Genomic DNA, 239,212 nt, shown 5'->3' with positions numbered 1-239,212 from the left:
CATGTCTGCGTATTTGCAGCCCTCTGCTGCTAGACGGCTCCGAATTATAGTGTATAACATGGCGGCCCGTAACGTAACAACGTGTGTCGACTAGCAAGTAAACTTCCGCAAGTTACTTGACAGAAACTACTTCGTCGAAACGGAGAATGTCACAAAGACAAATGGACAGAAACAAATGTACCATTGGAACCCCTTAACATAAATGACTGGGCACCGTCGGTCACGAAGGGGAGACATTAATTTACTAATTAATTTAGTTCATCAGAAGGGGAAGTAAAATTATAGTAAAGATGTCTTTAAACTTCAGCGTAAACATAAACGTTTGGAATAGTACTGTTTGCCAAAAATATAAGAATAATAAAAAGGTAGTCGCTTGGTGATATAGCTCGCAGCGTTTTTCTATCTTGATTTCGAATGAAATTACATTTGCAAAAAAAAAAATTATAAATATTGTTTGCAAAAGTCGGAGAGTAATTAAAAGTAGATCTCTTGGTCGCATAGCTGGCAACGTTTTTGTGTCTTATTTTCGAATGCATTACATTTGTAGTAAATATTGTCTGCAATAATCGAAGAATAATTAAAAAGTGGTCGCTTGGTGATGCACCTTGCAGCATTTTTGTGTCCTGTTTTCTAATATTTTTTTTGTGCAATAGAAAAGAGATTTTTGAAACTTTCGTACGAAATTCTCAGAAAAATTTTAATCTAGTGGAGTCCTCTGATTTATGGTTATTCAGTAGTCTTCCTTGGGAATTTAAATATGTACACCTCTGTTTCCATTTCTTCACACCCACACACACACACACACACACACACACACATCTGTTTTTTTCTTTTTTCAGCTTTGCTTTTTGTTTTTCTTGCCCATTTTTCTTCAGTAATAATAATGTGTCTACAACTATGGCGGCTGCTCTGGTTTTTAAAGACTGTGTCAACATCCGCTTGCCTAACTCATCAAGAGATTCTAGTGAACACAAGTCTGCAAGCACTTGCAGGAAGTTCCTGAAATTAACTTTTCCTAGCGACGTGCAAAAATTAATTTGTGCTAGTTCTTGTTCTAACGTAAACATTTCATCGAGGGGAATTACTTGCTAGAGGACACACGCCGCAAGTACAGGGTGATTATACTTAAAAGTTAAATTTTCAAAATGTTGTAGAAATAACATCACTGGGTCAGAACGACGTCAAATTGCATCGGAATATTGTCGGAGAAATATGGCAGGAGAAAAAAATAGTGTGAAAATTGATCAATATATGGCGCCGTATGTGTCAGAATACGTAAATGAAAACACTTGTCATGCGCACGACCCATTGAAGTTGGTATAAACACGCGTCTGCGACGTCCGCCATGACTGTCTCAATGCAGGATCGCGCTCTGCTTGTAAAACTGTATTACAAGAATGATGACTATGCACACGTCGCCCTGCAGAAGTTGCGGACACTGAAGGGTTTGAAAAAACGCGTTGATCGGATAACTGCCGTGGGTCTGGAGAAAATGATTCGGAAATTCGAAAAGACGGGTTCTTTTGGTGTACAATGTGGTAGAAGGAGGAAACGAATTGACTCGACGTCAGTTGAAGCAGTGGCCACAGCAATGTAGGGGGAGACGAGTGGTGGTGTGCAAACGTGTAGTGAATGGAGATTGTCCGATCACTGGACATACCCGTGAGTAAGGTGACTAAAATCCTACGAAACGTCCTTCTTTGCTATCCATTCAAAATTACCCATGCGCACGAGTTGCTTCCTGTTGACCTGCCCGCAAGAGAGACCTTTGCTTTAGAATTTCTTTTTCGCGTGGAAGTGGACAACGATTGGCCGCGGAAGATTTTGTGGATAGACGAAGCCCACTTCCATCTGACAGGATACGTCAATACAAAAAATTGTCGAATATGGGCAACGGAAAGTCCACACGTAAATCAAACAGCGGCATTTCATCCTGAAAACGTTACTGTGTGGTGCGAGTTTACGGCATCATTTATCATAGGGCCATATTTTTGTGATGACTGGCCCTTCCGGTCCTGTTACCTGTACCGTCACTGGTAAGCACTGTGAGTGTCTTTTGCGCAACCACGTCATTCCAGCTCTTCAACAGCGTGGACGTGTGGCTGCACCATTTTCATACAATATGGCGCACCTCCGTACATTGCAAATCCAGTTAAGAAACTGCTGAAGCGCGATTTTGGAAATGCTAGAATCATCAGCCACCATTTCCCTACAGCCTGGGCGTCCCGATTACTTGATCTTAATCAGTGTGACTTCTGGCTGTGGGGCTATCTGAAAGATGTGTTCAGTTTCCCGATTGCAAACTTGCTGCATGAAGGCACGCATTGTCCAACACACTCTGAACGTGACCCCGGAAACACTTCGATCAGTTGTGGAACATGCTGTTTCTCGATTTCAACCTGTTGCAGAAAACGGTGGACAGCATACTGAACATGTTTTGCACAGTCACACGGAAATAAATAATCCGATTTGATTTTGATTGGTACTTTTTACGCGGTTTTTGTCCTCAGGACAATTAAAAACCGTTGTGAGTGATGCTTTTTGTGCGGTTTTGGCTTCAGGAAAAGCTTCAGCAAAGCGAACTGCAAGAAGCAAAAATAATAATAAGTTCAATAACTAATGAACTACAAAGACAGGCCTCATATAGAAAACACGCAGAGATCGATGAATTTCAACAGAAAATGCATACCAGCGAAGCGAAAATCTGTGCCCAAGTGAAATATTTGTCTCCAAGAATAAATAATAAATCTTCACGAAATCTCACTGAGTTAAATATCTACTCAGATAGTCACGGACGCGGACTGGCGGAAGTACTACGAAACCATTACGATCTGAAAGTATGCAGTCTTGTGAAACCAGGAGCACCAATGCGGGAAATTATTAGGGACGTTTTACTAGACAAACAAGACAACAAAAATCGTCATGTTGTATTAATTGGAAGAGCAAATGACGTGTATTGTAACGAGTTAGCTAACGCTATTATCAGTCTCAAAAGTGCCCTCAGTTCGATAGAAAACCAAAAAGTAACTGTTATTGGTATACCACATAGGCATGATCTCATATCTGCTTCATGTGTGAACGCCGAAATTAAGGAAGCAAATAAACAGATACAAACAGCGTGTAAAGTGTACCCAAACATAAGATTTCTATCAGTCGATTTCCTGGATAGATGCAGCTTTACAAAACATGACATGCACCTGAATAGAAGAGGCACGTCATCTCTGTGCAAAGCAATTTACGAAACGTTAGAAACATATAAAAAACAAAGTATCTATGAGTCAGTACCAGCCATTGTAATGAACTAACAATACATTACTGAAAGCAACCATGGAGGAAGTGAATCTTTCTTGGAGACAACAACTAAAGCAGCTGCAGAACCACAAACTGCTACAGCATCACGATCAAATTCAGTAACAACTGCAGCACCAGCAAAACCAGCAACATCTGAACCAGCTCAAGCAACAAAACCAATAACAGCAGCAGCACAAGCAACAGAAGCAGAAATGGTGTCAACAACTGTAGCAGTTCCACTACAGTCACTGGCAGAAAAGAGGAAGGAAACCACAGTGAGTATTGTATCACCACCTCCATCCTACGCCAAAGTGTTATCAAGTGCCTCAACTGAGCCTACCCACATAAACTATGTAACATGTGAGACAAATAAGAACCTTGAGAAACAGACAACAAAAATGTCACCTCGATTAGCAGATAAGAAAACAGAAACCTCAGTAAGTATTGTATCATCTCCATCCCATAGTGAAGCGTTATCTAGTGAATCAAATCAGCCATCCCACACTAATGTGTTATCAAGTAGGCGTATATCAAATCCCCCATGCCAGATAAATTATGCAGGAAGTGAAATAAAAAAGTCTGCCACCCGAGCCTCAAACAGAACCAGAAAAATACCACAGAGAAGTAATGATTTTTTATGGCCTGCCACAAAGAAGTCCAGCCGCTACCGAAACATAACACCATCACCACACCAAACATAAGGACCAGTGAAAGGCAAACCACCATGTGTGCATCCAGTTGGGTCCAAGACACCACGCATCTTCCCTCTTGCTGTGAAAAATCAATATTATTCGTGCACATAAATATTAGATCTCTGAAATATAAAGCTGATGAACTTGGTGTTGTATTGAATGGAAACAATAGAATGGTATTATGTATTAATGAACACTGGTTAAGAGAAGAAGAGATAAAACTGTATGTACCACCATGTTTTAATTTAATTACAAGTTACTGCAGACCCAATGAAGGTTATGGGGGATCCTCAATATATATAAGTGACAACCTAGGGTGAAGATATACTGTGCTTGATGTTATGGACATATGTGTTAAAGGCATTCTTGAAGCGTCTGTCATGCTACTACCAACATTAAAACTCACAGTTATTTCAATATACCATTCTCCTGATAGTGATGCCGATCAATTTGCAGAATGTTTAGATAAACTTATTCACTATACAGAAAAATATACCAAACACAAGACAGTAATTTTAGGAGATTTAAATTTTGATGTAAGGAAGAAAACACACAAAAATACTAATTTGCTTAACATGCTAAGATCCCATAATCTCTTCTGTGCAAATTATAGTCCCACAAGACAACTTTCTTGTCTCGACAATTTTATCACAAATATACATAAAGATGATTTTGAATTGGGGCTCCTTAATGTCGACCATCTGACAGATCACAAAGGTATATGGGTAAAACTAACAATTAATGAAACAATGGGGGATTGTAAATCAACCCGGTATGTCAGGTTATTAAATGATAAAAGCATAAATAGCTTCAGCGATAAGCTAAAGGTACTAAACTGGAATAATATAATATATGCTTTCAACAATGTTGAGGAGGCTTGTAGCAGGTTTGTTAGTACTCTATCTGAAATTTTCAATACCTCCTGTCCATTGGTTACCAAACGAAACAAAACTATGGCAAGAAAGCATGGTAGAACTACTCCACATAGGTGGTTCACACCATATTTACAGAAGCTAAGATTAATGGTTTTGATATGCTATGAAAAGGTAAAAAATGGTAGTGTTGACAATGCAATGGATGTTAGCCTCAAGAGACACTACAGATCACAAATCCGATTAGCAAAATGTAGAGCAAATGATATCTTCATTAAAAACTCCAATAATAAGTGTAAGGCTGCGTGGAGGGTCATTAAAGCAGAATTAGGTACATGTAGTCATAGTGTACAAGTTACAACTGATGTTAATGTCACCCCAGATGAATTTAACCTCTTTTTTATCAATGCAGCAAACCCTAATCCCTCACCTCCTCATAAGAAGAGTTCAAAATCAAATTCACAAACTACTTATATAAACCAGTTTTTACAAAATTTTGCTGATACTGTGCCAACCTGTAATTGGGGACATGTGGAAATAAGTGATGTAATTAAACCAGTGGCAAAGTTAAGTGACTCCAGATCAGAAGATATTTATGGCCTCTCAAATTTTGTGATTAAAAAAATAATCGACTTGATATCATCCCCTCTCTGCACACTCATAAACTGGGTATTTGACAGTGGTATTTTTCCAGAATGTCTAAAGAAGACAGTAGTAATTCCATTACACAAAAAGGGTGATAAAACTGCACTAATAAATATCATCCAATTTCTCTGATACATATTTTTTCAAAAATAATCGAATATTGTACACAAAAGAAAATTAACATGCATTTGTCAAAAAACAATGTACTGACTAATTCTCAATATGGTTTTAGGGCCCAGTTATCAACAATTAATGCTGTTGAAAATGTTGTTTCTATTGTGCAATCTTCTTTTGAATTCAAATTATCTGCTGAAGCCACACTAGTGGACTTAAGCAAAGCATTTGATTCTGTAAACCAAACAATACTGCTGCAAAAACTATGGTGTTATGGCATTAGGGATCTGGAACTCTCCCTCATTAAATCATATCTCAGTAATAGAAAGCAAACTGTAAGCTACAACGGTCAAAAGCCACAGCTACTGAATGTCACTAGAGGTGTACCCCAAGGATCAGTGCTTGGGCCATTACTGTTTATAATATTTATAAATGACCTGCCCAGCAATATGTCATGCAAATCTGTGCTTTACGCAGATGATACAACTTTCATCAATTCAGGGAAGGACATAAATAAACTGAAGGAGCAAAGTAAAGATTTTCTCAGATTATCCAATATGTGGTTCGAAGCAAATGAGTTAGCTATTAACTATGAAAAGACTGTAAATATATCCTTCAGCTTATCCAATGCTCATGTTGAGTACATTTCTACCAAACTTCTTGTCATATACTTAGATACGAAATTAACCTGGCAGAGTCACATAGACAACATATCTCGAAAGCTTTCACGAGTTATCTATCTACTGAAAAAATTACGCACCTGTCTTTCTGAAAGCCTACTGATTAATTCCTATTATGCATTCTTTCATTGCCATATTAGCTATGGTATTCTTCTATGGGGTAATTCTCCATGGTCAAGGAAAATTTTTATTTGGCAGAAGAAAGCCATCAGGAGCATCTCTGGGATTGCCAAAAATAACATATCAAGTAGGTCATACTTCAAAGAATTACAGATAATGACAGTCCCTTCTCTTTTTATATACAGCTGCCTTTTGTACATAAAAGAAAACTTTAACAGTTACAACCTTAGGCAGTCCGTTCATAATCACAACACCCGTCAAACATTTAAGATAGACATACCAACAAGTCGACTCAAGAAAACACAAGACAGTTATGAATACATGGGAATAAGGCTTTTCAATAGGTTACCTGTGCAGGCACATTGTGCTTCTCTTAATATATTTAAAAGTAAGACTAAAAAATGGCTGAAAGACAAAGCTTCTTACAGTGTTAAAGAATTTGAAAACTCTTCAAAAATAGACCTGACTTACGAAACAACTTGCAACTCTGTTTAAATCTCTTCCTAAGCTTTTTTTGTCTCTGGAGTTCCGCATTTAATTGTTAAACATGTGGAGAACTCCTTATGTATGAAATGTATTTTTTTATTATGCACATTCTTTAAAATGCACACTTTAGTTATGTGGGATATCTTTATGTATCAAATGTATTCCTTTATTATGTATGTTCTTTTAAAATGTATACTTTAGCTTTGTGTGATACCTCACAATAGTTATATTTCTTAATATGTAAATTGTACATTGCTCATGACGACATCGGTTGCATGTAAATGCTTAAAGATGGATAAATAAATAAATAAAAAAATGAAAAGGACAATTAAAAACCAATTTTTCTCATCCGATGTGATGTGACCTTGCGGTGGCGGATGGGGTTATGTAACTAACAGTATCACACTTGTACATCCATGCACACTGAGTAGTACAGTTTATTTAACGTCAAAGTACGCCTTAGGCATTGTTGTATGGTTCATATTTCATTTGTAGTCGACCACTATTTAATTATGTTGCCTACAGCGCCATCTGTTGCTACATTTTGTAACTATTTATGTTTCTTCTGCCATACGTTTTCCCCCCTCTCTGATAATATTCCGTTGCAATTTGACACCATTCTGACCAGTGGTGTTATTTCTACAGCGGTTTGAAACTTTAACTAACCGGGTTTCGAATTCGAAGGCGCACCCTCTCCTTCAACATGACAATGCCAGACCACACATGAGCGCTGCTCATTTGTAAAGATCCGAGGCCTGGGGATAATCGTCTATAAAGTCCCGACTTGCTCCCATCCGATTTTCATGTTCCCAAAACTTGAAGAACATGCTCGAGGGCTTCCCTTTGATAGTGATGAAGTAGTGCAAATAGAAGTGAGATTGTCATCCGTCAACAATGTCAACTATTGTAGTAAAGGTATCAACAAAGTGACCTCTCGTTGGGAGAAATCTGTTCGTCGCAAGGGTCACTATGTCGAGAAATAAATATCCAAGCATGAAGAATAAGGATGAAGAACGTTAATAACGTTTGTTTTATTTAAAAAGCTTTAAGAATTTTCACATAAAAAATTCTGAGTCATTATTTTTGATCACGCCCTCGTACATTCATCCCTCACGATCTCTCAGTAGGTCTTTCTGCCCTTCGATTAAGTACCATAGCTGTCCACTGAGAGGAATGGAATAGTTTTAATACGATGTCATCCATAACGTATAGTGCAAAAATCTACCGTTATTGCTCCAATATTGACATTAACTTATCGAACATACACTTCATTAGTTCTGAGAATGCTTATTTGTATGTTCATATCTTTTATTTTTCGCGAAATCACTTAACATATATGAGTTAAACAGTTTATCTTAGTGTACAGCGTGTAAATAAATTAGTCATAGTGTTTTTCCAAACCACGCGGAAAGACAGTGTGTGTGTAAATTTGAAACGACCACATTTTTGTCTTTCGTCGCGATCGATCGTGTACAACAGTAGTGCCAACGTCCTTTAATTATCGGCATATGCTGGATTTTAAGTCGGTTTCCGACATGTAGCGAAAATGTCGCCACATCAAGTGGCGTTTACTGTTTAAATTTCACATCACTTTATTAGTTAATAGTTTCTGGACTGCTCCCATTTTATAAACTTTCATTATAATTTCGAAATCTTTTGTTATGCTTTTGAAGTGTCTTCATTATTAGTGACGTTTTCTGATGCCGTTGTGCTGTGCTACAGTAAGCAGAGTCAAATCATAACATTAAATTTATTGAATTAATGATGTATTGTAGTTAACAGTTCGTAGGACGACACGAAAGTTTCAGTTTCGGTAGCGTGCTGCAACATAGATTTTGATGTTACCGAAATTATTCTGAATGTATCTTGTAGGAATAATCCAATAGCCAGAGACTTGCAAACTTTTTTGCGCTGTACGATGCGTATTTAGTTTTTTTACATAATATACAAATTGTATTTTTAATGCTCAAAAAAAGCGATGACATTTATCGCAGTTGACAGTTCGAGAATGTACAGAGATTATTCTAGAGAAAAAAATACGTCTTTGTATTTGTAATTTTTCTCTCCAATGTTCGATGAAAGGCTTGTTGATAATGATTGTGGCGAAAAAGAAGTTCGTCTGTTGGATTGAAAATGTTATCACTATTCTTTAGCATACGTGAAGCGTGAGGGATATGTGAATCAAAATACGATGATTAGGTGAAGACGGGATGCTATGGGTTACTGATCAGTTGCGTAGCCGGCTTAGGCCTACGGAGGTGGTGTTTCAACAAAATAAAAATACCAAATCACGCATTGTCCGATAAGTCTACGTTACGACTTGGATTTACGTTTGTTAACTGACCTGTGCGTACGTATTTCTCATATATTAGTTGTTCTCTGTTTTTTGGAGAGTTGATGAGATCGACCAGTCGCATTCCCTTATATTATTTTTTTATTTGTGTATTGTTGAAGCTCTAAATTTAACTGTTGTAAAAAAAACCTTGTGCAATGTTGGTAATTTCGAATTCTCTGTGAAGTTAGCAATAAGACATAAGATTACACTTAAGCTGAACACATTAATAAATAGGCTATGGTATGCAGACAGCTGTCAATACTTAATGAATCTTCGTGAAAAAGCTACTAATGTTCGTTTCCTTGCCTTAACAGTATTGCAGTATCTTATGGTAGCCTTTGATGCTCATATAGAGTCATATGCAGTTAAGAAAAATAAATTATATTTCCACTGCATCCAAATTTGACAACTCGGTTACTCCTGTAACAAGACAACTTCGACACATTGGGCGAAATGTATTGGATCTTTTGGTACATTTCAGAAGAACCATTTTTTTCTCACAGAATATAAGATGATGATGAGTAGAGAGAATGAAAGTATTTGTGACTGATCAAAATGTCAATTCTCCATGTAGTTACCAACCAGAAAATGCAATGCCTTCTCTATTTAACTTCTGCAGAAAAGAGCACACGAATTCGTGGCTACTGAAATGCAAAAATACCCACATTGGAAATTGAATATTTTAAATTATGTTGTTGATATTTCGGTGTAGATTTTTTCATTGACAGTTTTTGTTGTGCTGCTTTATTCAGGGCCGCAGTGTATTCACAGTGCGGAGTTTTTGTAATGTGTTCTGTGTATGGTGAACTACATTGAGTAATTCAATTTTGTTTTTACACAAACTAAAGTAGTTCCAAAACTGTGGAATAATACACACTTCCAGTGACTGTGTAGATGACCAACACCACATTAAACGAGAATGTTTGCGTTATCAGTCAGTTTAACTGGATAGCACCATAACTTGTATTTAACGTGTTGTGAAAAAGCTCTAACTCTGACGAATTTTACATGATATGGCGTTGAAGAAAATAGTTGGTTAAATGTCAATAAATACAAGAAAGCAATACAAGGTGGATGCACTGCATAAATAGATAACTTGTAATAAGATTTTCAGGATAAACACACCACGTAATTAATTCAGTGACAATAAATAACTACAAAGTTAGGTAAATGACAATAAGTACAAGACAATAACAAAATCACAGCATCACTTCTGATTATGTGATACAGATGCTTATTCATTCACATAAAAATATAGGTGTTTTTTCAAACACTCCTGAAACTCTTGAGTAGAGCACAATTGTTTACTTTTAATCCATTTTGCAATGCTAGTTTTAGTGTTAGTTACCAGTACTGTGTGGCCACATCAGATAATTTGTTGAATTAGACAAGACTAAGGTATTTGTAGCTATTATGGGTCTTTGCCAACCTGGTGTATGGCATGGTTTTTTGTGCTTATTAAACACTAATTTGTAGCCTACAGAATACCCTATAGTAGAATTCCCTACCCCAGGGGAAACTGGAAGAATGTGAAATGTAGTAGTACTTTATTGACACTATTCTCCAACTTATACAGGTGACACATGAAGCATGCCAATGCGCCACACAGTTTCCATATGTGGGAATCCCAGCTGAGTTGTAGTCTGTGTGAAAACCTAACATAAGGAAAAGGTTGCTACTCACCACAAAGAGGACATGTTAAACTGTAGACACACACAATGATAAGATTCTTAGACATTACTTTTTGGCCAAAGCCTTTGTCAGAAAACGAAACACACACACACACACACACATATTTTCGTTCACACAAGCAAGCACACCCCTGCACATGTGACCACCATATTCTGCAGCTCGTACTGGAATGCAACTGTTGCAGTCACGTAGAACGGAAGCAGCAATATGGAGTGGGTGGGGAAGGGGTATCAGGTTACATGTGGGGGAGGGTCCGTTGGCAGAGGGTGGAAGGTGAGAATAGTGAGGAGGTGATAAGACAGACGGGAGTGGGAACAGTTGGGTGCACAGTGTGGGGACAATAGGTTACCATAGGTTGAGGCCAGGATAATTTCTGGTGTGAAGAATGTGTTGTAATGATAACTCTCATATGTGCAGTTCAGAAAAGCTGGTGATGGAGGGGAGGATCCAGATGGCCCGTGTAGTGAAGCAGCCATTGAAATCAAGCATGCTGTGTTCAGCTGCATGTTGTACCACAGGGTAGTCTACTTTGCTCGTGGCCATTGTTTGGCAGGGACCGTTCATCCTAGCTGACAGCTGGTTAGTATTTATACCAGTATAAAAAGGCATGTAATGATTACAGCAGAGCTGGTCTATGATGTTGCTGCTTTCGCAGTGGCCCATCAGAGGCCAGGCCACCTGTGAAAACAGCCACATCTTGTACTAGCTGTGCTGTAATCATTACATAGGTTTTTATATTGGTGTGACTACCAACCAGTTGACTGCTAGGATAAACAGCCACTGCCAAACTGTGGCCATGGACAAAGTAGACCACCCAAGGGCATAACATACAGCTGATTATAAAATGCTTGATTTCAGTGGCTGCTTCGCTAACCAAACTATCTAGATCCTAACCTCCACCACCAGCTTTTCTGAATTGCACTGATAAGAGTTACAACACATACAACAGGACTTGCCTGTCTTTTCCTTTTGCCACTCCTCTCCTTTTTCGCTTCCCATTTCCCTCTCCTTCCCACCTCCCTGTCCCACAGTGCCTGTTGGTAGTCTGGGCCCTGTATGCTCCACGAGACAGTGCTCTTCTCTTCCCCCCCCCCCCCCCCCCCCCCACCGTAACCTGCTATCCCTTTCCCGGCCCCACCAGATCGCTGCTCCCATTCTACATGACATTTGCATTCCAGTCTGACCTGCTGGAGATGATACTCATGTGAGTGAGTGTAAGGTGTGTTTTCTTGTGTGAGTTTTTGTGTGCATCTGTTTTCTTTTCTGGTGGAGGCTTTGGCCGGAAGCTAATGGACAAGCTCTTTTCGTTATGCCTGTTTGCAACTCAATGTGTTGTGTTTACAGTAAATAACAATCTATCTTTTCCGTATATTTTTAGTATTCCGATCTGGACAGTCCATTGTTTGAAAACCTAATAGCCTAGTTCGAGAGTTTATTATTATGTTTTCCGGGAGGACTCACATTGAATACAATGTTGCCAGTATTTCTACCATTTTTCTGTTGTACATTTGCATGAAACCAAGTGACATGACTCCCGATTGGTGCCATCATCCTACACTCTAATTTTCAATGTTGTGTCATATGTAATGAGTGGTGCGTCATTTACATATAGCACTGCATCATATGGCACAAATGTGCATAAATCATTTACATAATTAACCAACAGAAAAGGTCAAGAAAAGATAATTTTGGTACACCTATTGTAACTAGAAGATAACATAAATATTGATTATTTTTCTTCATTAACTGTTTCCTCTTACTAAACTAAGACTGCATTAAGCATGAAGCATTCTCACTTACTCCGTAGTGACGGTGTATTGTGAGACCATATCAAACGCTTTTCTGAGGTCCAACAGTGTTGTTGTATAGCTCATCTCTTTACTTCAAACAACTGTATAGCTTGTGCTGCAGTAGTGTTGATTGCTTTCTCCATTGAGAGGCTGGACCTGAACTGACATTGTGAGAAGCTAAGTATGTCATACGATTAGAAATCTTATGATCTTTTAAATTTTCCAGCCAGTAATGAAGTTCATTACTTACAAGGGAACCTCCCCATCGCACCCACCTCAGATTTAGTTATAAGTTGGCACAGTGGATAGGCCTTGATAAATTGAACACAGATCAATTGAGAAAACAGGAAGAAGTTGTGTGGAACTGTGAAAAAATAAGCAAAATATACAAACTGAGTAGTCCATGGAACACGTAGGCAACATCATGGAGAACGTGAGCTCAGGAGCGCCGTGGTCCCATGGTAGCGTGAGCAGCTGTAGAACAAGAGGTCCTTGGTTCAAGTCTTCCCTCGAGTGAAAATTTTACTTTATTTTTGCATAGTTATTATCTGTCCGTTCGTTCATTGACGTCTCTGTTCACTGTAATAAGTTTAGTGTCTGTGTTTTGCGACCGCACCGCAAAACCGTGCGATTAGTAGACGAAAGGACGTGCCTCTCCAATGGGAACCGAAAACATTTGATCGCAAGGTCATAGGTCAGCCGATTCCTCCACAGGAAAACGCGTCTGATATATTATATACGACACTGGTGACGGCATGTGCGTCACATGACAGGAATATGTTGTCGACCCACCTAACTTGTACACTTGGCGAATGGGTAAAAAGATTCTTCTACCTTGCCCGATTTAGGTTTTCTTGTGGATGTGATAATCACTCCCAAAAAAGTGTTAAAAATATAAGAGTTTGTCACATAAACTGAAAATAAAAAATTAAACTTTTCACTCGATGGAAGATTTGAACCAAGGACCTTTCGTTCCGCAGCTGCTCACGTTACCACGAGACCACGGCGCTCCTGCGTTCCCAGTGTCCTTGATATTGCATATCTTCCCATGAACTACTCAGTTTGTATATTTTGCTTATTTTTTCACAGTTCCACACAACTTCTTCCTGTTTTCTCAATTGATCTGTGTTCAGTTTCTCAAGGCCTATTCACTGTGCCAACTTATAACTAAATCTGAGGGGGGGTGCGATGGGAAGGTTCCCTTGTTAGTACGTAATATGAATGGGGATGATGAAAAGGTACGTTTAGAATGTCAGGTGGAATTTTTATCTTGTACGCTTTACCACCAAAATTTATTTCTGTTTCAACAATTTTCCAAGCAACTTTGCATTTATCTACTGAGCTCAGTTTATGAGTCTCACTCGTTTTGGACTTAGTTGGTTGCCTTCATTTCAGACCTGCAGAGCTTGACCTTCACATAAATTTCCTTGTCAGCTTTGCGATTCTTTGACTTACCATAATGTAGTAGCATCACAATTCTTAATTTACTTAAATGTGGGTTCACCCATATTTTTAAGATTTTGTGGTGCAATTCCTTGTGGCATTTAGATCAGCATGCTTCAGAATGTTCAGTTAACAGGTCTAAAAGGATTTTGATCATTTCATTAGTATCTGGATTGATTATTATTTTATCCAATTTTATTGAATTCAATTTATTTATTAGCTGGTTTAGCTTTGAGTTATTAATTGGTCTTTTGGCTCTTCTGTGTTCATTACAGATTTTAATCATAGTCCCTCATGACCAGAAATTCAGAAATGCATAATCTGTTTTGTTTTGATGGAAATTACATATGTTATTTAGACATGCTGCCTACCTTATGGAGTTGTCGTTTAAGCAGAATTGGTTAGGAGGTGTCACTGTAATTAGCAAATAGTTAACATTTCTCTTGTGATATCTAATAACTAAATTTTACCACCAAATTTTGTTGAATTCAGTCCGTATGTGGAAGTAACTGTTGTTCATTGTGATTCAGTGGCTGGTATACCAAAGCAACTATAATTTCCTTTTCCGGTAACATTATGGCAGCAAATTAAAATTTTGCTTCTAAGCTCAGTTCACATACAGCTGATACACTACCGTTTTTTACAGTCATTTAACAGCTGTGAGATGGCAGTTCATAACCATATGGCACACTTAATTTTAATTATTCATAATTAAGCCAGCATTTATTAACTAAAAGCACTCCACAGTAAGTTTTCTGGACAGCAATGAAGTTTATTAACGTTATACATAATGTGTAAGAACCTACTCTGTGCTTAAGGGTTACCCGTTTCAAGGTAACTTACTTTATTTTCCCTGATATTTCATATAGTGTGCTTTGTTGTCCCCAATGTTTCTTAGGATACAGCAGTTTATTATGTAGAGAACTATTAAAATCTCCTCTGTCTTTTTCTTCACTTGGAGATTATGAGGGTGATAAAATGTGGTTAGCACGTAACAGTGGGCTGTTTACTATGTTGTATTGCATGGTTTTGGGCTTCGTTGCTGTATAGCATGCTGCTCCCATTCCTCAGTTTCCTTCACAAGGCAGTTTCTTACAATGAGGTTGAGCTGAGGTTCTTGGTACCTGCTCTTTTTTTTAATTTAATTGCATTCATCTAGAATTATTCATATGTCTCTCCTTGTGAGATGGAGGCTATGTCATGTATGGCATTCTCTGTTCTTTTATATAGGCAAATCTCCCATTGTTTTGAGTCAGAGCCAATAATGCTAGATTTATTTGCATATTTTCAGTCACTGGGTCTTAAGGAAAAATTGTCTTGGTGATGTATTTACAAGCTTGCCTTAAAAACGGAGGTGTTTACCGAGTACATATTTGAATTTAAGGGCAATAACACCCTATTCCATGTCTAGCAAAAGGGCAAGCTTTAATAAAGAGTGAAGGTTCCATTCATATTTTCATTAGACTTAGCCCTTCTCCAAATTATCTGAATGTAGTTAAAAGTGAGTTCTGGAATTCTAACATCTTTGAAGAGCCTTCTGATCGATGCTTTTGTGGCTCAGTCATCAGTATGTCCTAGCTGATGTATATCAGAAAAAAAATGCACCTATCATTGCTATAGTTTTTGTGTTGGTTATGGACAACTATAAGGGTATTGCTGATCATGTACATTGATAGTCAATAATTTTCTTCTTTGATTAACAAAAATTCATGGTGGTTCAGTTATTGAAGATTATTTTAGCTCATTCTTTTTTTTAAAACATCTTGTTGACTATATTTACATTGGAGTGACAGACTACATCTGCCTCACAAGGATACAGTGAAGATAGTGATTCTATTGAATACTCTGTATCATTTGTATGGAATATTTTAAGGAAATCAAGAAAAATGTGAATCTGGCTCGTGTAGAAGTTTTAAAGAATCTAATTCAAATGAACTGCACTAAAGGTGTTTTTTTTAATTGTATTATTTTTAATACATTTTTTAAAAGCTTCTGTATGTTTTTTGCTAGTACTGTCACTTTCTCAGCTTTTTAAAAGCTGCAAATTCCGTTCCAACCTGGTGTGGTAGTTCTCATAAACAGCTGTTACATCCACAAGCAGTTGGATTACAGTGGATCGTGTATGCAATAGGTAACCATGATGCACTCTACAGGATTCATATTTTACTACAAAACTCTTTGGTGCTGTCAGTTAATGAGTTTTGTTAATTTAATTTATTTGATGCCCATAATATTTTACAAAGTAATTGATTGATTGATTTTTATTTGGTCCCATTTGATTACATAATGTACAGAGTATGTACTTGTAATATAGGACAGGCAGGTAAGCTTAACATAGTACCTTAAAATAGTTAGCCCACATATTACAGTATGAAACAACATGATGTTCAAGTTCGTTTTTTGTCACCCAATGACTGAAATCTAAGAGTTGCTGTGTTTTAGCAGTTGCAGCATCCTGTAAACTTAAGGAAGATCAGATTTAAGATATTAAGTGGAATAAAATATTAAAACGTATTTCTCTGTATCTCTGGTAGGTAAACTGGGGGGCGGGGGTGCATGATTCTGCCATATATTCATGTCAATCGTCTTTTTTACGTTTTTGGGAATGAGCCTAACTACCATCACATCTATGTAAATACTCACCAAATCATTCTGAAGTATATGACAGCAGATACTTTCCATTGTACCATGCATTATAAAGGCTTTTCATTCCATCCGCTTGTGAGGCATGGAAATACATATTAACTGCCTCCATGTATACTATAATAAATCTTTCCATGTTTTCAGATACTGTTGGGGAGTGATACATAGGATGCTGTAGTGCATTCCTAGATTCCTAACTTAATTGTAGTTCTTGAACCTATGGATGTCCTTAATTCATGTTTGTATTGCTCCCTTAGAGGCTGAAAATAAGGTAAAGATAAGGTAGAAAATATAGTAGCAGCTCATTTAGGGATGTATAAGGAATCTTTCTTTCCAAAACTTTGTGTAAAAAAAAAAAAAAAAAAAAAAAAAAAGAAACAGAACACAGCATGTTGTTATCAATGGAGAGACGTCTACAGACGTTAAGGTAACCTCTGGCGTGCCACAGGGGAGTGTTATGGGACCATTACTTTTCACAATATATATAAATGACCTAGTAGATAGTGTCGGAAGTTCCATGCGGCTTTTCGCGGATGATGCTGTAGTATACAGAGAAGTTGCAGCATTAGAAAATTGTAGCGAAATGCAGGAAGATCTGCAGCGGATAGGCACTTGGTGCAGGGAGTGGCAACTGTCCCTTAACATAGACAAATGTAATGTATTGCGAATACATAGAAAGAAGGATCCTTTATTGTATGATTATATGATAGCGGAACAAACACTGGTAGCAGTTACTTCTGTAAAATATCTGGGAGTATGCGTGCGGAACAATTTGAAGTGGAATGATCATATAAAATTAATTGTTGGTAAGGCGGGTACCAGGTTGAGATTCATTGGGAGAGTGCTTAGAAAATGTAGTCCAGCAACAAAGGAGGTGGCTTACAAAACACTCGTTCGACCTATACTTGAGTATTGCTCATCAGTGTGGGATCCGTACCAGATCGGGTTGACGGAGGAGATAGAGAAGATCCAAAGAAGAGCGGCGCGTTTTGTCACAGGGTTATTTGGTAACCGTGATAGCGTTATGGAGATGTTTAATAAACTCAAGTGGCAGACTCTGCAAGAGAGGCGCTCTGCATCGCGGTGTAGCTTGCTCGCCAGGTTTCGAGAGGATGCGTTTCTGGATGAGGTATCGAGTATATTGCTTCCCCCTACTTACACCTCCCGAGGAGATCACGAATGTAAAATTAGAGAGATTAGAGCGCGCACGGAGGCTTTCAGACAGTCGTTCTTCCCGCGAACCATACGCGACTGGAACAGGAAAGGGAGGTAATGACAGTGGCACGTAAAGTGCCCTCCGCCACACACCGTTGGGTGGCTTGCGGAGTATGAATGTAGATGTAGTATGTGGTACATAAAAAGTACTCCCTGCCGCACATAATTTTGATGATTGAGTGAGTGCTGATGCAGATGTATATTTTCTTAGAATTATTTGAGTGGTGAATTTCTATTGGATATTTTTGTAAGTGTAATGAAAAAATGTAATTAGTTTGTGGTTCTTGCAGTCTGCACATAAACAATCTGAGGAAGAAATGTACTGACAAAGCTGCTATATTTTTTATATATTACATCAGAAACTGGAATTGAGACTCATATAAAGGGACAAAAACCTGTTTCAGTTTTCCAAAGAAAGGCGTGAAGCACTTTAAAGTACATAATTTCTTACTCTTGCAAACTTATACACGATTTAAATAAGTTAAAAAAGAACATTTTGTTTGACAAAGAAATATAGTGCTCTGTAAATATGTTTTCAGGATAGCATTAAAGCCTAACAATGAGTGCAGCTCAGACAGAAGCCCCACCTGTAGTGGGCTCACATTTTTCATTGCACCAGCCACAGAATCACCCATCAGCTACTATTGGTGTAGCCTCAGCATCACAACCTTTCTGGAATGGCCCAAATCAAATGCTAAAACTCCCCACACCTGTAAGTATTGTGTCGTAATGTATTGTAGTCTATCGTACATTTATTTGAGAGTTTGCTTTTACTTCTTGGAAATTGGCAGGAAACTTTAAAAAAAAAAAAAAAAAAAAAAAAAAATCGTCAAACTGTGAAGAGTAAAATCAAGAAATGGGAACTATTCATCTTCTGTTATAACTTTTTTTTTTTTCTCACTTAAGATTTCAAGCTATTTACTTAACAACTTACTTCACAGAGTTGTTGTCCACAAACCACAGCCAGACAAATGATGCTTTATGATAGGGGCATTGTTAAGCAAATACAATCTTTGTCTCTGAACTGTTCTTCTACTGTACAAAGAATACAATGCTGCAAATTTGTTTTCATATTTTTCCACATTTAGCATTTTCTTGTGTGTAATAAAGCAGCCACACTCTTTATTATGAAATACAGCTCCATATCATAACACCACTTTTCTGCACTTATCTGTTGGCAGTGCACATGATGGCAGGTAATGTTCTCCAGGCTTTCCTCAACCCAAACCCTTGTGTCATGTTGCCACAGGGTGTAGCATGATTCGTTACTCCAAATCACATATTTCCAGTCATCCATTGCTGAGTGCCATCGTTCTTTACACCACCTAAGCATTGTTTAGCATGGACTACAGCAATATTTGTCTTACAAGGAGCTGTTGAACCATTGTACCCCATTCATTTTAATTTCCTGTGCACAATCATTCCACTCACTGGTCTATTGGTACCACTTGAAACTCATGAGCCATTATTTCCACTTATTTCATGTGATTTTGTACAAGCACCCTCCACAACGCTCAACAGTCTCAGTAGTTGAGGTCAGCCTGGTGTTGATTTGGCTGTGGTTGTTCCTTTGTGTTTCCACTTCAGAATCACATCACCAACAGTCAGCTTTGGCACCTCTCCCTGATGGGTGTGTTACTCCAGTAACATCTAATGATTAGTCCATGTTTGAAGTTACTGTGCTCTTCTTATTGGCCCAGTGTGCTGTTACTGCTTCTCTATTGACAACACAGGGCTCTCCACCTCCTTTGATATTGGCAGGTCCACCTCTCATGATATATAGTGGTCAATTCTGTATTACATAGGGGTGTCCAATCACTTTTGATCAGATAGTGTTTTTTTACTTTTGCAGAAAACTCATCATTACTTTGTGAAAGTTTGGAAGTGAATTAGTATATCAGTGCTTGCTGTATTTAAAGTTCATCAGTCACGCTTAGATCATGTGTGCCAAGTAGCATTAGGAGCTTTAAAACATTAAGTTGGAAATAGTTTTCCAACTTCAAGACTAGTTAGGCAATGAAGACACTGGGTTGATATAAAAATTAGTCTTTATGTTGACAGAATGATGCGTGTTTGATTAATTGATTGACAGTGAAGCATATAAGAATTATTAGAAAGTTGATAGGAAGAATAATAGGTTGGATTAACTTATTGTTGAGATTAGAAGCAGAACAGACTTTGCTAAACCATTTGTAACAGGTGCAAAGTGGTACCCCGCAAAAAGTTATCTCAAAATGGTGGTAACTTGAGTTTTTCATGTGTTCATGTTACTGAGAAACCAGTACATGATCATTGTAGTCAAGGTATTCATTATCTTCAGAGCCTTCAAAGTGTGGAAAATAGGAAGTGGCTTTTTATCACAATGTGAATACAGTATAAAAAGATAACCAGTTAGTAGGGATTGTCATAAAGTATGCTCTGTTGCTCCAAATGGTTCATGGTTTTTTGCTTATTTGTAATTCCTTAGTTCATCTGGTTTCTCATTATGATCCCTAATTATTTCCAAGGACAAAAAGACCCGTTAAGGAAATTCTCTTACATGAGACATTGCTGTGAAGAACATAGTAAGAATGAGTCAACTCATTAAGAAACTATCATAGCTTTCTTTCTCTCTCATGGATGAATGCAGGTCGTGATTCCAAAGTGTTTCACTCAATGGTTCCAAGCATAAATCACTTGTAGGGATAATTGTGGTGATGTGATAGTATGTTAATTAAATTAATATTGTGGGGAAACACATTCATATATAGCTGAATCTCCATTTTCAAAGATTGATTGTGATTTCAGAAAGTTTTCAGATTATATCCAGCAATTAATAGTTTATCTAGTGCATGGTCAGAATGCATTATGTGTTTCTAAGTTTGAAAAAAAAAAAAAACTGCTTTTAAGCTTCTTGTCATCCAGTGAAACAGTATTGTAACATTTCCATTGTCTTTGCATAAGTTATTTCAAGAATTTTACATTTTTATCATTCTTCAGTTTCTTACAGATTCATTTGAAAATTGGTTTGCATAGGAGAGCTCTTCAGTGAGGTGTTAACTTATGTGAAAAAGAAGGCTTAGTTTGTTCGGCTGTAATTAATTGTTATGATGAAGCCTGTGTCAGAGTTTCATAATGCAATATGAATCTGTATGTCCTTTCAGGTATCTGCAGATCAGCAGACTATACAAGAGGCACTAAATGGACTGGATAAAGCTGTAAAATCAATGGAAGAAATGGGTCTTGAGAATGATCCTCGTTATAGTCAGCTGCTGGAGCTGAGAAGTCAGTGCACCAGTGCTATTTCAATGCCCATGTCACATGTAAGTAATTGTGGTTATAAAGTAGACGTACCATGAGTCCTGTGACCTTTAGTGACACCAGTGTAGACTTAAATGCATCAAGAGCATATGTTCCATCTGTTTTGTTTTGAATTTGTTTCTTGACTAATTTTACATCACTGAAGGCTACCATGCATGATGGAATCTGCAGGTTATGATGAATGGGTGAATGAAGAAATTTAAAAATTAATTCTTTCGGTGTTCAGGTGATGAGAAATGCTGATCTCCCAAAAATTCAGTTTTTTTTAACAAGAATATAGAAATGGTTTTCTGTAGTAATGAATTAGGTATTAATTTTCTGGAGGGTTGAGATACAGTACAGAACCTTGAAGTGAAACAAAGAAATACAAAATTGTTGTAAATGTAATTGTAAGAATTCTGTAGAATTATGCACTCTCAAATAGATATAATTTTTGACATTGTGAATCTGATTAATGAAGTGTTAGACATAAGTAATAACTTGTCTGTGAGGTGATAACGAGGAAGACAATGTCATTATTCCGTAAAACTTGGAAAATTTTGGCGAAAAGCTCACACTGCAGCAACCAGATTGATGTGTATAATACATTATACCAACTTCAGATTGAACAGGTTGCTGCATGAGTTCTGTCTACTTTGATTGCTGTTAATGTATACAAATTTTAAAAGAAAAGTCTCATGAATATAAATTGAAAGGAAGCATAGAGCACCTGGAATTTCACTATGAGACCGATGGGTTGGCTTGTATTTCAGGAAGCAGTGAACCCATTGTTCTTCTTAGGCACAAAAATAAATAGAGGCAGTACTTACAGCTTTTGGAATCACACCATCCGTATTCAGATTGGGAAACAGGAAGTAATAGGTTTTGTTGGAGTTCCGAGGGGTGGCAGTACATTCAGAACCCAGATTAAGAAAAACCAACCTTCTACTTGGTGAAACATTTTTGTTTAGATTTGCCCCTTTTTGTCCTCAGACACTGTGGCCATCTGTTAACATGGTTTCCTGCTGACCAACCCTTGCACTCCCCTCTTCTCTTTTCTACCATCAAGAAGGAGCCTGTGGTTCTAAAAGCTAGGAGTGCAGTTGTTCTTTTTATGGATGTCTGTCAGAAGTGCTGGGAGTTATCTTTCAATGATATTGATATCTTTGGAGTACACAGGGCAGTTTTCAAATGATGTACTCACCTTCTAGTTGGTCGCTCACCAGTTGAGAACTCAACTTTCGTGGGACAAGTTATCCATAAAAAATGAAGGAGTAAGCAGAGGCACCAATATATTACAGAAAAAGTATTGGAAACTTTCACCCATGTATTTCTGAGTTGTGAAGTACCCATTTTGTGTAATGCAAGAGTTCAGATATCGGACAGTGCTGATTTTTGCGTACTTTGTAATTCCACCACTACAATATTGGTACAAGTGAAACAAAGGTGGTGGTGCTTCTTCTTTTAATCTTTCCCTAGTTGATGATCAGGCTTGGAATTAAATTCTAACTGACCATAGGACTTTGCACAGCTCATTTTGTATCCTACGGTCCATTATGTTCTTCAAAACAATGTTTTCAGTCTTTTGAGCGTCATGTTATTAATATGACATCTGTGAGATAGTACATAAAGCCACAATATATATGATCACAAGTATTTGTTTTATTCAGTGACCAGTGTCAATCACAATGATTGTCTTCAGATTGATGTAAAAAAATTACATATTTATGAATAATAGTATTGTGCTAAGTTACCAATACTACAAGTAATAGTGTGATTCACATTTTCCGAGGTGGAACTATCAACATACCTGTGTCCTTGAAGTTAATGAAAGAGGCAAGTAAAATATACAGCCATAATTGACATTTCACATAGTGTAAAACATGATAAAATTATGGTAAACACCGAAGGCCTGTTTGGGCCATCATCAGCACATTGTGCTTACAGCTGCAGTACAAATAGGTGAGGAGGCTTGGCTACTGGGTGCCACTGACCGTAACCACTGTTTACAATGGCGTGTTGCAAAGTCAGGGATATGATCTTTAACATTCTAGAGAAAATAAAATAGAATAAGTTGAAATACAATTACGAAAAACTATTGTATAAACATAGGTCCACAGTAAAATGTTATTTAAAATTGTAAATAATAGCTTGTAAATAGGTGCCTGTGACATACCCAGTACACAGTAAAGTTAATTGAAAGCAGCATCTCAAAACGCAAAAAATGCCACATTGGGTTTGCAAAAATAGTGCCAAGAAATCATGAGCGGTGCAGAGCCAGGGCAGTAAACAGATGGCAGAGTCATAACATCATGACATGCAAGAGCAACAACAGCCTGTCATACAGCGATGAAAAATAGGTGTTCAGTGTAAATTTTCTTTATTGATTCATATGTTTTGTCACATGGCATTTCTTATCCCTGTAGATCTCTATTTCTCTCATTTTGCATTTTAACTCAGATTTTACTGTGGACTCATGTTTAACACCTACCTCGTCTTTACTGCATTTCAGCTTATCCTACTTTTTTTCATGCAGAATGTTGAAGATAATATTCCTGACTTTGTAACGTGTCATTTTAAACACAGTTTACTTTCAGTGACACCTAGCATCCAAGCTCCCACAGCTGTTTGTACTGCATCTGTAAGCACAGTGTGCTAGCAATGACCCTGCATGATGAGCCATGAGTGTTTACCATAATTTTGTCATGTTTTATACCATGAGCCAATGCTAGTCATACTTATATATATATATATATATATATATATATATATATATATATATATATATATATATATATATATATATATAAAGAAAGATGATGAGACTTACCAAACAAAAGCGCTGGCAGGTCGATAGACACACAAACAAACACAAATATACACACAAAATTCAAGCTTTCGCAACAAACTGTTGCCTCATCAGGAAAGAGGGGAAGGAGAGGGAAAGACGAAAGGATGTGGGTTTTAAGGGAGAGGATAAGGAGTCATTCCAATCCCGGGAGCGGAAAGACTTACCTTAGGGGGAAAAAGGACAGGTATACACTCGCGCACACACACATATCCATCCACACATACAGACACAAGCAGACATATTTTATGTCTGCTTGTCTGCTTGTGCTTGTATGTCTGTATGTGTGGATGGATATGTGTGTGTGTGCGAGTGTATACCTGTCCTTTTTTCCCCCTAAGGTAAGTCTTTCCGCTCCCGGGATTGGAATGACTCCTTACCCTCTCCCTTAAAACCCACATCCTTTCGTCTTTCCCTCTCCTTCCCTCTTTCCTGATGAGGCAACAGTTTGTTGCGAAAGCTTGAATTTTGTGTGTATATTTGTGTTTGTTTGTGTGTCTATCGACCTGCCAGCGCTTTTGTTTGGTAAGTCTCATCATCTTTCTTTTGTTAACTTCAAGTACACAAGTATGTTTTTTTAGTTCCTCCTTAGACTGTATGAATAGCACTACTATTTGTGTTGACAATACAGAAAGGATGTTGAGTTGCAGGCAGGCACAACAAAAAGACTGCTGAACAAGTAAGCTTTTGGCCAAAAGGCCTTCTTCTGAAGTAGACACCCCCCCCCCCTGCCCCCCTCCTGCTCACACACACACACACACACACACACACACACACACACACACACTGCTGCAGTCTAGATCAGGGACAGCGGCAGTCAGAGCTGTACTTATCTATTATTCATAAGTTGGCAATGCGTCAGTTTCGCATAAGCCAGTGGGATGTTTCTGTGACATAACCAATGAGAGATAAGAATAGAGGCATTGTATTTCTAGTGATATAATTGATTTTATTTATCTAGCATATGGCATTTAAGTACATTTCAGCATTGGATAAATTATTCTACATTACATATATTCACAGACAAACATCTAGTCCTTGTACATATTCAATGGATTTTTGGGATGCCATGAGGAATTCTTCAAATTCCCCACTGAATGCTGTGGCACTGCATTCATCTCTGATGTGTTGGATGGTCTGCTCAGGCACATTGCAGTTGCATGCTGGTGAAGACAGCAGTCCCCATTTGAAGAGTGAGTCAGCACATCTTCCACGCTTGGTTCTTAGTCGGTTCAGAGTTGACCAGATCTTGTGGGGCTGATCAAACCCAGGAAATGCCTCAGTAATACAAGGCATTAGATGGCAAGTTGTTTTTGGAGCCATTCTCTTATCCAAGAGTTGATGTCAGCCCCAGTGAGGCTGTCGAGAGCAAGAGGAGGATGTCTTGAATGAAGCCTCTTGATACTCAGATCAGGTATATTGATGTGTACCGGTAGTTCAGGGTTTGCTTCGATCATGTTGTATTCCATGACCAAGGCTGCTTATTGTCGTATTTTATTGATGTAATGGAAACTACTGTCTTCTTTACTGTTTTTCAATGTGTTAGTTAATTTCAAGAGAAATGTTTTGCTATTGCGAAAGTGACATCATCTGTTGAAGCATGTCTTATAGATCAGTTGCAGAGACACAGAAATATATCAGATGTGGTGGTAAAATCTTTATTCACCTGCCTTCTCCTGTGATTTAATTCAAAAACATTGATCCACCTACCTTCTCCTACAATTTATTTAAAAAAACATTGGTCCACCTACCTCCTCCCATGATTTAATTAAGAGAACATTTATCTACTTACTTAATGTGCTTTGCAGATAGTTTGCGTAGCAACATGGAGCAGATAAATATTTTGCTGCTTTTTGGAGTGTATCATGGGTTGCCACACTGTCCTTGGTTTGCAGATACTAGACAATTTCAGTAGGTGTGACTCAAACAAGGAGCAGTTAAATTTATAATCCTCGTTGACAGCGATGTTTCCCCCTGTCTCCCAAGTGTGTTACTCAATACATGTCATCTGGCTGCTGCTGTTTCATTGGCCTCATAATGTAAAGAGCTGACACTTCTTTTGTTCCCATCATACCTCCCAGCAATCATGCAAGCACAACTCACACTCATGCAAATACAACTCACACACACACACACACAAATGACCACTGTTGCTGGCTGCCTAATATTGTAATGTTGATAACTTATAATAATTCTGTTATTCATAAATGTACACATTCTTCAATCAGAAGATGATCATTACGATTAAAACCGGACATTAAATAAAACAAATACTTGCGGCCATAGACTGTTTTGGTTTTTACTTATTGTGAAATGTTGGATTGCTGTTATCTTCAAAGAGACCATGTCACCCATCATCAGTATGCAGCACTGTCGACCTGCTTGTGGAGAGATTACTTTCCATGAAAACTCTTATGGAGTGTTTGCGTTAACTTTTTTTGTCTTATTGCTGTTCACTAGGTTTGCAGCAGCTAAGTTGTGTTCTTGGCTTATTCTGATGCATAGTGAGCAAGAAGTAACTATTGCTTATTTCTGTAGTCACTCCTGGATAGACGTGAATTTATCTTCTTTGAATACCACCCATCCCACACCCCAATGTTTGGAAGTGAATTTAATTGTGAAATTAGTGTAATGGGGCATTCCAATGGCATTTGTTATGTTACACTATGACCGGTCAGCTTCTGCCTTAACCAGTGGCTCACCTTACCAAAATGCCTGGTAATTGGCATCACTGAGCCACTGTACCACCTTTAGTTGTATTAAAATAAATACTAGCTCTGAACACCCGTGACTTTTGAAGCTCCAGTACTTCAGACATGCACCACTTATAACTGTGGTGTCTAGCTGATCTACTCTGTGTGTGTGTGTGTGTGTGTGTGTGTGTGTGTGTAAAAGATTAACGTATGTCATCAACTTAAGAATCATCTAAGGACATTGCTACTTTTGTTAACTAATTTACACAATACATGTAATAATATGTTACCTTGCATATTGTCAGTTTAATGCAGATTAATTGATCATATGACAGTACAGTTTTGTCTAGAATTACACTAAACAATTGTCTGGTTAGATAGTTGTTTACAGGTGCCAACATTCTTAGATTTCATTATTTCAGAATGTACACAACAACTTGGATAAGCCACCATTCAGTGGAGACCAGGTTTACCAACTTCGAGCACAGATAGCAGCCTATAGGCTGTTAGCACGTAACATGCCACTTACTGGACACTTGTCAGCTGCTATACAGGGTGTTCGGCAAGGAGGATTTCCTGTACCTGATACAGGTTTGATCAGAAAACATATAAGTTGGCAATATTAAAAAAGATGCCATCTACTTATAAGTTACATATATTGTCTTACATTATGATATTTATTGTGGATTAAAATTTTTGTTGTTATTGATCTTATTAGTTGATGTATCAGTTAATCTTGCCGAATTAGAAAAGTACTTGGATAGTATTTTCCACAATTCTCAAGTTTTATACAATACTAGCACAAAATTTCAAATCACTTTATCTTGTTCAAATTAGTTATTAGAAAAGTTGTTGCTGTAGTAGGAAATTAATTGCTATTGACTGTGTTAATACATTGGCTGAAGTTTGCTGTTTACGATAAGAGTGCTTTCTTGCCTTTACTGCAGCCATTTCTGTTGTTTCCTACATCAATGTAAAATTTATAATGGCTGAATTTTGTGCGTTTTGGGTCTTTTCCCTAAAAGATGAAGTGCTAAATATTCAAGACACAGGCCAAGCCTTCCGCAATTGAGTTACTAGTAAAATTCATTCCAAAAAATAAATGCTTCATATAGTTGCATTCTAAAATATCTCACTTTTGGGAGTGCTTTGTTTACATGATGTGCTAAAAATTAGTGGCTTCGTAAGTGTATCGTTCTCCTCTCGTAGTGCCATAGTCACACTATCTTTTAACTAATTATCGGTATCCTAGATGAACTTGAAATATCTAGTAACATTTTAATTTCCATCACCATTATTATGTAATGACCACTCTGTAGTACTTCAAACAGTAGGAACTTTATTTTATACAATAAATAAACATAAAACAAGAAATATATTTCAATTTGTTTGAAAAATAGTATGAAAAGATGGCATTTACTGATAACTTATTGTGTGTTTACTGTTTGGTATTTCCTAAATGTGTTCTTTAGCAGACACAACTTATTACAAATTTGGGACATCTCTTAAAAGTGTCAGTGCTTTTCTTTTCATTGTTCTTGCTACTGTTATGGGATTTAATAAGTTGCTGCCTAAAGTAGAACAAACAAGTAAGATCATTAACAATCATATGCAGATTCATGTCCCCCCCCCCCCCCCCCCAGATCCGGGATCTCTACATCTACGTCTACATTGATACTCCGCGGTCCACCTTATGGTGCTTGGCAGAGGGTACCCAGTACCGCTACTCGTCATTTCCTTTCCTGTTCTCCTCACAAATAGAACAAGGGAAAAATGACTATCTGTATACCTCCATATGAGCCATAATTTCTCGTATCCTATTTTTGTGGTCCTTATGTGGAATGTATGTTGATGACAACAGAATCATTCTGCCTTCAGCTTCAAATGGCGGCATCTAAATTTTCTCAATAATGTTCCTCGAAAAAGATGTCGCCTTCCTTCCAGGGATTCCCATTCGAGTTCCGAAAGCTTCTGTAACACTTATGTGTTGTTCAAACCTACCAGTAACAAATCTAGCAGCCTGCCTCTGAATTGATTTGATGTCTTCCTTTCATTCGACCTCATACAGACCTCAAACACTCGAGCAGTACTCAAGAAGAGGTCGCTCTAGCAACCTATGAGTGGTTTTCTGTACAGATGAACCACACTTTCTATAAATTCTCCCAATAAACTGAAGTCTACCATCTGCCTTTCCTACCACAATCCTCATGTTTTTGTTCTATGTCATCTCGCTTTGCAACATTACACCCAGATTTTTAAACAATGTGACTGTGTCAAGCAGGACACTACTTATGCTGTACCTGAACATTACAAGTTAAAAATTATAAAGAATGTAGCAACCAGTCGTGGAAACATAATTTATTTATCTTCTTGCAAATCGATTTCAACTGATATCAGTCATCATCGGTGCTAAAACAAATACAAGACATAAGGCATAAACAACAACTGCTTTAACAAACAAAAAAATTGACAATAAAACATATAGTTACATCAATTACAATATATACAGATGTCTGAAATTGAAATTCAAAGTCATAACATACCATTTTTCTAACTGACACATGCCATAAGTAGACGTACTGTCCTTGGCAGATTTCTATCATGAAGTGACACATCATAGGTCAACACTACAACAAGACAACATGAGGTGGCGCCACGTTGCAATAAGCGCCCTCTACATAAAACAAAAAAGTAATATAAAATACAAGCAATAAGAAATATCACATTACAAAAAAATTATACAGTGATGGCAATTGATGATACCAATTTAAACAATTACAAGTGAAAATGTCTGTTTGTCAGATGATAATAACAAGTTAAATATATACATCAAAATACAATCGTCAAAATTGTAAGAAGAGATAAACTTGCTAAAAGTGATTCCATTCACACAAATTTAGGAAATGAAACTCATTTGTCATAATGATGAAACCGAATAGTGGTATCAATGGCCATCTGCTTTCTACATACGAACTACAGGTGCATCAAAAAGCACATTTATGTTACTTTCAATAGATGACACTATATTACTTAATGCGGAAATCCAAAGTTGACAGAGTTCAGATAAAAATTACAGTACAAGATAAACAAATGAATTACTTAAATAGTACGATTAACAAAGTGTTGCGCGTATAAAGAATCATATATGTGGATAACAGTTTTAGATCTACTATGCAAACTATAGCCTCATAAACAAATGTACCATGCACCCTTATGTCTCTCATGAGTATGGTGGTAACCGATACAAGGATTGCCATATCACTGCCAAACTCCGGCGATAAAATAGGTGCTCAAAAGTCAATCACAAACAACAAAAGCAGCATACTCAAAATATGTAAAACCAACTCGAAACACCAAAAACCATTTACCATCGAACAATGCAATTGCCAATTTTCGCACCTAAACTGAGGTTGGCAGTGATATGGCAATCCTTGTATCGGTTACCACCATACTCATGAGACACATAAGGGTGCATGGTACATTTGTTCATGAGGCTATACTTTGCATAGTAGATCTAAAGTTGTTATCCACGTATATGATTCTTCATATGCGCAACACATTGTTAATCACATTATTTAAGTAATACGATTGTTTATCTCGTACTGTAATTTTTACCTGAACTCTGTCAACTTTGGATTTGTGCATTCAGTAACATAGCATCGCCTATTGGAAGTAACATAAATGTGCCTTTTGATGCACTTGTAGTTCATATGTAGAACAGAAGATGGCCATTGATTCCACTATTCGGTTTCGTCATTATGACAAATAAGTTTCATTTCCTAAATTTGTAAGATTGGAATCATATTTTTAGTGAGTTTGTCTCTTCTTACAATTTTGACGATTGTAGTTTTGATGTATATATTTAATTTGTTATTATCATCTGACCAACAATGTTCAGAAATTTTCACTTGTTGTAATTGTTTAAATTGGTATCATCAATTCATCAATTACCATCACTGTATAATTTTTTTGTCTACTAATAAATGAAAAGCACCAGTTTGCTTTTGTTCTACAATATTATTTTTATTGCTAACCGGTTTTCGGCTTACAAGGCCATCTTCAGACGTTTACTGAGTATTATCACCAAAGAAGTTAAATGTTAGCAGACAACATTGGAAGAGAAGTAACACATCTAGAGTGAAGTAGAAACATACAGTGAGTAACATCTTTGCAATGAAATAGTAAAAACTGAACAGTACATAAAGAACAACGGAGTTGACAGGAAAACCTTTAGCACAAAATAGGAATAGCATGCCTACATAACAGTTTCTATTAATAAACAAAACTAATGAAATAAGATAAAATTAGTACTAGACAAGGCTGCATCAAGAGGTATGAAACATGGAGAGTGATACACAAACAATTAAAAAAGAAGAGACAGTTGTCAATGTAAATACAGAGTACACGAGGAACTTAAACAATATCAATAAGATAAACAGAAATTAGTAAATGCAGGAAAATTGAGGTGTTTGAGGGAACCTACCGTTTGAGAGTGTGGTGGTACTGCATTTTAACATTAACACTATAATCAAAGCAGTGGCTGTATACCAGTTTACATTAAATAAATGAGCACAGTAAAATATGAACAATATTTGATGAGACAACTACAAGGGGAGTTAAACATGGACAGTAATACAAGTACAAGTTAAAAGCAAACCCTTAACTAATGAAACAACAGCATATGTGGAATACAAAGACAACTGCAACAAATAAAACAACTTAATGACTACAGGAAAATGAAGATATGTAGGAAGAGAGAGTGTGGGAAGTAATGAACAACAAAGATGATTATATGAAGTTTAGGAGAGGGGAAGTGTTGAGTTGTGTCTGGTCATTTAGGATGAGATCTGGACTGTGAGCAAGATGTTTGTTAATTTCCAAGGCTTCCAGCAGGTTGAGTTTATGGCCTTTGTTTGCTAAGTGAAGTACATGGGACACTGGCTGGTAGTTGTGAACCTCACTCAGTACATGCTCAGCAAATGCAGAGTCTGAATTCTGCAACCTCCAGCTGCGTTCATGTTCAGCCAGCCTAGTTGATATGTCTCTGCCTGACTGACCAATGTAAAATTTGTCACAATCAGAACAGGTGATTTTGTATACCCCACTGTTGGCTAATAACTGGATCTTGTCTTTGCTATTAAAAACACACTGGGCTGTAGTGTTCCTGACATAGTAGGAAACCCTATACTTGCAGGATTTCAGTGCTTTGGCTACAGTCTGTGATACCTGACCTAGAAATGGTAGAGTACACCATTTTTTGCTGACAGTGGATGGGGAAGCAGGTGGGGCATAGAGGAGGGGTATAATTTTCTGTTTTTGTTTCATGTGCAAGATGTGGTCAATAAGAACTGGATTGTAGCCATTGGCTGAGGCAATAAATTTTATTGTATCTAACTCTGTTTTAAAATCATCTATGGACATGGGGATAGATATGAGACGGTGTACCATTGAGTGGAAAGCTGCATGTTTGTGAGTTATGGGGTGTTGTGAGCAAGAAGGTATTACTGTGTCTGTAGTTGTTGTTTTTCTGTAAATTTTGAAACAATGTGTGTGTGTACTGATGTCAATGGTGAGATCTAAGAAGTTTATGGATTTGTTGCCAATTTCCATAGTGAACTGGATATTTTTATGTTGACTGTTTAGGTTTTTCAAGAATGTGTTGAGTTGTCTTGTAGTACCAGTCCACATACACAGGACATCATCTACATATCTAAACCAGTATTTGATGTTTGCACTCAAAGGTTCTGTTTTTAAAAAATTTTGTTCAAAATGGTCCATAAATATTTCAGCCAACAGTGGACTAAGAGGGGAACCCATAGCTAAGCCATCTAGTTGTTTATAAAGAGTTCCTTGGAACTGGAAATAGTTCTGTACAAGGCAGGTCTGTGTGGCCAGTCTCAAGTCATTCAATTCCACAGGATTGACATTAGACTTGTGCATCAGCTCTGTCAAAATGTCAATACATTCTACTACTGGTATGTTAGAAAACAAACTGCTGACATCAAAGGATACTAATTTATCACTGTGTGAGACAGATATACCTTTTAACTTGTTTACCAGGTCCACAGAGTTTGAAATACCATGCTTTGGTTTGAATTTAGTCTTACTCTTAATTAGGACATCAAGTTTACTGGCTAGTTTGTAAGATGGAGCAGTGAATGATGATACAACTGGACGAATAGGCACATCTTGTTTATGCAGTTTAGGAAGCCCGTACATTCTAGGAGGCAATGGGTTCATATTAGTTAACAGTTTTACTTCAAATTCAGAGAATATGCTTTTGCATGAAATGATTGCATATTTAACATCCTCTTTGAACAATTTAGTAGGGTCTTTAGGAAGGACTTGGAAGCCTGTGGTATTCAGAAAATCATTAACTTTATCCACATAATCACATTTGTTCAAAAGCACAATACTGTTGCCTTTATCAGATTTTGTGGCAACGATACCTTGGTGTTGTAATTTCTGTTTTAAGGACTTGAGGGTGTGAAAGTCAATAGAGCGTGGGATGTTACACACGAATTTGGTTTCGTTCTTTAGTGCATTGGAAACTATATATTTTGCAGTGGTGTCTTTCGTTAAGGCATATTCAATATCAACTTTCATAACATCCAGTTGTTTTTCTAATGGAGGGTGGGGAGGAGCATATTTAAAACCTTTTTCAAGCACTTTTTGTTCCTTTGGGGACAGAACCAACTTCGATAAGTTAATTACACGTTGCGAAAAATTTTGTTTACAGTTTGAGGTTAGGGGTTCACTCACCTTCCTAAACATAGATAATTTCTTGTTCTGCCGCAAAAATACGGTGTGAATAAGATCACTTACACTTTCACGAACTTCTCGATCGAAAACATCGAACTCACACGGGTGTAACTTGGATGTGATAGCCATATGTACCACTTTTAGATGTGTACACACGTTGTCACGAACACGATACCATTTCTTCATTTCTTCCTTTATCCACGTGTATCTTGCGACCTCAACGGCTTTGTTAGCTGCGGCGGATGTTCCTCTTGACTTTATGGAGACGTATTTTGGCGTAATTTTGCGTTGCAAACACTGTTTGTTAAACCAAATGTGTTGTGTTGATTTAGCTTTTTGTCTCAGTAATCTACTATAAAAGACGGATAATTGTGCGGTTGTGGCACATTTTATCATATTAACAGAATCTTCCGTCGGTTCTTGGTAGAACAACATTATAATAATAAATGAAAAGCACCAGTTTGCTTTTGTTCTACAATATTATTTTTATTGCTAACCGGTTTTCGGCTTACAAGGCCATCTTCAGACGTTTACTGAGTATTATCACCAAAGAAGTTAAATGTTAGCAGACAACATTGGAAGAGAAGTAACACATCTGGAGTGAAGTAGAAACATACAGTGAGTAACATCTTTGCAATGAAATAGTAAAAACTGAACAGTACATAAAGAACAACGGAGTTGACAGGAAAACCTTTAGCACAAAATAGGAATAGCATGCCTACATAACAGTTTCTATTAATAAACAAAACTAATGAAATAAGATAAAATTAGTACTAGACAAGGCTGCATCAAGAGGTATGAAACATGGAGAGTGATACACAAACTACTACTACTACTACGTGATCAGGCCCAGTGGACCGCACGCATCTACGAGTTTCCTCCTCCACTGTATTCTGTCCATTGCTGCTATCCACCATTCGTCCACATCTATTGACATTTGTTTTAAATCTTCATGGAGTCCATCCCTCCAGCGCTTCTTGGGTCTCCCTGGTGGTCTCTTTCCTGTAGGTGTGAAATCCAGGAGCTTCCGAGGCCATCTGTGATCCTCCATCCGGGCCACATGGCCAGCCCACTGCATTCATTTGGCTTTGACAGCTCCTGCTATGTTGGGCTGCTGGTATAGTTCCTCAAGCTCTTGGTTGTATCTGATCCTCCATTCCCCTGTATCTGCATCCAGAACCGGACCGAAGATCTTCCGAAGCACTTTTCTCTCAAAGACAAGGAGCTTATGGAAGTCCTGTTTCCGGATACTCCATGTCTCACAGCCATATAGAACAACAGGCTGGATCAGGGTTTTGTACAGTCGAATCTTGAACTGTCTGGAGAGAGATTTGGACCGAAGCAGTTGTGCTAGGCTGTGGTAAGATCGGTTTCCTGCTTGTATTCTGGCATTGATCTCTGCTTCACATGACGAGTTCTCTGTGAAAAGTGCACCTAGGTATTTGAATTCTTGCACTCTCTTGTAGGAATGGTCCCCAACCTGCAGTGATTGTAGATGATCAGCAGTCTGACAATGACCACGCGTCATAACGAGGTACTCTGTCTTAGCTTCGTTTATGTTTAGCCCAAATTTGCTGGCAGCGTCCTTTAGTGCTTCGGTCATTTGCTCCAACTCCTCTTCCGATCTAGAGAGTAAACAGATGTCGTCTGCATAGGCTAAGTATGCCAGTCTCTTTCCTTCGATTTCAATCCCTTCGTTCTCTTGGAAGGTCTCGCGTATGATCTTCTCGAGGGCAAAGTTGAACAGGATAGGGGACAACCCATCTCCTTGCACAGAGTCCTGTCACAATTTCAAATTCCTCAGTTACGCGATTTCCCATCTTCACCTTTGCATGTGTCTCGTTCAGACAGATCTTTATCAGATTGATGAGTTTCTCTGCTATGCCAAACTCCCTTAAACAGTTGAGCAGGCTCTTACGATGTATGCAATCATAGGCCTTCTTAAAATCAACGAATAAAATATGCAAATCTTTACCATATTCACCCAGTTTCTCAGTGAGCTGCCGGAGACTGAAGATGTGATCTACTGTTGACCGTCCTGGCCGGAAACCTCCCTGGTACTCCCCAATCACCGATTCTGCCACTGGCTGAATTCTATGTATGAGGCAATTGGACAGGATCTTATAGCAGACGTTAAGCAGGGCGATTCCTCGATAGTTGTCACATTTCAGTTTGTCGCCCTTCTTATGTATTGGACAAATCAGAGCTGTTTTCCATTCTCCTGGTAGTTCTTCTTTGGTCCATATTGCCTGTATCAGTCGGTGTATTTTTTCTGCAAGTTTCTCTCCTCCTGCCAGGATCATTTAAGCCTGTATTCCATCTTCACCTGGACTCTTATTCTGTTTAAGGTGTCTGATTCTGGTTTTTATCTCATCCAGGGTAGGTGGGGGATAGTCTGCATTGGCTGTAATTGGGTACTGGAAATCAAACTGCAGTTCGGGTTCATCACAATTTAGCAGCTGTCGAAAGTACTCTTTCCATCTCTCAGCTATGTCCCTATCGTTCGTCAGGATCTTATCACGGGAATCTTTGACAAATTTCTGCTTGGCCTGGTGACCTTTGCAGAGGTACTTCACCCTCAGAAACATTTCCCTCATCTTTTGTCCTCTGAAGTCTGTTTCTGCTTCAGTGATGATATTCCTTATGTATTTCCTCTTTGCTCTTCTCAGAATTGCTTGTGTAGTCTTTCGGACCTCCTCAAATTGTGCTTTGGCCTGTGCCAGATGAGTCCCCTTCAGCCTTTTGTTCCTGGCTTCCTTTCTCCTTTCCAGGGCATCTGCACATTCCTTTCCAAACCAGAGCATCTTGCCCACTGGGTTTCCCATGAGTGTTTCCTTTACTGTATCCCTAACTGAGCTCTGGATGTTTCCCCACATAAGTTCGAGGTCCTGATTCGCGTCCACTTCACTGAGTGCTTCAAAGCGGTTACTAAGTTGCAACTGGTATCTGGTCTTCGTTGCCTCATCTTTTAGTTTCTTCACATGGTACCTTTCCTCTCTTTTTAACTTAGGCCCCGTTCTTCCTTTACACTGTATGTTTAAATGGCCTCCGACCAGGAAATGATCACTCCCACCTTCGGCACCCCGCGCTGTCTTAACGTCTAACACCCATCTCTTGGCTCTGAGATCCTGTCTTGTACAGACTCCTTACATTCCACGTTCCAAATCGTATACCGTTTCTTTGCCATTGACGTCATCTATTTTTGTCAGTAATGTTCCGAGGCTTACTTGTAGTCTTGAAAGCACGTTTAATTTTTTACGGAGAGAGGGTGCTGGCCTCCCGTCCAACCTGTGGTGTTACCCTCACAGCTCACAGGACTGCTGGCTTTTCTTAAGGGGTGGGCTCCCCTCAGGAGTTGGGTTATAGGAAGGAATAAGAAAATTGGAAAGACGCCCTCGGGCCTCGAAACCTAATACCGTTGGAGTCGAAAAAGCAAGAGTTGGCCAAGAGAGGCCGACAGGGAAGGAGAAAGAAGGAGTCTGACACAAGTAAGTGGAAGCAATGTCAGACTCAGCTCGGGTCCCCGCGGTCGCCACCCGCGTACTTCTAGCTGAAGTTTTTTGTAATGTGATATTTCTTATTGCTTGTATTTTACATTAATTTTTTATTTTACGTAGAGGGCGCTTATTGCAAAGTGGCGCCACCTCATGTTGTCTTGTTGTAGTGTTGACCTATGATGTGTCACTTCAGGATAAAAATCTGCCAAGGGCAGTACTTCTACTTATGGCATGTGTCGGTTAGAAAAATGGTATGTTATGACTTTGAATTTTAATTTCAGACATCTGTATACAGGGTGGTCCATTGATAGTGACCGGGCCAAATATCTCAGTAAATAAGCATCAAACAAAAAAACTACAAAGAACGAAACTAGTCCAGCTGGAAGGGGAAAACCATATGGCGCAATGGTTGGCCCCTAGATGGCGCTGCCATAGATCAAACTGATATCAACTGTGTTTTTTAAAATAGGAACCCCCATTTTTTATTACATATTTGTGTAGTACGTAAAGAAATATGAATGTTTCAGTTGGACCACTTTTTTCGCTTTGTGACAGATGGCGCTGTAATAGTCACAAACATATAAGTATGTGGTATCACGTAAAATTCCGCCAGTGCGGACGGTATTTGCTTTGTGATACATTACCCGTGTTAACATGGACCGTTTACCAACTGCGGAAAAGGTCGATATCGTGTTGATGTATGGCTGTTGTGATCAAAATGCCCAATGGGCCTGTGCTATGTACGCTGCTCGGTAACCTGGATGACATCATCCAAGTGTCCGGACCATTCGCCAGATAGTTACTTTATTTAAGGAAACAGGAAGTGTTCAGCCACATGTGAAACGTCAACCACAACCTGCAACAAATGATGATGCCCAAGTAGGTGTTTCAGCTGCTGTCGCGGCTAATCTGCACATCAGTAGCAGACAAATTGCGCGAGAACCGGGAATCTCAAAAACGTCGGTGTTGAGAATGCTACATCAACATCGATTGCACCCGTACCATATTTCTATGCACCAGGTATTGCATGGTGACAACTTTGAACATCGTGTACAGTTCTGCCAGTAGGCGCAAGAGAAATTACGGGATGAAGACAGATTTTTTGCACGCGTTCTATTTAGCGACGAAGCATCATTCACCAACAGCGGTAACATAAACCGGCATAATATGCACTATTGGGCAACAGAAAATCCAAGACGGCTGCGACAAGTGGAACATCAGTGATCTTGGTGGGTTAATGTATGGTGCGGGATTATGAGAGGAAGGATAATTGGCCCCCGTTTTATCGATGGCAATATAATTGGTGCAATGTATGCTGATTTCCTACGTAATGTTCTACCGATGTTACTACAAGATGTTTCACTGCATGACAGAATGACGATGTACTTCCAACATGATGGATGTCCGGCACATAGCTCGCGCACTGTTGAAGCGGTATTGAATAGCATATTTCATGACAAGTGGATTGGTCATCGAAGCACCATACCATGGCCCGCACGTTCACTGGATCTGACATCCCAGGATTTCTTTTTGGGGGGGAAGTTGAAGGATATTTGCTATCGTGATCCACCAACAACGCCTGACAACATGCGTCAGCGCATTGTCAATGCATGTGCGAACATTACGGAAGGCAAACTACTCACTGTTGAGAGGAATGTCGTTACACATTTTGCCAAATGCATTGAGGTTGGCAGATATCATTTTGAGCATTTATTGCATTAATGTGGTATTTGCAGGTAATCAAGCTGTAACAGCATGCGTTCTCAGAAATGATAAGTTCACAAAGGTACATGTATCACATTGGAACAACCGAAATAATATGTTCAAACGTACCTACGTTCTGTATTTTAATTTAAAAAACCTACCTGTTACCAACTGTTCGTCTAAAACTATGAGCCGTATGATTGTGACTATTACAGCGCCATCTATCACAAAGCGAAAAAAGTGGTCCAACTAAAACATTCATATTTCTTTACGTACTACACGAATGTGTAATAAAAAATGGGGGGGTTCCTATTTAAAAAAACGCAGTTGATATCTGTTTGACCCATGGCAGTGCCATCTAGCGGGTCATCCCATAGTGCCATCTGGTTTCCCCCTTCAAGCTAGAAAAGTTTTGTTCTTTGTAGTTTTTTCGTTTGACGCTTATTTCGTGAGATATTTGGCCTGGTCACGATGGATCACTCTGTATATTGTAATTGATTTAACTATGTTTTATTGTCAATTCTTTTGTTTGTTAAATCAGTTGTTGTTTATGCCCTGTCTCTTGTATTTGTTTTAGCACTGATGATGACTGATATCAGTTGAAATCAATTTGCAAGAAGATAAATAAATTATGTTTCTGCGATTGGTTGCTACATTCTTTATAATTTTATATTCCACGGTCGCTGCACAGAAAGGGAACCTTATGAAGCCCAACATTCGCTACAAGTTTGTTTTTCCTACTAATCCACATTAAGTTACAGACATTTTGTCTAAGTCTTCTTGTATCTTCTTACAGTCACTCAACTTTGACATCTTATTGCACACCACACAACATCAGCAAACAACCACAGATTGCTGCCCACCCTGTCTGCCATATCATTTATGTATATAGAGAACAATAGTGGTCCTATCACACTTTCCTGGAGCACTCATGGCGATACTCTTGTCTGGAATACACATGACGATACTCTTGTCTCTGATGACCACTCACCATCGAGGATGACGTGATTGATTCTGTAACCCAAGAAGTCTTTGATCCACTAACATATGTATGAACCTATTCCGTATGCTTGTATCTCCTTTAACAGCCTGCAGTGAGGCACTGTGTCACACCTTTTCCGGAACTCCAGAAACATGGGATCTGCCTGTTGCCCTTCATCCATAGTTTGCAGTATACCAGACAAAAGTTGAAGCTGAGTTTCACATGAGCGATACTTAACCAACCTGACTAGTGGTAATTAGCTTGCCGGTATGAAAAAAATGTATTGTATTCTAACTGAGAATTTGTTCAAGGATTCTGCAACAAAACGATGTTAGGGATATTGGTCCGTTATGTTGTGGGTCCTTTCTTTTGCCCTTCTTATAAAAAGGATTTACCTGTGCCCTTTTCCAGTCACTTGGGACTTTGCACTGTGAGATTCACAATAAAGGCAAGCTAACCAAGGAGCCAATGCCATAGAGTACCCTTTAAAGCACTTAGGAGTACAGAGAGTAACTCCAGTGTGCGTTTCATTATTCTTTGGCTGTTCATACTGTATTGAATTATTCATACAAAATAAATGTTTTTTCACATTAGTGTTTCTGTTCCATTTGCTAATCTGTAGTCACATATCTTACACTCTCAGGCATGGCTGCGTGCACCCCTAGGACACAGTCGATCTCCTCAGCCACAGCATCAATACCTGCAACAGGAACAGCTGCTACGGGAACGACACCTTCATCAGCACACACTTCAGCATCAGCTCCGACAGGAGCCTCTTCTGCTTCAACACCAAATGCTCCTCGTGCTGCTGCCACTGGCCAGTCACTTCCTCATCAGAACCGTGTGACTCCTGTCAGCAAACCAGTTGGCATAGATCCTCTTGTGCTGCTTAATGAGCGGGAAAACAGGCTAGTAGTGTATTTATTTATATGTGTGCTGTTATTTATTTATTAACTAATATCAAAATAATTGATAAGATAATAGCCTAGTTAATCAGTTATTCACAAGTGTATTAAGTCATTTTTTATTTATTAATTATTTTGCGATCAGATTGCAGTTAGCAAAATATGTATATTATCCGTTTGTGTCAGATCCTTAACTAGCATTTTATTACTATTTCAGCTTAGGTCAATCTCCAACATTTGTTGTGGTCAGCTAAGACATATATTTCCGAGTTGAATTTATTCACAGAAATGAAAAATGGTATCAGTAGGGATAAGTTACAATGGCATGGAATTCAGTCAGTGAAATTTGTTGAGAATTGCTAATCCTGCTGTGTAATGAATACTTTGTGACAGTGGATATTTGTACAGGACTGGGATTTGTTCCAAATCTGCTTATTAAAGTTTGAGTTGGGCCTGAAAGTGACCTAAGTTGCTTAATGGTTCAGGTGATTGCTTGCAGTAAGCAAGTCATTTAAGTTCAAATCCTAAATTGGCACAAATTTTTGTTTGGCGCAACATATTCACTCAGGTTCGTGTTAGCATTTACACAACAATTAAATATCTGTGATTACCTCTGCTGAAAATTTCCATAGGTTTTACGTTTTTTTTTTTTTTTTTTTTTTTTTTTTTTCAAAAACTACGAGGGGGAATTGGAAAATAAGTTTCCCCTGTCGACTGTGGGCAGAGTTGTGTGATATGGGCGAAAGACCGATACACCATTGGGTAGAGGTCGACCGTGATCAAGCATATTGGTGCTGTCGCAGTGCCTGCGCAAAGCGGAGGCCAGCTGCTAAGTCTTTTCATGGAGCTATGGAGAGAAGGTGCATTTTGGAGTCGTGGTCAAAGGCAGAAGTGAGAGCTGTTATCCGCTATGAATGTGCACGTAGAGTATCAGGAACAGAAATTCATAACCACCTTGTTGAGGCGTGTGGGTCAAGTGTGATGTCGAGACAAATGGTGCGGAGATGGTGCCAGCAATTCAGTGATGGACATCAGCACATGCAGGACATACCGAGACCTGGACGGATGCGCACGGCCACTACAGATGCAAATGTTCAAAAGCACTCCATCTGCAGGTAAAGTGCTACTCACCATTTTCTGGGACGCCAAAGGAGTTTTGCTGCTGGACTTTCTGGAGTATGCAACCATCAATGCTGCACGGTACTGTGCTAATCTGTTGAAATTGAAAGAGGTGATTCGGAAAAAGCGGCCTGGCCTTCTCACATCTGGCGTTCTGCTGTTGGATGACAATGCGAGACCACACACGGCGACAGCAATGCAAAACCATATTGCAACTCTTGGTTGGGAGTGCCTACACCATCCGCCTTGCAGTCCGGATCTCACACCAAGTGGCTTCCATCTGTTTCCTGCTTTGAAGAAGAAAGAAGACTCTCGGTGGAAGGCGCTATGGCAGCAATGCTGACGTCAAACAAGCCATTCAACGCTTTTTCCATATTCAGTGCCCTGATTTTTTTCCTGGAAGGCTTTTTGAAGCTTATAAAGCGCTATGATAAATGTCTCAGTGTACATTTCCCTTCACACACAACTCTGACCACAGTCGACAGGGGAAACTTATTTTCCAACTCCCCTACGTACTTAATGATCATTGACTGCTTTGTAAGTCAGATTTCACCTTACAGTGGAGAGACAGGTATTCAGCTGTTTATTGTTGTAAATTATACTGCATCATTAATTGTTGATTAACAATGGGTGGTGTATTATATGACTACATTATAAGTTGGCAAATGTTCATAATCAACCAGTTCATCATCTTTTTTGTCTTTCCATGAAGTACCATTCCTTATCATTTTTATGATTTCAGCAACAGCTAATGTGACAATCCATGAAGTAGAGTGAATTGTTCACCACTCTCCTATGCAAATGTGCACACATATGGAACTGTGGCTTAAATAGCCACAAATAAAATGGCAAAATTTCGTTTTACAGATCATACTCAAATCTTTTGAAATAATAAATTAATACTGACATTTAAGCTTTAAACAAATTAAAGCAATAATAAGGTTTTAGGAAACAGGTACAATTGAAATTAGAAGAAAGATAGCTAGCTGCATGCTTGGACAAGTTGAGTATAATCAGATTTGAATGATGTGAGGGTACTGTGAAATAAGAGGAAAAAATAAGACACCAGCAAATTAAAGGGAGAAAAACTGGAAGATGCCTTTGTAGGAAATGGAAGGAAACTATGGAGAGGAATGATAACTAAGTTAAACAATTGGTGAAATATTGGAAGTGAGAGGAGAGAAAGATGGCAGAAAAAAATCAAATCAAGTATTTATTCGAAATCTCAAAATATAAAAGAATAAGCCAGATTCACTGTTCAGAGCGAAATGTGAGTTGGACAACATCTTTTCTTCTTGGAAGTTAAGAGGCATTTTGCACTCACAGAGCAGTGTCTGCCACCTTATACATAATCACTACGAAATGTACACTTCTAGTGTATGTACAACGCATTGCCAGAATGTGTCGGGGACAATAAAAAGTAGAACTATTAAATTACACATTTTATGTGCATTTATTTGTATTATCTTCGGAATAGTGTCCATTGGACTAATTCTCATGGTTTATCATTTCATGTATTGATGGAAATAGTTTTTACAGTTGCCAAAAGTAATGCTGCATAATTCGTGTGGAAAGTTTTGTTTTACCTCTCCTATGCCGTGAAAATACTTCCTTCCTTGAGTTCTTTTTATTGTAGGGGCAGGAAAAAGTTAAAAGGGGTGAAACCAGGTGGATATGTTGGGTGTGAAGCAATTGTTACTTTTGTTTTCCTCCTCAATCCAAAAAACTGTCTGTCACTCAGGGCTGTGTGACATAGAGGAGGGAGAGGAGTATTATTATGGTGGAGTAGATTGTCTCAGTGCAGGTAATTATTTTGTACAGTGCCTCATATTTTCCTTTTAGCATTTGAGGGCAATAATATTGGTTAATTGTTGTACCTTGGGCAACGAATTTGTAGTAGACTTATCTCCTTCATGCCTAAAATAAATATCGTGTTAGTTTTTACCTGTTTTGTTTTCTTCGATTGTGGCAGTGAAGCAGCTGCCATCAGCTTGGTTGTTGCTAGATTTATGGGTCTTATGTACATGGTTTCCGTTGTTAATATCTGGAATGAGGCACAGAACTTGATGTTAGCATTATTGGATATAAGGCCTATCTGTTATGCAAAACACTGTTTTTTCGTGTCACCCAAAGGTATTTCTGCACCATCATGAGTGGGTTTCATTTATTGAAATTTATGGACTGTGAACATATTTTGAGTGATAGCTTAACTACAAAAATTAACCCTAAAGAACAATTTTTCGCAAGTTAACACATCACTTTATGTTTGAATAAAATTTTGTTGTACCAAGATTTTTCATGTATATATTTGCTATTACTTATGTTTTGTTTTGGCAGATTCATTTTCTTTTGCATTCCTGTAAGTTACTGAGAAGCACACACAAATAGTACACTTATTTTCAGAATTTTTTTTGTAATAAACTCTTTTCATTTCTCCGAAACACATTGTAAACATTGTTGTCGTGTGTCATATCGTAGTCAGCGTTCCTCGAACCACTCCGCCATAATCCAGCTTTGTGACATGGTGCATTATCTTTTTGAAAAATTTGTCTGCCGTCAAGAAACATGGTTGTTATGAAGTGTTGTACATGGTCTGCAACCAGTGTACGATACTTTTAGCCGTCATGGTGCTGTGCACGAGCTCTACTGGGCCCATGGATGCCTACGTGAATGTTCCCCAGAGAATAAAGGAGCCACTGCCAGCTTGTCTCTGTCCCACAGTACAGGTATCGAGGAGCTGTTTCCCTTGAAGATGACAGATTTGCCCCCTCCCATCAGCATGATGAAGAAGTTATTGGGATTCATCAGACTACGCAACGCTCTGGACTGCGCCACCATCCAGGGCCAATGGTCATGTGCCCTCTCCAGTCGTAGTTGCCGATTTTGTGGTGTTAACATTGGCACACGCATGGGTCGTCAGCTGCAGGGGTCCATTTTTAGGTGTGTTCGGTGCTCTGTGGCTTCGGACACTCTTGTACTTTATACAGCATTAACATCTGATGCTAGTTCCATCGCAGTTCGCTGTCTGTCCTGTTTTACCAGTCTGCCCAGCTTACGACATCCGACATCTGTAATGAGGGGTGGGTCATTCTACGACATCCGACATCTGTAATGAGGAGCAGCTGCCCAGTCCCACGATGTCTGGATGTGGTTTCACCACATGTTGAAGACACTCAGCACAGTGTTCCTCAAGCACCCAACAAATCGTGCAGTTTCTAAAATGCTCGTGCCGAGCCTCTGGACCGTCACAATTTCCCTTTGGTCAAACTTAGGTAGATTGCACACTTTCCCCATTCTACACATGTACTGATACTACATGCACCATATGTTGTTGTCTGACTAGCAGTTACTCCTTGCCAGATGATGCCTATATCACTGGGATGGGTTTCTATCAATAGTATGTTGGTGGTCAAAATGTTCTAATTGATCTCTCAAGACAGAGACCAACCAAGGTGACAGACTGATTAAGACACTGGAGATGTATTTGACAGGAATGTACTTCAAATACCTGTCCAGCCATCTTTTGGTATTGGTTTCAGAAAAGCATTGGCTGCTGATTACTTTGTACTGTTACATTTCTGGCTATTAAAACTGCAAAACCATAGAGGATAGCTAATAATGAAATTTTACTTATGTACATATACAGTATAGTATGATTCAGTTTGTAGGTACGGGTTTGTCATTCTGAGCTGCTTCATCTCGATACCAGAATTCATTGATCAAAGCTGCTGGTGAATTGCAGTGTGCCAGTCTCTCAGCAACCCATGATCAGATATTTTCTGTGGGTGAGAGATCTGGATAATGTGCTGGACATGGCAATAGCAGAACACCCTTTGCTTCGAGGTAGGTCCAGTACAGCCAACATGCAGTATCCTGTTGAAAGATAACATCAAAGAGACATTGAAGTTATGGCATAGCTGCTGGCCTTAAGGGCGGTAGGATGTCAAATGGGCAGACTTGAAGCTGGAGCGCCACACAGGACATTTTAATTTCCACTGTCTATACTTCTACAAATAAATTCATAAAACTTTGTCACCATGACCAGGAAGGATTCAGGATATTCAGAACAGTGGAAGTTCAAAAACATAACAAAGTAATTTTTTTTACATGTGAAATTTCATCATTTTTTCACTTACTATTGGCTGCATTTGTTGCCATAGGTACACTTTTCTTCATAAGTAAGAGAAATCTTCAATGAATTTTGCACTATTTGTTAAACACCAACTCCTTAATGCAAAACTCTAGAATTTTCCAAATCTATTAAAAACTGTGGTAAAAATTGAGATAGTTAACTATAAAATTTGAGTTTTTTCTACACATGAAGTTTAAAATGTAATAGCTCATTCTTTTTTCATAAATTAAATAAATTCTAGAGTTTCATACACTTGTAATTATGGTTTGTATGTCGTTCAAAATTCATCGAAGACACTCTCTTACTGATAAAGAAAAGTGTACCTACAGCAAGAAATGTAGCCAATAGTAAGTGAAAAAAATGATGAAATTTCATATATATATAAAAAATATTTTGTTATAATAGAGGGAAACATTCCACGTAGGAAAAATATATCTAAAAACAAAGATGATGTGACTTACCAAATGAAAGTGCTGGCAGGTCGACAGACACACAAACAAACACAAACATACACACAAAATTCAAGCTTTCGCAACAAACTGTTGCCTCATCAGGAAAGAGGGAAGGAGAGGGAAAGACGAAAGGATGTGGGTTTTAAGGGAGAGGGTAAGGAGTCATTCCAATCCCGGGAGCGGAAAGACTTACCTTAGGGGGAAAAAAGGACGGGTATACACTCGCGCGCACACACACACATATCCATCCACACATATACAGACACAAGCCATTTTGTTATGTTTTTGAACTTCCATTGCTATGAGTGTGACTCCTGAATTCTTCCTGGTCATGCTGACAAAGTTTTATGAATTTATCAGTAAAAGTATAGACAGTGGAAATTAAAATGTCCTGTGGTGCCTCTCCTGCTCAAAGTTGGCCCATTTGACATCCTACCCCCCCCCCCCCCCCCCCCCCCAAACACTTTAGCGAGTACGTTTTTTGTAACAACTCAGTGAAGGCCATTTGTTTGCTATCCTATTAGAAATGTGATCAACTGATTTTTTGATAATTTCATTTTTGTAACGTAGGACAAAAAACTATGGTGGTACATATATCACCAGGGCATCTTGTGAGGTATTAAAACTGGTGGTAAATGGATTTCCCACATCCCTTTTGTGTGCTGTTACATGTTAATATTTGCTACCGGTGTTAGAGTTTACTTACCAAATGTGAAAACAGTCCTTGAAACTTTATCACACAATGAAGCTTTGAACTGATACAGTTCATAATAATGTATATTGCAGAAGTGAAGCAATGTGTTCCAACAATAGTAGATTCAACGACAAACAGAAAAACTTCACTTGCAGGGAAGGTTATGAATAGCATTTTATGGTTGTGGAAGAGATTATTCATATTTATTAACTTTCATAGGGTAAAACAGTAACTACATAACAGTCTAGATCGCGATAGTTATTTTATTAAAAGACCAGTTTCAGCCTAGTCTTAGACCATCTTAAGAACAACACTGTGAAAGATAGAAAACATGCTAGTTTCATAAAGAAGTCAGTGACTTAAAAAAATTCAATTATAAAATTGAAGAGTCGTTACCCATCAGATGAAGTTGATGATGGCTAGAACAGTCAGTTGACCACAGTCATTGAAACTGCTGCTGCTGGCTGCTCAGCATTGTCTTATATAGACCTGATAAGGGCGTGTTTCTGCTATATGACGTCAATGTCAGCCAATGAGGAACAATTTTCATAAATTACGTATTATTTAAAAATGCACTTTATCTAAAAGTGATTAATTATAAAAAGTAGTGCCTATAGGACAGAACAAAATCTTAAAAATAGTGAGTCATGTAATAAGATTACTTAAAAAGTCTTTCTCTTATTTCTTGTAGTCCCATCTGGTGGAAATAATTTATTCAACTGCATAATTACCATGGATAATAATTATTTTGCATTAATCCATTGTTTATTCTATATACACATTTTGTTGATTAAATAGCAGATGCTATGGATATTTAATACTAGTTAAATAAATTATTCCCACCAGATGGTACTACAAGAAATAAGAGAAAGACTTCTTAATTTATCTTATTACATTACTCACTACTTTTTACATTCTGTTTTGTCCTATAGGTACTACTTTTTATAATTATTCACTTTTAGATAAACTGCATCTTCAGATGATGTGTTATTTATGTAAATTGTTCCTCATTGGCTGACATTGATGTCATATAGCACAAACATGCCCTCATCAGATCTATATAGATCAATGCTGAGCAGCCAGCAGCAGAAGTTTCAATGACTGAGGTCAAATGACTGTTCTAGCCATCATCAACTTCATCTGATGGGTAATGACTCTTCAATTTTAATGAGTATAAATGACTTTATTTTAAGTCACTGACTTCGTTATGTAACCAGCATGTTTTCTCCCTTTCACAGTGTTGTTTTGAAGATGGCCTAAGACTAGGTCAAAACACGTCATTTTAATAAAATAACCATCACAATCTATCCTGTTTTTTCACTGATTTTATATAGCTTACAAGATCATTGTTTGCCAAAAATATTACCAGAAATTATTATTATTAGGCCTATTTAAAAATCATGTTTTATTAAGACTGTATCTTTTTACAACACTGTATTGGAAATGAGATAATTGAGGGATCCAATGTACAGATCGTTGTCCTCGATCCAAAATCAGTTAGTGCTTGGAAAATGAGAGTCTGTTGAAGAGAATATGACCGTTCTAGATGGGTGTTTGGTGCCCTTTCATAATCACAATTCAGGCATAGGATCCACTCATTGAGAAAAACTGGGCAAGTGCTGTGATCTAAAAGAGGACTATTTAATTGCAAATGTATTTCTTGCACAGAAAACAGTATTTAACTGCCAGTCAAAGACTTTTCATCTTCCCTCCCTATTGTAAACTTTTGTGGACTGCATAATTACGGTTTGAGCTATAAGATTTAAAATTTTAAAATTCTGGGGAATGTATTAAGCTACTGTGATGATAAGAGCTTATTTGTACAAGTAAAATAAGTGAAGTAAAAAAATAATCTTTATTATCTTTTAACATCTTATGTTATTTATTTAACTTTCATATTACAGATTAGCAGCACGGATAGCTCATAGAATTGAGGAATTAAATAATCTGCCAGCTGTAATGCCTGACGACTTAAGAGTCAAAGCTGAAATTGAGCTCCGTGCACTGCGGCTTCTCAATTTTCAAAGGTCCTTGCGATCTGAGGTAATTGTAATTGAATTGAAATACATATTGCATGCTTATGTGATCTCATCTGAATAAACATTAAGATGTTCCTGACACTTACGTGGTAGAAGCCGCTCAGCGATTGTTGCAGTGAGTAAAATTTCATCTCTTTCTTGCGACGTACATTGTCTCATGGGGCAATTCACACTGATGCAGATGTTTGCAGAGCTGTGCTACAGCAGCACAGTGTTATTTTACATCTTATTACCTTACATTAGTGCTTGACAATGAACTAATTATTTGATTATTGGCCATAAATACTATGGTTTTGAGATTTAAGAGCCCCATTCATAGCTTTTGCATCAAAACACATAATTACTAGGCTTTTATATCTAGCATCCATTAGGTCACACTTTGGTGCCTAAGAAATGTGGCTAACTGGTTGAAGTTATTTTTAAAGTTCAAAGCAGAGTTATATCTATTTCAAGTAGAGATTAAATATGATAATGGAAAGCCTTAGTGGAATGTAAATAATTTAAGAATAAAGGTAACAACCCACCTAACTGTCAACAGGACTGAAAACTTTCTAGGTTTTGGACAAATCCTTTTTCGAGATAGTATAACAATAATGGAAATTCCTGGATGGAACAATATGTAAAGTAAGGTAAAAGTAACCACTCACCTACAGTGGATCAATACGTGGAACACAGAAACACATAACAGAAAATGGCATTCACACTAGCTTTCGAGTACTATACTCTGTTTATCATAAAAATGAACCTGATGTAAACATTACACTATGTATTCTTCTGCATTTGCGCGAATCTCACTGGATTTCATTTCACATGGAGTGGAAGCCAGGCTGTGTCCAGTATAGTCAAGTATGATCATAAGGATACGTTTTGTGCTGTGTTACGTGCACATAGATAGGGTGATAAAGCAGGACAGTAGCTTTAGCAGTGCATTTAACTTGGACAGCACTGGCCAGCCAGCTGGACCAATTAACCTGCAATGATGTGAGCATTTGCACCTCAGACGTAAAAAGAGGTGAGCAGGGAAACAATATAGCTTCAAATGTCATTTGATTTTTAAACAGAATGAAATAATAATCGACAAAAATTGAGCAATACCGTATGCTTCATAGGTGACCAGACGGAAAGCATAACATGCTCTTGTTCTCACCTAACATAGTTTCCTAATTACAAACAAGAGTGATTAAAATTCCCAGCTTAAACACAGTGTAATTTTTCAAAGTAAGCAATGTGTGATGCAAAAGCGTACTGCAGGGATTTCACCGTATTGTTCGAAACTGAAGCAACTGAAGCCACTGAAGGTATTGATTACAGTCGGGTAATCTCTCAGCTCATTCCTTATCAGAAACTGAGAAATACATTTCAATTCTGGAAGTGTCATGTGCTATGTAGATAATGAGTCGATCAGCAACAGAATACACAAAGCCACCATGGCACCGCATTTTCTCCTTTCATAATGTGCCGTTCTACACTTTGCCAGCATTTAGCAGTGACATGTGAAAAAGCTGCATGTGTTAGTTTCAGTGCATCTGGCAGCTTAGGCAGTCTTTGTTATTTCTTGCAACAACTCTGTTATCTTGACTCCAGATCAGTTCTGTTGGGTTCATATTGTCATTAATGTTACAATGGCAAATGTAAAAATAAAGCATTTGTATGCTGCACTTGATGCTGTGAAAATGATTGTTTTCATTTCTCTGTGATAGTTATCACTCTGGTTCGTGTAAGACTACATCCGTGGTATAAAGCAGTGGACACAATACAAATAAAAAGTATTTGGTCTTTTATTTTTGTCCTAAAATATTAAATTTTTATGTTTTCTTAATTTATGCAACCTTTATTAACAATCTTTCATAAAATATCAATAATGAAGAATTTGCATTTGGAATGAAGTCAGCAAGTTCATTGTGGTATGTAATTAGAAAAAAGAAAACATGCATTATTCATAAAATATTATGATGAATTTTACAATTACAGATGTAGGTATTTCAAATGGAATGAAAGAAAAAAGTATGACGAACCAGTGAACTATTAACTGCACCAGAGTAAGAATCAACTACACTACTGATTCCGCTGTATATAACCAGTGTATGGTTGTATGTCAGCTTTATGAAATACAGTCCTTCAGATAACTTCAAAGCCAATTTTTTCTTTAAATTATGAAAAACTGTAAGAACAACCTATTTCTTGGTAATTTTTAACCGTGTTCCACATGGGTGTTTCACTACAGCGCAGAAAACAGCTTCAGTCATTTTTACACGGCGTATTATCAGCTTGACAGTCAGAGCACAACAGTACAGTGACTGTGATTGTATAAATTTTTTTAATAAAACTACATAGCTAAAGCGTGATTAAGAAATACGTTTATGGCTGTTAATACATTAAAATGTCATAAAGTTTCATTTAACGTAACTAAGTAATAAGATATCTAATACGTAAGTGGGTCCTACTTCCAAGAGCGGAACAACACCAGTGTATATATACTATGGCTTCTGACTAATCATCACGTTTGTGTTTTCTTACATCAGATTCATTCTTATGATGAACAGAGTATAGCTCTTTTTCTAGTAGTAGTACAGATATTACACACACAGACACTGAAACGCACACTACCGTGGCCATGGCAAAACGAATTATTTATACTTGATTAGTGGAAGCAATTGCCTGATATGATGAAGTGGGGAGGGGGTAACGGGAAAGAAGCATGTCTTTGGACGGATGACTTCTCGGCTGCACCACAAGATGAAAAGAGTACAGAAGGTACAACAAAAAGAGATATAGGGAGAAGTGGGGGGGGATTGAGGTTCTAAATCATGTAAAATAATCACATAGTGTCTGAAGTAAGTATAAAACTATTTCTCATGTAGCTGAAACTGGGGCTTGAACTTATGTTTTTAGTACTATATCTCTCTAAATTTATGTTGTAAACACGACTTGTTTCTTTGAATAAGTTTTCAATATTAATTGTCAACTTTTTAAGTTTGCCATTATTATTTCTGATCTAAGGCCGATGCATCTCTCATACATTACATTTAATAACCTTATTTCTTAGCGTTCCATAACCCCCTCCGCTCCCTCAACAATCATTGTCTTCTCTGTCTCCACAGACATCAGGAGCCTTGAATTGTGGGGACAGCATGCATGTATTTTTCTGTCTTCTGCATGTTAATCACTGCATTCACTTTCATTTACTGTCCCATTCTCATTGAGTCATTGGTAATTCTTGATTGTGATGAACAGATTTTATAGCCCCCCCCCCTTTTTTTTAAATTGTGTATAATTTTCTGAGACAAAAACAGGTAATGTGTGATCAATTAGTTGTCTCGAAATCATGGAAACAGCAGAGATCATGTGACGTGATCATTTTAACCAGCCTATCAGTAGTGAAGTCCGTGTTGGACGTAATATGCGAAGCACATGTCGGACATAATATATTGGTGAGAGGGGAGAGGCATTTTTCTTATTCTGCTTGCCACCCTTATACCCAGAATCAACAGAATCAAGTATGTATAACTTCCTTACATGAAGGTTAAGATTACATTTATTGCCACACGAAGAATTTTTGCTATTTACTGGGAAATCCGTGAGAAACCTGGGAATTTTTTCATCCGGGAAAAAACCGGGGAGAACCCAGGAATGTTGTAGAATTCCAGAAATTTTTGATTGTTTTAGTTTTCTGTTAAATTTTTGTAATTTTGACTGATAAGAACTGATACTCTAACAAAGAATTTTGCTTTATCCCGCTACTGCAGAATAATACTGCAGCAGTAAAACATAAATGAAAGAAAAAAATTAAAATAAAACTTAAATTTAAAAGAAAATTTGCAGTCTATATCAATAAAACACGGTGCACACAGAAGCTTTTGCTGACAGCAAAATATGTCAAAGGCTTTAGGACGAAAAGTATGCAGTACTTCATAACAACAGATTGCTTTTGATGAGTGAGTGTGATGTAACACCTACTTACATTAGTTTCGTCTGATCTGTTTCCAGTGGGCTCACTAACGTGCACCAAACTGAAGTTTGGCTGTTAGCTTTATAAATAGTAGCATCAAGCAACCAGATTCTAGCCGCAAAAAGTGTTCCAGGGCACTCTAGCTGCCAGATTCATGCATGCGTCAAGCAGTCTGAGCTGTAGTGGATGGGCAGGAGGTGTCTCCAAGTGACCCATGTTTACATTGTGTACATTTCATGATTTTGCTGTTTTTTCTTCATTTACAGGCCTCATGTCAAATGAAAACAAAACGGATTTCTGTGGCTGGGAGCTACCGAGTGAATTCATGATTCACGTAATTACAAAAGACTAAAATATGTTATTGGTTACAGTTTTCTGGTTTTATTTTATTTCATTCCTCAATTGTCTTGCAGGACAATGAAGTTATTTTTGTTCGTTTACTAAAGAAATTTGCTTTTATTAATCTTTTCCACAGAACTAGATAATGTACTTGGAATGAAGTGTTTCTTTCCACACTATTGACTAGTTTCAACTTTTTACAGAATTTCAAGTGCAGGTTTCTGTATTCTGGCATATACGGCATACTGCCATAATAAAATACCAAATATAGTACTGGTACTCCAAGAAAATTAAGCACCATTCTTCCGGAAATTATAGATTGGTAGGACACTGTGTTTTATCATTGTTAACTTCCCCCCAAGGCTTTATATTTACTCCTGGAGTAGAACATAAACTGCCAGTTACACAGTTTCTTGGCTTCACAGGTAACCTGTTAATTTTTATACTGTTTGAAAAATTCATGAAAAACTTATGGTCCTTAGTTCTGGTGTATACAAACAACTGTTCTATTTATTTTTGCAAGAAATTTGCATTCCTTCTTACTATCTTTTTGCTGTGCTGTGTTAATGTAAACCTGATTGGTAAAGCTTCATAACAGTACTGCAGAGTACAGGGGGGGGAGGGGGGGGGGGGACGACCAAGTCACCACATAGTGAAATATATATTAGGGTACTTTGTGTAGTAGAGTCTAGTTCTAAATGAATATTATGCCAAGTATTACTTTTTTATTTTGCATTCCTTATCTGGATAGGATGTGATAAAACAATTGCCCTAAGTACAATAACTCTATATGTCCCCACTGAACAACATGCTGCAGTGCTGCACATGGTCAAGTGATTCACCACTACTGACAAAATTCCAAACAGAAATGCCACGAAAGGCGAGCAAACCCCAAGCATGGGCTTTCTATGTCATGGTAGCTGTGCATGCACAATAATGCCTGTTTTCTGGAGCTCTCTGGCAACTGTTCAAATGAACCTATTTCTAACAGGCCGCAGGTAAATATTGCCTATGGTAACTTGAGAAGTATTACTTTTAAAGTAAATTTCCTTTTACACAAGGTGAGTTATGTGTGAGAATGTGCGATGAATTTCTTAAATCACGTAGCATCTGACTCATTCATAACTTAACACTTCGAATATCAGCCACTTAGAAAAATTCCAGGCCCAGAAGACAGCCATTTGTGTCATTACTTAAATTTTTTCTAACACTTTTGTGTTTGATATATCTGAAACGGTAACACGTGTAAGAAAGGACCAATATTATATGTGAAAGGTGAGCTTTGCTTGTAGCTATACTACATATATTAATTTAAACCATTAACTTTTCCTTTTTGTGTGTTCACCTTACTTCACAGTAATGTTGTTACTGGCTGACTACATCACAGATCCAATGTCTAAATATCTGCTCTCATTGGCTAGCGAGATCACATGACGTGTGCTACGATTGGCTGTCAAAAGTGCATCGAAATCTCGATTTCAGTGCTTCAGAAGCTAATGTGCTGTTTTTGTTGGAATTCATATGTATACTTTCGTAGTAAGAAGTACACAGTGTACATGTTGCTGTGAATCAAAGATCTTTCCAAACCATGTTTTTTGTTCTAATTTGCCAGGTTCTATGCCGGTGTATAAAACCTGTACCGTTCAAGGGATTGATAAGTTTTACAGCTCCAACAGAAAGTATACTGCCACTTAACAAGGAAAAAGTGCTCCCCCCCCCCCCCCACACACACACAAAAAAGTGTATTTTTAACTGGGAAATCCAGGAATTTTGTTTTCCTTGTCTGCTTATACACCCTGTATTTACATGTGTGTAAGGCATTTCTTGCGAATTAACAGAAATGAAGACCATTCATGAACCTAAAGCAACAAGTAGTCACTTCCAACAATAGATTTCCAAACAGAGCGTTATGTAAGAAAAATCTTTGTACATAATAAGATTGTTTTTGAATAGTTACATCAGCAAAAAAATTAAGCCACATCAGAACAACCAGAGTGTATTATTTTCTGGGTTTTCCATACATAAAGGGAACTGCCATAACTAATTGTTACAGACAAACACTGCTTTCATTATCGAATACAGGTCCTGCATCTGCAGTAAGAAAATCATTCACATTCTTTGTGACAAAAATGCTGTGGGTGAGTGTTCTGTCTTTGTCAGGCAATGTTACGATTACAAGTGATTGCAGGATATACAAGGTGACAATTATTGAACGATATGAAATAAAATCATGACTTCTGAATCGTTTGTATTAGAACTTTCATACCGTACGGTTGGCGTTGGGGCGTGTTGGGAATTTTTATGTGGATATGGTTTGTTTTAGTGACAAAGCCCACTTTCATTTGTATGGCAAAATTGGTGCATTTTGGGGACTGAGAATTAACATCTCTCAATCGAGAAGTTTCTTCACCCTCAACGGGTGACTGTGTGGTGTGTAGTGTCCAGTCATGGGGTAATCGATGCAATATTCTGTGATTTCAATGTGACTACCAAACATTACATGAAGAATTTGGAAGACGATTTCATCCCCATTATCCAAAGTGACCCTGATTTTGACAACATGTGGTTCATGCAGGACAGAGCTTGACTCCATTGAAGCAGGAGAGCGTTTGATGTACTGGAGGAGCATTTTGGCTCTGGGGTACCCAGAGGCCTTTGGCATGGGCTTCAATAGGTCACCATGTTCTTCAGATCTGAAAACCTGCGGCTCCTTTTAGTGGGGGCTACATTAAAAGCAAGGTGTACAGAAATTAACCATGAAACCACTGCTGAGCTGAAAACAGCCATTCAGGAGTTCATTGACAGCATCTATGTTCCGACACTTCAGTGGGTCATGCAGAATTTCGCTGGTCGTCTGTGCCACATCATCGCCAGTGATGGCAGGCGTATCGAGCATGTCATAAATCTGAATATCTGTAGTGATGTTTACAAGTTGAATAAAGTGTGTGCACACCATAGTTTCTAACTAATTTATTTTTTTCTGTATGATTCAATTATTGTCACCCTTTATTTTACTGTGGTGTTTACATAAATTAAAACTAAATGTGTCACTGTGGGGAATGCTTTAAATGTCAGTAACTGTTAGGCATTAATGCAGTATATTCCTCTTCTCTGCAGTCACCCCCCCCCCCACCCCCCACCCCCGCCCGCAAAAAAAAGTCTTCCCCTTCTCCCTCATGGAATAAAAGTGTCTACAAAGTAAGCTTCTGTGATCTTGAGAGACAGCCCATATAGAAAAAACACATTACTCATTCTACCATTGTGACTCGTTATGTCACTCAGTTATGAATTTTGATTCTTTTATAGCATTTTGCAAGTAGTATGTCATAAAAGAAAATATAGCTCATGTATATTAAAGATATATCATTGATTTATACATTGTTGATAGTTTCAAAGTTAGCTTTCTCTGGTACTTGCATGATTTAATTAACACATAACAAGTAACTTAACAGAATTCAGGGCAGCTAGTTTCTTTTGGTGACATTTTAAAAACTGTTTTCCCTTCACATAAAAAGGTAAATTATTTGAGATTTTCTTTTCATAGGTTGCAGTTAATTATATGCAAAATATTTGTACTCTTGAATATACAGGGTGATTCAAAAAGAATACCACAACTTTAAAAATGTGTATTTAATGAAAGAAACATAATATAACCTTCTGTTATACATCATTACAAAGAGTATTTAAAAAGGTTTTTTTTCACTCAAAAACAAGTTCAGAGATGTTCAATATGGCCCCCTCCAGACACTCGAGCAATATCAACCCGATACTCCAACTCGTTCCACACTCTCTGTAGCATATCAGGCATAACAATTTGGATAGCTGCTGTTATTTCTCGTTTCAAATCATCAATGGTGGCTGGGAGAGATGGCCGAAACACCATATCCTTAACATAACACCATAAGAAAAAATCGCAGGGGGTAAGATCAGGGCTTCTTGGAGGCCAGTGATGAAGTGCTCTGTCACGGGCTGCCTGGCGGCCGATCCATCGCCTCGGGTAGTTGACGTTCAGGTAGTTACGGACAGATAAGTGCCAATGTGGTGGCACTCCATCCTGCTGAAATATGAATTGTTGTGCTTCTTGTTCGAGCTGAGGGAACAGCCAATTCTCTAACATCTCCAGATACTGTAGTCCAGTTACAGTAGCACCTTCGAAGAAAAAGGGACCAAAAACTTTATTGGCTGAAATGGCACAGAAAACGTTCACCTTAGGCGAGTCACGTTCATACTGAGTTGTTTCCCGCGGATTCTCAGTGCCCCATATACAGACATTGTGACGGTTGACTTTCCCGTTAGTGTGGAAAGTTGCTTCATCACTAAACACAATCTTTGAAACGAAAGATTCATCTGTTTCCATTTGAGCAAGGATAAAATCACAGAAATCGATTCTTTTAATCTTATCAGCTGCAGACAGTGCTTGAACCAATTTCAGACGATAAGGTTTCATAACTAACCTTTTTCGTAGGACTCTCCATACAGTTGATTGTGGAATTTGCAGCTCTCTGCTAGCTCTGCGAGTCGGTTTTCCTGGGCTGCGAACAAATGCTTGCTGGATGCGTGCTACATTTTCATCACTCGGTCTCGGCCGTCCAGAACTTTTCCCTTTGCACAAACACCCATTCTCTGTAAACTGTTTATACCAACGTTTAATACACCACCTATCAGGAGGTTTAACACCATACTTTGTTCGAAATGCACACTGAACAACTGTCGTCGATTCACTTCTGCCGAACTCAATAACACAAAAAGCTTTCTGTTGAGCAGTCGCCATCTTAGCATCAACTGACGCTGACGCCTAGTCAACAGCGCCTCAAGCGAACAAATGTACAACTAAATGAAACTTTATAGCTCCCTTAATTCGCCGACAGATAGTGCTTAGCTCTGCCTTTTGTCGTTGCAGAGTTTTAAATTCCTAAAGTTGTGGTATTCTTTTTGAATCACCCTGTACTTTGTTGTACCAATGATTATACAATATATCAATGAACAGTTGAATTAAAGATAGGTACTGTGTGGTGGTGATAAGATTCCTGTTGCCGTTGTTGTCTTCAGTCCAGAGACTGGTTTGATGCAGCTCTCCATGCTACTCTATCCTGTGCAAGCTTCTTCCTCTCCCAGTACTTACTACAGCCTACATCCTTCTGGATCTGCTTAGTGTATTCATCTCTTGGTCTCCCTCTACGATTTTTACCCTCCACACTGCCTTCCAGTACTAAATTGGTGATCCGTGGATGCCTCAGACCATGTCCTACCAACCGATACCTTCTTCTAGTCAAGTTGTGCCACAAACTCCTCTTCTCCCCAGTTCTATTCAATACCTCGTCATTAGTTATGTGATCTACCCACCTAATCTTCAGCATTCTTCTGTAGCACCACATTTCAAAAGCTTCTATTCTCTTCTTGTCTAAACTATTTATCGTCCATGTTTCACTTCCATACATGGCTACACTCCATACAAATACTTTCAGAAACAACTTCCTGACACTTAAATCTATACTCGATGTTAAGAAATTTCTCTTCTTCAGAAACGCTTTCCTTGCCATTGCCAGTCTACATTTTATATCCTCTCTACTTCGACCATCGTCAGTTATTTTGCTCCCCAAATAGCAATACTCCTTTACTACTTTAAGTGTCTCATTTCCTAATCTAATTCCCGCAGCATCACCTGATTTAATTTGACTACATTCCACTGTCAACACCTGCTTTCTTTGGGATTGGAATTATTATATTTTTCTTGAAGTCTGAGGGTATTTCACCAGTCTCATACATCTTGCTCACTAGATGGTAGAGTTTTGTTAGGCCTGGCTCTCCCAAGGCTATCATTAGTTCTAATGGGATGTTGTCTATGCCCGGGGCCTTGTTTCGACTTAGGTCTTTCAGTGCTCTGTCAAAATCTTCACGCACTCCTCTTTCATGATTCTTGAACCAAGTGTTAGCTATGATTAAGTTATGCTCTGTGCAAAATTCTACCAGGCGGCTTCCTCTTTCATTCCTTACTCCCATTCCATATTCACCTACTATATTTCCTTCTCTTCCTTTTCCTACTGTCCTTTCAAGACACTGTCCATTCCATTCAACTGCTCTTCCAGGTCCTTTGCTGTCTGTGACAGAATTACAATGTCGTTGACAAACCTCAAAGTTTTTATTTCTTCTCCATGGATTTTAATTCCTACTCCAATTTTTCTTTTGTTTACTTTACTGCTTGCTCAATATACAGATTGAATAACATCAGGGATAGGCTACAACCTTGACTCACTCCCTGCCCAACCACTGCTTCCTTTCCATGCCCCTCGACTCTTATAACTGCCATCTGGTTTCTGTACAAATTGTAAATAGCCTTTCGCTCCCTGTATTTTACTCATGCCACCTTCAGAATTTGAAAGAGAGTATTCCATTCAACATTGTCAAAAGCTTTCTCTAAGTCTACAAATGCTAGAAACGTAGGTTTGCCTTTCCTTAATCTTTCTTCTAAGATAAGTCGTAACGTCAGTATTGCCTCACGTTTTCCAACATTTCTACGGAATCCAAACTGATCTTCCCCGAGGTCGGCTTCTACCAGTTTTTCCATTCATCTGTATAGAATTTGTGTTAGTATTTTGCAGCCATGGCTTATTAAACTGATAGTCCGGTAATTTTTACATCTGTCAACACCTGCTTTCTTTGGGATTGGAATTATTATATTTTTCTTGAAGTCTGAGGGTATTTCATCAGTTTCATACATCTTGCTCACTAGATGGTAGAGTTTTGTTAGGCCTGGCTCTCCCAAGGCTATGATTAGTTCTAATGGGATGTTGTCTACGCCCGGGGCCTTGTTTCGACTTAGGTCTTTCAGTGCTCTGTCAAACTCTTCACGCACTATCATATCTCCTATTTCATCTTCGTCTACATTCTCTTCCATTTCTATAATATTGTCCTCAAGAACATCGCCCTTGTATAGACCCTCTATATACTCCTTCCATCTTTCTGCTTTCCCTTCTTTGCTTAGTAATGGGTTTCCATCTGAGCTCCTGATATTCATATAAGTGGTTCTCTTTTCTCCAAAGGTGTCTTTAATTTTCCTATAGGCAGTATCTATCTTACCCCTAGTGACATGCGCCTCTACGTTCTTACATTTGTCCTCTAGCCATCCCTGCTTAGCCATTTTGCACTTCCTGTTGATCTCATTTTTGAGACTTTTGTATTCCTTTTTGCCTGCTTCATTTATTGCATTTTTGTATTTTCTCCTTTCATCAATTAATTTCAGTATCTTTACTGTTACCCATGGATTTCTACTAGCCCTCGTCTTTTTACCTACTTGATCCTCTGCTACCTTCACTATTACGTCTCTCAAAGCTACCCATTCTTCTTCTATTTTATTTCTTTCCCCCATTCTTGTCAATCGTTCCCTAATGCTCTCCATGATGCTCTCCACAACCTCTGGTTCTATCAGTTTATCTAGGTCCCATCTCTTCAATTTCCCACCTTTTTGCAGTTTCTTCAGTTTTAATCTACAGTTCATAACCAATAGATTGTGGTCAGAGTCCACATCTGCCCCTGGAAATGTCTTACAATTTAAAACCAGGTTCCTGAATCTCTGTCTTACCATTATATAATCTATCTGATACCTATTAGTATCTCCAGGCTTCTTCCATGTGTACAACCTTCTTTCATGATTCTTGAACCATGTGTTAGCTATGATTAAGTTATGCTCTGTGCAAAATTCTACCAGGCGGCTTCTTCTTTCATTCCTTACTCCCATTCCATATTCACCTACTACATTTCCTTCTCTTCCTTTTCCTACTGTCGAGTTCGTCACCCATAACTATTAATTTTTGTCTCCCTTCACTATCTGAATAATTTCTTTTAGCTTATCATACATTTCCTTAATCTCTTCATCATCTGTGAAGCTAGTTGGCATATAAACTTTTACTATTGTGGTAGGCGTGGGCTTGTTATCTATCTTGGCCACAATAATGCGTTCACTACGCTGTTTGTAGTAGCTTACCCGCATTCCTATTTTCCTATTCATTATTAAAGCTACTCCTGCATTACCCCTATTTGATTTTGTATTTATAACTCTGTATTCACCTGACCAGAAGTCTTGTTCCACCTGCCACCGAACTTCACTAATTCCCACTATATCTAACTTTAACCTATCCATTTCCCTGTTTAAATTTTCTAACCTACCTGCCCGATTAAGGGATCTGACATTCCACGCCTCGATCCAATGAACGCCAGTTTTCTTTCTCCTGATAACACCGTCCTCCTGAGTAGTCCCCGCCTGGTGATCTTAATGGGGGACTAATTTACCTCCGGAATATTTTACCCAAGAGGACGCCATCATCATTTATCCATACAGTAAAGCTGCATGCCCTCGGGAAAAATTATGGCCGTAGTTTCCCCTTGCTTTCAGCCGTTTGCAGTACCAGCACAGCAAGGCCGTTTTGGTTAGCGTTACTAGGCCAGATCAGACAATCATCTAGATTGTTGCCCCTGCAACTACTGAAAAGGCTTCTGCCCCTCTTCAGGAACCACACGTTTGTCTGGCCTCTCAACAGATACCCCTCTGTTGTGGTTGCACCTACAGTACAGCTATCTGTATCGCTGAGGCATGCAAGCCTCCCCACCAATGGCAAGGTCCATGGTTCATGGGGGGGCCTGTTGCCATAGTGAGCAGAATAATTTGGTACATCACATAAGTAGAGTGTGACTAGTCCATGTATTGGCTATCATTCCAACAGACGAATGCAAAACTGACAAAATTGGGAATAATATTCCCTTTGTTAACAGCCCTATTGTGAATTCCAGGCCTTTGAGATTGTGCAGTCACCGGACATACTTTCAAAGGGTACTGTGAGTACCTGACATGGAAGAAACTTTACCACCATAGACAACAGCAGTGAGCAACAACATGCTGACACATCTTGCTGGTGCCTATTGTGGATTGCAACAATAGTTACATGTGCAAAAGTGCAGCAAATCACTTTCCAAACAGTTGTTGGACAACTGCCTGACTGCAGCTTGCAGAATCCACTGCACCAACATTTAGCTATGCTCACTACATGTCACAAGGTGCCTAAATCATTATGACACAGTACCACTGTCTTTGTATGCTCAAAATATGGAAAAAGATGTTTGAACTAACCCGTTGCTGTACACGTAAGTTCATAGTGATGGAAGGTAGAAGTATTTAAAAGCCACATGAGGCATTGTATCCCTCTTGCCCACAAAGCTTCATTCAGACAGTGGAAGTATTCTTGTGTGCCATCTCACTATGTGGGATTAAGTGGCCTGTGGTATTTCTACCCACCAGCAGTCCAGTAGCACCCTAATATGAGATCATATGGATTCATTTGTTTACTTTAACAGCCCCCATGTGACCTGCAATTTTAGCTAGATAATTCACTACCATTCTCAAGTTGTGTCAGGATGGTCTGAAGATCATTCCTCATATACTTACATGCCATCTTCCATCTGGTTAACTGACTCATATCCTGTTGAAAGATCCAGAAGTTACCGAGAAATATGTACATGCCTTGGACCTAGCTCTACCTGATCTCCAGCAGTTGTGGCCATCAGTTGGGCACTAATATATGAATTTGTATGACAGTGATGGCTGGACTATACATTTGGGCTTCAGTCACCTAAGTCAGAAATACTTCGCTTGTTTCCATACATTGGAATCTTTCTTTGCAAATGTGAATGTAACGTATTATGTGTGACTTTTTAGTATAAATTGTTATGACGATGATGATGATGATGGTGATATGTGGTGTGTAATATCACGTTTATTTTGTTGATAATGGTGAAAGGAAAGAGGAGAATGATATCTAGTTGCTACACATATTACCTCGATGTTCCTGAATAGTAGCAAGTGAGTTGCTGCGTTTAACATTCCCATTTGACAGGTAGATCACCATCAGCATGACACAATCTTAACTCCATGGGACTCTGTGAATAGTTTTGGAATTAAATGCAGGAGACTGGTATAAAGTCTGTGATTAGTCACTGTCTGGCACTATGTCTACACTCCTGGCAACTAAATACTAGTGGTTACAATTTCGCCCACCTCCAGAATTTGAATCAGCTGACCTGAAATCAGTGTAAGACAACATTTCATCCCCTATGTTATTGAAAATGAACTATTTTTTTGATCTGTCATTATTAACATCTATTATTTGACATCCACTGCTGAATGAACGCAGTTTCCAGATTTCTCTGTGCTTTATGGTCTTTTGCCGTAGACACCCACAGTTCCCCTACCTTTTTATGTAATGTCATCTACATATCTTCTTAGTTGGTTGCCACTTGGTATTTTCTAATTTCATGGAATCCAACAAATAACTACCTTGGTCCATTCTTTTCTGTTTGCATTCAGCCTTGTCGTACTGTGTTTTTCTATTCACCGTTGAAGTTTATCTGCGTGGCAGGCATCCAGTGACAGAGTCATCAGGAAAGTGGAGGTACATGTGCATTCCATCAACATATAGTCTTTCTGTTTCCCATGTTCAAGATTTGAAGACTCCCTCTTGGACTATTGGCGATAGTTTTAATGATATGGAATTTCCTTGCCTTACTCTTCTGTCCGTTGTGAATTTCCCACTATTGCGAAGAAGTCTATTGGAAGATGAAGTATCGGCATTTATATCGATGAGTATATTAATGTAGTTTAAATTAATGCCTTATTTCTCAAAGGATGTTAATACAATCTTTGCTTAAATTAATTCCAAAACTCTCTGAGAATCCTTTAAACTTGATGCACAAAGCATACACCTACCACCTTGATAATTTTAGGCCTTGTGGAGAACCCTAGAAAATTTTCTGTATGCCCATCTTTATACAGATGATTGAAGGGCCTCAGTTGTTCAGTACAGAATGTCAAATCGAAACAACTTGCAGCCATCTAAATTTCCAAATTATTAATTTATTGAGCAACAAGTTTCGGTGATATATTACACCATCTTCAGGCAACCTAAGTGACGTGCAGGAAGGTTCCCATCTCTGGTCCAGTCAAAATAGTGGTCAGCATTCAGTGACTTCAAATTGGAGTGATCGCACTCTGAAAAATCTGCAGATGCCAGTCATTGAATGTTGGCCCCTATTTTGACTGTACCAGAGGTGGGAATCTTCCTACACTTTGGTCTGGGGACCTGAAGATGGCATAATATGTTGCCAAAACTGGTTGTTCAATAAAATAACAATTTAGAAATTTAGATGGCTGTAAGGTGTTTTGATTTGTCATTCTGCAAGAAAATTCTGGTCCTGCACAAAATCGCTAAGCGAGTCGAAGGCTTCTGTCCAATCATTCATTGACTGTTAGTGGCACCAAAGCTGGTGTCCAGTCTCTAACGATTGAGACAGGAACTGAAATTGAGGGTAGCAAAGCAAAAGCTGAAACATGTGACTCTGTTTTCAAGTGTTTCTTTACAAATGAAAGCCCTGGAGAACTGCTCCAGTTTAATCCTCACACCACTGAAAAGATGAATGAAGTAAGTATGAGTATCATTGATGTCGAGACACACCTGAAATCATTAAAATTGAACAAAGCTCCAGGGCCCATTGGAATCCCTATCAGATTCTATACTGAATTTGTGGCTAAGTTAGTCCCTCTTCTAACTCTAAATTATCGTAGATCCCTCGAACAAAACACTGTGCCCAGTAGTTAGAAGAAAGCACAGGTCTCACCTTTATACAAGAATGTTAGTAGAAGTGATCCACGAAACTACCGTCCAATATCCTTGACACTGATTTGTTGTAGAATCATAGAATATATTCCGAGCTCAAAAAGAATAAGGTATTTTAAACAGAATGACCTCCTCCATGCCAGCCAGCACAGATTCCGAAAACATCGATCATGTAGAACCCAACTGATACTTTTCTATCATGACATACTGAAGGTTTTGGATCAAGGCAGGCAGTCAGGTAGAAGCAGTATTTCTTGATGTCTGTAAAGCGTTCAACCTACACTTATTGTCAAAAGTACGATCATATGGAGTATCAGCTGAAATTTGTAACTGGATTGAGAACTTTTTGGTAGGGAGGACTCAGCATGTTATCTTGGATGGAGAGATCTTGTCAGATGTAAAAGTAACTTCAGGTGTGCCCCAGGGAAGTGTGTTGGGACCCTTGCTGTTCATATTATTTATGAATGACCTTGCGGACAATATTGATAGTAACCTAAGACTTTTTGCAGATGATGCAGTTATCTAGAATGAAATACTGTCTGAAAGAAGCTGCATTAATATTTAGTCAGATTTGGATAAGATTTCATAGTGGTGCAAAGATTGGCAACTTGCTGAAAATGTTCAGAGATGTAAAATTGTGAACTTCACGAAACAAAAAATGACTATAATATCAGTGAGTCACAGTTGGAATCAGCCAACTCATACCTGGGTGTAACAGTTTGTAGGAGTATGACTGTAATGACCACATAGGCTCAGTTGTGGGCAAAGCAGGTGGTAGACTTTGATTTATTGGTAGAATACTGAAGAAGTGCAATCAGTCTGCAAAGGATATTGCTTACAAGTCACACGTGTGACCCATCCTAGAATATTAATCAAATATGTGGGACCCGCACCAAATAGGAGCAACAGGTTATATTGAATGTATACAGAGAAGGCCCCCCCCCCCCCCCCCCCCATGAACCATGGACCTTGCCGTTGGTGGGGAGGCTTGCGTGCCACAGTGATAACAGATGCCATACCGTAGGTGCAACCACAACAGAGGGGTATCTGTTGAGAGGCCAGACAAATGTGTGGTTCCTGAAGAGGATCAGCAGCCTTTTCAGTAGTTGCAGGGGCAACAATCTAGATGATTGACTGATCTGGCCTAGTAACACTAACCAAAACGGCCTTGCTGTGCTGGTACTGCGAACGGCTGAAAGCAAGGGGAAACTACGGCCATAATTTTTTCCGAGGGCATACAGCTTTACTGTATGATTAAATGATGATGGCATCATCTCAGGGAAAATATTCCAGAGGTAAAATAGTCCCCCCATTCGGATCTCCGGGCGGAGACTACTTAAGAGGACGATCAGGAGAAAGAAAACTGGCGTTCTACGGGTCGGAGCGTGGAATGTCAGATCCCTTAATCGGGCAGGTAGGTTAGAAAATTTAAAAAGGGAAATGGATAGGTTAAAGTTAGATATAATGGGAATTAGTGAAGTTGCAGGAGTAGCTTTAATAATGAATAGGAAAATAGGAATGCGGGTAAGCTACTACAAACAGCATAGTGAATGTATATTATTGTGGCCAAAATAGACACGAAGCCCACGCCTACTGCAGTAGTACAAGTTTATATGCCAACTAGCTCTGCAGATGATGAAGAAATAGATGAAATGTGTGATGAGATAAAAGAAATTATTCAGGTAGTGAAGGAGACAAAAATTTAATAGTCATGGGTGACTGGAATTCGACAGTAGGAAAAGGAAGAGAAGGAAACGTAGTAGGTGAGTATGGATTGGGGCTATGAAATGAAAGAGGAAGCCGCCTGGTAGAATTTTGCACAGAGCATAACTTAGTCATAGCTAACACTTCGTTCAAGAATCATGAAATAAGGTTGTATACATGGAAGAACCCTGGAGATACTAGAAGGTTTCAGATAGATTATATAATGGTAAGACAGAGATTTAGGAATCAGATTTTAAATTGTAAGACATTTCCAGGGCAGATGTGGAGGGCAGATGTGGACTCTGACCACAATCTATTGGTTATGAACTGTATATTAACACTGAAGAAACTGCAAAAAGGTGGGAATTTAAGGAGATGGGACCTGTATAAACTGACTAAACCAGAGGTTGTACAGAGTTTCAGGGAGAGCGTAAGGGAACAATTGACAGGAATGGGGGAAAGAAATACAGTAGAAGAAGACTTAGAGAAATCTTTTGACAATGTTGACTGGAATACTCTCTTTCAAATTCTGAAGGTGGCAGGAGTAAAATACAAGGAGCGAAAGACTATTTACAATTTGTACAGAAACCAGATGGCAGTTATGAGAGTCGAGGGGCATGAAAGGGAAGCAGTGGTTGGGAAGTGAGTGAGACAGGGTTGTAACCTCTCCCCGATGCTATTCAATCTATATATTGAGCAAGCAGTAAAGGAAACAAAAGAAAAGTTCGGAGTAGGTATTAAAATCCATGGAGAAGAAATAAAAACTTTGAGGTTCACCGATGACATTGTAATTCTGTCAGAGAGCAAAGGACTTGGAAGAGCAGTTGAACGGAATGGACAGTGTCTTGAAAGGAGGGTATAAGATGAACATCAACAAAAGCAAAATGGGGATAATGGAATGTAGTCGAATTAAATCGGGTGATGCTGAGGGAATTAGATTAGGAAATGAGACACTTAAAGTAGTAAAGGAGTATTGCTATTTGGGGAGCAAAATAACTGATGATGGTCGAAGTAGAGAGGATATAAAATGTAGACTCGCAATAGCAAGGAAAGCATTTCTGAAGAAGAAAAATTTGTTAACATCGAGTATAGAGTTAAATGTCAGGAAGTTATTTCTGAAAGTATTTGTATGGAGTGTAGCCATGTATGGAAGTGAAACATGGACAATAAATAGTTTAGACAAGAAGAGAATAGAAGCTTTCGAAATGTGGTGCTACAGAAGAATGCTGAAGATTAGGTGGGTAGATCACATAACTAATGACGAGGTATTGAATAGAATTGGGGAGAAGAGAAGTTTGTGGCACAACTTGACTAGAAGAAGGTATCGGTTGGTAGGACATGGTCTGAGGCATCCAGGGATCACCAATTTAATATTGGAGGGCAGCGTTGATGGTAAAAATCGTAGAGGGAGACCAAGAGATGAATACACTAAGCAGATTCAGAAGGGTGTGTAGGCTGTAGTAAGTACTGGGAGATGAAGCAACTTGCACAGGATAGAGTAGCATGGAGAGCTGCATCAAACCAGTCTCAGGACTAAAAACCACAACAACAACAATACAGAGAAGGGCAGCATGAATGGTCACAGGTTTCCTTGACCAACAGGAGAGTGTCACAGAGATGGTGAACGAACTGTACAAGGAGACTGTTGAAGATGGATGTAAACTATCCCTAGAAAGTGTACTAACAAAGTTCCAAGAACTTGCTTTAAACAAAGGCTCTAGGAGTAGACTACAACCCCCTGCTTACAGCTCACATAGGGATCATGAGGACAATTTAGTATAAATACTACACACACATAGGCTTTCAAACTATCATTCTTCTTGCGCACTATATATATTTGAGTTGGACTGGAAGAAATCCTAATAATTGGTGCAATGAGGCATACCCTCTGCCATGCACTTTGCACTGGTTTCCAGAGTAAAGACGTAGATGCAAATATAGACTGGTCTGGAGTACCAACAGAAGACAGCAAAAGGAAAACTGATGTTTTAAATTTTACATGTCAGAAATCATTCATGATGGAGGATCATAACAACATGCCATCATTTGACCAACACAGAGATTCCCATATGTAGGACATAGTAATAGGCATCCCTGCATTACAGAAGCAAATGAAAGACTTGACAACAGATAAGTCTCCAGGCCTGGATGGAATCCCAATTTGGTTTTACAGAGAGCCCTCTGTGGCATTGGTCTCTTACTTACCTTGTATTTTCGCGAATCTCTCACCTGATGCAAAGTTCCAAGCTACAGGAATAAAGTGCAGTCGACTCCTGTATATAAGAAGAGTAAAAGAATGGACCTGCAAAATTAAAGACCAATATCCTTCACATTGGTTTGATGCAGTATTCTTGAATGTATTCGGCTCAAACATAACAAATTTCTTTGAGATGGAAAAACTTCTATTCACAAATCAGTACAGATTTAAAAGGCATCACTCATGCAAAACTCAGCTTGTCCTTTTCTCATGATATTGTGCAAACATGGATGAAGGAAAATAGGCAGATTCCACATTTCTTGAGTTCTGTAAAGCATTTGACATGGTGGCCTAGTGCAGACTTTTAACAAAATTATGACCATATGGAATAGGTTCTCAGATATGTGATTGGCTTGAAGACATTTCAAGTAATGTAATCCAGTAGATTGTCATTGACAGTGAGTGTTCATCAGAGAGAAGGGTATTGTCAGGAGTGCTCCAGGAAAGTATAATAGGGCTGCTCTTATTCTTTGTATACATAAATCGTCTGATGGACAAAGTGAGCAGCAGTCTGTGGCTGTTTGGATGATGCTGTGGTGTACTACAGGAAAGTGTCATTATCGAGTGTCTCTGGGAGGATACAAGATGACTTAGACAAAATTCCTAGTTGGTATGATGAATGGCAGCTTGCTCTAAATGTAGGAGAATGTGAGTTAATGCAGATAAGTAGGAAAAACAATCCCGTAACGTTTGAATAGAGCACCAGTAGTGTGCTGCTTGACACAGTCGTGTCGATTAAGTATCTAGGCGTAACATTGCATAACAGTATGAAATGGAACAAGGATGTAATGATGGCTTAGGAATGGTGAATGGTTGAAGATTTTAGGAAAGTGTGACTAATCTGTAAAGGAGACCGCATATAGAACAGTAATGTGACCCATTGTTGATTACTGTTCAATTTTTTGGGATTGCTACCAGGTCAGATTAGAGGAACATCTCGAAGCAATTCAGAGGTGGTCTGTTAGAGATGTTAGCGTTAGGTTCAATCAACTTGTAAGTATTATCTGCAGCAGAGTGTGCGCTGAAATTAAACTTCCTGGAAGATTAAATCTGTGTGCCAGACCGAGACTCGAACTCGAGACCTTTGCCTTTCGTGGTCAAGTGCTCTACCAACTGAGTTACCCAAGCACGACTTACGACCCATCCTCACAGCTTTACTTCCCCCGGTACCTCGTCTCCTACCTTGCAGACTTGACAGATGCTCTCCTGTGAAACTTGCAGACTTGACAGATGCTCTCCTGTGAAACTTGCAGAACTAGCACTCCTGGAAGAAAGGAGATCGTGGAGACAAGGCTTTGCCACAGCCTGGGGGATGTTTTCAGAATGAGATTTCCACTCTGCAACAGAGTGTGCACTGATATGAAACTTCCTGGCAGATTAAAACAATTTGCCACCACACAACCCCCTATGTATTGCTCACATGGGGATCAAGAAGATAAGATTAGAATATTTACTGCATGCACAGAGGCATTCAGACAGTCATTCTTCCCATGCTCCGTACATGAATGGAACAGGAAGAAACCCTAATAACTGGAACATAAGACGTAGTCTCTGCCACGCACCTCATGATGGTTTGCAGAGTATAGATGTAGATGTAGATGTCGCACTGTGTATCTACTACTAATGTCAGCTTGATCAAATTTTCTCATTTTTTATGATAATTATAATAAATAGCTTTAGTTTAATTATTATGGGAAGAAGGCTGATCATGTATAGTTTGTTGTTCTTGAATGTCTCTTTTTCTTGTTTGGCTATAAAGCATTTCTTTTTAAAGATACATGCTTTTCTTATAAATTTTTATGTATTTTGTATACAGATACTCAACAGCTAGTACATAATATATTTCTTACTAATTTTATTATCCTTGTTTTCTGCACAGGTTATAGGATGCTTCCGCAAAGATACAATGTTGGAAACTTCATCTTTCTTAAGGAACCTGAGACGTACAAAGAGACAGACACTTAGGGAGGCCAGAGCAACAGAAAAGCTGGAGAAACAACAGAAACTGGAAGCAGAGAGGAAGAGACAACAAAAGCACCAGGTGTGTAAATTTGTAAACCCATTATGTGTACACCAATTTTGCAGAATTTTTTGGTCTGTGTTACATTTTGTGACATTAGTCTATAAATGAGAATAAAAAAGTGGAAGCAGAGAGGAAGAGACAGCAAAAGCACCAAGTGAGTAAATTTCTATACCTGTTTGTATACACTGATTTAGCTGCATTTTTTGTCTGAATTACGTTTTGGGACATTAGCCTATAAATGAGAATAAAAAATGATTTTATTGTTTAGTTAAATGTTGTTGCAGACAGGACAGGGTTGGTTATCATAAAGCGGTAATCAGTGTCATTGATGAATTGTATATTATGGGTGAAAGTGTGAAATCATTATCTGTTTTTGTACAGTGTTGTATAAAGCTAATGACATTTAATGTTAGTGAAATATCTGTGCTGTCAAATGAAAATGTGTAGAACCTACCTTTTGGAAATAGCTACATGAATAAAAATGTTTCATAGATGTACTTGATAACTTCTGTTCCTACTGGTGAGAAATTCTGTCTTACTAAAAATATTAAAAAGCCAAGATTGCTCAAATATTCATTTATTTAAAACAACTGTCTTAGACAGACTATGCTGTCATCTTCAGGTCTTAAAAAAATCTTTTTGCTATGAAACATGTTCATTTTAAGTTGGACCTCACACTGAGCTGCCATATGGACAAAAAACAGCACATAATAAAAGGTTTGTCATAATTAAATATTTATAAATGTGACAACTTGGCATGAGGTCCAACTTTAAATGGATATGCTTCATAACAGAAAGTTTTTTTGAGACCTACAGATGACAGCAAAGTCTGTTGAAACTGGTTGTTTTAAATAAAGTAATAATTGTGCAATATTGGCTTTTGAGAGTTTTTAGCAAGTAAGACAGACACTCCTTTAGTCTCGTCAAAATGAGAAAATTCAGTCACACCTGTCTTACAATGTTTTAGGAGCCTGTTGAAGTGTTAGAAAACCAAAGAGAACAGCATTTATGGTAATTCCTTTTGCAATAGAAAAGTTATGCTTTAGTAGTTCAGTTCCACGGTGTTGTTTTCATTCCCCCCTCCCTGCCTCCCCAACCTTCTGTCAAGAGAGATCCACACACGGACAGGCAGGAAAATTATTTCTTATTTGCATTAACACTTGTTTTAAAATAGTGGTGTTTGTAGATGTATCATTTGTGTATTTATTCTTTTCATTTTCTAGGAGTACCTAAATGCTGTTCTGCAACATGCAAAGGATCATAAAGAATACCATCGTAACAACACTGCAAAGATACAACGTCTCAACCGTGCTATTATGAATTATCATGCCAATGCAGAACGAGAACAAAAGAAAGAACAGGAGCGAATAGAAAAGGAACGAATGCGGCGGCTAATGGCCGAAGATGAAGAGGGATACAGGTATGCTTTACACACACACACACACACACACACACACACACACACACACACACACACATTAAAGAAGTGTAAGTGATAGGTCATGTGCTCATGTGTGAGAGTTGTTCACAATTATGCTAAAAAAGAAGGAAAAATAAAAGCATTTCACTTGTTGACTCTAGTACATCGGAGATAATTGAAGACCATTGGTGGGATGTTATTTTACAGAATCATACTTACTTGAAGATTTGAAACTCATGCATACTACATTTAGAATGAAGAGAATCAATGTGCATGGGGTAGGAGCTATTAAAGGTGAATAATTTCTGATTTACCACTATGACAGTAAACAGAATGAGATGCAGTTTGTATTCAGCTCCCTGGAGAAGTGGAGTTGTGTTACATGGAAAGTTATAGGAGTTGGTGAAAAACACATTTAATTACATTATTTGTATAATTAGTAGTAATACAAAAGTATTTGAAAATATTCATGTTTTTTATTGTCAAGTAAATGAGTTGAAAAAAAAAAACTTTTATTGTTTCTCAGGCAGGTAGGCACATTTTGTGTGAAAATGTTTTCTTTATGTTACATCTTGTGCAGGTCAGGTGCAGCTCTTTTTAGTAGCTGTTGAGAATGTTGCAAGCTAGTTCCTTGTGTAGTAGAAGTGCAATTACAATGTCTGTGGCTCTTGTGCTGCATGTTACTGTTGGTAATGATCCGTGTGTTCATGATGGAAAATGAACACAACAAATCAAGAGGCGTATGTAGGTAGCCACTCACATTAGTTGGGTGTTCACAGTCATGACCTTCGCCAGCTCACAGTCAATTTATCCCATTCCTGCCAAACCTGGACCTCGGGCTGCACTGCAGATCAATCATGTTGCCATAATCACGTGTTCCGGTGTTCTCACTTGTTGGTTTCAACAACTGGCATCCAGATTGCCACATTCCAGTCTAACATAGTATCTGAGGCATGCTACAGATCAAAGTGTTGCCACAACCAAGGGTTTTGGGATGGAAGGGGGGGGGGGGCAGAAGCAGTATTACGTTCTATCCAATAATCATGATTTTAAATGTTATTACTGCTCTTCTCATTTATAGCAATTTAAACTGTGCTTTTGCATTCAAATTTAATCATAACCTTGGAAGTCACATCATATTTTGGAAACAAAGGTGATTGTGAATATCAACAATTTGACATAGAAAAGTATTACTGTCATTGAAGTTTAATTAGAACAGAGAAAATGCAGCAAAAAAGATGACTTCATTCAGAAAACTTAACGAGCAGCTTTCATAAGATGTCATTAAGTTCAGTGATGTTGTTGGCTATCATATACTATCACCTGATGGGACACAACTAATGAAGACTAACTGTCATCAGCAGCATGCAACAGGAGAGCCATGAACATAGTAAGCGCACTTTAGTCCTCTTGGGTGCATTTGTGTTTTTGTCTCTACAGCTAACCATTGTGCAGGTTGGTCACATTGTTAAATGTGACAAAAATCTTTGCTCTGCTGACTGGTTCAACTGACATCACACCACAGACTTCTGTATAAATCACATTGGTTTGTAGAATGGGTTGCATGTCTGGTCATTTTTTTTTTTTTTTTCCTCTCTTTCTCTTGCCTAAGTGACATGGATCTCAAAAAAAAAAAAAAAAAAAATCTTCTTTTGTTATATTAAGTCCTTCAACATTTGCTGAAGCATTTGTGTATTGACATGTCCCCGTTGTTCATGCTGCTGTTTCAGATCATTCACTGCAACATTTACTTCTTTACTCGATTGAGTGGATCTTGTCACCAAAAACAACCAATAAATATTGTTTTCTTCCTTCACATCTTCCGCTACACTTTCTTTCTCCTAAACTGATACAACTTGATCTTCTTTGAAAAGTATATTGATTTTTAATCGATGTACAGAGTCTGATACTAAACAAAGTCTTTTTGATAGCTACTACATACAAAATGTTTTTTTTTTTTTTTTTTTGCCATTGGCTTCTTTGTTGACAGTGACAGTTACCATACCTGTGACATGGCATTCTTTAGTACCAGCATTCCCAGCAAAAAAAAAAAAAAAAAAAAAAATTGTGATGTGATGCACCACTGACCGTCAGCCATATGTGTATATGATTTTACTCGTACCATTTTGCACAAATATCTCATTACATTTTGACAACAGGACATGTTTTATCTGATGAGACAATAAATGCACAGTTTAATTTATCTTCATCATGTCTCCATGTCTCCTTTTTTCTCTGGCACTCCTGAACAAAATGTCGGTGCTTTTTTGCTATTTAGAACTGTTGGTTTTATCAGATTGAATTGACTTTTTCTTTTGCACAATAATCACCAACTTCTTCATCATCCATAGATAAGTGGGACTATACTTTGTTGAGGTGTTCCATCATTGTTTCCACACTGATCCATGCTGTTTTAAACATGTTGTACTTTGATAGCAGTGAAGCAATGATTTTCACCATGATGGTTTGTCTGGCACACTTTATCCAACATATCAGAGTTTCTGTGCCATGTTTTCAACTTTAGCTGTCTGCAGAATGACTGAACCATTCACATTCATTCAATAGTCATGAAAATGCTGAGTTAAGATTAAACATACTTGTTTCGATGTGCTCTCTCACATACTATCAGATTTTGCATTTAATTTGAAACTACTGATTTGGAAATCAGGAACGTAGCCTTGACATAGTCTCTTATTCATACTTTTATGGTCTTATTGTCAGATTTAGGTAATTGATAATTCATCTTCCAATCACAACATTAAATGATGATGGCGTCCTCTTGGGTAAAATATTCCGGAGGTAAAATAGTCCCCCATTCGGATCTCCGGGCGGGGACTACTCAAGAGGATGTCGTTATCAGGAGAAAGAAAACTGGCATTCTACGGATCGGAGCATGGAATGTCAGATCCCTTAATCGGGCAGGTAGGTTAGAAAATTTAAAAAGGGAAATGGATAGGTTAAAGTTAGATATAGTGGGAATTAGTGAAGTTCGGTGGCAGGAGGAACAAGACTTCTGGTCAGGTGACTACACGGTTATCAACACAAAGTCAAATTGGGGTAATGCAGGAGTAGGTTTAATAATGAATAGGAAAATAGGAATGCGGGTAAGCTACTACAAACAGCATAGTGAACGCATTATTGTGGCCAAGATAGATACGAAGCCCACACGTACTACAGTATTACAAGTTTATATGCCAACTAGCTCTGCAGATGACGAAGAAATTGAAGAAATGTATGATGAAATAAAAGAAATTATTCAGATAGTGAAGGGAGATGAAAATTTAATAGTCATGGGTGACTGGAATTCGAGTGTAGGAAAAGGGAGAGAAGGAAACGTAGTAGGTGAATATGGATTGGGGTTAAGAAATGAAAGAGGAAGCCGTCTGGTAGAATTTTGCACAGAGCACAACTTAATCATAGCTAACACTTGGTTTAAGAATCATGATAGAAGGTTGTAGACATGGAAGAACCCTGGAGATACTAAAAGGTATCAGATAGATTATATAATGGTAAGACAGAGATTTAGGAACCAGGTTTTAAATTGTAAGACATTTCCAGGGGCAGATGTGGACTCTGACCACAATCTATTGGTTATGACCTGTAGATTAAAACTGAAGAAACTGCAAAAAGGTGGGAATTTAAGGAGATGGGACCTGGATAAACTGAAAGAACCAGAGGTTGTACAGAGTTTCAGGGAGAGCATAAGGGAACAATTGACAGGAATGGGGGGAAAAAATACAGTAGAAGAGGAATGGGTAGCTTTGAGGGATGAAGTAGTGAAGGCAGCAGAGGATCAAATAGGTAAAAAGACAAGGGCTAGTAGAAATCCTTGGGTAACAGAAGAAATATTGAATTTAATTGATGAAAGGAGAAGATATAAAAATGCAGTAAATGAAGCAGGCAAAAAGGAATACAAACGTCTCAAAAATGAGATCGACAGGAAGTGCAAAATGGCTAAGCAGGGATGGCTAGAGGACAAATGTAAGGATGTAGAGGCTTTTCTCACTAGGGGTAAGATAGATACTGCCTACAGGAAAATTAAAGAGACCTTTGGAGATAAGAGAACCACTTGTATGAACATCAAGAGCTCAGATGGAAACCCAGTTCTAAGCAAAGGAGGGAAAGCAGAAAGGTGGAAGGAGTATATAGAGGGTCTATACAAGGGCGATGTACTTGAGGACAATATTATGGAAATGGAAGAGGATGTAGATGAAGATGAAATGGGAGATACGATACTGCGTGAAGAGTTTGACAGAGCACTGAAAGACCTGAGTCGAAACAAGGCCCCCGGAGTAGACAACATTCCATTGGAACTACTGACGGCCTTGGGAGAGCCAGTCCTGCAAAACTCTACCATCTGGTGAGCAACATGTATGAAATAGGTGAAATACCCTCAGACTTCAAGAAGAATATAATAATTCCAATCCCAAAGAAAGCAGGTGTTGACAGATGTGAAAATTACCGGACAATCAGTTTAATAAGCCACAGCTGCAAAATACTAACACGAATTCTTTACAGACGAATGGAAAAACTGGTAGAAGCCGGCCTCGGGGAAGATTAGTTTGGATTCCGTAGAAATACTGGAACACGTGAGGCCATACTGACCTTACGACTTACCTTAGAAGAAAGATTAAGGAAAGGCAAACCTACGTTTCTAGCATTTGTAGACTTAGAGAAAGCTTTTGACAATGTTGACTGGAATACTCTCTTTCAAATTCTAAAGGTGGCAGGGGTAAAATACAGGGAGCGAAAGGCTATTTACAATTTGTACAGAAACCAGATGGCAGTTATAAGAGTCGAGGGACATGAAAGGGAAGCAGCGGTTGGGAAGGGAGTGAGACAGGGTTGTAGCCTCTCCCCGATGTTATTCAACCTGTATATTGAGCAAGCAGTAAAGGAAACAAAAGAAAAATTCGGAGTAGGTATTAAAATCCATGGAGAAGAAATAAAAACTTTGAGGTTCGCCGATGACATTGTAATTCTGTCAGAGACAGCAAAGGACTTGGAAGAGCAGTTGAACGGAATGGATGGTGTCTTGAAGGGAGGATATAAGATGAACATCAACAAAAGCAAAACGAGGATAATGGAATGTAGTCGAATTAAGTCGGGTGATGTTGAGGGTATTAGATTAGGAAATGAGACACTTAAAGTAGTAAAGGAGTTTTGCTATTTGGGGAGCAAAATAACCGATGATGGTCGAAGTAGAGAGGATATAAAATGTAGACTGGCAATGGCAAGGAAAGCGTTTCTCAAGAAGAAAAATTTGTTAACATCGAGTATAGATTTAAGTGTCAGGAAGTCATTTCTGAAAGTATTTGTATGGAGTTTAGCCATGTATGGAAGTGAAACATGGACGGTGAATAGTTTGGACAAGAAGAGAATAGAAGCTTTCGAAATGTGGTGCTACAGAAGAATGCTGAAGATTAGATGGGTAGATCACATAACTAATGAGGAGGTACTGAATAGGATTGGGGAGAAGAGAAGTTTGTGGCACAACTTGACCAGAAGAAGGGATCGTTTGGTAGGACATGTTCTGAGGCATCAAGGTATCACCAATTTAGTATTGGAGGGCATCGTGGAGGGTAAAAATCGTAGGGGGAGACCAAGAGATGAATACACTAAGCAGATTCAGAAGGATGTAGGTTGCAGTAGGTACTGGGAGATGAAGAAGCTTGCACAGGATAGAGTAGCATGGAGAGCTGCATCAAACCAGTCTCAGGACTGAAGACCACAACAACAACAACATCACAACATCAAATATTTCTTAGACTTTGAGACTGGCAGTAATCTGAAATTTTCAGGCTTGATAATTTTTTCCATGTGATTTTGTGTTATGCTTCAACAATTACTTTTCATCTGAACGTGTCACTATCAAGATAATGAAACTTTGCCTAGGATTGGCAGCTGACAATGTTTTTCTTTGTAACTTCTCATGATGCAACTTGTCCAGTTCTCTCAGGCGAACCGCATGACGTCTGGCCCCGTAACATTATCAGGTATTTGAAGATTTGCAGAGAGAAGAAACGTTTTTGTATCAAGTAAATTACTAATTTGACTGAACTAGCATAATTTAGAATGGCTGAGACTCAGAACACACATAATGACGCACAAGAGTAAATGTTTATGCATCTCTGAAAACTAGATCTTTATCTGAATGCACACTGAAACTAAATGTAAGCATGCAAAATTTTTACAACAGTTTATAGTATACCAATGTAATTTAATATTATGCCAAATCTCTCTCACCAGAAAACTGATAGACCAAAAGAAGGATAAACGTCTTTCATTCCTATTGTCACAAACAGATGAGTACATTGCAAACTTGACAGAAATGGTTAAGCAGCACAAGGCAGAACAAAGCAGAAAGCAACAGCAACAGAAAGAAAAAAGGGTAAGGCCAGGTGCAATCTTAAAGTTTAAATATGTGTGGAATATTGTTTCAGGGAGTAATTAGTTTTAGAAGACACAAAACTTAAACTGATTCACATTGAGTGCTGAAGTACAGTTTTTTTGGGTGCATATTACACTTGAGACCTGCAGTAAAATATTTGATTTCTCAGTCTTGTTATACATACCTAGTGTGTGTTTAGTTACTGCCTCCTGTCAGCCATCCTATATTTTAGTTTATGTTGTAGCTTTATTTATGTATATAATTGTTGTAGTGGAGATAGAGCCTGCAAATTACAGAGAAAACAATTTACAAATTCACAATAACATTTGCTCCTGTTACCAACCCAACTAACCAATCCCATAAACCACCACTTCTATGAGTTTAGGAGGCAGGGCTGCCCCAGATGGAATCCATTTTGCGGATTAACCAGCAAGGCTGGTGAGCCATCCAGCCTGGATGTGGTTTCTAGGCAGTTTCCCACATCTAGGTAGATACATCATGGGCTGCCATTCAACATATTCAAAATGGTACTGGACTGGCATTCAGGTCCCGCTTTGGATACATGCTACGTAAACATTTTCGAAACGGTTTCACATTGGAAAATAAGATTTATTCTCAACATAGACAGATCTACATCTATACTATGCAAACTGCTGTGAGGCACATGACAGAGGGTACGTCCCATTGTACCAGTTATTAGGGTTTCTTCCTGTTCCTTCACATAAGAAACGCAGGAAGAATGATTGTATGAAAGCCTCTGTGCATGCAGTAATTATTCTAACCATATCCTCATGATCCCTATGTGAGTGATATGTAAGGGCCTGTAATATATTCCCAGAGTTGTCATGTAAGCTGGTTCTTGGAACTTTGTTAATAGACTTTCTCAGGATAGTTTACGACTGTCTTCAAGAGTCTTCCAGTTCAGTTGCCCAATATCTCTATGATGATTAAACAAACCTGTGAACATTTGTGCTGCACTTCTCTGTATAGGTTCAGAATTCCCTGTTAGTCCCATCTGGTAAGGGTCCCACACACTTCAGCAGTATTCTGGAACTGGTCATACAAACGATTTGTGAGCAAACTCCTTTTTAGACTGATTGCGCTTCCCATTATTCTACAAATAAACCAAAGTCTCTACAACGTGCCTTACCTACGGCTGAACCTATGTGATCATTCCATTTTGTATCCCTACAAAGTGTTACACACTCAGGTATTTGCATGAGCTGGCCGATTCCAACAGTGACTCAATTATATTGTAGTCATAGGATACTATGTTTTTTCGTTTTGTGAAGTGTATCATTTTACATTTCTGAACATTTAGAGCAAGCTGCCAGTCTCTTCACGTCGAATTCTTATCAAGATATGACAATATTTATGCTGCTTTCTTCAGATAGTATTTCATTATAGATAACCGCATCATCTGCAAAAAGCCTGATTTTACTATTAACATTGTCTTCAAAGTTGTTAATATCCAGTATGAACAGCAAGGGTCCCAACACACTTCCCTGAGGCACAGCTGAAGTTACTTCTACATCTGACAGTGACTCTCCATCCAAGATAACATGCTGTCCCCTCCCTACCAAAATTCCTCAATCCAGCCACTTGATACTCCATGTGATTGTACTTTTGACAAGAAGCATAGGTGCGGTACTGGTACAGATCATCACCAACTGTCACTAACGTTGCGAAACCCATATAACAGTGCTTACCCTGTAGAGAAATGTGAACAGGCCAAGTAGAAGTAGTGGTAAAATAATGGTATTTGCATATGTTATCTTGTTCTGTCATCTCTTTCAGGTATCTTGCTTTCTTATGTGATGCGTTATTGCTAGTATGAGAATCCCTGTTGATTTTAGATACGAATGGCTACATTGTGACATACGTTTGAACTGAAATAAATGCCACCACCATCTTCTTCATCATTCTCAGAGGCAATATTTTAGTTTGAGAGACTGTGAAGCAAACATTTTCTCTGTAATTATTTTATTTTCAGAGAATATGCAAGCACTAACTTTAGTAATCAGAGATACATTTGTCTGTAAAAAGGAAAAATTTGACTATTCAACAATTAAATGAAAAGTCACTGTAGGTCCATGGTCAATGGTGGAACAGCAGGTTTGATTTTACTCTTTTACTACGCTGCTAAATCTCCCTTGAGCAGGTTTCTCAGCTGACTACTCATTTAATCACCAAAGAGCCATATTTCTTCCACCAGACCCCTCTCTTTTGTTTGCTGCAGATTTATTTACTTTCTAAAGCAAATTTTAAGTATTGCTAATGTCTCTTTTATTTTTATTTTGGGAAGGCTGTTCCTTTGTAAGTATTTATAATAAACTTGTTCCAACTGAAATATGATATTGATGTTGTTGATTGCTGGAGAGTCACAAAAAAATGTTGGAAATCTCTACAATGTTTAGTGTGTGCAGTTCATATATCCTTTCCAGATATGCTGAAATTAATACAGTTAAAATTGGTTGTGTTTCTAACATTTATGTACACAATCCATTCTTACTGTTGCATGCAGAATCATGTTATGACATTTTAACAATTTTGGAGTCTTATTTACTTCAAAACATTGTCACTGTTCACCTATGGCAAGCACACGAATCATAATTTCTGTAAATGACACATCTGTTCCTTAATACTGATTAAGTTTAATGTTAGATTCTAATAGAATTAAGTAAGTTTCCAGTTATGTTTGCTTTTAGACAATGACATTTCCATTCCCATTCAGTTCAATTGCTCAATAGAACTTTCTGTGGAACCACTTGCAGTGGGTGTGCCTTGTAGTGTTTATCTTGTTTAACACATTTGTGAACTATATGCCTAAGATGGACATGAGACTCAATTTCTCATTAATTTGTAAAATGGATAATGTTAATTAAATTCCGTAAATCAGTCAGTATTTTAGGATGAGACATAAGACATATTCTATTCAGTGGCCGGCCGATTGTGTTCAGCATCTGTGTCCGAAATCAAGGAAGCTCCCCTTCTATTATTTGGAAAAAGATGGAAAAAAGAAAACCCATATTATATAATAATTATTTTTGTGTGTCTGGTAATATATTTATTATAATTCTTATTACAGGATTAGTCAATACAAATATTAATTAATAACAACATCTTATTGTATTCCTGTTATCCTCCGCCAAACCTCTTTATCCAGCGCATCTTCCTTGTCGATGCTGCAGTGTTCCATTTCTCCATTTTTGTGGACTGTCCAAGAACGTCATGGTCTTCCGTGCGTGTGTCTGCCGGGTGGTTTCCATTCATAAACCTTCTTTGGCCACCGATGATCTTGCAGTCTCATTATGTGACGGTACCATTTTAATGATTTTCTTTCAATTCTATCTATCTCTGTATAATTTGCCTTCATTCTACCTCTTACTTCATCATTAGTTTTTCTTTCAGTTCTTGATGTTCTGGTACTCCTACGCAAAAAATTCTTTTCCACAGCTATTAGTCTTCTTTTGAGATCAGCATTTAAGATCCTTAGTTCTGATCTATAGCATAGCACTGATCAACCATTATCTTATTTTCTCTTTTCTTATTGCTGTTGGTAATATTCTTATCCCACCAAAAAGAATTCATACACACTAACACTTTCCTACTTTGCTGTATTCTGTATTCTATTTCTGTATGTCCCAATCTATTTTTATTAATATGTGCCCCGAGATATTTAAATTTCTCTGCCAGTCTCAGAACTGCTTTGTCATTGATGTGTACTTCAAATTTAGCATCACTATTCACCACCAAATACTCTGTTTTTGTTAGACTCATTTGTAGTCCCCATCTGTTGTATTCTTGATATAACCATCCTATCATGAAGTCAAGGTCATAATCATCTTGTGCTATAATAGCTTGATCATCAGCAAAACTTAATGAAAATATCTGTACATCGTTGACAGTGATTCCATTCCTCTGCAGCTGTTCTTCCAAATTTGGAGAGCCACTTCCACATATAAATTGAACAAGATGGGTGACATACTGCAACTTTGTCGCAAACCTTTAGTGACATTAATAGGTTTCGATAACTTTGAACCTCGTTTAATCTGTATCACATTATTTCTGTACATTTCAATAATAATTTGTAAAAGGTGATCATCCATACCTATACCTTTCATAGCTTCTCACATCTTAGATCTAGGGCCTTTATCGTAAGCTTTTGCTAATATATCTTAATACAAATTATTGTATTTACTCAATTATAAGACAGGGTTTTTTCCCAAATTTGTCAGTCTAAAAATATGGGGTCATCTTATATTTGCAGATTAAAATTGCTGCTCAGATCAACATTTTTACATAGTTAAATAGATAAATATAAGGATTGTCTTACATTTACAGATGAAGTTGTAGCTATTGAGGTTTTGTGCAGATTTATTTTGAAGGGTGCAGAAGGGTAGGACTTAGCAAACAATGCGTTCATTTGAACAGGCTCGAGATTTCCTGGTATGCTGAAGTGCTCGATACAGCATTGACCTCGCTTGAAAAATCACGTGACATTTGAAACAATCACGTGACGTTTGACTTCCAGTGCCAGTGCAATGTGCAAGGGATATGTGAGAAACTATGTACTAGCCACCACAACAATCTAATGCTCTGCTTAAAAAATGATGATTTTGTGAACCACTGGAGGAAATAGCATTAAATTCTATCGACTTACAAAGCTGTCATACATGTATGGATAACGTATACGTACCGTACATTTATGCTGCATTTTAAAGTAAAGGTAACATGTAAAGGCAGAAACCGTTTCTGTCAAAAAACATTACTTGATTCTCAACCCAAGTCAGTACTCTATTTGGTTTTGACAAACTGTAATGATTTACCAAGTGAGTTGAAAATGAGGAAGTCGGTCGCTGTTTGCATATTAGAATACTGAGGAAAACATCAGCAGATTTTAATCAGCTTTAGAGCAAGATGGTGAAATTAAGATGAAGTGAGAGAGGAAATTAATCTAGTATTAAGTGTCGTAACAGATGAAATAAATCACATTATACGACCCAAGAAATAGCATCCTATTCAGAAGAAATAGCCAAATATTTGTAACAACGATGATTAAGGTCCACAGTTGTCTTGTTAGGATGATGAAAATGATGATTAAAAATAGTGGTACCACAAACAATGGGCTAAATAAATAGAAAAGTCAGTGAAGATAAAAAAGAATGTAAACAGTTTCTTTTTATCTATTTTATTACTCCTTGTATTATCAAAATGTAGACAATGAATAAATGGCCTAAGTTTAGAATATAAGTAATGTTACTTTTTAAGCAGATACCTTATATCAGTGTATGTTTGTAATTTTGATTAGACAGAATAGGTTTAAAATTTTTTTTTTTTTTTTCCTTGAGGAGCATCCTAAAAACATGGGGCCGTCTTATATTCAGGGTTGTCTTATACTCTAGTAAATACAGTATAAAAGATTAAGGATTTTATTTGTTGTATATCATATTTACCTGATTATATGAAGAGATTTATTTCCCAATCCATCATTTGAAAAAAATAAAAGATTGCCATATATTCACAGACTAAACTGTTGCTGCTATAGTTAACATCTTTATGTTGTTTAACATAGAGTGTAGGATACTGCAACAATCCATTGGTCTGCTTAAAATTTGACAATTTTGTGAAACATGGGAGGAAACAACACCAAATTCTATCATCTTACAAATTCTTGTTGTATTTGAACAGCTTTGCAGCGAAAGTTCTCGTAGATGTATGGATTCTGTGAACAAACTTATGCTGCTTTTTAAGTAAAGGTAACATCCAAAAGTAGAAATGTTGTCCTCCAAAAAACATTACTTGTTTCTGAACCAAGATCAGTTTTTTATTTGATTATGAGCAACTATAATGATTTACTAAGCAAGTTGCAGATGAGAAATTTGGTATTAGAATACTGGGTAAAAATGTTACCAACTTTTGTTCGGCTTTATAACATTATGTGATGTTCAGATGAAACAAGAAGGAAAATTTACTGAGAATGAAATGTGTAACAGATGAAATAAATCATATTAAACTGACTAAAATTGTACATGAGGATAAATTACAGTGGTAAGACCCATAGTGACCAACAGACGTCAGTAGATCGCGGGAAGAGCACAAGTTCGAGAATTAGATTGAATCGTGAATATGATCTTTTATTTAGGTATTGTCACAGTTGCTCAAGCACAGCACTACAGAAGGATTAGAGGGGGTCAGTGACACCAGTTTGGCTGAGAACTACAATGACTGTGGGGTGAGGAGTGATGAGTGGGCAGCAAATTTCATCATGTTGCTAACTGTGGGAATCTATTCTGCATACTTTGGCTTTATGAACACCTATGATGTTTAAACTGTAGTTTGCCTTAACCAATTTGTAGTCAGAATCGAATTATTATAACAATATTATGAAAACCAGCTTCATCTACCAGAGACTGTTGGTCATGCCTGTGTCAGTTGTGTGTGTGTGTGTGTCTTGTTGTTATTTTTTTGACAGAGGCATTGTTGGTCAAGAGCTGATTTTGTGACAGGCTTACTGTTGTACCTATCTGCGACTCAAAGCGTCATTTTCTTGTGTAATACTATCAGGAAGTTGTGTGTATTATTCTTAGTTAACCAAAAAGGCTACTGAAATGATATTCTAAAGGTAAATCTTGATACAGGTCTGAAGCAATTTTGTCACATAGTAATAAATATTTCTGAAGTTGTTTGTAAATGGGCATTTCTTTATTGGATTGCGGTGTAAAACATTGTGATGATTTTGATACCTTTTGTGGCGTGGCCATATAAACTTTATGTTTTACCTATCCACATGTCTATTGTACATTTCTCTTTCAATACAGAAAAAGAAAATGGAAAAAAAGATGCGTCGTGCTATGGAACCAGAAGTTATTGCTAGTCTTGCAGCAGAAAATCCACAGACTACTGAAATAAAATATGCTGTGATGGAGTCATCTACTGGTAAGATTACAATAATGACAAGATATTATAAGTATGCTTACATTTAAGTTTGTTCTCAGCAGATCATCATGCTGTATGAAATGGAACTGTCAGGTGCAAGTGCTATGCAGCGCTCCTCTTTTCCAGTGATGCACACACTACACAGGAGGCACATTTGTTTAATTTTTGCAGGCAAGTAACTAACTAGAAGCATTAGACTTGTGAGCTCATCTCAAACTCTTGTCCATAAAAAGATATAATGCTGTTGTTACTGTGCCTTCTGACTGAGATGGTATAAAATCCTTGTCACACCCTTTTGCTAATCAGATTTATTGTAGCTTATCTTTCGACTGTGTGACTTGCTTGTTCCTTTCATATGTCCTGTTTTCTTGAATCTATTTATCTTTTGGCATCACTTCTAAGAGCTTAATATTGAACGTAACTCCTTTAATCAGCCTCTGCACTAGAGTTACCTACCAAGTATCATGTGGTGCCCATATTTGCCGTGAATATGTATAATGGTACAGACTAAATGAGTCATAAAAAACAGAGTTGAGGGACTGCTGTTATCCGTGACTGCTCAGAGATTAGTAAAAGTTATACCCAAGACAAGCATAACTCACTCAGTGATGTACCCAGTGTCATCAGTAAGATTAAGATCAGATTACCTAGTGTGCTACACAAGCTTCCCCAAGTCTCTGTATTGTTCTTCATCATTTTGACAAAATTTTTGCTTATAACAGTTAACTCTAATAGCTGTAACTGTGACTTTCCCCAGTTGAGATACTTATGATAACCCTTGATGAGATGCCACATGAAACAGCCTGTACAATCTCGGATAAGGAATCTCCCAATCATTTCTCATTTGGCACCCACACTTTTATTTTGTGAGTCAGTTATGGCACATTGACTGGTAATATTTGCTGTTACACTTTGTAATTGAACATGATGACCTATGTCAGAATAACAATTTACTTCACTTCTAGAAAAGTCATAACTTAATATGAAATAATTGTACTTTATTATTGTATTGTTTTATACCTGTGTTTTACTTTAGCAAGTGCCTAAGCTTGTAATTGTTAACATATTTTGTGACTTTACACAAATTGAATTTGTACCTATTAGCATCTATAAGTAGGCTGCTGTTCTCGTGTATAATTATGACTTGTTTCATATCCATACAATTCTCTTGTATACTGGATCTGTGGAACACGAATAAATAAATAAATAAACAGTCTATTATCAAGTGTGTTGATATCACACATATTACTCATCCTGCATGCAACTGCCATGCAAGAGCTAAATTGCAAATTCCTGTCCAGTCATTCTGAGTTATGTTGTGTGTGTCAGCTTTGTCCAATCTGAACTTGTGTTCGGCTTGTTGACAATGTTGTCAACAATAAGACAATAAACCCTGAATGTTCCTTTTACTATAATACTTATGCTGCTGCTGCTAGGCTTGTATTGTGTGGAAACTTCAATGTTGCAGTACAAAATATGGTGGCATCCCAATATGACACAAACAACGGTTCCATTTGTTGTGAAGGCAGGAGTGCAGAACTCCTCCCCCCCACCCCCACCCCACCTGAGGTCCCCCCCCTCTTGCTCGCTCCCTCCCTCCCTCCCTCCATACCTCTCTCTTCCCCCCCCCCCCCCCCCCCCCCCCCGCTCCTGCCCTCTCTCACCCAACACAGCAGCTGTCACTAATTCAACTGCTCATGAGTGCACAAAACTATCCAATACTTCTCATTGGATTTCAAAGTATAATAATCTCTTGCTCTCACCCTACTTATTCACAGTTTATTTGTTTCATTTGAATTATTTGTACAAGAAAACCCCTGATCTTAACAAAATTATGAAATTATCCATCTCATGTTCACATGTATTCTATGATCCCAAAATAGTTTTCCATAACATGCTAAATGCTCCCAAAAAATTTGTAAATGTATTACAGTTACTGTCTGGTCACCCTCTTTAACCTCATGACACTTCCCAGCTGTACCTCAGAGGTATAAGGCTGCCCAAAATCACAAGATCAAGCAGCAACACAGTTCCAAGAAACTTTCATCTTGAATTGCCTACAATATCACTGTTAGACCAACACCCAAATGCAATCAAACTTCTGAAGTTGGACTTTTTTTTCTTTATTCACATTCCTTACTGAAAATTAAGCTCATAGTACACACAGTTAGGTGGCATAACATATCAGTAGGAGTCTGTCTTGTACTGCCTCATATATGGCACTGTCGCATTCAATAAACAATTTTTGTAGCTACTACAAAAGGTTTTTGTGCAATCACCTTAGTTTTGTCTTGTGCATTGCTCACTTTCTTATTTTGGAATGAGTGCAGAGCCTACTCCAGGTCAATCAGGTACTATGGGTACGACTCCCACAAAGCAAAAAAGCTCGTAACTCTCATACAAGTTGATTTCACTGAGTTAATTTTATTTGATACATCGTATTAATGCAGATGCTGTTTTTCCACGCGATAGTGTGGACAAAGAATTGGAGCTATGACCTATTGACAATAACAGCTATGTTTATTGAAATTGTTTCTAGGCAAGTACTGCTAAACCATATGTGTAATGCCTTGATAGTGTTTAGACGCACTATTATTTTTATTTTTAATGATCTGACATGGTAGCCACAGATCATATACATCAATCTTTGATGATTTAAATTTGACTTGATGAGCATCCAACCATTGGCTCAGTAAGTTATAGTTTTTACCAACTTCACAGTTCCGTACTCCTGTCCATTTAGTAATAAATGCTGCAGTGTCCTTGACTTGTGGCAAAAACTAAATATAGTCATTGAATATACAGCTGGTTTTTGGCTGAACAGTATAATACATGTGCCATTCTAGTGCTGTCAGGAAGAAGACTATTAATGACTTTCTCAAATTGTGCAAATTTATTTGATCACTTTTTGTGCTTTTTACATCAATATGCCCAAAACAGACAATTTGACTCTCACATAAAACTTCCCATAGTATTTGATACAGGATGAGATGAATGTATTTTTATTATTTCTTTAATAGCATGATTAAACATTCATTACTTCTTTTGATCCAGATTTGGATTGGATGTGTATAAAGTATCTCTTGCTGTTTTGGTTAATAGGTGTGAATTTATACTACATTCAGATCACAAATATCAAGTTCGTGTCTGCATCTTGTTCGGCTTTGATGTTGCATGTGAATTTCTGAACATTTTTTTCAATCACTTCCTATTGTAAAATTTATCCTTTGTATTTTACTACAGGTTGTGTCTCTTATAATAATTTTAAATGCAATAATCACAACAAAATGTAAGAAATTATGTTGCTATTCTCTGGCAAGTACAGTATCTCAAATATGAACTCATGTGATATGAGTGCCCTAATGGTTAAACAATTGTAGATCAACTTGCATTTTGTGAACAAAAACATACTTGATGATTGGTCATTATAACTGTATATTTGCGTAAGATATATTACCAAATTGTCTGAAAGTACCATACAATAACTAGATTTTTCCTTTCCAAAATCATGCATTAGTGTTCTCATGCAGTCAGTGATCTATTGACACACACATCTGCATTTATATTTACACTCTTCAGGCCGCCTTGTAATGTGTGACAAAATTTACTTGGTTTGTTACTATTATTTATCCACTTTCCTGTTCCATTCCAGTAGTTTCTGTAAATTGTGTAAGGCAAATGTCAGGATGAAACTTCCTGGCGGATTAAAACTGTGTGCCCGACCGAGACTCGAACTCGGGACCTTTGCCTTTCGCGGGCAAGTGCTCTACCAACTGAGCTACCGAAGCACGACTCACGCCCGGTACTCACAGCTTTACTTCTGCCAGTTCCTCGTCTCCTACCTTCCAACCTTACAGAAGCTCTCCTGCGAACCTTGCAGAACTAGCACTCCTGAAAGAAAGGATACTGCAGAGACATGGCTTAGCCACAGCCTGGGGATGTTTCCAGAATGAGATTTTCACTCTGCAGCGGAGTGTGCGCTGATATGAAACTTCCTGGTGGATTAAAACTGTGTGCCCGACCGAGACTCGAACTCGGGACCTTTGCCTTTCGCGGGCAAGTGCTCTACCAACTGAGCTACCGAAGCACGACTCACGCCCGGTACTCACAGCTTTACTTCTGCCAGTTCCTCGTCTCCTACCTTCCAACCTTACAGAAGCTCTCCTGCGAACCTTGCAGAACTAGCACTCCTGAAAGAAAGGCCATGTCTCTGCAGTATCCTTTCTTTCAGGAGTGCTAGTTCTGCAAGGTTCGCAGGAGAGCTTCTGTAAGGTTGGAAGGTAGGAGACGAGGAACTGGCAGAAGTAAAGCTGTGAGTACCGGGCGTGAGTCGTGCTTCGGTAGCTCAGTTGGTAGAGCACTTGCCCGCGAAAGGCAAAGGTCCCGAGTTCGAGTCTCGGTCGGGCACACAGTTTTAATCCGCCAGGAAGTTTCATATCAGCGCACACTCCGCTGCAGAGTGAAAATCTCATTCTGGAAATGTCAGGATGTTTCCCTTACAGACGACATTCATATTTCTCCAATCTGTGCTGTTTTCTGTCTCTAATGACCTCCTTGTCTGTGGGATGTTGAATCCTAAGATTTCTTTCTCCTTGCTTCATTCACAAATGATGTAAGGGAAAATGACTGTTGCTAAGCCTCTTCATGAGATCAAGTTGCTCTTATTTTACCTTCACTGTAATTTCACAAAAAAGATGTAGGAGAAAGATGTGTGTTGATAGCCTCTTTTGGAACACAAGCTTGTGATGCACATCTTCTCTCTTGTAGAGGCTATCACTGAAGTAAGATGATAATTTTTTTTGTGGTTCTCACTCTTAATAGACAAACATGATGAAACAGACTGCTCGTCTTCGGATCCTGTATTTCCGCTCCGTTAATATTACTTGACAAAGAGTCCCAGACTGACAGTCATTTGCCGACCAGAGTGTCCGAGCGGTTCTCGGCGCTACAGTCTGGAACCGCGCAACCGCTACGGTCGCAGGTTCGAATCCTGCCTCGGGCATGGATGTGTGATATCCTTAGGTTAGTTAGGTTTAAGTAGTTCTAAGATCTAGGGGACTGACGTCCCATAGTGCTCAGAGCCATTTGAACTATTTGACAGTCGTTTCTCAGGAATCAGCCAGACAGCATTTGTAAGCCACCTCTTTTATGGGTAAGTTACATTTCGCTTGAATTTTTCGTACAACTAGTTTTATGTGGTCATTCCTGTGTAGGTTGGCTGGATGTCTACTGCTTCATATTTAACTGTTATTGCTATTCCTAGTGATTTTTGCCAAAGGTACAACTAAACAATAATGGGTCTCTCCATTTATTTATGCACAATACAACACATTCGTTAATGTTGAACTTCAGCTGACCATCCCTGCACCAAGCATTAATCCTAAGCAGGTCTCTCTCCATTTCATTGCAACTGGTGTTGCAATTTTTCTACATACAATGCCGTCATCTATGATCAGCTTCACAGAGTTTCCAGATTATTTATATATGTATGTATGTATTTATTGAACTGGGGACCTAGAAATGATGGAGAGGCTTTGTCTCCGCTGCAGCCCTCAGTGGTACACAACCCCACAACAGGCTACAGAAGTCCACTCACCGCACCGCCGCCCCACACTGAACCGAGGGTTATTGTGTGGTTCAGCCCCCAGTGCCCCCCCTCCAGGGAACGTCTCATTCCAGAAGAGTGTAAACCCAATGTTTGCGTGATAGAGTTATGATGGTGTACGCATATGTGGAGACACTGTTTGTGCAGCAATTGCTGACATAGTGTAACTGAGGCAGAATAAGGGGAACCAGGCCGCTTTTGCAAAGGCAGATGAAAAACTGCCTTAAAAACCATCCACAGGCTGGCGGGCACACCGGACCTCGACACTAATCCACCGCACGGATTCGCGCCAGGGACCAGCACGCCTTCCTGCTCAGGAAGCAGTGCATTACACCGCACTGCTAGCTGGGCAGGCTTATTTATGTATAGTGTGAACAGTAATGACCTTATAACACTCCCTTGGGGTTCTACTCTTATATCTGACAATACCCACCCAAGCTAATTTCTATCTGCTAAAAAGACCTCAGTCCAGCCACAAAGCTGGTCTGATAATACATAAGCTCATATGACATTCACAATGCAGGACTCTATTGAATGCCTCTGTGCTGAGGCCGATGAACCACAACTTACCATCTCGCTGCAGGTCCTCATGATACATCAGGCTTGTAAGTTCCTCGCAGCTCCAACTTCACCCGCACATCATACTGTCGCTCGTCCCCCTCTGGAACACCTTTTCTCCAATCATCCACAAGTCACAGTGCCATTTGGGACCTGCGCTCAGCATATCCTGGAGTCACTTGGTGTCAAACAAGTATGATCCCAAATCCTGGGTTTTAATTGTCTGCCGCCCTTGTTACTGGAGAGGCTAAAGTGATTTTAGAATTGGTGTTCTACAGGAGAGATTGCACTCCTGCTTCTGTTTTTAATACGACATTTTGTTATATTTTATCTGAGCACCACAACCATGTAGCTGTTTTTACAGATGGGTCAAAAACGGAGGATTCTGTTGGTTGCTCTGTTGTTTTCCCGGATTATGTCCTCCAATTCCGACTGCTTCAAGCCTTTAATGTCTTTGATACAAAATTATATGCATCTTGTGGGCACTGGAGCAGATGAGATGTTCTTCAAGTGCTAAATTTCTTTTGTGTTCAGATTCGCTGAGTGGCCTTCACTCGCTGGAAAGTTTGCGCCCAGCAGATAAAGTAGTCTAGACTATGCCCTCCTCCAACTACAACGACTGGGAACGGATGTGTCTTTCTGCTGCGTACCAGGGCAAATGGAAATTACAGGCAATGAAAAGGCGGATCTAGCAGCCAAGGAGGTGTGTCTTGATCCACAGGTATTTCAGTGTGCCTCCACACTGAACGCTATGACCTCACTATTGAGCTCCAGAGCCTTGTGTTGGTGGGAGGATGATTGTGTGGAAGTGATTGATAATACTCCATGTAGTAAAGCGCACAATTCAGCTGCAGCATACCTTCTTCCAGCAACGTCAATGGAACAGGCCCCTCCTCACTCATCTTCACATAGGCCACAGTCCTATGACACACGGCTTCTTGCTCCAGCAAGAGGACCCTCCAGTGTGTGGCACTTGTGGCATACAGACCACTGTGTGGCACATTTTATTGGACTGCATTTTATTTTCCAACCAGTGAGCTGTGGCTGATTTGCCGACGGATCTTTAATCTATTATAGGTAGTGAGCAAACAGTTGTGGTTAGGGTTTTAAAGTATTGTGAATTGTCCAACATCTTTCCGAGATTTTAGGTAAATGGTTTTAAAGTGTTCACAGTGTGACTGGGTCACCCGTATTTTACGTAAGTGGGCAGTCAGTGACATTTTCATGTGCCTTCCTGTTAGCTCCTTTGTCATTTTGCTTGTGATTTAGTCTCCTGTTTAGCATCTTTTATTCTTTCCCATTGTCTTAGCATGTATGGTCACATTTTAATAATTTTTTCCACAGTTGTCTCTTTTAATGCGTGTAACATTGCTAATAACCTCACCGTTGAGTGCCCATATGTACCAAATGCACGCGCACACACACACACACACACACACACACACACACACTCACACTTTATAGAACGCCTTTGAGAAGTTCAAGAATGTAGCAGCATCCTCAGCTCTCCTGTCTGCTGACTTCTGTATATGAGGAAACTGAACAAGATGAGTTTCATAGAAAAAACTTTCTGTTTTCAGTTTGGTCATCAGCTTTTCATAACTGATACAACTCATCACCAGTATCATTTTTACTTCTACTGAGCGAACCCGGAATCCCCTGATCACTGAGGTAAAACATTTAATACAAATAGGGCATCCCACCGAAGGTGTTACATAGGCATATTTTTATTTCCTAAATGGAAAGATATTTGTAAATGGAAGGGGGATCACTGCTGTCAGCTGCAATGGGACATTAAAGCAGAATCATTGGTGATGAGGAAAAATGTGTATCAGACCAGGATGCGAACCCGGAATCCCCTGATCAATAGGCAGCTGCGGTAACCACTGTGCCATCTGGGACACAGCGTTATTGCAACAGTAAGGACTATCTCAGCATGCCTTACGGCCAATCCACACTCACACCGAGCACCCCCTATCCCAGTCCAGTACACATTTTCACTTGTCGCCACTGATTCCACTTAAAGTCCCACTGCAGCTGACAGCAGTGATCCCCCTTCCATTTACATGTAGTGTTTCACAGCTGTGGAATCTGCGTGGTGTCTTTTATTTCGAAGAAACAGACACCACGCATTCATATAAAGGAAAGGTATTCCCTTGTTACATATGGAACATTCTTCTTTAATAAATTTAATAACACTGTCTCAGTTAAAAAAAGACACTGGACTTATATTTGGGAGGTTGATAGTTCAAATCCCTGTCCAGCCATTCATGATTTCCCTAAATCACTTAAGTCAAATGCTGGGATGGTTTCTTTGAAAATGTTCAGCCAATTTCCTTTCCCGAACATTCCTTCATCTGATCTTGTGCTCCATCCCTAATGAATTTGATGTTGACGGGATATTATACCCGAATATTCTTGAACAAACTATACCATAGGCTTATGTTCTCAATTTACTGTGCCTGACACAACAGTTGATGTATATTTGTTTATTTGACTCACTGACATCAGGCAGAAATGGCAGTCTTTACGTTGTAGTTGGTGGGACATTGTAATAGAGCTTTTATCTGTCTCCCAACATAATTATTTCTATGTTTCTTTTTCCCCATTCTACATCACAGTGTATGAATGCTGTATCATCTAGTAGACCATATCTACAGCTCTATCCACAAACAGCATAGAGTGGATATGTTCGATTTGACTGTTGTTTATTATTATTATTTCTTTACTTTCTCAGACGTTAAGTCTGGTTGAGAATGGAAAGTGACGCGGACCTTGATCAAGCGTCACTTCCTATTAACTGTACGGTATGTGTTATATTGCATTTAGGAACTTTCGGGTAATTGAACATGTATCAATAATTACGGATTTCTGTAGTTGTATATATGTGTTTGGATGTAGCTGTATTGCATTGATGTACTGGTGGATATTGTGTGGTATGACTCCTGTAGTTGATACTATAATTGGTATGATGTCAACTTTATCCTGATGCCACATGTCTTTGACTTCCTCAGCCAGTTGGATGTATTTTTCAATTTTTTCTCCTGTTTTCTTTTGTATATTTGTTGTATTGGGTATGGATATTTCGATTAGTTGTGTTAATTTCTTCTTTTTATTGGTGAGTATGATGTCAGGTTTGTTATGTGGCGTTGTTTTATCTGTTATAATGGTTCTGTTCCAGTATAATTTGTATTCATCATTCTCCAGTACATTTTGTGGTGCATACTTGTATGTAGGAACTTGTTGTTTTAAAAGTTTATGTTGTAAGGCAAGCTGTTGATGTATTATTTTTGCGACATTGTCATGTCTTCTGGGGTATTCTGTATTTGCTAGTATTGTACATCCGCTTGTGATGTGATCTACTGTTTCTATTTGTTGTTTACAAAGTCTGCATTTATCTGTTGTGGTATTGGGATCTTTAATAATATGCTTGCTGTAATACCTGGTGTTTATTGTTTGATCCTGTATTGCAATCATGAATCCTTCTGTCTCACTGTATATATTGCCTTTTCTTAGCCATGTGTTGGATGCGTCTTGATCGATGTGTGGCTGTGTTAGATGATACGGATGCTTGCCATGAAGTGTTTTCTTTTTCCAATTTACTTTCTTCGTATCTGTTGATGTTATGTGGTCTAAAGGGTTGTAGAGGTGGTTATGAAATTGTAGTGGTGTAGCCGATGTATTTATATGAGTGATTGCTTTGTGTATTTTGCTAGTTTCTGCTCGTTCTATAAAGAATTTTCTTAAATTGTCTACCTGTCCATAATGTAGGTTTTTTATATCGATAAATCCCCTTCCTCCTTCCTTTCTGCTTAATGTGAATCTTTCTGTTGCTGAATGTATGTGATGTATTCTATATTTGTGGCATTGTGAGCGTGTAAGTGTATTGAGTGCTTCTAGGTCTGTGTTACTCCATTTCACTACTCCAAATGAGTAGGTCAATATTGGTATGGCATAAGTATTTATAGCTTTTGTCTTGTTTCTTGCTGTCAATTCTGTTTTCAGTATTTTTGTTAGTCTTTGTCTATATTTTTCTTTTAGTTCTTCTTTAATATTTGTATTATCTATTCCTATTTTTTGTCTGTATCCTAGATATTTATAGGCATCCGTTTTTTCCATCGCTTCTATGCAGTCGCTGTGGTTATCCAATATGTAATCTTCTTGTTTAGTGTGTTTTCCCTTGACTATGCTATTTTTCTTACATTTGTCTGTTCCAAAAGCCATACTTATATCATTGCTGAATACTTCTGTTATCTTTAGTAATTGGTTGAGTTGTTGATTTGTTGCTGCCAGTAGTTTTAGATCATCCATGTATAGCAAATGTGTGATTTTGTGTGGGTATGTTCCAGTAATATTGTATCCATAATTTGTATTATTTAGCATGTTGGATAGTGGGTTCAGAGCAAGGCAGAACCAGAAAGGACTTAATGAGTCTTCTTGGTATATTCCACGCTTAATCTGTATTGGCTGTGATGTGATATTATTTGAATTTATTTGGATATTAAGTGTGGTTTTCCAATTTTTCATTACTATGGTTAGGAACTGTATCAATTTAGGATCTATTTTGTATATTTCCAATATTTGTAGTAACCATGAGTGGGGTACACTATCAAAAGCTTTTTGGTAATCAATGTATGCGTAGTGTAGCGACCTTTGTTTAGTTTTAGCTTGATATGTCACCTCTGCATCTATTATCAGTTGCTCTTTACATCCTCGTGCTCCTTTGCAACAGCCTTTTTGTTCTTCATTTATAATTTTGTTCTGTGTTGTATGTGTCATTAATTTCTGTTTAATGATTGAAGTTAATATTTTGTATATTGTTGGTAGGCATGTTATGGGGCGATATTTAGCTGGGTTCGCTGTGTCTGCTTGATCTTTAGGTTTCAGATAAGTTATTCCATGTGTAAGTGTATCAGGGAATGTGTATGGGTCTGCAATGTAACTGTTAAATAATTTAGTTAGATGTGAATGTGTTGAGGTGAACTTCTTTAACCAGAAATTTGCTATTTTATCATTTCCAGGGGCTTTCCAATTGTGAGTAGAATTAATTGCTTGGGTGACTTCATGTTGCAAAATTTTCACTTCAGGCATTTGTGGTATCATCTTGTATGTGTCTGTTTCTGTTTGTATCCACCGTGCATGCCTGTTATGTTGTACCGGGTTTGACCATATGTTGCTCCAGAAGTGTTCCATGTCTGTTATGTTTGGTGGATTGTTTATTTTAATGTGTGTGTTATCTATTGTCTCGTAAAATTTCTTTTGGTTTGTGTTGAATGTTTGGTTTTGTTTCCTTCTATTTTCACTTTTTTTGTATCTTCTGAGTCATTTGGCTAATGCTTGTAATTTCTGCTTCTTTTCGTCTAATTGCTCTGTCGCTTCTTGTTGTGAGATTTTACCTAACCTTTTTCGTTTTTTTTCGGAGATTTCATTTCTTATAAATTGTGTTAGCTGTCCGATGTCTTTTCTCAGTTTTTCTATTCTGATCTGTAGCCTGTGTTGCCATGCTGGTTTTGTGGGTTTCTTCTGTGTGTTGGTTGGTTCTGATCTCTGTCTAGTGTGTATATTTAGTGTAGTGAGTGCTCCTATATAAACCAGTAGTTGTAACTCTTCCATAGTTGTGTTTTCATTTATTTTGTTGTGTATGATTGTGTTGATAGTTTTTATTGTTGTTTCGACTTGTGGGTTATTTGGTGGTCTATGCAAGAATGGTCTAATGTCTGTATTTGTGTCTTTGTATTCTATATATGTTAGCTGAAATTTTTCTTCTATATCTAGCATCTGTGTCACTTCGTGTTCTATTTGTGCTTGTTCTGGTGGCTGTCTTAAGATTTCGTTTTCCTCTGATTGTTTAATTGGTGCGTGTTGTTCTTTGTTTGTTTGCTCTGGGATGTTTGAGTCCATTACTGTATTTTCTTCTTCTTCTGATTGCACATTATTTTGTTCCAGTATTTGTTGTACTTCTTGTTTGATGTTTTCTAATTCTGACTGGGGTATCCTGTTATTTTTGATTATTACACGGATCTGATCAGCTAGTCGTTGTTCTGTTAAAAATTTTAATTCTGGGTATCTGGTAATAAATGTTGTGTATACTTGTGATCTGTATCCAGTTGTGTTGGTTCCTAGGTTTGTTGCTTGGTAATAACAGAACATGAGGTGTCGATTAACTTCATCTGACCATCTCATCCTCTGTCTTTGTTTTCCTTCTAGGGTGGTTGCAGGAAGCATATCCTGCAAAACACCTCTATTTGGATTTAAATCATTTTCCAGTTGGCTAGCAGTGTCGTTACCATTGTGGGCGGGCATAGGGTTCAAGCGTCGTCCCCGACCATGACGGCGCTTGTCCGAGGCTTCTTTAGTTCTGTCCTGAACCAACTAATCACACTAAAAGGGGGGTTAGCCCTATTAGTGGTTTGTTCTTTTCGTCGCCTTTTACGACTGGCAGAACATACCGGAGGCCTATTCTTTTCCCGGGCCTCCACGGGGGTTATTATTATTATTATTATTATTATTATTGTTATTAATATTATTATTGCTAGAATTATTATTAATATTTTTAAATTATCATGTAATTGCTTACGGAGAACACAAAATGATATAGCTGTGTCACAGCTGTTTTGGGACAAAAGGCAAATGTAGAGAAGTGAATTGCGCGAAAATTGTAACATAATAAGAGATTTGGTTTGAATATTCAGAGCTGATGCAGTCATTGACTGACCATCTAATTTTGTAATAGGCAAGTGAGTTCTCTCTCTCTCTCTCTTTCTTTATTCTCTTCTTCATCGAACATTAGCAGTTAGGAGAAGAAAGATTGATTATGCTTGAATTTTTAAATTATATTGCAATTTTGAATTATTAAATAACAAAGCATGGCACATAGCTCTCTGCAGTTCATCATTAAATTATGGGAATAACTGTTATTTTTAATGTAACCTAGAGTCATTTCCACTATGAAGCCAAATGATAGAAGGTGAGAAGTATTTTAGTCATATGTAATTTTCGTGTCATAAATTTCTCAGGCAAGATTTTACGAGGAGAGTCAGCACCTGTAACCAGAAACCTGCTCTCATGGCTGCAGGTTAACCCTGGATGGCAGGTAATTTACGATAGTGACCATGACGACGAAGGAGGAGAAGATGGAGAGGATTACTCAGGCTCCAGCGATGAAGGAGATGAAGGACTAACTGGTAAGCTTTCATAGTGATTAGACTATTGCTATCCCCCCCCCCCCCCAACTCTCCCTCCCTCCCTCCCGGGGGGGGGCAAGCTATGGCATGAATTGATACTTGAAGTCTTAATTATGTGTGTTAAGCATGCACTGTTTTTTTACCAGGATCTTGCAAAAGAAACTACCCATCGCACTCCCTCAGATGTAGCGGTTAGTTAGCCTATTGGATACACTGGATAGCCCGTCACAAACTAAACACAGATCAAGCATAAAAACAGGAAGCAGGTGTACTGAACTATGGAAGAAAGCTGAAAAAGTAGACAGTGTGAACAGTTCAATATTAATATGTTCATATCGAGCAATACTAATGGCCGTTGTGTCATGGTTGTGGTGTTGGAGTGCGATGGAGGGGATTCGGATTCAAATCTCACTCGGTCCCAACCCTTTTTTTTTCTCCCCCCCCCTCCCCCTCTACACACACACAAAATTATGAACTTTCCACTCAGTCACTGATGTTCGCTGTATTCAGATCTATGTGTGTGTTGTGGTGTAATGTCAGTGTGCAACAGCGACTTGTAACAAAGGGACCTCCAGATGTATGTACCTCCTATTTGTTTTGCACAGGTACCACATGTTACGCCTCTTGCATTCCATTTTGAAAGTTTTCTCTCCAGAATTTCCTTCGTTTTAACATAGTTCTCACCCGTTTATTTGTTGCTTTCATTTCTGTGAGAAGTCTATGCAGCACCTCACCTGCTGTCACTATTCATCACATTTATTTGCGACGGTAATATATTCTTACCACATGACTCATATTATGTGATGAATAGTGAGAGCCAGCGAGATGCTGCATAGACCTCTCACACAAATTAAAACAACAAATAAACGGGTGTTACCTGTGTTACAACTAAGGAAATTCTAGAGTCAAAACTTCCAAAATGAAATGCAAGAGGCTTAACATGTGGTATCTGTGTAGAGCAAATAAGAGGTATGTATGTCTGGAGGTCTCTTCATTACACGCCGCTGTTGCAAATTGACATTACGCCACAACACATACACAAATTTGAATACAGCGACCAGGCATGTCAATGATCGGACAGGAAGTTTGTAATTTTGTGAAGAGAGAAAAAAATGGGATCAAGTGAGATTTGAACCCAGATCTGCCCCGTCACAGTCCTACACCATGACCACACAACCCCAACTCAGTGGCGATAAATGTTGCTCGATATTGCACATATCAAGTCCGGACCGTTCACTGTTTCTATTTTTCTTCTTTTTTCCATGTTTCAGTACATCTTCTTCCTCTTTTCATGCTTGATCTGTGTTCGGTTTCTGACAGGCTATCCAATGGGCCAGCTTACCACTCAATCTGACGGGTGTGCGATGGGAAGTTCCTTTGTTAGAATCACTGGTTGAATTATTGATTTAATGATTACTGATGATTGGATGATTCCTCAAGGCTTTATTTTCACCAAAATTCAATTTAAATTCATGATATACATCTGCATCTATACTCTGCAAACCACCATGAGGTGTGTGGCTGGGGCTATGTCCCATTGCACCAGTTATTAGGGGTTCTTCCTGTTCCATTTAGGTAATGAGCATAAAATTGTTTGAATGCCTCTGTGTGTGCAGAAATTATTCTAATTTTATCCTTATGATCTCTACTTGAGCGATACATTGGGGGTTGTAGTATATTCCTAGAATAATCATTTAAAGCCAACTCTTGAAACTTTGTTAATAGACTTTCTCGGGATAGTTTATGTCTGTTCTTCTAGAGTCTTCCAGTTCATTTCCCCAGTGTCACTGTAACATTCTCCCATGGATTAAACAAATGCATGACCATTCATATTGCCCTTCTCAGTATTCATTCAATATCCCCTGTTAGTCCCATTTGGTACACATCTCATACACTTGAGCAATTCATATTCTTGAGGGGGAAAAAACCTTGTTTCACAAAGCACATAGCATCGAGCGCACATTGGTCTATCGATTATTCATATGATTTTGAAATGTATCCCTGTTGGTTTTTGAAGACTTTCTAAGTTGATTTCTGAATGACTCATAAGTTGATTTTTGAATGTGTGCATAGTGTATGTGATGTCTCCACCAGGGGAATCCCCATTGCATCTAGAAATAAACTTCCCTGCAGATTAAAGGGGGTGGGGCTATGCAAGCTGAGCAGAATAAAGCCGAATGGGTGAGTGCCAGTCGCTGTTTATGTGGTCGACTGGGTTTGCGAATGATAAACGTTGTTATAATTACTAGCGAAATCCATAGATTCAGACTACCAGAGTGAAAATAGACTAACAGGAGTAACAGTTAAGAAAGATTACGTATTATCTTCTCAGTGTATCCAAGAAAATGAAACTTTGACAGAAAATTTTTGGCCAGATTGCTACACTAATAAGTGCCAGTTGTACATTCCCCAGCTAGCAGCCGCTTAAGTTCTATTCTGGGAGTAGCATGGAAAACATGTTGTGCGAACACGTAATAATGCCTAGCCAGAGAATAAACGTGTAATACCTAAACTGGTGATTGTGGAACGGTTAGTGAAGTCAACCGGAGAATAAGTTTTGACAGTGGCAGGAATAGTTACAGAATTAGTGATGACTGATGACAAGGTTGTTTGTTAGTACAAGGAAGGAGAAGAAATGGGGACATTACACAAATTATGGAAGACTATGACGATTCCAAATTTATATAAAAATTTTGTGCTACTACTTTCCGATCTCACACTTGGGAAGCTGGAGCGTATGAATGAAATGTGAAACTATTTCCTAGCATAAAGATTTTTGCTTGTAGTAGGCATTTGATATTGGTACTTTGTGAATTATATTCTGTTGTGTTATAAAAATGACCATTTGTGCCAAAACAGTCTGGTTTATTTGGTGTGTGCTACAATTGCTGCAATATTAGACAGACCTATTTTTCGTTTTATCTAGCAGACAGTGACAAAATACACGTAATCAGATCGAGAAACCATACCAGTCTTGGGTACTATTTCTGTTAACAGCTTTTTCAGTGTTAGACAATGACATTTCATTTTTTCATGTAGCAAAACATTTGACGAACTCTGATGAGGTAATAGATTATTTCCCAGAAAGAAAAGCATGCCACGTAAAGCTGTAGCAAGATTAGAGAGAAAAAAAATTCTTGGACTTAAGGATTGAAGAAATGTGTACTGTCGCGCTTGTCTCTTGTCTTTACTGGTTTTATGTATCCTATATTTAATTTTATGTCACACAAAATGGCAAGTTATTAGCTAATAGGCAATAAAGAGTGCAAGATTTCTGGAAAGTACTTGTTCTCCTGGTTACAAATAATCCCATCCAGTATTAATAGTGAGGGGTGTTTTTATAAAAAAAAAAAGATGGGCAGGATATCAAACTGGCCGACTGGGAGCAGGAGAGGCACCACAGGACATTTTAGTTTCCACTCTCCTGCATATAATTTGATGGCATCCATTTAAAAATATTACACATTTGAATTCCACAGAGAGAAATACAGTGATGTGCGATGGAACAGGGCTGTGTGAAGAGGCGTGGCACTGCACTTTGGCACACTTAAGACCAAATAACATATCTTACATTTTTTGAACAAATATGTTTTGTGTACCAGGCTCTTCAGAGAGATGAGTGCTACAAAATGGACATATTTTTAAAAAGTAATTTTTTTAAATTTTTGGCATCCTACCTCAAACACTCGAGGGAGGGTAAGGCGCCACTATCTAGTATTGCCCTGGTTCAGAAATATCGTAGATCTGGGGCTGATGCCTAGAGCAGACTGAGTTGTAGTGGGGAGGTGGGTAGTCTCCACGTGACCCATGTTTACGTTTAGCGATTTTGCTGTTTCCTCTTCATTTATTGCTCTCACACCAAATGAAAATAAAGCAGATTTCTGTGGCCGTTAGCTGTCAAGTGAATTAAAATACATTCATATAATTATGGAAGGCTAAAATACATTACTAGTTTCAGATTTTATTTTATTTCCACCTTTCTGACAGTCAACCATTCATCACCTTGTAGAACAATGAAGTTTTTTTTGTCGGTTTGCTAAAGAAATTTGGCTTTTATTAATATTTTCCACTGAGACAGTCAGTTTATTGAAACGAAGTGTTTAATTCCATACTATTGGCTAATTTCAACTGTTCGCTGCATTTCAAGTGCATGTTTTCATCTTTTAGCATGTATGGCATTAGGTGATAATAAAGAACCAAACATGAGATATTACAGTACTGGTTTTCCAAGAAAATATACTTCCGAATGTGGACATATGAATCCGCACTTTTAGCCTAATTATGCATTTTAGTATGGTCCACGAAATTCTGACTCCTGGAGTATGCTCTAATGTCTTGTTTCTCTTGTGACATAATGTACGATCTTTTAATGCTTTACACACACAAACATACGGGCTTCCTGCGTCATCGTAGCTGCACAAGTGCAGTGACGCCTGTTTATCTGATGCTCTCTGGCAACTGCTGAAAAGAACCTATTTCTAACAGGTTGCAAAAACATATTACGAATGGTTGTTTGAAAAGCGTTACTTTCAAAGTACATTTCCTTTTATGCAAAATGAACTATGTGCAAGAAAGTGTGATGAATTTCTTAAATCACAGAGTGTTTGACTCTCATTTAAAAATCAACTCTTTGAGGACAATCGTTTAGAAGAATTTCAAGCCCAGGAAATCAGACATTTATGCCATTGTTAAAAATTTTACTGGCACATTTGTGTGATGTATCTTAAGGTATAACACACAAAAAAAGATCAACATTATATGCAAAAGCTTAGCTTCTCTTGCACCTTATTAAACTTTTGAGACTAATGTTATATGTGAAAGCTATTCTCTTCTTATGGCAACTCTGTGTATATTAATTTAAACCATTAACTTTTCTTATTTGTGTGTTTGCGCTACTTAATAGTGATGTTGCTGTTGGCTGACTACATCACATGTACTATGCTCTGAATATCTGCTGTCATTGGCTGGAAAGATCACGTGACATGAGGTATGACTGGCTTACAAAAGTGCATCGCAATCTTGATTTCAATGCTTCAGAAAGGAACATGTGGTGTTTGGTGGAATTTGAATTCATACTTTCGTAATACGAAAATATGCAGTTTACATGTTGCTGCACATCAAAGATCTTTCCATAACGTGTTTTATTCCCAGAGTTTTGTTCTCTAAAGTGTGGGAAATTCTATGCCAGTGTGTAAAACCTTAACCATTCAAAGGATTGATAAGTTTTACAGTTACGAAGAAAAGTATACTGTCACTTAACACGTAAAAAGTGTATTTTCAGCCAGGAGAAAGGGTATTTTTAACCGGGAAATTTGGGAAAAAGTCCAGGAATTTGTTTTTCCTTGTCCACGTGTACACCCTGAAAAAAAAAAGAAATAACCACTCTTTATTATGACACAGGGAGTGATAAAATGTGTAGAAAATGGGGATACGTGCTCTGGTACCCTGTTAATTCAAAGAAGACACAAACGAGCACACAGACAAAATGAAAGTAAACTGCCTGTAAATAATTGTAAGAAAGTAAAATTAAGAAATAAAATTACCTCTGCATAAAACTACTTGAACAGTCCTATTCGTTGGTTAACAATATTTGATAAAATGGGAGGCAAAATTGTAAACCCTTCTACCAGATACAATATCTTACATGGAAATCGAAAGACATAGTTTTTATTGACTTGTATAACTGCACAAACTGGTTTTATAATATAGGATGTTTGAGGTATTAAAATGATATGAGTCATTAAATCAGACATAAGTCTTGTGGATGATAATATATTTTGCCCACAGTTTGCTTCCCTTTTAGCTGTTTCATCCTGTGTGCTCTTAGCGAGAACAAACAATTTTGCAAGAAAAAAAACAGAAGACATAGTGATCTCACTCTAAAGAAAACTGCATGAGCTGAGAAGCTCAGATGTGAACATCTTCTTCGAAATCGTCATGACTTACCAGATTGGTCATGTGTAAAAAAAGAGGAGCAAAGTGCAAATAGAGAGATCAAAAATGCATGCACAAGATTTAAAAATGTAACTTTTGTCAACACAAGCTGCACAGGAAGAAGTTTTCACACAACCCATGGTCTACACATTAACATATTGGGGAAGGACTTAGTAATAATATGGATCCAAGACGTAGATAACAATAAACTGAATGTGTAGTTTTGTGCTACACAGGCCATACCTGTCAATGACAAAAATGAAAACCAAACACAAAATGCCTGCTTTGTAAAACAATACAACAGTAGGACAAGAGTGATGTTTTTAGTACAGTAAAATTCTCAGCCAGTGACACACTAGCTACACTACATAATGCCAATATATATGGTTTATTAGACAAAATGTTAATCACATAAATAGTGAAAAATTAAGTCAAGATATGGAAAATCCAGAATGGAATATAACAGTATTATGAAAAGGAAAGTTGCCACTCACTGCTGAGTCGCAGGTAAGCCCAACAAAAAGACTGTCACAAGTAAGCTTTTGGCCAGCAAGGCCTCTGATAGCTTATTTGTGACAGTCTTTCTGTTGCGCCTATCTGTGATTCAGCATCTCCTCTAAATGGTGAATGGCAACTTTTCTTTTTATAATATTGTGGAAAATGAAGTGTTTATCGTCAGAAATGATGACAATGATCTTGTATTATGTTTTAGTGAACACCATACAAGAGATGTTGTTGAAATGGTGCAGTTGGACGGTTACTGTCTAGCAGCACAATGAGACAGAACTATCTTGGAGAAAGGTGGTGTTGCATTTATGCAAAAAATAACATGCTATTTAGAGCATTAGATTTAAAGAGCCACTGTACAGAGCAACATATTGAAATCTGTGGAGTAGAGTTTAATATAAATGATTTGTCAGTTGTAGTGTTAGCGCTTTATAGAGATTTACAGGGAACGTAGATGTATTCCTGAGGTCGCTAGATACTCGTTTATTCCTAATGTCCTCAAAATCCAAGAATTCAATAATTTCAGGCGATTTTAATGTCAATTTTCTTCATGAGAGCAGTAGTAAAGTGGATTTCGAACATCTAGCTGAGGTTTTTAACCTGATGACAGTAGTAGAGTTTCCGACAAATGTGAGTGATAACTGTCAAAGTCTGATTGATAAGATCAAGAGTCAACAGTGTCAGTGTACGCCCGGTTGTTAATGGCCTTTCTGAACATGATGGTCAACTACTTACACTCACTGATATCTGTTAATGCAACGGTTCTTTATATTCCTGGAATCCTTTTAGGAAATAAGTGATGAGGACCTTAAAAATTTCAACTACAGCCTGCAAGAGATAGAGTGGAGTCCAGTTTTCAGTGAAACAGGTGTAAGTAAAAAGTGGAACATGTTTTAAAATGAATTTGCGATGCTCTTTGAAGCTACCTTGATGACCCAAAGATACAGCAACATTACTAACTTTACTGTAGCACCCTAAAAAGATAATAAATAAGTCTAAGAGTGCCTACATAAAATTTAAAGTTCAGAAATCAGAAAACAAAATAAAAATCATTTGGAATGTGATAAAGAGGGAAATTAACTGGAAAATGGAGAATGTGATATGCATTGAAATTAAACAAGGTGACAGTATTGTAAAGAAACCTGAAATGATTGCAGAAATATCAAACATTTTTGACAGCAGCAGAGAAGGTTGGCTGTAAAGGATGTGCGGATGAAGAAATGGGTCTTCTACAGAAAGCTGTTAGCAGTAGAACGGTGCAAACCTCAGTACCTAATTTTACAGTAAATGAGATTGAAAGTGTAATTAAGTCAATTAAAAACAAAAAAGTCTGTTGTTATCGATTATATTTCTAATAAAGTATTAAAATATTTTTGTAAATCCATAAGTCTAGACTTACGTAACATATGCAATACATGTCAGCAGGATAAAATTGTCCCTGATAGACAAAAATTAGCTATAGTGATACGTACTACTCTTCAGAAAGGTGATAAAAGTAATGTCACAAGCCATCACCCAAACACCCTATTAACTATCTTTTCAAAAATTCTTGCGAAACTGGTGCACAGAATGGTTATTGATTGCCAAAACTTTTCACTATATCCTCAGGTTTCATGCTGGTTTTTCTACCAAACAAGCAATTTTCTCTTTTATCAATCAAGTTTTGGAAACCGTCAACAAAAAAATGTCACCTCTGGGTATTTTTTGTGATCTCGAAACCTTTGATTGTGTAAACCATCAAATTCCTTTGAAAAAGACAGAGTAGTATGGTTTAACAGGTACTGTCAGTTTATGGCTTCAATTATATATAAAGTATTGAAAGCACATTGTAATGTGGAATGGCCTATTTGGAGAACGTGCTTCATCTGAGTGGAGCACCTTAAGTTGTGGTGTGCCACAAGGCTCTATTTCAGGTATACAGATATCTCTTATTTTCATTAATGAGCTCCTACTTCGTTCCAATACAAAGAGTAAATTTATCTTTTTCACAGATGAAACCACAACAATCCTCTTTGACAAATTGTCAAAAAAGAGTCTTGAACAAACTGTGAACAAAGTTTTCACTGAATTCATAAACTGTTTTTCTTCAAATGATGTCTCATTCACTGCAGATAAAACCCACTGTATGAGGTTCTATCACCACGAAAGAGCCTTGAAGAAATTTGCATGAAGTATAGCAATCAGTCAATACAGAAAGTTGAGGATATATCATTCCTGGCTACTTACATAGACAGCAGATGTAATTGGTCAACCCACATTCTTCGTCTTTTTAAAAGACTTATCTCAGCATCATCTGCACTATGGTTTATTGTTTCAATTGCTGAAGCAGATACCATTAAGACGTCTTACTTCGGCTACTTTCAGTCATTAATGTCAAATGCTATTATATTCTAGGGGAATCAACCTCTCGCAAAAGAATTTTCACGTGCAAAAAAATTACAAATAAAAAAAGGCCATTAGAATAATAAGTGGTGCTCACCAGAGGCATTCTTGCAGATACCTGTTTTGAAGGATCCTTAACCACGGAATTGCAGTATATTTTGTTCTAGTTGGTCGTTTTCTGTAATAACTTTTTTGTGTACAAAGACAACAGAAGATATCGTAACTACAACACAAGAACCTCGGACAGTCTGCATATTGAGCTGACAAGTCTTAATCTGTTCAAAATGACATTTATTACCCGAGCATTAAGCTGTTTAATGCACTCCTATTATGTATTAAATGTCTTTATAAACAATTGTCCAAATTCAAATGAATTCTCAATGAGTTCCGAATAGGGGAAACTATTTTTATGGTACCTTACAGTTGTTGTGCAACTAGTTTTGGTTAATTTTATGGAATTTTATGAAAGTCTGTTTTAACGTGATTGCATTGCTCCACTCAAGAACAATGTAATCTACAATCTCTGTATAACATTTTTCAACTTTATTGTCTTCTTAAGTATGTTGAAATTTCTCATATTAATTTGGGCACTATCATAGACAAGTGAAAATTGGATTTTTCTATTCATATATTTATTTATTGTAATATTTAGCACAAACCTGCTTCCTGTATATATTTCTCATCCTTCTACAGTGGAACACAATACAAGGGGCGTTTCAAAAGTCCGTGCAAAGTCCAAGAGATGGCACCACCGGCACGTATCGAGGTCATGTTTAGTTAGTAGCATCTTTGGAAAGAACGCACACCAAGTTTCAGCCATATTGGTCTATTTCTTTGTGTTTGGCATTCGTGTGAATCAATGAAGTCGACTGATTGTCAAAAAATGGACGAAAAAGAATTTCGTGGGGTGATTAAACATTACTTTATGAAAGGCAAAATGTCTCGGGAGACTAAAGAGAAGCTTGATAAACATTACTGTGACTCTGCACCTTCGATTAGAGCAGTTTATAAGTAGTTTCAAAATTTTCGGAGTGGCCTTATGTCCACATGATACAAGTTATGCTGAACATTGTGGACACCCTGTGGAGGTTACGACTCCAGAAATCATTGATAAAATCCATGATATAGTGATGAATGACAGAAGAGTTAAGGTGCGTGAGATTGCTAGTGCTGTGGGCATCTCGAATGAATGGGTACATAATATTTTGCATAAACATTTGGACAGAAAGCTATCTGCAAGATGGGTTCCGCGATTGCCCATGTTTGACCAAAAACAGAATCGCTGTGAAGTGTTGCAGTGATGGTTTGCAGCTGTTTAGGAAGAATCTGCAGGATTTTAAGCATTGTTTCATCACTGTGAATGAAACATGGATACATTACTATACTCCTAAGACCAAACAACAATCTAAACAATGGGTTACAAAAATAGGCGAAGACCATTCCTTCAGCCAGAAAGGTTATGGTGACTGTCTTTTGGGATTCGCAAGGGATAATCCTCATCAGCTATCTGGAAATGGGAAAAACTATTACAGGTGAATATTATTCATCGTTATTGAACCATTTGAAAACTGAGCTGCTAGAAAAACGCCGGTGATTGGACCGCAAAAAAGTCCTTTTCCATCGCGACAATGCACCAACACACACCTCAGCGGTTGTGGTCACAAAATTAATGGAAGTAGGATTCCAACTTGTTTCACATCACCCCTATTCTCCAGACTTGGCTCCCTCAGACTACTATTTGTTCCCCAATTTGAAGAAATGGCTGGCGGGACAAAGATTTTATTCAAAAAAGGAGGTGATTCCAGCAACTAATAGCTATTTTGCAGACTTGGACAATTCCTATTATTTGGAAGGGATCAACAAATTAGAACAGTGATGGACTAAGTATAAGTCTAAAAGGAGACTACGTTGAAAAATAAAAAAGGTTTACCCCCAAACATGTTAGTAGTTTTTATTTTTATACGGACTTTTCAAATGCACCTTGTATTGTATTAAGTTTGTATATGTTCTGTAATTGATGTTTTATTTACATTATTTCGTTAATTGTTATGAAAGTTGTGTTTGAATCCTGTACAATATGACATGTTCCATATCCTTGCGATTCACTCACTGCCTGATCTATGGAATATGAAATAAATAAATAAATGTAAATCATCTTTCAAGTTGTGGCACTGATGTTGCAGTATTAAGGTATGGAGTGATCAACATAAACAATCAAGTTAGGCTTATGTTGTTAATAAAGTAGACACATGAACTTGTGTGTATGTTCCAGTTTTTGTGTGGTCTCAAACCAGGAGAAGGACAAAGTATAAAATTTCGTAAAAAGAAAGCCTCATCTTTTGATCTAGTTCTTCTTCTTCTGTTTTTTTTTTTTCTTTTTTTAAAAATATATATGTACTGTGATCTATTAATTTTGTAAATTTGCTCTACGAATGATATTTGTAATTTGGAATTTTCAGATACAGCAAAGAACCGAAGGGGAAAAGAATTTGATGACAGTATGTCAGAAGAGGAGAGAGCACGTGCTGTAATTGAGAAAGCCAAAGCTGAAGATGATGAGTACAAGAATTACACTGAAGAACAAACATACTACAGGTAAGTAATTTTTGAAGACTGTACCAATTGTAATATTATGTAATAAAACCACAGAAAATAAGTGGATAGCCAGCCATAGAAAAAATTGGACAGTTAGATAATAGAAACCTTTCTGTATAGCTGTATTTGCTTTTACAGTGATACCTGCTTAGAATATGCAGATGACCACATACATGATCTTACACACCATCAGTAAATCCAGCAAGTGAACGTGTGAGTATGTGTGTGGAGTAGAATGGGGGGGGGGGGGGGGGGGGGAGATCCCACAGAATATCATTTTCATCTGACAGTTGTGTGTGCACTGATTTGAATATCCCTGACAAGGTGAAACTGTGTATCATAAAGGAACTCACACTCAATTTTTTTTTAAAGATTTTTGTTGTGAAACCACATTCTAAACTATTCCTGAGCCATTACCTGCCATATTATTTCTCATAGTAGTGCTTGCCCAGCAAGGTATGCAGGAGAATCTTTAAAGTATATGATAAAATAAGAGACTTCCCCCATGAACCATGGACCTTGCCGTTGGTGGGGAGGCTTGCGTGCCTCAGCGATACAGATGGCCGTACCGTAGGTGCAACCACAACGAAGGAGTATCTGTTGAGAGGCCAGACAAACATGTGGTTCCTGAAGAGGGGCAGCAGCCTTTTCAGTAGTTGCAGGGGCAACAGTCTGGATGATTGACTGATCTGGCCTTGTAACATTAACCAAAACGGCCTTGCTGTGCTGGTACTGCGAACGGCTGAAAGCAAGGGGAAACTACAGCCGTAATTTTTCCCGAGTACATGCAGCTTTACTGTATGATTAAATGATGATGGCGTCCTCTTGGGTAAAATATTCCGGGGGTAAAATAGTCCACCATTCGGATCTCCGGGCGGGGACTACTCAAGAGGACGTCGTTGTCAGGAGAAAGAAAACTGGCATTCTACGGATCGGAGCGTGGAATGTCAGATCCCTTAATCAGGCAGGTAGGTTAGAAAATTTAAAAAGGGAAATGGATAGGTTAAAGTTAGATATAGTGGGAATTAGTGAAGTTCGGTGGCAGGAGGAACAAGACTTTTGGTCAGGTGATTACAGGGTTATAAATACAAAATCAAATAGGGGTAATGCAGGAGTAGGTTTAATAATGAATAAACAAATAGGAGTGCGGGTTAGCTACTACAAACAGCATAGTGAACGCATTATTGTGACCAAGATAGACACAAAGCCCATGCCTACTACAGTAGTAAAAGTTTATATGCCAACTAGCTCTGCAGATGATGAAGAAATTGATGAAATGTATGACGAGATAAAAGAAATTATTCAGGTAGTGAAGGGAGACGAAAATTTAATGGTCATGGGTGACTGGAATTCGTCAGTAGGAAAAGGGAGAGAAGGAAACATAGTAGGTGAATATGGATTGGGGGGAAGAAATGAAAGAGGAAGCCGCCTTGTAGAATTTTGCACAGAGCATAACTTAATCATAGCTAACACTTGGTTCAAGAATCATAAAAGAAGGTTGTATACCTCAAAGAATCCTGGAGATACTAAAAGGTATCAGATAGATTATATAATGGTAAGACAGAGATTTAGGAACCCGGTTTTAAATTGTAAGACATTTCCAGGGGCAGATGTGGATTCTGAACACAATCTATTGGTTATGAACTGCAGATTGAAACTGAAGAAACTTCCAAAAGGTGGGAATTTAAGGAGATGGGACCTGGATAAACTGAAAGAACCAGAGGTTGTAGAGAGTTTCAGGGAGAGCATAAGGGAACAATTGACAGGAATGGGGGAAAGAAATACAGTAGAAGAAGAATGGGTAGCTCTGAGGGATGAAGTAGTGAAGGCAGCAGAGGATCAAGTAGGTAAAAAGACGAGGGCTAATAGAAATCCTTGGGTAACAGAAGAAATATTGAATTTAATTGATGAAAGAAGAAAATATAAAAATGCAGTAAATGAAGCAGGCAAAAAGGAATACAAACGTCTCAAAAAAGAGATCGACAGGAAGTGCAAAATGGCTAAGCAGGGATGGCTAGAGGACAAATGTAAGGATGTAGAGGCTTGTCTCACTAGGGGTAAGATAGATACTGCCTACAGGAAAATTAAAGAGACCTTTGGAGAGAAGAGAACCACTTGTATGAATATCAAGAGCTCAGATGGCAACCCAGTTCTAAGCAAAGAAGGGAAGGCAGAAAGGTGGAAGGAGTATATAGAGGGTTTATACAAGGGCGATGTACTTGAGGACAATATTATGGAAATGGAAGAGGATGTAGATGAAGATGAAATGGGAGATAAGATACTAAGTGAAGAGTTTGACAGAGCACTGAAAGACCTGAGTCGAAACAAGGCCCCGGGAGTAGACAACATTCCATTAGAACTACTGACGGCCTTGGGAGTGCCAGTCATGACAAAACTCTACCGTCTGGTGAACAAGATGTATGAGACAGGCGAAATACCCACAGACTTCAAGAAGAATATAATAATTCCAATCCCAAAGAAAGCAGGTGTTGACAGATGTGAAAATTACAGAACTATTAGTTTAATAAGTCACAGCTGCAAAATACTAACGTGAATTCTTTACAGACGAATGGAAAAACTGGTAGAAGCGGACCTCGGGGAAGATCAGTTTGGATTCCGTAGAAATGTTGGTACACGTGAGGCAATACTAACCTTATGACTTATCTTAGAAGAAAGATTAAGAAAAGGCAAACCTACGTTTCTAGCATTTGTAGACTTAGAGAAAGCTTTTGACAACGTTAACTGGAATACTCTCTTTCAAATTCTGAAGGTGGCAGGGGTAAAATACAGGGAGCGAAAGGCTATTTACAATTTGTACAGAAACCAGATGGCAGTTATAAGAGTCGAGGGGCATGAAAGGGAAGCAGGGGTTGGGAAAGGAGTGAGACAGGGTTGTAGCCTCTCCCCGATGTTATTCAATCTGTATATTGAGCAAGCAGTAAAGGAAACAAAAGAAAAATTCGGAGTAGGTATTAAAATTCATGGAGAAGAAGTAAAAACTTTGAGGTTTGCCGATGACATTGTAATTCTGTCAGAGACAGCAAAGGACTTGGAAGAGCAGTTGAACGGAATGGACAGTGTCTTGAAAGGAGGATATAAGATGAACATCAACAAAAGCAAAACGAGGATAATGGAATGTAGTCAAATTAAATCGGGTGATGCTGAGGGGATTAGATTAGGAAATGAGACACTTAAAGTAGTAAAGGAGTTTTGCTATTTAGGGAGTAAAATAACTGATGATGGTCGAAGTAGAGAGGATATAAAATGTAGACTGGCAATGGCAAGGAAATCGTTTCTGAAGAAGAGAAATTTGTTAACATCAAGTGTAGATTTAAGTGTCAGGAAGTCGTTTCTGAAAGTATTTGTATGGAGTGTAGCCATGTATGGAAGTGAAACATGGACAATAACCAGTTTGGACAAGAAGAGAATAGAAGCTTTCGAAATGTGGTGCTACAGAAGAATGCTGAAGATAAGGTGGGTAGATCACGTAACCAATGAGGAGGTATTGAATAGGATTGGGGAGAAGAGAAGTTTGTGGCACAACTTGACTAGAAGAAGGTATCGGTTGGTAGGACATGTTTTGAGGCATCAAGGGATCACAAATTTAGCATTGGAGGGCAGCGTGGAGGGTAAAAATCGTAGAGGGAGACTAAGAGATCAATACACTAAGCAGATTCAGAAGGATGTAGGTTGCAGTAGGTACTGGGAGATGAAGCAGCTTGCACAGGATAGAGTAGTATGGAGAGCTGCATCAAACCAGTCTCAGGACTGAAGACCACAACAGCAACAACAACAAGATAAGAGAGTAATAGTGATGATTAATTGATGCTTAATACCAGTGTTTGACGTAACATTCTGTAAATGTTACAGCTCTTTGATGCTGGAGGTGCCAAAAACAGGGGTATTTAGAAATTAAACAATGGGTAATATGTATATTGAGTGGCAGGACGTGTGTCCTTCTTTTTATTCGTATTCAGTTTATCTCTGAAGTTCAGTTATCACATTCCATTATACAGAGAAGCTACTGAAATTCACAAACGTGTCAGAAACTTTGCCAGGAAGATATCAGATCCAGAAATAAATCGTGTTGGTGCACTGTTACTATTTCAGGAATCTGTTGCACCAGTTGAACCAAATGTCAACTGAACTGTAGCCAACCCATGAATCAATATAACCTAGATTCAGAACAATGTCATCTGTTCACTAATGGACTGTTCACTAATGGAAACCATTAGGTACAGTACTGCACTATCAATTAACAGTGTTGACTGCTGTTCGCAGGAAAACATTAGACAGTTTAAGGAGTTGGCTTAAATGTCTGGAAAAAACAGGCTTAGAAGCCAGATTAATGTGATGGTCTACACCTTCATCGGGACCCATACTCTGCAAAGCACTGTAGTGTGAGGCAGAGAGGATACCTCCAAATGTACTGCGTATTGGGATTTCTTCCCATTCCATTCATGCATGTAGCATGGGAAGAGTGACTGCTTAAATACCTCTGCACACATAGCTTGTCCAACCTTGTCTTCGTAATCCTACAGCAATGCAGTATATTCCTAGATTCCTCATTAAATCCTGGTTGTTGAAACTTTGTAGCATACTTAACATGATAACAGTAGAACCCTGTATTAATGAACCAGCTTTTAAGGAATTCACACATGTGATGATATTTCTGTCAGTCCCACTGAAATTGCCATAAGAGCAAGGTTACTGAAATTTGATTTTAATGAGCCCCACTTTGAGAAAAATTCTGATTTTAAGGAATAAATATTAAACAATTTGGAAATTGGATCCTAGTTGTGATGAAATTCATAACATTTTTGAGTGAGTTGCATTAGATCCCTGGTAGAAAAAAGTCAGTAATTCACAATGGATTGTTATTGCTGGTAGATAGGTCATAATAACTTGTGTCTCAGACGCCGAAGTGAGTGAAGCGGGAATGTGTAGGATCACTGCTTGCAAGTTAGTGGTGCAATGGGCTGGCTTTATCGCCACACCCATGCACTGTGATCAGTTTGTAGTCTGGCGTGACGGTAATTGACAAAGAATTTGTCCGCACAATGATACATTTTTTTGCCTTAAAGGAATACACTACCACTTAACAATATTTTCTAATAGCAGAAGTCTGTGCACAGTCTATCATGTGACCGCAGAAACAGCCAGTGCACAATAGTTCTGCTCGAATACTGTTCCTTGAGAATGTATACTCCTCAGTGATTGAGCTCATTGTCCGATTGCATAACCACAGGTAAACAAAGGGCGCATGAGCAGATTAAACCTGTAACAGTCTTCCTGACCTGTAAGGTCCATGTACATTGTGGTCGCAATGATACAAGATGGACCAGCGGTTACTGCTGACTACATAATTCTGTACGCATTGTGGGAACTCACATTAAGCTCAACCCACTTGGCCCATGGCAAGCAGAATCAGAGTCCAGGAGAATCCTTTACATTGCTCCATTGCTCAGCTCACATTGGCCTCCGCTTTGTCTCCTGCGTGCCATGCACGTCACCCCATTGCCAAAGTTGGTGCGCTAGTACATGCCATGTACCACTTGTAGTGCTTCGAGAATTTTAGCATAAATTCTGGAACCACTCGACCTTCCACCATCATGAGCACATGATATTTTAGATGTGAATGGGGAGAAAGGAACCGTACCTACTGCGCGTCACCTGCCTTTGTGTGCAGGTCCGAAGTTTATAGTGAGAAGACTGTAGGCACGGCGGTCGAATGGCACCGACAAGTACTAGTTGGTCGCGCTATGGAAGTCATAATGAAAGCACACAGCAGAACCAAGAAACTTCTGTGGTATTCTAGATTGTTGTTCATGTGGAGAGTGAGATTTGTAAAAGTCTGATGTTTAAATATATGTCGTTAAGTGAAGCAAAAGAAACTGTGTACGTCTACTTATTTTTATAAGTAGAAAGAGTCTTGAGAAATTCCTGTTCCCAGCGATATACTGCAGAGAAGAAGAGAAAGGGAGTTTGCAGCAGCAGGCTAACCAACTAGGAAAGTCGGCTGACTATCTCAAGTAAGTTGTATCATTAAAGAAGTTGAAGTTTGCACACATACTTCACCATTTCAAGTTGTCCAAAACGTTAGAATGTGGCGACCAGTGAAAAATGACTCAATAAACAGGAATTCTAAGACCAAAAATGAGAAAAGTGGATGTTGTATGTTGCCATAGCAACTAAACCAAACACGATAAAGAATTTGCTCCGAGACTTCGGGACATGCCCTAGTATTCAAAAGAGAAAAATTTGAATTGAGAAATAGTGAAGAAGATTTCAGTGTGTTTCTCTAAGAAGAAATATGCCGAAATCATTTTGACTAAGATGATCTGGTGTGGGGAGTGGATAGCTCTCACACACATTGAGGGGATGCAGATGCGGAAACCAACGTCTGAAGCCATCAGCACCAGTTGGTGTTCCCCGGTGCTGACCCGCTTCCTCTTCCGTTCACTGCTGCCTACGTGGAAACCAATGACCTATGCCACCAGCACCAGTTGCTGTTCACTGGTGCTGATTACACATCCACTCATTGACACAGCCCAAATTCTACGCCGGGTGAGCATAAAACAGAACTTGATTGTTTAAATACAACATGGTATAAAGTGATGCATGAACTATATTAGTGTAGTTATTATACTTAAAGTCAATTTTTAAATGCTCACAAGGTCCAAAGCGAGTAAAAATATGAATAACAAACAGAAAGTTGGGGAAACTCAGGAACCAACAATGGCTATGACAGTTACAAAAGAAGGACCTAATTAGTTGGAGTTAGTAAATTTGATCAAAACTTTAAATGATGAATTAGAAGATCAAAGTATTCAATTAAATTCTAAATTAGATGACCAGAGGATAGCTTGAATTGCTCAAAATGGTACTTTAAGTAAGGAACTAAATGCAACTCTTAAGTAAAGAAATAGGTTTGGTACATTCTAGTTTAAATGCTCAGAGTGAAGTTCTAAATAACCAGAGTGAAATCTTGAATAGTCAAGCAACAGATCTAGGTTTGTTAAATGCCAAAGTTGACGTACATAGCAAAGAATTTAGTAATCTATGTGAAGGCATGGATGTTTTAAAGACTGAATTTGACACCCTAAATAGTAAAGTAGAAAAATTGAAATTGGATTTAAAGAAGGAATTGACTGATTCTTTAAACGTTCATGTAAATCAAATGTTTATTGACTTCAAACAAAAACAGAAGGATAATTTTCAGGATCTGACAAAAAGATTAGAATTGAATATTGAGGAGAAATGTAATGGTATAGAATCAGAGGTTAATGAAAGGTTAGGATCATTGGATGATGTATGTAATGCTAAGTTTAACGCTGTAAAGCAGGGATGGCATACTTTGAAAGATAGTGTTGATAACCATAGCGAATTAATGCCTGTCATTCAATCGCAAATTACAGGTGTAAGCACACGAGTAGACAGTGTAGACAGAAGCTTCAAAGAGAAGATAGCAAGCTCTGATATCATAAATGTAAGTAGTCTGGAGGAACAGGTAGGAGAAATTATAGATCGGAAAGTCACTGAGAGAATAACCTCCGGGAATGCCTCGGCTATGGCTTCTTCCAAATTTACTGATACCAAGAAGGGCATAGACGAACTCTGGAGAGAAGTCAAACTTATCCAGGAACAAGTAGAAAAACGAGGAACTTCACCCAGTGTTGTGTTGACTAGTGAAGTAGTTACTGATTTGGGTTATCGAGACAATTCCCTAAATTCAAGCCTGACAGAGAGGTACATCCGACTCATTTTTTGAAAAGATTCAACCAAGTCTTGCCAAAGAACTGGGAAGATCCTAAAAAGATTGAATTTGCTGTGGGGTACCTTTAAGGGGAAGCTTCAGACTGGGGTACTGTAAATATTGAGAACTTTTCTCTGTGAGCAGATTTCCAGGAGAAATTTAAAGAGAAATATTGGTAGGCTGGTGTACAGGAGAAACTAATATCAGATTTGTGAGACCCGAAATACTACAGTAATACTTGGGGTACCATGAGGAAATATTTCGACTGGCATCTAACACAGGCGAAGTATTTAGATAAGACAATGGAGGAAGAGGGGTTGGTTCGAATTTTAATTAGACGATTACCCATCTATGCAAGAAAAGACATCTTGTGTAGTGGCTGGAAAACATTTGAAGAATTGTTATCCTTCATTGATGCACTAGATGCCCTAAATAAAGATCACAATGAAACTTTACATCAAGGAGAAAATTCGAATTCCAAGAGGAATAATGGGAATAATTTCAAAAAGCATGAAGTCAACATTGCGAAAGTACACCAGTATAATAAGCAGAATTGGGATGACCATTATCAAAAGAAGCATCCACTTTCGAATCTAGGTCCAGTAACCTCACAGAAATTTGTACCAAGTAACTCTAGAACCCAGAATGGTAGTGTAATACCTCGATTTGATAACCAACCAGTAATTAGTTATAATGAGGAAAACTTGGTGCGATCAGGATCCAGGGCCGAGGCCCAGGTCGTAGAGATACACTACGACGCCTGGTTCATAATAAGTATGTTAATTTCATGCACAGAATACCTACAAAAGAATGGTTACTCCTAGAAGAATCAAACCTAGTTATCAACAATTCACAACCTGTAATAGTAGGGACCATGGAGACTTCTGAAGTTAACATATTTATCGTCTCGAGGAGTGAAGTATCACTCATATCTAGTGCATTCTTTAACTCATTACAGACTAAATAGCACATACCGTTATTGCTAGTAAATGGAGTTCATATAGTTGGAATAACAGGAATAAAAAGTAAGATTGTAAAGTACAAAACTCAAAGTGAACTGCAGCTTTGGAAATATATTATTTCGTCAAACGCTGTTAATAGTAGAGAATATAAATAGAGATATATTATTTGGTTTAGAATGGTTATTAGAATTTAAACTTTGACGAAAATATTCTATGTTTTGGGAAAGGGGACAGTAGATATTGGACAGCATTTGTGACAGATATTAATTGACCGGTGAACAAAAACGAGATTATATAAAATTCTAATGGAATATGAAGTAGTATTTTCCGATCGTCCAGGTAATATCAGCGATTACATATGAAAGTTCAAAATCAAAGATGACACATCATTCAGGGTGTATACGATCCGGGAGATCCGGAAATAACCAGGAATTTTTTCATCTGGGAGAAAACCAGGAAAACCCCAGGAATTGTTTAGAATTCCGGGAATTTTTCATTGTTTTAGTTTTCAGTTAAATTTTTGTAATCTTGCCTGGTAAGAATCGATACTCTAACAAAGTATATTACTGTAACCCGATACTGCAGAATAGTATTGCAACATTAAAATGTGAGCAAGAAAAAAAACGAAAATAAAACATAAATTGCAAAGGAAATGTGCCATATACAACAACAAAACAAAGTGCTCATACAGGCGTTTGCCAACAGCAAAATGTGGCAAAGGCTTTGGGTAGACTATCCAATGCTTCATAACAACAAATTGCTTCTGATGAACGTGACTCATAACTGTTTACACCAGATTCGTTTTAGCAGTTACGAGCGGGCACATAAGCATGCGCAGTTGAATGGCATATGAGAAGTACCTTCTCCCGTTTCTGGCTACAGAAATGTGGCTGTTAGCTGTGTAAGCAGTCACAGCAAGCAGCTAGATGCAACCAGGAAAAAATTTACTGCCGCACCCAAGCTACCAGATTCAACCAGGTGCAGCAGGCCCGGATCTATGAGGGGTGGGGGGGGGGGGGGGCACCAAATTCATATTCTTGAGGAGAAAGAACCTTGTTTCACAAAGCGCATAGCATCTAGTGCACATTGGTCTATCGATTACTCGTATGATTTTGATGTGCATCCCTGTTGGTTTTTGAACACACTCTGTAAGTTGATTTCTGAATTAATCATAAGCCGCGCGGTCTGAGGCGACTTGTCACGGTTCACGCGGCTCCCCCCGTCAGTGGCTCGAATCCTCCCTCGGGTAAGGGTGTATGCGTTGTCCTTAGCGTAACTTAGTTTAAGTTAGATTAAGTAGTGTGTAAGCCTAGGGACTGATGACATCAGCAGTTTGGTCCCATGGTAAAAAAGAAAAAAAAGTCATAAGTTGATTTTTGAATGCGTGCATAGTGTACGTGATGTCTCTGTCAGGCGAATCATCGTCGCATCTAGAAATAAACTTTCCTGCAGGCAAAAGGAGACCAGGCTATACAAGCTGAGCGGATTATAGCCGAACGAGTGAACACCAATCGCTATCTGATTATGTTGTTGTTTGGGTCTGCGAATGATCAGCGGTGTTATAATTACTAGAGAAATCCATAGATTCAGACTACCAGAGTGGAAATAAACAAGTAACAGGGATAACAGGTAAGAAAGGTTACGTATTATCTTCTTGGTGTATCCAGAAAATGAAATTTTGTCAGAAAATTTTTGGCCAGATCGCTACATTAAGAGCCAGTTGTACAGTCCCTGTCTAGTAGCCGCTTAAGTTCTATTCTGGTTTGTACGAACATAACGATGCCTAACTGAAGAATAATCAGGGATAACTAAACCGGTGATTCTGGCAGGGTTATTGAAGTTAACCAGCAAATAAGTTTTGACAAAGACAGGAATAGTTCCAGAATTAGTCATGACAAGATTGTTTGTTAGAACGAGGGAGGAGAAGAAATGGGGACATCACACAAATTACAAAAGAATTTGGCGATTCCAAATTTATATAAAAATCTCGTACTACTACTTTTCGATCTCATGCTTGAGAAACTGGAGCGTATGAAAGAAATGTGAAACTGTTTCTAACATAAAGCTTTTTGTTTGTTGTAGGTGTAATAGGCATTTTATATTGGTCTTTGCGAATTGTATTCTGTCATGTTATAAAAATGACCATTTGTGTCAAAACAGTCTTGTTTATTTGGTGTGTGTTACAATTTCTGCAGTGTTAGAAAGGCCTGTTTTGTTTTATCTAGCAGACGGTGACAAAATAGAAATCATCAGATTGAGAAACCACACCAGTCTTTGTTACTATTTGTATTAACAGCTTACGCCGCATTAGACAATGGTATTTCGATTTTTCATGTAGCAAAACGTTTGACGAACTTTGATGAGGTAATAGATTCTGTCACAGAAAGGAAAGCATGCCATGTAAAGCTGTAGCAAGATTAGAGAGAAAACAATGATAGGAGGAGGAGGAGGATTGAAGAAATGTGTACTGTATTGCTTATCTATTGTCTTTACTGGTTTTATGTATCGTTTATTTAATTTTATGTCACCCAAAACAGAAAGTTATTAGCTAACAGGAACAGGCAATAAAGAGTGCAGATTTTCTGAAGAGTTCTGGTTCTCCCAATTACAAATAATCCCATCCAGTATTAATTGTGAGATTTAAGAGGGGCAGGATGTTAAACCGGGCGACTGGGAGCAGGAGAGGCGCCACGGGACATTTTAATTTCCCCTGTTCTAAATATAGTTTGATGGCATCCAGTACAAAATATACACATTTCAATTCCACGGAGCAAAATACAGTGATGGGCAATAGAAAAATGCTGTGTGAAGAGGGGTGGCACTGCAGTCTGGCACACTTAAGACCAAATAACATTTCTTACATTACCTCGAACATATATGTTTTATGTATCAGACCCTTCAGAAAAATGTACGCTACAAAATGAACATGTTTTTGAAAATTCAATTTTTTTTTTTTTTAATTTTTGACTTTGTATCTCAAACACTTGAGGGGAGGGGGGGGACCGCCACTATCTTAGTATTGCCCCGGTTAGGAAATATCGTAGATCCGAGGCTGATGCGAAGAGCAGTCTGAGTTATAGTGGTGAAGTGTGTAGTCTCCCCATGACCCATGTTTACATTTAGTGATTTTGCTGTTTCCTCTTCCTTTACTACTCTCACATCAAATCAAAACAAAATGGATTTCTGTCGCCGGGAGCTATCAAGTGAATTAAAATACATTCACATAATTACGGTATTAGTTTCAGATTTTATTTTATTTCCACTTTTCTGACAGCCATACATTAATCGCCTTGTAGAACAATGAAGTTATTTTTGTCGGTTTGCTAAAGAAATTCGGTTTTTATTAATCTTTTACGCTGAGGCAGTCAGTGTGTTTGAAACAAAAGTGTTTGGTTCCACACTATCGGCTAATTTCAACTGCTCACTGCATTTCAAGTGCACAATTTCATCTTCTAGCACGTATGGCATTATGCCATAATAAAGAATCAAAAATGAGTTAATACAGTACTGGGACTCCAAGAAAATTTACATCCCGAAACCCACACTGAAAACCTTAATATCAGGTCGAGGCCTACTTAATTGGGAATCTGGACATTTGAATGTTCTCTTTAAGTATGCACTTTAAATGTGCCATTTTAGTATGGTTCACGAAATTCCGATGCTCTTGGAGTATCCTCTGATGTCTTTTTTCTTTTATGACATAATGTAAGATCTTTTAATGTTTTAAACATACAAACGTATGGACTTCCTGTGTCACAGCAGCTGCCAAAGCGCGGTGGTGCCTGTTATCTACCGTATCTGATGACTACTGAAATGAAGAACCTATTTCTAACGGGCAAATATTGCGAATGGTGGTTTGAAAAGGGTTACTTTCGAAATAAATTTCCTTTTACGCAAGTTGAACTATGTGCGAGAATGTAGGTTAAATTTCTTAAATCCCAGAGTGTTTGATGATGAGCCATTTAGAAGTATTTCGAGCCCAGAAGATCAGACATTCATGTCGTTATTATGAGCAAATTGATGTAGTGCTACAGGAAGCTCTCTCTCCTCTGCAGTAGCTAATTTATTTGTGGAAAACTTTGAGGACAAGTCACTACTCGCCTAAAACTTTTACTGGCATATTTGTGTGATATATCTTAAAGCGTAACACGCACAAAAAGTATCAACATTATATGTGAAAGCTTAGCTTCTCTTGCAGCTTATTAACCTTAGAGATCGATATTATATGTGAAAGCTGTGCTTTTTTTGTAGCAACACTCTGTATATTAATTTAAAACATTAAAACTCAAGTAAGTCGTATTGTTAAAGAAGTTGAAGTTTGCAAACATTCTTCACCATTTCAAGTCATCCAAAATATTAGACACTAACTTGTGCTGGCTGTAACTACAGCTGCGCAATTCAGGCATTTTTTGGCGCAGCTGCCACCTTGGAGAGCCGAGCTCAGGAGCTGTGAGAATGTGCCAGTGACCAGCTTGCAGCTAGCATGTTTAGAGCTTGCTAACTTCGTGGTGACATCAGCGTGTGTGTGATGGCAGTGCACCAGTCTACGGTGATTGTGCAGCTCTTAGTGATACCACCACATGGGCTGGCAGAGCATACAGTGGGTGTGTCCGCATACAGCCAGCTAGTGACAGCAACGGCAGACTGTGCACGGTCCATAGCCATATGTGGTTTGTCTCAGTAGACACTAGCACACAATCAAAGTCTGGTTGGCAGTTAACATAACAAAACAAAGTGTTCATGAGTTGCACAGTTAACACAATGTAGAGAAATAAAGCATCCACAAAGCAACACTGTTCAGAGTTCTCTGAGGTCTTTGGCACAGACTGTCGCAGAAACACAGTGCTACATTCAGTCCAACCTCAGTGCTCGAGACAACAAAGGAAGGGAACTGCACAAGTGTCTTAACTCGCACAAGCACTGTGTTGTTGCGACTCAAATGTGGGTACTGTAACTGCAAAGGACTAGTCTGGTTATGAGTAAGTCTGGAATTCAACAGGGATACCAATATGGAAAAAAGTGCAGCAGTTGATTCAGCCACATTGCCCGATGTGCTGGAGGCAGATCCCAGAGCTGGAACAGACAAGCTGCCAGTGAGACAGGAAGTGATGACAGGAGATTGGCAGATGACATGGTTTGCTGGAGAAAGGATCTCTGAAGGAGTCAGCAGCTCAGGGGCCATATACTAACCCCACATGGCATCTGGGGTGCATGTGGGCTGTGCCATGCACTGTGACATTACTACACAGCAAGGTTGTTTGAAGTAGATGCGGCGGCTGGCATATATGATGTAGTCCACCAGTGGGTGGGGTGGGGGTGGTTGGTACACTTGTGGTGGGCACACACCAGGCAGTAGCACTGGCTTCCTGGGTGAGGTGGGGGAAGCTGAGGTGCACATATCGGTGATGTGACAGCTGGTAGCATCCATTCATTGCTGGTGGATGCAGATGCAGTTTTTGCTGAAAGGCCTTGCTATCGGGTAGCAGGGGAAATGACATCAATCGACTGGTCGCCTTCCACCAGGTCAAAGAAATGACCAGTTGCTGGAGAGAACGAGATATAAGCCGATGTGACTCAGTCGATCGACACTTCACTTGGCTTGCCATTGTACTCAGAGTTGAATATTTTTTTAACTGTGGGTTATCACATGGTGCAGCTCCAAGTATGGCAGCCAAAGTGATGGCCTTAGTGCTTCAGTTTGTGATATTACATGTGTACAGCACTACAGATCAGTGAGTACAGATTCTTTGCCGGAGCCATGCTGCATCAGTGTGCGTGGTTGGGGACTGGCCATATGGGTGCATAGGTATTTACCAATAGTGGAGTCGAGGCATCGTGTTGCTACTGTGCCTTCTCCATGAAATCTCCGGGAATGGCAAGCTGTTGTTCATAGATGAGATCAGCAGATGTGGGGCACCAATCTTTTCATTTGGCATTATTCGCTGACCGAGGAATAGCATTGGAAGTGCTTCTGTCCAGGCAGTGCCATAAAAAGTTAGGGAGGCTTTCAGCATCCTGTGGAGCCGTTCGACCATGCTGTCAGACGCCAGGTAGTAGTTAGTGGTTCTGTGCAACTGCACACCACACAGTTAGGTGACGTACGTGAACAAAACACAGATTGGTGACCTCGGTCTTTAGTGATGTGACTGCGGCACCCAAAGGGTACATGCCCATTGACGGCAGTCTTTATGGTGTCCTGGCCAAGGAAAACAGGTGGTGACAAGTGACACAGTAGTGTTGACACTGGGTTGTTACAGTTCATGGAGAACTGTGGCACATACTCCAACTGCCAGGATTGGCATGGTGAACATTTGGTGGTGGTGACCCAAAATGTGTGAGTGATAGGCATGTGGTCAGTGTAAATAACAAAAGGAACAGGATTCTACAGACAGGCAGAAGTATTTTACTGCCTCATATACTGCAAGCAGCTCATGATCACAGACACTCCAAGCACATTATGACCTTGATAGCTTCTGCGAGAAGAAGCTGAGTAGATACCAGCTGCTGCCAACATGCTGCTTAAGCAGTGTGCCTGTGGCAGTCTGGCTGACATCCACAACCACAGCCAGTTTAGCATCATACAGTGGGTGAGGGCACAGCGTTACTTCTGCAAGGTTCCATTTGTTCCAGCAAAGCTTTTTTGTATTGTGACCATCAAGCACACAGGATGCTTTGTCTTTTGCATGCCCATGTGCATCACACTGTTGCCAAAATTTTGTCTAAATGTTAAATCTGCGGTTCGCCAGTGTATGCTGGGCACCGCTAATCTGTGCTGGCTATAACTGAGGCTCTGTCATTTGAGCATTTCTTGGCATGGCTGCCACATGAGGAGTACCTTCGGACTTCCTCGAGTTCACATGGGAGGGCCTAGCTGAGCAGTAGTTGGCAGTATGGGCAAATCACCAGCAGTACATACACACTTGCTTTGGCAGTGCCCAGTCCAGGCTTTCATTTACTAGTCATTCCTCTTACACATTTTCTATTCTCCTCTCCCCCATAGTTTTGATTGTAGACGTGATACTCTTGAACAGTTTTATGTGAAAATTTTACATACCTGGAAATTCTGCTCTCAAAGGATACAAAATATGTTTTCTGTCATCCAGTCCACTATTGACTCACTATTAGAATTTGGTTTGTTAACATTTTACAACACTGAGTGATCATCCCAGTCATAGGACCAAAGAGAGAGAGGGGGGCAAGGAGAGTATTTTGTATTTGATGAGATGTTGCTGTTTAAATAGAATGATACTTATTTCATTGTTGAGCTGCCAGTCCCTACAGATGTCATGCATTTCAAATGCATATGGTGTTATCATTTCCTAAACATCTAACAACACTAAGATTACTTGTATAGTAGCCTACTTGTGTGGTATCAAGCAAGCGAAGTGACTGAAAGCTACAAGTGAATGTTTAACAGGTTCCAATCAGCCCACAGTGACTGTTGCAGTCACCCAGAGGCCGTAGATTTTTCAACTCTTTTGTGTGGCTCGTAATACAAGATGAAGGAGAAAAAGATAGTACTATTTGTTTCAGACCCATATGGTCTGAGTTGTGAAGCAGCAATTGGTATCAAGCATGGTATATGACTGGGTGATCATCTTTGTTCTTAGCCACCTGGTGGTGATCATTCATTCTGGTGGATGGCTGATTGGTTGCCATACCAACACAAAAAGCTGTGCAGTGCTTGCAGCAGAGTTGGTATATGACATGGCTGCTTTCATAGGTGACCCTGCCTCTCATGGGGCAAGATAAGCCTGTGACAGGACTAGAGTAGCAAGTGCTCAGTGGGTGGACTGGGTAAGTCTTGCATGTTATAGTCTCTGCATATATGCCATCCACGTATAGCCAGGCTGTATGGGAGCAATTTTTTGGTGTGGAATGGATGCCAGCTGTTGAAATGCAAGTACTTTTGGTGGCTACTGGTTTGAATATGGACAGAGGTGTGGATGGAACCATCAGAGGGGTGGATCTAGTATCCAGGAATGTGGCATGTTGGGTTTAGGAGAACAAGGTGAAACAGATGGGAACAAAGACATTGAGATTGTGGAGGAATGAGGATAAGGTCTCCGTGTCATGAATTGACGTAGGAGAGTGGTGTGTGTGTGTGTGTGTGTGTGTGTGTGTGTGTGTGTGTGTGTGTGTGTGTGTGTCCAAAGATGTGCCGCATATGTGTTTATATACATTCTCTTCAAAGTACCGTATTTACTCGAATCTAAGCCACACTTTTTTTCCGGTTTTTGTAATCCAAAAAACCGCCTGCGGCTTAGAATCGAGTGCAAAGGAAGCGGAAGTTCGGAAAAATGTTGGTAGGTACCGCCACAACTAACTTCTGCCGTCGAATACATATAGCGCTGCACAGGCATGCTTTGTAGGCACAAAGATAAATACTGGCGCCAAAACTTCTGCATCAGTAAATAAATTAAAAAAAAAAAAAGAAAGGTGGGAGACGAGCTTTTTTTCTCCGCCCCGAGTTTCGACCACTGCATTTGCTGCTATCTCATTTAAATCCTGTCTGCCTAATAAACTACGAAACTAGAGTGAGACAACAGCAAACGCGGAAGAATATATGTATCGTGTCATGTTTATATTTGTATTATTCTTATGCGTAATAGTGATACAGTCAGAAATGAAGCACGGCAACTGACTAGATTTTTAAATCTAAGATGACTAATTTCTGTGCAGAATTTGATGTACTAAAAAAGAGGCCACAAAGATTTTCAAACGGAGAAAAATTTTCTCCTAACTCTCGTTCAGAACATGTTCTATCATACGCACTCTATTATTTGGTTCTTGTTGATCATTATCAAAGAAAGCAGCAGTGTAAGTAACAACAAATATCAGTCTCTTGCCATTGTTTCGCTAATGAGACGATTTCTCTCTCTCTCTCTCTCTCTCTTTTTAAGTGGCGGTAGAGCGCACAAAAGCAAGCCATGCCGCGAGCGGCGACAGGCCGTAAACACGCACTATCAGAATGCGACAAACAATGCATGACAGTACAGTAATGCATTTTCAGCTTAGAGTGACGTAAACACCTATAACAAAGAAAACGGCACTTATCAGATCAAAGCAAAATAAGTAATCGATTCAAATCAGACGAAGCACGTCAAAAAGGAAGGGTACCCGTATAAATACGCATGGAGTGCCTGACGCATAGCAATGGCTACCTGGTAAAGCTTAACTGCTAAGCTTACGACTCGAACCAAACTACTGTAGCTGTATCGTCATTCATTCGATCTAAATTGTGTCTCATATTACAATGTACCAACTTTGTTTCGATTTGGAGGTGCGGCCTAAAACTTTTCTCTCTCCTTGAATTTCGAATCTCAAATTTCAGGTGCGGCTTACATTCGAGAAATTTTTTTTCCTTTATTTCGAGTCTCATTTTTCAGGTGCAGCTTAGATTCGAGTGCGGCTTAGATTCGAGTAAATACGGTAGTAGTAGTTGTGGCTCAGGATATATATACATTCCCTTCAAAGGAATAGTAGTTGTGAAAGAAGTAGTAGTAGTTGTATGTCAGGATATAGCTGCAAGGTGTATGAGGAATGTGGTAATGGGTTTGGAGTCTGGAGGGCATCGTGAGAGGCAGTGCTCGATAGCAGCAGAACCATGGGCATGAGGGATGTTGGCATATAGGGAGGTGACACAACATTCCAGGGATTCAGGAGGTAAAGGGGTGGGAATGGTGTTGAGTCAGTGATAGAAGTTATTAGTGCCTTTGATGTGATGTGAGAGGCTACATTTCGGACAACTGGTTGGAGCCGTTGGTCAAAAACATTGGAAATTCTTTCAGTAGGGACAAATAGCCAGTTACAATGGGGTGTCCAGGATTTTTTGGTTTGTGAATTTTGGGGAACATGTAAGAGGAGGGTGTGCATTTCGTATTTGTGTAGAGAGGGAGATGGACTTGGGACAGGTTCTGGGATGGGCCTAAGGATTTCTTTGGGGGTTGGTGGTTATGTGGGTCTTCTGGGATGGGATCAGCATCACAGAGATTGTAAATGAAAGAGCCAAATAGTTTGTAGTTGCTGAAAATCGTGTGGGTGAATGGCCTGCCTGAAATATACAGTTACCTCATAACCATACAGTTTAATGCTCAGATGTGACATCTGATGTGATAAGCTGTGCAGCTAAACCAAAGGTATGTAGGCCTCTTAAGCACTTATGAACCATGCTCTTACAAATAAAATTGCTTCATGAAATGAGAAATGGATGTATTTCCATAGGTGGCATCTGTTTCTAGTCAGTGGACTGTTTTTTAGCACAATGCTACTCTTGTCAGAAAACTTTGTGCTTGTTTTATTCTACAAAGGTAAGTCATTTATATATATGAGAAATAGTGGTGGAGCAAGGAAAGACCACTGGGGGACTCCATGGAGTACATTGCCATTCTCTAACCCTACCCCCCTCACCTGCTTTGCTGCTCTCACCCAAAATTACTTTCCCATTGCTCCTCAGATGCCATAATGGCACACTTTGTTGAGCTGTGTTTCGACAAAAGTTCAGTTGTTGAGCTGTATTTCAACAAACATTCAACTGGATGTGCTTGAGCAATGGCTGATGTCACAGCTTGATATGGATTCCACAGATTACATCTTTATACAATATGGAGCATCCCCACATCGTGGTATGTAGGTTCTGGGTTCGATTCCTGGTACTGCCAGGGATATTTCCTTTGGCAGGATGACTGAAACAGGCTGGCGGCAGGACTGGAACGAGGTGCACTGAGCCTCGTGATGCCAATTGAGGAGCTAGCTTATTGAGAAGTGCTGGCTTCAAGGTCAATAAAGCCGACAACAACAGGGAGAACAGTGTACTGACCCCATGCCTCTCCATATTCTATTCAAATTATGCCATTGGCAGAGGATGACAAAGCGATCAAACACAGAGCTTTGCTTTTTGCTTTACCACCATTTGAATCAGTTGTACTGGACATGATCATGCTTTGTTCTGTTCTTGGCCATCTAGATCTCTGGACCTGACACCCAAGGCTTTCTTTCTATGGGGTTATGTGGAAAACCTTGCATATGTTCGGCAAACATACCGAAATCAGTTCCAGAACTCAAATAAGGATTTTTGCAGTGCTCATATCAGTGACCCAAACATGCTTTAGAATGTACGGCATGAAATGGATTGCTGTTTGATCATCTAACCACTGAGAGTCATATAGAACCTCTGTAAAGTATTTAAACTTGATTTTAACTTTTTTTTACATTCTCTGTATTTTCTATTGATGCACTGCTATACGTTAAATAGTTATAGCCATTTGGAATCACCAAAATCGTTGTGAATTGCTTTGTATTATGAAATGTTATGATCCTTTCAGATGTGTAATTAATTTTAAAATGAAACTTTAAACAAATAGACATGGATCAGATAGACAGATCAACTGCATAGTTTGAAGCTTTGGTGCAGCAGTCATTATAAGTGCTGTGTCAGACACATTGTATTCTCAGATCACATTTGGTATTGGCATACAGTGAGTATTGTTGATTTTGAACCCCCTACAATTAACTGTAGCAATTATAATACAGGGTGTACATAAAGTCCAGGAACACTTGCAATCATGTATTGCACAAGAACTAAACATTGTACAGATTTCATACATATTGCGTTTTGAAGAGAAACTCTGAAAGTTTTTTTTGTGCAAACATTCGATATGTGAACCTTGAATGACCTGGCAGATGTCAATACGGTAATCAAATTATTGTCATACCCATCCCAGCATGGCATCGTCAGCTGTGGCAGTTGCTTCCCTTACTCACTCCTGGAGCTCTGCTACATCACGTGGCAGAGGCGGTACATACACCAGATCTTTAATGTGTCCCCACAGAAAAAAGTCACACGGAGTGTGATCTGGTGATGGTGAGGTCATTTCGTGAAACAGTTGTCCCCTTCTGTAGCACGGCCGATCCATCCATGCAGCAGCTCTGTGTTCAGGTGCCCATGAACTTCACGATGAAAATGGGGTGGAGCCCCATCCTGCTGAAGGATGAATGGAGAGACTGATTGCATTTGAGGCATCAGCCATTGCTGCAACATGTCCAAGTAGGAATATCCAGTGACAGTGCTCTCGGAGAAGGAGAATGACCCGTACAGTTTTCGACGTGACAAGGCTAAAAAAAAAAAACATTTACCTTCACAGAATCACATTCAAATTCAATGTGTTCTTATGGATGCTTTGTACCCCATATTCGACAATTATGCCTCTTCACTTTCCCATTAGTGTGAAAAGTGGCTTCGTCGCTAAAAATTAAGCAATCAACAATGCCATCCCCATCCTCATTTAGCTGTTGCAACTGCAAACAAAACTCAAAACGCTTGTCTTTGTCGTCGTCATTGAGCTTCTGCACTAGCTCTGATTTGAATGGTTTCATTGACAGCTTATGTCGCAGGACTTTCAACACTGTCATTGGAGCCATTTCTTGTCCACGGGATGCACGACGTACCAGTTTCTTTGGATTCCTTATGAATGTCTCTTTTATGCACTCCATATTCACTTCACTCACACTGGGACATCCGCTTCTCTTTGCCGGGCACAAGCAACCCGTCAAAACGAATTTGTTGTGCCAGTGGTAAATGGCCTTCCTTGTTGGTGGATTCTTACCATACATGGTTCTAAATGTCCGTTGAATAGCTGTAGCACACTTGTTTTTGTCACACTCCAACACACAGAAAGCTTGCTCCGCACCTGAACTCGCCATGTTCACGACCACCGCCGACTATCAGCAAATTGCCAAAGTACACTGTGGCGGTATACATAAAAAAAAAAAAAAACTTTCAGGATTTCTCTTCAAAATGAGATATATGATATATGTACAGTGTTTGGTTCTTGTGCAATAAATAATTGAAAGTGTTCCTGGACTTTATGTACAACCTGTAGTTCACTTTTGGTTCAGCAGTTCTAATTGATACACAGTTACATTGTCAGCCCTTAAAATGTACAGCTGTTTGAGGTAGATATTATATGGACATAAGGGTTGATTTTATGTTTGTTTATGTACAGTATATCAATGCTGAAATAGTGGGAAATGTTTGAAAGTTAGTATCGTCAATTTCTCTTCGGAAAAATATACTGCACACATTATTAATAGAGCCTCACCTTCTGTTTTAACTTGTTTTTGTTAGATCACTTTCTTCTCTGTCTGTCTGGTACAAATATTACTATTCATTTTAGACTTAACTTTCTACAGAGCTAGAGGCTTGAAACTTTCAACATTAACTCACTTTTGTGTCTGATGTGAGGTCTGAGCTAGACACCTGAAACTTTCAATGTAGCTTAGAACAGTATGACAATGCAATATTAACTCACTTTCATGTCTGGTGTGTGTGGTAGAGGGTACTTTGTGTACCATTGCAAATTCTCCCTTTTCCTGTTCCAGTCACAAATGTTTCACAGTAGGAATGAGTTAGATTCTCTCTAATTTCTAATCACAGACTTTCGCGAGGTATACATAGGAGCAGGCAAAATATTGGCTGACTCAGGTGAAGAGAAACTAAAATAAACCTGGAATTTACCAAGTGTTTGTATTGTAATCTCATAAAAAATGTTTAAATCAATTGAAAAAATTTTCACAGACAAGAGTAAAAATCAGAAAAATCAAACAACTGATCATAATATTTGCAGTGCAATAAAATTATTAATGACTTAAGTGAATTATTCATGCATCAGTTATGTATTGCATGCATCACATGTTATTCATTTAAATTTACTTGTAGTGTCATAGTTATTAAAAATTCACAAGTGCAGATTTTTGTGACATTTGTATGGGTTTCAAGGTACCTGTATGAGTTTATGCTTCTCGGTCTGTTTTAAAAACACATCATTTAAAAAAGTTTTGTGTTTAAATAATTATTTTCCTCTATCCATAGAGAGCATTTGATATCTGTAAATATTGCCATCATACCTGATTGGCTAGTGACTTCTATTAAACAAAGTATCTGCTGTGGAGTTCATTTACTGTATTTGAAATTGTCACTCCTGCCGTCCATTACTAGGGATCTCAAAATATAGCATCTGTTTTTGATAAAATTCACATCTATTCTAGGCAGTTTTCACATCTATCTTTGTTGTTTATGAATGATTAGCTGTACACATGTAGAAGGTTGTCATGCTATGTGCCTGAATATTGAAGCCTTTAGTAGTGCTTTGAGATTAGCTGTAAAGTGATTGAGGAACTTTCTGACTGGAATATTTGCCTTTGCAAAAGCTTCAACAGTTTTTTTCCCCACCAAAATGGCCTTTGCTTGTTTTCTTCTTTTGGTTTCATTTAAGATTTCAACAAAATACAGTTCCTGTCAGAAGCAGCAACATTTTCCACCCCTGATTTAAGGAGTTTCTGATCTTATTTTTTTCTTTTTCCGCAAATCTGGAGAATTAGGTTTCGACCTTTTGTGGGCATTCATAGCTCTGCAACATATGCTTGACAATGCTTCAGATAGGACTGATGAGGTACTTAGCATAGAAGTAGAATTGAAGGTCTCCGTATTTACATATTAGGGAAGACTTCCGATATGGTCAGAATACACTGAGGGGTTTTATTTTCTGGTTGCTGTAATGCCAAGTGTGTACAGTGTAAACTGGCAGTCAGTCATGAGTGTGAAAATACTATAATTAAGTGGTCAGAGGCTATAGGAGTTGTATGGGGAGAAAAGCCCCATCTCCCTCTCACATGACAGTCAGCTTACACATGTGTTCTGTGTATCTGCAAGCTGGATGAAACCCTAAGTAGAAAGCTCTGCAATAATTAGCAAGTCTTGGAATATGTACCGGGAAGACGGATTAGATACCATAGGAGAGGGAGTGTTCAGTGCAGCTGACAAAAATATTGTCTCCATTGAGGTCAAAATCGAGTATGGCAGCGAAATTATCTGGTCGTGTATAACATGTCTGGGTGAAATCAAGTTAATTGTTTGACTTTTTACCAGCCACCCAAGGATGCTATGACGGTTTTAGTCATTCAAAGAAAATCTACAGTAAGTAGCACATAAATACCCAGATTATGCAATACCAGTTGGAGGCGACTTTAACCTTCCGAGTGTAGTCTCAGGCATTTATGCATTCATTGCGGGTGGTACAGACAAGACAGCCTTGTGAAGTACTTTTGAACAAGTTTTCTGATAACTGTCTTGAGCTGCTAGTTTGGTGGACTACACACAGTGGAAATATCTTAGACCTTGTAGCTATAAACAGGCTGAATCTTATTGACAGCATCATAAAGGGATGGGAATTAGTGATCATGATGTCAGTATAGCAACTATGGTTGCAAAAGCAAGAGGCCAGGAGAGAGTTTCTGCTAGAAAGATCAGATAAGTAGTTGTTATCATCTCACTTAGACAGTGAATTGTCTTCACATAGTTTCATTAAGGTGGACATGAGGAATTATGGGTAAAGTTTAACAGTTTGTAAATCTTTCTCTGGAGAACTATGTGCCTAGTAAGTGGATTAGGGATGGAAAAGGCCTGCCATGGTTTCACAATAAAATTTGGGAAATGCTGAGGAAGCAAAGGCTGTTGCACTCTCAGTTCAAAAGAGAATGTACAAATGATGGCAGGCAGAGGCTAGTAGATATTCACGTGTCTGTGAAAAGATCTATGCACAAAGTGTACAGCTACTACCATCATACCCCAGCAAAAGATATGGCCAAGAAAATTGATCCTATGTAAATCACTATCAGGGAATAAGGCTTCTATCCAGTCCAGTGTTGATCAGTCTTGTGTGGCAGTATAAGAGCAAAAGGAAAACTGAAATTTTTAAATTTCGTGTTTAAGAAATTGTTCAAGCAGGAGATTCATTCAAATATAACATCATTTGACCATCACTCAGACTCCTGCATGGAAGATATAGCAGTAAGCATTTGTGGCATAGAGAAACAACTGGAAGAGTTAAAAGCAAATAAGTCACAAGGCTCTGATGGAATCCCGTTTCGGTTTTACAAACAGAACTCTGTGGCATTGGCCCCATACTTAGCTTGCATTCATCGCATATCTCTTGCCCAGCATAGAATCCCAAGCAACTGAAAAAAGTGCAGGTGATTTCAAGGTATAAGAAGGGCAAAAGAACAGACCTGCAAATCCCAATTTGCTGCAGTATTCTTGAAAATATTCTCAGTATGTTAAATTTCCGTCAGACCATTAAGCTTCTGTCCACAAATCAGTGTGGTTTCAGAATGCATCAGTTATGCAAAACTCAACTTGCCCTTTTCTTACATGATGCACTGTGAACTATGGATGAAGAGCAGTAGGCAGATTCCATAACTCCAGATTTCTGAAAAGCATCTGACATGGTGCCCTAATACAGACTGTTAACAAACGTACAAGCACATGGAATAGGTTCCCAGATATGTAAGTGACTCAAGGACTCCTTAAGTAACAGAACCTAGTATGTTGTCCTCAACTGTGAGTCGTCAGGAGTGCCCTAGGGAAGTGTGATAAGACTGTCATTATTTTCTATATACATAAATTATCTGACTGACAGGATGGGCAACAATCTCAGGTTGTTGGATGATGATGCTATGGCGTATGGGAAGGTGTTACTGTGAGTCACTGGAGGAAGATACAAGATGACTTATAGAAAATTTCTAGGAGGTCTAATGCTTGGAATATAACTCTGAATGTAGAAAAAAATATAACTTAATACAGATGAGTAGGAAAAACAACCAATAGTGTGCTGCTTGATACAATACGGGCATAATGTTGCAAAGCTATGTGAAATGGAAAGAGCCCATGAGGATTTTGGTAGGGAAGGCATTTTTTGGTAGGGAAGGCATAAAGTTTACTCTAGTTGATCGGGAAAATTCTAGGAAAGTGTGGTCCATCTGTAAAGGAAACCATTTATAGGATGCTAGTGCGACTTATTCTTGAGTATTGCTCAAGTGCTTGGGATCCGCACCCGGTCAAATCAAAGGAAGGCATCAAACCATTCAGAGGCACCTGCTAGATTTGTTATTGGTAGGTTTATAACAACATGCGAGTGTTACAGAAATGCTTTGGGAACACAAATGGGAATCCGTGGAAGGAAGATGACATTCTATTTGAGGAACATTATTGAGAACGTTTTGAGAACTAGCATTTGTAGCTGACTGCAAAACAATTCTGCTGCCACCATCATACATTTTGCATAAGGACCACAAAGATAAGGCACAAGAAATTAAGGCTCATAAGGAGGCAAAAGGGCAATTTTCCCTCCCTCTGTTTCCTAGTAGAACAGGAAAGGAAATGACTAGTAGTGACACATGGTACCTTCCACCACATTCCGTACTGTGGCTTGTGCTGTGTATAAGTAGTTGTATGTGTAAAGGAGTCAGCAGTAGCCGTAGCATATGTCTTGTCACAAAGACCACTGTGATGCTCTGAAGATAAGGATAATGTGGAACCAGACATCATGCGCTATATAAACATGATTTACCAGCATCTACCTGTAACATATGAGAGACTTCAAGATGTTGTTGAAACACTACAAAATCCAATCAGCAAATGTTCACAGTAATACAGCACTAAAGATTGATTAGCAAAAATAGTTATGCAGTGATTTGAAGGTATTCTGGAAGGTTTTAGTACAGAATAGTCTACCTTTGAAAGCAGCTTGGATTTCTATTGTGCTGGACCACATTGAAATATTATCTCAACAAGAATCCCTGAAAGAGACCAAGGAATTACAAAGTGCAGATACAAAAGTCAGTATGATGCCAGGACTTTCCACTGATTCTGAAGAACTGATGAAACAATGCTTTAAGTGCATCAGGTAGACAAAGATGGAAATTTCCGCAATAGCCGCAACAGTGATTTTTGATTTACCCAAATAGTATGGCAGATGATATGTTCTTACAATTGACCACAATTCTCATTATCCAGGAATCTGCATTTGTATTCTGAAGCAGAGAATTTTGTGTGTGACAATATGACTTGGTTTGTTACTCCAATGTGCATTAATAAAATTTGCAAAAGAGTGGTTTTTTCAGCTTGTAACAACTAGTCCACAATTTTTGTAAAGCAACACAATAGTCAAAATTGGTGTCAAGATAATTAAAGAGCATCTAATGAACAGCATCTATGGCTATTGGATTGAATAAAATTACAGAGCGGTACCATTCTCCAGTCAGTTGTCTCCGGCAGAATGTTTAACGGGAAGACAGCTTTGAATGGCAGCACTAACAGTACTGAACAGTTCAAACCAAAAATACCAATCATAAAGACTGTTTAGAATTTCAAGCAGAAATTTGATTAATTGAAATTTATTATTATTATTGTTATTATTATTATAAACATGACAAAGCAGAAGATCTTCCAGAATGAAGGAGCTAGGTGGGTGTAGATCATTGAGTTACTGTTTCCATTTGGTGTAGTCAGCTGAAAAGAATAGAGATTACAATGTTGACTATCCAGATGGACTCATAGAAGAAACTGTCTTCCCTGTTCAGGGAACAAATGAAGATAGATGGAGCAACCAACTATTGCCCAAGTCCAAGAAATGAGAGACCACATCAGCAGAACAGTGACCAAGAATACAATAAGGGACACTCAGCTAAAATACAATAAAGTCTCTTCAAAATAATGTGGAATTATCTTTTCCAAAATAAGAATTTTGTAATTTAAAAGGGGAGAATGTCATGGATGTTTCTGTTTTTAGTGTTTAAAATTACCTTCGAAAGCAGTTGAAGCAGATTTAATAAAAAATAGTGTAAATTTTTATGATTTTTCTTGAATAATTATTCTGTAGTGTACAGTATAAGTCACATTACAAGTATTGTATTTCGTTTTTAGCAACAGAATTATTGAATTGCTGGCAGGAGACCATTCAGATTTCAGTAAGCTATGGGCCATATTACATTTGTAAACATTGAAGCAGTTGATTACAGTGATATTTATCCTAACTTAAATTTTATTTTGGGCATGGCGCAAGCAAATGCTACAAACACAGGCACACTGCAAGCGTATGTGTATATTTTAGGTTACCTTTTCATGATCTTCAGCTCAAAGTAATCTGCAAACCCCCGACTTGTTAAATATTATTCTTATCTGTAAAAAAAAACTTAATTTGTATTGAAAACCAGGGGTTGGCAATTCTGATGTTTTAAGCCTTGTATTGCACCTTTAAGTACAACACATATGGGATGATAAATATCTTGTTAGAGGAGATCTGGGCAATGAATAACAAGCATTCCCCCCCCCCCCCCCCCCACTCGGTACACACATATGTACATTATTGATATAAACTTCTGGTCATTGGTATTCCTGGACAGCATGGCTGGTGCAGAAGACTCTTTGCCATCTTTGACTACTTTGCTGGTCAAGATTCCAAATATGTCATCAACGCTCTTGTAACAGTATGGAGACCAGGCAGAATACCTCATACAGATAATAAAATACACCAAAAAAGGACTTGTCCGCTAACAAATCTTCTTACATAATAATTAAAACTTTACATTGTGAATGCTTATCTTGTCTAACAAAAATGCATATAATTGTACTAATAAAGCTTGTTCATTTATACTCAAAATTAGTATGAGGTTACACTAACACTCAACGAAATTATTTATTTCCAAACTTTGGCTACAAAATATCTGGAAAAATCTCGTACCCTGATGATGCGTGTATGCAGCTACACACACACACACACACACAGACAGACAGACAGACAGAGAGAGAGAGGATTTAGAGATAAAAAAATGTGGAAATCGTTCTATATGACCACAAAACAAATCTAGGAATGGATGGCATACAGAGAGCAATCTTATCAGTATGAAGAAAAATGATATTTGTGACATATGAAATTGAAGAAGTTGATGTACATTGGGAATTGGATTATTGAAATGCTGATCAGTAAGTACCCGAAGTTAAAGTTTGTTCTATATCAAGTCTTCCATGACACATGGAATATTAAATGGAAAAAAGAAGAAAGTGGAATATTAAATGAAAAGAGAAGTGACAATGTGAACAACATAGGAGACAATGTGAACAAAATGAAGTAGTGGTTATGGTGATGAACCAATATTGGCACCTCTGATGAAAAAAATTAGAACCACGTATTTTTAGACGTGATAAAACAGTTCCTCATCTTGTCATTCAGATTTACTTTTTTTGTGGTTTCTGTAAATCAGCGTAGTTAAATGCTAAATTACTTTAGCGTCACAGTAAATTTTCTTATGCAGTTTAAATTTTTCTCCATCTCTATTGACCTCAAAATTGATGGGACATTAAACTGTAACATTCTTCCCTTCCTAAAATTCTGGCAGATTACAGGTCATCTGAACTGTTACTAGAATGAATGAAACTGATTGTTGCATTTCTTTGAATGTGAAGCAGTTTTACAAGATTGTTTGTCAAGGTTACATAATCAATCAGAGGCACTGCCTAGAAGTTGTTTTTGGTTATTAACTTTCCATTTCAGTTATGTAAAATATTTTAGTGTTCATTATCTTTGTATATGATCCTTAACTCAATAGGTTCTAGTTAAAAAAAGAGAAAATATTTCTGTTGAGTTCTATGATTTGCACAGGTTTATTCCATCCAGTTCCCGAATCTCTGTTGCATTGTGTGAGGTTAATCTTCTCTGCTTCCTGTTGTGTCCTTCAAATGCCAAAGAAAACGGAATTTGATATTTACAGAATAATTTTGTTTATTTACAGAATAATTTTGTTTTGTATAGACCCATTTCATTTTAACAATTGTAATAATTACATTTTAAAAAATTTCAAAGATTGAATTGCTTGAAGAAATTGAATTAATACAAGATAATGAACTAAATTTCTAGTGCAATTAACCATTTGATGGTATATTCCTTAATCAGAAATGGAATGGAACTGATAGGCTGTTACCATGACACAATTAATTGCATTAATTGGGTTAGTGGTTCCAATCATAGAGTAAATATCTCTGGAGTGACCGTTGCGTTCTGCGCATGTTGTCAACATTAAACCAGGATTGTCACGTGATCTCGGGACTTTGGTGTGCCTGTGTGCTTTCTGCAGCGTTTGAATTTTATAATACCAAGAGTTTTTGTTGTTTTTCACCATTTGTTGATAGTGTAATAGCGATGGTGAATTACGTTGTTGCTACAGATGGAAAGAAAAATATGTGAAAGGAGGGATAGTAACTTTTCATGGGTACATTCCATATAGCTCTAATTATAGTTTTCATTTTAGTAAGAGACAATGTATACGTTTAAAAATTTCGAGACGCATTATAATTAAGACTTGATTCTGTAGACCTATTTTTCTACGATTTTATGACTATATAATAGATATTACGGCTCGTACAAAAGCTTACAAACAATCGCTTCCTCTCGTAAATTTGCTAGTGGAACAGGAAAGGGAATGGTTAGTTGTTTCAGTAAATACTATCCTCCATGCATTTATCAGTGACTTGTCAATTATGTATATAGATTACTCCGTCTACTATTTATTTAATGAACTGGGAGCAAGTACTTAAAATTCATTAAATAAATACCTCAAAGTGCCACCAGTAAGAAAAATTGTGCTTTAGGTCGCAAAAACGAGAAAATAAATACGCAGAAATACAAGAAAAAAGGACGAATTAGCAGGGATATAATTGCTAATGTGTGGTAAATTCGGTGTTTTTCGGACACTTGCGAAAGTACTAACGTACTGTCAAGTCGTTTTGCAGGACTATCACTGCAAAAATGTACTTCAGGCTCTGTAATACTATAAAGTGTGGTATCATACCAAAAACTACCAAAAATCGAGTGCATCTGAACTATGACACCTATCGCAAAGAAGCTGAATGTAATATCACTTGCCCTTAAAAGTTATGTAGCTGGTTTATTCCCGGTATCAAATGGATACTGTTAAAATGTCTTCGCAACATATATAAATAATCCACGACACGTACGAAAAGAATCCGTCTGTACTAGGGATGTAGTGACATTCTAAATATACAGGGCGCTATACGAACAAACACACGACGTCCCGATATCACGTGACCAGGCCGGCAATGTATGTTGACAACACAAAATCTGTTCTGCGCATGTGAGTGCTCACTCCAGAGATATCTACTCTATGGTTCCAATCTCAGGCAACAGTTGAAGGTGGTCAAACCTCTGAATTTTCCCATAAATGGTTTTGACAGTTTTGATTTTAAGAGTGTATTGCATTAAGCAATCAAGATATACATTTTTAACTCGTTAATAATTCACACTACATTCTGAAACTTTAAGGTATTTGTAAAACTGGATGAAGAACACTCTGCTGAAAAATATTAACTCTTTGCCATTTATCATAGAAGTTATTCTTCACCAGTTGCTCAAGACAGTCAGTTATTCTGAACTTCATATTGTTTATTGCCAGTGACAAAATTAGTCTTCCAAAGATAAAACCAGTCAGCTGAGTGGAATCTTGGTAATAGCTGGCCAGATTGCACTCATTCCTATAGGATATTGGTGTACGTTCTCTGTTAACATTAAAGTAATCTACATTAGACAGAGAAGTTACTAAATCTTTAGGGCAATTAATTTCTTTCTGACATTAATAAGAAATTCTTATGCATGTTTCCAACATTAATTTGTGTGAAGTGCCATTCTTGATGCCACGTCAGTATACTAGTAGGCCAGGCTCTGAAGAGAAAGGAAAACAGGAGGAATGGGGAGAAATAATCTGACTGTGTGTTCATTTAACATTAGCAGTCTGTAATCTGTAATGTTTATAATTCAATTTACTGCAAAAATAGTATGGAAATAAGAACTTTTGGGAACCTAATTTGAATTACATTGGGAAATGTACTGTTAACCGTGGTTATTCTGCCACCATATAATATACTGATTCAATCTACAAATTATTGCCTTTATTTAGTGTTGTGTTTTGAGTTGTGACTAGTCTTGGAAATAATAATGTATTTCCATTCAGTGTGTGTTATATAATATTGACTGTAGAATTTGACTAAGTTGAAACAATAACTATACAACTCGTGACAGCTGCTTATTGAGTGTATATTATAATTTCAAAGATTTTCATCTAAATCCCAATCAGATAGGTTGCGAGAAAGATTTAGTACACATATCTAGCACCATTCATCACAAAGATTCTAATGGTCTGCAGCTCATCTCTACATACGTATCACAGTGAAGTCATAAAGATGAAATGAGGTGTAGTCAGGCCAGCACAAGAATCTACTTTCAATGCAACCTTTTTTAACTGAATCTGGAAGAAGATGGGGCAATCATGACTTATCATAAATTACCACACATCAAGTATTGATTTCTTATTGTATCAGGTTGGAAATGTGTCAGTTATCATAATCATCATCTTCTCTCAATTATTGTGTATTGTTTACCTTATCTGTTGAAATATTTTGTGGGACAGTATCACTGATCAGTAAGTACTAAGAATTAGTTTTTGCTTTTCAGTATTGCTCACACCATAACAGAAAAGGTAACAGAACAAGCAACTATCATGGTGAATGGAAAACTGAAGGAATACCAAATAAAAGTAAGTTGTTTTTAAAAATAATTTTCATTTCTTTTCACATATGTAAACTAATGACAACATGAAAGTTATAGGATAGTAGCTGCAAGTTCATCTTTTGTACAAACATTTAATTGGCTTCTAAATGCATAGATAATTTTATCTGCTATCAGTGAAGATAGATTAATCTTCATGTGGCAGGACAATGTGAACTTAGAATGTCTGAATGGGGCACAATGTTAGGCTTCGGACAGGTGGAAGATTTCCTCCCAATAGCTTTGTGCATGTTAAATACTTTTAATACCTGTTTCTGAATGTTCACTGAATGTGTTAGAGAATACACTAAAGGTTATGGAGACCTTGTCAGTTGTATAACAGTTAGTATCACCATATACTGATATGGAGGTCATAACTGTGATTCCCAGTGTCCCTCTAGGATTTTCCTTCAATGTTAGGATCTGAGATATTATCTAGTATTGCGAGGCTAGGTGAGAAGCTGCTTGAGTAAATAAGCTGTAAAATAGGATCCTAAGCTGTTAAAATACTATCATAGTGAAATGCTTGCACTTGAGTGAGAGCCACATGATTTTTGTTTATTCTTGGATATCATCAAGTTTAAACTTAGCCATTTCTTAAAAATGACCAGCAACCAATTGCTACAGTTGTCCAAAATTGTATAGGCTGTAAATTATGTTTCCAAATTTATTACTAAAGTCATAAGATTTTTTCTTGTACATATTTTTTGCTTGAATCTATTTATGCCAATAAATATAACTTAAGGAATGTAAAGTGTCATGTTCAGTTCATTGGATGTGTGTGATATGCCATTTGGTACACAGTTTCATATGCTGTTTGATAATATGTACTCCATTCATTCAGTCATTCACACACCATGTTCTGTCAATCCTGCCATGAAAGAGAGCCTTCAGGCATGTTGAATGATTTCAAGTTATACATTAACGGGTAAAAGTAGCCATTATTACTAGTGATAATTACTAAAGGTGATAATTATGGTAATTACTTTTAGAGTAGAAGAAATACAACTAGATTAAAAAAATTTAAAAAACTGCTACTCCTTCACCTATACTGCTGAGCTGTTACTACTTCAAATAAGGCATTTTGGCTATACACAAACCACTATTAGCTGTCTATATGCTGGGAAAATCAGGAACTATCAGATACAAACACTAGAGTTTGCAGAATTAAGGTTCCTGACTCCAAGTATTCAGATTTATTGCACAAGGAGTGGCTAATGATATCTTCTTTTACTTTGTGTTTAAATATTTGAGTACTTTCAGTTTCCTTATGTCACCTAGTGTCCTGTTATAGATTTTTGCCCCAGTATATAAAATTCCATTCAGAACCGCATAGAGAGATGCATAGTCTATATGGAAATTATTCTTACTTCTAATCTTCCGGTTGTGATACACTGAGTTCATCCTTACCTGCAGATACAGTTAGGGAGTATATGTAGTGACATGCACACTACAGAGCAAAAATTTTCTGACACAGCTACGTAATGTGGAATTAACTATAATATGTCACAGTAGTTGGACCTGTCAGTGTGAAAGGAGGTGGGAATATTGTGTTGTCAGTAGAGAAGCAATAACATCAGACAGGAGAGCTCAGTGGCTTTGAATGTGGACTAGTCATTTGATGTCACTTTATATGAATGCATGGTGTGTGTTTTTGGACTGTCCGAAAGAACAGACATCACACAGAATCTGCAGCTGTGATACTTTATATGTTAATTGGAGGGGAAGAAAGGAAAGGAAAGTGAGGGAATCAGTGCTGTCAGCTGCAGGACATTACGCAGAATTAGCAGTGACAAGTGAAAATTTATGCAGGACCGGGCTTCAAACGTGGTATCTCCTGCTTACTAGACAGGTGCGTTAACCACTGCACCATCCAGGGGCACAGCGTTATTGCAACTGCACGGACTATATCAGCACATCTCATGGCTGATTCACACTCCCATCGAGCACCAGCTATCCGCAGTCCCTTTCCATTTGCTCCATGTTCACTACTCTGAGACCGAATGTATTTGTGCTTCGCACTCAAGAAGGCATATCCATTGCCCAGCTAGCGAGTCAATTACGAGGGCAGTTCAATAAGTAATGCAACACATTTTTTTTCTCGGCCAATTTTGGTTGGAAAAACCGGAAAATTCTTGTGGAATATTTTCAAACATTCCCGCTTCGTCTCGTATAGTTTCATTGACTTCCGACAGGTGGCAGCACTGTACGGAGCTGTTAAAATGGCGTCTGTAATGGATGTGCGTTGCAAACAACGGGCAGTGATCGAGTTTCTTGTGGCGGAAAACCAGGGCATCTCAGATATTCATAGGCGCTTGCAGAATGTCTACGGTGATCTGGCAGTGGACAAAAGCAAAGTGAGTCGTTGGGCAAAGCGTGTGTCATCATCGCCGCAAGGTCAAGCAAGAGTGTCTGATCTCCCGCGTGCGGGCCGGCCTTGCACAGCTGTGACTCCTGCAATGGCGGAGCGTGCGAACACACTCGTTTGAGATGATCGACGGATCACCATCAAACAACTCAGTGCTCAACTTGACATCTCTGTTGGTAGTGCTGTCACAATTGTTCACCAGTTGGGATATTCAAAGGTTTGTTCCCGCTGGGTCCCTCGTTGTCTAACCGAACACCATAAAGACCAAAGGAGACCCATCTGTGCGGAATTGCTTGCTCATCATGTGGCTGAGGGTGACAATTTCTTGTCAAAGATTGTTACAGGCAATGAAACATGGGTTCATCACTTCGAACCTGAAACAAAACGGCAATCAATGGAGTGGCGCCACACCCACTCCCCTACCAAGAAAAAGTTTAAAGCCATACCCTCAGCCGGTAAAGTCATGGTTACAGTCTTCTAGGACGCTGAAGGGGTTATTCTGTTCGATGTCCTTCCCCATGGTCAAACGATCAACTCTGAAGTGTATTGTGCTACTCTTCAGAAATTGAAGAAACGACTTCAGCGTGTTCGTAGGCACAAAAATCTGAACGAACTTCTCCTTCTTCATGACAACGCAAGACCTCACACAAGTCTTCGCACCCGAGAGGAGCTCACAAAACTTCAGTGGACTGTTCTTCCTCATGCACCCTACAGCCCTGATCTCGCACCGTCGGATTTCCATATGTTTGGCCCAATGAAGGACGCAATCCGTGGGAGCCACTACGCGGATGATGAAGAAGTTATTGATGCAGTACGACGTTGGCTCCGACATCGACCAGTGGAATGGTACCGTGCAGGCATACAGGCCCTCATTTCAAGGTGGCGTAAGGCCGTAGCATTGAATGGAGATTACGTTGAAAAATAGCTAAAAGATTGGGGAATAACCTGGTGTATTTCAATGCTGAATAAAACAACCCCTGTTTCAGAAAAAAATGTGTTGCATTACTTATTGAACTGCCCTCGTATATGAATGTGTGGTGTCTGTTCTTTTGTACATGCCTGAAAAAACAGATACCACGCATTCATATAACTGATTTGCCTAGCTGGACAATGGATTCACCTTCTTCACTGCGGATGCACAAATATGTCCAATCTCCTTTGAGAATCTTAGAGAAGCGAACATGGAGGGAATGGACAGGAACTGCAGATAGGTGGCGCTCGATGGGTGTGGGATCAGCCATAAGGCATGCCAAGATAGTCCACACAGGTGCTCGCCGCTGAGTCCGCACAATGTCACGATGCAACTGACAGCAGTTTCCTCTCCTTTCTTCCCCTCTCCACCTTCAATTTACATATAATGATGTAAGTAACAGATCTATCAGGGACATTTCAAGTTTTTTAAAGTTGCACTAGTCACCTGTTACTGATTTGGTTGTGAATTGGAAACACAAACAATGACCCAGCTAAATCATGGGCAAGTAGACTTCATGTACTGACAGACTGGGACTGTCGAGCATTGAGGATGGTTGTAAAAAAAATCACATGAAATCAATGGGAAAAGTCACTTGTGAGTCCCAAAGTGTTAGCAGCAGTCCAGGTAGCATGTTGATTATGAGTAGGCAGTTAAAAAGAATTGGTTACAACGGTTGAGCAGCTCCTCACAAGAGACACCACAGGATGATGGATGATTGGAAACAAGCGATTTGAAGTGATGAGTCACACACTGCCCTGTGGTAATCTGATGGAAGTATTTGGATTTGGTGAATGCCTGGAGAACACTGCTGCCATTATGTGCAGTGCCACCAGTGAAGTACAACACAGGTAGTGTTACAGTATGGTGGTCTTTCTCATTGTTATGTTGTGGTCCACTAATTGCGTGTAAGAAACTGCTAAATGCAGAAGGTTATGAATATACAGGGTGTCCCAAAATAATGTGTACACTCTTTGAAACCGAACATCTCTTTAATGAAAGGGATTAGAAGTAAAATTTTAGTGCTGTTAGGTGCCTCATGGTCCGACTTACGGTGGTAAATGTTCAAACTGGTGTCTGTCCATCACAATACACCATCGACTACAACTTACGAGGTACGACAATAAAGTAATGAGACTGCCTTGAAAAAAAATTTTGCTTGCCGTTTTAGTCAAGTTTAGTGTTGTCTCCTTCAAAGTAGTTCCCTTCTGATTGCACACACTTTTCCAGCGCTTCTGCCATTGATGGTAACATTTCTGGAACTCATCTTCTGTAATATCCTCCAAGACCCTCGTCACAGCTTTTTTGGACATCTTGTGTTGTTTGAACATGGAGTCCCTTGACCGCCATTTTGACTCTTGGAAATAGAAAAAAGTTGCACGGAGCGATATCTGGTGAATAAGATGGCTGTGGTAGCACTGAAATTTGTTTTGAGGTTAAAAATTGCTGTACTGACAGAGCAGTATGGGATGGCACATCATCGTGATGCAGAATCCAGTTATCATCATTGTTGCCACAGACACGAAGAACTCTTTTACAAAGTCTTTCTAAAATTTCTTTGTAGTAATATTGGTTAACTGTTTGTCCAGGAGGCACCCACTCTTTATGAACAGTTCCCTTGGAATCAAAGAAGCACACAAGCATGCATTTAACTTTTGACTTTCAACATGCGAACACTGGACTCGCATTCGGGAGAACGACAGTTCAATCCCGTCTCCAGCCTTCCTGATTTAGGTTTTCCGTGATTTCCCTAAATCGTTTCAGGCAAATGCCGGGATGGTTCCTTTGAAAGGGCACGGCCGATTTCCTTCCCTAACCCGAGCTTGCGCTCCGTCTCTAATGACCTCGTTGTCGACGAGACGTTAAAACAACACTAACCTAACTAACCTTTAACATGCGAGCTTTTTTTGGTCTGGGTGATCCCTTTGAGCACCATTGCGAACTTTGGCGTTTTGTCTCTGGATCATACTGAAAAAACCAACTTTCATCACCAGTGATAACACGGCTCAACAATTCTGGATCCATTTCTGTTTGGTCTAACAGATCGGCTGCCACATTTTTCCGTGTTTCTCGCTGTTGTGGTGTGAGATTTTTGCGGACCATTTTCGCACAAATCTTTCTCATACCAAGATCTTCAGTTATTATTACGCGAACCATTTCTCGATCGATGTTCAGTTCTTCTGCAATCATTTTCACGGATAATCTTCGATCAGATCGTACAAGTTCATGCACCCAGGCCAAGTTGGCATCCCTCCGTGAGGTTGATGGTCGTCCATTGTGGTCTTCATCTTCAGCATTCGTTCTGTCTTCACTAAACATTTTATGCCAATGAAAAACTTGAGCTCTTGACATGACCTCCTTCCCAAAAGCCTTCTGAAGCTTACTGTAAGTTGTCATTGCGTTTTCACCCAATTTAACACAAAAAGAAATGGCATACCGTTGCGCAATATTATGAGGTTCCATTTCCGTGACGAGAGAGGCAAACACGTGTTAACTTATTACAGCGCAACTCACGACTGAGCAGTTGCATCGATGTGCTGCTTGGCCAAGAAGCAGCTTATACACCAAAGTCAAAGATATTGTGCCTACGCAAGCCTGCAGGGTTGCCACATCTTGCAAAGAAAATCAGTCTCATTACTTTATTGTCGCAACCCGTAAGACTGAGCGATATGCCAACTTTATTGTTCCCAACGGAATAGCATCACAGGCTTGCTCAATTTGCTTTCTAAGATCATCCAGTGTGTGTGGTCTCGCAGTGTAAACTGTGTTCTTGAGAGTACCCCACAGAAAGAAGTCTAGAGGAGCTAAATCTGGAGATCGAGTGGGATACTCCACAGTCCCTCTTCATCGTATCCATCTGGCAGGGAATGTATGATTAAGAAATGCCCTCACATCCAGGTGAAAGTGAGGTGTCACCCCATCCTGTTGAAAGTTAATCTGCATTTCCAAACGCAACGCTAAGACCAGGAGTTATCATTTCCAAGTGTAAGTTGCCCATAACAGTCTAATCAAAGAAGTATGGCCTGATTAACCCTCTAGAAGACAGACCACATGAGATTGTTACTTCTGGTAGATTAACATGCCTTTGCTTCCTGGCCCACTACATGCAATTACGGTCAGGGTGTATACGACCCGGGAGATTCGGGAAAAACCCTGGAATTTTTCCGTCCAGGAGAAAACCGGGAAAAACCCGGGAATTTTTTAGAATTCCGGGAATTTCTCATTGTTTTAGTTTTCCGTTAAATTTTTGTAACTTTGGCTGGTAAGAACCAATACTCTAAGAAAGAATATTACTGTATCTCGCTAGCGCAGAATAATACTGCACCAATAAAACACGAATGAGAGAGAAAAAACGAAAATAAAACTTAAGTTGCAAGGGAAATGTACCATATACAAGAACAAAACACAGTGCTCATACAAGCGTCTAATGGTTCAAATGGCTCTGAGCACTATGGGACTTAACAGCTATGGTCATTAGTCCCCTAGAACTTAGAACTACTTAAACCTAACTAACCTAAGGACATCACCCAACACCCAGTCATCACGAGGCAGAGAAAATCCCTGACCCCGCCGGGAATCGAACCCAGGAACCCGGGCGCGGGAAGCGAGAATGCTACCGCACGACCACGAGCTGCGGACATACAAGCGTCTGCCAACAGCAAAATGTGTCAAAGGCTTTAGGAAGACTATGCAATGTTTCATAACAACAAATTGCCTCCGATGAGCGTGACGTCACATCTGTTTACATTAGATTCGTTTGAGCGGTTGCAAGCGAGCTTACGCGCATGTACAGTTGAGTCTCGTATGAGTTGTACCTTCTCCTGCTTCTGGCTACAGAAGTATGGCAGTTATCTGAATAAGCAATAGCAGCAAGCAGCCAGTTGCTATCTGGAAAAATTTTACTGATGCGCCTAAGCTGCCAGATCCACGTATGCGCAACAGACCCAGAACTAGGGGGCGGGGACAAACCGGGGTATCTGCCCCAGGTGGCACTTTCGGTTGGGGGGCAAATTCATATTATTCTTCAGATACTAGAGAGTACGAATGAAATGTGAAACTATTTCCTAACATCAAACTTTTTGCTTGTAGTAGGGCTAATAGGCATTTGATATTGGTAATTCGTTCATTATATTTTGTCGTGTTATAAAAATGATCATTTGTGCCAAAACAGTCTCGTTTATTTGGTGTGTGTAACAATTGCTGCAATATTAGGCCAGCCTATTTCGTTTTATCTAGCAGTGACAAAATACTTGTAAACAGATCGAGAAACCACACCAGTCTTGGGTACTATTTGTATTAACAGCTTTTCTAGTATTAGACAACGACATTTCGTTTTTTCATATAGCAGAACGTTGACGAACTTTGATGAGGTAATAGATTCTTTTCCACAAAGGAAAGTATGCCATATAAAGCTGTGGCAAGATTAGAGAGAAAAAAAATCAAGGACTTGGGGATTAAAGAAATGTGTACCGTCTTGCTTGTCTCATGTCTTTACTCGTTTTATGTATCCTATATTTAATTTTATCCCCCCCCCCCCCCGCCCCCCCCATGTAGGTGCAACCACAACGGAGGAGTATTTGTTGAGAGGCCAGACAAACGTGTGGTTCCTGAAGGGGGGGCAGCAGTCTTTTCAGTAGTTGCAGGGGCAACAGTCTGGATGATTGACTGATCTGGCCTTGTAACATTAACCAAAACGGTCTTGCTGTTGTGGTACTGCGAACGGCTGAAAGCAAGGGGAAACTACAGCCGTATTTTTTCCCGAGGGCATGCAACTTTACTGTATGGTTAAATGATGATGGCGTCCTCTTGGGTAAAATATTCCTGAGGTAAAATAGTCCCCCATTCGGATCTACGGCGGGGACTACTCAAGAGGACATCGTTATCAAGAGAAAGAAAACTGGCATTCTATGAATCGCAGCGTGGAATGTCAGATCCCTTAATCGGGCAGGTAGTTTAGAAAATTTAAAAAGGGAAATGGATAGATTAAAGTTAGATATAGTGGGAATTAGTGAAGTTCGGTGTCAGGAGGAACGAGACTTATGGTCAGGTGAATACAGGGTTATAAATACAAAATCAAATAGGGGTAATGCAGGAGTAGGTTTAATAATGAATAAAAAAATAAGAGTGCGGGTAAGCTACTACAAACAGCATAGTGAATGTATATTATTCTGGCCAAGATAGACACGAAGCCCACGCCTACTACAGTAGTACAAGTTTATATGCCAACTAGCTCTGCAGATGACGAAGAAATTGAAGAAATGTATGATGAGATAAAAGAAATTATTCAGGTAGTGAAGGGAGACGAAAATTTAATAGTCATGGGTGACTGGAATTCGACAGCAGGAAAAGGAAGAGAAGGCAACATAGTAGGCGAATATGGATTGGGGCTAAGAAATGAAAGAGGAAGCCGTCTGTTAGAATTTTGCACAGAGCATAACTTAATCATAGCTAACACTTGGTTCAAGAATCATAAAAGAAGGTTGTATACATGGAAGAATCCTGGAGATACTAAAAGGTATCACATAGATTATATAATGGTAAAACAGAGATTTAGGAACCAGGTTTTAAATTGTAGGACATTTCCAGGGGCAGATGTGGACTCTGACCACAATCTGTTGGTTATGAACTGTAGATTAAAACTGAAGAAATTGCAAAAAGGTGGGAATTTAAGGAGATGGGACCTGGATAAACTGAAAGAACCCGAGGTTGTACAGAGTTTCAGGGAGAGCATACGGGAACAATTGACAGGAATGGGGGAAAGAAATACAGTAGAAGACGAATGGGTAGCTCTGAGGGATGAAGTAGTGAAGGCAGCAGAGGATCAAGTAGGTAAAAAGACGAGGGCTAGTAGAAATCCTTGGGTAACAGAAGAAATATTGAATTTAATTGATGAAAGGAGAAAATATAAAAATGCAGTAAATGAAGCAGGCAAAAAGGAATACAAACGTCTCAAAAATGAGATCGACAGGAAGTCCAAAATGGCTAAGCAGGCATGGCTAGAGGACAAATGTAAGGATGTGGAGGCTTATCTCACTAGGGGTAAGATAGATACTGCCTACAGGAAAATTAAAGAGACCTTTGGAGAAAAGAGAGCCACTTGTATGAATATCAAGAGCTCAGATGGAAACCCGGTTCTAAGCAAAGAGGGGAAAGCAGAAAGGTGGAAGGAGTGTATAGAGGGTCTATACAAGGGCGATGTACTTGAGGACAATATTATGGAAATGGAAGAGGATGTAGATGAAGATGAAATGGGATATACGATACTGCGTGAAGAGTTTGACAGAGCACTGAAAGACCTGAGTCGAAACAAGGCCCGGGAGTAGACAACATTCCATTAGAACTACTGACAGCCTTGGGAGAGCCAGTCATGACAAAACTCTACCATCTGGTGAGCAAGATGTACGAGACAGGCGAAATACCCTCAGACTTCAAGAAGAATATAATAATTCCAATCCCAAAGAAAGCAGGTGTTGACAGATGTGAAAATTACTGAACAATCAGTTTAATAAGTCACAGCTGCAAAATACTAACACGAATTCTTTACAGACGAATGGAAACACTGGTAGAAGCCGACCTCGGGGAAGATCAGTTTGGATTACGTAGAAATGTTGGAACACGTGAGGCAGTACTGACCTTACGACTTATCTTAGAAGAAAGATTAAGGAAAGGCAAACCTACGTTTCTAGCATTTGTAGACTTAAAGAAAGCTTTTGACAATGTTGACTGGAATACTCTCTTTCAAATTCTAAAGGTGGCAGGGGTAAAATACAGGGAGCGAAAGGCTATTTACAATTTGTACAGAAACTAGATGGCAGTTATAAGAGTTGAGGGGCATGAAAGGGAAGCAGTGGTTGGGAAGGGAGTGAGACAGGCTTGTAGCCTCTCCCCGATGTTATTCAATCTGTATATTGAGCAAGCAGTAAAGCAAACAAAAGAAAAATTCGGAGTAGGTATTAAAATCCATGGAGAAGAAATAAAAACTTTGAGGTTCGCCGATGACATTGTAATTCTGTCAGAGACAGCAAAGGACTTGGAAGTGCAGTTGAATGGAATGGACAGTGTCTTGAAAGGAGGGTATAAAATGAATATCAACAAAAGCAAAACGAGGATAATGGAATGTAGTCGAACCAAGTCGGGTGATGCTGACGGAATTAGATTTGGAAATGAGACACTTAAAGTAGTAAAGGAGTTTTGCTATTTGAGGAGTAAAATAACTGATGATGGTCGAAGTAGAGAGGATATAAAATGTAGACTGGCAATGGCAAGGAAAGCGTTTCTGAAGAAGAGAAATTTGTTAACATCGAGTATAGATTTAAGTGTCAGGAAGTTTTTTCTGAAAGTATTTGTATGGAGTGTAGCCATGTATGGAAGTGAAACATGGACGATAAATAGTTTAGACAAGAAGAGAATAGAAGTTTTCGAAATGTGGTGCTACAGAAGAATGTTGAAGATTAGGTGGGTAGATCATGTAACTAATGAGGAGGTATTGAATAGGATGGGGGAGAAGAGAAGTTTGTGGCACAACTTGACTAGAAGAAGGGATTGGTTGGTAGGACATGTTTTGAGGCATCAAGGGATCACAAATTTAGCATTGGAGGGCCGCGTGGAGGGTAAAAATCGTAGAGGGAGACCAAGAGATGAATACACTAAGCAGATTCAGAAAGATGTAGGTTGCAGTAGGTACTGGGAGATGAAGGAGCTTTCACAGGATAGATTAGCATGGAGAGGTGCATCAAACCAGTCTCCGGACTGAAGACCACAACAACAACATTTAATTTTATGTCACACAAAACAGCAAGTTATTAGCTAATAGGCACTAAAGACTGTGAAGAGTTCTTGTTCTGCCGGTTGCGGTTAATCCTATGTAGTATTAATTGCGAGATTTTTTTAAAAAAGGGGCAGGATGTCATACTAGCCGACTGGTAGCAGGAGAGGCACCATAGGACATTTTAATTTTCACTGGCCTGAATATAGTTTGATGGCACCCATTACAAAATATTACATGTTTGAATTCCACAGAGCGAAGTACAGAGACGTGCGATGGAAGAATGCTGTGTGAAGAGGCGTGGCACTGCACTTCGGCACACAGACCAAATAACATGTCCTACGTTCCCTCGAACATATATGTTTTATCTATCGGACTCTTCAGGAAGATGTGCGTTACAAAATGAAGATATTTTTGAAAAGTCCATTTTTAAATCTTTGGCATCCTACCTCAAACGCTGGAGGGAGGGAAAGTGCCACTATCTAATATTGCCCCGGATCAGAAATATCGTAGATCCGGACCTAATGCACAGAGCAGTCGATGTTGTAGTGGGGAGGTGGTAGTCTCCACGTGACTCGTGTTTACGTTAAGTGATTTTGCTATTTCCTCTTCGTTTATTCCTCTCTTATCAAATGGAGACCAAACGGATTTTTGTGGCTGGGAGCTATCGAGTGAATTAAAATACACTCACATAATTACGTAAGGCTAAAATATGTTATTAGTTTCAGTTTTTATTTTGTTTCCACCTTACTGACAGTCAAGCGTTAATCGCCTTGCAGAACAATGAAGTTATTTTTGTCGGAAAGTAACATGTGGTGTTTGGTGGAAATCGAATCTATACTTTCGTAATATGAAAATATGCAGTGTACATGTTGCTGCACATTAGAAATCTTTCCAAAACATGTTTTTTCCCCTGAGTTTCGTTTTCTGAAGTGCCGGGAAATTCTATGCCGTTGTATAAAACCACAACCATCGAAAGGACTGATAAGTTTTACAGTTCCGAGGAAAAGTATACTGTTACTTAACATGGAAAAAGTGTATTTTCATCCGGGAGAAAGTGTATTTTTAACCGGGAAATCCGGGAAAAATCCGGGAATTTTTTTTCCTCGGCCACGTGTACACCCTGATGGTGGTTAATGGTTCCATCAAGTTTAAACGTCACTTTATCTGACCAGAGAATTCGATCTTGGAAATGCTGCACTTCTTCACATCTGTTTATGAACCACTCACAAAATTCGCTTCACCTATCAGGATCATCCAAGTTGAGAGCTTGGAGGAGCATTACCTAAGAGATTTCTTCGAGGATTGTGTGTATGCCTGGATTACCTCCTTCTAAATTATTACCCATAAAAATGATATTTCTGTGTCCTTTAATAAAAGAGCTATTCTGTTTCAAAGAGTGTATGCATTATTTTGGGACACCCTGTACTTTACAGCACTGTACAAGGTATGAATAGAGGAAAATTTCAGAGAAGATGATTGTTTGCAACCCTCTCTTGACAACTGCTCGAGTATTTGCGATTCGCCACCAGGTCAGATTAAAGGAAGACATTGAAGCAGTTCAGAAACAGGCTGCTAGATTTGTTACCGGTGGGTTCAGTCAACAATCAAGTATTACAGAGATGCTTTGGGAACTCAACTGAGAATCCCTCGAAGGAAGGTGATGTTCTATTTGAGAAACACTATTGAGAAAATTTAGAGAACTGGCATTTGAAACTGACTGCAGAACAATTCTACTTTTGCCAATGTACATTTCACATAAGGACCATGAAGATAAGAGAAACTATGGCCTGTACGATGGCACATAGACAGTCGTGTTTCCCTCGCTCCTCTTGTGAGAAGGATAGGAAAGGAAATGACTGGTAGTACCGTACAGTGGCTTGCTGAGTATGTATGTAGGTGTAGTTATTTGTATGGACATGACAGTGCATCTTGTCATAAAGCATCATTTGTGAGGCAGTGGTTTGTGGATAATAAATTTCCTGAAATGGACTAGCCTTTCCACAGTCTCGACCTGAATTCAATGGAACACCTTTGGAATGGTTAGACTGTTGACTTCTCTCCAGACCCCAGTGTCCCGACACCACTACCCTCTCTGGTTTTGGCTCTTGAGGAAGAATTGGCTGTCATTCCTCCACAAACATTTGTTTGGACTTTAATGCAAAGAGTGGATGCACCCCATATTTATGCCCACTAATAGGTGTAAGGGCTCTTTTTATACATAATATAAGCGTAAGAATTCCTGGTATCTGGAAAGATTTCTGCAAGATGCTCCACTATCTACACAGTTGCACATTTGTATAAAATAAACCATTTTTTCACCATAGCTGCAATGTCCCAGAAGATTATGTCATAGGGTAGGTTTGAGTGAAAGTATGCAAAGTTTGCTAGCAATCTGGTCTGAAGGTCAACACAGTGAGAGAGATTTCTGAGTGCAAACCATGCAGAATGAAGCTTTTTGGTTAACATATATGCATGTTGTTGCCACATCAGTTTATTACACATCTGGATATCCAATACATGGAACCTCATCCAGTGTATGCCCATTGATCTCTGTTTCTGGTACATGTAAGTCCTTTTTATCTGTTTGGAACTACATAGTATGGATTGTTGTAAGATTAAGGGTTTAAGTGTTGGATGTAAATATCCCGTTCCATTATTCTCGTACGTGTGCTATGCATGGTGTGGAAGTGTCAGTATCTTTTTCTCATTTATTTGTGTCATTGCAAACATTACAGTTTTTGAAGAGCCCTCCAGTATCCCCAGTAATTCATTTATGCAGCCTAAGAACAGGAGCCATTTACTCTGCGTAAGAGTTACTTGAATAGGTGTCAAATGACCTACATTTGTTATTACAAGAATGAACCTTGTGGCACATCATATTTAATGTGTTTTCTATTAAAATGTGACTCCTTCCATACAAAGGGAAGACCTTTAATGTCATACTATCTTCATTTCCCTAGCAGAATCTCATGATGTACAGTAGGCATGGACAATCTTTAGTGAACTATGGGCCTGATTCACATACTTAATTAAGAGTAGCCTCACATGCAATGTGACAGAAGTGCTCCTATCACATAAACTGAAAACTATAGTGTCTGTGATGTTAATGTTTTTGTGATAACACACCAGTATGAATGGCACCCATTTACTGATACTCTGCACCATCAAATTATGCTTCAAAATACACATTTTTGAAGCTACATTCATTTTATGCTCACCTCCTTTTGAGATGTTTGCATTTAATTGTAATGAACATTGTTTCTTTAATAAATTTAAAAGTAGTCTTTCGAGATTAATGAAAAGTAAAGTAATTTACTCTGCTCAAGAGTTCCTTGAATAGGTGTCAAATGACCTACATTTGTTATTACAGGAATGAACAATAAATTACGTACAGAATTACATATGCCACACTGTGTGACTATTTATTACTGTTTTGTACACTTGTTGTTAATTATCTATTTGATTACTTTGTATCTTTGCCATTCGCTCAATTACGAGGTTCATTTATCGTATAATTGCTCTGTTGGGAAACTTTTGTTGTCATTGGCACTTACTTAAATATTTAGTGTATCTATCTTGAATTATTTTCTTGTAGTCAGTGACATTTGACCAAGTTTATATTATTATTATTATTATTATTATTATGTTAACTTTCATGACACCGATTGCTTGTTAACATGCTCAAAGGTGAAATAAAACATTTGTATTTACTTACAATGTTTTACAAGAGCTGTCTTATAAAGCACCACTGCAAATTTCTTTTTTCTTTTTCATTGAGAACAGATTTAGGCATTTGTGAAATACATTATGTTGAAAAAAAATCTTCTTTTTGTCACTCAAATATCATGATTATGTGGGTTACCAATGGGACAGCATAACTCATTTTTCTCCAGAAGTCTTCAGTCAGTCTCGTAGAGCATTAGAGTCATCTCCATGAAACGAGGTACCTCTTTCATGGTTTTTTTCCATATCATAGTGTTAGACGGACATGCATTTGATGTTTTACTGTTATGCTTTTATTATTAGTTGTATTAAGAATGTAACAACTCCTTAACCCAACTTCTACATGTATATGCTGATTTTCTGCACAAATTATTATTTACAGGGTCTTGAGTGGTTGGTCTCTCTCTATAACAACAATTTAAATGGAATTCTGGCAGATGAAATGGGTTTAGGCAAAACTATACAAACTATCGCATTAATAACATATCTGATGGAGAAGAAGAAAGTCAATGGTCCCTTTCTTATTATAGTACCATTGTCGTAAGTATTGTTTTATGTTTTACAATAATTATTGAGTCAAAAATTGGGTAAATGAATGAATGTTATTAGTAGTTCTTGAAATTTTATTGAGGAAGTGGTATAATATTTATAACAGATAAGAGCAGCCATTACCTCCATTAAACAAGTTACATAGGTGAATGAATTAATAATTTGTGAGGGATTGTGTACCAACAGGTGCAACATCATTTTGTGAAGACTGTGAGCAGTTTACAGTATTTTGTCACAAAAACAGCTGCATTGTTAATAGATCTACTCATACTGTGGATGCTAGAGAAATGGAGATTAAGATTTCTTTTCAAACAGCACATGTATCAGTTTTCATGAAATGCAAAGGAGGACAGTTCTTGTCAGCTCAAGATCTAGTATTCAGGTAAATTATAGCTTCTCAAAATTTGTATCCCTCCCATACAAAAATGCAAGAAAAGGAGCAATAGGGCAAATTTTATTGCAGTTGTGATGAAAATTGAAGCTCTAACCCTGTTTTGCACCAGTAAAGCTGTTTATGTTACAAAAATTGTTTTTTTGTTTTCCAAAGGATATCATAATTATTCTGATATCATGTTAGAAACTCTAACAATACTTAAACATATGATTAAACTTCAGTTGCCTGACAGCCAGGCAATAGACAATGTGCTTTTTCATCACTGTATGCAACTGAATGTGATAGTACATTATAGTGGAGATTCTGATTAATTTCTTACTCCTGAAGCAGACCTGACACAGTAAGAATCCCTGTGGTATGGATTTGCACTAAAGAAATTTTTGAAGTGTTGTGCTTTTCCAATAAGGATATAAAAATTTTCATGCAAGTGTACATATCAGAAGCTAATACGAATTCTGCAGATGAGATACTGAGATGTCTGCAGAGCACTGTGATCAATGTGTTAACTGGTTTGTATATCATATTTTTAAAACAAAACTTTTACTGGCTGTTGTACTTTGTTAATAAAAGATTATTCATACTTCTCCAATAGAACACCGCTGTTTCCTGTGTGTGAATACAGGAAATCCTGTCACTGGATTCGCACTGATTGTTACTTGCATGTATTGTCTGTTTATAAATTCCTATGTGCATACTGATTCTTGTTGGTTGTTTATTTGTTAATAATATGATACTGTTTTCAAAACTTTGTGAATAATGATGTGAACAAGATTGTGGAAAGAAAAGAAGCCTGTAGTGTTCGACAGATCTCAGTTGTGTCAGAAAGAAATGAAATTGGTATGATCTTCACAGAAGCTCTTCTTTGGAACTTAATAAAAATGGCAAGAAGGAATACAGTATTGTCTCAAGACTAGGACAGGCCAATTGGAATCTAAAGGACAGGCCAACTGGAATATAAACCTCGAAAGAGTGGTTGGTCTGTGTCACTGCTGTTCCAAAACTCCATTACTATAGTTTAAATTCATTGTGCTGTTTGTATTTCATTGTATAATTCTGTTGTCATGTTCACATTTTTAACTTTTAAACCAAGATTTAGCTTCAAAGTTTGTGAGTTAAAGTAGTCGTACTGGTTGCTTATCTCATCCTTAAAATGTTTGTTACTGACTGCAAATGACTTGCACCTTTAAGTCGGACAGAACATGATAGTTTACTGGCAACTATCTTCTTTTGCAGATTACTGTTCTGTCCCCTTGTTGTGGAGGTTTGTGCTACCTACTGGTATTAATGTTGATGATGGTATGACATGAATGGAAATCATGTCATTCATTTTAAAAAGATTCATTTTGTATTTTTTTAACGGTCAGATAAAAAATAAATGGAGTGAAAATAAAGGTCTTAGTCATCAACAAAGTATGAAACAGTTACTCTGTAAAAGTGCCTCAGATTGGAATTTATGATTTAATTTTATTGCATATCAAGAAGATAGAATAAGTCAACAGGAAAACACATCAGTAACACACTACAGGAACATCTCTTGCAGCACATTTGACACAGGAGCATCCTTTGTAGCACATAGGGCATAATACCTATTCAGCTAACCCTGTCACTACTATGTTGGTGCCAGAAGTGCTCTTGCTGCATGTGATGTGGCTCACCATTGTCGGCTGTGCTATTCTGACCATTACTGTTCTTTCCTTGCCACCGAAATTTGTCCACAGATTGGAAGGTTTCTTTCTGTTATCATCCTCTTCTTTGACATTGTTATTGTTTTCAGTCCTAGAAGACGAGTGCAGGAAACTTGAAGAACAATTTTCTCAGCTCTGAGAGGTCAGGAATGACTGTAGTCACAGTATCCTCAACCAAAGAAGTAGGAAAATAAAATTTGTTCTCGTTGTCACATATTCTTCATTAGTAGGCTTTCTACTTCCATGTTTGCGAATCTGTGCTTGTAAATATTCAAACTGTTCCGTAACAAGCATTTACAATGTAATCCCACCAATAGGATCAAAAGATGTCTCGTTAAGCTTCTTCTGTTGTATGAGCAGGTGCTGATGAAGTCATTAGTAAGACTAACAACTTCATGAATCATTGTATATCAAATTGTGTATTCATGTTGCGATAAAACATAGGAACTTATGCAGAGAGTAAGCAAAAGATATGGCCAAAATTTCAGGAAACATTCCTCACACATAAAGGAAGAAAATATGTAATACGGACAGGGGACTGGAAATGCTTCGATTCTGTGTTAGAGCTCATTTTACATTTTTTTATCATAATTGCATTTATCATGGGAAACACACACAAACGGCACACGTCAGCATTACATAAAATGTTTTCCTATGTGAAATGTTCAAAAACCATCTTGGGGGGACATTTAAGCCCACTGCCTACAATTGGGGGAGACCAAGGAGGATGAGGACACCTCAATTGGAGGAGGAACATCTTCATACAGTTGATGGCAACCCTAGTGTCAATGTAAGACAAATAGTTGCATCAAGTAATGTTGGCCACATGACTGGAGAGGGCTACTTGAGAACCTGCTATGTCTGTACCATGTCCAGCATGTGCAGGCACTATCAGCCACTTATTTTCCTGCCCGGGTATGGGTACACTTCAGTGAATGGTTTGTTCAACAATGTGTCAACCCTCACTTTAGTGTGCTATTCATGGTTTCAATGTGATCAGATTTTAAGTTTTCACAATCTGCATGGACTCTACAGGATCCTCACAAAATTATGCAATCATGTCATCAACAAAAATTTTGTGTCAATTTCTGGACCAGCATTGTTTATGACTTTGTTGGAGCCTCATGTTCCTCCATCCAAGCTCCACGAACAAACTTGCTGTTCTTTGTTTGAGAATACTACACCTTTTCTGTTAGAACATGTGTCTTTATGAGTGTGGCATAACATGTACTTCACACACAAAGGAGCTGCTCCTCATTTCAGTATTATTGTTCATAGCCTTTTAAATAACACATTTCGCAACAGACTGATCGGTAGAGATGGACCAATTCCTTGACCTCTGTATCTCCAGACCAAAACCCACTCAGCACTTCAGGCTTTCAGTACAATAGTGGATTGATTCACATAACCTTATAAACAAAGGGCCTTTTGAATACATCATTTAGGAAAATGTTTCATACCATGCTGATGTGGTAGGGTGTACACACTCCAAGATGAATGGGAAATCCAGGAAAAGTGTGTGAATGTCTTCATCTGAATAAGCTCATTTATTTTTTAGAATTCTGGGAATTTTTCATTGTTTTAGTTTTCAGTTAAGATTTTGTAATTTTGTCTGGTAAGAACTTATCCTCTAACAAAGAATTTTACGTTATCCTGCTACTGCAGAATAATACTGTAGCAATAAAGGATAAATGATATAATAACACCAAAATAAAACTTCAGTTCCAAAGAAAATGCGCCATTTACAACAACAAAACATAGTGCACACCCAAGTATCTGCCACAAACAAAATGTGTCAAAAGTTTTAGGACAAAGACTATGCAATACTTCATAACAGCAGACTGCTTTCGATGAATGTGATGTCACAACTGTTTACATTTCTAACAGATCGCAGAAAAATATTGTGAATGATGGTTTGAGATGCTATACTTTCAAAGTAAATACCCTATATGAGTTAAGTTACTCATGAGAATGTGCCACGAATTTCTTAAATCATGGAGCATATGACTCTCATTCGAAACTTTAACATTTTAAGGACCAGCCACTTAGAAAAATTTCAGTTCCAGAAGACCAGTAATTTATGCCATTATTTAAAATTTTACTTGCATATTTGTGTTTGATACTGGGTGGAGTTTAGAGAAAGCTTTTGACATTGTTGACTGGAATACTCTCTTTGAAATTCTGAAGGTAGCAGGGGCAAAATACAGGGAAGCAAAAGGCTGTTTACAACTTGTTCATGAACCAAATCTCATTCATAAGAGTCGAGGGTTTTGAAAAGGAGGCAGTGATTGAGAAGGGTTGTAGCTTATCCCCAATGTTATTCAATCTGTACAGTGAGCGAACAGTGAAAGATATCAAAGAAAAATTTGGAGAAGGAATTAGAGTTCAGGGAAAAGAAATAAAAATTTTGAGGTTTCTGATGACATTGTAATTCTGTCAGAGACAGCAAAGGACTTAGAAGAGCAGGTGAATGGTATTGACAGTGTTTTGAAAGGTGGATATAAGATGAAAATCAACAAAAGCAAAATCAGGGTAATGGAATGTAGTCAGATTGAATCACGTGAAGCCTGGGGGGGGATTAAATCAGCAAATGAGACACTTAAAGTGGTAGATGAGTTTTCCTATTTGGGCAGTAAAATAACAGATTATGTCCTAAGTAGAGAGGGTATAAAATATAGACTGGCAATGGCAAGTAAAGCATTTCTGAAGAAGAGAAATTTGTTACTATCAAGTATAGATACAAGTGCTGGGACGCCTTATCTGAAAGTATTGATATGAAGTGTAGCCATGTATGATAGTGAAATATGGATGATAAACAGTTTAGACAAGAAGAGAATAGGTAAGCTTTCGTAATGTGGTGCTGCAGAAGAAAGCTGAAGATTATATGGGAAGATCACCTGACTAATGAGTGGAATTGGGGAGAAAAGAAATTTGTTGCATAACCTGACTAGAAGAAGGGATTGGTTGACTGGACATTACATCAAGGTATTACCAATTTAGTATTGGTTGGAAGTGTGGGGGTAAAAATTGTAGAGGGAGATGAAGGGATGAATACAGTAAGTGGATTCAGAAGGATGTAAGTGCATTAGTTATTCAGAGATGAAGAGACTTGCACAGGCTACAGAAGCATGGAGAACTGCATCAAACATGTCTTTGTACTGAAGACCACAACAACAAAGGGTGGGGCAAATAAAAGTGGGCTGAACGACTGGATATGATTGGATGTATATGTATGCGTGTAACGACGCCCACCATGTGATCCACACCGGTTCAGAGTTGGTATGGGTTGTGTCAGTGTGAGTGGAGCAGTGCAAAGGGGACGATGGTACTCACAATGGAGCAGCAGGCGTTATTGTGAAAGTTACATGACAACAAATTCGTGGACATGGTGTAGACAGTTGTTTGCTGAGAAGTTTAATAGTACCTTTGTGCCAGCAAAGACTGCCATACAAAGTTTAGTCTGAAAATGGCATCTGACAGGACTGTTTTGAACAAATCAAAAAAGATTCCGAAACATGCCCACGAACCAGAAAATGCTGCTGCAGTTCACCAGAAAATGCTTGAGAGTCCTACCAAATCAATCTGACATCTGTCGCAAGAGACTGGCATATCCCATCGATCATGTGGGCAAATACTCCACCTGGAGCTGCACATGCATCCCTACTGAGAGTCATGCATTAAAACCAGCAGATGCTCCTGAGTGCCTCCCATTTTGTGAGTGGCTGTTCACTGAGACAATAATGAACAGCTTGGACATGGATCTGTCCTTTATGCCTGATGAAAGTTTCACCTGAGTGGTTATGTCAACTCACAAGATCACAGGTTGTGGGCAGCAGAGAATCCACATTACTTCCATGAAACACCTTTGCGTAATCAGAAGGTTGAGGTTTATTGTGCAATGTCTGCACATCGCAATGTTGGTTCCATATTCTCTTACAGCCAGGCGAACCTTGGATCACATTTACACAATCTTCATTCCTGACAGAGTTGTTAGCAGAAGTCAGTTTGGTCACAACCTAATCTGTCTTCAAGGACAGCAGAACATTTCGGATGAGACTGCAGTGATTCCAGCAGTCTGGTTTCGATCTGCCTTCAGCAATCTGCTGACCAGGGTCAAAAAGTGCCACATACTTGTGCGCATTACAGATCTTTTCAAAATGATTTGTTTTTTACTTTTCATTTCATAAAGTGCTGGGAAGTTCTGTGCCAGTGTATAAAACCATTAGCATTCAAAGGAATGAGAAGTTCTACAGTTCTGAGGCAATGTGTATTGTTACTTAACAGGAAGAAAATGTATTTTCACCAGGGAAAAAGTCTCTTTTCATCCAGAAAAAATGTATTATTATTATGATTATTATTATTATTATTACTACTACTACTACTACTACTACTACTACTACTACTACTACATATTCTGTGTGTGTTTCCTGAAACTTTGGATGTTCTGTTTTGTTACACCCTGTGTATTGACTCCTGCTCTACATAAACCTAGCATAGAATGTGTGCAAGGTTGCAATAGCTGTGTACGTCACAAGCAGTTAAAAGAGTTAAATGTCTGGTGTTAGCCAATATAATAAGAGGGATGAGGTTGTATTTTGTTACAGTGTTTCAGTCTATGAAACAGCAGTACTTGATGTAATCCAATAGAAAAAATAAATAAAAAACAAACAAAATCTCAGGAGCTTATCTCAGAGTGATCCATTTCCTAAGAAAAGTCTTCTCTACAATAGAACTTGTGTGTTACTCAAGCACAGGAACGACACTAATTATAACGTGATAAGGTACCTAGCAGATGTCATGGTGTCCTCATGCAAAACATCACTCAAAACATTGTACTTGGGCTGCCTGCTGTACATTCTGTCACCTGAAAGGACTTTGTGAATTGTGATTTATTTGTCTTATAACGTACATAATCTAAATCATTTTATTCGGGTACAGGAGACATGTCAAATTGTGGTAAAATTTCACTATAAACACAGAACAGCTGATGTTAACAAACAGCATCTTAGTAATAATACAATTTTGTTATATCTACATCTACATACATACTCCGCAATCCACCATACGGTGCGTGGCGGAGGGTACCTCATACCACAACTAGCATCTTATCTCCCTGTTCCACCCCCAAACAGAACGAGGGAAAAATGACTGCCTATGTGCCTCTGTACGAACCCTAATCTCTCTTATCTTTGTGGTCTTTCCGTGAAATGTAAGTTGGTGGCAGTAAAATTGTACTGCAGTCAGCCTCAAATGCTGGTTCTCTAAATTTCCTCAGTAGCGATTCACGAAAAGAACACCTCATTTCCTCTAGAGACTCACACCTGAGTTCCTGAAGCATTTCCGTAACACTCGCATGATGATCAAACCTACCAGTAACAAATCTAGCAGCTCGCCTCTTAATTGCTTCTATGTCCTCCCTCAATCCGACCTGATAGGGGTCCCAACCACCCGAGCAGTACTCAAGAATAGGTCGTATTAGTGTTTTATAAGTGGTCTCCTTTACAGATAACCACATCATCCCAAAATTCTACCAATGAACCGAAGACGACTATCCGCATTCCCCACAACTGCCATTACATGCTTGTCCCACTTCATATCGCTCTGCAATGTTACGCCCAAATATTTAATCAACGTGACTGTGTCAAGCGCTACACTACTAATGGAGTATTCAAACATTACGGGATTCTTTTTCCTATTCATCTGCATTATTTTACATTTATCTATATTTAGAGTTAGCTGCCATTCTTTACACCAATCACAAATCCTGTCCTAGTCATCTTGTATCCTCCTACAGTCACTCAATGACGACACCTTCCCGTACACCACAGCATCATCAGCAAACAGTCGCACATTGCTATCCACCCTATCCAACAGATCATTTATGTAGATAGAAAACAACGGTGGACCTACCACACTTCCCTGAGGCACTCCAGATGATACCCTCACCTCCGATGAACACTCACCATCAAGGACAACGTACTGGGTTCTATTACTTAAGAAGTCTTCGAGCCACTCACATATTTGGGAACCAATCCCATATGCTCATAGCTTAGTTAAGAGTCTGCAGTGGGACACCGAGTCAAACGCTTTCCGTAAGTCAAGAAATATGGCATCCGTCTAATACCCTTCATCCATGGTTTGCAAGATATCATGTGAAAAAAGAGCGAGTTGCATTTTGCAGGAGCGATGCTTTCTAAAGCCGTTCTGGTGCATGGACAGCAACTTCTCAGTCTCAAGGAAATTCATTATATTCGAACTGCGAATATGTTCAAGAATACTGCAACAAACCGATGTTAAGGATATTGGTCTGTAATTTTGAGGATCCGTCCTTCTACCCTTCTTATATACAGGTGTCACCTGTGCTTTTTTCCAGTCGCTCGGGACTTTACGTTGGGTAAGAGATTCGCGATAAATGCAAGCTAAGTAAGGAGCCAATGCAGTAGAGTACTCTCTGTAAAACCGAATTGGAATCCCATCAGGACCTGGCGATTTATTTATTTTCAACCCATTCAGCTGCTTCACAACCCCAGTGATGTCTATCACTGTGTCCTCCATACGGGAATCTGTACAAGACTCAAACGGCGGTATGTTTGTACGATCGTCCTGCGTGAAAGATTTCTCAAATGCTAAATTTAAAATTTCAGCTTTTGTTTTGCTGTCTTCCGTTGCTAGGCCAGACTGATCAGTGAGTGACTGGATGGAAGCCTTCGACCCGCTTACCGATTTTACGTAAGACCAGAATTTCCTTGGATTTTCAGCAAGATCTTTTGCTAAGGTATGACGGTGGTAGTGGTTGAATGCTTCGCGCATCGCTGTTTTCACAGCAGCACGAATCTCTACTAACTTTTGCCTGTCCTCATTCTCCCGATCTTTCTTGTACTGCGAGTGCAACTGTCTTTGCTTCCTGAGTATTCTCTGAATTGCACTGTTAAACCACGGTGGGTCTTTTCCGCCTGTAACCCACTTTTTCGGCACATACTTGTCCAATGCGTGATTTACAATGTGTTTAAAATTTGCCCATAATTCTTCCACGTCCATTGTACCAGAAGTAAATGAAGTCGATTCCTTTAATAAGTGGGATGATAACAACTGCTTATCTGCTCTTTCTAGTAAGAATTCTCTCCTAGCCTTCTTGACAGACTTTTTAACTTTCGTAACCATAGTCGTAATTACAACATCATGATCACTAATCCCTGTCTCAACACTGCACCGTCGATGAGGTCTGGTCTGTTCATGGCTACCAAATCTAAAATATTTCCACTACGCGTTGGCTGTCGATTTAGCTGCTCAAGACAGTTTTCGGATAATGTGTTCAAAAGTAATTCACACGATGGCTTTCTGTACCACCTTTAATGAATCCATAGACATCCCAGTCTATACTAGGTAGGTTGAAGTCGCCTCCGATTAAAATATTATGATCCAGGTACTTGTGCGATACAGAGTGTAGACTCCCTTTGAATGATTCTAGAACTGTCACTGTGGAATCTGGTGGCCGGTAATAACACCCAACAATGAACTTTATTTCTCCTAGCCCTGTTAAACGTGTCCAGATAACTTCACAATCACACTCTACTTCGACCTCAGTAGACACAATATTTTTGTCAACTGCAATGAAGACACCACCTCCTACGGTGTCTAATCTGTCTTTCCGATACACGTTCCAACCCTCACTAAATATTTCTGAACTTCCTGTCTCAGGGTTCAGCCAGGTCTCAGTCCCGAGAATAATTTGCACGCCACATGCTTCCTGGGGGGGGGGGGGGGGGGGCAGTAAATTCAGGAACTTTATTCTGAACACTCTGAAAATTAACTGCTAATATCTTGATAGCTGAAGTGTCTTGACACTGAGCACATCCTGATTTCCCTGCCTGCACGTTGACTGGTGAGTGTTCATCAGGACACCTCGCTCTACTGCCTAGCCTAAAAAACTCGCACGTGCACGCCATAAGTACTCTGCTACCCGAGTAGCCGCTTCCTTTGTGTAGTACACCCCTGACCTATCTAGGGGCGTCCTACAATTCCCCACCCAATAGCGCAAGTCTAGAAATCTGCAGCCAAGACCATCACAGAGTCGACGAAGCCTCTGGTTGAGACCATCCACTCGGCTCCAAACCAAAGGACCCCGATCCACTCTGGGAATGATGCTGCAAATAGAGAGCTCTGCTTGCAACCCCGCGTGCGAGGCCAGCGGTCTTCACCAAATCCGCCAGCCACCTGTATGAACTGAGGATCACCTCAGAACCCAAGCGACAGGCATCATTGGTGCCGACATGAGCAACTACTTGCAGATGATTGCACCCCGTACGCTCAATAGCCGCAGGCAAGGCGGCCTCCACATCTTGGATGAGGCCCCCGGGCAGACAAACAGAGTGCACGTTGGAATTCTTTCCAGCCCTGTACGCTATTTCCCAATAGGGCTCGATTACCCGCCTAACATTGGAGCTCCCAATCATGTATACATATGATAAACTCTAACAATTAATTTCCCCTTGCTCAAATTATCATTTCATCTTGCTCAAATTATCATTGCATCCTCTATGAATTCTTCTGTTGAATAGTAGCATTTCTCCCACAGAATCTGCTATTGCCTCGTTTTTAAAATTTCTTGTTTTATATTAAATCTGTTTGTGCCCATTAACTTGTTGTATATTGTCGTCCCCATATACTGCGGAGTCTGTGCATATAATTTCAACTGGTGTGTGGGTAGCATAAAATTATTTTTATTGGTTGTGTTATATGTATGTATATATAAGTAGAAAACGAAAAGCATGGTAATTGGAGGAAAGGGGAGAAAATGTCTTATGAAAATAGGGGGAGAGGAAATAGAGCAAGTGAGTAACATCAATTACTTGGGAAGTGTAATAATGGATGATATGTATTGCTCAACAGAAATTAGGAAAAGAATTGCAATGGCGAAAGAAGGATTCAAGAGGAAACAGAAATTACTTTGTAGACCACTGAACAAAGATCTGAGGAAAAGACTTGCCAAATGTTACATCTGGAGCGTTGCACTATACGGTGCGGAGACCTGGACATTGAGGAAGGAAGATGAAAGAAGATTGGAGGCACTAGAGATGTGGATATGGAGAAGAATGGAAAAAAATTAAATGGGAAGACCGAGTAAGGAATGAAGATGTATTAAGAAGAGTTGGAGAAGAAAGAAACATGCTGAAAGTTATCAGAAAGAGAAAACGGTACTGGATTGGACATTGTTTGAGCAGGGACTGTTTATTGAAGGAAGGAATAGAAGGAATGGTGGAGGGAAAAAGGGGAAGAGGAAAAAGAAGATATCAAATGCTGGACAATATAAAAGGAGACAAATATTCAGAAATGAAAAGACTGGCTATGGACAAACAAAAGTGGAAGAGGCTTAACCCATGACAAAAACCTGCCGTAAGGCAGAGTACCATACTACTACTACTACTACTACTACTGCTGCTATATGTATGGTTAAAGTGATTCTCCTCAAATAATTTTTGTCTGCTGTATAGGAAAATTGTAATTTCATAAATGTGTATGGAAGGAACAGTTAGGATTTGTAGTTTCTGAAATAATGGGCGACAAGACTGTTTGCTGTGCAGTACACATGTATTTGACAATTTTCTTTTGCAGTTTCAGTATTTGAGATACACTACTTGAACTTCTCGAGAAAATTGACTCATATCTAATGACAGATTCAAAATAACTATGTGAGCAATTTTTTGTGTACTCAAAGTCAGTGGAATTTGCTAGTATTTGCATTGCAAATGCAAAACTGTTTAGTTTATTTGATAGGAATTCAGTATGTGTATTCCAGCTTAAGTTCTTGTCCACATTTAATCCCAGGAATCTGACCGTGTCAACTTCTTTCATAGGTGATTTTTATGTTGTATGGGTTTTTGAAATGTTCAGTTTCAACCCATTTAACTGGAACCAGTTTTCTGAGGTATCCAGTGTGTATTGAAGGAGCTCAGAATTTTTTCTGCATCATCATCTTCAATTAAAACAGAACAATTGTCTGCAAACAGAACTGATGGGGAACTTATATTTATGGGTAAGTCATTTACACAGAACAGGAACAGGATTCAGGCACACTGTGTGATACTGTACTCCATTTAGAATAATAATTCACACTGCATATACGTTGACACTTCCCTCTGTTTTCTGTTGTTTGAGTATGACGTAGCCAATTTAGATTATTGTCCTTAATCCCCTATTTGTCTAATTTGTAGATATGCAAGTCATGGTTCATGGAGTCAAACGCTTTTGTGAGATCACAGAAGATATCTGCAACTTTACTCCTCTGATCCAATGATTTGCCTATCTTTTCAGTAAAGTTATTCACTCCGTCCAGAGTGTTTTTTCCTGGTTGATATCCAAATGGGTTACATATATCATTTTTTACAATAAAGTTTTTGATCTGGTTTGCAGCTACTTTCTCTTACACTTTTGACAGGACTGTCTTCCCTCGGCCCTTTCTTGAACAGAGGTCTGACTTGGGCATACTTCAAAAGTCTGGAAAGCATTCCTGTTCAAAAAACCGTTTGAATAATTAGTTAGGGGAGGTGCTATTATACCACACATGGTTTTAATCACTTTAGTGGGTATCCCATCCCACCCAGCAGAGTTTTTATTTTTAAATGATAATATAACATTTTCCGCATCCTTTATTGTGATTTTTCCAAATCTGTAAGATACTCAGCTTCTTGGTGGATCCCAAAAGGATCTACTTTACTCTGATACTCTGCTACATCATCATCTGTCTTTTCCACAGTTATGAAGAATTCATTTAAACACTCTGATATGTAAGCTGCGTGTACAATAAAGCTATATCTACTTTAATCTTAGATAGTTCACTCTAACACCTAACTCTGATTTGGCAACAGACCACACTGCTTTTGTTTTACTTTTATGTTGTACAATGAACTTGTTTGGCTGCCTTCACAACTTTTTTAAATACAGCTTTATAATGATGAACATACTCAGTAAAACATTCGTTTTTATTATATTTCAGTTCGTTGTGGAGTTTCCTCTTCCTGGCACCAGAAAATTTATACCCTGGGTTATCCATTTGTTTGTTAGTCATTTTGTTGCATGAGTCTGAACCCCAAAAGCATATGTTGTTTTCTGGGTGCTACAGTAATGACCTTGAAAGGCCATATTTTCAGGAAGACTATAATTTTTCTGATAGACATTATGATGTTCAGTATGTAATTATGTTATTGCTGCTAAGTCAGGCCATAGAGTGCTGTAATTGGACAAAGAACTTGGAACAGCTTGTCTTTAGTCTATACAAAATAATTAATGCTTGTTTAAGGTATTATCTATAGATCATTTGGAACTTGTAGCACATGTGAGGCTCTGTGAACTATTATCTCTGGTCTTCGTACAAAAAAACATCCCACTGCTGTTAAATTTTCTAGTGATCTTAATTCACTTTTGGTAAGACAGTAAAACAAATGCCAGTTCTAACTTCCTCTTGGTATAATTTTAAAAATGTTTGGATGGGTTAGCAATATAATCTTGCTGAAAATCATCTGAAATAATGTGAAGTAGCATTACAATCTTGCTGAAACTCCACCAAAATAATTAAGTATGCTGCTTTTGATGGAGAAAGAGTCATTAAAAATCTAGAAATGTACTGTTAGGCAATTTATTGACAAATTTGAAGCATTTAGTACAGATCTTTTTGTTTAGCTTGAGCACTTTTACAAAAAAGAGAGAGAGAGAGAAAGAGAATTTGGACAGTGGTTACTCACTCCTACTGTTTGTTGACATTTGCTAATTTTGTTGTAGCGGTTGCAATATTTTGGAACTGATCATATCAAGACTTTATTTTTGTGACAACGACAATACAGTTTTATATGTTGCGTAAAATGCCTGCTATATTGTTATTCTTGTCTGGTTGTGGTGATATTAGAGACCCACTGAGTTTTTTTCTACTTCGTGGACATATTCATTGTCCTAGACCCTGCAACTATGGCAATATAGCTATGATGCATAAATTAAATATGCGACAAACAGGACAAACATTTTTATGAAAGTTTCAGATGCCTATCTCAAGCAGATATAAATGGAGGTTGTAATCGAGTCTTCAGAGATGCCCTCGATGTTATTAGCTCCTATAGTATACTACTTGAAATATGTGAAGCACAATGAATGCTTATAGTACTTTTAGTATGCAAGAATGAACTCTGTAATCATGTAAATTCATTTTAAATTAGTACTCTGTTTAATCTGTAATCATTTTTAACAGAACTTTATCCAACTGGGTACTTGAATTTGAGAAATGGGCACCTTCCGTGATAGTTGTGGCTTACAAAGGGTCACCTGCAGTGAGGCGTAACATACAAAGTCAAATGCGAGCTGCAAAATTCAATGTGCTACTTACCACATATGAATACATCATTAAGGACAAAGCAGTACTGGCAAAAGTAAGTATTCCTTATTATGACCCTTTACCGTTAAAATTTTCATTATTGAGGTTTTTCAAGGTGTCTGTTAAGTGCTTTAATTATATCTACATCTATACTCTGCAAACCACCGTGAGCTGCATGGCAGAAGATTTGTCCCATTGTAACAGTTATTAGGGTTTCTTCCTGTTCCATTATCGTATGTAGCGCTGAATGTTTTTTTGAAGTATATTTCTCTTTAAAATAATAATAAATATTTGAAATATATTATGTTCTTGGTTCATCATAATTTGGTAAATTGTGACGCAAGCTAGTGTGTCCACTGATGAAAACCACTTTGAAGATTCTGGAGTTTATAGACTCAGAGGTAAACTGGCAGTCTCCATCCCTAACAAGCCAGTTCAGTTCAGCATTCCAATAGCAAATAGAAGAAGCATTATCAGTTTGATGTTTAGAATTAAAATCAGAAAGTAAAGTTCTGTTCATTAATGAACCTCTGTACTGACAGAAGGTTATAGCTGAAGGTAATCTAAAAAGTTGAGGACTCTTACTAGCTACTAGAAGAACCTACATCATATAAATTTTTTGATGGGAAAGGCTCGTGAACAGCTTGGCAATGAAATGAAATTCAAAACTAGTGCCTTCAGGAGAAACCGCTAAAAAGTGTATGAGGGTTATCCAGATTCTACAAAACATTCAATCTAATATTAATTTCAACTCATGTCAAATACGAACAAGGAAAATAACTGTATATCCTCAAAACAGTTATTTAGGACAATGTCAAATAGATGCTGTAGGCATTTTTAAGAAGAATCAAAAACAAATTATAACTGTAACCATCATTTAAAGATACGTCCAATTCTTATCACTGCTAGCCTTCAATTAAAGGTAAGTTTTGATAGAATAAGTAGAAATCTCAGAACTGGTGCTTTCTTAAATAAAATCCCTACTATTTCATTTGCAAGCATGTGTTTTTACAACCTGTACAACCTGTACACCTGGCTACATGTTGTTGTTGTTAAATCTGTACATTTGCCGAGTCAATACTTCTGATTTAAAGTATGATTTCAAATTCTATGTTGTTAACAAAACTGTCATGTCAGTTGTCAGCAAATAACCAAGCTGCGCGTTTGTGTTCAGTAATTGTTCGTAACATCTATTTGTATAAATGACTCTCCTGCAAATTTGGAATTTATTATGTGGTTCTAACAGAGTGCTTTCGAAGTCATCAGTGTGAATATTGATTGATGTTTTGTCTACACAACTACATCAAAATTTCATTATTTAGGTAAGTGTCATATCCTATAGGAATGCAAGTTACTGCTTTCACAGGTGTGATTTTAAAACTGTTTGGGTGAGGTAACCTTATAACCACACTGGAAATCCCCTGAAATAAATATGCTTCTGATGGAAGAAGAGTCCTAATAATTTAGAAATTCAGTGTTAAACAATTCATTCACAAACTTGAAGCAAATGATTTCATGACTTTTTGTTCACTTGGAGCACCTTTCAAAAGAAAAGTAGCACAGTGATAGTGTTGGTGTGTATGATTTATAGGCTCTTGTAAATCAATGATCAGCGTAGTACTTTGGCTGGAGTGCGTTACTCCCACACAAACTCTCAGCGCTATGTGTTGACATTTGTCAGTTTTGTCGTAGCAGTTACAGTGATTCGTGGCAGGTCTATAACAACATCACATGTAATTAGTGATTGGATGTGTCATTGCTCAGTAAAGCTTTAAAGCTGTGTGGATATTCAGCCCTCACCAAAATCTATCATAGCTGTGTTTATGTTGATAATCATCTGACATTTCTGAGCAGTACATTTTATATTAATTTTTTGTTGGTGAGAGAAGTCTGAAGTATCTGAGGTATTTAACAATGCTCTTGCCAAGAAAGTGGTATGGGACTAGCATAATTACTACAAGATGAGTCACTTTGTGCTGAGAAAACATTGCTGAGAGTAATTTTGCTGTGGACAGTTTCCAGCTCATTTCTTGTTCTTTGAGCATTAACATTGTGGTAATCAAATTTACTCTGTAGAGAAGTAATTCAGCATTTGTATATGCATTCTCGGCACATTGCAGAGCTTTCATCTTTACTAAGAATATAGTGTATAGATTGGTAGTGTACTAACTGAAAGGCACACGAAATCTGATTCTTGTGGCAATCCTGTGTTCATATTTTTGGTCATATTGTAAGCCCTTCATGTATGATAAGAATCATTATAATTGCTTGTTGTTGACTTCGACTGGGTCATACTACAATTTGTTTTAATTGCTTGTATAAATAAGTGTTGTGTGATACACAGCATGTTGAAAGCCTTTCAGTTTGATGCCACTTCACAGCTTCCATGCTAGTGTCGAAGTGTATGAGCTCGTACAGCTTTTAATTTGACCCCACAAAGCCACATGGTTGCCACCACAAGTTTTTCCACCCAAAGTCAGCAAAACACATTGCAATGAAAAATAGTCCACCTCACGAGTTACAAGTAGGAACAACTTCTCACATACTGCAAAATAATATGAAGCCATCCAGTAATAATCTATTCTGTAAAAGCAGATTGACAGGACTTATTACCATATTATCAGAGCCTTGGTGAAATCGTCCCAACTTTTCCTAGAATTGGAATCTTTCTCATGAGTGCTCTGTAAACTTTTAATCACTGGCTCCTTTTTTTTCACCGTGTACTGTCCACATACTGTACACATTTTAATGATGATTGAAAACCATATTTGTTTGCTAAATGTTTCTGTATTTGAAATGAAATGCGGTTGCTGAATGTTTCTGTATCATTTTTGACACTTACAAAATTGAAATTTTCCACTATCGAATTCGCTCATTTCTCTTTATTATTTTTCAGTTTGAGAGTAACAATCCTTAACGAAGAAACACAAAGCTTTCATTAACAAGAATGGTCATAGATAGCACAATATGCAAATTGCTGTTCGAATACGTTCTTATTCATATACATATCTTATTATACACCGGTGTCCAAAATTAAAGCAACTAATGGAAATTTTGAAAGTTTGCTTTTATTTACAACAAAATAGTATAAACAGGTGATAGTAAAGTAGAAACAATGTAAAGAATACAGAATGTAAACAAATGCAACATGCATAACGATAGACAAAAAGTTTTCCATGTTTTTTTCATCTTAACGGATTTGCACACACATTCTGACAACTAGTTAATGTGCTCAGTATGGGATGTGACCACCTCTGGCAGCAATACAGGCCTGAAAACAATGGGACATGCTGTGAATTATGTCATTAGTCTCATGTTAAGGTAATATCACCCATTCTTCCTCCAAAGCTGCTTTCAGTCTAGGAGAGCTGTTGGTGGATGCTGATGTCATGCAAGCCATCTCTCTAGTGCATCCCAGACAGGCTTCATGGAATTCAAATTGGGAGAGCAAGCAAACCACGCCAAGTATGCAATATCTTCCATTTCCAAGAAAACATCGGCCACCTGTGCTCTATGAGGTCGAGCATTATTGTCCATCAGTGCAAAGTCTGGACACACAGCACCTCGCAACAACCACAAATGAGGTCCCAAGATCTCATCACGATACCTGACAGGAGTTAAACCTTGCCAATTCAACTGTACAATTTCAAGCAGAGGGATTTGAGTGGTCAACATAATCCCTGCCCACACCATTAGGGATCCTCCTCAATATTGGTCTCTTTCCATAATGTTTGGGTCCCAAAATTGTATTCCACCTTCCCTCCAGATGTGAATCCCTTGAGAACCACTCTCCACACTAGATTGGGACTCAATCATCTGTGACAACAGCATTGTCCCACTGTTCAGCCACCCAGGTGGTATGTTGATGACTCCACTCTAGACAGTCCCTTCTGTGAAGACATGTCAGAGGTAGAGATACAGCAGGTCTCCTACAGTAAATGCCTCTCTGCGAAAGCCTTCTGCACACCATTTGCCTTGATACAGCATGTTCAGTGGATGCTGTGAGCTCAAATGCCAATTGCCGTGCAGTACTAAGGAGGCACTTTTATGCTGTTACAACCAAATAAAGGTCCTCTCTTCTGAAATAACACGTGGTTGGCTCTGTTCTGGTCTTCAGGATACGGTTTTGGTCTGTATACAGTGTCTCCACATCTGAGAAACAACAGAACAATTCACACTAAGTGATTGGCCACATCAGTTTGTGACTGTCCTGCATCCTTCTTTCTCTGGCCCTCCACGGCAGATAGTCTGGTAGGCATCTTCTCTGTGCCGTACTGCACCATCTGTGAGTGTGTATACAGTAATTGTGGATGTGGGGCTGTCCGGCAAACATTATGTCGTTTTATAGGAGCCCTGATGTCATAGTTGCCATGGTTGTCTGTTGACCGGAATGCCATCTTCCATGCAGAACATGGTCGTACGGACATCTGGTTGATGGTTTGTATGATTATATCATGAATTAGACACAGGATATGGAAAGAGAAGTTTGTTACTTCGATTTTGGACACCATTGTAGTTGGCAGTGTATGACCAAAATTAATTTATATCAATGAAAATAATCAGATTTTAAAAACATAATGTAATTGGATAGATAAAGAATCTACTCACCAAGCAACAGAGGGAGAAAACATACACAAAGGTTAAAGAAATACGCAAACTTTTGGGGCCAGTGACACCTTTTGGCAGAAGAGTTGAAAAGGAAGGAAGAGGGATGAAGGAAAAGGACTGTCAGGGTTTGGGAAATGGGGAAAGTTGCCCAGAGCCCCAGGTTAGGGAAGACTTAAGAGATGGGATGAGGAGGACAGTCTTCCTGTGAACTCTCCTCACTTCCTAAACCTTGCTAGTCTTTTTCCTTCATCCCTCTTTGTTCTCCCTTCAACCTTTCTGCCAGAAGGAGCCACTGGCTCTGAAAGGTTGCACATTTCTTTAACCTCTGTACATGTTTTCTGCTGTGTAAAATAGGGGAAACTTAATGAAAGCAAGGATATTGATTAGTAGAATGAGTAAGAGGTTCTGAACGGTGAGTTGTTAAAGAAGTAATTTTATTAAATTAAAAGTGCTTCAAATGTTTAAAGTTAACAATTGTATGTGAATAATGAGGATCAGTATAGTCAAATACAGTATGTCAAGGAAAGTTTCACAGTTTTCATGGAGTGCAAACCAGAATTATGCTAAGCATAATGAAGATGGTATTGTAACAATAGCGACGAGCAAAATAAAATTGTTGGGGTTGAGCTGTTTGTCAAATATAAACAATGACTATGTTTGCATGTGTTGCCCATTCTAAATTATTGAATATTCCCATAATATTGACTATTTTAATTGAAATGACCAGTAATCAAACTGTGTTTAAATCAAAACGTGGGCACGGAATGGGTATTACACAGTCACAACTCTTAAACCTTCCCTTTCCTGTTAGTGAGCTCTACCCTCCAAGTGAGTTAATTTTGATTGCCTTAATTGGATTTATGACTTACAATGTCGACTGAATATTGGTTGGAGTAGAGGGAGGAAACTTACAAATGAGAAAAAAATTGTATATTCAATGTGCTGCCTGTACACTTGTCACTGACAGTAACTGTATGTCATTTATTTTTCTAACTTTCAGCTGCGATGGAAATTCATGATCATTGATGAAGGGCACCGAATGAAAAATCACCACTGCAAATTGACCCAGGTTCTGAATACATTCTATATTGCTCCACATCGATTGCTCCTTACAGGAACACCACTGCAAAACAAACTTCCAGAACTCTGGGCTTTGTTAAACTTTCTTTTGCCCTCTATTTTCAAATGTGTCAGCACATTTGAGCAGTGGTTTAATGCACCCTTTGCAACTACAGGTGAAAAGGTAATATTGGACTGGTAGCCTACTGAAACATTGAGTGCATGTGATGTAATGTCTGTAAACAAAGCTCTATTCATTAAGAAGCAAATGACAGTAGTGCATATAACTGTGTAAATGTTGTAAATCTTCTGTTTTTGTACTGAAGAATCTTTTTTGCCAGGGATAATTTAGAAAATAGAAGTAGTGAGATTTTCACTTGATCATAAAAAATGCTTAATGTTTCAGTTTTCAAAAGGAAATGGGTGAGATGGGAACATAAAATTATGAAAATTCTGTAGAATTACTTTATTTGTCTTTCCTAAGTTTCTATCTTATGTTTGTTTCGAAATTTCAGAAACTGTGCTTGATGTCAGTCTTAATTATATATGTACATAAGAAAGAAAGGATGATGGTGCCCAACTTAAAATATGAAAAATACACATTCTTAGACACTGGGTACATAGGTTGATGAAGTAATGGGTGGTTATAATTAAACTAGCGCTGTTCATAGTGCTGCAGAATGGGGTGTATACATTGCAGGATGCTGAAACATGGTATGTATGTTCATCGGTTGGTGCGCTCGCAGAGTGTGCTGAAAAAATAATAGTTCCAGTTTCTGCCACCAGGTGAAATTACAACGCTGTAACAGTCAGAATGTGGTGCGGCTCAGGGAAAGGGGAGGTATGATCAAACACTTGAGAATGGTTGTTCTTGCGTATTTATTAGGATACGGTCACAAGTAGTAATATGTGTTCGGTGTGGTCTCCCGACTCAACAAAATGCTGCTTCCGTAACACGTGGTTGACAGTTATTGAGTGTAATGAGACCAATATGTCTTTGTATGCTACCCTTGAGATTTGGACGATTCTGAATGCATCCATGGTAGACCTGATCTTTCAACTATTCCCACAACCAGAAGTCACATGGATTTAGGCTGAGAGATCTACAGTGCCACACATTTTGAAATTGCCTAGAGACGATGATATTGTTACCGAAGGTGTCTCGAAGGAGATCTTTCACTTGGAAAGTGGCATGTGATGTGATCCCATCTTTCCTGAAAATAGTGATGTAGGCACTATGTCTTCTTGCAAATCTGGAATCGTGTTGCACAAGGAGGTCTTTATAACATGCAGATGACACTGTACGCCCAACAGGCCTGTGACGTGTCATCTCCTCAAAGAAAACAGGATCGAGAATGAAGGAGCTTGTGAAACCATGGCACACAGTCACTTAAGCACAACATATGGCAGAGTAGAACCCCATATGTGACACTTCTGTACATTCATGGCTCTGTGCAGAGTAAAATATGCCTTGCCCATCCAAAGAATATTTCCTGGCCACGTGCCATCCATTTCCATGCATCCTAAAAAACAAACAGCAAAGCCTTGGCATTGTAGTCTATCTTGGGGCTTCATTTGGTACACATTCTGAATCTAGTAGGGATACCCGTTTAAAATGTGTCACAAAATCTTTTGAACTGTTGACCAGGCTAGTGACAATTCTAGTGACATTGTTCAAGCATTGGCTGCAGAGCATGTGCTGCACCGTTGGCTGTAGCTACAGCAACATTCTCAACAACTGCCATGAGAATCGGCCACCACCCTCTCACTGCTGCACCAGCTAATTCACGTTTCTTTAAATTTCTTGATCACATTCTTTAGCCTATTTATTGACATGGGGCCTATTCACACCTGTTTATGTTTGCAGTATTCTTGCAATGCGGAGCTGCTGTTGCTGATATTCTGATAAAACAGCTTTACCAGCAGTGCACGGTCTTTCTTCTCAATAGCCATCATGTTTTGTATGGAAAACTTCAACTTTCTTAACCCTTTACATCAACAGTCACTTCATAAAAGAAATCAACATGCATTGCTAAGTGACAAAGAGTTTATAACACCATATTTTCACCTGGTGGTAGGGAGTAGAACTATTATTTGTTTTGGCATACTCCACAATCACACTAATTAATGAACATAAATACAATATTCCAATGTCCTGTGATGTATACAGTATGGACTGCAGCTCTTGGAATACTGTCAGTTTAACTATAAGCACCCGATATCAAGTTAAAATCTGAGATTAAAGGACATTTAAAGAGCAGGCTATGAAAATCGGGTACGTGGAAGTTAAAGGAAATGTTCAGAATGCATGTAAGGTGAACAAAATCATTCAGAATGCACAGCTGTAAAAGCCATGTCTTGCACAGTTAGAAAAGCACAGTTTCTAAAGCCATCCTCTGTGAACCGTGGGCAGCACCGATTCATCTTAGTGAATAGCTGGTTCATTGTCACTTTCAGGTAGAGTGTGGGTTCCATATCACAGAATTGTGTTTTTAATGGAGGAAGCGAAAATCTAGCATTCATCCAAAACTTACATGGTGTCTGTAATATGGTGAAATTCCAATAGTGAAGTACTTGACTGTTCATCATTGGCCCAAGTTAAATGTTGAAGTAGGGCATTGGTGGCTGTTTTGTGTTAGGAAATGAGCAGTGAGTCTAGCCCATATAATTTCCTTGGGGTAGCATTCACATAGTGTGTGCTGTGCTTGTGGCAGACTTGCCTTCTGGAGACTGCAGGTACTAACTGCAGGTACTATCTTCTTCTGACAGGCAGCCAGATTCTCATCTCAGTTCCCAAATTCTTGTCTCAGTTCCTAACCAGGACACCAAATGTGGTGCATCTGCTCTCACAAGTTGTTCTACGCATTGTGGGGTGAGAGGTGGCCATTACTGTATCCGCATGAGAAATAGTGGGTGGATGCAGGACGTAGGTCTTACACCTGTATTGTTCTCAGGGATACACATAATGCATCTTGAGACAGTGAGCAAGAGGTTTCTAATGCTAGACCAGTATATTACATCACTTTAATGGCAAGGAAGTGAGAAATATGTTGGGTGAAACACTCCTCATTTCATAGTACAATGAAAGGCAGTGAAAGTCCTGACAGAGAATGAGGATGGGCAGCCCACATACACAGTAGATCTCAGTGATGAGGGGTTTGCTTATTTATGGTGATAAGCAATGATACAAGTGCTGGTGGCAGTGGCATGAATTTTCTTGTAAACATAATGTTTTCTAACTTTAATTTTGCACTATAACCTGTGGAGAAATTGATGTATGATGAAAGAATAAAAGTTGCTGTTGTAACAAATAGTATCTCAAAAGTGCTGCATATGAGACTCATGTCATATTTTGTGTTGAAAGTAATCATTTAATTAACAGACATTGTGTTTGTGTGATTGCAGGTACAGACAGGCTGTTAATTAACTGTTAGGAGATATACATATCTTGTAATCTTTTTGCCAGTTAATCTAAAGGCTATGCTCTATGTGTGGAGTACAGGGTAATCTGAACATTACATAAAAGTATGTGAAACAGCACTTTTTCTTCTTGCGTCCATCCCAGTAACCATTGACTGCTTCCAGGATGGGGACACATGCCAGGGGCGCTATTCTGTATTGTTCATACCGATCGGTGTAGTAGTTTAGTCTCGGTAGTGACATCATTTTCGGTTCTTTATCGAAATATCCTATTCAATAAGCTTCTGAGACTCGTTACCTAACGGTCCTCCCACCGATTTTACAACAATTGTTCCGAGAGGTTTTGGTTCGGTCTGGCCCTGTCGATCGGTGAGCTGTGGTTTATGTACACCTATAATTTGTTATTTTAAACATATTTCGCAGTTTTAGCTTTGGATTTAGTGATTGTGTTACTAAAAAATCACCAGAGCATGTATCCGGTTGGAAAGTGAGTTCATAATCGACTATTTTCCGTTGTTAGAAATATGGTTCAGTTAGGTTGTTACTGTGAATGATTACATAAAAAAAAAAGTTTTTGGTCAATAGTCGCTCAAAATACATGTTATTTTTATGCAAATAAGAGTTTAAACATCATTAAATATCAAGACATCGGCTCTGCTTACATATATTACATGAGTGCGAACTGACGTTACTAGTGCCTTTGTGTATTTTTTCCCACAAATGGTTCAGTTAGTAATTATTGAAATGTGTTTACAACTTTCAAGTAACAATGGAAAGCAATTATGTGAAGCCTGATATTGGAAACCTTCCAAACTATCACGCATTTATGACTTGCACAGCACCGTTTTGCAATGAAGTCATCCTACATTCCTCTACCTCAATACTACGAGAACTGAGCAGTGTCGATCTGTTGTTTGGTGTGGCCAAGTGGTTAGCACACCGGAATGCGTACAAAAGGACACGGGTTCGCACATGGATGAATGAAAAATTTGTTTTTTTCCTCTTCATATATGCAACACGTTCTGAGACATTGTTATTCGTGTAAGTTAAGATTTTTCTGCAATATTCGTTATTACTTACATGTAAGAGCACACTTCCTCAGTAATGATTTCGTGATTTCTGTGTGTTTAAAATACGAAATATGAAATTGTTGGAGATGAAATTGCTGTGAGTGAAACAACCGACAGTGACCTTTACATTTTTTCTTGTCAGAAATAATTCAGCATTTTTTCCGAATATGTAGCGGTTTCCGAGTATGCAGTTAGACAGGAATCTAAGAGCACAGCTTAAATTACTGGGAATGTAACTAGCAGCAGTCATCTTCATAATCTTGCTTGTCACAAGTATTTATCTGCGATCGAATCCTCACCCACAGTAGACAGAGATGAGAGATCTCTGCCGTAATATTTTTAGACTGTAGCACCATATACGAAACATTTTCATTCATGAGATGCATGTTATAAACTTCGACAAACTGCAGGAGCTCTCGAAAATGTGTTTCTTCAATTTTGTTTTAAGACCGAAATCGTTGACGTACCATATAGGGAAGTGGGCTACTTAATCATTTGGATCTCTAGGAGCGAGTTATAACCACATTCTGTTTATCTTCTTATTCTTTGACACTCTCAGAATCAATTTTTTGGGTGTTTTTATATATGTATTAGTACAATGTAGTACTACACATTATTCTTAACTCATTTTCCGAAACGTAAAATCCAAAACATGATGTCAGTGTGAATGAGAATAAGATGACATAATGCGGCATTTACAGCAATCTGCAGAATACATTCAAATACGCTATTTTTATTACGCATGCATGGAAACATGCGGTCAGAGAAACTGTAAAACATTTTATCCATTTCAGCTGAGAATCATGGAAATGGATATACTGCGCCTGATACTGTTAAGGAGGAGGCAAGGGCGATGAAAGTGGGCACGTCAGCTCGATGGAATGCGGCGTCATGCTTTATGGCAACGTAAACGCAATTTTCGGTACTTGGGAGAATAGCGCGCCTGTGTCGTCTGCTAGCCGCTTTCTGTTCATGGCGCTGTGCACGCTGCAGTGCGCATGCGCGGATCTGCGGCCACTTGCTTTTGATTGGCTTCCGCGACACGAACCGACAACAGCGCTTCGGTTCTGTAGACCCAAACGGTATCACTGCCGAAATGCATACTGAATAATGCAGGGACTCTAATTTGGGTACTAGACCGTTCGGTGCTCTTGAGTACAGATTAACTATGAGGGGTCTGTGCGAGGGCCAGCTTGGTTGTCATTTTTGGCAGTTTACCACATCTAAGTAGGTGACCGAACGAAGTGGCTAGCACACTGGGCTCGCATTCGGGAGGACGACGGTTCAGACCCGTCTCCGCCCATCCTAATTTAAGTTTTCCATGATTTCCCATCATCACTTCAGGCAAATGCCGGGATGGTTCCTTTGAAAGGGCCTGGCCGATTTCCTTCCTCATCCTTCCCTAATCCAAGTTTGTGCTCCATCTCTAATGACCTCGTTGTCAATGGGACATTTAACACTAATCTCCTCCTCCTCCTCTAACTAGGTGAACACCAGACTGGTCCCACATTCTGCCTGGGACACATGCTGTGCAAACATTTAGTACACTTTCTCACACTTGCACACAGAATTTCCTCTATATACAGAGAGATTGGGAGCACTGAGTCTCTGGCTGCTGAGGTCTCAGCAGCCAGAGACTACTGTCATGTCTGTGTGAGTTGAATTTGTGTGTGTGTGTGTGTGTGTGTGTGTGTGTGTGTGTGTGTTCTCTCTCTGATGAAGGCCTTGTTGGCTATAGCTCATTTTTTCACAGTCTTTTTTGTTGTGCCTATCTGTGACTCAGCATCTCTGCTATATGGTGAGTAGCAACTATCTTTTTCATAATATTGTTACAACCCATCTCGATTTTTTTTTGTTCGACAAATTATTATATAAAGATTTGTGGGGTTGTATGTTTCCACTTGACAATATATCAACAGTTTTATGTGAACTTCAGAAACATGTGGCGAGACAAATGTGTTTGAGTAATAATTATTTCATGTAACAGTTTATAAGAGAATCTCAGAAACTTTGATGTTTTGAAACAATACAGAGAAAAGAGTACTCATTGACAATATTGCACTATATGATATTGCAGCCGTAAGTCGTGTGTGTTTATGAGAAAGAAAGACAAGGAGACATGAAGAGAAGTCAGAATTTAACAGTAGTATCTAAATATTTGAAAACTGTCTAGGTGGAGTTGAATGAAGAAGAAACCATTTTAATCATTCGGCGGCTTCACAAGGTCCTGAGGCCATTCTTATTGAGACGATTGAAGAAAGAAGTTGAAGCGCAGTTACCTGATAAGGTGGAATACATAATAAAATGTGACATGTCAGGGCTGCAGCGGGTTTTGTACAGGTATGCAAATACTGTATAGATTTTCATATAATTTACATGGTTTAATGTTAGTCTCAAAGTTTTGCATTCCAAATATGTTCTTAATATCTTGATCATTTGGCAAATTGTAATTTGCTATAACCCTTTACATCACACTTGGATATGTGCCATGGGTGTGGCCTCGGGAGCACTACATACAAACACTTCACCAGCAGCCTCTGCACTGGCCAGCCATCAGAAGGCCACCTGCGACTTGTGCACACGACACGGCATCTTCCACAGCATGTACTGGATCTCTTCCCTACATTACAGCAGGCAGGCACTCATCCTCAGACATGTTCTACTGCTGACTGGACTATTTGTATACTTGTGTGTACTTGAATGTGCATTAATAAACTCTTGTTCTTTGTGGCCACACTATTACTTGTGTCTTACATTACGATACAAAATGACAACAAGTGTGGTGTTCGCATCTGTGAGCTCAGTTCATTTTTTTTATTTTTTATTTTTATTTTTTTCTATGGAGCCAGTATTCGAGTCCCTTGTCAAGCAGCAACAGACTCTTATGGTCACTATTACTGATATGTCGGTCACATTTTCTATGCTGTCGGCATACCCTCGCCATTCACCCCGTACGCTGATGTGGCTGAAGACTGGGAAGCTTATGAGAAGTGGCTCTGGCAAAACTTCTTTGCCTGTGGTGTCTCTGATGCTAACAAAACGGCTATGCTTCTGTCTTGGATTTCCCCTTGGATTTACTAGTTGCTGTGTCAATTAGACCTGCTCCAGGATCCAGAATCACTTTCGTTCAATGAAATGAGTGAATTGTTGTCTGATTATCACCGTAAACACCTGCATGTCATTGTGGCACATGTCGAGTTCTATTGTTGTTATAAACAGCTCCACCAATCATCATAAACAGCCCCTTCAGGCCTACCTGACTTTGGTGGCCGAATTCCACAGTCTCAGTCGCAAATGTCAGTTTGTTACTGATGCCTGTCACAGTTCTTATGCTACCCCATGGCGCCGTCATTTGGTTGGCTCCCGACAAGGAGGTGTATCAACCTGCACTACAGTGTGAAAATCCATCTTTTGGATGAAGTGTTAAATATTGCTCAATCTTTCAAGGGGTCTTGTGCTGCTAGTGACCATATTTAGGCTTGGTGTGAATCACTGTGTCGTTGCCAAGCCTTTCCTGCAAATATGTACATAGACGTTAATTGTGTGTCTTCAATGCTTACACATACTGATAATCTGTTTATTGAAGGGTGAGTGATAGACAAAAAGTACTCTGGCTCTAATTGGACATGGGTACAGCTGTATGATATTGTCAGCTCTAATTGGACATGGGTACAGCTGTTTGATATTATCACATAGAAGAAGGTGTAATTAGATGAATGACGAACACTAACTTCACTTAACAAAGGTGTATTCAGCACTTGCACATACAAGAGTGCGGAGCGCACTGCCTCCAGCCAGAACATATACAGTATATATACAGCTACAGAACATTCCAGTACATTGATTCTTGACATTTGTGAATACTTCTAGAATGTACTCGAACCAAATATGTAAATTAAAACTGTACAGTCCATGTGAGTTTTGAACTCACGACCCTCCATGCAACAGTTTAGTGTCATAACCACTACACCACAGTGCTACTCAGCTTCTTCCGTGAGACATTGCTCCCTCCTTAAGAGAACAGCATCTCAGTGTTACATCCTCCTAGTCCAGGAACGAGTCATCAGTCCTGGGTACTCCAACTTCCGACGACTGGCGCTCACCCTGGTGGTGATCTTCTTAGAACTTCTTTTGCCTCTACACTCTTCGTCACCTTTCTGCTTGTTGCCTGTCACTGGAGCTTCGTATTTACCCTGCATTGCAGGATCCTTGTAGGGCTTCATTCTAAGGACGTGGACCGTGTCTCTGATCTTTCGTCGTCTTTTGTCGGTGTCGAAATCTTCAACTTCATAAGTAACATCAGACAATTATCTTAAAATCTTATAAGGTCCAAAGTAGCACCTCAGGAGCTTCTAGAGAGACCGATCTTCTGAACAGGAGTGAAGATCCAGACGAGGTCACCAGGCTGGTAAACAACAGGACGGTGGCTCGCTTCATACCTTCGGTGATTGTTTTCTTGAGCCTGCAGTGTGCAGAGTTGAGCTAACTGCCGAGTTTCCTCAGCTCTGGTTAACACCTGGTCGATGTAGTCATCATCCGTGTCATCAGAATGTAACAGAAACACAGTGCCCAACGTCATAGTCGCCTCATGCCCGTGCACCAGGAAAAAGGGCGTAAATCCCATGGTGTCTTGTTTGGCAGTGTTGTAGGCAAACTTCACGAAATGTAGCACCTCATCCCAGTTGCTCTGCTGAACATTGACGAACATTGATAGCATGTTGGCCAAGGTCTTATTAAGGCCTTCAGTAAGCCCATTAGTTTGCGGATATTAGGCAGTCATCATGTGATGAGTAATGTTGCACCGATGGTTTATCTCTGTCACAAGATTAGATTGAAAAACTTTCCCTCAATCCGTAATTAACAACCTTGGGGCACCGTGTTTTAATCTAATGTCTTCCACGATGAATTTGGCTACCTCGAGTGCTTCGGCTGTTTTCACAGCTTTTGTAATGGCATAGCGTGTCAGATAATCAGTGCAAACGATAATCCATCTATTGACACTAGTAGACTTTGGATATTGTCCAAGTAGGTCAATCCCAACACGCTGGAAAGGCGTTTCAGCTGGTGGAATTGGTATGAGTCGGCGAGGTGGTTTCTGAGGGACTGCCTTTCTCCTCTGGCACACTCAACAGTGCGACACATAGTGACGGACACTCCTAAATAAACTTGGCCAGAAAAATCTCTTGCAGGTTCTGTCATATGTCTTAATAAATCCTAAATGTCCGACCTCAGGTGTGTTGTGGAATTTCTGTAGAACATCTAAGCGCATATGTTTAGGAATCACTGGTAGCCAACTCTTTCCAAACGGATCAAAGTTTTTCTTGCAAAGTAATCCATTAACTACCTTAAATTATCCTTTCACATCCTCTGACCAATTTAAGGCAAGCATAATTTGAGAAATTATGGTGTCCTTCTTCTGCTCAGCAGAGAGATCCTGGAGAGCAGCGAGACAGTCACTATCATCAATGTCTTGATGGTCTTGCACAGGGTTTCTTGAGAGACAGTCAGCATCTTGGTGTTTTCTTCCAGTTTTGTACACTATGATAATGTCATACTCTTGAAGACGTAGTGCCCACCCAGTGAGTCATCCTGTTGGATCCTTAAGACCTGTCAGCCAACAAAGTGAATGATGGTCTGTAACAACTATGAATGGCCTTCCATAGAGGTATTGTCGAAATTTGCACGTGGCCCAGATCACAGCAAGACATTCTCTTTCTGTAGTTGAGTAGTTTCTCTCGGCTTTTGTAAGTGTCCTAGAGGCATAGGCTATAACCTTCTCTTTTCCATCCGAAATTCGCACCAGAACAGCACCGATCCCATACCCACTGGCATCAGTGTGTAGTTCAGTAGGTGCTCTCTCATCATACAGTACAGGGTCAATCCCAGGGTCAATCATCAGAGCTTTTCACAGCACATTGAAAGTATCTTGTTGAGTACCACCCCAGATAAATTTAGCATCAGCTTTTAACAACTCTTGGAGTGGCCTGGCTTTTATACAAAAGTCTTTGATAAAACGACAGTAATAAGAACATAATCCGAGGAAGCTTTTCATGTCTCTAATACTTTTAGGAATAGGAAATTCCGTTATAGATCTCACCTTTTCTGGGTCTGACCGCACACCTTCATTTGACACAAGGTGTCCAAGTATTCTGATTTCTTTTGCTACAAAGAGACACTTTCTTGGATTAAGTTTCTGTCCGCCTTGTTGGAGGCACTTAAGAACAGCCCTCAGTCTTTTTATAAGTTCATCAAATGTCTTGGAGAACACTATAATGTCATAAAATAACAAAGACACATCGTCCACTTCAGGTGACGTAGAAGATTATCTATCATCCGTTCAAAAGTTGCTGATGCATTACTCAAACCAAATGGCATTAACTTAAACTCATACAGACCCACAGGGGTGATGAATGCAGTTTTCTCACGATCAGCCTCATCTACTTCGATTTGCCAGTATCCCGAGTACATGTCCATGGTTGAGAAAAACTTAGCCCCCTTAAGACAATCTAGTGTATCATCAATTTGTGGAAGAGGGTAAATGAGTTATCTTATTAAGCTTCCTGTAATCAACACAAAAGCACCAACTGACATCCTTCTTCCTGACGAGGACCACTGGTGACGACCATGGGCTCTGTAATGGCTGAATGATGTCATTCTTCATCATTTTCTCTACCTCATTGCGAATTATTCAACGCTCCGTTACTGACACACAGTGTCTGGCTTATTGGTTGATGGCCTCCAGTGCTTTTCCGGTGCTTCACCGTCAATTTGTCTGATTAGCACTTCACCTTGGATTGAAGCATTCAGAGAACTCTTGAAGAATGACAATTAGCTTCTTCTGTTGTTCCTTAGTGATATCTGGTGATAGTCAAGCTAGAAGATCTTGTGTCTCGTAGTGGTAGCGCTAATTTCGCCCACAGACTCGGCATGGGAGGTTTCTATGAGGCTCACGCTATACGTATTCATTTCGGAATATCGTTTCTACATCTTCCATTAACTATACGTGGTTAACATTATGAAGACAATTAATAACATTTGTGAAATACAACTTTGTTTGCGGAAAACATAATGAGGTTCGAAGTCGCCAGTTTTTCCACGACAAACGACTTTCAACAACTTATTATATGCATAATTGTTGCAACTGATTACCGGGAAGTTTATACATAAAACAAAGATGATGTGACTTACCAAACGAAAGTGCTGGCAGGTCGATACACACACAAACAAACACAAACATACACACAAAATTCTAGCTTTCGCAACCAACGGTTGCTTCGGCAGGAAAGAGGGAAGGAGAGGGAAAGACAAAAGGATGTGGGTTTTAAGGGAGAGGGTAAGGAGTCATTCCAATCTCGGGAGCGGAAAGACTTACCTTAGGGGGCAAAAAGGACGGGTATACACTCGCACACACGCACATATCCATCCACACATATACAGACACAAGCAGACATATTCAAAGACAAAGAGTTTGGGCAGAGATGTCAGTCGAGGCGGAAGTGCAGAGGCAAAGATGTTGTTGAATGACAGGTGAGGTATGAGTGGCGGCAACTTGAAATCAGCGGAGATTGAGGCCTGGTGGGTAACGGGAAGAGAGGATATATTGAAGAGCAAGTTCCCATCTCCGGAGTTCGGATAGGTTGGTGTTAGTGGGAAGTATCCAGATAACCCGGATGGTGTAACACTGTGCCAAGATGTGCTGGCCGTGCACCAAGGCATGTTTAGCCACAGGGTGATCCTCATTACCAACAAACACTGTCTGCCTGTGTCCATTCATGCGAATGGACAGTTTGTTGCTGGTCATTCCCACATAGAATGCATCACAGTGTAGGCAGGTCAGTTGGTAAATCACGTCGGTGCTTTCACACGTGGCTCTGCCTTTGATCGTGTACACCTTGCGGGTTACAGGACTGGAGTAGGTGGTGGTGGGAGGGTGCATGGGACAGGTTTTACACCGGGGGCGGTTACAAGGGTAGGAGCCAGAGGGTAGGGAAGGTGGTTTGGGGATTTCATAGGGATGAACTAACAGGTTACGAAGGTTAGGTGGATGGCGGAAAGACACTCTTGGTGGAGTGGGGAGGATTTCATGAAGGAAACCGGAAGGTGTACACGATCATTGCGGTTGGCCTGTAGGAGGATGTGTGGTTGGATATGGGTGTGTGTGCGAGTGTATACCTGTCCTTTTTTCCCCCTAAGGTAAGTCTTTCCGCTCCCGGGATTGGAATGACTCCTTACCCTCTCCCTTAAAACCCACATCCTTTCATCTCTCCCTCTCCTTCCCTCTTTCCTGATGAAGCAACCGTTGGTTGCGAAAGCTAGAATTTTGTGTGTATGATTGTGTTTGTTTGTGTGTGTATCGACCTGCCAGCGCTTTCGTATGGTAAGTCACATCATCTTTGTTTTTAAAAAAAAAACATTCCCATGCTCTTGGAGTACCCTCTAACGTCTTGTTTCTTTTGTGACGCAATGTAAGATCTATTAATGTTTTACACGTACGAACATACGTCCTGCGTCATTGTAGCTGCGCAAGCGCGGCGACGCCTGTTATCTGGCACAACTGCTGAAACAAATCTCTTTCTAACAGATCGCGGGAAAATATTCCGAATGGTTGTTTGAAAAGTGTTACTTTCAAGTAAAGTAAATTTCCTTTTACACAATATGAACTCTGTCCGCCAATGTCCGATAAATTTCTTAAATCACTGAGCGTTTGACTCTCATTCAAAATTCAGATCTTTGAGAGCAACCATTTAGAATATTTTCGAGCCCAGAAGATCAGACATTTATGTCATTGATTGGCGACTCCATGGAGTGTTCTGTGCACCACAACCAGATAATGGATATACTTGGAAGGAGAAACAGTATTGGTCATATTTTTTTGTTTTATTATCCGCAAAATCGATTTTGCGAATAATAAAACAAAAAAATACGACCAATGCTGTTTCTCCTTCCAAGTATATTTATGTCGTTGTTAAAAATTTTACTGGCAAAATTGTGTGATGTATCTTAAAGTGTAACACGCACAAAAAAGATCAACATTAGGTGCGAAAGCTTAGCTTCTGTTGCAGCTTATTGATCTTAGAGGCCAATATTATAGGCTACGTGAAAGCTTTCCTTTTCTTTTAGCAACACTATGTATATTAATTTAAACCATTACCTTTCCCTATTTGTGTGGTCGCGCTACTTGACAGTGATGTTGCTATTGGCTGACTACATCACGTGTCCTATGCTCTGAATGTCCGCTGTCATCGACTGGCGGAATCACTTGACATGAGCTACGAGTGGCTTACAAAAGCGCATCTCAATCTCGATCTGAATCCTTCGGAAAGTAACATGTTGTGTTTGGTGGAATTCGAATTCATACTTTCGTAATACGAAATATGCGGTGTACATATTGCTGCACATCAGACATCTTTCCAGAACGTGTCCCCCCCCCCCCCCCCCCCCCCCCCCGAGTTTCGTTTTGTAAAGTGCCGGGAAATTCTACGCCGGTGTATAAAACCACAACCATTGAAAGGATTGATAAGTTTTACAGTTCCGAGGAAAAGTATACTGTTACTTAACATGGAGAAAGTGTATTTTTAACCGGGAAATCCGGGAAAAATCCGGGAATTTTTTTTCCTCGGCCACGTATACACCCTGTTACCTATCCACAATTCACCGAATCTGTTCTTAAACGAGACAACAGAGGCTGGCATGACCAAGTTATTCTTCAGTGGTGTGCTTCTCTTACATTCCACTACAAGACCCATGGGTTGATGCATGGCACGACACGTGACAGTTACCTTTCTAGCGCTGACTTCAGGAATGATCACTTCATCCAGCAAATGCAGTCTCCACATACTCGGATACGCATCTTCCTGTCCACAGTATCTCATCTTGTCTAGCATAATCTTTGAGCTACCACAGTCTTTAATTGCCTGAGAAGCTTTCAAAAAGTCCCATCCGAGAATGACTTCATGACTACATTTGTGTAAGACGATGAATTCTAAGGGCTGTGTATGGCCACTTATACCCACACGAATGGTACATCTTCCTGTAGGTTTTACATATTTCCCATTAGCCACCTTCAGCAGAGATGTTTTGTTGTCAACAAATACAGTTTTTTGCAACTGGCGACAGTACTTCTCCAAAATGACTGAATAAGATGCTCCAGAGCCCACATGAGCTTGGGCTGGTCGGCCACCCATGAGGATATCGACATAGTTTCCTATCATCAGCTGGAGCTTCTAAATAATGATGGAGACCTTGATCGATGTGTTGGGGAGCGTTCTCTTCAGCGGCTAGCTTGCAGCGATGGTGACTTACGTTGGCCTGCACCCACATCTTCTTGTTCATCTTCGTCATCCTGGAGTTGGTGTCGGCTAAGATCGGTCAGCTGTCTTCTGGTACGGGCATCATCTAATATCCACTGCCTTTCTCGACAATAGTGCACCACATGTCCCGCTCATCCACAGTGGAAATATACTGGTTGGTTATCCTGGGTCCTCCAGACGTCAGTCTTCCTTGGTGCCCAAACAGGTTCCTCATGCGGCATTGTAGGAACCTAACTCTGCCTGGGCCTCAACTTTTTCACTGTTTTAAAGGGAAATGAAGGACGAGAGATTGGGGTCAATGTCTGTTCCACTTCCTCCCTTATGACCTCTTGAAGTGTCTCGGTGTTTTGCTCGTCGTGCAATCCAAGTGCCTTCTGAACTTCCTCTCTCACTGTCTGACGAAGAACGCTTGTGAAATCAGTTTCTTCCTCCATCACAGACATTGATACGACATTGGGAAGCCATTCAAACTTCTTGCATCTAATTCTTTTTTGATGCATTGTCTCGATATACTGGCACCATTTTATGAAGTCGTCTGCTGCCGAAACCTCCTTCGGGACCATGGCTTGATACATGTCCTCAGCAACACCCTTCATGAGATGTGCAACCTTATCTTCCTCCTTCATTCTAGGATCCACTATTTTACATAGGTCCAAGACGTCTTGAATGTAGGATGCTGTAGTTTCTCCTGGACACTGTGCCCTGCACTTCAGTTTATCTTCAGCCTTGCACTTCTGTCGTTGTGTGTCCCCGAAATACTTGCACAGTTCCGCCTGGATTACTTCCCAGCTTGTGAACTTCTCCTCGTTGTTCTCATACCATTGCTTGGCAGTGCCCTCCAAGTAGAAAAATACGTTAGCCAAACAGACGGTGTCATCCCATTTGTTAAATTTGGCTATATGCTCATATACCTTTAGCCACTTGTTTCGATCTTGGCCATCGTCACCAGAGAGCCCGGAAGGGTGTCTCATGTGGTGGCACACAGTTGCTGTCATCATAATGTCTTCTTCTTCTGTCTCCGATAGATTGTGATCTCTTGAATATGGCTCGAACTTGGGTTTCACGCCACGTAAACGGCAGCTCTGTCATGGCCTGATGGGAGCCACTGTGTTGTCGATAATGTGGCCTATCACAAGTTCCAATACCCGGCACCTCCACTAAAATAATGCCACATAGAAGGAGGAGTAATTAGATGAATGACAAACACTAACTTCACTTAATGAAGGTTTATTCACCACTTGCACATACAAGAGCGCGGAGTGAACTGCGTCCGGCCAGAGCACATACAATATATATACAACTACATAACATTCCAGTACAGTGATTCTTGACATTTGTGGATACTTCTAGAATGTACTCAAACTATGTATATAAATTAAAATTGTACAGTCCATGTGAGTTTCGCACTCACAACCCTCCACGCAACAGTTTAGTATTATAACCACTACACCACGGTGCTACTCAGCTTCTTCTGTGACAATATTGCTGAACTCTCAAACTTATGTGGACTTAGGATCTGCAGCATTGTCTCATGTTACTCGATGGTTGGTGAATTACAACAAGCAGCTTTTTCCTTCCGGATTTCTGCACCTGACATAGCATTCGTTACCTGAGTGCACCTCCTTTCCACCCCATTATAATGGCATGGCAGAACGTCTTTTCCACATGTTCAAAGTACAAATTAACAAGTATGTCACAGACTCTTACACAGAGGACGCTTTGACACACTTCTTGAGTTCCTACAGGTTTACGCCGGCAGGGAATCGGAGCCCGGCTGAGATGCTTCATGGCCATCAACCCTGCACTCTCCTCCACTGCTCATGCTGTCCTACCAATGTCTGTTGACACACTTCTTGTTGTGGTATGTTCCTGACTCTGTGGTCTGGACATGGGGGTTTGGCCACCAACCGAAATGGATTCTGGCCATGGTCTACAGTTGGAACTGCCGCCACCTCAGTATGACGCCACTGGTGATAGGCTGGTGACACAGCATCATGGTAGCTGCATCTTTATGTCACGGTGAGAGCTGCGAGTCCACTGCAGCTGTCTCTGCCTCCTCCCTGCGCCTGTCCAGGTCTTGTGGAGCATCCCTGCTGTGCAAACAGACCTGCCCTCCTTGTGGATGTCACCGCCTCTTGCCTCTCCTCTGGGGTCTGGTGCCCTGCCGGTGGCTGCTGGCCCTTCCCACGAGGCACTGCCACCATATGCACTTCCACCGCTGGCTGGCCCAGTGTCGTTGGGTTTTTCAGCACCGGCGTCCCTGGTGCCTTCACTGGAACAGCTGGCACCTTTGCCATCAGCACAGTTCCGCTACTTCAAGCTGGCAGATATAGATGCTTCATTTGCCCTCATTGTCCAGCCTCTCTTCTGTTACTTGCCCAGCATCTTCTCCCACCACCACCATCATCATCTGCAGTGCTTGCTGCAGATGCCATCGATGTGTCAACAGTTGCCTTATGCCTGTACGGAATAGTGTCCTTTCCCCAAGAGGGGTTTTGGGGGAAGGGGGGGGGGGGGGGGGTTAACCCTGTACATCATAGTTCGATAATCGCTGAAGATGTGGCCGCCAACACATTACATTCGAACAGTCCACCGTTGGCATCTGCCCAGGCTGGCCACCAAAGGCCTCTCGGCCTCTCGCGATATGTGCACATGGCATAGTACCCTCTGCATCATCCACTGGAGCACTTCCCTATGTAAGGAGAGAGCGGCAGGCGATTGTCCTCAGATGTGTTCTACTGCCGACTGTATAGTTTGTATGTTTGTGGGCACTTGAATGTGAAACAATAAACTCTTATTCTTCATGGCTAAACCATTAACTTGTGTCTTACATTACAACATAATTAATATACTTTGTGTTGTTATTCGAGGGCCAGAATTTATTGATATCAGATGGGATTGAAAGCTTCTTTAATACATTTTCTTACAATGGCATTTATAATCATTACTAAATTTCTGTTAATTTCAGTGCGGTGAAAGGTTTATCAACGTAATTGGCATTAGATGTACATTTTTTATATAGAGCCCACGTTGCTAGTGAAGTAATATTTAATTTGGAGTTTGTGACTTTTAGAGACTGCAGTGGCCAATTCACATGAAGTAAAAGCCAAAAGACTTAACTTTTGGAAACAAGTGTGATGGTAGTGGTTCAGGTTATAAGGACAGCAATAAAACATGTGAGTGATAGAAGAAGGGACACAAGGATAGTAAATGAGTTAAGACACCATGAAATAACTTCCTTGTTACTAGAGGGAGCTGTAGGTCATAAATATTGTAGTGGAAGACTGAGATTGGAATATATCCAACAAATAATTTAGGTTATTGAGTGCAAGTGCCACTTCGAAATCAAGAGGATGGCACAGGAAAGTATTTCATGGTGGGCTGCATCAAGTCAGTCCACACTGACACGCAACAAAATATGCTGACACAGCAAATTTATGCCATTGTAACAATAAAAAGTGTGACATACTTCTAAGATTAGCGAATGAAAATCTAACTATGTGTAATTAACATTCCTAATAATTGCTCTTACAGCCTCAAATCCAAAATAAGGTTCCATGGCACTACAACTCCTGAGTCATAATTTTTGAGAACTCCAAGTTCTTTGTGAATTAATCCAAACACTATGTTTCAGGTCAGTTGCAAGTGAGATACCACAAATGTAAGCAGTATGTTGTTGATTCAATTGATAGTAAACAAGGTTAGTTTCCCGAAGAGTTACAGATCTGAAAGCATGCTGTGCTCATTGAATCACCATGTCACGGGCTAGGAAACTTTCCATCCATGGAGAGTGGCAAAAGATAAACATATCTGAAACACTAGTTTATGCTGAAACAATGACATTGAGACAAAATTCACAACCATATCAAGGTATTGCTATTGATTCCTCAGAAACACAATATTGTAGCTTGAGGAAGGATTAAGTTGTTTTAGGGCTTGACAGATTTCAAAGGGTAAGGTTCATATGATGAATATGTGATGTACATTAAGGGTTGGCGTTCATATTTTCAGAGTAACCCAACAGATACAATGTTTGGTACCAAAATATAAATAAAAATACACTCTTCAGATAATGGTTACTGTTACAATTCAAAAATACACTGAAGAGCCAAAAAAAACTGGTACACCTGCCCAGTATCATGTAGGGCCCCCGCCAGCAAGCAGAAGTGCCGCAACACGACATGGCATGGACTTGACTAATGCCAGCAGAAGTGTTTAAACTAAGAAGAGTGTTCCTGGAGCCACTCTGTAGCAATTCTTAGACATGTGGGGTGTCGCATTGTCCTGCTGGAATTGTCTAAGTCCTTCGGAATGCACAATGGACATGAATTGAATGGATCCAGGTGATCAGACAGGATGTTTGCATGCATGTCACCTGTCAGAGTTGTATCTAGATGTATCATGGGTTCCATATCTCTCCAGCTGCACATACTCCACACCGTTACACAGCCTCCACCAACTTGAACAGTTCTGTGCTGACATGCAGGGTCTGTGGATTCATGAGGTTATCTCTATATCCGTACATGTCCATCTACTCGATACAATTTGAAATGAGACTCGCCTGACCAGGTAACATGTTTCCAGTCATCAAAAGTCCAATGATGGTGTTGACATGCCCAGGCAAGGCGTATAGCCTCGTATCGTGCAGTCATCCAGGGTACACGAGTGCGCCTTAGCTCCAAAAGCCCATATCGAAGATGTTTCATTGAATGGTTCACAAGCTGACACTTGACAAACTGCCTACTGGCTTCTGTCTCGGGTTCTTCGGCCGACGTTCATCTAATGATTTTTCTGACGTTTCGCCAGCACGAGTGGCTGGCATTGTCAAAGCTTCACCCTCCATTGCCGGTGGTGAAGTGGAGCCGAGCTCGCGGGCGCAGACTATATGTATCCGGCGCGCCAACGTCCGAGGGCTTCTCCGCGGTCATTTCCGGTGCGATTCTCCTCTTGCTACCTGCGACGGTCGTTCGCTGCAGTACGGGAAGCCAGGATCCGTTTACCTTAAGGCTTTCCTCTTTCTTGTTCAAACTGTTTGCGTGTTTTTGTATTTCCACAGCTTCTCTGAACAAGCGCATGTGATAGTGCTTCTCCACAGCCAGAACTTCCGTGTCGGCGAATTTTATTACGTGGTCGGTCTCATTCAGTGCGTGCTCTGGCACGGCCGATTTCTCCACCTGCCCCAACCTGCAATGTCGCTTATGCTCTTTGATCCTGGTGTTAATGGATCGTCCAGTCATTCCGACATAAACTTTTCCGCATGTGCATGGTATACGGTATATTCCCGACATTGCAAGTGGGTCTCTTTTCTCCTTCGCCGATCTAAGACACTCTTTGATCTTCCTTGTCAGTTTGAAAATTGTCTTTACGCCATGTTTGCGCAATATACGGCCGATTCTGTCCGTCACTCTGGGAATGTATGGCAGAAAGGCCGTACCCGACATTTCTTTTTCTGGTTCCTTACTTCAGCCGTGGCAGAGCACGCACTGAATGAGACCGACCACGTAATAAAATTCGCCGACACGGAAGTTCTGGCTGTGGAGAAGCACTATCACACGCGCTTGTTCAGAGAAGCTGTGGAAATACAAAAACACGTGAACAGTTTGAACAAGAAAGAGGAAAGCCTTAAGGTAAACGATCCTGGCTTCCCCTACTGCAGCGAACGACCGTCGCAGGTAGCAAGAGGAGAACCGCACCGGAAATGACCGCGGAGAAGCCCTCGGACGTTGGCGCGCCGGGTACATATAGTCTGCGCCCGCGAGCTCGGCTCCACTTCACCACCGGCAATGGAAGGTGAAGCTTTGACAATGCCAGCCACTCGTGCTGCCGAAACGTCAGAAAAATCATTAGATGAACGTCGGCCGAAGAAACCGAGACAGAAGCCAGTAGTCAGTTCGTCAACAAGTGGCCACGAAAGCCTCAACAATTTTCTAAGCTGACACTTGTTGACGGCCCAGCATTGATATCTGCCGCAATTTGCAGAAGTGTTTCACTTCTGTCACATTGAATGAGTCTCTTCAGTCATCATTAGTCCTATTCGTGCAGGATCTTTTTCCGGCCGCTGTGAAGTCAGAGATTTGACATTTAACTGTATTCTTGATATTCATGGTACACTCATAAAATAATCACATAGAAAAATCCCCACTTAATCGCTACCTCGGAGATGCTGTGTCTCATCACTCATGCTCTGACCATAACACCCCGTTCAAACTCATTTAAATCTTTATAACCTACCATTGTAACAACAGTAACCAATCTAACAACTGTGTCATACAGTTGTCACCTAATATAGGAGTTCCTGACCACAGCGCTGTATTCTTTCTGTTTACATATCTCTGTACTTGAATACGCGTGCCGATACCATTTTATTTGGCACTTCATTGTAAATGCAGGAAACAGTCAAGAAAATTATGTTGTCACCAAATTTCCGGTAAGTGAAAGCCTTGCACTGGCAGTGTTTGGACAATTAGCATACTTTAGGTCTTGTGAATTGTGTTCCAGATTTTGAGAACGTGTGAGAAGTCATTAAAAATTTTTCAGCTGCCTTGCAATGGAAATTTTCTTCTTACTCAAGAAGCCATCATAGTACATAGCGTTGCTCACTGTCATGGACAAATCTTTATTCATACCTTGTTAAATACATTCCATCAGCATGTTTAAACATTGATACTATTTCGTAAGTACTTTCACGTCACCCAGTGAACCTCTGAAATGTCGGCTATGTATATAATTAGCTTGTTTCATTTAGGCTGTAGCATTGCCACAATGGAGGATAAAACCTCTGTGTAACTTCTTGTGTCAGTTATGTGCAATAACTTCAGTATTTGAGGCTAAAAATTAACATTAATAATTTATTTTTTGGCATAAACTTGAGATTTCTTTTGTATGTGGGTTTCACAGTTAACTATTTTATTTCTCTGTACGTTTATTACAGTCATATGCAAAACAAAGGTGTTTTGCTTACTGATGGATCAGAAAAGGGAAAGCAAGGTCGAGGTGGAGCCAAGGCTTTACTTAACATCATCATGCAGTTAAGAAAATTATGCAATCATCCATTCATGTTCCAGCATATTGAGAAAGCCTATTGTGATCATATTGGATATCAGGGAACCGTTGTTACTGGGTAAGTAAACACGGAGCTAACAGAGACCTAAATGTGAGACACCTATTTTTACAAAATTCGCATCTTTTTTTGGTGAAATTCTCTTTTCTTTCTTTCTTCTTCTTTTTCGTGTGTATGTGTGTGTAAAAGATTTAATGTACAAATTTAAAAGATTGTCATGCTGTTTGCTTGAAGATTAAGCCTTAGTGCTTTGAAATTGACAGTTAAAAAAAGTTGAGATTGGAGAGCTTTTTGATTGGAATGTATGCTTTTGCAAAAATTTCTAGCTTTTTTCCCCGAAATGGTCGTTGCTTTTTTTCTTCTTTCTGCTTTTTTAAGCTTCTGATTGCTTCTGCTGAGGAGTATTTTCCCATTGGCGAACTAAGTGCTTATGTGGTTTAAGATGCTTCCTGATATTATTTTTTTTTTCCTATCCAATTTGATAATTATAAAATATTACTTTCAACCTTTTGTGATCATTCATAGCCAAGCAACCCATACTTGACACCGCTACAGATAGAATTGATAAGGTACTTAGTGTAGAAGTAGGACTGATGGTTCAAATGGTTCTGAGCACTATGGGACTTAACATCTGTGGTCATCAGTCCCCTAGAACTTAGAACTACTTAAACCTAACTAACCTAAGGACATCACACACATCCATGCCCGAGGCAGGATTCGAACCTGCGACCGTAGCAGTCGCGCGGTTCCGGACTGCGCGCCTAGAACCGCTAGACCACCGCGGCCGGCAAGTAGGACTGAAAATAATGTTATTCACATGTTAGCAAAATAATTTTGATGGGGTGGAAATACATTGACAAATTTTGTTGTTCCATCACTATAGTGCAGCATGCGGCCACTATAAACTACCATTCAGCCAGGAGCATGAACAAATTAGAATTGTGACCATCAGAGTGGAATGGAGTCATGCTGGGAAAGAAGCTCTGCCTCATTCTTGGAGGGCACCAGCCTACATCTTTGTTCTTTGTTCTGCGTTTCCGCAAAAACTGACCGGACATGTGGTCATAGGGATCACTGATACCTTCGGGTGTTTGAGGTTCATAATCAGACTCCATAATGGACCAGGATTAGTCTTTTCACTCATTGCAAAATAAGGAAAGAGAAACAATGAGCAACACCTGGCACCTAAAACTATCATGTTAAAAATGCCCATATTGTACCAGCTTTTTGAACCTATAACTAGCAGACAAATGTACCTGTTTCTTTATTCTAACGTGCTAAGTCCCATGACTGGGTACTAAATTGAATATGCTGTGTGTATGTTACACAGATTATTCAGCTCCCCACAGTTCACGTGGCACCGGAGCATTGATTGCACTGATACATCATACTGTTCGTGCAGTTTTCATTTCTCAAACACATTCTTATGCACATTATCTTTACAAATCGGGCTTTGCCAGAAGATATGAAATGGCAGTAACCGAAAATTGGTTACACTTTTGATATTTATGTGCAGAAAATAAGCTTTTACAACTATCTCTGATACAATAGGTACTCTTGTTACAGTTCGCTATGAAATAACATCTATTAGGTAATTTTGTATTTTCATGTTTTGAGACAAATTTGCATCTATATTTGCATGTATTGCAAAATGGCCACAGATAACATTTTTTTCAGTTTAGTCTGTCACTAATATAACATTGTTTAAGCTTACTGTCCTACTGTATCTCCTTTGATCCGTGGTTGAGCATAATTAGGAGATAACATGATGATTGCAAAATTCCTTTTTCTTTGACCGTTTCTTCTCTATGTTCATTCATAAAGAAACCAGGATTCAAAATCCTGTGTATGCTTCTTTGTGTGTTTCTCTGCTCTGCTGTTATTTATTGATCGTGAATTTATTCCTTTTAGGTAACTAGTATAAAGTTTATTTAAATTCTGATAATGATTGAGTATGAAACTTACATCACATCTGTAATCTAGGCCAGACCTGTACCGAGCATCTGGTAAATTTGAACTTCTTGACCGAATTCTTCCAAAGCTGAAGGCATCAAACCATCGTGTGCTGCTATTTTGTCAGATGACACAGCTTATGACAATAATGGAGGATTATTTGGGTTGGCGTGGCTTTCAGTACCTCAGACTGGATGGGACAACAAAAGCGGAAGAACGTGGTGAATTGCTGAGGAAATTTAATGCTCCAGACTCAGAATATTTTGTTTTCTTGTTGAGCACCAGAGCCGGTGGCCTGGGATTGAATCTACAATCAGCAGATACTGTCATTATCTTTGACTCTGATTGGAATCCTCATCAGGTCAGAATTTGTTTTATTTGGTTTCTTCTCATTTTTGTGTTTTGTGTGCAACATGTGATACAACATTTCTTAATAGTATGTGAGTTGTGTTTAATAATAAACAGAACTTGGTCATATTACTTTACTATTTTACTATACAATTTGGCTGATTTTGTCTCCTTCAAAACTTTCTCTTATGGGATTGATATCCCACACTAATGGTAATTCCACTGTTGAAAGAAATTTGAAATACCTCTTGTAGGATGTGTGCAGAGATCTGAAAATGGTGTCCTTTTAGGCTGGTTTTCAAATGAGTAACCAAGAATAAGCCTTGCTATTGTCGAACTGTTTGAATAGCAGATCTGTGGTATAGCAATTACCTCACCTATGGTGAAAAACTGTCATATAACAAGTGCAAAATAAATGCGAATTTTGTTTTCATGAAACACTAAGGAGTTGATATAACATATTTCAGCTATTGCCATCACCAGATCCTGTAATTGAGAACAAAAATATTTAAAAACATTTACAGTTACCAGTTAACAATAAAGAATATTGCCCACCAAATTTAGAACTTCTGAAACAAAAGTTCAGTGTCAGTTAGCAGTAAAAACTTCACCAAAGTGGGATGTCAGCTGATAACTCTACTCGACAGCTTGCACAAACCCAAATGTAAGCTAAGAGGCAGCATGGCTGGGGAATACTTTGCTTTCATTTCTATGGTCACATACATACAAAATGATATATGACGATTAAAACAGCAATTATTGCAAGTAAAAGTACAACAAATGATATCAATACTGTGAGTACACAGTAATAAAATTATATTTTCAAATGACAGTAATAAATACATGTGCAAACCACCTACATTTAACAAGTATTCATCCTATTTGCTTTATAATTAAGTATTGTGATTTGGAATCGATGCCATAGTGTAGGTCTGTCTATAACTGGCTGGGTAGGATAACTCAATGCATAGGCACACCAGCCTCAACAAGACCATGTCTAGAGCACTATGACATTCAGACTAATTTTCAGACTGAGGACAGTTTCACTTTCTTAATCATGTATCATTCTTCTGTGCTAAACTTCTAACATGTGCAGTTGTAACCACAGAATAATTTCCATAATCACAGCAGAATGTTACCCTTGAGTGGGCATGCTGATTTTCATAAAATGAGTGGGCTTGCTGTGTAATTTGTATACATGTAAAGGATAGCTGTCTTTATGTTACTGAGGTACACATGTACAAGCAAAATCACTATTTAACCTTGGTGTGATTAAAAAATGATGAAATAAGCTTAAATTAAATGAGCTAAATCACTGTTTATTCAAACAATAATAAAAAAACTTGCCACGTGCAAGCATTACCCTGCAGTAATGACCCGCTCAGAGCATTAAAGAGCGCAGGTGCATCAGATCCCAGCCAAACACTCATTCAGTTACTAATTTTCTCATAGACAACTGCCTCATTGTGGGATTGCGCTGCTAGCTCTTAATCTGGAGCATTTTCGTGCACAGATTGTAAATTTTTTCACAGCTAGCTTGCTGTTTATTTTATATTACTGGTGCTCACTTAAACGTATGACAACACAACTTATCACTATTTTAGCTGAAGCAATAATGAAGGAATGGATATGGACTCACAGTTGTAAAACAACAATTGAACGATAACAGACAATGTTATTTGTGGTTCGCGCACTTAATGCGTAGGCATGACTGCTTGAGTGTTGACGCAAACAAAATGTACATGAAACAAAAGTTTAAGTGAGGGAAATGGTATGTGATTAAAATTAAATAAATAAAGAGAAAAAACATAAGTTGTGTTTGGTCTTTTGAAACGAAAACAGCATTCTGTGCCGTATGTTTTATGTTAAAAGATGTCCTGCAGAAGTTGAATTTCTCTTTCAGAGACTTTAATTCCTCTGATAACTTAATTGTCACAGTTCTACCTAACTGACCAACATAATGGTTTGTGTTTGAATAGATTATAGCTGCAGAACACCAAGAAATTGTTTCCTTACTGATATTATTGTAACTTTCTGCTTATCACTCATGGTATATTAATGTATACATAATTCTCCAAGGGTTTTCATTTTTGCCCTTTCACAAAATTTGCCACAACTGTTTCTCCAAAGGCAATGAGACAGTGACATTTGTTTAGATTAATGCCAAACAACAGCTAAAGAAAGTCACTATGTAGTGTCTTATTGCATTAACACTGCCGTCCAGAAATACAGTTCCATATTTCAACAAGCCTCATAGACATTTTTTATAACTATTCCACCCAGTACATTTATAGTATGTCTTTCTCTTGGCTTGTTGCTAATCACATTAATTTTATTGTTTCTGTTGTACCCATTTTCTGATTTTGTTTAGGATTTACAAGCCCAAGATCGAGCCCATAGAATTGGGCAGAAGAATGAAGTACGTGTGCTTCGTTTGATGACAGTAAATTCAGTAGAGGAACGTATTTTGGCAGCTGCTCGTTATAAGCTCAACATGGATGAGAAAGTTATACAAGCTGGAATGTTTGATCAGAAATCAACAGGCTCAGAAAGACAGCAGTTCCTAAAGACTATTCTACGACAAGATGAAGCAGATGATGAGGTTTGTTCAGTTTTCTGTGATTTATATGAGTTCTAGCACTGTTACATCAAGTATGCCTACCCTTTATTAATTAGTAATTCATCTAAGCCACAGCAGACAGATTCTTGTAATCTACATTAAGGTCACATGTATTATGGACCAAGCAGTACTCTCCAGAAGGTCATATCAGTTATAGTTTTTTTGTGCCTCCTATTACAACGAAAATCATAGTGCATTACTCAAATTTTTGTAGATAGAAAGAGAGCATATAATCACAAAACTTGACATATTATGGTGCATTTTCAGGAAGAAAATGAAGTTCCTGATGATGAAACTGTGAATCAGATGATAGCTCGAAGTGAAGCTGAATTTGATGTGTTCCAAAAGATGGATATAGAACGCAAGACTGAAGAAGCAAAGCCTCGTCTCATGGGAGAGGAGGAGCTTCCTGCATGGCTGTTGAAAGATGATGAGGTTGAGTTAAAAAACATTATTTCATGAAATCTGATGGTAGCAGGATCATGGAGACCAACATGTTTTCTATGCAAAAAGTCACTTACTTTATTGCAATAATTTTACCAACATGCATGCCACTTTTACAGTCTAAAATAAGTTTATTGCTTGCTGCAATTGCAGGGTGAGTGGTCTGGTGAGGAAGAGGAAGAGCAAAGAGTGTATGGCCGAGGTACACGTCAGCGCAAAGAGGTAGATTATTCAGATAGCCTCACTGACAAGGAATGGCTGAAGGTACTACTGTTTCTTTTTTAATTCTGCAAATTTCCTTTTTGTGAACAATTACAAGAATGTTAGTATTCCTTGGAAAAACTAGATGGATGGTAATTCATTACATTTTTGTTAAAATATACCCAAATGGTAACCACAAACATATGTTGTATCTTTTGCCCTTGCTAGCATATAAGTGCATCTCCTATTTCAAAGTGAGTAGGTGCTCCTGATTTTTGTGTGGTGCGACATGTGGTAACACAGATCAGGCTGTTTCAACTCTGTCCCATGAGTCATAGGCATCAGAGTACTTGCATATCATGCACTGGGGTCATGTGTGTGCTAGGTCACCCATGAGACAGTTTGGTCATATCAAGATCTTGATGCACTGGTTTATATTATACAGAACCACCTTGTCACATCAGAGGCCTTTTGTGAAACATGGAAGCAATGTATGGTGACATACTTGCCATAGTGCTGTACAATGGGATGGCAGAGGAAAAGTTCTTTACTTGTTTTCTGTGATTCAGAAGGAAATCTATATATTTATGGAAATGAAAGGAGAGGTGCAGCCATAATCATGGGATGAGAAATGGGTGGCGGATTTCTTCTTCTTCTTCTTCTTCTTCTTCTTCTTTTTTCCTGCAGTTACCACAAGGAACATTTCTGCGCTTACCAACAAAACATTGCACAACTTTTCCAGAGTTTTCAAGCCAAAATTTCGTGACTTGCATGCCATACAAATTGAAATTATTTATCACTACTTTACTAAAAGGCAAGTACTATAGCATCACAAACTTGCAGCTATGAGGGTGGTTTGAAAAGTTCTCAGAATCACTATGAGAGGTCAGCACTAGCGCGAAGAGTTGTTCCCTTGATTTTCTTTGGACTGTTGCCTGTAAACACATGGCATGTCAGTGCTCTTAGAAGAGAGCTATGGCAGTGATGTGGTTCTGTTGTTGTTCCCACATAGTGATTTGCGAAGATGGAAAAAAACTGTGGCTCGAGCAGTGATTAATACTTCGTAAAGAAAGGTTTGAAAGCAAAGGACATTCATGCTGATTTCCAGAATACACTAGAGGACTCTGCTCCTTCGTATTCACCTGTTGCCAAGTGGACAGCTGAATTTAAATTTGATTGGGACAAATGAATTTAAATTTGGTTGGGAGAGATTAGATGATGGTATGCGCAGTGGTTGGCCAAGATGTGTCACTTCTCCAGAAATCATTGCAAAAGTGTACAAAATGGTCATGGAGGATCACCAATAGAATGTGCATGAAATTGCTCACACTTGTCGGATGTCATCTGAAAGGGTATATCACATTTTAACTGAAGAATTAGAAATGAAAAAATTATCTGCAAGATGGGTGCCGCGACTCTTGAAGCGCTCCCGCACACATGTGCTATTGCCATGGCAAAATTACATGAACTAAGATATGAATTGTTGCCACACCTGCCTTATTCACCCGATATGACTCCTTCAACTTCCATCTCTTCACAAAACTGAAAATTTTTCTTGGTGGACAAAGATTTACTTCAAGCGAAGAATTGATAGCTGGAGTTTACAACAATTTTGCAGGCCTGGAGAAACTCATTTTCGAGATGGGATTAAGGCACTGGAACATCATTGGATCAAGTGCTTTAATCTACAAGGAGACTACATTGAAAAATAAACAAGTTTCAGTGATGTAAGTACTTTTTTTTTCTATTCCGTTCCGAGAACTTTTCAAACTACCCTCGTATTATATCATGACATTCGTGTAGAATAAATTCTCAATATTAAATAAAATGCTTAAATGGGATGCATGTCAGAGCATTTCCCTTGATATCGTTTGTAGAACCAATCTTACCCATATATTTTGTTTGACATTACTGCAGCAATTTCACATTTTGAAAAGAGGGAGGAGGTATCAAGCAAAAATCAAAATAAGAACACTGGATAAGGGAAATGACAGCTCTCCACCATATGGAAGTAGCGCTGCAGCAGCCTCATATGTCTGGCTTCTAGTGTTAGTAGTGGAGCTTGTATTATTTTCGAGGAAAAGGCAGTAGGTTTTGATCAGGAGATCATTATAAAATGCGATGTTAGATAAAAGCAGTGCTAGAGGTAGGAGGTCCTAGGGAGGGAAGCTATCTACCTAAGAATAGAGAGACATTGCTAAGAAGAGAGAGAGATTGAACCTGAATAGAAAATGGTAAAAAGTGGGGAGGGTACTAGCAAGGCAAAGCTGGAAGGAGGACTGGACTGGCACTAGCAGACTGTTTTGCCAGACTAAACAATGAGCTGGAGAGATAATTGTGACCCATATAGTTTAGAGAAGCTGGTGTAGTTCCAAGGATCATGATATCTTGAATCTTAAACTAACTACTGATGTCTGCTGTGTTGCGCTCGGAAACATGTTCTCCAATTATGCAGTCAAGTGTGCAGGTGTTGACAGGTTGATGTTAGTTTTTTCAGCCAAATGGTCCACTGACAGCTCTTGGGCACAATTTGGAGTATCAGATGACACTTAGGATCAGTGCTTGTTAATTCAGTTTCAATAGGCACTGAGCTTACCCGGATGCTGGTTCCTGAGAACATATCCTGTATGTCCAAAAAGTTCAGAGATTGATTTTATTGGATGCTGGTTCCTGGTGGAGAGGGAACATATCCTGTATGTCCAAAAAGTCCAGAGATTGATTTTATTCCTGGTGTATAAGCAATGTCAATGCAGTAACTACAGAGGCACCTTGAATTAACAACAGTGAACAACAATTGTGCATTACAGCAGTCATTGTGAAGTCATGAACACCTTTTTGCCCAATAAAACATAAGCCAGCATTTTGCATGAACTCATCTTTGTTCCCAGTGTGGCACATTATAATCCTTTTTCCAGAACCGGACAATGTTTGAGTTCCTCCTTTCCAGCCATTTCACTCCTGAGCACTTCCTCTGTGACAATTGTATATATTTTCTGATACAAAAGCCATTTTTTTTGTTCCTGCTAATAAAACTTTCTGGAATGATTTGCACCACACCACCTCTCATCACTATAATAAATAGTCTATCCAGTACTATCCAAGTGTCTTATTTCCTGCAGAAACTCACCTCTTTTATCTGCTACTTCATTATTCTGCATCAGCACAGGTTTTTTGTTGAACTTCGTGTATCTGAAACCCAATTTTTGAATAGCATGCCAAAGGGTTGTTTCACTCTTCCATTTCAGTCTTCAACTTCTCCAACACATCATTTAATCTGAGTGCTTGTTATGTCCTTTTTGTTTTGATTCTGGTCTTTGGCCTACGATTTTAGACTGAATTTTTAATGTGTTCTCGGTGGTTGGCTTTTCCTTTTTTATCTCTATGGTCGGCCAACCACTGTCACACTCTGTGTGATTTTAAATCGTTTTGTCTGATCTGTGTTTGCGTCTTTCTTGTCCTGTGTTGTCTGTCGTCTTTTCCATTTTTCGTTTTTATTCTATGTGGATGTTTTTAAGTTTTGCAAAAAGGGACCGATGACTGTAGCAGTCTGGTCCCTTTAATCCCACAAACCAACCAACCAACAGCTGTCACTGTTGGAAAGTGCTTTTCCAAATAGAAATTGTCGGTGGTACAGGCTACACTCAAAATAAATACCTCAAGAAAATACTCCCAAGATATATGTAGGAATAACTAAATTTGCCAAAAAATTGTTGTAGTTATGAAACAGTAGAAAATGACAGAATTAATTACACCAAATTAAAGATACTGATACACAGGAATAAAGTGGAAGCTGGATTTTAAATCAGCAAAATGTCAAACACATTGTTGTGTGTTACCTTAAAGTATAATGATACTCTCTTCTTCCTAAACTGAGATCATATACAAGGACGGATTCAGTCAATGAAATTCTCAAAATGTAATATTTGTGCTAGTTGACTCTGTATTTTCCAGATTATATTTAAGCTATTTCATTGTAATATAATTTTAATTAGCAGTTTTTTTGTCCTGATTTGGCCTTACCAGAATTTATTTTGTTGACATACGATAAAGAGATGTAAAAAAATATATGGCACTCATCTGCATACCCTTATGTTCTGTCATTTTCTCATGGTTATGTCCAATCTTTTTATCAAGTTGTAGAAGTATTTTCCTCCATTATTAGTTGTCAAACTTTTGAAAACAAGTTACATGTTATGCAGCGATCATAAATGTGACTTTTTTATTTACGTGATATAGCTTATCATACTCTATAATTCATTCTTATGTTTTCAAGTGGGTGTGTTGGATGAGAAACACAGATCTGTTTCTTGTTAATGCTAGAGGAAGAAACTAAATACCTAGTGTATAATGTACCTGTCATTCTTCTTTTCATGATAAGTTTTACATCTTTTAAGCTTTACTTTGGCAAATAATGCAGACTAAAGATTTGATATGTAAAATACATTTGTACTAGATTGAGAATTTTTTTGAGAAGGAATTTGAAATCGTAAAATTATTCAAAAATGTGGAACTTTTACTTCTTTCTCACAGCATTTTTCTTGGTTCTATTTGTATGTTATTTGAAACATTATTCTTAATTTTACTTTTGAAAATGGCCGTAATTACTAATATGAAATATTAATTTACAATATATTAATATCTTCAAAAAATTGGAAAATCTTATTTTTCTTTTGGTGAAAAGCTTTTGGGGTTCCAGCTGGAGGGCAGTGTGACATTTTGACACGTGTCGTACTCATCATCTTCCGGCAGTGTCGAGATATGCTGATGCTGTAATACTTGTACTAGTGGTGTGCCTCCCTCCACCTAACTATGGGCATCTGGGACTGTCTGGCCGGTGGCTGGGCAGGGGGTGAGGCTACAGTGGCAGGGGTAGTGTGTGCGCCGTTCGCATCTCTGTGTGGGCATTCCAGCCACATCTTGCGAGTTGGACAGTGCTGGGTGCACTCTCAGCGTATTACTGCGAATGCAAAATTCTATGCGGTAATTAGCTGGCATCCTTCATCACTGTTGACCAGATTCTCGTGAAACTGTATTTCGATGGGTTCTTGTATGATGCTGTCCCAATAGCCGATCGCTCGGCAATGCATCTTCATGTTCTGAAAGTCAAAGGTGTCGTCTTTTTGATACTATGATGTGATATCACTGTTTTCTCTCTGCCTCAGTCACACATGCCTGATGTGCTCCTCACAGCACGTCAAAATACAGCACTGTGTTTGCCCAGAGTACTGTTGTCCACATAAGTGTGAACCTTGAATATATAGTGAATGACCAAATCCTGAAGGGTTGCCAGGAAAAAAAAGAAACATCTCCTAAGTATTAGTAAGTCTAGTAACTTATGTAGAGTCATACAGTGCAAGCCACTTTCGTCAGCCCATTAGGAGGTCACACACATTGGGAAGCTGCTGATTTCATGCTGACTGACTGCTAATTGGAGGTGAAAAGTGATGCAGTCTTGTATCGTCTATAAGCAAACAGCCCCAGAAATCGTATACAGAGGCAAAAGTAAATATGTTGTGACCCATATCATGTGGCCTGCAATTGTGGCCAACAGCACAGTGGCAAACATAGCACTGTATTTTGAAATGCTGCGAGGGGCACATCAGGCGTGTGTGACTGGAACAGACAGAGAAATCAGCAATAGCAGAACATAGCATCCGGAAATACCACACCTTTGACTTTCAGAACTTGAAGGTGCTTTCTCAAGTGCCTGGCTATTAGGACAACATCATAAAAGAATCCTTTGAAATACAGGCTCATGAGAACCTAGTCAACAGACACAAAAGATACAAGCTTGAATGCCACTTGAAATCCTGTGATAGCAAGCAGTATGCCAAGAGCACGGTCAGCACCATCCAACTTGCAAGACACAAGTGAAATGCTTACGCAGAGATGCAAATGGTGTGCCTGCTATCCTCACCACCGCAGCCTCACCCTCCTTCCTGCCCACCATTCAAATGATACCTGACTGCCTGTGGCCAGTTGGCGGGGGGCATACCTGTATAACAGCATCCGCATATCTCGACAATTTATCCGAAAATTATGATTATGATATCTGTCAAAATGTCATGGTATTTTAATGCTGCCACCCACCTGTAAACCCAAGAGTTTTTCACCAGCAGTATATGCCAAGATAGACATTTGCATGTACATATTTTTTTATACATTCTGACACTACTGCAAATAAGATTAATTTTTGTCTACACTAGAAGTTCTTAGATTTAAAAGAGAATATTTTGTGTATTTTTAAAATTGTAAGGTTAATTTTAATGAATTATCAAAAATAGTTCGTAAGTTAGTTACCATGCGTAACCAGCTTAAACTGGATTTTTGAAGCCTGTAGCAGACCTAACAAGTACCATAAATATTGTCACCATGCAGTTTTAGGTTTCCTCCAACAGGCAGAGTTGATTTTCTTACCCATAACGCATTTATTTTTCATCCTGCAGCATCTTGCTAGTTTTCTGGAGATCGTCACAAATTATACTGCATAAGGCCAATTGTAAATGGGGGCATTCCACAGGGTTCATGTTTGGACCAGTTCTTTCCCTGATATAATTCAAGAATTAGAGTGTACCTGATAGCTTCCAAGCTTTTTATGTATTGATAAGACAAACATAATTGGTAAAAATCCTGTTTCATGTGAAATACGTTACATTAAAACACAATATGCTCAGTTTTTCGGGCATTACTCAGTTAGGTGTGACATTTTATTCCCTTCCGTTGGAAGCACGATAAGTGAGATTGAGGATAGAGGGTAAGCCCTCTTGGAGGTTGTTTGCAGCTACCTTTATAATTGCATTATTGTCCACTGTCATCACTTCTGGTTCACGTGGAGCTCAGCCGCACATTAACTAGAATGCAGCCTTTGATTTTTTGGCAGTTTCTCTAGGAGAGAGCAGCCTTCAAATTTATTGCCAGGGTACTGAGAAACTGTACTATGTATAGGAAAGGTATTACATACAGAACAATTATCCATGCAATATTTAAGTGGTGGTCACATGTGTAGCATCCATAGGACATTGGATCGACTCTTTCATTGCTACAGATGTGCTCTCTGCGTTCTGTGCTGAGGGTGCTTTTATTATAGCTGCACTGCTCCCAAATGCTAGAGCCTGCTGAGAGACAACATTCTGGCCAACAGGAAGTACTTATCATCCATCTTTTCAAAAATTATTAAGTGAAAGAACTGATTTTTGCCCATCTTACAGTCTAATATTTCAGTTGATAAAGAACTGAATTTCTTTTCATTACCCATCATACTGTGCTGCATCAAATTAAGTAAAACATTGTGTGAAATTTTAAAGAGTACACAGAGGTAAAAATGCATTGCCTAAACTTTCGCATATGGTTGATTTTAGCTCAAACGTTGCATTGAATAAAATATAGATAAGATATCGAAATTTTATTTAAAATTGGGGGATATGTCATTCTGTTGTTCAATTATTGAGTTTTATATCTGAAGGAGGGTCACATGTGATGTGCCCATTCACATCCTTGTGCATCTCGAATCATGTACTCATAACAATCGTCACATCTCATAAATGATTCAAGATGTCAAAACAAGATTTTTTTGCAAATGATAGCACACAATAAGACACATATTTGTATTATAAATACTCGACATCTTTTTATTCACCGAGATATGGAAGTAACTCGTCTGCAGGAGTGAGGTGAATGGCTCAGGATGCATTCAGACATCCATAGCACTGTAGGAAAACCCAAGTGATGCACTTACACACATCCACAACACCTGGGGAACAATGTAGCTAGCTAATTGTCCATGCAGTGGCCGGTAATGGAAATGTGGGGAATCCAATTGGGTTGGCAGGCAAAAAAGTTTGATTCTTTCAATACTACTCAGCTTCTGGTATCATTCCTGCGGAAATGAGGAAGATAAAATTACATTAGTAACAGCATGCACAGTGGCATATAAGTAATCATTCTTCTTATGCTCCCTCCATGAACGGAACAGGAAGAAATGCTAATATCTGGTACAATAAAAAGTACTTATTTTAGGCAGTTCAATACAAACATAAATAATATTTTCAGTTCAATTAAAAGAGCCTGTAAAGGCCTCATCCTTACCTATTGCTTCTGTGCTGTGCACAAATACCCAAGGTTCCTTTGACTGTGTTTGTTCTTATTCTTGTTTGCTAAAATAGATTGAGTTCAGAAAATATTGTTTGTGTGATTTGGAATCAGGTTTATTGCCTAATGCAGCCACACTGATTTCGGTTGTTCATTCTTTTTCCAGGAAATTTTGTGTGAATGATGTAATTCCTGATAAGTAGAGTTCAGCTGTCATCTTCCACACCTCCTCCCCATTGTTAGTGATTGAAAGCTGATCTCCTGTATCTCCTGTGTGGATCTACAGTTATTACTTTTACTGTAATAATCATTCATTATATGCAGATGGAATAACATCAGGCAGTGTTTCTTATCTATGTAGCAGCTACATTTTGCCCCAACAGATTAATAGTTAAATTAAATGAATATTTAAATAAATACAATAATAGGTATGAGTATTTGTTGAACATTTTAAACTAATTATTTATTTGAACAGGCAATTGAAGGTGAGGAAGAGGAACACGTGGATGGAGAAGATCCTCTACAGGAACAGTTAGAGCGACAGCATTCATCGATAAAGAAGAAGACACGCAAAAGAAAGCATGTGGAAATACAGGAAATAGAGTCTGTGGAACGAGATGATGCAATTGCAGGACCATCTCGAGAAGTTACACCAGTGATACACAAGAAACAGCGGCGCAGCCAACAGGGAGCAGAGGCCTGTGACACTCCCCAGCAAGCTGCCTTGAGACAGTGCCTGCACAACATTCTCGGCATTGTCATGAACTACACAGATCGGTTAGTCAAAAACATTACTTTTGCCTCTGAATAGTTTGATTCTAGTAGCTGATATTTCAGCAATTAAGTATTTAGAACACTGGCAGCAAGTTATCTAATGCCGCTGCTCACAGAATAACAGCAAGTATCCAAAAGGCTTTAAATGACAGTTACTAATATCTTAGTTGCAGTGGGGCCAGCAGCTGTGATACATTTCTTGAATGACATCAGTTTGCCACACTGGCTGCTATTGTATATTGTCAACTACTACTACTTAGTTTTGGTTAGATAGCCATTCTCAAGCGTAAAGTATAACTCTTCAACAAAATACTTGCATTACAGTCAACATAATTGTGTGATGCAGACAAGTACATTGACTAATCCAAGTACATGTGTTTATGAGGTTATACTTTGGCCTTGAGAATGACTACAGAGCCAACATTCCAAAGTAAAAGGATGGTTTGATCCTAACAACAACAGCCAGTGTGGCAAATTGATGTATTTCAAAAAATGAAAGCTATGTTGTAAAGCCCCACGGTATACTGTTGTTGCAGCAAGCAACTAAAGTGTATAGCTGGGTAGTTGGGCCAACTAAAAAGCTTGCATGCCATTGAAAGTATTAGTGTGTTGTTGTTTTTTTTTTTTTTTTTTTTTTGGGGGGGGGGGGGGAGTTGAGTACTTAGCACAAGTGACACATGGAATAGTCATTGTTATTTTTGTTGCATTCAAGCACTATAAAAATGTGAAGAAGAAAAGAAGTCTTGCCATTAGTTAAAACAATTAGGAGATTCAGTTGGATGCAACAACCTGGGTGACCCATATGGCTATAATTAGTTTGAGAAGGCACCATTCTCACACCACACAAATACTGTGTTTGTTTAAGCTATAAGTTTACTATGTTACTTTTGTTGACAGCAGCAGCTTACAAGTAACAATTATAATAGTAGTAATAATAATTTTTTAATAAAATACCTTTAGTTGTATGAAATTTGTAACTTAGTTGCATACTTCCTATGGTCTGACAACAGAAGTAAAGTTTTGGTCTTGTCTACCAACCACCATAATTGTCTTCTGCTATGTGTTGTCTGCTCTCAGTCATAGAGGCCCTCCATTTACAGAGGTCTCTCTCTCTCTCTCTCTCTCTCTCTCTCTCTCTCTCCCTCCCCCTCCCCCTCCCCCTCTCCCTCTCCCCTTTCTTTCCTTCTCTCTCTCCCCCCTTTCTTTCCTTGGGTCATTCTGTAGGTCCTGCTTTGAAACTTCTGCCTGTTAATACCACCTTGTACAACTTGTGGATTGTTGTTTACCCTATTTTCATGTGATCTTGTACAATGTATTATACATTGTTGCTTTGTGAAAGAGTGCTCATTCATGTTATGCATTGTGCTTTGCATAATTTTGTTGTTATTCTTCAAATTCATTAAAGCCCTCTTACAATGAAAACATACTGCATTTTAACCAAAACTTCATTTGTGTGTGTCATTTCATCGGTTGCATGCATAATCCCTCTCACTGACTGTCGGTGCCCAAATGAACCCCCCTTGGGTGTTGCGCAGCAGCCTTAAATTCCTCCACACCCAAGGAGCCAATGCTCAAGCTAGCACTTTGGAGTGGTGACCCTTTTGACTTTCGTAGAACAAAGCCTGTGTCAGTACACTTTTTTGGTGCCAACTGTAACACCTTGGGCTACGCTGATGGAGATTTCTGGCACCTCCCCAAGACATAAGAGACCACTGTCTTCCCTCAAACTCATTATTAGTTGTACCACAACATTTCAAAATGTTTTGGAACCACAATCACTAGTTTTGCAATGAACGTATGGTGTACTTACATCTGTCCACTCCTGGAAGCAAGCAGATTTAATTCACCATACTTATTTTAACTGATAAGAAACCTTAAAGACTCACTAATGATTTTTCTTGGAAGGATGATGAATATAAAACAGAATTATTAATGCAATCAAGTTCATGGACATTCAGAATCCCCATATATGCATATCTGTTAGAATTATATGCTTATAGTGTAGTTTTCTCTGATGTCATCCAAAAATAAACTATCACACCATGCTATGTCCTATCAAAAAGAACAATAAAGACAGAAAAATATAGTTTAAGCAGGTTTTAGGTTATAGTCAGCTTTTGACCAAATAGGAAAAGCCACTATTATTATTATCATTATTATAACTACTACTACTACTACTATTTAGTGCTATTATTTAAAACATAGTATTGTTTTATTGTTGTACTATTTTCATGTCTTATTAAAAGAGGACATCATAGTCGCTATGTAAGAACTTTATTACCCAGTACCATTCACTTTTTTTTTTTTTTTCATGTGCCAAATGGTTTGATTCTGTTTAAGTTGTGCCCTTCTACAAACTTAATATAGTGCTCAGATAGATTTTAAAATGCTTTCAGTTGCTTTCTGTGATGAGGCAGTGGACTCTTACTTTGTGGCTTAATCTTAGATTGTTTGGGACTTATTCCAAAACTATGCACAACAAGCCTAAAATATGTCATTTTTGTTCTCTTGCTTGATATTGGTAACTTAACAACCATTCCCTTTTGCTTTAGTTTTTACCATTCACCTGTCTGTAAGCTTTCATATACAGTGAAACCCCGCTTTTACATTTTTCAAGGGACTTCAAAAAAATGGTGTAAAATGTGGGAAATAACGTTTTAAGCTGTAAAAGTTATGTATAGGATACCCCCTTGCATTTTCGCACTTTGTATATGATATATGTACATAACAGGTTCAAAAGACTTGTCAGGGACTTTTTTTTTGTTATCTAATAAAAACCGCTGATGTAACTGGAATTGATAACTGCCTGGGAAGTAGAAACGTTTTGACTTAATTTCAAACGTCATAATCAGTGTTTATTCATTATTTAAATTATGAAATACTGCACTACGTATTTTTTCATGCTTAACAATGGGTTTTGAGATATTTTTCTCGTTGTCAAGTGCAAATATGTACATAAGTATTGTGTGTGGTTTTTGCATATGTGTTACTCTGCCTCTCAAGCACTGTAGTCATCTTTTAGAGGTTAATGTAGAAAACCACACACATGCAGACTATCACTCACACTGTTTGTGTAACATCACAAAAGATAGTTCAAAAATACTGCACCTGACAACAAGAATAAATTCTCGAAACACATTTTGCTCAGCATGAAAAAAAATTCGTTACCAGTGATGCATTTAAACTAAAAACATTTGAGCAATGCAGTGTGAATGACGGTGTCAACTAGTGCTACAATAGGCCAAACATTAAAACATGCTAAATATGGTTCGACAAAGGTGTCACAATAATCACAACAATTACGAAACTGCATTTGCATGGTAGAGAGTTTGGAAATGGTTGTGAATGGTCATGATATCTTTATTCGAATGAACTTAGCTACGCCCATCAGCCATCACGCCAAGTAGTGCTTGGCAGCGGCGGTAGATAATAGCACAAATTTTTCCAACTTTTACACATTTACCGGTTCAAATCCGCTAAGCACCCTGGTGTCAAGAAACTTAACTACATAATATTTTTAAACACTACTGGACGGCCAACATCATTTTATTTCTCAGTTCCCCCCCCCCCCCCCCCCCATAATGCGTAAATCGTGGGAAAATTATAAATATGTTGACACAAAATCAGGTGCAAATTAATATTGTGGTCATAGGAAATTTGACAGGAATGATAAAAAATGTCATAAACGGCAGGAAAATGTTAATTCCGGGAATGTAAAAGCAGGGTTATACTGTACGGCTTTGAATGTCACAGGTCTTCTGCCACTTTTACATTGGTGGTTGTTGGTTGCATTAGATATTGCAGACATTCACGAAAAATTATACATTTCATATGAAATGTTTGAATTGATAGGACATGATTCACCCATGTTTTCCCCGTCTTAGTGAAACTGTTGTAGTACTTTAAATATACCCTGCAATATTTATTTGGAATGTGACAGTTTTTTCATGCTGGTGAGCCAAAAGCCAATTATTAATTTATTCAGTGTGACTGCAGACATGTTTATAAAATTTACTGATGTACTTATTTTATTTTTAATAGAAAGAAATTAGAGAGGCATGAATTATGCACCATAAATTACACTTCAGCAACTTTTAATGACAACCTCTATTCCAGAAATGGGCGAAATATCAGTGAACCTTTTGTGAAATTACCATCAAAGAAAGAGTGCCCCCACTATTATGAAATAATAAAGCGGCCATTAGACATCAAGAAATTGCTTCGAAAAATTGATCAAAACAAGGTAAATATAAATAATTTGTAATACGCTAAAACTGTGTTACCTTCCAGGATTCAAATTCCAATACATCCTATTGAGAGGTGTGCTTTCCTTATCTTACAATATTAATTGTATTTAGGTATTTAGTGGAAAAATTGTGAAGTTCATTATTGAGTTGCATATCTATAGTGTTAGGCAACTTAACATGGTAAGTGTTCACAATTGCTGACTCATCAATTTTTGACAGTGTTTGCCCAGTCAGACTCTTCCGATTTATTAGCAGGATACTATTGTATAGATATTTGTGTATTTACTAGTATTATGGGGCTGTAATTTTTTTTGCAGTGACATTCTTGGATAATTGTTCCTAGTTTTTTGACACATCAGATTTGTTTATGATAAAACCTCAGCTTGAATTGTTTGACTGGTAGCGACTGAATTCACATGCTGCAACAACTACTCTTTGTTTATTAACCTAGAACTAAACTCAGTATAGGTTTGAGAGAACGGAAGTCCACTCTTGAATCCATTTGAATAGTCCATCTAGATTACTTGTAGTGGGTGCCCACAATGATGAAATCCATAATTTTCAGAAGTGGTGATGAATCAGGAGGTATTATGCATGATCAGCAGCATTGTACCATGAGGCTGTTAACTCATGGGGCATCGAAAGGCAGGTCCTGACGTGGGAGTAACTGATGGATGTTCGGCAGCTCATGATCAGGGCAAAGGTGTAAGACAGCACTGCGTGATAGGTAGCAGCAGTGGCAGGTGTTATGGTCAATAGCATAGCCTTGAGGACAGCTGGCAGTTGGTCTGGAGCCCAGAGAAAAACTGGCAATTGAGGGGCTGAGGGCCAACTTAAGTACCCGTCAGCAGAGGAAGACAGGTGTGATGTCACATGAACACAAGACTGCCTGTGACTACAGTGCTGATTACTGTGACCTGCACGCGTAAACATTGTAGCGGCTGCGGGAGGCTTGGCGGCAAATGGCCCAGTGAATCTTTTGTTGAAAAGCAACCTCCCTACATAACTTCAAGAAATGCGTGACACTATGCTGTCCATTATAATATTTTTTTGCAACCGCTTTCAGTTTTAAACCATCTTCACAGCAAAGAAAATATTACATGTTTATCATACGTCATACATTTCTTGAGATAAAGTTAACGAGAAATACATTCATTAACTGTCGCTAATATCTAGAGACATTGTATAAATCAGCTTCAACAGCAGATGCGACTCAACGTAAAGCAGGGACTGTACTTAGTCTGCAAAGCACATCTGTGGATGTGATGGCCAAATATGCAGGACCCCTGCCCTGCATGTACCCCCTTAAGAGAGATAGCACAACCATCTCAGCACCCAAGGGAGGAAGGACTTGGTGAGCACTGTAATACAATCTAATACAATCAAAAAATTATCCTAACTAAAGGACCACACTTCACCCACATAGGGGAACAGCCACTGAGCTCCATAGTCAATGGCGGGGAAAACTGGGCTTAGGCAGGGCTGGTGGCAAATGTTCAGCACAAGGTTCAGAAAAACAGCAGGACAGGTGGCGATGGTCATAGAGGAGGCTGTGGTAGTGATACCTGGTAACAGTGCCAAGAGAACTGACTGCGGCGAGGCTGAATGTGGCTGCGGAAGTGCCCGAATGGACAGCCGCAGCAGCACCCACTGAAATTGTTTAGACGGCCTCAATGGCAGCGACGGCTGGTAACTGCATCGCAAGTGCCAGCTGGAATAGAACTACTAATGACTGAAGGGCCAGCTGGCGAGAGAGCGGGCATCAACGTCAATGGGACTGGCAATCACATGACTGGCCACGACTAGGCCAACGACAGCTAGACTGAAGCTGATGGGCCTTCGAAGAGAAGTTTGTATCTGACGTTGTCATGTGAGAGGGCTGGGCTGATGCCAAAAGTACTTCTGTCTGAGAACTCAGTGAACATTAAAGGGTGAGTCCTGCGATATGACAACATTGCAACAAACTTGATGGAAGGTAATCCAGCTTGTAAATCACAAACTGCTGGACACCCCATCCGAACACAGATCCTGATCGTGCTCACTGAGAACACTGTGGGAAAAACTGTAGTACCAGAGTGAGCAGAGAGATGCTCCATAGCAGATTCAGCATTGGCTGACCCAGGATGAAAGGCTTGAGGCAACAATGGCTCCAGTGAGCCACAGAAAGATGAGAAACTTGCTAAGGAACTACTGGAAACAACCCGGACCAACAACAGCAAGTGAGAGAATGCACATTGGACAGTACATGAACAGACCACTTGAACTATTCCATAGAGAGAATATTGCCAGTAACTTTCATCTACCAAGAAACATGAAAACTAAATGGAAAAAAGAGTGCCTACCGAAAGTGAGACAACTACACAAATGAGCTTAGATACAGAACCCAAGAAAGGAAGAGTCCACATCCAGTACATAGGTGGATGAGGTGTACTATAGTAGGATGTGAATACAGACTGTCACAACAGAATAACATGAATCTGCTGCTCCATCAAGACAGATGACACAAGCAGAAATGCATATGATTGAAAAACACATGAACAGTTGAGAAAGAATGAACCCTGCTCCAACGAAATGCGAAGACAGATCAAGAAACACAGAAACACACATGTAGAAGAGGTCTTGTCATCCCTATCTGTCTGGCCAGTGCCACCCTCAGGAAGAGTGTCGGCCATGGCTGTATAGTCCAGGCAGAACACGACATGGTGTGGCAACAACAGTGTCAGTGTGGAGAGGGTGGAGGATGGGTAACAGGTGAGACGAGGACCTGGCACTGCAGCCGGTAAACCATGAGCAGAGGCTGGAGTGCACAAATCTTGAGCAGGCACTCTAACAACACTCTACCACGAGGGTGTGAGCTCGTAGGCTGTCAAGATGCAGGTCCAGGCACAGGAGTGACTGACAGATGTCCAGCAGCTGATGATCCCAGCAAAGGTTTTAAATGGCACTTCTGATGGGTAGCAGCAGCAAGCATTGTGGTCTGAAAGCATAGACGTGAGTGAGGGTGGCTAGCAGTTGGTCTAGAGCCCAGAGCAGAACTGGCTGTTGAGAGGCTGAGCAGCAACCTAAGTACTCATCAGCAGAGGAATACAGGCTCAGTGCACAGGACTGCACGGATACAAATAAGTGCCTGTGACTGTAGAGCTGATTACTGCAATCTGCACACAGCATATGTGTGTGTATTGTATGTGTGTATTCTTTCTCTATCTCGAAAAAGGATTTGACAAGAAGCTAGCAAGTTTTCAATAGTTGTTTGTGTGCTTCTCAACTACTCAATGCCTCTACTACACTTGGTGAGTTATGACCTTCACTGCTAAAAGATATGATTATAGCTGATGAAATGAAAATCTTATCCTTTGTATCTACCTACTGGAATTTGGTCATCAAAAAAGCCATAGAGATAAGACTGTACTAGAACTATAACAACAACTTCAGCCAAAATAGTCCCTGTTCCCTTAATGGTGCATGAAAATGGGCACTATGTTGAAAGGCTAGCAATGTTCCTTCCACATGCCGTCAGAGACTGTCTTGATTTCCGCGATGGAGTAACGAGAGTTAACTCCTGACAGTGACAACAAAAGAGGAAGTTGTTGACAACTCGAGTAAACACGCAAGTCAGATGCCACAAGAAAACCAAGAAACATTTATCCATTTATTAGTATCAGTCTAGAAAAATTTTAGTTTGGTATGAAACCTCCTGTGGCCATCACCGCCACTTCAGTGTTTCCGCTCACATCTACAGACTGATTACACACTGCTGGGAGAGGGGAGTGTGACAGTCTCAAGGACAATGTAGTCTGGCTTCAACTGCCAGAGACTGTGGTCATGTGTGTGTCAGTTGTGTGTGTGTGTGTGTGTGTGTGTGTGTGTGTGTGTGTTGTCTATTTTTGACAAAGGCCTTGTTGGCCGGAAGCTTATTGCATTACAGTCTTTTTGTTGTGCCTATCTGCAACTCAGCATCTCTGCTATATGGTGAGCAGCAACTATCCTTTTCATAATATTGTTACATTCCATCCTGGATTTTCCATTGTTGGACAAGGTCACTTATTGACATGTGAGGGGGCACATAGTTCATCATTGTAGAAGTATATGATAAAAATTCAGATCAGTCACATCAGTAAACACTGTACCCCCTCTGTAGGCAACACGTATGCACCCTCACATGCAAATGATCCTAAAGGTGTCCTGATGGCATCCTGCAATAGATTTTCCCAAGCATGATGTGCCTTTTCTTGCAATTTTGTGATGGCTCTTACAGGCCATGGGGAACGAGCAAGTTCTCACTTTGTCATGTTCCATGTGTGTTCAATTTGGCGAGAGATCTGGTGATGTTGATTACCAGGGAAGTTGTAGTACACCACGAAGAGCATGTTGCATCGCATAAGCCATATGTGGCCGTGCTTTGTCCTGCTGAAAAAGAACATCACTTCCCTCTTGAAGAAATGGTGGTAGCCTGAGGATAACTGCCTGGCCAGTGTAGCAGTCTCTGGTTACTTTACCCTACAGAAACACCATAACCGACTGCAAGTTGTAACTGATGCCCCCACCCCTTACACAAAAACACACACACACAAAACAAAGTCTGGGGTGGGACCTGTATGTTGTGGGTAAATGCACTCTGGAATAGGCAGCTCATGAGGATTATCCATACACATGTATATCCTGCCCTCATCAGTGAAGACAGCAGAATGCCATTCCGCTCACCAGTCAGCTCTTTCACAACACAGGAGTACCCACACTTGACAGGGTCATGGTGTCAGTGATAGCCTGGTCAGAGACACATGATCTCAATCCTGCTGTAAGCAGGCATACATAATTCTTGGAAATTTGTTGCATATGTAAAGCGAAGAGCACTGGTTGGCCACACACATTTGATGAAAATTTCAAGCATGTTTGGGATGCATTCACATGGAGCCCTTGGAAATCCACAAGATGAGCTGGCCAGGAGTTTCAACTTTCTCAAGCAACAGTGTGGTGTGTTCTGAAATGACACTTGCATATGAAGCCTTATAAGTTACAGTTTCTGCAGCAGTTCTCCCAGTGACCTTAACACAAGGTACAACTTCTGCATTTCAGTTCTCCAGGATATGGCAGAGGACACTTTTTCTGAATGACTCACCATTTGGGCAAATCGACATATCCACTGTTAGATAAAGTAAACTGCCATAATGTAAGAATTTTTTGGGGTGGGGGAGGGAGGGGGGGGGTGTCACAAAATCCAGCATCGTGGTCAAATGTGAAAGAGCCTCACTGAAACTGAATGTGTTTAATGCATTTATGTTCACAAAGTGTATGGAATTTTCTTTTTATGGAGGAAACTGTGAGAGAAATGTCATACCTGGACATGTTGCAAAATTGGTTTTTTACTCAGCACCATGAAGATTCCAATGATTTCATTTTCATGCATGAATGTCTCACTTTCTCCTTGAGGTATTGCAGGGACCTGTTGTTTCTCGTGTAAAATGAAATGGAGTGCCAGGGTTGCCACAAGTTTCTCTAAGTGAAATTCCCTGATTTCCAGACAAGTTTTAGCAGTTTTCCGTGACAAATTTTGAGATATCAAGAGTAAGACGATCTGTCTTTGCAGCTATGGTACATGAAACAATAGTGCAATTGAGGAAATATCTTTAAAAAACTTGCAAGCAGATGGCATTTCCTGACGTGAGCAAAAATCTTAAGTACTAACATCAATATCTTTTGTAATGAACTGTTTTTATACAGAGAAAGCAAGCCAAATGGTATATGTGTTTCGTTAAGGCCACTGATGTTATTTTATTTCAATAAAACGAAACACATTTGGTGACAAAAATGCGCATTTCCTTGGAGTTGCAAGACAGGTTTAAAATACCTACGCTGATTTCAGAAATAACCTCAGAAAAAAGTAGGCCTCTTGAAAGAAGTGTATAAGGAGGGGAAGAATTGTGTAAACCAACACTGTAGGTAAGCACCAATAAAATGTTGGTTCTGGTATGTTCATTATTGTTGATTATTACCACTGTGTTATGTCTATTATTTTATAGGTATTGTGTGATTTTTCTTTTGAGAAATATGCGAGTACATAGTGTACAAACTGCCAGAAACTGACATATTAGTGGAATCCGAATGGCTTCAAATCGGCAGGCCCAATCCATTACAGATACCCACAGAGACAGCCTCCAGTTTTTGCCCATCATGGAAATCCACTCGTGTTGCCAGTTATTCATGAGCCACAGACAGCATGTTAATGAATTGAGACTTCGGTGATCAATCCATGCAACAGATAACTTGTTCAAATACTCTGAGGATCAATTTATAATGAGTATCAGTAGCAACTCACAGGCACGTAGAAAAGTCAATCGCACTCTTACAATTAAATTTTCAGCCTCAGATTTTGTCAGAAAATGAGAGCACAAATACATTCAGACAGTCACTCGGACACAACTCATGCGCACATGACCGCTGTCTCCAGCTGCTGCATCTTCGGTCTCTGAAAATCAGATCCAAATAAACCACTCTCATGCCTCCCTGCCTCTCTTCAGCAGCTGCTAGGCTAGCGGCAAGAAGTGGTGGCAGATGTGACTGCAAGATTAGGGGAGTGATTGGAAGGAAAGAAGCAATAGGAATGAGGGACTAGAGAAGCAGCGCACACACTCAGCTGCACCCAGCCAGCGAGGATGCATAACACCTCAATAAACTAACCATTTCATCTACTGAGACAGAAATTAGATTTTTCCAGTGTTTTTTCAAATTTCCCTGATTTCCAGAGCCTGTGGGAACCCTGACTTCTGTTTCAGTGTTTCTTGAGCAACACATAGTACTAATGTTGGGTATATGGTATAGTGTCCATGGAACATAAAACTTTGAACCTTCCTCTGTGCAGTGACATGTAAAATGTTTTTCTGTCTTTCATAGTTTATCTTTAATAACCAGTTGAAATCTGTTCTTTCTTTTTCAATTTCCCCATATGTCTAGGATTTGAGGGGATATTTTTTGCATCTTGCATAAAAAAATGAGTGTCTGTTCTCTATCTTCAACCAATAAAATCAAATCTATTGGAGGCAAAGTTCTCTGAGAACACCATTTGCACAAAACATAGTTGGTAAATGTAGTAAGTAATACTGACCTTGTTCACTTGAAAGATAAGTTCAATAATATAGACATGGGGAAAATTGATGTTTCATTTATTGACCAGCACCATTAATAGCTGCAGTTTCTTTTTTGCTAATTCTAATTTCCGTCCATTATTGTGGAAGAGGTGACTTTAAAATTCACAGGACTGGTATTTTCTTGGTAAATATGCTCAAAGTGCTCTTGTCTTTATATATGTTTTATACAGATATTTATCTTGATGATTAAATCTACTATGTCCCCATTTTTAACATAGTACAGTACTGTCGATGACCTGGAGAGAGACTTCAATTTGATGTGCCGCAATGCACGAAAATACAATGAAGAATTGTCTTTGTTGCATGAAGACTCTATTGTACTGGAAAGTGTGTTCTCAACAGCGAGGCAGCAGGTGGAGTTAGAAGTACCATCCTGTGATTCTGATGCAGGTAAGTGCTTTTGATGTTCAAGCACACTTGTTAAGTTGACTTCTTAAGAATTTACTTTGAGAACCTACTGATAAAATCCAGTGAGCATCTTTACGTTGCTCTTTCAATTATGGTTGCAACCAAATTAAAAGCTGACAATTGCCTCATACTCAATTTAAGCCACATTGCTAGTTTCTCTCTCTCTCTCTCTCTCTCTCTCTCTCTCTCTCTCTCTCTCTCTCTCTCTGTGTGTGTGTGTGTGTGTGTGTGTGTGTGTGTGTGTGTGTGTGTGTTGACACTGTGAGATAACATCCATATTGTTCAATGTTAGCGTGTGATATTATATAAAATAAGTATGTTGCAAACTACACTGTTGTCCAAAATTAAAGCAACAAACCAATACTTTACCGTTCTGCGTCTAATTCACGATACAATCATACAAACTGTCAGCACATGTCCATGCAATCGTGTTCTGCACAGAAGGTAGCATTCCAGTCGACGGGCAACCATGCCAACGATGACGTAAGGGCACCAATCAAATGAGGTAGTGTTTGCCGGGTAGTCCCTCATCCACAACTGCTGTGTACACAGTTACCAATGGTGCAATATGGCACAGAGAAGAAGCCTATCAGACACTCTGCAGTGGAGGGCCATAGGAAGAATGTGAGCAGGAGAATTGCAAACTAATGTGGCCCAGTAGCTTAATGTCAGGGTGTATACGATCTGGGACAACCGGGAGATCCGGGAAAAACCCAGGAATTTTTTCATCCAGGAGAAAAACAGGGAAAACCCGAGTATTGTTTAGAATTCTGGGAATTTTTCATTGTTTTGGTTTTCAGTTAAATTTTTGTGATTTTGACTGGTAAGAACCAATACTCTAACAAAGGTGTTGTGGATTGGCAGGAGAGCCAACCCACAGAGTTTGGAGGAAGCCGAAAGGCACAAGTTTAAGCTCACGCAGGCTGGCGTGAGGTCTGGAACCCAGAAAAACGGACGCAGATGGTGGAATACTTAACTTTAATCCATCAATGTTGAATGTAGCTCTTGTCTGTACATTCTTCACAATATCAATAGCAACTGATAATGGCGCCTTGCTAGGTCGTAGCAAATGACGTAGCTGAAGGCTATGCTAACTATCGTCTCGGCAAATGAGAACGTATTTTGTCAGTGAACCATCACTAGCAGAGTCGGCTGTACAACTGCGGCGAGTGCTAGGAAGTCTCTCTAGACCTGCCGTGTGGCGGCGCTCGGTCTGCAATCACTGATAGTGGCGACACGCGGGTCCCACATATACTAATGGACCACGGCCGATTTAAAGGCTACCACCTAGCAAGTGTGGTGTCTGGTGGTGACACCACAAAAGGATAACACTGTATCCTGCTGCTGCAGAATAATACCGCGGCAACAAAACATGACCGAGAGAAAAAAAAAACGAAAATAAAACTTAAGTTGCAAAGGAAAGGCACCATATACAACAACAAAACAGTGCTCATACAAGCGTCTGCCAACAGCAGTGTGTGTCAAAGGCTTTAGGAAGACTATGCAATGCTTTATAACAACAAATTGCCTGCAATGAGCGTGACGTGACAACTGTTTAAATTAGATTCATTTGAGCTTTTGCGGGCGGGCTCTTGAGCATGCGCAGTTGAGTCACGTATGAGTAATACGTTCTCCCGCTTCTGGGAAATATAGTAAATCTGGGGCTGATACACAGAGCAGTCCGAGTTGAGGTGGAGAGTCTCCATGTGACCTGTGTTTACGTTCAGTGATTTTGTTGTTTCCTCTTCGTTTATTGCTCTCACGTTAAATGATGACAAAACGGAATTTTGTGGCCGGGAGCTATCAGATGAATTAAAATACAGTGGCACAATTACGGAAGGCGAAAATATGTTATTAGTTTCAGATTTTATTTCCACCTTTCTGATAGTCGAGCATTAATCGCCTTACAGGAAAATGAAGTTATTTTTGCCGGTTTGCTAAAGAGATTTGGCTTAAAATTAATCTTTTCTGCTGAGGCAGTCAATTTATTTGAAAAGAAGTGTTTAATTTCACGCTATTGGCTATTTTCAACTGTTCGCTGCATTTCAAGTGCATGTATGGCATTATGCCATAATAAAAAAACCAAACATTAGATAATACAGTACTGGTACTCCAAGAAAATTTACATACGAATGTGCATTTTAAGCAGAATTATGCATTTTGGTATGGTTCACGAAATTCCGACACTCTTGAAGCATCAACTGATGTCTTGTTTCTTTTATGACATATGTGAAATCTTTTAATGTTTTACACATATGAACATATGGGCTTCCTGCGTCATCGTAGCTGTGCAAGCGCGGTGACGCCTGTTATGTGGCGCTCTCTTACAACTGCTGAAACGAACCTATTTCTAACACGTCGCGGGAAAATATTGCGAATGAAATTAGAATTATATTAATACCTATAGCTGCTGACGGACGCGGGGACAGGTGAAAATTTGTGTCCTGAGCGGGACTCGAACCTGGGATCTCCTGCTTACATGGCAAACGCTCTATCCATCTGAGCCACCGAGGGCACAGAGGATAGCGCGACTGTAGGGACTATCCCACACACGCCTCCCACGAGACCCACATTCTCACCTTGTATGTCCACACACTACATTCGTAGTGTCCCACCCCAACACACTCATTACTCGTGGAAGACATTCTTACCAAGTCCCGTAAGAGTTCGGGGAATGTGTGTGCATCCGCACAGGAGAAGGAGGTCATGGCCGGTGTTGCCAGAACTATATACTTACATGGATATGGTGGCTGTTCTTTCAGACATGTCCGAAAGAACAGACACCATATCACCATATCCATATAAGTAATATTGCGTTACATTCAAAGCAGATTTCCTTTTACGCAAGATGAACTATGTGCGAGAATGTACGATGAATTTCTTAAATCACAAAGCGTTCGACTTTCATTTAAAAATCAACTCTTTGAGGACAACCATTTAGAAGAATTTCGAGCCCAGAAGATCAGACATTTACGTCATCATCAAAAATGTTCGCGCTACTGAAGAGTAATCTTGCTATTGGCTTACTACATCACATTTTGTATGCTGCCATCAGCTGGCAAGATGCGTGACATGAGCTATGACTGTCTTACAAAAGCGCATCGCAACCTCGATTTCAATGTTTCGGAAAGCAACATGTGGTGTTTGGTGGAATTAAAATTTATACCTTCGTAATACGAAAATATGCAGCGTACACGTTGCTGTATATCAAAGGTCTTTCAAAACGTGCTTTTCCCCCCCGAGAGTCGTTTTCTAAAGTGCCGGGAAATTCTATTCCGGTTTATAAAACCATAAACATTCGAAGGATTGATGAGTTTTACTGTGCCGAGGAAGAGTATACTGTCACTTAACATGAAAAAGTGTATTTTCATCCGGGAGAAATTGTATTTTTAACCGAAAAATCCGGGATTTTCTTTTTCCTTGTCCACGTATACACCCTGCATGTGAATCATTCTGTTGTTTCTCAGATGTGGTGACAGTTTATAGAGACCGAAACTGTATCTCAAAGACCAGGACAGGACCGACCATTTGACATCAGAAAGAGAGGACCTTTATTTAGTTGTAAGGGCACGACAGTACCACTTTAGTAGTGCGTCGGCAACTGGCATCTGACCCCACAGCATCCACTGAGCATGTCGTAATGAGGCAAACGGTGTACAGAAGGCTTAAACACATTGGCCTTTATTGTTTATATGTTTATCTCTAACACATCTTCACAGAAGGGAACATCTAGAGTGGAGTCGTTGACATGCCGCCTGAACGGTTGAAAAGTGAGCCAATGTTCTTTTTGCGGATGAGTCCCGATTTGGTCCGGCGAATGATTCTCAATGGATTCACATCTGGAGGGAACATGGAACTCGATCTCGGGACCCAATGAGTGTGGAAAGAGACCAACATCAAGGAGGACCCTAATGGTGTGGGCAGGGATTATGTTGACCATGAACAACTCATCACGAAATTGTACAGATGAACTGGCAAGGTTTAACTGCTATCAGGTATTGAGACAAGATTTTAGGACCTAGGTGCTGTGGGCCCTGACTTTGTATTGACGGACCATAATGCTCAACCTTATAGAGTATGTGTGGTTGATGTTTTATTGGAAACAGAAGATATTGCATGCATGGCATGGCTTGCTCGCTCTCCCGATTTGAATCCAATAGAGTATGTCTGGGATGCACTAGGGAGAATGATGGAATTATATTAAGAAGAGGGCAATTATTTATCTTACCCCTCATGTTTACTTCAACAGGCAGTCCATGTGTGGGGTGAATTTAATTCCACCCTGTCCTCACTTCTCTGGGGAGCATTCTTGTACATAGCTGAGCTAATAACCCCCAGTCTCTACATCTTTTTATGACAGAGCTTTAAAAAGATAAAAATATATTAAACTTAAAACACATTTGCTACTGGAACCCAGGAAGTACCCAATCTCGTACTGTTGTTGGGTAAAAAAATTGGAAATTTGTGGTAAGGTCTTATGGGACCAAACTGCTGAGGTCATCGGTCCCTAAGCCTACACACTACTTAATCTAACTTCAACTAACTTACGCTATGGACAACACACACACCCATGCCTGATGGAGGACTCGAACCTGCAAGGGGGGGAGCCGCACTGTTGGTTAAAAGCTAAATGGAAAATTGTCATGTGAGTTTACTAAATGCAGATCCTGACAGCTCCTGCCAGATGATAATATGCTGATCTTTCCAATAAAATGCCAGAAAATGTGGTTGTAGAACAAAAGTGTAGGTTGGTGGTAAATTATGGACATGTTGGATGTGGGGTATGTTCATTGTATGTAGTTATGTGGGCACTGAGTAGATGTCAAATAATATGGTGCATAACTAAAGGAGAAGGAAAACAGTATTTCCTTTTTGATAAGAGCTTGGGGTATGTGTATCTAATTACCTTCTAACCATCAAAGAAGTTCTGATAGTCTTAGACAAGAACCTTTCCTCTGAAATAGTTTTTTTTTCTTCCCCCTAATGCTTCTGTGGCAGTGTTAGTTTGTGCACTCAGATTTCTGAATCATTGGAAAGGTTCAAACTTACTGTGTTACTCTGCAAAGCTATTAAACAAGGAGAAATATATTTGTGAATTATGGGATTATGAACATGCATTCCAAGGCATTACATTGTCTTTTAATGAATACACATAAGCTACTTTAGTAGATTTTCTGAAGGAATTTATTTTGGGTGTTTTTTAACTAACATCTCTTTCAGAAGTATTAATTGTATTGTGCATATAAGCTTAGTTGCTGCCCTTATTTACAATCCTGGAAAGAACTGTTGGTGATATAATTACTGGTGCTTGTCTCAACGTGCAGTGCAATTGTAGTGGGCTCTCTTGTATGGTGTAGTTAAAGTCAGCTACTTTTTAAGCCTTTGAGTCCAACCAATATGATAAAAAAAATTAAAAATTTTCACATAATCTTTGTCATCATAATAAGCAATGAATACAAAAAGAAATTGGCAAAAAGTAAACACTCAGTTATTTAAGGATATTGTTTTCCTAGACACAACCTCCATCTCGAAACTTCCATGACCACACAATGCCTAAAATAAATTGTAGCCCTCAATAACAAGCAAAAATGGGCCCAAAATTTAAAAAATTTTGTGTCAAAGCTATGCTGCCCAAGTCATTTCAAAAACATTCATAAAAGCAGTAGTAAAAACTAAAATTTATGTTACAATAACGTTAGATGTATTTCACATAGCACAACCTCTGTGCCAACTGTTACTTTGAATGCTATAAGTGACTACTGCAGTGTACTACATTCATAGTAGAAGTACCTCATTGTACCACTAGATGTCTCTGTCTTGCAACAGCATTGGAGTTTTCATGCTAAAACCTTGGTTAACACCACCACCCTGAAAAGAAAGAGAGAGAAATTGTGGTTTTGGGCTGAAACCAGTGGTACTCGAAGGGTTAAACAAATCCTCAGAGTAACGTTAGTTTGTATTTTAGTCATTAAATTAGTCTTATGCCACTTTTCTCTAGCCTAAAATGGTTTCCACATTCCTGGCATTTGCTAATCAAAATGTTTATGTAAAATAAAGAAATGTATATGAACAATATATGATTATAGACACCGACAAATATTTGACTGGATGCTGATGGCATTTTTATACGATCAATGGATTTCTTCATTACATTAATACTTGTTCCATAGATCATGAATACGACATTTAGTAATGATGTGGAACTTGTCAATTTAACATAAGGGACACACACACACACACACACACACACACACACACACACACACACACACACACAGAGAGAGAGAGAGAGAGAGAGAGAGAGAGAGAGAGTTACTACTTCATATCTTAAAAATTCTTCTTTTGAGTAGAAGGAGTTGTCATTCAGAAATTCTTTTAATTTATTTTTAAATGTTGGTTGGCTATATGTCAGACTTTTAATGCTATTTGGAAAATGAGCAAAGATTTTTGTGCCTGCATACTTCACTCCTTTCTGTGCCAAAGTCTAATTTAACCCAGAATAGTGAAGATCATCCTTTCTTCTAGTGTTGTATCTATACATTTCGCTATTATTTTTCAACTGGGATGGGTTGTTAATAACAAATTTCATAAGTGAATATATGTTTTCAGCACGTGAATTGTTGTTTCGTCCAATCATTTTATTTATGCAATACGTTTCTGATTTCATACTCCAAAGTAGGTACTAATATTTTTGAAATACATAATATCAGTTGTTTAGTGTAAGAAAAAGGGGAGGGGGGGGGGGACATGATACTAAAAACAATAACTTGTACAATACCCACACTGAGACAGCAATATACAATTTCACTGTCCACATAATAGTCTTTAAAAAGTAAAATGTCACCAGTAGGAATATTCTGTGACTTATCCAAGGCATTTGAATGTGTGAACCATGACATTGTGTTAGAGAAATTACAATTCTATGGTATAAATGGAACAGCATACAAGTGGTTTAAGTCATACCTACAGAACAGGAAGCAAAAAGTCTCTTTATATGCTCAAGTGATTCAAATGAGTTTGCCACTTCATCTGTTGTTGTTGTTGTTGTTGTTGATGTTGTTGTTGTTGTTGTTGTGGCCTTCAGTCCTGAGACTGGTTTGATGCAGCTCTCCATGCTACTCTATCCTGTGCAAGCTTCTTCATTTCTCAGTACCTACTGCAGCCTACATCCTTCTGAATCTGCTTAGTGTATTCATCTCTTGGTCTCCCTCTACGATTTTTACCCTCCATGGTGCCCTCCAGTACTAAATTGGTGATCCCTTGATGCCTCAGAACATGTTCTACCAACCCATCCCTTTTTCTAGTCAAGTTGTGCCACAAACTCCTCTTCTCCCCAATTCTATTCAATACCTCCCCATTAGTTATGTGATCTACCCATCTAATCTTCAGCATTCTTCTGTAGCACCACATTTCGAAAGCTTCTATTCTCTTCTTGTCTAAACTATTTATCGTCCATGTTTCACTTCCATACATGGCTACACTCCATACAAATACTTTCAGAAACTATACTAGATGTTAACAAATTTCTCTTCTTCAGAAACGCTTTCCTTGCCATTGCCAGTCTAGATTTTATATCCTCTCTACTTCGACCATCATCAGTTATTTTGCTCCCCAAATAGCAAAACTCCTTTACTACTTTAAGTGTCTCATTTCCTAATCTAATTCCCGCAGCATCACCTGATTTAATTTGACTACATTCCATTATCCTCGTTTTGCTTTTGTTGATGTTCATCTTATACCCTCCTTTCAAGACACTGTCCATTCCGTTCAACTGCTCTTCCAAGTCCTTTGCTGTCTCTGACAGAATTACAATGTCATCGGTGAACCTCAAAGTTTTTATTTCTTCTCCATGGATTTTAATACCTACTCCGAACTTTTCTTTCGTTTCCTTTACTGCTTGCTCAATATACAGATTGAATAGCATCGGGGACAGGCTACACCCCTGTCTCACTCCCTTCCCAACCACTGCTTCCCTTTCATGCCCCTCGACTCTTATAACTGCCATCTGCTTTCTGTACAAATTGTAGATAGCCTTTCGCTCCCTGTATTTTACCCCTGCCACCTTCAGAATTTGAAAGAGAGTATTCCAGTCAACATTGTCAAAAGCTTTCTCTAAGTCTACAAATGCTAGAAACGTAGGTTTGCCTTTCCTTAATCTTTCTTCTAAGATAAGTCGTAAGGTCAGTATTGCCTTACGTGTTCCAACATTTTTACGGAATCCAAACTGATCTTCCCCGAGGTCGGCTTCTACCAGTTTTTCCATTCGTCTGTAAAGAATTCGCGTTAGTATTTTGCAACTGTGACTTATTAAACTGATTGTTTGGTAATTTTCACATCTGTCAACACCTGCTTTCTTTGGGATTGGAATTATTATATTCTTCTTGAAGTCTGAGGGAATTTCGCCTGTCTCATACATCTTGCTAACCAGATGGTAGAGTTTTGTCAGGACTGGCTCTCCCAAGGCTGTCAGTAGTTGTAATGGAATGTTGTCTACTCCCGGGGCCTTGTTTCGACTTAGGTCTTTCAGTGCTCTGTCAAACTCTTCACGCAGTATCATATCTCCTATTTCATCATAATCTACCTCCTCTTCCATTTCCATAATATTGTCCTCAAGAACATAACCCCTGTATAGTCCCTCTATATACTCCTTCCACCTTCCTGCTTTCCCTTCTTTGCTTAGAACTGGGTTTCCATCTGAGCTCTGGATATTCATGCAAGTAGTTCTCTTTTCTCCAAAGGTCTCTTTAATTTTCCGGTAGGCAGTATCTATCTTACCCCTAGTGAGATAAGCCTCTACATCCTTACATTTGTCCTCTAGCCATCCCTGCTCAGCCATTTTGCACTTCCTGTCAATCTCATTTTTGAGACGTTTGTATTCCTTTTTGCCTACTTCACTTGCTGCGTTTTTGTATTTTCTCCTTTCATCAATTAAATTCACTTCATCTAATTGGGGTGAAATTACATTAGGTGTTCCACAAGGTTCGATCATGGGTCCCCTCCTGTTCTTGATATATGTGAATGACCTCCCTTCTTATGTGAAACAAGATGCTGAACTGACACTGTTTGCTGATGATAAAAGCATAATTATTAATCCCGTAAAACAAAATCCGATAGAAAATGATACAAATAAGGTCTTTGGAAAAGTTATTAATTGGTTTCTGCGGTTTTCTGCGAATGGGCTTGCTCTGAACTTTGAAAAAACACAGTACATCCAATTTTCTGGTGCAAAAGGTATAATTCCTTCAATAAACCTATCACATCAAAAGAAGTCAGTAGCCAGGGTAGAGCATTAGATTAGATTAGATTAGATTAGATTTACTTTCATTCCAATTGATCCATAGTGAGGAGGTCCTCCAAGATGTGGAACATGTCAGAAAAACAACAATATATGACAAATATTTACAACTAAAACAAATAAGCTAATGTACCATTCCACAGGTCCCAAGTGGAATGATCGTCATTTTTTAATGAACATTATATGAAAGAGTCATTTTACAAATACTAATGCACTGAATTTAAAATTAAAAAAATACTAAGTTTTTGGGTGTACATATAGATGAGAATCTTAATTGGAAAAGTCATATTTTGGATCTCCTAAAGCGACTAGGTTCAGCAACTTTTGCAATCAGAATAATTGCCAATTTTGAGGATGTAGAAATTAGTAAGCTAACATACTTTGCATGCTTCCACTCTCTGATGTTATACGGAATAATATTCTGGGGCAACTCAACACTTAGGCAAAAGATATTCACTGCTCAAAAGAAAGTAGTTAGAATAATGTGTGGGGTTCATAGTGGCACATCTTGTAGGCATCTGTTTAAAAGGTTAGTAATTCGTACAACTGCTTCACAGTACATTTACTCAGTAAAGAAATTTTTTCTCAACAACATGGACCAGTTTAAAATCAACAGCGACATTCATGACTACTATACCAGAAAAAAGAAAGACCTACACTATCCTTTACTTAACCTATCTTTGGCACAGAAAGGTGTAAAATATGCTGCTATAAAACGTTTTGATAAATTACCGGATGAAATAAAATGTCTGACAGACAGCCGTAATATTTTCAAAATAAAATTGAAATCATACCTCCTTGACAACTCCTTCTATACCATAGATGAATTCTTGAATATGAATAAATAAATCTGGAGATATAATATATGCATTTGGTGCCATTTAAGGGAATGGGATAGATAATAGAAATATTTGGGTATAACACTATAATGTAAACAAAAAAAGCTTGTTTCCTGTACGCATTTCTTGTGCATTTAACAGTTTTTCCGTGCATTTTTCCACCAAATACCTTATTACATGAGTATAAGATGACCCTGATTATAAGATGACACCCCGCTTTGAGAAAAATTTATTTTTAACATATTCCGGCTAATCAAAATTAAAATTAGAAACTGTTTTATTGACATAAAATATCTGTCTAAAAAGTTTAATATTATACTTCTCCAAAATGTATGTCAGTTATTGATTGTCTACATCATGATAACACAAGGCAAAATAAAATAAATGAAAAGAAATCGTTTGCATTAATTTGTGGACTCCAGAATGAGATTTTCTTTCTACAGTGGAGTGTGTGCTGATATGAAACTTCCTGGCAAATAAAACTGTGTGCCAGACTGAGACTCGAACTCATGGGCAAGTGCTCTGCCATCTGAGCTACCCAAGCACAACTCACAACCCGCCTTCACAGCTTCAATTATGCCAGTACCTCATCTCCTACCGTCCAAACTTCACAGAAGCTCTCCTGTGAACTTTGCAGAACTAGCACTCCTGGAAGAAAGGATATTGCAGAGACATGGCTTAGCCACAGCCTCTGGAAATATCCGCCAGGCTGTGGCTAAGCCATGTCTCCGCAATATCCTGCTTTTTTTCCAAATACGTTGCGACTTCTGAGTTTCTGGTTACCGTGGGAACATATCAGATTTCGCTTGTATCCTGACAGATTTCACTTATATACTGACGTGAGAATGTTCAATGTCTCTTGTTTCCAAAAATATCGTCTGCCAGCCCCTCTGTCATTGCTTGTGTAGAGCCAGGAGCTGACACACCAATACAGGTCCGTAAGATGATAGAATTTACAGCTGTTCCCTCCTGGGTTTCAAAAAAATTGTCAAATTTTAAGCAGAGCAATAGATTGTTGCATTCGCTAGTTAATAATTCCTCATGTATCCCTTGCACTAGAGCCACCCAAGTCAAATGTCATGATTGTGCGAACAAAGTCGATAATGTATCGAGCCTGTTCAAATACGAGTATCATTTGCTCAACCTGCCCTTCCAAATTCTTCAAAATAAATTTGCACATGACCTCAATAGCCAAAGCTCCATCTGCAAATGTATTTTTCAAATGATGAATTTGGGAAAAAAATTCTTATAATTGGGTAAATACAGTAATCCCATGTTAACAGAGCCTTGAAACTCATTTTTAAAGTAAAAACTTTGGATGTAAATAATTATGGCATTGGCACTCTTCAGACTGCTACATACAGTCCCATTTTCTTTTAGACACACAGTAGAACAATTAATTGCTGCAGTAGCCATTTTAAAATGAGCAGTTTCGTATTGTTGCAAGAGCCTAATTCTATTCTTATACTTCTTTTCAGTGGCTACAGAAGAAGTAGAAACAACAGAAGCTGCCACAGAGGGAGTGAAAGTACATATCAGACTGAAAACTGGTCGCAAAAGTCATAAAAAATTAGCAAGGAGACTTCATCATGAAAGTGAAGAAGAAGCTGATGATGGTCCCCCTTTATCTTAACTTAACAATAGAGGATACTGACCAGTGAGATTTTTGTAATTTCTGCCAGCACTGCATTCATTTAACTTGAAAACTATTATTAAACATGAATGTAACATATGTTATTATTGCTTGGTGTGTTGCCATCCTCAGTTTACATTGTCTCTATTTATAGATGTTTGTCATATGGAACTTGACATAGCTTTCAGTAATTTCAGTGCTTAATTTTGACATAAGCATGAAAAAACCATCATTTGCCAATCTACTGTAGCAAATACTCAAGTTATCTTTTTACATCACTGCAATTGATATTTGTTGCATTGTATCAAGTAGAACAAAAAAGTGTCAGAAACTGCAAATATCATTTACTTTCCTTGAAGAATCACTAAATCATGCTTCATACAATGTTGCTTTAGTGTTTGCCTCAAATATAATGTTAATTCTGTCATACTTCACAAATTTCACATAATACCTGATATCTATAATATAGGAAGAGTTCTTTGGTAGAATAATTTGAAGTATTGACATTCTAGACTGTGAGAACAGTCCCCTGTGCTGTATGTTTCCTGGTAAAATATGTGTATCCTACCATATTAATTCAATAAATGTGATAAATTCTTGTTCATTTTTGTTTCAATATATTGTAAAAAATCTGCAGCTTTTATCAATTGTGGAAAAATTTGTACGGTGTCAAAAGAACTCATTTTCCAAGTCTATTGTGGTCTATCACTTAGCCCACAAAAATTGAGTGTTTGTTGTTCATGCATCCATTCTCTTCTGCTACCTAATGTAATTTGTGAAAAAGGAACTTTGTTTATTGATAATGACTTTCAGTTTTACTCAATAATAATATGAAATTTTATTTCTTAAGGTGATACCAATGTCTTTCAAATTATATTAGTTAAAACTTAGTAAACATTACCAAATGAGGAACGTTGATGACTGTGCATCACACAAAAACGCATTCTGCAAACAATTGTGAATGCACAATGGACTGTACATCCTACTGTACCAGTTAGAAGGGCTTTTCTCAATTTCATTCATGCATGGAGCACAGCAAAAATGATTGTTTAAATGCCCCTGTGCATGCTGTAATTAATCTAATCTTATCCTCACGATCCCTATGGAAGTGATACGTAGGTGGCTGTTGCATACTCCTA

The 239,212-nt window shown here is 38.9% G+C and overlaps 1 protein-coding gene across 3 annotated transcripts; it reads left to right on the top strand.

Annotated features, from left to right (window-relative positions):
- The first annotated feature begins 8,487 nt into the window (after positions 1–8,487).
- LOC126262281 (ATP-dependent helicase brm-like) lies at positions 8,488–238,677 on the top strand. Of its 3 annotated transcripts, none has more exons than XM_049958810.1 (26): positions 8,488–8,621; positions 18,558–18,730; positions 21,162–21,320; positions 27,261–27,429; positions 40,427–40,691; positions 48,990–49,128; positions 70,913–71,074; positions 72,280–72,476; positions 78,726–78,867; positions 85,689–85,806; positions 98,986–99,153; positions 110,436–110,571; positions 142,647–142,728; positions 157,951–158,108; positions 172,432–172,609; positions 178,163–178,405; positions 184,885–185,051; positions 199,953–200,141; positions 202,065–202,395; positions 204,754–204,984; positions 205,270–205,437; positions 205,600–205,710; positions 214,211–214,512; positions 218,626–218,752; positions 226,117–226,288; positions 237,919–238,677. In XM_049958810.1, the coding sequence occupies exons 2-26, from the start codon at positions 18,578–18,580 to the stop codon at positions 238,071–238,073; spliced, it is 4,422 nt and encodes a 1,473-aa protein (XP_049814767.1). In that variant the 5' UTR covers positions 8,488–8,621; positions 18,558–18,577; the 3' UTR covers positions 238,074–238,677. The 3 variants fall into 3 exon arrangements, with proteins under 3 accessions (XP_049814767.1, XP_049814758.1, XP_049814776.1); XM_049958801.1 differs by lacking the exon at positions 8,488–8,621 and adding an exon at positions 8,947–9,250; XM_049958819.1 differs by lacking the exon at positions 8,488–8,621 and adding an exon at positions 18,438–18,453.
- Positions 238,678–239,212: the final 535 nt, after the last annotated feature.

The sequence above is a fragment of the Schistocerca nitens genome, chromosome 1, assembly GCF_023898315.1.
Source record: "Schistocerca nitens isolate TAMUIC-IGC-003100 chromosome 1, iqSchNite1.1, whole genome shotgun sequence".
Taxonomy (NCBI): domain Eukaryota; kingdom Metazoa; phylum Arthropoda; class Insecta; order Orthoptera; family Acrididae; genus Schistocerca; species Schistocerca nitens.
The sequence above is the reverse complement of the archived record's forward strand: the minus strand, read 5'-3'. Positions and strand labels throughout refer to the sequence as shown.

What these genes read in the sequence shown, in the direction of transcription:
- LOC126262281 (XM_049958810.1), top strand. Translation starts at nt 18,578, where the DNA reads ATGAGTGCAGCTCAGACAGAAGCCCCACCTGTAGTGGGCTCACATTTT. An exon ending in TGCTAAAACTCCCCACACCT is followed by an intron (nt 18,731 to 21,161) that starts GTAAGTATTGTG and finishes ATGTCCTTTCAG; the next exon opens with GTATCTGCAGATCAGCAGAC. An exon ending in GAAGATGAAGAGGGATACAG is followed by an intron (nt 72,477 to 78,725) that starts GTATGCTTTACA and finishes CTCTCTCACCAG; the next exon opens with AAAACTGATAGACCAAAAGA.